Source organism: Anas platyrhynchos, chromosome 1, assembly GCF_047663525.1.
Source record: "Anas platyrhynchos isolate ZD024472 breed Pekin duck chromosome 1, IASCAAS_PekinDuck_T2T, whole genome shotgun sequence".
Classification (NCBI taxonomy): Eukaryota; Metazoa; Chordata; class Aves; order Anseriformes; family Anatidae; genus Anas; species Anas platyrhynchos.
Window position 1 is genome coordinate 76240755 of NC_092587.1, and position 288358 is coordinate 76529112.

Here is a 288358-nt window from a genome sequence, read left to right on the forward strand (position 1 = left end):
TTAGATGTTCAGATATCTAGAATCGCCATTTGCTTTTTGAAATGTAGTAAAAATATCTTATGCAAGTATTAGACTGAGTACGGGGACATCCAGTCTAAGCAAGTGCAGTTCAGTTACACTGATTTGAGTGTAGAATGGGAACCTCTTTGACAAAATGGCTGTAATCTACTTGGGATTTCGATGTGAACCCAAAGTTGTTTCTGGGGGTTGTTCTGAGAAAGTAAAAAGTTTAGCCCCAGGTTAATCCTCAGACATACTACAAATAAAGTTGTCTTTCACTAACTAAGCTAAAAAGAGAAGGAACTGAGTAAACAGAATGACCAACATGACAGAAATATCAGATGAGGACAAGGAATGTAAATCTTGATGTGACAATAGACTATACAGGACAAAATAAAGAGGAGGAGGAAATGACCTTCATTGTTTAGAAATATTGAATTAGAGAATGTGAAAAAGAATAAAAAGAAGTCCCACGAGTGATATTTTAATTTCTTAAAATGGAGATATTTATTTGTTAAGTAAGTCCAAATTATAAATAGCATAACATTTACCTTTGAAAAGTTCCATCAAAATTAAACAAAACAATGAGCTTGTCCCTTCTGATCATGCTCATTAAGACTCTTCAGCTATGAAAAAAGGCATGAACTACTATAAAACTGCGATTTGTTTCGGTCCACTAGCATGAATATTATAAATAAGATTTCCTTATAAAAATCACATGAGATGCTTGTGGTATATTTTGTAAAATGTGACTAGAAAAAGACAACAAGGTACTGTTAATAAATAATACATTCAATAACAAAGCAATCTTTGCTATTGAGAGACATCTACACATATCGGGGTACACTCACTATGAAACCACCTGAAAAAAGAGACATTCTTCAAAGGAGCACTGCACACTACTTGAAAATGAACATATTCTATTGACATAATAGAAAATACATTATTGCCAGGCAAAGAAATTCAACCCCTTAGTCCTTGTAACAGTGTTAGCCATCAGCAAACATTTGCTACATTGGAGAGAATTAGATTGAAAACCTAATCACAAGACTCTAAACAGCAACACACTTTGTGATGTTTAAAACACTCAACACAAGTACCTTTGCCCCGAGTGTGCCAAAATGATGGTGATTCAAAGAGATGTTTACCCAAGTGCTCGCATCATTTTGACACACCACTCAGCCTGTAAAGCTTACATACATATTAAATGATACAATAAATGTTACATGTCAGTCACTGGAGGTAAAACAAATCCATGGAAGTACACAGCCTCAGAGGCATAATGGTTTGCTTATCCACTTTAAAACCATCTCAAGACATTGAACTACCACATCACCATCACATTTTTCAATAAAGTGGGTAAGATAAGAAGGAATGCAAATCAAAATACTAGCATAACCCAAAGGCAAAAATCACCAGATAACACTGAAGTCCCACACCACATTGCTCCTTTAGAAGTGATGTCATCAATAGCTGATGCCAGTCTTGTGCGAGAGAACAAAATCTGCAGTTATGCCCAGTTCCTAAAAGACTGTAAACACCTTGTTTGTCCTCCCTGTGCTCCTGTACACCAGCATTACTGTAATTGCCACAGACTGATCCCAAGTCAACTTGTGCCAACCAAACACTGAGTTCCTGCCAAACATGTGTGTGTGGTGTTTCAAATTAAGCTCTATTTCACCACTGATTCAAGTGTCACATACTTGAGCAGTCCACCAGAAGGAAGGCTAGCCCTGGGCAAACAAGCCTCCCCTCATAACCAGCCTTGCAAGTAGGGTGTCCTGGTTTCAGTTAGCACAGAATTATAAGTAATTTATAGTAAATTTTATTTTACTATTTTATTAATAGTAATATATACTATTATTTCGTATTATTTGAGGGAGAAGGCAGAGTGATCCAGGAGGATACAGGGGTGGTGAAGGAGAAAGGGAGAGTAATCAAGTAAGAAAAATTATCTTCCCCTTTTCCCTCCACAGATTGACTCTCTAATGGAGAAAAACAATAGGTATAATTGCTAATAGTTCCCAAGATACTGTTTCCAAAGTACAGAGTCCACGATGTTACTGAGTATAAATACCAAGTTAGAGTCATGACCAGATATCTTATCGTCTCATAAGCCATTGCTATAATACTCAGTACCATAATGATCTGAAACCAGGGCCCAGAGAGGATAAACAACACTACAGAGAGAAAATATGGAAAATAATGTACTATAATACTCAATTTGGAAAACAGGCGCAGCAGAGTTGAGATTAAAGCAATCAGCATCATGACAAGTGACTATTAAGCAGGTCTAATCCTTACACCTATTTTAGTTTAACACACTCTGATCAGATCTGCCGTTATCTCAACCTTTCGGGCCCCACGTTGGGCGCCAAAAAGGCTGTCGTGGTTTAACCCGGCCGGCAGCTAAACACCACGCAGCCGTTCGCTCACCCTTCCCCCTCCCTCTCTGGGACGGGGGAGAGAAATGGAGAGTGAAGCCCGTGAGTTGAGATAAAGACAGTTTAATAAGACAGGAAAATAATAATAACAAAAATAATAATAACAATAATAATAATAATGATACAATGGTGATAATACGAAAGTAATAGTATGTACAAACAAGTGATGCACAATGCAATTGCTCACCACCCGCTGACCGATGCCCAGCCTAACCCCGAGCAGTCCGGCCCCCTCCCCCCAGCTAGCCACCCCTATATATTGTTTAGCATGACGTCAGATGGTATGGAATACCCCTTTGGCTAGTTTGGGTCACCTGTCCTGGGTCTGTCCCCTCCCAGCTCTTACTGCACCCCCAGCCTGCCCGTTGGCAGGACAGAGCAAAAGGCTGAGATGTCCTTGGCTTAGTATAAGCACTGCTCTGCAACAATTAATGCATCGGGGTGTTATCAGCACTCTTCTCATCCTAAGCCAAAACACAGCATTCCACCAGCTACTAGGAAGAAAATTAATTCTGTGCTAACTGAAACCAGGACATAGGGTCAGATATAAAGCGGGAGGTCTGAGATGCACGGATGGTGTAACAGAGAAAGTGAGAGCAGGGACCTTGCAGCTACATGGGGACGCAAGCAGAAGCCTGTCAAGCTATGCTTTCTCTGCTGCTCTTATTCAAACAACCTACTTTGTTCCCAAAGCAAAACACCAGAGGCTCCCTAGGCCCCAGAGGCTGCAGCAGGCACCCTAAGCCCCTGTGACCAGGCAAGTATTTCAGGACTGCAATAAACCACAGTCACGTACTTCTTGGTCTGGCAGTAGATGTTAGAACTCTGCAGGCAGGAGACGCGTGACATGGCATCGTTAGTGAGCCCCACTGATGTCCCAGCCAATGCATCCCTGCCAGCCCAAGCCTGAGAGGTGTGATCTGATGGAAGTGCAGATACTCCCTTACAATGCTAACAGGAAGCATATCTGACCTTAGGAAGAGAGATACTCCTCTTGTGAGTTTGCTTATTAACATTGTAATGGTAAAGCTTACATTACCAGAATCTGAGTCTGGTCATAAAAAAGGAGATAGAGTGAAGAGAATACAGTTGTCTATAAATTTCTAGAAATATCTTCTTTCCATTCACACATTTCTTTTCAGTGTTTTCACAACACAGAGCTCATACTAATAATCCACCTCATGGACACAACATTAAAAGAAAAACACATGCAGTCTTTTACATTCAGCATCCACGTGCTACATTTCACAGTTCATTATCAAAGTCAATGTACCACTCTAGAAAAAATCACAGCGAGGCACCTTTAATTTCCTTCATATCTTTGTTTGTTTGCTTTTCCCTTGAGCTTTCAGAAATAGCCAGATGGAACCAGCACTGGCACAGGTTAAAGCAAGGTGTGTTGTATAAATAGGAAACATAATATCTAATAAGTCCTGAAAGTTACACATGAAGGCAGATTTTCTGTGTCACCTTGAACTGCCAGAGCTGTAAATGACTCTACATTTCATTTGCTAACTTAGATACCCAAATTTGTCCTTGAATACATTTTATTAAAAATGTAGGTTTCTAAATGAGAAGACGTATCTACGCTATGCTTGAGTGCAAAATAAGAGCTCACAGCAAACGTTTGAAATTTGCACATTCAAACTTCTTGACCTCAACCTGTAAGGGGCTAAAGCATGGCATGTAAATGCTTTGCACCATCTTCCCTTCTACAACAAAGGAAGAAGGGTAGTAATTTGGTTACCACAGCAGTTGCACATGAAGTTTCTTCTGTTGTTAAAAGAAGCCCAGACACTTGCTGGCTTGTCCCTCAGCATGCTCAGGAGGCTGCAGCTCAGGTCCCAGGGCAGGATGAGGATTTGCTTGGCCAAGGGCTGGTCCCCAGCGCCTGGCACTGGAAATGAGCTGCTCATACCAGCCATCAGCCCCTAGCACTACCTCAATCTCTGCACAACACAAGGTGCAGCCCCAGCAGCAGTCCTGAGCTTTGCCCAAAGCCCCTAGAAGTTCACAAGCCAGGAGTCAGCCCCCCAGCACAGCTGTTGAAGTCAATCACTCAAGAAAAGTGCTAAACCCCCTTCATCTAAAATGCAGAGTACTAGTAGCTCTGGAGAGGAACAGAAATCTTACAAAGTGCAATTCCTGTACATTACACTTGGAAATAACTTACGTATTGGACACACAGAAAGCATAGGCTAATTCCCACGTGAAAAAAAATATGCAAGTGCTCTCTCAGATGATAGATGTGCATTCTTCTTATTTAGAGATAGGAAATTACATTGTATGTTTGATATACATTTCTCATGAGAATCTGCAAGACAGTCAGAGTTGAACAAACAAAAAACAAACAAGAATGTCAATGAATACATGTACCAAAAACACAAAGACAAGTAGACATGCTGATTTCAGTTGTTTACGTCCTTTTCTAATCTAGTAACTGTTGTGAGACATACAATGAAAATAAAAAACATTTTCACATCTCAGTAGTGACAGGCCAATATTATGAAGGTTTATTAAAGAATCCTTTTGTATTGAGGTTGAAATTTGGAAATGAGTTTGCATTTTACTGATGCCAGATTTGACTATGGGTGTACAAAGATTAATGCAAAAATTCAAGATCTGACTGCAGGCAATTTAAGCTGAAACCTGGACACTTACAGGCAGACTGAAATAAATAAATAAGAAAGACAATTTCTTCCCTGCAAAACTTATCAGAAAATAAAAACTGTATTGGAATAGCAGAAGGAAAAAGATCATATCATTGCATTATCAAAGTCTAAAAAAAATTATTTGACAATGAGTGGAAATACCAGTAGCCTTCAGATCCACCACAGACTAAATTACCAGAGGATATCTAATTCTCAGATACAGTTACTCAATGGTGAGGTTTCACACTGAAGCAAAACCCTTTTTTCATTTTCATCCAGCTCACACAATATACTTGGCAGACTGAGCAACACACGCATCACTTCTATGCAACTTACAGAAATGGTTTCTCATATAGGACATGACTAAGGTTATAATTTGATTTCAGACTGTGATACCTTAGTGCAGCAGATGTTTGAAATGCAGTAAGATATTTGCCTTACAACAACAACCAAGAATAGCAGAAAACACTCATGGTCTGCATTTGTAGGGGGGAGGAAAAAAAAGCAAAAAACAGTAGCTTACAGAATAGGTACCTTTAACTAAGCAGCATAACCTGGCACCACTTTAAAACAGCTTTATTTAAAATTTTTATAGGATTAATTCCCTCAGGTTTGAGAACAGACAGATGATTAAAATCTATGCAATTCTATTGATTTGATTGGAGTTGGAGTGGTAGAAGAGAGTGGAGAATTTGGCTTATAAATTAGGGTCTGGGCAGAGAGAAGAAAACCTGTTTTTCTCATTAAAATTCATGAGTTTTTCACTTTCTTACAAGCTATGCATTATCTGAAGGTAATGTCCTTCTTGCACCTACTAACCATGAGGGTGGATTTTAACCTGGAAGCATAAATTCAGTCAAAGAAAAATCGCTGTTTGCTTGCTTGTTTTAGCATTCAAAAAAGATAAATCTTAGTATTTTGTAAAATATATTTTTGGTGTTTTGTTTTGTGTTGTTTCACATTACTTTCAGAATGTAAGTTAACTAACTCTTAGAACATCTCTTAGTGAGCTAAATGTAATCCCCATTCACCTGAGAGAGCAACCACAGCAGGAAGAAAGATATCAAACACTCAGAGAAGTGCCACCAGAAATAAGAAAGACTCTGTTTTACTTTCTAGTTAATACAGTAATTAATACTAGAAAGACATGAAATGCTGCATACAAGCTTAGTCACACTCAACATTAATAAACCTAAAATGTTCTGTTTCTGTGTTGTGTTTTTAGATTTAGTGCCTAGAGGAAAGTTCACTGCAGTCAATAAACAGAGCAGAGGAAATTTGAAACAACTTGTGGACTTAGCAGGTTTCCTCCCCAGTACCACAAGAACTGAGAAAATGAAAAGTGAGAGAATAAAGTCATAATATCTATTAATAACTTTAAGTCTCAGTTCATCAAAGATATTGACATATAAGCTTGTATCTCCTCTTCACCACAGAGACTGCTTTCTTTCTTTTTTTATCTCGGTTTTGATCTTCATCTAGTTCTTTAGACACCACTACTAAATGGCAGTACATAAACAGACTTCAGAAGACCTGAACCACTCTCCTGAGTTGTTTTCTCTTTTTTTTTCTTGACTTGAGTAGCAAAGCTGGAAGTGCTGAATAGCTTGAAAACCACTTGGTCAGTTACTAATGTGTTATAGCAAAAAAAAAAAAAATTAAGGGCTGGGGGGGGGGGTAGTGGGGCTTTTTCATATACAAATGGGTGATTTTTTTTTCAATAAATTATTTAAAAGTAATTCTTAAATATACACAGCAGAGTTTGAGTTATAAACTGCAGTCTATTATCTGTTTTATATTTGTATAACTGTGTGCCTATATATTATTTGGATAGTTTACAAACACCTCTAAAAAGGATAAATAAGAGTTTTGATTGATGCTTCAGTCTGTTTTTAATGCAAGGTGAAGAGCATGAACAAAGCAAAAGTCTCCTATTTCTGCTTGCACAGGGTAGAATTTTTGAAAATGCTTATGGGTTAGTAATTTCAAGAGCACTGAATGCTGACCTAATTCAATATTGGCTCAATGGAGATTTCATTATTCATATAAATAAAAACAGTGTTTTTTGGAAGTCCTTGCCCTATGCATCATCAGATGTTCACCTTTCATTGTCCCCTTCACATATGTAAGTCTCATACTCAGATAAAGCGGCTTTAATACACTGATAGTGCAACAGTATGACCACAGAAGACTCATTTTAAGTCACTTCAATGTTCATTTCAGTTTCCAGCACATTCAAAGCCCAGTCCTTTAAAGCTGATCAACATGTGATCTTCAGGATTGAAGTCCATACTTGAGGAGCCCTCACATAACCAACAAAAGCCACTCAGGATAGAGGAGACGCTGAGCAGGCAGAGCTGCAACTAACATCTTTTCTTTCCTGCCAGTGCCATACACTCCATACCGCCTGCTGAAACTCTGCAACTCAAGAGGCAGCACTCAACATGCATGTTTGCAGGAGTCCTGCCAGACTACTCCAAAACAGCTTTCTCCTATAAAGTAGACATCTTCTGTCAGATTTGCTGAGCACACTAAATGCTATGAATATTTAAAAGGAAAACATGCACTCTTGAAAAAAAAAAAAAAAAAAAAAAAAAAAAAAGGAGCATTTATTTTCAATGTAGGGATAAATAGGAATAAGTAGGAATAAAGCATTCAAGCATTTTCTACAAATATATATATAAATATATACGTATGCAGAGAAGACAAAGAAGATGGGCTTATAGCACTCTTGCAGCATGGTGAGATCCTGGTCTTGAGATCTCCAAGACTCAAACCTGGGTCTCAGTCCTCCAGATGACGTTTTTACAATCAAAATGCCCATTCCTCTGTGCATCTGCTTTTAGTGAAAATGTTTCCTTTACTACATAGGTAATCAAACAAAAACAAAGCTTCTCATGGAATATGTAGATTTCCTAGCTTCTTGTTAAGAATTTAGTCTAAAACACATTATGCCTCCATAATTGCCCCTTCCAGAAAGCAGAAAATGAGGCAACTCATCTTTGCTATGGGCCCCATCTGACCAAAACAATTCATTGAATGTACAATTAGAAATCACCATGAACTATTCAAAAGGTACTTTCATGTTTTATTGAACAGAGGCTTATTCATAAACCCAGAGAACAATTATTTGTGGTGATGCTTTCTTAAGCTGCTTTGGATTCACTCACAATAGTTTTATCTAGTCTGAAAGAAACTTGAAAGGTGAAGACACCAAACAACACAGCAAATTCTAGGTGGTTTGTGTGCTACTGTTTAATTTTCCTTAGAGGAACCAAAATAGGATAAATATTCATCTCAACAAAATGCTGACCGACTCAACAGCAGCAGGGAGTACCTGGGGATTATGTTAAGGAACTTTTGAGACTTGCCATGGATCAAAAGTGTTCCAGGGTGAGAAGCAGGCTGGTTTCCAGATAGATCCTTTCCAGCAAGCCCAGCACTTCTGGCTGTGAAGAAGGAGAATGCTAACCTTGCAGTCCTCTAGGACCTGCTCTGCAATGGCACTTGCTGAATCGCACCCACAGCAGAACCAAATGGAGTCGCTCCAGTGACTGCCCAGCGCCAGCCGCAAGCAGCAGTCCATGCTGTCCTGACCATGCCTGCTGACACACAGGTGAGGACTACTTGCTGAACACTGCCAGTGCTGAACTCAACGCTCAGCTGAACTCCTCAGGCCAGGCTGGTCTCATCTATGCAGGCTGTGGGGAACGGGTCTCAGATGCCCAACAAAGCCACAGCAATATATGCTTATAAGCAAACTGTGTGGCACTGGCAAAAAAAAAAATAAAAAAAAATCCTTATGTCTTGCCTTTCACCACTTAGCCTTACAAACACAGCTGGGGCGTTTTCACAATCCTATGGAGACCTCAATAAATATAGCCCATGTTCAGGAAAAGCACGAATCACCACCTGGAGGTGCCCATCTCTCTCCTGACTGCAGAGAACCCACACAACCATTTTCAATTAATAACACTTTTTTTTTTTTTGAACCTCTTTTCACAGCTGAAAAGACAGAGCGAGATTCATTTTTAAGTCTATACATTAAGCTAAAGAGGCTGAATACACTAGGGCTCAACCTGCTGTAATAAAAAATGAAGGAAATGAATAATCAGGGAGGAATAAGTAACTGTTTAACTTCTCGTTGCTGCCAAGGAAATATCAGCTAGGAAGAATAGGTTATGCCTCCTATTGGGTATTTATATTTCCTTTAGAAAAATGAGTTTGCTGGTATTTAACAAACAGGCCACTAGGTCTAATTGTTCTGTTCAAAAACTACTAAACAGTCAAACATACAATAAATTCCAAATGACAAATTCTGGGAATTCAAGGAGCAGAAGTTATTCTACAATTGGTAAGAAAAACACAGCCTTCTTCAATCCTCTTTTCGTTCTCCAGTGATAGAATTATCATTACCTAGTAGAAGTCATATTTTCAACTTGCAGCTAACTCTTATTGGATATACCAATTGCTTTTGAAGAACACATGGTTCAAAATGATGAAGTATATTAGCTAACTTCATGGCTGATTTTTTTAATCACACTTCTAAGCCCAATGAGGATGGTCAGTAGAAAGGAGATGGCAAAGAGGTCCTTTAGGATGACCTGGGGCATAAATACAAGCCAAGATGATCCCAGATGGAGGTCTGAAGGGAACACATGATATTCGATGCAGATCCCATTACAGAGGTCACAGCACACCAGTGCAGCCACAGCCACCAGAACATCCCCTAAATAGCCACAGAGCAGGGGACCAGGCATTTCAGAACAAGGTTTGATGTTGTTTTTTTAGTAAGAAACATCATCTAACAGAAATCTCACCGTATCCTTTCAAGAAGGAAATGGTGACTCAGGATAATAGTCCATTATACTTTTGTTTCAAGGGAAATGGAAGGAGAGATGGATTCTTTGCCATCATACTTCCATTGTATTTCCTTTTCTGTTTAATAATTTTCCCTATCTCATAGCAATAGTTGCCATCGCATTTTGCTTTGCTGCCTTCCTGCAGAAAACCTTAGGTAGGTCATAGGCAGTCCATTTTTCAAAGTCATTAACAAAACAAAATGTTCTAAAGTTGCTTAGAACTGGGGATCTTTATCAAAAATTGCTACAGTCCAATTTGTTACACCAATGATGTGATCTTCATTTTTTCCATCCTCATCCAGCTCTTCAGGAACTGCTTATCCTTTGTATAACCTGGACTTGTTCCAATACTTACTAATCTATCAGGCTAAAGAAGAAAACCAAAGCAGGCAGCAGATGATGAGATAGCATTCACCTCCTTCACTGTCCTCTTTTCTAGATCAAAAGTTTCCTCATGCCTATTCTCATTGTTAATTAGGGGATAGAGTGAGCCAGATATTAAGCCAGTTCCATGAATATGTATGGAGGATTTTATGCAACTACCACAGTACAGAGATTCAGTTTAAAATAGCATATTCTTTGCTTAGCTTCAGTTTCCACAAAGATGCAAACTCAGCACTGAATATTACAACAGATGAGGGGAAATGGCCTCTAGTTGCACTAGGGGAGGTTTAGGTCAGATATTAAGATAAATTTCTTTTTCTCAAAGGGTTGTATGGCACTGCAACAGGCGGCCCAAGGAAGTGGTTGAGTTACCATCCCTGGAGGTCTTCAAGAAACGTGTAGATACAGAACTTAGTAGAGTGGTTTAGTGGTGGGCTTTAGTACTTGGTTAAAGGCTGGGCTAGGTATCTTAAGAGGTCTTTTCCAGCCTGAATGATTTTATGATTCTATGACACCACTCCGATGTCACAGGTGAAACAAATGGTGAAAGTGTTTGAGTCAAAAAAAAAAAAAAAAAAGCTATATTCTAGAGAAGTTAAGCTGTAACAAAGGCTTGGACCTTTGGCTTCTGTAGTTGTTTCACCCCAAACTTGATAATTTTCATATCAGCAAAAATACAGAAATACAGCATTCACAAAGAAGAGTTTTTTAAATTTTAGAAAGGTCTGTGTGAAATTTATAAAAAAATTTATTCTCATGAGCACATATAATCATTTTTTACGATTTTAGTCTGCTGGATTATCTGTTTTAGAGTGAGCTTCAAAATATTCATAATAAACAGAAAGGAGGAGTTTTGCATAGCTTTAGAACAAGTTTATACATTGGCCTTATTTTACTCAAAAACACACAAGTACCCAAAAAGATTGTGCCTAGAGTGATTTCAGTGCCAAATATCCCCCATGCACAGTTCTTGTAAAGGGTTTTAATTCACTCATCTTACAAATAATTGGCAGTACTTCCTATGCAGAGCAATGATTCCAATATTTCTGTATCTTGGCACCTCTATGATAAAATTAATAACTAAGAACCTTAGCAAATTGTTTGGCAAGCCCAAACTAGTTTTTATCGAAGATGAACTGCAGTAGCTTTTAACCTGGCACAGACTTGTGCAGCTCTAGCTGCACAAGTTTCCAGAGAAACTCAGCGGCTAGCAGTAGAAATAAAGGCGATAAAGCAGGGAATTTCACCAATAAAATCAAGATTTCAATTCACTTAAAGGAAAATTCACTTGAAGGCAAGGCTGGATGGGGCCTTGGCCAACCTGATCTAGTGGGTGGAATCCCTCCCTGTCTATGGCAGGGGCAATGGAGTTAGATGATCTTTAAGGTCCTTTCCTACCCAAGCCATTCTATGATTCTATGAAAATATAGCAACACAAGACTTAAGGGCACTATTATCAGTGGGATGAAATCAACCAATAGGAAAATTCCAGAATTATGTAATTACTCTGTCTAAAGTTTGCTATAATTGTGAGATGCTGATTTCTCTTGGTTAATGCCTATATTAGCCTCCTGGGTCTGACTGCACCTGTGCTTGAACAGCAGTCTTATTCTGTGGTGTAGCCTTCCTCCCAAAATGGGATACTTTTTCTATCCCTTACATGTAATTCTACATTTCATATCCTATACACGTGACCCACTTCCCCTAGACCTAAACCAGGTAAGTCTCACCCTAAGCAACAGACAGGGTGCACTGCATTAACTCCGAGATTTTTGTCAGGCAGCTGCCACTTTCACATTCCCAGATGCTTTTTCATTTTCTCTGTGACTGCTCTCGCCACAAAATACTTACAGTACCCTCCTGTATCCCATTTTTACTTGTAGGTTAAAAGTCTACTTGCTGGCCAGTGTCTGCATGGATTGACAAATCAACCAAGCTGGTATTTTTTGAGTTCACACTGTAGACTTGCTCTCAAAAGGGACATTTATTTTTGATTCTCTTCTTTCCTAAGTTGACAGTCTTCTGAAAGTTACAGAAAATTATTTATCCTTGAAGCCTTTACTTCCCTGATAAATAAGGTTGTCATCTGAAGATGCAGTTATATTCACTATAGTTAAATGCAAATACAGCTAGAATTATTGATTTCTTCAACACCAGCCACACTTACCACACATCGCTTGGGTCTCTTCTGTCCCCATGATTTTTTTAAACCTATCATCTTGCAAACCTCAGTATTGCAGACATCAAAAGAGACTCACAAAGACCACAGGCTACAGGTTCAGTCTGCTTCAGTCTTACAGAGACAGGGAATGAAACAGCCCCAGATACCCAAGGTACTGGTTGCACATAAACAAGACATGTTATGAAATACTGCACTGAGTATGAAGTCATTCCTGTGAAAACCCTCACTTTCTCTTCTTCTACTACTCAGATTATTTTCCCAGAAAAAGGGAAAAAAGATTTCCAAAGTGCTGGATAACCATCAGAGGGGTTCAAAACTGAATTCCCAAGCACTGGTACAAATGCCAAATGGTGACTGGCGGAGAGGCAGTTCTCACTACTTTCCTCATTCCCCTGCAAACCCAAGGAAACATTGCCATCCTTCTTAAGTGCCATCTTAAAACATGTTTTGACAGTTGTTTTCACAGATAACATCTTTAAAGCACCAGGAAGTGCAAAGCTTGATACATCTAATAAAAACCATATAGGCACCTGTTCTTCAAGAAAGGCAGCTCTGTAAAAATTTGCCAGTAAAGAAAATATTTTGCTTTCAAATCCTTCCTTGCTGAGTATCCACATTATAGACAAGACAAACATAACCCAAGTGAATGAATTATCAAGTGATGTGATATTGGTCTGTTAATTGTACTTTTAAAAAAGCATAAGCAAAAGTGGACTGTAATAAAATGGGTTATAGAAGCACATTCAGATTTTATCAGAACAATCTCTAAAGCAGCATTTAATCCAAATCTCCACTTCGCAGTTTAGAACTGCACTGTAATTCTGTGGAACAATGCCCACTTTATGCTTGGAATATTCACATTTAGAAAGATTTTATTCTGAAACACATTTAAAAAGCAAAATAGTAATTTTTTTGTTTGTTTCAGTGTCCTACATAAATAGTCAAATTATTCATATTTAAAGAAGAGCCAAGTTTTTTTTTTCTTTTTTTTTTTGTTTTGTTTTTTAATTATATCCATATAACTTGCAGCTGGTAGTCTACAAAGAGAGAGGTGTTAACACATGATAGGACACATCCCCCAGAACGCTAGCATTTTGGAGCTAAAACAGGTAGCAGAGGAAATTGTTGTGGAAACCTGATGACCGTTTTGTTGTTTCAACACTTTGACTAGAATTTCAGCTAGTAATGATAGAAGAAAGAGAACATTAGTTTGGATTTTAAAGTTAATGGTGATAACATCTTGCAGCTGAAATCGCACTGTGGACTGAGCTGGTTTTCTCTTCTTGTCCTACAGTGCTAAACCAAAGCAAACAAACCAAAAGATTTCTCATTTATATGGCAATAGGATCATCTGCTGTCCAAGTAATACCCAAAAATAAAACAGTCCTTTAGGCACTGTACTGACCGGAGCAGCCGGAGTGCAATGTGCACACTTATGTAACTTACTGATTGCAAGGAGAAAGGCAGCATTACGTAAGTGCCTGCCTTTTCCTTGCATATTTTTTTGTTTGTTTGTTTGTTTGTTTGTTTTTTCTTGCTGGCTATGTATTTTTTCAGTGCTCCCAAAAGATGTTTTATTTTTCAGACTCTCTTTAACAAGAGACAATCTTGCAAGAAAAGTACAAGTCTTTAAGGCTAATGTTACAATCCAAACAGAAGAGCTAGTTGCACAAAGAGAAAGGATTTTCAAAGTTTCAGCTCATTTTAAATGACACATTCATTTCTGCAGTTTTTCTGCTTCAAGCACATGGAGAACCTCATTCTGCATTCCACTAAAGACCTCAAATCCCCTTGATAGTCAGTGAACATCTGAAGTCCAAATGAACACAGAATTAATCACAAAGGCTGGACAGCAAAACAGGCCAGGAACAATCCCTGCTACAAAAGTCACTGTGGAAATCTTGCAGCAGGTCAACTGAAATCTTGTTGCACTTCACTTCTGCTTTTGTAACACAAGTTTTATTTTCAAACCAATTTCCCTTAGCCAGCTCTTGCCCATAGCATAGCATTAGCATAGTTATAAGTGCAATGACCTAAACTATCCTGATAAAGCCTACAACAGGGAGATACATCCATTCTCAGTAGCAGGGCATTCCCAGGACATTCTTCTACCAGATTCTTGACACCCTTCACTCTCCCAAGTTTTTGGAGCAGTTGATGGTACTCAGCTCCTCTGGCTTTCACACCTTTCCCCTTTCTTCCATTGGAAAACAGAAAAATGGAAAAAGAAAGAAACAAAGAATTTTGACAACACACACACTTTCCTCTATAGCCACCCCTGCCCCCCACCCCTCTCCACACACACAGAGGAAAATAAAGAGAAAAAAGGGAGGTTTTATGAGGAGCCAATCTGGAATGAAATGGATTTTTGTACAGACAGTCATATTTGGCACTGTCAGCAAAAGCTTGTGGGTGGCCCTGTTTCTCTCTGAGCCTTAATGCCCTTTTTGCACTGGTCATTTAAAAATATCACCCAGAAAGTTCAGCTGTGTCGCTTATGACATTATTTTCACAATACTGCTGAATGGACTTGATGGAGAGATTTGTTTCCCCCCACTCCAGTTCCATAAAACGCTATACATTAAGGACGTACTCCATTTGGCCTTCAAGTAGCATTTGTACGGTCCATGCAGATCCGTGATTACTTTCCCTTTAAAAAGAATCAACAGAAAAACAGAACTCTCCGTTGGAGAGCATGGAAATTAAAAACTATTTGATCTTCCAAACTGACTGCTACAATCCTTAGGCAGAAGACGTGACTAAAGGGTCCTCACATTGTTCTAGCTGCATTCTCAGTACACCACTTTTATGAAGGAACCAGAGCTGTAGAAATTCTTCCGGCATGGCATGAAATCCAGAATCAGGCAAGACATTGTCATAGTAATGATGGCTAATAAACTTCCCGTGCAGGTCCACTGAGAATGGCCAGAAGCCATAAATTGTTACTTCTTCACACAGACCAAGGGCAGCACTGACTAGGAAAAGTCCTGTGGAAAGACGTTTGGCATGGATACCTTTGCTCTTCCAGAACTTGCCAATGTCACGCAGGAAATTGGGGTTGGCAAAAAGCACTGCCTGCTTGGCACCGAAGTCCTCCAGGGTGTAGTAGACACGTAGGGAGGGTCCTGTCCCTGTCTTCATCGAGAAGGCTGGCATGTAGATGTAGCTGTGATTATACACCTTCACGCTGTCCACAAATGCTTTTCGAGACCAAAGCAGATTCTGGAACCTGTAAAACAAGAGAGAAAAGCATGTTGATAACACAAAACATTTTCTGCTTGTTTCAAAATCCAGCTATGAACTGCTCTTCATAAACAGATTTTTAGCTCATTGCACGTCTTTCCTGAACCCAGGGAAAGTCCTGACAAAATTCAATAATTTGTTTAGTCCAAAACCAGTATTTTATCAAGAATATAATCTTTCCTTGCCATATACTTCTGGACATGCCAAGATGCACAAGACATCTGGCAGGAAACTGTAGGCTGTACACACACACCAAGGCCTTCACTGATGTTTGACATTAAATAAACCACCTTCAGTAAATTATTAAAGTACCCTGAATAAGCACCACTGGAAGTAACTGACAGAATTGTCACCAGAGTGACAGGTAGAATCCAATACCTAAAGCACAAACTTGTTAAGTAATCAGAGCATTTGCTGTTCTGAGGTGTGGGCTACACTGGAGAATACCTCTGCATGAGAAATTCACTATGATTCACCCCTGATTACCTGTTTCCTCTCCAGAATCCACGTACTCTTCAAAGCACCAGTAGGTCATGATACACGAGCTTGAATAGGATGCCAGATGACCACAACAAGCACCAGATAAAATTACAGCTGAATGTAATTGCCAACTAAAAATACAGTTTCCACAGCATAGAAATGTCTCATGAACATGTCAAGTTCTTAGAAGTCTGCTCTGGCAGCAAACTCAAAATATTCATAGGAAGTGAAAAATTTTTTGTTGACATTTTCAAAGTGCAATATTTGGTCTCCGGATTTGCCCCAAGTTCCTTCAGATAGAATTAAAGTAGAGATGTTCTAAAGCAAACCCTCTGAGATCTGCATGGGTCTTCATTACTAAGTGTTCTTCTCTATAGACCAGCTCCTACTGCGCGGAGCAGATAACTTAACAAAACCCTTTCAAATAAATTGATTCAACCTGAACATACAAAGCAAATAATACTAATAAATTAAATAATAATAACAATAATAAAAATAATAATTTCATAACATTGAATTTGTCATTCTTTTCTGTAGAAAGAGATAAGATAAGTAGAAGGCCAGCCAAGACCAAAGTGCCCTAGCAAAAATTCATTGTCTGGCTCTGCCTTCTTGTATGGGCCCTCTCAGACCTTTAAGTAAGCATTACCCCAAACAGCTTTACCATTCTCTGTTCCCAGAACACCCTGTCAGATCATCAGGTCTAGGAGTTGGGCCAATCCTAGCAAAGCTGTTCCATTTTCATCAGGACACACAGTCACCGAAGGGGAAAATAATCTCTAGCTTAATATTTTCAATATTCACTTATACACTCAGACCCTGTCCTTATAACTCTCTAGTTGTTTATAAAAGGTAGAATAGGGTCTGTAGCAGGTTTTAGGAGTATCACTCTCCATGATGCAGGGAGCCCACTGGGTGGTGGGAGATGCAGGTTCAAACTTCCTTTCACAACACAGGGAACCTGAGCACACAACTCCCACTGTCTTGAAGCAATGGGGTCCTTTCTCCTTGGTGCAGGGGAAAAGAGACAGCCCCTCCGCCAGTCCTGGAAGTCGGGTTTAATCATGTCCTTTTCCACTTACAGCTGGTTAACAATTTTCACTTCAGATGGCAAATAGATATGGTTATTCTACAGCTGCATTATTCAGCAAATTTACTATTCACAGAAAAGCACTGTGCAGCTCTAAGATGAATACATTTAAAATGCTCAGATACAGTCATAGAAAGACAGGGCTGTCTCTGAATATTCATTTGCCATCATTGCCACAACACATTCACATTTATTCTACATGAATTTCCCAATATGCTTTAGAAGTAACAAGAAGTGAATGGCACTGCTATGATAATGGTGCACAGGGGGGGACTTCATGCAGGAGGGATGGCATTTGTCGCAAAATTGCAGGCCGTCCTTCAGGAACACCACTTCCTGGAAAACTGTGCCTTTTGCAAGTGATCTAGATTGCCAAGTTGCCAGGCGTCATGCCCAGTTCAACAGATGGACATTATACAGGTGGCCAGGAGCCCATGCAGAAGCATAAAACATGCTGATTATGGCTTGTCTGATAGCCTAAAACAGCCAAAAAGCTGCTGCCCATCTTGCACTCCTCATGAGGGGAGGTATCAGAAGCGAGTGAGATTTTCTGTTCCCTGTTTGTAAAAATAGGAGCTCTGTCCAGCTTTCTGACTTTTCACAGGCTGCTTAGAGACTGAGAAATCTAAGAACAAATGCTACACATTGAGAAGTTTTTAAGATACTGTACTTGAAGCTCAAGCATATTTTCCTTTAATAACCAATGCAGACAGGAAGTCCTGCAGGCAATCCCATTCCAGCAGTGGCTTTTGGGGCACAATACCACATCTTTCTCAGCAGACAGTGAGGACAGAGAGACCAGGAGGGCTTTTCCTCTGCATCTGATCAGCTCTGAGGCATATGCATGAATGTGACGATATGGTTTCTTCCTGCTTGACCTGGCATGAATGCTGCCATCCTGGTACAGTCCTCACATCCGGATGGGCACACAGACACCCTCCCTTGTGCCAATACTTTTGCCTGGCCTTCTTTGAGTAAGGAGCCACCCGTTCCTAGTTAAGTGTTTCATAGAATCACAGGTGGGTTGAGGTTGGAAAGGGCCTGTGGAGGCCATCTGGTCCAACCCCTGCTCAAGCTAGGCCACCCAAAGCAGGCTGCCCAGGACCACATCCAGGTGGCTTTTGAAGATCTCCAGGAAGGAAGGCTCCACAGCCTCTCTGGGCAGCCTGTGCCTGTGCTCCCTCACCTAGACAGCACAGAAGGGCTGCCTGGTGTTTAGGTGGAACCTCCTGTGTTCCAGTTTGTGCCCATTGCCTCTTGTCCTGGTGGTGGGCACCACTGAGAAAAGCTTGGTTCCATCTTCACTGCATCCTCCCTTCAGGTATTTACACACACTGATAAGAACCCTCTGAGCCTCCTCTTCTCCAGATTGAATAGTCCCAGCTCTCTCAGCCTCTTCTCATAGGAGAGGTCCTCCAGCCTCTTCATTACCTTGGTGCTTCTCTGTTCAACTTCCAGTCCATATCTGCTTGCCTCTATCTTACATGTTTTGAACATTCAGTATTCTCAGTGGCAGCTGTGCAGTTCCTCTGCATTCATGGGTCTTCAGAATAAACCTGTCAAATGATCCATCTCCTTGTGCAAGAGTGCATCTCAGACGACAACTTGGCTGTGAGCAAGAAGCAGTGAAACTGTTTTCAAAGTCATCCTCTGACCTTCTGCAGTCAAGCTCCTACAAACGCATGGCAGGTTGCCAGCATTTAGATAAAACTGGAGCTGGAATCTCCTGAGCCCTGAGCAGTACCTGAAGAAGACAAGAGCTGTTCGGAAATTTGCAGTAATGTGTCCCGGCAGCTTGACGGCAGCCCAGAGAGGCGACAATGACTGTGAACAGTGGTGAAAGCAGATCACAGCTTGCTCAGCCTGGGCGCTTCCCTTCCACTACACGCAGTAATGGCCAGCAAGCACATGAAAGCCTCAGCAACACATTTTCGTTGTCAGGTCCATATGACAGATCAACTTAAAAAGCACAACTTGCAACAGGCACATGTAGGCACAGCTGCATAGATATAAGAAAAACAAATTCCTTTATACGAGCTGTAAGGTTCCCTCAGATGTGGTTAGCTTTTTCAGAAAGAACAATGCATCCAAGAGAAAACTGCCAGAGACAGTGCATTGTTAAGACAATACAATCAAAGACTTAAGAGCATTAACTGTTTTGTTTTGTTTTGTTCTTAGTCTGTATTTAATGTTCTTATTGATGTCCTCTAGAAGATATTTGGGACATGGCTGCTCTCTGGTACTAAGACATGACTTCCATAACCGCAAAGAACTTGCTGCAGTGATATTGAGCTAACCTACTTGCAGCTAATAACGGCAGCATTTTCTCACATCTCAGTTTCTTTTTCATCTCCCATGAGAGCCGCTGTCTCATGCCTATGATGATATCTCAGTCACTTACTGTGTTGGCATCTGCAAAGTCACAAGTTCAGCATTCTGGATTAATTGCAAGTTGACTTACAAAAAAAAAAAAAAAAAGAGCTATGAAGGGAGCAGCAGCTCAAACACCAAAGAAATAGTGTATTATTTTAGAATTAAGATAAATAGAACTCAGGGGAATTGAGCATAAGGCCCATAAAGACTTGTGTATTTATCCCTATGTCAAGGGATAACCTTACAAATATTATTTAGATAATTTGATGTCAGCATTAGCCAGGAATGATTAAGCAATTTGCTGCAGCTGTTGGAATATGCTTACAGCTGGTGTCACGAGTCAGCTTGCAAGCACACACCTGAACCCATACTGCTGTGATACAAGAGTTTACTGCACTCAGTTCTGAGTGCTTTTGTGCTTTCAAATAGTGGTGCCCCTTTTAATGCCCTACACATTCATTCATATCATGCACTTCTTGATTATTCACCCCTTCAGGGCTCTTGTAGCCAATGTTACTGAACCATGGATTGTGCCTGAACTAACAGGACACTGGTTTCCACGCACCCATTCTCCGCATAGGCACTTTTGGCATGCATTACATGCAAGGTAGACTATTTTACTTGTCCACACGGGAAGACGGAAAAAAACACTTAAAGTACCATTAACTCACCCTATTTCTCATTTTATCCCAAATTCCCCAACTACACAAACCCTTGTTTACTTAGCCTAGGGAAAGCTACCTTACTTAAGATTCAGTATAATCCCATTAAGTCACTGGCAAAACCAGTGGTAGTATGCTCAGAGCTTCAAATAAAACAACAAAAAAATCAGGCATGCAATGCACTTGAGAGTGGTTAGGAATGGTATGAAGTAACAAGATCAATCATAAAGATTGATCATTAAATCAATAAAATCAGAGATGCCAAATATTCTTCATCAATACAGGAGCTTTTATTCTGGTGGTAGATCCCTATACGTTGCCTAATTTCATTTCAATTGCCTCTGCACAAGGAGCTCTCCCCTGTTCTCACTGTGGGTCCCTCCACAAGCAGCATGGTCACCCAGCTGAGAACTGACCACACTGGTGGGGTGATGCTATTCCCATCTTTTCCTTTCCCTTTGCTCTCCTCCCTCCCACACCTGATTGCCCTTTACAGACCCAAAGCCAGAAAATCTTCCACTCAGACTCTCAGTGAAGATGCTCCTTCCTCCCAGAACTCATGTTACTTCAGCCTTTATACACAGCTTGCCAAGACTCCATGCTGCCTCCTCTTTCATATGGACAGAGGCTTCCAACACTGACAAACCTGTGCTATGCTCTCATCTCCACTCCCAAAGATTAAAACAGATTAGCTTGATTTTCCTTCTGCACACCTTTTCAATGGCTTTTTTCCAGGTCGGGGATTACGTTCACTCCCACCATCAGCTCCAAAATCCCCAAAGCAAGGAGACACGCTCTTCCAACAGTGATTGCAGAATACATTTTTCTCAGACAGGCTGTTTTTTAACGACGTGCTGTCCTTACCAGATGACCTTCAGAATAATCTGATGCACACCAAGTCCAGTTAGACATTGCAGATATAGACTCTAATCCCTTTGAAGATGCAAGCTCATAGGACTGGATTCTGTATTAATTAAAGTTGTGGTATTTTTTTCCTAAACCTCCACCAATTACTGCTTTTACACAGTCATGCTGAGAATACTATATATATAGCCAAGGGAAAGCTGACTCTATTTTTCAATGAACATGGAGCTATCCTATACACCAAAGCAATGAAACATTAAAATCAGTGTTCACTGGTATTTTGGGACTGTGTGTGATCCTCATTCTGCCAACTCAAATTAGAATGTGCTTTTAATAGCTACTCTTTCCAAAACCAATAGAGCTAAACATCAATCCATTCTGTTGCCTGACAGTTTGAATCTTAGCTTTCAAAAGATGAGCTGTTCATCTTAGTTTGACTCTTTGAAGATTGTGGCTGCTATAATCACACAGAAGTGGAAGTAATATAAAAGGATAGGCAGAACAGCATGACTGTAAACTACTTGCATTGTAGAAATGAAATTGCTCCCTAGTATTTCTAAATCTTCTGAATATTTCACAGCACTTACAACTGAAATTCTGGAGAATGAGAAAACCAATGAAATGAGAACCAAAGAAATCAACCAGAAAAAAAGTTATAGAACTAAGCCTGATATTTTAGCATTCAGTTTTACTGGATTGCATGCCAGAGTGAGCCACTGAGAAGAAATGTAATCAGATCACACATTTTCTCAGGTTTTAAAGGAAAACAGAACTCTAACAGAACACGAATCTTATAGCAAAGCCGTTTCTGCTATCCTTCCCTTAAGTTCTAGAATAATAAATTTGGCCTGATCACTTTTGTTTCCTCTTTATACAGCTCCAGACATCTTAGGATTACCGCATAAAAATATTGAAAATACGGTCTTCAGAAAATTTACTCTTTATTAACATGCAGTCTCTCAAACAGTCCACTCTGTCTACGGACAGCAACCAAACAGGAAAAGAACAGTGCAGTATCCCCTGTACTTTTAGGTCTCTAACCCCAATGCTGTCCAGACTTGAGTCTCAAGAGATCACTGCCTGCTATAGCATTGCAGCAAAAACAAAGTTAGTAACATTAAGCTTTCCTGTCTGTTCATTCTGGCCTTAAATGCTTTATAACCCAAATATAAAACATATATTTTTACGTCTATGTTTACAGTGATGTAAGACTAATTCATAAGTGAGGACACTTTCTGGCAGGTATACTTGATTGTTTACTAAGCCTTCAACATCATGACCTCCTTAGCATATTAATAATTTTTGTATGTCAGTGAAGCTGACATTCAGCTATATCTTCTCTTCAACCCCTTATAGCTCTTTCCAAAGAAATTTGAATATAGAAAACCAACAATATTCGAATTAAAATGTTTCTTCTTAAAATGCCCTGTGCAACAAAAAGTGTAGATTGAAGAGAAATTATTTTAAGAAGTAAATGCTTTGATAGGCATTAGGACACAATTGTAGCTAGGATAGTTGGGGTTTTTGTTTGTTTGTGTGTGGGGTTTGTTTTGTTTTGTTTTTATGAATATGATCACCTAAGAAATGTTTTGTAAACTACAGTATATGGATCACTGGTGGTCCCTGAGGTCATATCACATTGCCTGCAGCTGGAGTGAAGATCTGTATTAAAGAATGTTGTCAACTAAAAGTCTGATAATTAGTTGTTCATAGGCCACAAGAATATGGGATGAATCTACAATATTTTAAACAGGGTAAAATAAATTTACAAAACTATAAAACCTGCAAAAATAGGTCCTTTACTAGCTGCTTCCCCTAAGCAACTTCACCTGTTCTGGCATCCCGGGGACAATAAGCATTGCTACTGAGCAGAGAACTAGCAGTCACCTGAATACAAGCAGAAGAGGTGAGAAATTGCTCTGGAGCAGTTAGGTTAGTGGAGGCCAGACACAAAGCAAAAAAGATGGAAAAAGAGTGAAACACACATTGACAATCCAATGGACAATAGATCTTGTCTTTGTCTTGTCTCTTGTCTGGACCCTTCCAGATCTTGGCACAAGAGTCCATGCCATCATTGAAACCTCTAGAAATGAGCCAGGAGTATTCAAGCCAGTCCAAGGACTGCAGGTGCCACTAGACTTTGAAGGCACCAGCTTCAGTGAGCTTTCAAAATGTCTCTTCTGAAAAAAAAAAAATTCTTCACTTTCATTTAATGTCAATTTACAGCAATATTTCTCCACAATTCCAGTGCTGTTCAATTCTGCCTAGAAACATTGGCAGATGTTTCTCAAGGCTTTCAACAGATGTTTGAGATGTGTTGATTTGCTGCACACTAGATCTTTGAAAGCGCCTACCACAGAATCACAGAATCACAGAATTTCTAGGTTGGAAGAGACCTCAAGATCATCGAGTCCAACCTCTAACCTAACACGAACAGTCCCCACTAAACCATATCCCTAAGCTCTACATCTAAACGTCTTTTGAAGACTTCCAGGGATGGTGACTCCACCACCTCCCTGGGCAGCCTGTTCCAATGCCTCACAACCCTTTCAGTAAAGAAGCTCTTCCTAACATCTAACCTAAAACTCCCCTGGCGCAACTTTAGCCCATTCCCCCTCGTCCTGTCACCAGGCACGTGGGAGAACAGGCCAACCCCCACCTCACTACAGCCTCCTTTAAGGTATCTGTAGAGAGCGATAAGGTCGCCCCTGAGCCTCCTCTTCTCCAGGCTGAACAAGCCCAGCTCCCTCAGCCGCTCCTCATAGGACTTGTTCTCCAGGCCCCTCACCAGCTTCGTCGCCCTTCTTTGGACCCGCTCAAACACCTCGATGTCCTTCTTGTAGCGAGGGGCCCAAAACTGAACACAGTACTCGAGGTGCGGCCTCACCAAAGCCGAGTACAGGGGGACGATCACCTCCCTAGCCCTGCAGGTCACGCTGTTTCTGATACAAGCCAGGATGCCGTTGGCCTTCTTGGCCACCTGAGCACACTGCTGGCTCATATTCAGCTGACTGTCCACCATCACTCCCAGGTCCTTCTCTGCCTGGCAGTTCTCCAACCATTCATCTCCCAGCCTGTAGTTCTGCTTGGGGTTATTGCGCCCCAGGTGCAGGACCCGGCACTTGGCCTTGTTAAACTTCATGCAGTTGACCTCAGCCCATCGGTGCAGCCTATCCAGATTCTCCTGCAGAGCCTTCCTACCCTCGAGCAGATCGACACACGCACCTAGCTTGGTGTCATCTGCAAACTTACTGAGGGTGCACTCAATGCCCTCGTCCAGATCATTGATGAAGATGTTGAAGAGGACCAGCCCCAGCACCGAGCCCTGGGGGACGCCACTAGTGACTGGCCTCCAACTGGACTTGACTCCATTCACCACGACTCTTTGGGCCCGGCTATCCAGCCAGTTTCTAACCCAAAGAAGCGTGCGCCAGTCCAAGCCAAGAGCAGCCAGTTTCTTGAGGAGAATGCTGTGGGAGACGGTGTCAAAAGCCTTGCTGAAGTCAAGGTAGACCACATCCACAGCCTTTCCCTCGTCCACCCAGCGCGTCACTTTGTCATAGAAGGAGATCAGGTTCGTCAAGCAGGATCTGCCTTCCATAAACCCATGCTGACTGGGCCTGATCGCCTGCTTGCCCTTCAAGTGCCGCATGATGACTCCCAAGAGGATCTGCTCCATGAGCTTCCCTGGTACTGAGGTCAAACTGACAGGCCTGTAGTTCCCCAGGTCAGCCCTCCGGCCCTTCTTGTAGATGGGCGTCACATTTGCTAGCCGCCAGTCAGCTGGGACCTCCCCCGATAGCCAGGACTGCTGATAAATGATGGATAGGGGCTTGGCCAGCACCTCTGCCAGTTCTCTCAGTACCCTTGGGTGGATCCCATCCGGCCCCATCGACTTGTGCACATCCAAGTGCCGTAGCAGGTCACCAACCAGTTCTTCGTGGATGGTGAGGGCCACGTCCTGCTCCCCATCCCCTTCCACCAGCTCAGGGTACTGGGTATCCAGAGAACAACCGGTATTGCTGCTAAAGACTGAGGCAAAGAAGGCATTGAGCACCTCCGCCTTTTCCTCATCTCTTGTAACTAAGTTTCCCCCCGCATCCAGTAAAGGATGGAGATTCTCCTTTGTCCTCCTTTTTGTGTTGATGTATTTACAAAAGCGTTTTTTGTTATCTTTAACGGCAGTAGCCAGATTGAGCTCCAGATGAGCTTTGGCCTTCCTAATTTTGTCCCTGCACAGCCTCGCTACATCCTTATAGTCCTCCCTCGTGGCCTGTCCACTTTTCCAAAGATTATAAACCCTCTTTTTTCTCCTAAGCTCAAGCCACAGTTCTCTGTTCAGCCAGGCTGGTCTTCTTCCCCGCTGGCTCATCTTTGGGCACATGGGAACAGACCACTCCTGCGCCATTAGGATTTGCCTCTTGAAGAGCGCCCAGCCTTCTTGGACCCCTCTGCCCTTCAGAACCGCCTCCCAAGGGATTCCACCAACTAGTGTCCTGAGCAGCCCAAAGTCAGCCCTCCGAAAGTCCAATACAGTGGTTTTACTGGTTCCCTTCCTGGCCTCGCCAAGAATAGAGAACTCCACCATTTCGTGGTCACTCTGCCCAAGACAGCTCCCGACAATCACACCCTCCACCAGTCCTTCTCTGTTTGTGAAGAGAAGGTCTAGCGGGGCACCACCCCTGGTAGGTTCACTAACCAGCTGCGTCAGGAAGCTATCTTCCACTTTCTCCAGAAACCTCCTAGACTGCTTTCTCTGGGCTGTGTTGTGCTTCCAGGATATGTCAGGGAAGTTGAAGTCCCCCACGAGTACAAGCGCTGAAGATTTCGCAACTTCTGTCAGCTGCCTGTAGAACTCCTCATCTGTCTCCTCATCCTGGTTCGGCGGTCTATAGCAGACCCCGACCAGGACACTAGCCTTGTTGTCCCTGCCGATCCTAACCCAAAGGGACTCAATCTTGTCATTCCTAGCCTCGAGTTCCACAACATCGAAAGACTCTCTAATATAGAGAGCCACACCGCCACCCCTTCTGTGCTGCCTGTCCCTTCTGAAGAGCCTATAGCCAGGCATAGCAGCACTCCAGTCATGAGACTGGTCCCACCACGTTTCCGTGATGGCAACCAAGTCGTAGCCTGCCCGCTGCACGATGGCTTCCAGCTCCTACCCTTTACTCTGCAACTCATACATGAACACCTGGGAAAGACTAAGAATATGACAAGTAAATTTGAACTCTGTCCACATCCAAGCATTTTTAGCTCCGAAGATTTTCTGATACAGGTGTAGTTTATCTGTGTAGTAAGCCCAGTGAATCTTACTTCCAAGTACTTGCCTAATATTTTCTTCTCTTCATCCTTGTAACCAATTATTTTACCAGTACATTCTTTCTTACAACATGATTGCCTTGATTCCTTTGTCAAAAGCCTTTTGAAAATCCAAATAGACTTCTACCGGCTATAGACAATCCTTATTCAAATACTTGGTGATCTATTCAAGAACTCTAAAAGTTTTACATGCTATAATTTCCCTTGGAGTCAACAGTGCTGACTCTCCACAAGAGCATGTATATTTATCCATATGTTCACTAATAATATCTTAAAATACAGTCTGTACTAATTGGGTTGGTACAAATATCAGGCTTACAGACCTATTTGAACTATTTTTAAACATCAGTGTTCCTTTGATACCTACTTATCTTCAAGTACCAAGGCAGTTTTAAGAGAGGAAACACACTACTGTTCCTTCAATACTCATGGGTGAGTCCAGTCCTGCTGTTTACTTTCATGTAATTAGAAGCATAGAAGCATTGAATCACAGAATTATTAAGGTTACAAAAGACTTCCAGGATCATCTGGTCCAACCATCCCCTCACCACCAATAGCACCCACTATACCATGTCCCTATGTGCCATGTCCAACCTTTCCTTGAATACCCCCAGGGACAGTGACTCCACCACCTCCCTGGCAACCTGTCCCAGTGCCTGACTGTTCTTTCTGAGAAGAAAAGTCTCCTACACCTCCCCTGGTACAACTTGAGGCCACTCCCTCTAGTCCTATCACTAATTACCTGTGAGAAGAGGCCGACCCCCAGCTCCCTTTCAGGTAGCTGTAGAGAGCAATAAGGTCTCCCCTGAGCCTCCTCTTCTCCAGACTAAACAACCCCAGTTCCCTCAGCCGGTCCTCATAGGACTTGTGCTCCAGGCCCTTCACCAGCTTTGTAGCCCTTCTCTGGACATGTTCAAGGGCCTCAATGTCCTTGTACTGAGGGGCCCAAAGCTGAACACACTACTCGAAATGCAGTCTCACCAAAGCAGAGCACAGCGGGACGATCACCTCCCTGGTTCTGCTTGCTACATTATTCCTGATACAAGCCAGGAAGCTGTTGGCCTTCTTGGCCACCTGGGCACAATGCAATGCAAACTGCCTTTCTGCAATGGATGTGTCTTCTCTAAGCAGTTCTTCTTTACCTGATCATCAATTGACCATACACATATTATGGCAGGTGGGGATGGGGTTGTTGGGTTTTGTAGTTTTTTTTTGCTTTTCTGGCTCATGCTGTTGCTGCAAGGAGGATTTTGCATTTTTTGCAACTCCTCTAGTCAGTTACTTTTGAAAAGTTGTTCTGCCTGCCACACACATACATATATGTATATTTAATATTTAATCAGCCATATTATAATAATTTCAATTTCCTTTGTTTGGAAACAACTTCAGCTTTTGGTAGGATGTTTCTGTGTTTCCAGTAATCTCCTTTTTTTTTTTTTTTTTCCCATTTAGTGATGTCAACTTTATTTTACCTTTTCTTAAGGCTTGACAGATCCTAGCACTGTCCTTCCAGTATGAGATATGTTAAAGAGTCCTCTATTTTGAGTAATCATCCAGATATATTTTCTAAGATGCATGGTGTTTAATGCCAAGAATGCTGCTTAAATTCCTTCTCAACATGATTAAACTGACAAGGTTTCTCCTTGTCTGGTAGTACAGCCTGTACTCAATTTAAATTGCAATAACTAGAACAGTCTCAAAAAGAAGCATAGTACACATAGCTGAAATATGCTAGAGCTTTTGCTAATCTCTTCAACTGTTCTGATATTTTTGAAAGTGCTAGAATTCCTTCATTTTCTTCTCCTCATTAACTTAATTCAAAGGATATACAGTGTAAAAGAAGTAAAAAATCAAATAATAAATTAAAAAATAAACTTTTTTTTTTCCTTTAAGGTAGCAGGAAATTAATTTCGTTTGCTAGCAGAAGAGTAATACTTTTGAAAGGCAGTTCTTGTCCTTGACTACTTTACAGCCCTCTCTGCATTTGTAGAGGAGAGTGTTTTGTTTTCAAATGTCAGAGAAGGATCAGTGGCATTCAGACTGCATTATATAGGAGCAGCTTTGTAAATGCAGTCCATGTTCTTCCTGTGTCACATATCTGTAAGTGTTACGTCTCTTATTTTTCATAATACACCAATACAGATATTGTCCTACCTTCTCATATTCTTAAATACCAGACAAGAAAACCTTGCATACCCTTTTCCTGATGGTTAGGACTACCTCCTACCAGATAAGAGACTGGAAAGGAAACCAAACTTGGACCTAACACAACTTCAGTGACTGGGGTGACTATTTTCCTCTCACTTAAAATATATCTGCCTTGGGCAGTTTTCTGAACCAAGCTCTATGTCATTCAGCTGAAACTGCTCAGCCTGATTTTGTAAATTGCTTGGGGACAACTTAAACTATACTATCGGGAAGTTTTGGTCAGTAAAAAATACATCCAGCTCTAGTTTCATTTCTTTGTTTGACTGAGGTCTTCGCACCAATTCCCTTCAAGGATGTATCAAAATATTACTACGACAGGAGCTAGATTGAAGTGACACCGTATGGGTTTTAGAGGAGATGGTAAGTACCTTCCCAACAAGTGCTGTATGTGAAACAAAAATCAAGCTGTAAACTCCTTTTTTTGTACTCCATCGAGCTTACCTGTCTTCCTGAAACCTAAAGAACATCAGCTGTTACAGGCGTTCACGTTCAAATGATTAAGGAAAACAAGTTCCGTCTTCTACAGAATTAAGGAGATTTCTTTCAGATTCAGGCAGCACAAAAAATAAGCTCCTTTTCTTTAATGCTCAGAGCAATTAATATTGAATTACAATAGAAATTCTATCCAAGGACTTCTAACAATCACATTAATACTAAATGACTTCCACATACTTTATGCGATTACAAAAAACACCAAAGATGTGAACATAGATTAAGCCATTATTTTAAATCATTAGTGAATAATCAAACAGGAACAAAAGCTATCCATTAGTGGTTTGTCTACCTGAAGCAGCAGTAACACATTACCTGAAAAACCTTTAGACTTGAACTGGGCAACCAGGCCAAAGGGTATATTGGAGTGAGGAGGAAGGAACCTAGGGATCCACAGCACAAAGCAGTGACATGGAAACAGGATGTCTTAAGGGCATCCATTTGATAAGGTCAAAGCACTTTTCAGATAAGGCCCTATTGTAGGTTTGAAGACAGTTGTAAATGTCAGATCTGCCAGTGGCTCTGAAGAACCTGAGCTTAGTCATGAATCACATGGGACAAAAGAAAGTCATGTCCATAAACCCTACCTTGAGGAATGGTGCAGAAATGGTTACATTCCCCAAAGGTTTTCATTTAGCCATCAGTTGCTCTGGCTGCTATACCTTCACATTCCTAGCAGCTCAGTAAGATATTCCTAAAGCAGCTAATCACACAGTAAAATTGATGGAATTTAGCCTTTTGTTTTACAGAAATATGCCAGAATACCTTGTATTGTGATGTGCAACACTTGGGAGCAACTGTTGAAGCTGTCTTTATCCAGATAATGATTTGAAGAACAAATATACTTTTCAACAAGCAACATATTTTTATCTGAATTTGCCTCAAGGCCAAATTTCCCTTCCCTGATTGCTGTTACTCTAATAAGCCACAGTGCACAGTGCTGTTTTGCCTTGCCAAACCAGAGTCAGGAAACTTACGTGCTCCAGCATTCTAGCACTTTGCTTCTAATACCAAGAAGTTCTTCTCAAACTGGTCCTGCTTGTTGGAAAAATCAGAACATTTCTTCCACCTCCCTCCAAACCTGCATTTCTTATTTTAAAAAGAACAACCTCAGGAATGTTACATTTTAAAATGTTTCTCTATTTTGAAATATATCTCAAAATTAAGTAGAAATATTAAGATGCTTTTTTGATGCTTGACACAACTCCATTGATATCCATGGATTTACACTACTTTTTTATCAAATGCTCACTTCATGATATCATACACCAGATATTTAAAATTTCAGAAACCACTAGTACACTGCAGTATTCAAGAAGCACACTGTGAACATACAACTAAAGACAATGACCTTACCTGGATGCACAAGAGTATAGAGACAACTCATTCAGCATAATCATTTGCATTCCCAAGCCATGCTTGTTTAATGTACCAGGAGAAAGGAGGGATGGCAGTAACAGTGCTGGAGTATACAGTGGCAAAAAATATGACAGCACACTGTATGAACACACAGGCTCTGACAGAAAAGTCTCACGTACTCTGTTTCAGCAGCCATACCCAGTTCCATTTTCTGCTCAATGTACCTAGGAGCATGGAATCAAAAGCATAAACAATTTGCATGAGGGCATACTAATTTGCCTAATGAATTTCTGTCCAGAAAACCAGTTGACAAAAATTGTTCACCCAATATATGCCAGCTATTTCTCCGATTTATTTTTCTCAGTACCATTCTCTGCAGCCTCAAGTGGTGAAGTACTGCTAGAGGTATATGCAGGGCAGATGTCTGACCTAGTTCAGTATACCAACCACCAAGGTCTCTGGGGACAGCCCAGCAGAAGTACCTGTTTCAGCAAAATCTAGCTGCAATTGTTCGTGTACGACTTCGTTGGATGTAGCAACTTGTACAAATTTCCCCAACAGAGGTGGAACAAAGGCAGGGGAACAAAGGAGTGGAGGGATCGCCTGGGTTTACAGTTTCTGCTGTGGCTGGGACACAGGTAAACTGTAGACATTTTGCAGAGCTGAGATGCCAGTGGGAAATAGCAAGAGGAACAGAGAAGTTGCAGAGCAAAATTTGTTGGAAATCCTGCAGTGGATCCTTCACTGTAAGAAATGACAACTTCAGAAGGCTCTATAGGAGCTTCCAGCAGCCCTGAAATGTTTTCTGATATTCTGTAACCACCATAATACCTGTAATAAAGAATCAAATGCTACAACTGTCAGATGCTGCTAAAAAAGCAGAAGAAATCAGGGCTATCACCAATGTCCTCATGCCTCTAAACTAAGATGATGCTTGCCATTAAAAAAAAAAAAAAAAAAAACAGGTAATCTTAAGAAGGCATCTGTAGCTTGCAATTCAAAAGCTATGAGCAAACTCACTGTTCACACTTGCTCAGCACAGATGCAGAGATCAGTTTTCTTCCAACACTTTTGTTAGATTTTTCTCCTTTACAGTCCAGGACACTCAAACTCCAGTTCTCAGACCCCAGACAAAATGGCTTCAAATTCAGTGGTCTCAGTTTATAAGACCTGATGCATGCTTTTGGTTTGGTGTAGCTCTGTACCACTAAGTGCCCCTTTGGTTTAGACCTACACAGGCTGAGACACTGAAAGCCAAATGTAGATGAAACTGAGAGCAACACTACCACCTTAACCACCTAAGCCACCTTCTGAAAATTCATATACCCAAAAGAACACTGGCAACCTGTGCAAATATTATTTCAGGATGACAGTTTTGTATAGTCATACCTAATAACTGCTGGGGACATAGTGCCGTAATAGTACTGAGAGGTTAGTTGTCTCTGTTAAATTAAAAATGACCCCAAATCAAGTAAAAGTACTGGATTCCTGATTGCTCACATAGCATAATGCTGTTAGCTCACCCTTTAGCTCTGTTTCAAATGCTCCAGCTACTTCTCTCCAAGACAAATATGCTGCAGAGACTCAGTCAATGCCCTTGTAGGCCACTCTGTGCTCTCTGTGCTACTTGGCATTGGAGCCATGAATTGGTCCCTGTCCTCGTTTATTTACTGGTATAGCTATATCTCCAACGCACATCGGAGAAGAGAAGCACATTCATGTGGAGCAGCAGAAATGAGAAACAAGCCACAATTTGCCATTGTCACAGGCTAGCTCTCAGACTACAACTGGGAGTCTACCACAGCACAGGGAGGGAGCCAGAGGACCTGTCTTTAGTTGATGTAACTTCACTGGCCAGGAACAACTAATGTGGTTGCCTTAGTGATGCCTACAAAAGCCAGTCTTGGATCTTATGGGGGAATTAAAAGCAAAGCCCTGAACACCTTGCTACTGCAAGTTCCCAGACTGATAAAAGGTTTGTGATTATGCATGGGTACAGCACATATACAGATGTGCTGAGCTGAGCCAGCCAAGCCACTTGGCTTTCCTGCCAGATTCACATACAAAAATGGGAGTAAACTTTATGCTTCAGATACTGTCTGCAGGAAACAAACAGGAGAAGGCCACTAAATGCTGAGGAAGGGGAAGAGCACCAGTCTCACTCAGGCTGCCCCAGGCTGTTATCTCAGGGAGGAAGGACCCTAGGCAGGATAGAAAATGGGAGCCTTGCAACAATATTCCCCACTGTAGCAGAAGGGGACAGAGTATTGTCTAATATCCTTTACAGCACAATCTGTTCATTGTCAACAGCTTTTTATTTTTACATTTATTCTGAGCGTACTGCTATATGCATTCACGTGCTCACAACTTCCATATGCACAAAATCTCCCACCCAAAATATCCTGCCTGTCATCTTCCTGCATTTCATTTCCTTGGGGAGAATTCCTGCAAGATTCAAGTAGTCACTTCCAGATTTGATGCCCTGAATCATGAAAAAAAGCCCTAATTTTCTTCTACAACAACATTCTGAAATTTCACAACATGCTATATTTTATGACATATATGTGATAGACCAGCAGCCCCTACCTTCCACACAGAAAGCTCACTAAAAAAATCCTTTGTAGTGTTTGAAAACTAACGGTGGTAAACAACAAAATTCTAGGATCACAATACTTACTCACAAACTCACAAAAAAAAAAAAAAAAGAAGAGTGGTGACCAGTTATCCACTTCTCAATATACAGCAAGATTTTGTAAAGCTTCCAGCTAACTTAAAATCTTAATTTGTATTGAAAAGCTCCTTGTTTACATTCGTCTAACATCAGCCTTGAGAATTCATAGATAAGCCACAACTCACCAAGAAATCCAGTAGTTAATAGTAGGTTATTACATACAATGAAGGAACAAGTCACTCTCACATTTTCCTTCATATAAATCCTGATAGTTCAGTGGCATAAAAATATTAAGCATCTGCCTTGCTATTTACACATCTGATTAAAGATTATTGGCTGTTGTTAGTGAAGTATAAATTAGCTAAGAATCAATCGAGGCTTAAGAGATAATTTTGCTAAGTCTTCTTAGCTGGTACACTAGGAAATTTCTCTGTGTAATCCACATGCCAGGAATTGACTTCATTGATAAATAGAAGCGGTTTAATCCGTTTTTCCACCCAATTCTCCCTCTATTCTCAGAGTCACTTGAAATTGCTATTATTTTTTCATTGCTACTAAAATAAAATGTGTGGATTCAAATTCTACTCTTAATTTATTCTGGGGAAATTTGTCCTCCATGAGAACTACATTAATCTCTGCTCTGTTAAACCGCACTATACATACTGACAGCTTGATTTTCTTCATCCTGCTTTATCTTTCAGAAGTACCATTTGGTTCTGTCTCAACAGAATGAGCTTTTGGCAAGCTTCCGTTTCCTCTTCCAACAAACCAGCTATTGTGGAAAAAAGATGAAACCAAGACGAAAAAAAGCTGTAAATCGGCTTTAACCTACCACATATGTTGATATTCCACATATGTTGAATATCACTGTGCTTTCACTATTTACTCTTTCAAATCAGAAATTTAAAAAAGAATCACTGCTAGGAAAAAAGAAAAAAAAAGGAGACAGGAAGTAGAAAGCAAGCATTAGGGTGGCACAGCTCTCATTTAACTAATCCTGTAGAAGTTATGTTTGTAATACATTCCAGACCAGATGGTAGAAAACTGCCATGAAAAACTAATTAAAACAAACTTCCTTGGAAAGAGAGTAGCTGAACTTGGTACAAAAGCAGTCTGTGCCATTTGCTATGTAATCCAAATAAAACAGTCGGAACTAATTTCAATCATTCAGCTTTTCCCCAGAAGCTACATATGATATAGAAACTCAATCTTTAAATTCGAACTTGTCTAACTTAGCTGGGGAGATTCATGTGGGACGGAATACTATTTATTTACTTTTACAGATGAGTGCATTTGCTGATATAAAATGCAAAGACAAAATCAGATGTGTTTAGCTAACAAGAAATCCACAATTAGTCAATTGTCTTAAAAATAAAAGTTCTACCCAAAAAGCATGTACAGAAATCATAATTCCTTATTTCTGTAAGTATAGCTACTCTCTTTTTACTGTCTTTTCTTTATGTTAGGAAGATGGGGGGAAGCTGAGCTTTCTTATGTTTTGCACACCAGCAGTTCAGTTTCTTAGTAAGGATTTTCCTCACCTCCCATTTTGATGTTTCTAGGCAATGGATCAGAGCTCAGCTAAAATGTATTATGCTTCTTGCAGAGTACCAGAAGAGGATAAAAACAAGATTGCCAACATATTTAAATCACTCTCCATGAGCTGGAGATTGCATGATGCTTTCTTCAAAGGATTTTTCAATTTCCTACTGTGCTGAAGAACTGAAAGAAGCTAATGGGCTAAGATAGGATACATGATTTGAAAGACAGGATTAAGCCCATATGAATGCCATCCGCACTTGGTACTGAATCTGGATGGGTAATATCAAGGCAGAGCAAACTGAGGATCCTGAAGGCTAGCTTGAGACAAATGCAAAGTGAACAATTCATCATCAACTCTGAGTGCAGAGGTACAGGAAGGGACATTCATTTCTGGTAGAAAATACTTCTGGCATATACTTCCCGTAACATTCTTGACCCTCGTGTTAAGATATTTTTGTCTAGACTTTCAGTTATCTTAGTCTACACAAAATATTATTTCCTCTTTCTACTCCAATCTATTATTTTCAGCTGCTACTTTTTTTTTTCTCGTGTTGTTGGAACAATTGCACAAATCTGTGTACGCCGCCTGTGCTTCTCTATTCCTTAGTATACCATCCATATGGTTCTTACATATTAATTCAATAAATACTTTAGCAACCAGTTTTATAAAAGCTTTTTCTTCTTTAAAGATTATATTGAGAAAAGACACTACACAGTTTTATTTCATTTAAAAACTATTCTTTAGTTCCTGGACAAACAGGGCAAAATGTAGTAAATGTGGAGGGACAGTATTTGCACCTCTAAGGCTATCTGGTCAAGGACATTTTCAATGAAGGGAAAAATAATAATTAAAAAAAAAAAAAAAAAAAAAGATAAAGGGAAAGGAAAAAGACATAAACAAGAATAGGGAAGGAACCAGACTTGACCAACAAAGGTCACACTGACTGCTGAGGGTATTCCAGCAAGGTTTCCTGATGGAAGAAATCCTAAAGTGGAATGGTAAGAAAAGAGGAAGATAAAAAATCAAAACACATTAAGACACAGACCTGACAAAGTATCATGGAGACAAACTAAAAGAATAAAACTTCCCAAAATATTTTTAATTCAAGCCAACAGAAAACGCTCTGTTTGGATTTGTTACCCTGCATGTCATGTTTATCTATAGATGTGTCTTCAGTACATCCCGGAGAGGGATGCAATACAAAACATTTCCTGACTGCCTTCCTTTTCTGTGTTCATGCTTTGACTTTGTCTTTTTTATGCTTGTTTCTGGACTTTTGGTAATCTTTGTTGTAGACCATTTAGAAAACACTAAAATTAACCAATTTGTCTATTGGATAAACTACTACTGTCTTCATAAGAACTGTGAAATCAGCTTTGAAAGGAACCTTTCAAATGTAGTAAAATTGTAGTAAATGTAGTAAATTGTATTTTTCAGTGAATTAATTAATCTTCTGGAAAATGTACCACCAGGCTATCCATAAGTTGCAACCTCATCACCAAAGCCTAGGTCCTTTTCATAACAAAACAAAACAAAACAAAACAAAACAAAACAAAACAAAACAAAACAAAACAAAGGAGTTATGGATCCCAGTCCTACTTCCTGTAACAAGAAGAGCAATAATAATCCAGGTTCTGGAAATCCTTTTAAGAAGATACATTCAAAATCACACTTATTATATATTAATGCTTTATAATCACAGGCACAAGAAAGACATACATGTAGATTCCCTGGTGAATGATGAACACAGCTTCAGAGCTCTGATGAAAAAACAGACCCTTGTTTTCTGACCCACCCTCTCCAAATTACAAACACTGTATTGAAAAAGAACACACATACACACAAAAATTTAGTTTAAACTCCAAAGACACTGAACTAAGAGCACTAGACTAAGAAAATCAGAGTAAGAAGGAGGAAAGACTGGTCAGTGATGAGGACACAGCTGCCTTACTCCACGCACAGACACACCAGGAGGAAAGCATGCTCCAAAACAAAACACTGCTGCCCTAAACAACAGATGCTGTAACAGCCAGGGAGAAGCCTCACAACATGTGCATGGAAGCTGTTCATGAAGATAGTTAATGAGGAGGAAGGCCAGCAAAACATGCTGGGTACTTGAGGTAACAGGCTTCCCCCCATGCAATTCACCAGACGTGCCAACCAAAGGCAGAAACTGTGTGCAGATTTAAAACGCCTTTAAAAGTGGATGTGCTGCAATTGGAGGAAGCAAAAGGGAAGCATTTTAGATTAAGGCTGCCACTGATGCAAATCATGCACATCTGCGATGAAAAGGGTATGAACAGGGACTGTTAATGAGCAAGCAGTCCTCATAACCCTCAAACTGCTGACCCCAGATGCAGGCTCACCTATGTTGGCCATATGGCAGGGAGCAGATCTCCTAAGCAAGTTGCATCTTCAGAGTGACTGAGCAAAAAAGCACTGTATAAAAAACATGCCTCATCAGCTCAGAGAAAGACAGAGAAAGCTATAATGAGACCAAGAGAAAATGGCCAGAAGCGGGCATTAAAATGCATGTAGAATCCAACAGCTCAGAGACGTATGGAAAACACCCTGTCATGCTCTAAAAACAGGTGATATAGAAGAAAAGAGACAATAACGTTTTGCAAATTGAAGGGTCTGATTCCACTCCCAGAGATCCCAAAGAGAAATTCCTGTTGTCTACAGCAGTGCATAAATCAAATATGTGGTAACAATTCCCCGGAAAGTGAGGTTGTCATCACTTGATGTAAGTGGACTTACTATCCAGCTGCATCATTGTCACAACAAGAAATTCACTGGGATGAATTTATCTAAACCTAAAAAAGATTAATTCAATATTACCCTGATACATATTCCAGGTAAATGTACTTTTGAGAAGATCTATATCAGCTTAGATTGAGAAATGGCATTTATCCTCATAAATTTAAGAGATGATGGATAGGTATATTATGCAGCAACAGTGCAACCTGAGCTGCATTGTTATGACAATATTATGACAAGTAATCTGTTTGCCAGCAAAGAACTGCCTTATCTAGCGCCAGGATCTTACACCAAATGAGCTGGATAGACAACAGAACTATTGAAAAGGACAAAACATCTGCCAGTGCAAACACTGACCACATACAAATCCCTGTGCTGTGCCTAAATTGCCGAGTCTGCACCTAGTATTGAAACACATCACACATTTGACGTAGTTACCTTGTACTAATTTGGGACAAGGGAAGTGTGCTGTGTCAGAAGAACAATAGACCCAGCTTCCTCTGCCTGAATAATGCTGCTGATGTCATGTCTGACTTCAGTGGACACACTCCACAATTTTTCTCAATTATCGCACAATTAGTCCATCAGCAGCATTTTAAAACACGCATGGTTGTCAGGGGAAGGAGTAATGAAAGAGAAGAGGCGTCTCGGACCTTATCCAAACCCTTTGGAGTCAATGACAGTCTGTCAGACGTGCAAAGAATCAGCTGCTGCTCCTGAAGAATGGCCATTTAAAAATCTCCTTCACCTCTAACCACTTAGACACAGAAATTAATATTGAAAGAACATGTGTGGAGATGCCTATCATGCAGAAAGTGACAGGAATCACAAAAACAAACAATTCCACCATGAATGCAATGAAGACATCGCAGCTGCAATCATGAATAAAAATAAAGCCCCATCAGCACAGTCTGAAAGCCTGCTTGTACAGCACGAGCGCAGGTGGTCAAAGATCAGGTATAATAACGTCATACCATTTTTAACTCCCTAAGGCAAGGTCTTGCACAGCAGATGGCCCATCCTCTAGCTTTTTCATTGTTAATACATCACTTGATCTATTTAACACACTGTCCTAACTGTGGAAAGAAAAAAAGAAAAAAAAAAGTGCAAAATTATCTCTACCTTGGAGCGCTTTGAGCATGTTTTGAAATGAGGTAACTACACAGAATAAAATCAATTCACAGATGCAGGCCATTTAATATTGCTAATCTTGCCTTTGTTGCAAGGCTGGGGTTGTCATATAATGAAACAAGCAGAAGAGGAAAAAAAGATGCAAAGGTTATGTAGACCACTTAGGAACAGGCTGAGGTCAGAGCCAGAGAAAAGATGCTTTGAGAGATGCTATGTAAAAGCACAGTGAGCAAATTCCTAACAAAACATTAAAAAGAAATGATGTGGAAATCAGTTTATAAAACTAGTGATGTGCAAAGCAGAAGGGAGTCATAGGTTGAGTTTAGTTTGTGAGAGGGTGAGAAAGACAAAGGTGACCTAAAATGACATGGGTTTATATGCAAGTATGAATGCTTTTCAAAATCCCTCCACTGCCTTCTCTGGGCTATGGTTTGTCCCCAAAGGTTTCAGATGCTGCAGGGCTTCTCTGAACCTTTCCATGTTTTGCTAACCTCTGCTGAACAAAATCATTTTTCTCTTTCCTAGCACCAATGAACGTTAATCTAGACCCGGGATGCCACCGCTGTCTCTACAAGCTACATGTTGGCCCAATGCTGAACAGTTAGCTCCACTCATTCAGCCTCTGCCAAATTCAGTAAACAGAACCATAGGGCCAATCAGCTGACACTTTAATTAAGAACAGGACGACATGGTGCCTATAATTCTATAAACATCATTAATGATTAAGATATTTTTCATTTTTTTTTCTGGCTTTGTCACTATTATCACGCTTAAAAAGTTGTGTCTGAAATTGTTAATGTCCCCAACATAGCCTACACAATAAAAATTTTACAGTTGAAGAAGTTAAACAAAGCACGCTTATAGACCACAGAGTGGTTGAGGTTGGAAGGGACCTCTGGAGATCATCTACTTCAACCGCCCTGTTCAAGCAGGGTCACCTAGAATACGTTGCACAGGATCACATCCAGGTGAGTTTTGACCATCTCCAGAGAAGGCGACTCCACAGCCTTTCTGGGCAAGACATTCTAGCACTCTGTCACTCTCGCAGTAAATAAGTTTTTACTCACATTCAGGTGGAACATCCTGTATTTCAGTTTGTGCCTGTCGTCTCTTATCCCATTGCTGGGTACCTCTGAAAAGAATCTGGCCTCATCTCGACAGCTTCCCTTAAGATATTTGTATGCATCAGTAAGAACCCCTCTCAGTCTTTTCTTCTCCAGGCTAAATTGGTCCATCTCTCTTGGTCTTTCCTCACAACACAGATGCTCCAGTCCCCTAAACCAACTTTGAAGTCCTCCACCAGACTGTGCAGAAGCTCCACGTCTCCCTTGTAGTGGAGAGCCCAGAACCAGATACTCCAAATGTGGCTTTACCAGGGTTGAGTAGAGGTGGGGGATAATCTCTCTTGACCTGCTGGCAACACTCTTCCTAATGCACCCCAGGATACCATTGGGCTTCTAGGCCAAAAGTGTCGGGCCAACCCTGTTGACTCATGGTTGCTCATTGTCCAACACAACTCCCAGCTCCTTTTCCACAGAGCTGCTTTCCAGCAGGTCAGCTCCCAACCAGTACTGGCACATGGGGTTATTCCTCCCTAGGTTCAGGACCCTGCATTTCCCTTTATTGAACTTCCCAAGGTTCCTCATCGTCCGACTCTCCAGCCAGTCCAGTTCTCTCTGAACAGCAGCACAGACTTCTGGTGTATCAGCCACTACTCCCAGTTTTGTGTCATAAGCAATCTTGCTGAGTGTGCACTCAGACCCTTCATCCAGGTTGATGTATAAGTTGAATGAGACTGGACCTGGTACTAACCCCCTGGGGACACTGCTAGCTACAGGCCTCCAACTGGGATGTATCACTGACCAAAGCCCTCCAAGCTCTGCTATGCAGGCTGTTCTCAATCCACCTCACTGTCCACTCATTTAACCCACACTTCCTGAGCTTAGCTATGAGGATGTTGCGGGAGACGGTGTCAAAAGCCTTGCCTAGCCCTTGCTAAAAGCCTTGACAAGCCCTACCTTGTCATGGTAGACAACATCCACTGCTCTCCCCTCATTTATCGAGATAGTCATTCCATCATAGAAGGCTATCAGATTGGTTAAGCATGACTTCACCTTGAGGAATCCAGGCTGACTACTCCTGATCATCTTCTTTCTCCACAAGCTTAGAGATGACAACCAGGGTGAGCTGTTCCATCACTTTTCCAGGGATAGAGGTGAGGCTAACTAGCCTGTAGTTGTCTGGGTCCTCTTTGTCCTTTTTGAAGACTGGAGTGACGTTGGCTTTCTTCCAGTCCTCAGGCACCTCTCCTGTTCTCCACAACCTTTGAAAAATGATGGAGAATGGCCTAGCAATAACATCCACCAGCTTGCTCAGCACTCGTGAGTGCATCCCCTCAGGGCCCATGGATTTGTGGGTCTCAAGTTCACCTAAATGATCTCTAACCTGACCCTCCTCAACCAAGGCAAAATAATCCTATCTCCAGACTTCCTCTCATCTCCAGGGTCTGGTACTCCTGAAGCAAAGAAGACATTTAGTAACTCTGCCTTCTCTAGCCTTCACCACAAGGACACCCACCCTGTTCAGCAGAGGGCCCACATTTTTACTTGTCTTTCTTTTGCTACTCAGGCATTTGAAGTCCTTCTTGTTGTCCTGTTGAGACACCAAACAGTAGAGAACAAACATAGCTCATGCAGCTATAACTAAAGTGCCACAGAATATGAGGAAGTTTAGTTGTTTTTATACAACAGCTGCTCCAGTTTACAGTTGTGACAATTTCACCCCAGCTGTAGATCTGCTGTTTTCACGTCTTTATTCACGTGTTTTGTGTACATGCCCATAATGCAGCTTACTGATTACAAATGGGGACCTGGGCCTGCTTGTATTGTTACACATCCTCTACTCCCATTACTCTCTTTGAGACTGTTGGGTGAAAGGAGGGGAAGAGAAGGAAGGAAATGCATGGCACATTGTAGGGCATGTTCAGTTCCTCAGAGGAAGGGCCCTTAAAGCCACAGGGGAGACAAACAAATTAAAATGCACACAGGCAACAAACAGCCTCAAGGAAGGGCAGTGTATTTTAAACACTGCACAATACGTGGAAAAGGAAAAGGATAACCAGCCAAGTTCCTCAGGAAACTATTTGAAAATGGATGGTCACCGGTGACTGGCAGGTTTAAAGGGCAGAAACAGGGAAGAAAAAAAATCAGACTGCATCCAACTGTTTCTGATGTGAAATGAATGGGATACATCTGCAATTATTGATTCATTATGTCACCCAAGGAGACCTGCTGTCCAGCGGAACCAAGTGGCTCCTGCAGAATTTAACAAGGAGTAACAATAGCCATCAGAGTTGCTCCCAAAGATTCTCAAAGTCCACTTGCTCCATCTATGCCAAAAGCCCCAGCAGCAAGTTTAGAAAGTTGTCTACCTAACCTGCCTCACTCATACTAAAAGAAAAACAAGCAAACCATAAAAATGAGAGAACCTGCCTCCTGGTCAGTACTGCAGAGCATTACCTGAGCAGGTTTGACTTCACAGTAAATATTGATCAGCCCTTTGATCTAGCCTTCATAATGGTTGACTGGGAGTGTTTTTCCTCATCGATAGCCAGATATGCCAAGGGTGTCCTCTGTTGTTATGTAGATGAGGAGAGGCCTTTACAAGTGATTTTGTAGCTAGGCCAATGTCAGACTGATTTTTTGGTGGTCTGTTAGAGATTTCAGGCTGCACGAATGACCAAATGTCAGTGAATTAAAAATTAAATAATGCAACACGCTCACAAAGATTTAAGATTCTGAAATAATGGCTTCCCCTCACAGCTCTGGGGAAGAAAACGTAGCCTAACCATTACTGCAAATGTCTAATTCTGCTGGACTTGGATTTATATCTAAGTAAATAAATCCCATTTTTATTTCTCACATTTCATTCAGTTGGAAATCAGAGTTGCAATCATGACAGCAAAACCATTTATTTTGCTTACGGGAACACCAGCAAAGTAACGATTAAACTCAGATAGTTCAGTAACATGCTCTCATCCAGAAAAACTCACACCTTTCTAGGGAACCCTTGGTAATTGACTTTTAGCACAAAGTGAAATTTCGTAACATTTTCTAATGAATTATTTTGGAGCTTATATCTACACCACACAGTATTTCACACAGCTTCCCTTTCTTTTCTCTCCTCTGTTTGCCTTTCCTCCTTGCCTTCCAAGAGCTTCTCATGAACTCCCAGAAGTTAACAAGACCTCATTTCCCAGTGCTTTCCTCTTCCTCTTCATATCCCCATTTTTCATTGATGATTTGACATCCTCCACAGTATGACAACACACAGGTGCCTCTTATAACAAAAATAATACACAGCAACACACACAGTATTTTCATGAACTGATTTTGTTGACTGCCTTGAAAACAGGCCTCCAAAACCAATAAGGAACTGCCTTATTAGCTGTGGACCCATGGGCATTTGCTTTTGCTTCCCAGGAAACACTGTCCAACAGGAAGCAAACGCTAATGTAATTGAGTCAAAGATCAGTTAGGAAATAAGCTTTAATCATCTTAGGGATTTCAAACAACACCTTTCACTCTCAAATCTCTTCAGCACACATTTATTGAACTTCTTTCATTTAATTTGTACTGAGGTAAAGGAAAAGTGAGTGCAGAACAAAATGTAAAGGCCAAGTATTTTTAACGGTTTCACCTTCATTGTTGAACTGTTGCTCAAAGTATCTCTTTCCTGGGGGGCAGATGTACTGCCAGAAGCAAGGTGGACACACAGTCCTTTCCTCTGTGACTCTGCTAAATAAGTCTGGACAGTCAGATCCCAGCATATTGCACTAGCCTAGGGCTGAAGAAAGCAAGGGCTTGGTGTAACAGAGAGGGAAACCACCTCTACTCCCCTTTCAGCCCTTAAGCACTCTGACTCATGTGTTTATGTAAGATCATCAGAATAACAAAAAGTGGTATTTTGATTTTTATGAAGGGTTATCTGGGGAGAAAATCACTGATGTTGAAAACAGCTGTTTCCTACCCATCCCTAGCTAGCATGGTTGTTGTGTAATTCAGGGATCAATTTCTCACTTCTGCTGATTTGAAAAAGCTTTACTGTAAGCTCTTCCCTCTCATTCTATACCAGGAACTCTCAGTAAGAGCATGTAAGCTTTTACAGTGCTGAAGCAAACAGACTGATGGCAGATACTGAAAAATAGTGAGGATCTCTGCAGAGTGCTCAAAATTGTGGACTACGTGTAAAATGTTGCCTCCAGATATCATCACAGCATGGCTTATTGCAACTGTCCTTCTATCATACACTGAACAACTATGAGTTCCCAGTACCTATTTCTTTTTTTTTTTTTTTCCTCCCCCTAAGCAATGTATACCCATCACAAATCACTTATGTCTCAGGGCTGATTTTTTTTTTTATGATGTTGATTAAGTTACAACAATAAGAGACTGATGCTGATAGAGGTAAATGACCACCAGCCACACAAGAGTAACACTTCTAGGTTGGATGCCCTATAGGAAGGACAAGAAAAAAGGATGATTATTTAAAAGGGGTTATATTACACAACGGAAAGCTAAACAGAAACAGTTGGATGGATTAGCAGAATTGCTGCAGGCTTTGACTTACATTCATTGTGGTGATTTAAAATATAATGACCTCTTCTCCAGTTTGTTCCTGCATCCTGCTAGGAGTTACTACCTCCAAGGAAAGTCAGTAACATGAAACTTCAGTGCAAAGCTCTGCCACTTTGCTAGCACTGCACTCAGAGAAGAATTAAGCAAAAGCCACAGAAAATGCACCAAATTCCACAAGTTTCGCCTTGCATCAGTAGCAAGAAGATAAGACAGGTAGCCCTTAAATCTACCTCAAGTGTTTTCTAATACATACCTAAGGCATAAGGTGTTTGTATCTGAATCTGTGAGTCTATGGAAAGGGGCCAGAAATGTAAAGTTTACCTGAAGAACAGAAGAACCTGAGGGATTTCACCAACTACTGTAAAGATGCTTTAACCTGAGTCAGTGATTCGAAACCTGTAAATAAGCTGATTATCTGTTAATTGGTTTGTTTGTTTATTTTTTTGAAACATCAAAAGTTTCAGAAGTATAAACTGATTTGGCTTATTTTTAACTCATTAGAACAGTAAGCAAACAAGGAAAAGCTGATTTTCTTGGTTCATAGCATAATTCAGTAACAAGCTGGTGGGGATTAGAACCTCATAATGCCCTGCCAAGAGGATATAGGTTCATATTTCAATTCTGCTACAACACAGTGAAGCAGTAGGCAGTGCTGCCACATGTAACCCATCCACCCAGCTCAGCCATATGGGCTTTTTCAGGCTGAGACTCTCTTTACTAGGTGTCACTTCCAGTGCTCAGCTAAAAGACTGAACCTTTTCTCTATAATCAGTTAACCTATTGTCTTCTCACTCCTAGTGTAGTTTTAAACTGCAGAGATTGCACCCACTCTGTCCCTTTAAATACAAAGCAGGGAAAGGAGCTTTTCCTCACACTCAAACTGACCAAAGCGTCCAGTCAAAAGCAAATCAATTAGCAGCATACCACAAATACACAGAAAACTTCATCATGGAGCTGAGCTGCAGTGAAGCTCAGAACAGATGGTGCCTGCATCTATACCTGAGACTGGCTTTGAAGGTGACCAATATATCAGTAATTACCTTCAGCTGCAGGAGAAAGTCATAAACCATAAAGGGCAACACCAATTATACTGTCACTATTGTGACAGGGCTACTTCTCAGTTTTATTGTTCAAATATTGGAACTGCTGTACGCACAACACTTAAAAATATTAGCGCAAAACAGGAAGCAGTGCTCGTTCTGTAAGGCTGAAAAGTTGTACCTAAGAGCAAAGGCTACTTTACTAGAGCACATCTCCTTAGTCATAGCATTAACCTTTTAGAAGAATGTGCACTATGGCTTAAAGCTTTTATGGAGTCTGTAAATGCACTGCAATGAATTAAAAATGGAATAGTATAGCCTCTTTTTTTTTTTTTTTTTTTTTAAATAAATACTATGCTACTGCTGTCGTGTGTATTATGGGCTGGCTGATTCCTAGAAAAATGAACGTTAGAATTCTGTTGGCCAGAAGCAGACTGCTGTTTTATGGGTAGTCATCAAAACGTCATCTTTGAAAATACTGGACAGCATTCCCTGCTATACACAATAAAAATGTCCGATTACACTTGCTAAAGAAATCACATGAATTTAAAGGTATAGACACCACAATATACACAGGAAACAACAGTGACAGCCTTTTGGAAACATTGGGATATTTACTAATATTAATCATGGCTAGAAGGGATCTCTTCATCACTGAATAAAAATAATGTGAAATTACAACTTCAACTGCTTCTTGAACAAAAGCTTCTTGTTCTTACTAGCTTTAGGTTTCCTATAAAACAGACCCGTATTCTACTCTTAATGACATATTTGCAAATGCAGAGTAAGATTTGGGGGATAAACTGCTACTGCGAGCACAAAAGGCTATTAAGAGTTTGAATCAGATTTTTGTTTTTTCTGTTTACTGACCTTAACTGATGGGAATTAGGCAACATTTTTGGTGGAACTTTCTACCCAAAATTATTAGATCCAAATCATCCCACAAATTCATGTAGATGTAAACAATATAACTCAGGAAAAGAAATTGAAATAAGAGCTGGAGGGGAAAAATAGCAAGCTGTTTCGATATATTCTAAACAAAATAGAGCCAAGGTTTCACTTTAAATTGTATTTTAGTTCTCATTTTTTCCTCAAATAGAAATACTTTTATTGCTTCAAAACAAAATGAAATTCTCTGGTCCGATCCCTGCAAAACATTTCTTGCAACTCAAAATAATTACTTTTATTTATTTATTTATTTATTGGACCTTCCAGGTAACAAAATAACCAGCTATTTGCACAGCAACAAGGCTAGTTTGTCAGAAGTAAACTCTGTCAGACATGCATATATACTCATATAACAGAAAGAGCTGGGTTTATTATACTCTTTCCTGGAATGGCATGTGCAGATTGATTGCTTTGGTCTCTTTGCAGTAACAATCATTAGCAAACAATTTTTTGTTTCCACAGTGCTAGCAAGCAGATAACAAGAGCCACATTAAGTTTATTGCACAACAGTAATAAATCAAAATTTGTGATATAGAACAGGATTTTTAAATTGAAAGCTGCTGGTAGTTATCAAACACACTAATTAAAATGTGACCCAGTAGCTGTAAACATTGTTCACGTGCAAGGCAGCTTCTCCTTTCTTTTATCAGTTTAAAGCCAACCTAAATCTCTGATAGCCAGAGATGATGGAGAGTGCCAGCAACCTGGGAGGAAACTACCTTTTGTTCTTTACTCACACATTGCCTAGCAGATTGCATCCTTGTCTCTTTAGATGTCACTGCAACGGAAAGAAGGATAATATGCAGCAGGGAGGCTGAGGAACTGTTCTAACATTTCAGTTCAAATTCATGTGGATCAGGCCTCAGGTCCCAGCCAGTATTTGGGACAGTGGAAATCTCCTATTCCCTCGTCTATAAATCGCTTTTCTTCTAGGCTGGATTAAGGACACTGCTTTTCAAACCAATTCCTTTTGGCACTTTCTCAGCCAAAACATACATGCTCTTGCCTATTCTCTTTAACACAAGAGAGAAGGGCTAATACCAATCTTAATCTAAACAGGTCATTTTAAGTACCCGTTGTCTGCTCAGAGCAATAAGCACCTTCAGAGAGCAGTTAATATCCACAGGGCGCTCTTCTCTCTTCCCATCAGCTGCAGAAGCCTCAAGGATACCCTGGGCTTTGTGATGCTCACAGTTAGGTGAGATGACTTGCAGTGCAGCTGGATCCAAAGCTCTACAGCTGTCCCAACTGAACAACTGCACTTACAATAGGAAATTGTCTATGTTATCACATGGAATGCAAGGCTATTAAATTACATTGGAACAAGTGCTTCATTTGTCCATATTACTTCAATCCTACTCTTTCTAATAGACACAGAAGTAATGCTGGAGTGTCGCTTTCTGCACTGAAAATTTTCCACCATTTGGAAATCATTCAGAAATTATTATCCTGTGTCTTTAAGAATGATAGGCTTGTATGTTACAGATTTCTGCAGTAATTTGTATTTGTTCATGTTTGATTGTAGACAGACATCTGGAGAGCAGATATGTAAGTGTAATTAACTAAAATGGTAAAGGAAGCAGGAAATGTCTGATTAATTAAGGGTTACAAGATGACACCGTTTCATGAATTACTAATTTAAATAGCAATCCTTAGTTTAATGCTACCTTCATTACAAAAGAAAACTCATAAAAATCACAAATACCTCACAAGTGACCTAGATCTGGTACTCCAGAAGTGCTGCATACACCTCGCTTTGAAGGAAAACCAAAAGTACCTCCTAGCATTAATATTCAATCATTTGCAAGAAAACCTATTGTTTATAGGGCACTCTGCCCTATTCAGGCACAAAGGATATCATTAAGTTCTGTTGGAGAGGCACAAAGGCCCAAACATAAGCTTTGGCAGCTGAGAGAAAGAGAGCAATTGCAAAAAAGTATAGCTGTTCAGATGGTAGGAATTAGTATAGCTCTGTTGGTTTCACTGGAATTAGAGTGAATATAATACACCAACTGAGGATGTTATCCATTATCTGTAACTCCAGCTGTGCCTGCATTGCTAATCCAGCCAGATCTTTGAGTCAAGACTTACATGCCATGAAGCAGATTGCTTTATATGATTTAAATACAAAGAAGATGTGTGTAGATAATTTCTGCCTGAACTCACAATGACTCAGAGCTAAGTGAATATGGCACAGCAAGTAAACCAACAGCATAGTTTTTGATAGGACTGCTAAACAAGCCAATAGCAGTCCACACACACACAGAAGTGTGATCAAAATGTATTTTTGTTCAAATTACTTGTGTAGTGCGTTTTGTGAGTGCTGTGTTATGAGCACTCAATCCTCCACGTTCAAGTTGTTCTCAGTGAGAATGACGTCCGAAGCTGCTGCAAGATTGGAGATAGCCTAAGTATTGCTGCCCTATAAACAGCTTTATCTTAAAATTCTTTATTTAACAACTTTTTTTTTTTCCCAACCCCACTGAATTCAGGGCAGACTTACAGATTTGGCAAACGTTTTAAGAAGAACTGTGCATATACATTATAAGTTAACGTAATGAGGGAAGAAAAATCTAGGTCTGAACAATTTTGCTTGGCAAGTTAAAGGATATGCACAGAAAAAATGGTGACAACATATGCCTGGCTCTATTAGTGTGCCACCATCCTGAAAGCAGTCAGTTCATCATGTACTACGATGTCCTCTTTCTTCAGGCTGCTGCTGTCAGAGCTGCCTGAACAGCTTGCACTTCACGATTACAGTCTATGCATGCAGCCACTCAGTCACTTTGCACGACTCAAACTTCTGGCAAATGGCATGAAAGGAAGTTGCAAAGTACCTTTTGAGAAATTTGCGGTGAGTCCTTTTCAGGCAGCTGCCACAGGATATTCATGACTTGTCGGCATGCAATACAGAGAAACAGAGGAAATACATGCCTCACCAGGGACACACGTTGCCCCTCATCAGTCACACGCATTATAGTTGCAAACTCTTCTATGGTATCTACATAGTTTTGCTTCCAACTGCAGAGAGGTGGTATTATCTGTTGAGTATGTTAAATGGTTTGTGAGGAAAGGGGGGAAAATAGAGCACGAAAGATAAGAAGTGGACCTAGGGTTTAGATCTCTGCATCTCTCAACCACTCTCATGCCACCTTCTCTTCCAGCTCCCCTCCCTGTACCATACAGCAGCTGCTGGTCCTCCCATACTTCCCTGGTTTCAGCACCAACAGCCACTGCTGACAAATCTCTTTGTCAGGCTGTAAGGATGCTCTGAATGAGCCATTTGGCTAGCCAGACTGTGCTTGCTGCTTGACCAGCTATTCGCTATCTCATCCACAGAGAAGGGAGATGGACAGAAACTTTCTAAAGGTTAGATTCAACCCTCATACGCCCTTCCAGTTGCATAATACTACTTCACATATAAAACCAGATTGAAAAGTAGAATAAAGCATAAAATAGAAAATTGGCATGAGATTATTTAATATCCCTGCCCTGGATGCTAAGAACAACATCCTACTGCAACAGCAAAAGTAGTATCGCTTCAGCTTTAGCCAAAGGATGTCACTTGCAGACTAACTGAGGTCACCAGAACTCTGTACACATTTATTCTAAAATCAACTCCTACTATGACAACTTTTTTGGCCTTGCAGACAACTTTTCAAACAAGTGATCTGAAGCAAAACAACCTTTTCTGACATCAGAAAGTTAGCACGTAACAGAAATCTCACTTTCTAGTTCCTGCCCTAGCCACTGCAATGATCCTTTCACACTCAACAGTAACTGTCCTTCAGGGAATTAAAAGTCTTTCTGAGTAGTGCAAAATTCAAACTGAAAACTGTGGGTCAGGGCCTAAGCTGCCCTGCCTCCATTATCTTAACAGAGCCAGCAGAACCTTATGAGAGCCACCTGAAGACAATGAAACATAATTTGAAGGATATTATGGGTGCAGGCCTTGTTCCATTTGGAGGTAGAATTAGACCCTTGCAAAACAGTTTATTGTATAGGAGAGAATTATTTGCAACTAGTAAGCACACATGGGGGAAAATTAAATATATATATATATGTCTTTTAATATCTTACACCTACTTTACTTCAAGTAAGTAAATAATATTCACTACCACTGATGAATTTATATTTTTTTTTACATGGGTGTCCAGGACTGTTGCTAATGGTGGTTATTTAAGGCTTCATTTCACAGAGATGCATTTAAAAGCAAGGCTGCAAAGAGCAAAATGAGAGGAAGAGAAAACATTACTCCAGAACTGAGCTGACCTAGCAACATTCAGGAACAGGAACACTAACAAAAATAAAAGGAGGATGGTGAAGGTCTCTCTGCGCTGTGGCTGTTGTCCTTGAACAACTAACTGATGGATACTATCCAGTCTGTGGGAAAGTGGGATGCTCAGGGTCCTGCCAGTCCACGTGAGATGAAAATTGCATGGACAGTAAGTTTGCCAATTGGTGGGTGCCTCTTTATATCAGGAATAAGCACCACAGATGAGAAACACACCCTACAATATTGTGACAATGTGTGAACAGCAATTAGCAACTCCGTAGACAGAGGCAGGTTCTCTGGCAGGTCCCATTAATCTTTTTATGCAGATTTAATACTCATAAAAGAGATCACATGAGTAGCCAGGAATATAAGCCTGCTTAGCATGCCAGATATTACAACAAGCAACTATGATTGAACATTTGGCAAAGAGCCAGGAAAATGCTGCTCGGGACTTTTACTCTGGCTGTGATTGCTTCCTCACGCTCCTGTTACCTTAGGTGAAAATAAAGGGCAATGATATTTCATCTGCCTTGCTAACTGCTCCACAGCAGCTTGACTTAAACTTATTTCAGTTACAAATAAACACCTTCTGAAGTGATGCCAGAGATGAAAACTTTTATATCATGCCCCACAAACAAGCCTATTAGTTCCTGCTCTCCACCACAGTTCATGTTCAACAGTCAGAAACCCTTCCTGAAGGCCATCTCTAAACCTTGCAGCTGGCTGTCAAACAGGCCTTAGTACCACCCTCACACTTTGCAGCTTTTCCAAAGGCTCCTTCCTGCCTGACACAGAGGATGAGAACAGCCTACATCGTGAGTCACTGCAAGGCTGTTTGGGACAAGGCATGAAGGGACTCGAGCCAGAAGACAACCAGTGAAGAAACTACATTTCTGAATTGCCTCACATTTCACTTGTTAGCACTATCCAGACACCTTCACGCCAATCCAAAGGCTTGTTTTTTATTTCTGTTCTACCTCAAAGCAGTTTGCCGTCAGTGATCTAAGTCTGTTCTGCATTTACATTAACTTTTACTGGCCTAGACCACAGCATAATGAAAATCAGCATGACCAGGAGACATACAGCTGGACAGAGTGTGGGGCATGACCTGAGGACAGAGTGTGAGTAAGAGTCCTGGGATATGCATCCATTTAGCATGTCCCTGCAAAAGCCTCAGCTAGGTCAGCTGATGGGAAGATCATGTGCAGATGATGAGCTGCCCTTCTCCTGTAATGAATCATTTAAAGAGCAGTGAGCTCTACTGGTTCACACAGCTGTACTTTGCATCCAGGAAAAGGGCTGTATGTGTACGATGATAATTTTCTTATCAATAATCTAGCTCAGTATTACACCTTAGCTCCAGTCTGATTCAGATTTACAAGGCTACCCTCCTGACTATTCATCCTTTGTATCTTTTACAAATAATGGGAGCCTAAGAAGAAACTTGCTACTGATCCTGAGTCTGGCCTGTTTTTTAGTTGGCAAATAGATATATAACTGACTAAATTTCTAAGTCCCAGGTCTCACAGAATTGAATAATACCATTCTGGTAACAAAGTCATCTGTCTTTTTATCTGTGCCATCTTACTTTGAAATGCTGGCTTCCACAAATACTCTACCAATTTCACATATACATGTACACTTAATTGTTCACTCTGTCAGCCTGCATACAAATTGTGGTGTTTTAACTTGGGTGGCCAAGCTCCACCACAATCACTCTCTCACTCCTCCTCCTCAAAGAGGAATGGGGAGAAAATATGATGAAAAGGGCTCAAGGGTTGAAATAAGGACGAGGAGATCACACAGTAATTATCATGACGGGCAAAACAGACTCAGCACAGGGTGACAGTAAGATTTATTATCAATTGCTAACAAGCTAGAGAAGTGAGAAACACATGAAAGAATCCAAAAGCACCTCCTCCCCATCCTCCCTGTTCCACCTCCTCCCCCGAGAGGCACAGGGGAACGGGGGAATGGGGGTTATGGTCAGTCTATAGTGCTTCTTCTCTGCCGCTCCTTCTTGGTCACTCTCATCCCCTGTGCTGTGGGGTCCCTCCCATGGGATGCAGTCCTTGCTGAACTGATCCAGCATGGGCTGCCCACAGGCAGCAGCTCTTCAACAATTGCTCCAGATATGGGTCCGTACCACGGGGTCCATCCCTCAGGAGCAAACTGCTCCAACCTGGCTCCCCCACGAGCAGCTGCTCCTGCCAGACTCCCTGCTCCTTCATGGGCTCCTCTCCATGGGCTACAGCTCAAGCCCAGAATCTGTTCCATCAGGGGTCCTCCACAGGCGGCAACCTCCATCAGTGCAGGTCCACCTGCTCCACCATGGCCTCCTCCATGGCCTGCAGCGTGGAACCCTGCTCCACCGTGGTACTCCATGGGCTGCAGGGGGACATCCTGCTTCACCATGGTCCTCACCACACGCTGCAGGGGACTTCTGCTCCGGCGCCTGGAGCACCTCTCCCCCTCCTTCTTCACTGACCTTGGTGCCTGCAAGACTGTTCCTCACTCCTCTCACTCTCACAGCTGCTGTGTATCACAACATTTGTTTCCCTGTCTAAAATATTCTCACAAAGGTGCAAACAACATCACTTATTGGCTCGGCTCTGGTCAGCAGTGGGGCCCTTACCAACCATGGGGCAGATTCTAGATCCTTCTCACAGAAGCTACCCATATGGCCTGCTGCTACCAAAACCTTGCCACGTAAACCCACTACATCTCTACAAAAAAAGTCAGAATGTTTCTTTTGACGACCTTTTAATGTACAGTAATGAGTCTCAGTAAAGCTGTTTGATGCTTTTTCCCCACCAGAGTTTAGATTCACTTTTTAGAGTTCTCAGCAATAAGCTATTTACAGTTTTAAAGACTTCTTCTCATGAAACATAAATTATTGACACCAACTGGAAAATTTGATTTTCATACCTTACATACCGTGGCTTTGGAAACAGGTTTTAATCCTTCATTATACTTTTTTCTCAGTTTTGATGTCATTTAACTTTTTCTTGCTTTCTGTGGAAGGCCTTCTGAACATCTAGATACTTCCTTCGATGTTTAATCACTTCCACTATTTTCCATGTAGTACACTAACCAACTAAGTCAGAGTAACTAATTCCTTCTGACCTTCATTCTTCTTCACTCTCTTAATACAGGTAATATTTTTTTTTTCCCTATTTTCTGGGGACATGTGGAAAAACAGTACCAAAGATCTTTCCTTAGTGGTTCTGATAATGCTCTGGCTACTTACTTAGAAACTCCAGAAAGGATCTCACAATCCCTTTAATTTCTGATTTACCTAGGGATCCCTTAACCTTTTGTTCTCCATTCTCACTTTCATTCTAAACCCTTTGTCAGGACTAAACGTTCATCTTTTCTGCATTAACTCCTTCACTATTGGGCACTAGACCTGCTGTAGCTTACCTCTTCCTCGTTCTTTCACTGTATTTACAGTCAAATTCTAGTTTCATCAATGATGTCACAGTATTGTCTTGCAGGTATTGCATTACTCCCCTTTTAATAAATTTCTACCAAATTCTCAGAATTCTGCTGCTAAATTATCATTTGGAATTTTATAAATGACATTTTGAACCTTTTAATGCAATTGCTAGATTCGGTGCCCTTCAGTCCTTACACAGAGAAACTGATGGAAACAGAAAACTATAAAAGATAAAAGATTCAATGTAGCATGTAGGTGTTTTTAGAATATTGTTTCTTCCCCTCTGCTGTTAGTGCTCTGTTTCCCCTACCTCTCCAATTATTTTTAAACATTTCAAGTACATTTCCTCTAAAACAGTTTGCTTCTTGTACTTAGAGTAGCAAATCCAAGGAACAGAAATGGTAAACAATAAGCAAGTAAAATATAGTTGGTCAACATCCAGCTTTTAATATGGAGCATTAAGAAAGGGGATGAGGCTGTTTTAAGTAGCATCAACCTTCCTGGGGAAAAAAAAAAAAAATCTAACAGCTGTAGCTCACAGGAAACTACAGAGATAAAACAAGACAAGTGTCCAAGTCAGTAAGATAAAGCGTACAGCTTTTTACTACTACATTACATGCAAGAAAGGGAAGTAACTCCCTCTTCCTTTGTCCCTTAGAACCCATAATAAATTTCATGATTTTAGAGATAGGGTAGAAGTGCTCAGCCTCCTTTTTCTAATCCTCTCTTCATCCCTTTAGATTCAACTTCTTACAGCAGTTCCTCTCCAAAGGACTGTTTGTTTATTTTTCTGGAAAGTTTTCTGATTATGCTTTCCTTTCCCTTACAACCAATAATGAATTTCTTCATGATTTAAGAGAGAGGGTTGAAGTGCTCAGAATCAAATCTTCATAAATTCTCAGAGATGGGACAAACTGTTAAGTATTCACCTGACCCAAAATGACAACAAAAATGTGTCATGCATAAAGCAACAGGCATCCTTTTACAATTGACTTCAAATTTCTGACAACAGACCTTTCTCTGATGAGAAACCATGAAATGATGAGAAACCATGATGAGAAACCATGAGAAACTCATGATTCAGAGCCAGCACCGGGAAGAGGCCCTGAGGGCCAAACAGATTGTGACCCCCATGTCTGCCCATCTAACCAGAGCAGCTGACCCTCACTGAAAGCCCTATGCCATATTAACCAACCTTCCTGTGTACAAAGTGATCTGGTATTCAGTCACATCTGAAGAAAATATATCGCTTACCTTCCAAGGATCTTCATAGCTAAACATTTATCTAAACAAATAAAAGAAAAATACTAATCTGACAGCTGTCAACTTCCCAAAATTTATACGGAAGTAAACCAAAAGCAATAAAATGCAAATACCAATTTTTACAACTGTTCTGTTCAGAAAACTAGCAGTTTCACTATAAAATAAAATAAACCCAACTCTACTTGGAGGTGTATTTTCACTAAAAATTATTCTGTTTCTAGATCATACATAAAAGGCTGCTGATGAAAAATGTTCTCTGATGCTTACAATGATTCATTTCTAGCAATTCAACAACATCTTCTTGTAAGAAATACAGAGAAGTTTTTTAACATTCTGACTCAAGTGAATTGTCCTTTTAATCAGCTCAATTTTTGCTTATAAAAACTATTTAATGAATCACAATCTCACACTCCTAGATTTTTTAACTGCACATTCATCATAGGGCAAGCATTATAGTATAAAAAACAACAGATATATTGATGTTTTCCAATAAATCAACTTGCTTACATTTCTTCCTTAAAGGACAGGCTATACTTCCAGGACTAAGGGTGGGCAGAAAAGGCTACCTAGACCCCAGAGCAGACAGGGAAGAAGAGAGTGCCTCATCCACAACCCCTCCGAATTTTCACCTTGGAGAGCAAGTCCAGCCAACGGATCCATGAACAAAATAACAAACCTTCCCTGACAAGGAAAAAACTGTGTCAAGTTTTTGGTTGGTGTAAAGCACTGCAGTGGGAGCTACAATCATTTATACCTCTAAAAGACTCCATATAGGATTTTCTCTCTCCTTTCACCCTTTCCTGTAGCATTTATTCTAAGTTATACTGATTTAGGTTTTCCATGCAAATTCATGTTTATTGAGAAAAAAAAAATGATTTTGGTAATAGAAAACTAAATCTTTCCAGAGTTTACAGAAAGGGAAATATTGACTATGAAAACAACATCAAAATGTCAGGAAAAAAAAAATCAAATACTTTCATATTCATTATAGCAAATTCTGACTGAAAATGATTGGTTGGATCTTGTCCTCCCCAGCTGAGAGTGCCAAAATAAAATCTAGGAGGAGGCTTCTATGGTACAAGCTCTTGTTGACCAACCGAGCAACTCGTTTCCCTACTGCCCATCAGCCTCTGCTGGAGGCCAGCAGTGCTGGAATCTCACAAATCAGCTGAGATTTACATAAGTAAAACCCACCAGCCTCATCAGTTAGATTATCTCGTTCCCAGCAATCCCCTCCACTGTTTAATGAGAAAACAGATAATTAACCCCTCTCCCTGCCTCTTTGATGCCTATACATAACCTAAAGCTTTTGGCTTGTGGCTCAGCACATTAGGATAATTCGTGCACTCCTGTGACAGTCTCTTGAATAATATATATATATAATATATATATATAGTCTTTCTCTGAAGTATATGGTATCACACTGCAGCAGATACTATTAAAAGTGGAAGTTTTTTTTTTTTTGTTTTTTGTTTTTTTTCCAGGGGGGTGGTAAGGAGGAGAGGAAGTCAACCTGAAAAGTGGTTTTCTGTGTTCTCGTTATTTTTCTCTTCTAGATTACAGGAAGTCATGTATCTTCACTTAAAAAGATACGCTTGCTTTTTTTTTTTTTTTTCCCAATCAATATCTGAAAAAATACAAGAGTAGCAGTAGAAAAATCTGGGTTAAACTCACAGGCTGCAAAGAAAGGTTAGTTACTTAAACAGGGATTATTTTCTTTAAAACTTTTGAGATGCAACCTTGAATAAACTTGGGTTGCTCATACATGACATTAAATTGCTTGATACAGAAAAACATTACAAATACAAGTTATTTCACTTTCTTTGAAATATTACTTGCATACTTAAATATGATAGCAGTACTTGGGTACACTATTCCACATACAGGTGATAGGTTTAGCAGCTCTCATATCAAGTTCTTCCACAGGAGTACAAGGATGAAGAAAATCACCCTAATTAAAAGCATTTCTTGCTCAAGGACATACATTACCTCTCGCATTTCACAAACCTAATAATGGAAAATCAGACAGCTGGTTGTCTTTCTGTTTGGTACTGCTGGTAGACTTTTCATTCCAGTTATCTTAAGACAGCAGGAGGTAGGGAAAAAGAAAAAGCAAGTTCTCCTGCAATGGCTTGCCAAGAAAATGAAAATGTGTGAGACAATGTGTTAATGAATATCATCACATACTGGCAAGCACTGGTGATTTTGGTAAGACAAAGATTTGCAATTAAAATGCCATTTGCAACACTGATAACTATAATTATCACCAAAATCCCAGATTAAACTAGGAGATATACAAATACATATGTAAGATAGTGCTTTTCTACTTCTACAATAAATATGCATTAGCAACGAAATTTGAGGACTTTCCTATCAGAAATCCAAACGGATTATTTTAAACCTCGTGTTTTCTATTTTTGCTTTATGATAATCATTAATAAAACACTGATTTTTTTTTAAGAGAGAGCATCAAACTATGATTTCATGACATTTCACTTGTGTCTCATTCACCCCATTATCAATTAGTCCTTTCAATTATTTTAGCATGGAACCTTTTGAAGACTAACTAAATGGAGGGTCCCCCAGATACCATCTTGCCTGCCCTTACGTCTCAGGGGAAATTCTACTTGGTCAGCCAAACGTATCAGACCTGCATTTAAACACAAGCTAGATGGATTTCACAGCACGCTCTGTGATGTTCTTTCTAATGTCTAGTAATCATTTCACCTGATGAAGTATTGCCTCACCTCCAGTCACCTTAGCTAGCAGCACCCCAGGAAACTGTTATAGCTCTCCTCAGTCTTTCCTATTTTCCCCTTCTCCACAACCAGATTGTTGGTTAACTTTTCCTCTCATTTCTCATTTTCCTCAAAATTTCATCCCATTGTTTCTCATCTCATCACCAGCAATTGAAACTTTTCTTTGGAGCCACTGATGTGTTTTGAGATACCTCTAGATGTAGCAATCCTTTCCTTGGGGCTCAGGTTTCAGAGATCTTCTTGCTTCTGCTCTTCACTCCACTCTACAGTTGGCACTTGGTATTCGGGGTTTTATCAAACACAAAGTGCCAAATCTGAGCACAGTACGCTAGCCGAGACATGGCTGGGCTTACATGTACCTCTTCGTGTCTTACATTTTTTTTGATAACCCAACATAGCATTTGCTATCATCTAAATAGTAGGATATTGCTTATTCATACTCAGGCACTGACCAAAGATGACATGTTTCTTTTCTGCAGAAATGCCACCTAGCCAATAACTCACCCATTTTTTTGCTTTTTCCTTACTGAGTGGAGGCCTCTGCATTTGCTTCTTCTGGATAGCATTCTGTTTAGTTCAGAATGCTTCTCTAATTTTTCATCACAGCTTTGAATTTAAATTGCAATGCCAATTTACATGGCATGGCTGCGTATTTGTATTGAGAAAATAGATGCCTTTCAGTGTGACTCATCTACTGCTATGATTTCAAAAGCTGACTTCAAAACAGTAACTGTACGTATGGGGCTTAACTCAAATTAACCAAATTATTTAGGAATGTTTGATTACACTGTAAAAGACTGTTCCATCTATGTCTTCCTACATGGGTTTGGATTTGGTGATACCTAAAAAGTATAACTTTGCAGTCAGTCTCTGAAGCTTTTGAGAGGAAAAATCATCTAAAACTCATCTGCGAGAAGCAAAAGAAAATACACAATAAATTACTGTTTTTTAAATGTGTTTTATATCTCTTTCTTACTTTAAAATAGATTATAATCCTGTTCACACTGGCAATCAAGGAGAGAGGGGGCAGAAAATAGAGCAAAAGCCATTGATTTAAATGGGGCATCTCAGAAAGTGAGAACAAACTGAGTTTTGCTCAAGGCATGGCTATAATAACATGGAATCATCCTCGTCGCAGCATGAATTGTTGTTGCAAGTCCACATTTTTCTATGCACCAGCTAATAAACCACAAAAGCCAATCAGAAATTCTGGATTTTTTTCCTGGTTCTGCCTTTGGCCTGATGGCAACATTGGCAAGTCCTTTTCATCACCTCACTCAGGCTTTCTTTTCTGCTCAGCTGAGGACAAAAATAGGTGTTCCTCAGAGACAGAAACTACAGCTTCAGTTGCTAACAAATTTGAAGCTTTCAGGTGAATTTCATATTATAGAAAAGACTGATTAAAAGCCAATGAGGCTCCAAGCACCCACTGTATACAGAAATGTTTGTTGTACTTTGTAGCTTGCCCATAAGAACTGTTTCCCAGAAATATTACCCCCTTGCTGTTGGCAGAGACATTCTCAGACTCTTGTAGAACATAAAAGGGCAGTTTTGTGATGTGAATGAAAACAATGATCATTAACACTTTGGAGTGCTTCTCAGTGGAATAACCTGAGCTATACTCAACAGTGGGTACCAGGAATGAAGGAAGAACCACTATGTGAATTATTTAAAATCCAGTGGTTAAATGAGTTCACAGGGAAAGATCCTCTCATCCCCTTGATTGCTAAAGAAAGAACAAGAGATGAGCAAGATGGATATCCCTTCAATAACTTTTCTTTCTTTCTTTCTTTCTTTCTTTCTTTCTTTCTTTCTTTCTTTTCCCTTCTTTCTTTCTTTCTTTCTTTCTTTCTTTCTTTCTTTCTTTCTTTCTTTCTTTCTTTCTTTCTTTCTTTCTTTCTTTCTTTCTTTCTTTCTTTCTTTCTTCTCCTCCCTCCCTCCCATCCTTCCTTCCTTCCTTCCTTCCTATCCTTTCTTTTTCTTATTTTTTTCCTGCTCTCTTTCAATTACCAACTTAAAATATAACTACCTAGAATATATTGTTTTTACATGGAGACATACTCGAAAAATTCTGATGCATCGTTTTTATGAATGTGAGCAACAGGGCCATGAACAACAGGGCTTAAACTGTACATCTGTTTAATCAAAGATGAAGGAAGCTTTTATCAAATTAAATAATTGTCTCAGTTCAGTCTTTTTATTCCTAATGGCTTAAGTCAATTGGACTCAAAGCTGTCTTCAGGACTGAATCCAGGAAAGATTATTAGCTGGCTCTTAGATGCAGGGAGAACTGGAAAGCAATTTAATCCCACTCAAATTTTGTGGGAACCTAATAAACAACTGCGATATTTAACTGACATTTCAAAGCTTCAAGGCAGAATCATTGCATTTGTTAGCCATTAGTCTCATTCCTTCATCTTGCTTCAGTGCAGGAAATGGAGGCAGAAAAAAATTGTCAAATATCAGAGATGAAAAAAGTGATTTAATTTACTGAAAAAAAAAAATATTCACACCCAGTGAATAGAAGTTCATACCAAGCTGCCAAGAGTGATGGGTGACCGTAAAGCTAGTTCTTAAAGTTTCAGTCAGACTATTTCCATTAGCAATGTTATACAACTATTGAGAGACTCCACTATAAAGACTTAAATAAAAACATCCACATTTCAAACAGTGAAGGTCAATACCACCTCAGCTAATTCTTCAGTGTGTTCTGTATTCAAAGCAACAAGACACGCTGCAGTAGTAGACATATGGATCGCCTACACCCCCTCTCTGACAGCAGACAGTGCAGGTATTTCACAGAAATGTTCATAACAAATCTAATTATGGTGACTCCAAAGCCCTGAACACATACAGATATTACCCAGTCCTCATCCAAGTGACTATTCTCAATGAAGTGAGAGGTTATCAAACAGGGACAGCACAGTGCTGCCTCAGAGCCCAGCCCTGCAGCCTCTGCACGCACCAAGCTCCCACACCTGGGACCACAGCACTGAGCCAGCCACAGAGAAGCTGGAGGTACGGAAGGGCACCTTGTCTCTTCCTTTCAACAGAAGGGCTGTCTTCTCTTACAAGACCAGCAGCATTAATCCCCACTATTCTCCTACCACATACCGCTATCCATCATGGTGGGCTGAGGCCGGCAGGAGGTAGGGAGGGTCTTCTCCAGGAAAAGGAGCAGATCTAATCACTCGTCATGCAGAGGGGGTTACAAGGGCAATGACTCCAAGTCCCCTTTCACAATCTGCTGCTCAAGCTGACAACAGCATCAGCCCACAGAGCAGCTGCATGGCTGTCTGTGCTCTCATGAGTGCAAAGTGTGCTCCTTCAAGCACCGTCGATGCTTATAAAACACAAAACCTTGAAAGGACAAGGGAGAAAAGCCTCACACAATCCAATTGGTTTTTGTATTATGTCCCAAAGACAGTGTCAGTAAGTGTGTTACGTAACTCAGGGACTTCTGTTAGTTATAACAATGCTGAATTATCGTAAATCATGTTACTATGTTAATTTGCCATTTGCTAATAAGATTATTACTACACAGGTCAGGAACACACACAGCTTGTGGATAAAATACTCACCAACAGACATCAGTAGATCTGAAACTCAGTGAATGCTGGGAAAACATCTATTTAGACAGCTATATCCACATTAATGATGATATATGTCTGCATAGGTTAGACAGAGTAGGAAGGCTAGCAACTAGAAACTAGGAAGACTGCTGCAAACAGCATTTGTTTGCAGATTTAATTGAAACGTTAGACAAAATGTAAGGGTATTTTTAGAGGACATTTGCCAAAGATGTTGAATATGATAAGAAAGCTAGAATTTGCTTCTCCTAAATAGCCCTAAAACAGTGACTTCAGAAACATGTAATATCTACATCCTTAACAGTAACCCTTTGTATCACTTAGTCAAAATCTTCTACCACTGATCAAAAATCGCCACTATCTACATAAGCATTTTTATGTTCACATGTGATCTTCTAACTAGTCCCACTCCACACTTGTAGGCAAGTTTTCAGAATACATAAAACCATCACTGTAAATACCGTTACTTTGTTCATTTTTTCATGCAGCCTAAAAACAGCCACATGCACATCACAGGTCTCACTACTGCACTGCCTTCTTCCTAGCAGTGATATGCAGCCACTACTCATAGCTGACTAGGGAGGTAGGGGAATGAACTGGAAATATCAAGGAAAATCGGAAACATCAACCCCTTTACAGTCCTGTATTTGATTAAGGTATGGGCAGGGGGAGAGAAGGAGAGATTGAGGGGAGAACGTTGTGGTGATCCCAGAAGTAGCTTTTCACAACATTTCAGTCCCAATTACAACCTCAATCCAGGCTTTGACAGGGAAGTAAATTTTGACTGTAAAGTGAAAACAGAAGCTTTACACAAGCTCAAAGCACTAACTGAAGGGAGATGCCTGTGACACATTTTAGATAAAAAAAGAAATTAGGGCAGTCATCATGAGTCCTTTAGTCAGCTAAGGAAATTTCTATGATAATTCTATTGTCAGTGCTCACGTATAATATGAAGCAAAGTTAGGGTAGGAAATTCCTCAGAGTTTTTAAAATCCAAGTTAGAACTGAGCACCATATTTTACACGTAAAACTGTACTACTTGCACAGTTATATTTCCTGCTTAAAACCAAGTAGGAACTCGATCTCTATGTCTGTTATTATTATTTGCCAACTTCAAGTTTTGCAAAAGGCAGCATTTAGAAAGTATAACTAAAGTCGATGTACTCCCAGACTAAAGTTTTTACTGTCCCATCCTATGGCTCTAAGCTGGAGGGAACAGTGGTAGCTCAGATATCACTGAGCAATAATTACTGGCAACAATTTAGTTTCCTATAGGTAATCCTTTTGATTTTAAAACAACAGAGAAAACTGCCTCCACATCCCTGGTATGAAAAATTTGCCCTATCCAACATGCCTAATCATAAATTATCTAGCAATGTTAAATCTTTTAGAAGCAACGAATGGTGTTGCAGGACCAATTCACTAAATCTGCCATAACACACTTGAGAGATAATTGAGATGTCAAGCCTCATCAATATCAACCTACTCAAAGTAAGGACAAGAGGACAGTGGAAGAATGATAATGAATAATACCATTATGTGAAGCTAGTTAACTTACAGCTTAGAAACAGATACATATCAGTCACCAGTCTGAAAGTCCTTGAATATCATGAAAGTCTGGACTTACAAGCAGTCTTAGTTCCTTAAAAAGCTTCTTTCCATAGAAATTGATTATTTTTTGAGCATAGTAGTCTTTCTTGTGTTTTAACTTCCAAGCTTGCACCATTTATCAAATTCTAACTTAAGATGCAGAAGGCAAAATAATAAGTTTACAAGAAAGATTAGTCAAATATAATTTAAAAAGAAAAAAAAAAAGAAAAAAAAAAAAAACTCTTTCTGAACAGGCAGAGGAAGTGTCAGATCTCTCAAGAGCTTCAAGCCTGAGGAGGTTTCTGCCAATTTTCAGCACTGTGGGTTTGTTCTTTATCTCATTCTCAGTAGTTGTCTATACATCTTCTTATCTAATCAATACACACACATATACATCCCAGATTACTTTCTGTACTTTTTACAAGGCTTCGAAGGCCTTGCATCACTGTTATCATCCATTTTGAAAACTGACATTGGAAACAATCCCATTTTCTGATCTCTTTTTCTTTCCTCACTTTCACTTTCTCCATTTTCCTTCCCCATCCACTCCCCCTTTGATATCCCTCTCTCACAGAGTATTGTTTCACGTCTACTCATTCCTTCCTTTCCTCCTTGCTGGTTAACTCCACAGTCTCTCTAGTGTAGTTCCATATTTTTCCTCTAACATCAATAAAAATATTTTTCCTTTTCATTTTCTGTTCAAAAATATTAAGTATGGTATGCTTTCCACTTTAAGCCTTGGTGAGGTGTGTGAGGGACAGAAAATGTCCATGAGTTTAATAATCCCCTGCATTGGCAACTGTAAAATCCTTTGCAAGCTCTGTACTTCCCACTGCTCTTCTTCATTTTACCCATGATGCTATTGCAAAGATAATCTTCTTTCTTCCATTTGATGCTCTGTCCGTTTCAACCCACTTTTTAAATCAACATCATTAGCTGTGTACTTTCCATAGGATTTTCAGAATCCCCACCCTCAGGCCCCGCTGCCCTGAGCAGCTCCCTCTTCCTGCCTGGCACGTGGTGCCATTCTCTGCCAATTCTGCTTGTTTTGCTTTCTTCTTATCCCAACAGCCTTTCTGTGCCTTCCCCTGCTCAGACACTCTCTGCTTGGAATCAGCTCTTGAAGTTGATAACTTCTCTATTTCCCTCTTGCTCACCCTGCCTTTTCCATTCCAAGAAAAGGCATATGTCCAAGACTGGCATACAACCCATCTTTTCCACACACAAAAGTAAACAACACTTCAGTTCCTGACAGAGGAAGAATACTACATTTAGATACCAACAAAAATCAAATTCCAGGTCTGTTGTGTGCCTTTCTTTCTCAAACACCTGGCTTTCTAGTATTTGTTTTATTCCACTACTTTGCTTCCTTTCACAATCTCTCACCTCCCAGCACCTCCATTATACAGTTCTCTTATGCCTAATCATTTCCTGCTCACTCTCGGTTTATGCCTTTTCTCTGTGTTTTTCAGGGAGCATGGCAGGCTACTACCAGATCTCATTACAGGTGATAAAACAAGTAACATAGCAATTAAAATTCAGCAAGGCAAAATCAGAGAGATGGCACCGACTTTTTTTTTTCCCTTGTCTCTTCCCCTCTCTCATCAGCTACCGACATTTGGAAAATTTCAACCAACTCAAATAATCAACAAAATTTTATCCCAGTCTCCTAAGAAGCACAGCTTGTATGATCACAACCTGCTGATCAGTTCTATTCTAATATTTTTTGTACCCATAATTCAATATCAAATAGCAGAGAGTAAGGACACAGAAGTAATCAGTGGCTCCTTCATTAGCCTCTTCATTAACCATGGGATGCAGCAGCCAGCTGACCCCACCAGCATACTAGTTTGGACCACTCATTAATATGTGCCTGGACTATGAGTAGCCAAAGCTCCTCTGGCATGTAGCCAGCCATGCAGTTAAAAGTAGGGAGCTGCAAGCACTGAGGGGAGTATGGTAGGAGAAATAACTCTGCAGGAAGCCATTCTCCCTTAGTTTCCATGCTTACAGTGAAAAGATCTTGTTATATTTCACCTAACAACAACCCAATGTGCATTTCATCTTTTCCAGAACCTTTTCCATGAGAAGAATGCAACTCTGGCACACTAATATCTATAACACAGAAGAAGCATTTTTCTTTTTGATTTCTCCAGTCCAGAGAAAGAATAATATGCTCCCTACCTTTTCTGAATTATACTGGGATTTGCAGTCACCAGCTGGGTTTTTGTTCCAACATCCTTGCTGTATTCACTGGATAGTGGAGGAAGGTTGCACCTGTGCACAGAAAAACATTCAAGATTTTAACTGGCATTCAGGATTGACAGGCTTCCACTTCAGTCTATATAAGTCTGCAAATTTGCAGTACTCAAAAACAAAAACTGCAAGCTGACAGAAAATGTGAAAGTGCTGTACAGATACTAGACCAAGCTACCAATGTTCCCTACTATACCACATCTATAAGCACAATAGGACATTTTTGTACCAGATTGTGGGGAAATGTAGAAACAAAACCTTTTGCAGAGATGATCCTATCCTATGTAACTATTAAGCAAAAACAAAGACAGTGATTTGGCATTTCTGACAGGTTGAAATTTGGTGAAGGAGGCTGTTATTATCTATAGCAAAAACATTTTTGACCTCTTCTCAAGTTCTGAAAAGTTTTTACTTATTTTGTTTTGTTTTCCAGTATCACACTCATGACTGTTATCACTCTCTAGCAGCACAAGCATTACATATGTCTTACAAGCATTACATATGTCTTGCAAGCAATGGGCAACTGGAATTTTTTAACTTTGTGGGGTAGTCTTCAGCATACTAGAATTTACAAAGAAAACAGAAAAAATGTAAGTGGCTATCTAATATGCGCATATCAGTCCTCTCACAGCCTTGTTCTGGTGGGAAAGGTGATAACGTAAAACCATTAAGTGACTAAGCAGATCTACTATGGCAAGCAGAAAGACAAGACTCTGAAAAACAGAAGTGGAGAGAAGTTTCCAAACAATGCACAGTCCTAAATGTTTCTGACTAAAGATCTGGGAGAAGAAGGAAGGAGCGGTAGATAAAGGTGAAAATACATTCAAGCAGTATCCAAGCCTGTGCACTGCTGTAGAAATAACAGTTAGGAGAAACATACTCAACAAATTGCAACTAAAATGATCACTAAATTGACACCAAAAATGGATGTCAAAACAGTATTTTCCATTTCAAAGTTGTCTAACTTTTTAAAATCAAGGATACAGATAATAGTTTTAATGCAAAAAGGGCAAAAAGGAAACACAGATTCTCAGAGAAAAGTAGAATTTGGATTTTTTCTGTAACAAGTCTTTTATGTTTTAGTGCTGCTGGGTTGTTTTTGAGGTGTTTCCTCCCCCTCCCCCCCCCCCCCCCCCAAAAAAAAAAATACTGTTTTGGCCTGTATTATAACCAAATTTGCCCTCGATTTTTTAAACTCAGCCACAGAATCAAGAGATCACCATGCACTTGTGCTGGTTTCCCTGCCTTAACGTGGCACAGTCCAGAGGAGCAGAGCTCAAGGCAAGGAAGGAAGCCAGCACCTGGCTGCTGCCATGCTGGGCAGGAGCTGCCCTAGGCCTAGGGTCAGGCCACCCAGGACTCGGTTGGGCCTGCAGCCTTGCAGGGAGCCCTTATTTCAAATTTACCATGTCTCTTCCCATTGCTACGGAGACGTGGGTTTCTTTGCTGCAGGTCATACTCCTGTGAAAGTCAACCTCATTTCTCACCATGTAAACCATTATACTTTCTCTGGCACTCTTCTTCTCCAGCAATATCTCTGTGTTCATCTTTCAGGCAGACCGGTTTGGTCACCCTCGAGTCCAGCAACAACCAGTTGCTTATTCCATTTAGTTTTTAATCTTACTAAATCAAAGGCCCGTTTCCTAAGCTAGTGAGAAGCAGGACCTGTGGAGCCATGGTTCAGTTTTTAGGGCTGTTTCCGGGTGCTACTCCAGGAACTCTGGGACAACATGTTTTATGACAAGGCAAGCCCTTGCTCCCTTAGCGGTTGCTGCCCTGTGAATATTTTCACTGGCCTCCGCAGGAGCGGCAGAATGGTTCCACACAAGTGTTGTGGCAGGAAGCAGCAAAGGAGCTACTCAGGCTGCAGGCTGTACCTCCACGTGCTGTTGTTTGTGTGGTATTGGTGCCCAGTGAGGGTGCTAGTGTGTGCACACAGTATGCTTCATACAGTTTTCTTAATGCCAAACATCCCACATTCCTTAAAAACACCAGAACAGTGCATTGCATGTGTTAGAATACAGTCAAATACCAGCCATCAAAACCATATTCTTAAATTCACTTTATCAGAAAATGCCATGAAGGACAGCAAAGTCAAATGTATGTCCTCTTGCACCTAGGCCAGGGCAATCCTAAGCACAAATACAGGCTGGGAAAAGAACGGACTGAGAGCAGCCCTGAGGAAAAGGACCTGGGGGTGCTGGTTGACGAGAAGCTCAACATGATCCATCAATGTGCACTTGCAGCTCAGAAAGCCAACCATGTCCTGGACTGCATCAAAGGCAGCACAGCCAGCAGGGCAAGGGAGGTGAGTCTCCCACTCTGCTCTGCTCTTGTGATACCCTATTGGGAGCACTGAGTTCAGCTCTGGGGCTCTCAATATAAAAAGGATACAGACCCGTTTTCTGAGTGAGTCCAGAAGAGGGCCACAAATTTGATCAAAGGGATGGAGTACCTCTCCTGTGACGACAGACTGATGGAGTTGGGGTTGTTCAGCCTGGAGAAGAGAAGGCTCCATGGAGACTTTAAGGAAGCCTTGCGGTACCTAAAGGGGGCCTACAGGAAAGCTGGGGAGAGACTTAACAAACGAGTATAGTGATAGGACAAGAAGTACTGGCTTCAAACTAAATGACAGTAGGTTTAGATTAGATATAATGTAGAAGTTCTTTACTCAGAGAGTGATGAGGCACTGGAACGGATTGCCCAGAGAAGCTGTGGATGCTCCATCCGTGGAGGTGTTCAAGGCCAGGTTGGATGGGGCTTTGAGTAACCTGGTCTAGTGGGAGGTGTACCTGCCCAAGGCAGGGGATTGGAACTGGATGATGTTTAAGGTCTCTTCCAACCCAAAACATTCTATGATTCTGTGTATATGTAACAGACTAATTCAACCATGTTCATCATGAAAAATAAAATTTCCAGGAAAGCTTTGCTCCTTTTCATGACCATATTTGTTAAGATGTGCATGAGGCATCACAATCACAAAGCTGGGGAACAGCTTCTCATTTGATCTACCACAATTTAAGAGAAGCTAGAAAACTTAAAATGAAGCCAGAAAAAAGAGTGATAAAACTTCAGAAATTGAGAAAGGTTTACATAATAATAATAAATAATAATAATTTAAAAAAAAAAAAAAAGATAGCAATTTGTTGTTTTCTATACCTGCACTGAGTAGGATACAAATTAATCAGCATAATACTATCTGCAGAGGTTGTGTGTAGGAACCCTCTCAGTAGCAGTTTTCAATGGCAGGTCAAACAAACATTTGTGAAGCAAGATCTTGCCTCAGAGCAAAGGGATGGAATAAATGACCTCTGTCAGGCTACAATTTAATGGTCTCTGATTCGAATAAACACAAACTTTTAGGGCAAGCTTTAAAGAAGCTTTTGATTTTTGATTGAAGTTTATTTAAAAGCACTGTAAAAGACTGAGATCTGCCTCTAGTTTTATCATCTTCACATATGAATAAAGAAATTTATTTCACAAACCAATCCCAGATGCATTACTTAAACACATCTAACTCCTTTTAGCAGTAAATCTTATTCCCAGCTTATTCTGCATGAAATAATAAGAAGTCCAAGTATCTAGCAGAAAACTCAACACAAATTCAGTTGATCAACAGAAACTTCTTGGCCTTTTCTTTAACACATCAGCAGCATGCTGAGCCCTGCGCAGTTGAGGAATGCATCAAGTAGAAGATTCATCCTAAGAAACATACCTTTTTAATTATCTTACTCTTACTCCTGGTACTAAGGAGTAAGTACATGAGTGTGCATGTACATGTACATGAAAGAAGGAAGTACCAGGACAGTGTCTGAGGCCAGCATTTTTGACATGAGCATAAATGAAAGAGGAGAACATACTGGTCTTTTGTATCTCCTTGCTTAGACACAGATTTTTTGGGGGGTAAAAATATATCAACAAGCACAGCTGTCCATGTGTGCCTTTTTGACATCTAAGAACTTCCAGCTCACTAGGTAGCAACACCTTCAGGAGTGAAATGAGAGGGATCCTTCAACCTTCACAGGGCAGAAATGCCTCTTCTGGGTTTGGCCCAGAGAAAAGTCCATCTCCTGCAGGTGCAGAGAATCCAGGCAGCCTAGCAGGGAAACGCCATGTGCATTTGTTAGATGCTATGTGGTTATCTATATCTTTGTATATTGTGTATTCGCATATTACTAAACACTAGGGACTAATATGAATTTAATACATGATTTCAAATATTCATTTTTATTTTTTTGTGGCACCTTGGCCATTATCAAGACAATAAATACCTACAGCAACTGAACACAATGTTTCTCTGGACTTGTCTACAAACCCCAAAAGTTGTACCATATTTAATATCCCCAGTTCCACCAGGGCTGGTATGGCTAGATGAATGAAAATTCATCTTTGTAATTCATCATCGTTGTAATGAAAAGATAACAGTTTGGCCTCCCCAAACCATGATAGCCATTAGTCAGTGGCTTCTAGTTTTGGAACAAATTCACCAACAACAGCTTGGAGAACTCCCCCCAAGTTCCCTGGAAAGAAACCCTCTTTCTGGTAGATGTACAAACCACAGCAGAGACAAAAGACAGCTGAGGGACAGGAAGAATCATTAGACACATAAATATTTCTTCACGATCTAATGCCAAGAAAACATGTCTCTTCTGTCAAAATAGAGACAAAAACATTGTTTATAGTTCAGTACCCAACACTTCTCTTAAAATACAGGCTGGCATGAAGAGAGAGGGCAAATCAAAAAAACCTTCCTGAAAATAAGGATTACAAACTTGAAAAACAGCCAGGTATCTCAAGAAAAGCCTATGATAACCACACTAACTAAACATGTAGACCATATGTCATGTACCTTTTTTATTGCAGATGCAGTGTGCTGTGCCTTAGGGGCTGAAAACTGCTGCTTTTTTAGTCTCTATGTCGGCACAACTGTGCTTGTAGAAGATGCTCAGCAACGAGATGCAGTTTAAACTCATTAATTAGCCCTAGTGATTACAATTTATGAAAGAAGATGGCTGCAATTGTATTTCCATAAGCTCTGTCATAAGTGAAATCAAAAACAATATGAATAGAAGAACAATGGCAAAACCTAGCATAATTATTTCACACTGCAGAAATACTTAAAAGACATCACACAAATTTCTTATGAAAAAACGTAAGACATTACACAAGTTGTCATGTTCTTTCTCTCTCAGCTCTCAGATTATAGAAATCAGATATAGAAAAGATCTGCTAAATCCTATCTTCCACATGCTACAAAAATACTTTTTCCCAGTGGTATATTAGCTTCTACCCAAAAGAACTGAAACATTTTCCATAAACATGATTGCGTATCACTAATATAAAACAGCCTGCCAGCAGTTAGTGGAATTTTTGCAGGATTTTCCCTACCACTTCTTTACAATTCAAAATAAGTTTGGTACAGATAATGGCTAGTCTACCCTCCCTGGAGAGAAAAAAAAAAATAAAAATCATTTTTCTGATCAAGTGATAAGAGCTGTTTAAAAAAAAAAAGTTTCTGTTGTCCTTGTAACTGATTCCTCCTATGGTATTTCAACTTCCCATTGCATCTACATAAAATTACCATGGCATACCCAACAGTTTCTTGTATTTAGTCTCTGGAACACCCAAGGTATTTTGCAGTAACAGCAATCAGCACAGAGTCTTTCCCCCTGTGCCTTACATATTCTCTTCTGTGAAGGTTCTAAATATACATTTTCTTTGTCTTTAGCTTGTTGTATTTCTTTGTTTAACATTGAAAGCATTTTTGTTCCTTGAGATCCAAACCAGAAATTACATTAGTACTGTTTGGTTTACAGCAAATTTGTGTGAGTTTGTAGTAAGCTATCAGGATTTAACAAGGAGACTTGCTAAAGTGGGAGGTCATTATGTATATACCTCAAAACCCAAAGAAACTACATCTCTCATCTCTTTGGAAGCAGTCCTCCAGTTTCTCCCTCACAATATTTTTCTTGTTCACGTTTAACAAAGAGAAGCTAATTTCTGTCTTTCTTCCTTAGAGAATGCAGATCTAGAAAGTGCCAAATTCAGTCAAGAAGGTTGTAGCTGATTCAGCATTCCTTCTGCCAGATTCTAATAACTTCACAAAGTCCAGAGTGAAAGGATATGTGGAGAACTTAAAAACAAAATGGCATCAAGGAAAAGAGGTTTGGTCTTTTGTCAGCCAGTCAGCCAGAAATTAATCTGGAGGGAGGAAAAACATGGAAACATTTTAGCTTTTTCTATCTTTTTTCTTCAGCCTTGCCCTATGAATCAGTATCTACTCATCATTAATTCAGTGGGTTTCATATGATGGCATTTAGAGTTGTGGAGGATGAAGCACAGTACAGGATGAGACCCTGTCTAATATGGCATAATTAAAAAGAAAAGCAGCTCTTAAGTCCCTGTCTATGACATTGTAGAGGCCGTCACAACCTCAATGCATCCATCTGCACACTACCCCCACAGTACACATGTATCTGCAGAAGCCAGCCAAAACTCTCTATTGCCTCTCCTCACTCCCCAATCACTTGTGTAAAGCATCCTGCAAAGGGAAGAAAGAAAGTACCCAAGGCAAATTATAACTGATTAATCACAACTGAATAGCTTTGAAAAGTCAGAGATTGAGCGGGGGGAAGGGGAGACAATTTGTCATTGAGGTTTCTGTCTTACCGCATGACAAAATCTGCTTGATCTATTTGTTTGCCGCAGCCGCTCTTTTTGAGAATCCCACCGTTTCCCACCACAGAGCATTTCTTCAGTGGCAGCTGGAAGGGTGTAGCCTAGCAACACAAAACAAGGACCAGTTTTACTGAGGAGAATACATACGTCTTTGTAGCAGCCACTCCTGGAGAACCCAGGGAGCTGGCAGGGCTCAAAATGAAGAAAGAAAAGGCAGAATTAGGAGCTAGGAAAAAAGTCCTAAAATTAGGTGGTAAATAGACACAGGACAGTTCTTATCCCCACTCCCCAAACCAGAATGCAACAAACATGACACAAAGGATTGTAACATTTCTGCATAAGCAAAACTGCATAGTTATAAAGTCATGATGCACATAATGACGACGGCAGTCCAACTATGTCTTCTAGCCTTGCTGCAAAGACACACGGGGAAAAATATTACCAGGGAAAAAACAACATGAAAGTGACATTCCGGAGCTCATACACAAAAGACAGCTCTGGAGAATAAAGGAAGGAAGGAGGAACAACATTACAGGATTACAGGATTACAGGAGGGCACTGGGCCTCAGGAGTCGCCTGGTATCCCTCCATCATTCTGTCACTGGGACTGGTCACTCTGAAGCGTTAGGCAAAGATATTTAGAGCTTTGACAGCAGCTTCTTAAACAAAGCATAAATTAAAATTAGAAAGGAATCATTTTAACTAAGGAGCTCTTGTAGCAGGTTAGACGGGCATTAAATTGCAAGGTCAAGTTGTTGTGCTATCTTATGTATCAAATACAGTGGTAAATGAGATTTGTATATCCTTCATTTCAGAGGATCTTAACTATACGTCAGCTTCAAGTCATTCACCTTTAGTGGGGTTGGGATAGTCATTTAAACAGCACACAGTACATCAGTGCAGCCCAGTAAATACATCACAGTGCAACCCAGCAAATACTTTTTTTTTTTTTAAAGGTGGGGGGGAACAGTGTGGGAATTTAAAGTAGCATGATATAGTTATAAGAATGGGATTTGTCCACAATACAACAGTTAATATTCTCCTCATGCAAAATATTGTGCAGGGATTTTTTATTTATCAAACCTGTCAAAACCTGACTTTGCAGCACAGACAGAAGTTACTGCCTGGGTCTCTGAGAATGCAAATGCGACAGTGACAGGATGCAGCACGGCAAAACAATTATTCTGTCCTGGAGGACAAGCTGGAACGGTAGCAGTACTTATTGTCACTTAAATGTACAGAGCAATATCTAACACTGCATAATGTATTCACCAGGCATTATAACAGTGTACATGGTCTAGAAAACAGACCCAGCATTATAGCACAGACTGTATTTGTTAGGACTTTTTCTACTGTCATTTATTTTCTTTCTTAGATGTATTTGTTTCATCAACTTTTCTCAGCAAATCAGATTCCTTTCAGCTAGTATGAAGCTACAACCTGCTTTCTAACAAAATAAATCTAAGCGTTCTGCATATCCTAACTCTGGTTTAACATATGCTACAACAGAAAAATCAATTGTAGTTTCCTGAGGCCCAGCCACTGTTGAGAACCCAGGGATAGCACAGCAGAGCAATACTCAGTATGCAGCTGCATTCTGACCCCACATCTGTCTTACCAAGAACATTTTTGAATTTACCCAGTAAGCGAACAAGGAGTGTATGCTGAAATTCAAAGGACTTCTCATTGCTGGGGTGACCCTGACCAAATGAGTGCTCATATGCTGTGTTGGGGGTTAAGTTTTTATACATAACAGTACCTTTCTTATTCAAGGTATGTCAGAGCTCTTTCCAAGACAGCTAACTATGCAAAGGCAAGGCTATGACAAATCACAGACAAAGGCAGAAGCCATTAACTTAAGAGCTGTGAACACTCTTGTCACATAACTTCTGTGGCTTCAGTAAATGTTGAATGTCTTTATATCCCCAAAATAAACATTTAGGAATTACTAAATGCTTCAGAATCCTGAGTTGCAAACAGCCTTTGATATTGCTTGAGATGAATTGCTGTCCTTCAAGGGATGCTTATATCCTGTTACGCTTAGAGATGATAATGCTAGCTGTCATTTGCATATATATTTTCATTTTCATATATACTTTCATTTCCAAAAGCACATGAAGCTTTGAAACTCTTGCCCTTAGGAGAGCCCAACAGAAAAAAGCAAAATCAGGCCTGCCAGGATGACTTGAGGGAGCTAAAGGAAAGCAGAAGGGGCAGAAAAACACACAAACAAACAAAAATCACCTGTGGCCTAACCTGGCATAAAATTGTGTCCCCGCTGCTTGGAGGCAATTGAACTGCTTTTACCCTAATGAAGAACAATTGCTTAGCATGCTCTGGAAGAAACTTGTATTTTTTTATTTTGCACATTGAATGTTCTTCAGGCATTCAAATTACAAACTGTATTATTGCTCAGACTGCAGACTCAGGATCTCTGTTCTGAGCCCATTTATAGAAACAAACTGTCTGGTCATACACAAATCATACAAGACTTAAGTGTTGCCTATACGCAAGTGCAAAACATATGGCTTTGTTGTCTATCTGCAAAAGGCAAATAAGAAGAAACCAACTCCTGGGTTGGAAACTGTTAGGAATCACCATTTTTTAATCCAGTTAGAAGCAGCATGCTCAAAGCACTGCAGGATGGTAGTGCAGATGGCACACTCCCCTCTGTATCACAGAATCATTAAGGTTCAAAAGAATTTCAAAATCACCTGGTTCAACCATCACCCTACTACTAGTGTTAAACATTGGTTTGAAAAATATTGAAGAACAGTCATGTGCAAAATAAAAAATATGAATTTCTCCCAGATCATGCTAAGCAATTGTTCTTCATTAGGGTAAAAGCAGCTGAAATGCCTCCAAGCAGCAGGAACGCTTAATATTTAAAAGGATGCTCATAGGGCAGACAGCACAGATAAAGACATTTATAGACTCTTCAAAGCCAAAGTGCTGTGGGCTTCCTCTGTGACTTCCCATGAGCATCCAGCTCACTCCTTCCTTGAGGCTGACCAAAATATGAGGAGGAGACAGCTTACACAAAATTGCAATGCAATTAACCATAAGGAAGCTCCAGCCCTAACGTGGTCAAATTACTAGCCTTGTTAAAATCTTTCCACCCCACTACTGGGCATTTGAGATTTTTCCATGCATCCACTTGTTGTTCCTACCACTGGTTTATCAGGGTACAGACTGTGGATTTAAGGTTGAAATCAAACATTTTATTATCAAAACCTGGAGTGTTTTTGTTTAGCTTTGTTTTCATTTATAAGTGAAAAATACTGAAGATGGACTCCAATAATGATTTGTTTTTTGTTGAGGGATTTTTTGAAACAGCAAAAATCCCATGGCTTGCTGTAGCTGAGCAAACCAAGCTACCAGGGCAACTATGAGAAGTTCCCATGACAGTGTTCCCGCATCGCCCAATTGAGGAATTCAGAAAAATATTGTTACCAGTAGCTGGCTTCAAGGACAAGGTCTACGTGACTGCTAATCACAAGGGGTTGTTTTCTTGCAGGTGGGGTTGTTTTCTTGTAGTTGTTTGTCTGAGTGCTTTTGAACAATAATCTTGTGTGAAACACTGTCCGCCCCTGCTAAGTTCACTATAAAAGTTATGCTATTCGGGCAATAAAATGAAGCTTGCTGATCACTCATATTGAGTGTCCCTGTCTTCCTTCCATCGACAACAGTTTTTTTCCCCATGCCAAATAATCTTATGCCATCTTCACAGTGTGGGCAATCCATCTTCATTTTTTTGCATGCTGTTTTAGGATTGAAGAGGTAGAACAATGCTACAACTGGCTCAAGAATTAAACCATTTTTACTTTTTTTGTAAAATATTCTAGGGAGATACTTGAATTTCAGTAGCAGGCAATTTTTAATGTTACATTTTTAAGGTGATGGTGCTATTTGGAGAGAATTCCATATAGTAAAACCAAAATTGCTTCTAGGTTTCTATTACTGGCAAAACATGTTTCACAGGAGTTAGAAAAACCTTCTAATGCTTTTCCTCTTCACCTCCCACAGTGGAACTCTTTCCTAGGCAAATTGTCAGTTCTTAATTTAACAGCAATAGAAGTTCTCACATATTGGGGACCCAGCTGTCATTTATGCTAAATACTCACAAAAAGCTCAGTTGCTTTTCTCGTTTGAATTGTAACTGGCCTGACAAATTCTTGCTTTGGATTGCAAAGTTGCAACAAAAACATTTCCATTAATATTAGCTTCCTGAAACTGTGTTATTTTGATTGTCAACACATTTGTTATTTTTCTTCATTAATAATATTTTAATGATCAGCCTGATTCTCGTGGGTGGACAAGAAAAAGTAGTGCAGCATCCGTTTCTTTGGTGTAACAGAGAAAATGTAAAAATAAGCCATCAGCCCACCCCCACTTTTAAGCAATCATTACAACATAATTTGCAAATACCCTTAACTAAAATTAGAAAGAAAAAAAAAAGGGGGGGGGAGGGAAAGGTTCATGAGCTGATTTTTAGATCGAAGGTATCTCTTGAAAGAAAACTAAAGATAGGGTCTGTTGTTTCATTTTCCCTGGTTCAAAACAATGAAACTCTACTGATAACCAATGAAGATGTTCTAGTTCCTATTTATGTAAATGAAAGAAGAACCTGCGCATCCCCCTACAAATTCAATGACAAATAAGCACACAGAGCAACAGATTAAAGACTCCCAGTTGAATATAGGAGTAATTTAACGGAGCATCTATCCAGCAATTCCCTGATTAGTTTCATCAAAGTAGAAATTAATCATCTAAGTAGAAATTAATCATTATCATCAGTTAAAAGAACATTACATAGTACTAACAAAATAAAATTTATTTTAGATAATGCTATTCTAATTCAGTTTGATTTCATTGTTAGGTTGTTAATGCATTAATTTTTGCCCACTCACTGCCAAAGACATTAATCAGCAACTGAGTCCTCACTGGGAAAACAGGAAAAATTACAATGTTCAGCCTCTGATTTAATGCTGAAGATGTCAAAAATGTTGAAAACACTGGGAGCATAAATTAAAATCAAATGGGTTTTAAATAAGCATTTCTGAATTTGCAAAAAGGTGCTCAGTTTTTACTGTCCGTTTTCAAAATACAGCACCTTGAGGAAAATGGCCTGGTTCTACCAAATGCTGAGTGCCACCACCAAATCAACCATCATCCTATCACCACAAAACTATCATGTTTATACAATTTATCACAGAATCACAGAATAATCTAGGTTGGAAAAGACCTCCAAGATCACCTTGTTCAACCTCTGACCTAACACTGAGCAGTCCTCCACTAAACCATATCACTAAGCTCTACATCTAAACCTCTTTTAAAGACCTCCAGGGATGGTGACTCAACCACTTCCCCGGGCAGCCCATTCCAATGCCTAACAACCCTTTCCATAAATAAGTTCTTCCTAACATCCAACCTAAACCTCCCCTGGCGCAACTTTAGCCCATTCCCCCTCGTACCGTCACCAGGCACGTGGGAGAATAGACCAACCCCCACCTCGCTACAGCCTCCTTTAAGGTACCTGTAGAGTGGTACCTTAATAAATAAATCCAATAAATAAATAAATAAATAAATAAATAAATAAATAAATAAATAAAGAAAGAAAGAGTATTCCACAGAGTTTCAGTCTCACTCAAAACAGAGCTGGTGCTGCCATGAGTATGGTGCTGCTCTCTCCCGCTTTCCCAGCTGGGCCTCCGCCACGCCTACACTGCCAAGGGGCAGGAGGACAGACACACAACCACCCCCGGCACTGCCACCTCCTCACGGGTGACTCTGACTCTCAACTCCAGCCCGGGACCCTCCTACTACACTATAGGTCCCAGCACAGAGGAGCTCCCCAGCACATCACGAGCCATCCTTCGTGGGGGCACAGCCAGCCCCTCGCTGCACCCATCCTGAGGGGCCAAGAGGAGACCCGTGAGGAGCCAGGACAGGCAGCGGCAGTGGAGGCAGCAGGACCCTCTGCCAGGACACGAGGGGGCGAGAGGAGACGCTGGAGGAGACAGAGCAGGCGGTGGCAGCAGGACCCTCACTGGGGCAGGGACCACTCGCACAGCAGGCCCCAGCCCAAGAGTCTCCAGCCTCCCACACACCCTGCAAGAGGCCGCCACCTCAGCAGAACTTGCAGGGCATACATTTCTCTTCAATTAAAAGATAGATAGATAGATAGATAGATAGATAGATAGATAGGTAAATAAATAAATAAAGATTATTCCACAAAGTCTCGGTCTCACTCGGAGCTGGCACTGCCATGAGCGTGGTGCTGCTCTCTCCCCTTTTCCCTGCTGCCTTTCCCCCTGCCCTGCTGGGCTCCAATGCTGGTGGCACTGCCCTGCCGTGGAGTGCCACAACCAAACCTATCACCAACCTATCACCACCAAACTATCGTGTTTGTACAATGTATTTCATTCTTAAGGATCTCAGAGTGCTTGAGTAGTATGAGTTTCAGGAGAAGCGCTGAATACCTTCATGATTAACGCTCTACAAGAAGAAGGAAAAGAAGCAGATTTTAGAAGCACTCCCAGATATGCCCATTCTAGGGACCAGTGTCATGATGGTTTTAAATGGGTAGCAGAACAAAAGAGACATTGGCTTTTAAGACTCCTGAGAGCCTCGAGACATGTAATGTGACAGCTTTAAATCAACAACAATGAACCTCCAAACAATAATAAATGAAAAAAAGACATGGAATGGCCCTCAAAGTAGACTTCAGTTGTGGAATTGAGCCTGCTAAACAATCATACCCTGACATAAACAGACAAGAAAAGTGATTCCAAAAAAGGTCCAGAGTGATGCTTGCTTCCAGAGAGGAATTAGGGAAGGACTGACTAAGCGTTCCTGAAGGAAGGTGATGAAAACTCGGATAGTGCTGAACACCATTTCCACATAACACATTAGTGTAAAATTTACAGTTTGCTGATACAGAATCAGAGGACACGTAAGCTCAAGACCAGATCAAGTTAATTTAATCAGGGAAAAAGACAGACCTATGTGTTAGTGTTAAATGAATAGTATAACAGGAGGACAGAAAGAAAAGGAAAAGGTGCAGCATATTAAAGATCTGTGGATCTTGAAGGCATGATTAAAATGAAAAAAAATGGGCAAGTGTTTTGGTTTAACCCAGCCAGCAGCTAAGCACCACACAGCCTGTTGTGGTGCTTAGAACAGCACCTGCTGTTCTTTGACTCTCAGCAACCCCACAACAGAAGGTTCCTCCGAAAGACCAGGCAAGGTAGACAACTGTTTAATGCCTTCTGTCTCTAAGACAGCTATGCCAAAAGCCCACCGGAACCCCTTTGGGTCCTTGAAATATCCTCTTCTGAGATAGTCCATGCCAAGGACGCACAGAGCATCCAGGCCAGTCACAATACAGTGCTTTTGCCACTCATTCCCGGTTAGACTCACTTCAGCCTCCAATACAGTTAACTGCTGGGATCCCCCCGTCACTCCGAAAATGCAGATGGGTTCTGGCCCTTTATAGCTTGATGGCATCACAGTACACTGTGCACTGGTGTCTACTAAAGCCTTATACTTCCGTGCGTCTGACGTGCCAGGCCATCGAATCCACACAGTCCAATGAACTTGATTGTCCCTCTCCTACCCCTGGCTGGAGAGAGGGCCCCTCTAATCCTGGTCAGAATCTTCATTTCTGTGTCTGAAGGACTGCCTGCTGGAAGCTGGAGCGGCAAGCTTCTCAGAGTACCCCTTTTTCCCGACTGTTTTTCTTTGCAACTCACATACCCATGCCTCTAGGGTCGAGGTAGATTTTCCGTCCCATTTTCTCATGTCCTCTCCATGGTCATGTAGATAAAACCAGAGGGTGGCATGGGGTGTGTACCCATTATATCATCTTTCTTGCACAGAAGTATGCTTACCTCTGATAGCTGAGACAGCAGTTTGTACAGGTGGGTAGGAAAAGAAACTCTTTAAGTTGGTGGACCTCTTCAGAAAGTTTCTCCCAATTATTCTCTTTCAGTTGATGGCCACTGATCTGTACAGGTGAGAAGGAAAATAAATTGTCTTTAAGTTGGTGGAAGTCTTCAGAAAGTTTCTCCACAGCTGAGACACAAGCCTGTAGGGAAGAAGAGAGACTTTCTCCATACTACCGGAGTTGTTTAGCCAATTTGTCCACTGTGGGTTCCTAATCTTCTTTCCAGGTCATTACTGTCAATGAGCTGGCATATGATGATGGTGCAAACTCCCGCCACATGGGTCGTGTACACTTGACTTCATCTGGATCCGTGGATATTTGTTCGTTGTCTAGCTCCCTATAAATCACCTCCCGTAGGGCTAATTCCCTCAGGTACTGGATTCCCTTCTCCACAGTGGTCCACTTGCCTGGTAGACATACAAGTTCTTCCTTGAAGGGATACCTTTCCTTCACAGCTCACAGGAGACGCCTCCAGAGGCTGTAACCTGGTGCTCCATCTCCAATTGCTTTGTCGATGCCTGCATCTCTAGCAAGGGGTCCCAGCTGCCTGGCTTCCCTGCCTTCTAATTCCAGGCAATTGGCTCCAGTGTCCCAGCACCGAAGCAGCAAGGTGACAAGCTGCTCACCTATACATTGACCAAAATCTTTTTGCACCTCTCGTAGCTCATGCTGGTATACGGTTTGGGTAGTTACTGTTGTTTTTGCGACATCATCTTCATCCTGTTCCTCTGATTGCCCGGTCTTGTCTTCTCCATACTTAGTCTTAGCAGGAGTTTCTCTGCATTCTAAACGATCTGACTCTCTAAACTATTTTTTCACCTTGGCTACAGGGGCAACTTGCACTGCTACAGTTCATTTCTCTGACCCAGCCACAGGGCCCGCCACAGGGGTTGGATTAAATGCAGGGCCTGCCACAGGGGTTGGAACAACCGCTGGGCCCATCACAGGAGCTGGGATGACTGCTGGGCCCATCACAGGGGTTGGAGTGGCCACAGGGGCTGGAGTGGCCGCAGGAGCCAGAGCCGCAGTGGCCACAGGGGGTGAAGTGGCCACAGAGGCTGGAGCGGCTGCAGGGGCTGAACTGGCTGCAGAGATTGGAGTGGCTCCAGGGGCTGCAGTGGCCACAGGGGCTGTACTGGTCGCAGAGTCCATCATAGGGGCTGGAGTGGCTGCAGGGGTTGGAGTGGCCGTTGGGCCTGTCACAAGACTTGGAGTGGCCGCAGGGTCTGTCACTAGGTTTATAGTGGCATTGATCGCAGCTCGATAGGCATAGGCCAGACCCCAGCACGTTGCAGTGATCTGTGTCTCTTTGCCAGAGTGATGACACCTCTTTTTCAAGCATTCTACCAGTTTTTTTAGGATTTTGCAGTTGTTCAGGGGTGAATTTCCAAAGCACTGGAGGTGCCCACTGCTCTAGCTACCTGCCCATATCCTCCCATGCTCCCTGCTGCTCATCTGCCTCAGGGCAGATCCCTGGATAGCATTCCTAAGTAGTTTTTTAACCTTAAACAAAATCTAAAGCACATTCAGGAGACGTAACAATAACAACATGCTGGTCTGAACATCCCAAGGATATTCAAAATCTTGAAGAACTATCATAACTACCCCAGAGGATAAGAGGGGGGTGAAGGAGAAAGGGAAAGTGAAAAAGCAAGAAAAAATATCTCCCCTTGTTCCCTCCATAGATTGGCTCCCTGAAAAAAAAAAAAAAAAAAAAAAAAAAAAAAAAAGGTAATACATGTAATTCTTGATAGTTTCTGAGTTATGGTTTCCAAAGTACAGAGTCGATGACATTGCTGAGTACTAATACTAGGTTAGTCTCATGACCAGCAATTTTATCATATCATAAGCCAATGTAACACAGTACAGTAAAACAATGATCCTAAACCAGCCCCCAAAAGGATAAACAGCACAACATGGAACATATACAGTAAGTAATATGCCAAATAACTCAATTTGGAAAACAGGCACAGCAGCCCTAAGATCAAAGCAATCAACATTGTGACTAGCAACTATTAAGCAGGTCTAATACTTATATCAATTCATGTTTAACACACTCTGGTCAGATCTGTCATAATCTTAACCCTTCGAGCCCGACGTTGGGCACCAGGACTGTTGTGGTTTAACCCAGATGGCAGCTAAGTACCACACAGCCGTTCGCTCACCCTCCCCCCTCCATCTCTGGGATGGGGGAGAGAAACAGGAAAATGAAGCCTGTGGGTTGAGACAGAGAATCTTTATTAAGACAGAAATAACAAATAAATTATTTGTTTATTAATATTATTATTAATAATAATAATAATAATAATAATAATAATAATAATAATAATAATAATAATAATGTGTACAAAACAAGTGATGCACAATGCAATTGCTCACCATCTGCTGACCGATACCCAGCCTATCCCTGAGCAGCCGGCACCCCCACTCCTGTTAGGCTACCCCTATATATTGCTCAGCATGACGTCAGATGGTATGGAACACCCCTTTGGCCAGTTTGGGTCAGCTGTCCTGGGTCTATCCCCTCCCAACTCCTGCTACAAGCCCAGCCTGCCCGCTGGCCGGACAGAGTGAGAAGCTGAGAAGTCCTTGGCTTAGCGTAAGCACTGCTCTGCAACAATTCAAATATCAGTGTGTTATCAACATTATTCTCATCCTAATCCAAAACAAAGCACCCTTCCAGCTACTAGGAGGAAAACTAATTCTATTCTAGCTGAAACCAGGACAGCAAGAAATGTCTGGAGTTCTTGAAACTTTGGAAACTGCTTTCAAAGAAGTTCTCCTGGTATTTTGGACAGGACAAGGGGAGATACAAGGGCACCCGACAGGGCTCTGGGTAGACATGGCCCAGGCCTCGTGGCCTTCCAGGAAATGCCGGTACCCAGCAGAAGACAAAAGGAGAGGGTGGAAGTAGCATTGCGGTAGCCCCAGGTGCACAGGAGGACACCTTCAGACGTGTAATGTGACAGCTTTAAATCAACAATGAACATCCAAACAATAATAAATAAAAAAAAGCATGCAGATTTAACACACGGAATGGCCCTCAAAGTAGACTTCAGTTGGGGAATTGAGTCTGCTAAACAATCATACCGTGACATAAACAGACAAGAGAAGTGTCATCACAGTGACACCACTGAGCAACAGGCTGTGACGTGACCGAGCGACGGACTGTGTTGACTTATATCTGGGTGCCTGACCTAGCCCAGCCTGTCATGTGCCTAGACTCCCACTGCGTGGGTGCGCAAGGCTTTGAGGTCAAGCGACCAGTTGGTTTGGGTGCTGGCTTGTGCTTTTGGGACTGCTGCGAGCGTCTCTCAGGGCCCATCCCCGCAGCCACCACCCAGTGTTTCCCCAGCCCTGCCCACGTCAGGCAGTTGGGGCCCCACGAGGTGTGCTCGCTGCAGCAGAGGTGAGGTATGCCCCAGGGACATGTGCCCCGGGGGGTGGCTGTGGTGGGTTTTGGGGGCTCGGGGAGCTGTGCATGTGGGGAGCATGAGATGGCCCAGGCGTGGTGCTGGGAGGCTTTTCTGCTGAGAGATTTGGACATTTCTTCACCACTGCAGTACTGGTGATCAAGGGGTGCAACTCATCACGCTTGGCTCTTCCCAGCCACGCTGCCATGAGCATGGGGCTGCTCTCTGTCCCTTTTGAGAATAAAGCACCTTGAGGAAAATTGCCTGGTTCTACCAATGTTCCTAAGGAGCCAACATAATACCGAAAATTAACAAGAAGCCAAATTTAGCCCTTAATGTTGCTTTCTTGCACTTTTGCATAAGGAAGAGTATGACAGTTGAAAAGACAGCTCTCTTTGTGTCAGCTACAGGTAATGTGGCATTGGTTTTTACACTGTAAGACATGGTAGGGTGCCAAATGCTCCTTCTTCCTTTCTTTATTGCTTACAAATCATTCCCAGTCCGATAGGCCTTTTCTTCCTCCAGTGGAGCTGTCAAGTAGGAAGACACGACAGCTTGACAGCAACTCTCCAAAAAACATCAGCATCATGCAGGGATAGTGTGTCTTCTGTAAGGGAATGGGGACAGTGGCTATGTTCCCCAGCATTTCATTCGTCCCTTTCAGCTGACCTACCACAGTCCTGTGACGATAGAATCACAGAATGGTTTGGATTGGAAAGGACCTTAAACACCATCTAATCATTTTTGAAAAATAAAAGATGAACTTTTTTCCGGGAAGATTTTCTTTAAAATTGGTTGTGCTGTTACATAAGAAGTCTCACGCGTGGTACTAATTCATAACTTCAGACATTTTCTATCATACCCCTATTTTCCACCTGGCCTTTCTGTTTATAGTTACTGATTGAAATAACTGCACAAAGTTGGAAAGACATCTAATATTTTAATAGTAATTTAGAAGTCTTTTTTACATGGAGTAGCAGAAGAAAAATGGGTTAGAATGAAAGCATCTGTGTATGAGTGCCATAAGGGCAGAAAATCTTTATCATAAATCTTGACTGAATGTTGGGGGCTGGAAGATGCATGCATTTTAAGAAACCACAGTGACTGGTAGGAATTATAAAGCATTCAGGAAATCTAAATTGTTTTGTGTTCATGCAAAGTTCTACTGCAGAAGCACATTAGTGAAACTGCTGAAACCTATATTTTGCATGCAAAGAATCTGTCAGAATCATGATGTATGCTCCACTGAGAATTACTAAACTCATATAAAGCTCTCTGTGCTCCACTAATATGTGAAATGTTAAGCAAGAAGCAAACCAAAAGCCTTTTCCATAAGGTAATACTGTCACAAAATAGAGGGATAGGTATAAGCATACTTATTCTGTGCAACTGATCAGAATGAAACTCCTGCCAGACTGACGCAGGTATGTAACACACTGACCTTTTGTGTGCATGCTAATTATTAGAAAATAAGCTGAGCTTGGTTTTCCAAATCCTGGACTCAGGTACTACCAAACCCCAATATTTGATTACAAAGAAATTACTGCAAGAAACTGTTACAGTGGCTATGAAATCCCCTTAGGAGATGGGAAAGAGACCCTAAAATGAACCTCCAGCTACTGCTTTTTTTTTTCTTTTTTCTTTTTAATAGCTTCATTGCTCCACAGAGGCACTGCCAATTGACACATTATGAAACTTGAAACTCACTGCTCATGCAAAAGAGAAAGGGTCCAGGTGGAACAAGATTCTCTGTAATGTCATGCAAGCATGTCTCAGCCATGACAGCAGAGTCTTTATCAAGGATCCAAGTGGAATTTAACATTAGATTTCACGTAAACTTTGTGCTGTCTGCAAATACCTACTTCAGACAGTATGTTTTTTTTCAGGAGATTAGTATTCCACTTTGTATTTACAGGAGTGCATGGGACTGCAAAAGACCAATTAGGAGACTGAACACAGTGCTCTGCCGCAGCAGGGAAACCTCTTATATCCAAAAGGATACATGGAATATTAACTGTAGAGCAGTCACATACAAAAGAACACTCTGCAACTTACCTACATATTCACACAAAAAAATATGTACTGCCAGTAACTAGCTGGCAGTTACTTTTAGTCCAAGCTGTACTTAGCAGGAACTTCAAAATGGTCTGCTCTCTAATAGCTTTCCACCCAGCATGAAGTCACTGCAAGTACTCACTTGCAGTGGATTAAAAGAACATTTCAAATTGCTACCATGGCATTTAATTCAATTGAATAAGCCTTCATGCAGTCAGGATAGCACAATGCAGAGTTATGAAAAATTTCATATTTGGAAATTGTAATGGTTTATTTTAGAAAACAGACTACCAAGGGTATATCATAAACAGTATTTTAAACAGTGAATGCTCCAGGAATGGGAAGGGAGTGCTTCTATTTTGTGTGAATTGTATGACTAGGTAATATTAATGGTTGAAAAATTCCAAAGTTCTGTAAGATTTTTGGATCCAAACTTTACGACCTGCAATGCACTAGGACCCCCAAAATTTGAATAAAAATAAGAAAATATGATTAATTACAAAAAGGAACTCAACCTACTGGGTGTGGGGAGGGTTTCTCTTACTCTGAAAGATGTTATAGCTTCCAACATTATGGCATGGAGCTGCAACAGGGGAGGGTCAGGCTGGGTGTTAGGGAAAGGTTCTGCACCCAGAGGGTGGTCAGGCACTGGGACAGGCTCCCCAGGGCACCTAGGGCAATGGTCATGGCACCAAGCCTGCTGGAGTCCAAGAAGTGTTTGGACAATGCTCTCAGACATAGGGGCTGGCTTGTGGGTGGTGGTGTGTGGAGTCAGGAGTCGGACTCAATGATCCTTGTAAGTTCCTCCGAACTCAGGATATTCTATAATTCTATGATTTCCATAACAGGGAGAACTTAGGCTTCGTTCTACATAGCTGTGTTTAGATTTTCTATGGAGAAACACAGTTCCATGTAAACTGTACAAAATGGAAGAATAATGTACAACTTTCTTTAAAAGCATCTTGACCAGAATTTATAAATTGCCTATGTTGCCTTCCCTAAACACCTTTGCACACACTTGAATAACTCTGTTTTTATCCTGTGTGACAATAAGGATAAAATTCTATTTGTAGGATGAATCAATAAACTCTGCCTGCAGCCACAGAAACACTCAACAATTCCTTTCTTTCACTTGACCACCTGACAACATCAGATGCCATGCTGAGCTTAGAGGAAAACACCATCCATTGTGGGGGATTCTCAAGCCTGCTCTGTTTTGCCAGCACCTTAAAAGCTACACAGCCAACACCTTTTCGCTTAGAATTCATCTGACTCAGACTTACAAGCTCACACTTTACAGCACATACACGTGGGACAGCAATTCATCTTCTGGTTCACTGGCACTATACAGCAGAAAGACGCTTAAACATAACAGGTATTCCAGTGGTTATTTAATATTGCAGAACACTGTTTGGCAGCAACCATTTATCTTTTGAATTTGAAGACTTTACTTTCAGATGCTGCTTTTTAAGGGTTTGCTGGTCCTCCACTTTTCCCATTCCTTTTTTAATCTACTCCAAGTCTGAGCAGACAAGAAAAAGTCAAGTATATCAAATGCTGTATGCCATGGTTACATTGATACAATGCCTCTAGGCTCAAGTATTAAAAAAAAAAAAAAAAAAGAATTTAAAAATTTTTGGAGTTTTGACTAGATATTCCACGAAAACAAGCACACATCATCACTTCAGGGGAAAAAACTATTTTTTTAATATTATGTACATCTATTAAACTACAAGAGTAGTTATTATATGATTTTAATGAGCTCTTCTGCAAGCCTGAAAAAAAAATGCAGTAGAAAAATTTTAAATTAATCTCCTGCTTTGCAGTATACCATTTCCTAGCCAAGGAAGTTATTGTATGTAGGCATTCATTTTCACTTTCAGGCATGAAATTTTTAGTAAAGTGATTAACTATAATACTCTAGTTAGAGAAATGCATACATAATGCAAATAATATGATTGCCCAGTGACAATGTCCTCCAATTCTATCTGCTCCCTTAAACCTGTTGTACAAAAAAGTAGAAAATGTACTCACATGTTGAATTATTCTCTTTTGAGAGGGTGGAACGATGCACAGTTAAAGATTGCAAAATATTCAGGAATTTTGCAAGACCAACTGATCAATTAGTAAGAGGTACTACCCACTTATTTTCCATGAGTAGCAAAGGATCTCACAACACTGTTTCATACTTATGTAAGGTCATTGCAAAGACTAATCCAGAATCAAACGCACAGTTCCTAAGTATTTTGAGATCATTCCTAACCCTGTAGAACTGATAGAGGATGAATGTGGCTGCAATAGCACGAGCAGAATACAAACAATTGTGAAATGCAATAATAGCTTGCATTGAACGTGGATGGAGGTAGGAAAGACAGCAAGCAGGAGAACTCTGAAGAAGGTGCCAGGAAGCCCATCTGCATATATGTGGCTGATTTACCAAACGCCCATCCCACTACAGGAAAAAAAAAAAAAAAAAAAAAAAAAAGTTCTTTAAATCTCTTTAAGTCCTATTAGTAGCACACAGTATATGTAATAAATAAGGTCAGTTTCAGCCCATAAAAAATATAAAAGGCTTCCAATACTACTTCTTTGTATAAAAGACAATAACAGTTAAAGGCATGGCTCTCTGCATTCCTGAGGGCCCTCTGATCCCATTAATATGAATAAAGAGCTGCAGCATAGGAAATCAGTTCAACTTCTGCTGGCACCAAAAGATGGATTCAGTTATCATGCAATAGGTACAAAAGTTCAAATATTTTTGCTTTTATTTTTTAAGGTGTCTTAAAAACAATACACTTCCTTTTAGCTGCCATATTAAACAATGTGCTTCTGAAAAGATCCACTAATCAAAAAATTATTCTTGCCTTTGCTTTACCTCTAAATAGTTCTGATAAATCAATGACATCTATCGAGAATCACTAGTTAAAAAGACATCAAAGACAACCAGCAAGGATTGATCTCTCTACGAAATTTGCAATTATATGAGTGGAATTTAAACACTGAGCTTGGTTTCTGGCAGCATGGAAGCACTGTTGACTTCCTTTAATAATTCTACCAGATGTTTTTCTTCTCCTCCATTAATGAAAAAAATTTAAGCCTCTTAAGAACGTTTCATTTATCTTACATGTAAGAAGGAACTATCTAAGTATTCTAAACCAAATTTTAAACTCCAAAAATTCCAAGTTTTACAAAACATATGCAGATATTTTTACTGTTATTTCTTTCAGTAAAACAAAACACAATTACCCCCTAGTTCCAGCTTGGTAATTTGAGATAAACAGCAAAGTAAACCACAACAGAGAAAGGTTAGCTAGGAGCCATTTCAGGAGCTCTATTGTTTCAAAGTGTTCAAAGAGTATGCTGTAGGTAATGATCAGAAGAAAAATCTTGATGATATTGGGCTGCCTGGAAACATTAAAAAAAAAAATCCAACGTAATATAATCTTTGCAGAAATTGTGGGTTCATTTAAATGCACTACTGAATTGGACAAAAGTATAGCATGGATCCAGAGGCATGGGAGGAGTTCATGAACTTGTCTGAATAACATTTTTCTACACCAGCAGTAAAATACCTAGTAATATAAGATTAAAATGGGGAAAGTATCATTTCATTATATGTGGGTATAGGTTCCTCAAACAAACAGAATAGGACATCTGTTGCAAACCAACAGAAAAGAGCATTTGGGGCTAGCTCCTCCACACAAATATAGACCTCAGGGGTTAAACCCAACCTATGACTGAAGTCTCAGTAATGCAGTATATATATATCAGAATCTGAACATTAGAAGTCCATTAAATTATACACACTGGTGAAATGGTATGCCTATTGAATGGCACTACAGAACAAAGGAAATTTCACCTAAAGGGATACCTTTTTTCATCCAGTTGATGCTTCCGTTGGTTTCAGCATCACACTGTAATTCAGGCTGGGAGGGATGTCAGGATACCTAGTCCAATTTCCTGTTCCAGGCAGGCTCACCCACAACAGCACAATATATATTGTTCTTCACATGCTTATGCTAGTTCGGAGCTGCTCTTGCAGTGGGACATCCTGGGGCAGGTAGGCAGGGGCTGGCCCAAGTCTCCACCCACCGGGTCAGGACACTGCCAGCTCCAGGGCGCTCCAAAACCATCAGAGCTCACCCCAAGGAGCTGCTGGCATGATGATGGCGCTAGGTCTGGTTTTCACTTGAAGACTTAGAGTGGTACAGGACTGTGTGTCTCTGCACAGCAGCACTTAATAATTCTGCATACTTTGATTATCACATTGTTCTGAGCAAGTACTACACCTATATTCTTGATGGTCCATTTTATAGCACATCTTGTTCGCGTTGTTCATGTCTTACTCTCTGTTACGTTTGGTCAGTAGAAATGTCTTACAGGTATACAGACACACTGAGGGAGGAGGCTCAGAAAATGACGTGCTGTTCTCTGTCAGAGGTTGCAGTTTGGACAGGACAATGTCAGAAGTTTTAATAAGCTGCAAATCTCTTCTGGCAACTAAGTAAAACACCGTGAAAATCAGAGTGTTGTGGTTTAACCCAGCCGGCAGCTAAACACCACACAGCTGTTCGCTCACCCTCCCCCGTCCCTCTCTGGGACGGGGGAGAGAAATGGAAAGTGAAGCCCGTGAGTTGAGATAAAGACAGTTTAATAAGACAGGAAAATAATAATAACAATAATAATAATAGCAATAATAATAATAACAATGATGATAATAGTACTAATAATAATAATGTGTACAAACAAGCGATGCACAATGCAATTGCTCACCACCCGCTGACCGATGCCCAGCCTAACCCCGAGTAGTCCAGCCCCCCTTCCCCGGCTAGCCACCATTATATATTGTTTAGCATGATGTCAGATGGTATGGAATACCCCTTTGGCTAGTTTGGGTCACCTGTCCTGGGTCTGTCCCCTCCCAGCTCTTGCTGCACCCCCAGCCTGCCCGTTGGCAGGACAGAGCAAGAAGCTGAGACGTCCTTGGCTTGGTGTAAGCACTGTTCTGCAACAATTAAAACATCAGAGTGTTATCAGCACTCTTCTCATCCTAAGCGAAAACATAGCACCCTACCAGCTACTAGGAAGAAAATTAACTCTGTTCTAACTGAAACCAGGACACAGAGTAGCTAGTAAAACATCATATTCCTTTTCTAGTTGCTTTTTTTCTTTTTCTTTTTTTCTTTTTTGAAGATACTGTCAAACCCTCCAATATTTTTTCAACTACTAGACTAAAAATAACTTTATTTTTCATTAAAATCTATTCTCAAACCAAAAGCAATTCAAAGGTAATCTAGTGATCATCAACATGACTCACTCCACAGGAAGCTATTAACATCACAAGAATGCACTGGATTGATTACTCCCCTGTGCTAAGCACCACAGACCAGCAAACTTCTCAAGGTCTGGAGGGCTTTCCTTCTCACTTTACCCCTGCCTGGGGCCTGCTATCTGGCAAAAGTAACTCAGAAGAGGACAGCAGTGAGAAAGTGCAGGATGTGGAGTTTATCAGTTGAGAACATTTGGGTCCCCAGCAGGGATAAGAGGTCATTAACTAGCCTTCATGCTGCACCCAGTCTCATATGTGCTAGCATAGGACAAGAACATTTGAACATGGCAGATGACTGTAGCTGCCACACAGCATTTTTAAACACACATCCCTGCCAGGCTTGTTACTCTGGATAAGAAAACCATTCCACTCTGCCTGTTATGCTCATTGTACTGCTTCAGATGTAATCCTTTCACAAAGACAGAAGTCATGCAAGTACTGCTGTGGTCTTCCATCCTTTAAAAATATGTTTGATTTTGGCACTTCCAAAACATAATCTTTTAACTTCTCCTTTAGGTTTCTTTATTTCACATAGGAAGTCTCATGGCAAGAGACAGGACAGCCTGGTTGTTGGCATTTGATAAGACATGTACCTGTGTCCTCTAGTTTCATCTCCCCACAATATCTGTAAGTTTATTTTTAGAGCTCTCACAGACAGTCAATTAAAGAGAGATAGTCAAGTGATGTTGCTCTCCACTCATGTCTGGATAACCTCTAAAGGGCAGACTTAGGGAAAAAAAAAAAAGAAAAAAAAAGATTGTAAAATGACATTGTGAATGTTGTACATTATATAATCATTTTTTGTTAGTTTGTTTTTTCCCAGCTAAAAAATGTCACACTTGAAATACAAAAAGATGCTTTTTCTCCTAGTGATATAACCTCTGAAAATTTGACCTGCGATTATCAAATCAGATCAGGTTTGTTTGTGTTTTTCTTTTTTTTTTTTTCCTCTTTTTGTATTTTCATTATTACTAAGATCCCGTGCAAAGTAAGAACAGAAGTGGACCATTTAGATCTTTCATTTCTGTGCTGGTCTCCTGACAGTGCCATTCCTGATATTTGGAAACGATAGGCTATGAGACTATTCCATTGTAACAACCAAGTTAACAACAACAATATGTTTTTCTCCCTTTATTTTTTTCCCTGCTACATAAGGATGTGATGATTTCAGAATACATGGATATCAAGTAGTTGAAATACATTGTTTTTATAGCATCCCTTTTCTACTCCTAATTACGTTTTCATGTCCCTCAACAAGTATCTGTATTATTTTTACCAGAAATAAATGGGACTGTTGTTGTCTTGAATGGCTGTAGCCCACATTTTTTCATTGCTTTTTATTCAGAGTCTACTGTGTCTTTGTGATGCATGGCACTTTTTGGGTATTTACCTTCATTGTTTCTAACACCAATCTAGACAAGCTGGTCTAGCGTATGTAGAACACCCAAATAAAACTTATCCCCCTCGTACATCTCCCAGGGACACAGTCAAAAGACATGGTTGATCTAACTGTACCAGGAGTTCTTTGCATACCCACCTGCAGAAGGATGCTGTCTGCCAAAACATCCAGGCCAGCAAAGAAGAGCACCTGGGTATATAAGCCAAGGTACAAACATCCTATGGCCGCGTATGGAATGATAGTAGCAATGGTCGTAATCCAGCCTATGAGCTGATGATGAAGACCATGTTTCTGACCTGCCTCATGCTATCACACTGAGAAGAGGAAAGATAATGTCCCTTCTTGAGCTGCAGTGAAAGACCTGCCAGCTTTGATGACAGAAAAGACAACCTGAAAATACAGATACTGGTTCAGCACAAGACAAACTCCCTTACACCCTTGGACATCCAGCAGAGTAAAAGCACTACAGAAAATTGCCCAGAGAGTCTGATAACAGAGATCAGTTTTAATATATAGAAGTTCAGACATGTAATATTTTCATTCCTTTCAAAAGCAATTTCCTTTCAGAATTAAATCCCAAAGGAAAAATTTACCAGAACTACTGATTTTCATTTATTTTTTGCATGAAAATCTTCCAAGCCCATGAAATTCCTAATGTTTCATAATCAGGATTCAGTTGAAGAATATGGATATTAATGAATTAACAGCCTGTAGTTTTGTTCATAACGAAGTCTAGTTGCACAGCTTTCATTTCAGCAGCAAAAAAATTCACATTTCATTAAGCCTGAAGAAGATACCTGTAGACAGGACTAACAGATACTGCACTCCAAGTATTGCAGTAAAACAAGGAGAAGGTTGCTTTAAAACACTATGCTAAAGATAAATTAGCAATGGTTCCACATTAGGATTCAAAATGGTTAAGTCTTTCACATCTAGTTCAGCAAAGCTGTGGGTCACAGGCTACAATATTTTGTTTAAATAATTTCTATTCCTGCTTACAATTCAGACATTTAAACTCCATACCTCAAATAAATGCTACAGCTCCATTTGAACTCGCAGTAATTGATACAGAACAGGAGCTAAGCTACATGGAGCTAAGAACTCACTGCACACCCAGAGATTTCATCCCACAACAGAACAAGAACAAAATCCACGTGTCTTAGGGCAGGAGCCATATCCTTTCATGTCATCTAGGGTTGAGATGAAACATTTCCTCAGGCTTCTCAAGCCTCAGATATTACAAATGTGACTCACGTATGTGTCCCCTCCTACATGACATTTCCCCACTATGGGACCATCAATATACAAGCTGGCCATCCTCCTGCATTAGGAATTTTCATCCTTAGTGAGCTTGCCTGACAAGCACAGGGGGTGTTAAAGAGAAAGAGAAGCTGCCACGTGACTGTGTGTCACGATTGTGTGTCATGTTCTCTTGTGCTCAGAGAAACCCAGTGAAACACCACTCCACCAGGAGTTGCAGCCTCACCTCCCAGAAACCTCTCACTAATACCACATGTAGTCACATACGCTTCTGTTGTACAGTTAACTTCCCCACAAGCTCCCCCTTGCCTCTTCACACTGATTAACGCAGGGAAGAGTTGCACATGGTTTCATACATTGAGTCAGTAAATGGTGAAAAGACAAGCTTTCAAAGAGCATCGCAGAGCAGGAAGCATGATCTCAGGCAGCTGGCATTGGGCATTTTTCCCTTCCTTCCTGCTTGCAACATACAAAAATGTATTCCAAGATGAAGAAAAAGAGAAAGTTAAAAATAAAGCAAGAAAAAACAAAGAAAATAGGTTTAGATTTTGACTGAGGCCTGTAGGTCTGGTCAATATGAAGGAAACTTCTAATGTAAAGCTCACACCTATAAAAAAATAAAATAAAAATCTGTAATTCCTAAACAGATGCATGTGTACATAAGGAAAAAATATCAAGCCATAACATGGAGAGCTTTTAATACAAATTTCTTTGCTAGATACAATATTGTCAATTACTTCCAAAGTATTGAATGATGTAATTTTATATATATATATAATATTTATACCTAGAGAGAGAGTGTGTAATGATAAGAGACTATTATTACTATTATGGCTAGAGATAAGCAGTAAATAGTTGAAATTACAATGAATCAAGTTGAGACAACAAGCATAAATGAAGGAACAAATATTGCAATGATCTTGCAATAAACATAATAGAAAAGCAAGTTTTCTTTATTGACCCAGCAGATGAGGTAATATGCTACCCACAGCTGATAGTACACCCAATAGATCCTGATTTTCATTGTCTCTAAACAGTGATGTAATTCCTACCCATTTGCACAGCCAGAGTAACGCTCTAAAGAACCTAAAGCACAAAAGGAAAGAAAATCAATCTTTCAATAAACAGCTCAGGCAGCCTGTGGGTAGAAATATAAATGTAAATGTATTCTCTATAAAAACTATATTTTTCTACAGTGAACTTTACATTTAGGATCATGGCTCATGTTCTCAGTATTCTGATTGCAATCTGGATGTGTGTTTTATTTCATTTATATTTTGATTGTTCATGCATTTGAGTGATCTGGTGAAGTAATATATTTCATGTGTCTCATTGCATGGTAGACCCTGATAGCAAACTTTCTAAAAATCTATGTTTTAATCTATAGTGATGTATTTTGTTATTGCGAGTCTGGCAGGCAAAGCCAGTAGTTCTGTTCCCACATTTCTATTCCCAAGGATGGTGGAAATAAGATACAGACTTTTGAACGCAGCAGTTATTTACTGGAACATACTGCTAAGGGTATGGTAAACATAAAGAGACTTTTGTATCCAGAAGCAGCGCCTGTGCTGCAGCACAGCAACTGCAGCCTCAACACTGCAATTGAAGCATCACCCCTGTACTGAAGAATCACTCAATGCAACCCTACAGCTGGAGTTACTCAGGAGGTCAGGTTGGGTTAAAGGGTTCCTGCTGCCTTTAAAAGTCTCCTGCACTCGAAATGATGACACAGAGCACTTTGCACCTGTAGGTGTCAAAAATATCTGAAGAAAGATGTTAAGTAAGTGTGGCTGATAGAATAATAATCATCACATCTCAGCTTAGGATCTGCAAGCAGCCTTTTCATGGTGCTCCAAGCACAGGCAATAGGAATTTGACATCACAGGGAACCTACAAGCTGCAATACAGACTCTATTGGAACTGATTTATTTTCTGTTCCTTTCCTCAAATTAAAGTTCCTATTCCTCATTCAAATGAAACTATCACAGATGATTCCCTAGAAGTCCCAAACATGTGGGAAGAATATCAATGCACAGTGTAAATTGCTCTTAACACTCAGTCAAAGTTTAAAAAAAAAAAATAATTTTTACTCAGCTCATCTTTTTTGCAGAGACAGCTTTTTTCTCCCTTGACTAAGTAGCTAGACATCTGTTGAAGGAAAAACATACAGATATGGCAATCAAAAGACAAATTTAAAAGTACAAAACCGTGTTTTTTAAATTGACTCCTTCTGACAGGAATTTGGAGAACCGTGCCAGTAAATGGTACTTAGGCATATGTTAGTGAAATGAAAAAGGCCCTAAAAGTGTAATTTCAGAGAAAATGCTTCTTGAAAGAGAACTTTCATGAATTCTGGTGAAAAGGCTACTCATTAAAGCCACACACATACTTGTCAAATTTTTGCAAGTTATAATGCATTTAGCTTCCTTGGAAGTACAACAATAAATGATGGGATGTTGACCCATTTGCCAGAACGTTGAAGAAACTTCTTAAATTGACAGGTAAAAGGGCTGTTACAGTGACTGATTTGGATTACTGTCAAACTGTGAGTGCTACACATCTTAGGTTTTCTGTATTTACTCAAGCTTAAAGGAGATTTCAACATGAGCCATAAGTGGCCTGCCAATGAGATGTTTAACAAAATAATTTCATACGGTTTCCAAAAATTTTATCTGCAGAATATTTAAATAATATCAAAATTTCTTCAAAGTTCCACAGACAAATATCATAATACATTAACTGAAAGGACTCAGAATTGCGCATGGTAGTTTCGTGATCTAAAAAAAGATCAAAAATATTTAAAAAAAAAAGAGAGAAAATTAGAGAAAGAAATTGTAATGTACCTATAATCTTAAAAGTTATGGGAGAAGGATGACAAGAGGGGATATTGCACATTCAGGCAGGCAAGAAGAAACAATGACTAAAATAGGGCAACGCCATAACAGAGAACGCCTCACTGAAGGCAAAAAAAAAAAAAAAAATCACAAAATATGTATGAGCAACAAGATTCTAATTATGGAGCAATAAACAAAAGAAACACGTAATTCAGCTGAAGCTAGGTAAATGCCAACTAATCAAAAGCCCTGACTGAATGTGTAGTCATTCTGCAGAATCCTCATTTCACCTTTTATTGTCTGTGATAAGTAAATACTCTGCCTGTTTTGACTTTACATTGCTTGATGAAATTTAGAAACTAGCCAGTTAAATTTCAGAAGTTAGTGCATCCAGCACAGAAGAGGAGTTTAAATTCCACTAATCTGAAAGGGAAAAGAGTCCCTCTTTAATTGCTGAGTTATACCAGGAAAGACTGTAAACTCTGTGGCTTAGATTATGTAAATGAAGAATGTACCAATATTTAAAAAGCATTAAAAATATGTGAATTAACCTGTAGCTCTGTTCTAAATTTTACTAATCATCTTAGAAAATTGTTTCCCCATCCAAAAATTAAAACAGAGGACAACAGTAAAGTCTGTATTGTGGCCTCTGCAGAGAAAGTGTGCACTACAATAGCTACACTTACCTTGCTTTAGTAAAAATACATCTATGTATATCTATGTATATATATATTACCTCCCTTTACAAAGTTTATTTTATCTGTGGTTTTATACCTTCAAATCCACAATAAAGCTATCAAAATAACAGGAGAACATTATTACACATTATTACCTTGAGAAAATTAAAAAAAAAAAAAAACCACACAATAAAGGAATAGGCAATAGGAAAACAACTGCAAACCCTATCTGACACCAATCACGAGTACATCACTCTATAGTTGAAAAATTGACAACGAAAAGCTGTAATTCATTTCTAGAATGAATACACACTTTGAATTTCACACCAGGTATACAAATTACACTAGTACTTAAACAGAAGGAGGTTGTCTCATTTTTATACAGGATCCAAACTCCTGCAGCAGTAAGAAGAGATGTAACCCCACAGTCGCCAGAGAAGTTACACTGCTGTAAAATAAGCAGGAAAGAAGACTGAAGTCTTACACAGAAAAGGGGACACTGGTCCAAGGGCACACTCTAGACGGCAATTCTCTTTGAGCTAACACAAGAGTACACTGGAACACATAGGGTTTTTAAAATACAGATTTGGTCTCACTCTCTTACCTGTAATAGGATTAAGCACAGATATGTCTACAGTGGTTTTACATTTTTCCCCTTCAGTCAGACACCAGGCACAGAAGGATCCTGTTTCAACAGGCAAGGCAGAGTTTTGCTCTTACAGGCTTAAAGACAAAGTGAATTATTATTAGAACACATAATTTTTGAAATCAAGACCTGCGTTAGATGACTTTGTAAATCAGGTTTGATTTTGATCTGCTTTGTGCAATTGTCAGCTCTATGGAGAAGAGTACAGAGATTCTCTCTATGGAGTAGATAACAGAGTCATGTAAAATCTTAGCACCCAACAAATGTATGATGAAAAGAAAACCATCAAGCTGGCAGCACTAGTTAGGAGCATGGCAAAATACACAATTTAACTTGCTTTTCTGTAGATGTACATGTATGTGCTCTGAAGGAATGACAGGAACAAAAACTCACTTTTCTCAGTGAAAAGACCAATCTTGGGGAAATGAGAGAAGTCCTCAATTTCTGTTGAGTAAGAAGGTGCCATTTTTACAAGTTAACTTTTTTTGTAAATATACGCTCACAGAGAGCATGTTACAATAAATCTTCATTCCCAGTCCAATCAGCATTTTGCTAGAATCCTCAAAAGTGAGTTAGTAATGTCATTACTGCCTCTGTCAGGTCAAGTCGGCCTTTCAGTTTACCTTATCCTACACAAATGTAACCCTCAACTAAGGCTGGCAAAGAGAATAAAGTGCAAAGCTACACAAAGTGCAGACCCAGAAGTACTCACAAGTAGGAGAAGAAAAAAAAAATGTAGGCAAAAAGTAGAATAACGGATGTAGTTATTAACATGCATTGTATAAACCAAATCAGTATGAAATTCAAGTGTACATGGTTAATAAGAGTAATATTGGATATGCTTGGATATTTAGAGTGCTTGTAAAATGGAAAGAAGGGCTGAAAGCTTACATTTAAAAGAATAAAAACAGGGATAATCTCTTGCATGCCTAATTACTGTGAATCAGGAGTTTGATAGCTATGCTCCTTGAAGGATCAAAACGCTAGCAATAAAGGCATCAGGAAGACTCTCATTTACATTGGAGTAGAACCGCCCCAAACACTTTCTGACTTTGCCTCCAGATTTTTCATCTCTGATGAAAGAAGCACCTTTGAAATTACAAAAAAAAAAAAAAAAAAGTTTCTGAGCTTCACTGAAGAAGCTTTTTATTTTGTAGGCTTCACACAACAGCAGGTTTCAGAATAGTATTCAGCCTTACAAGTGTCCAGTGGGAGCAGATATCAAACTTTAAAGAAAAGCAACCATTGCTAATTATCACTACATAGTTTTCCTCTGCATCTTTTTCACTCTCAGATGGTCTGTTCCAGAGCAATCAGATATTCAGTTTGAAAACAAAAAAAAACACACGGCAATCTGAGCTTCCTCATGAAAATTCAGGATAAATTCACACCCGAGAAGGATAGTATCTGAGCCACTTTGAAGAAAAAGCTTTTGAAAAATAACATTTCCACTACTGCCTCAGGAAACCAGGGCCCTAGATGTGATTTCTCTTCTCTCACTGGGTCACATGCCAAGGATCTCTGTACCTCTTAAAACCAAAATGAAAAACAGAAGTCAAAAAAATTATGGGCGACCCCACTTTAATATGGTAATGTTGATCATTACATGCACTGTCTGTGTGCACAGACTGGGACTCCATGGTTCCAGCCAGCGTATAGACATACAAAAAATATTGCCTTTGCCCTACAAAACTAACAGCTTTAGAGTAAGAACAGCTCACTGAGAGAGACAGACAACTAGAAAAGCATGTAAAGATTCTGCAAGACTTGCACGTAGACTGTTTGCCAGGAATCTCTACAACTACCTGAAAGGAAAGTGTGGGGAGCTGGGGGTCGGCCTCTTCTCACAGGTAACTAGTCACAGAACTAGAGGGAATGGCCTCAAGTTGCGCCAGGGGAGGTTTAGGTTGGAAATTAGGAGACGTTTCTTCTCAGAAAGCACAGTCAGGCATTGGAACAGGTTGCCCAGGGAAGTGGTAGAGTCACCGTCCCTGGGGGTGTTCAAGTAAAGGTTGGATCCGGTGCTTAGGGACATGGTTTAGTGGGTGACAGTAGTAGTAGCAGTAGGGTGATGGTTGGACCAGATGATCTTTTCCAACCTTAATGATTCTGTGACTCACTGAGTCAACGATAATACCCTGCTTATTGGCATGGGTAACATAAAGGATGTTGTCTGTTGGGATGGACACAAAGACGAATAATGTCAAAAGGCTCCGTTTTACCTCATCTGAAGAGCTGATTCTAATTTGCCTTGCACTTTCACTCAAGGTCAGTGAAAAAACAATATTTTTCAGTTGGACTAGATGAACAAGATAAATCATTCAGTAAAGGGAAAAGCTAGTAAAAGCCAAGAACTGGAGGAAGAAAAAAAAAAGTATTTTTTTTATGTCACCCAGAAAGAAGCCACAAAACCAAACCTACATGTCCCTAGATGAACTGTATTCAGTAAGTGGATACTGTTGACTAAATCCTGGCCGTGCTGAAGTCAACTGGAGTTCTGCTATTGACTTTGACACAACCATGTTTCACTTCAGCAACACTCTGTGTTGCGAAATAGGTAGTTTCCCCACCATGCTTCTTTGGGTGCATAACAAGCCAGCACCCACACTTCTCACTGAGGGACTGCCTTGAAAAGATGAGTACAACTGCTGTGCCAATCACAGTCACAGCTGCCATGCTAGGATGAGGACGTGCCAGCCCTGGATAACACTTGAAGAACAGGCCCTAAACTGAGCAACTGAAAATACAGAAATTCTGTCAAGACTAGAGCTAGGAAAGCACTGCTGAAGATCTTAAACTGATGTGGTCCCACTTTCCAAAGGCCTTGCTTAATGACATGGAGCAGAGAAGAGCTCCTATCTGCTATATTCACATATGGTCCAGAATATCACAAGGGTCCCCAAGGCCTCTTCCTTTATTTTTTTTCTTCTTTTCTTTGCATGTGTAAAGCAAAAGGGATAGTGGATCATCATGTATATCTGTTTATTGCACAGGAAGAATGAGTTTTGCAGTATTTCTTCTCCACATATTCCCTATGCAAAACTGATCATTTTAATTGTCTGCAGAGGTTTCTAGGAATAGATTTTACTGTGCAACAACACCATACATTGAATTGGAATGACTGTGAAGTGCTTGAGGGAATTGCTATAAAGAGCATCATAGTCATACCAAAGATTATTTATCTCTGGCTTTCTCATTTCTCCTTCTGGCATAGTATTGGATCACAGAATAGATCTGTGTAGCCTTTGCATTTATTGTCTCCTTTCACCTAAACTGTCTGCTATTAAGCCTAATCCCATCACTTAAATTCGCAGCATTGCTTCTGAACAACAAGCTACACTGTGCATATGCCAAGTCTTGCAGCAAGGGAAAGGATGCGAGACAAGCCAGTGGATTTTAGATTAAGGAAAAGGCTGGAGATGTCTGAATGGATGAATAACTATAAAATGGTCTGCCTACAAAAAGACTAGCCTACCTAAAATATAGAACACACTCTGCATACCCATTCTACATTCTTGTCACAGTCACAACCTAATTAAAAACTATTAACAAAGTATTGCTTATTATTGTTTCATGCCCTGCTGGCAGGTCTAACTCAGTCTGACTCTATAAACTGAGAAATAGAGGTACAATAGCAGCTCCATGCAATCTTCACTGTGTCCCCTGGGTAGAGCGCTGACCATTAACAATTGTCTGTCTCCAGCAGCATAACATTTACTGAGGTGGATTGATGGACAAGATCAGCTGAAACAGACCGTCAGAGCTGTGATTGCAGAGATCTTACCCTGGAAAGATGATGACACCTCAGTTATTGAGTTATCTTTGTTATCAGGGAGAAAGCTGTGCGTGTCTGTCAGGTCACTAGGTTTTCCTCATTAGTAGCAACACCCAGTGATCTTTGGCTACAGGAATAAACAGCAACACTAAACACAAGCCTGTTATAGCAAAAAGGTGCCAGTAAGTTCTGCCCTTCAGAGTATAAAGTGCTTTTCCCTTGATATTTTTTTTTAACATCACCACACAGTTGTCACACATCTTCCTTACAAACAATCAGAAAACCAAAAATGTTCAGTGCGTTAGAATAAATGGTCTGATTGAAAAGTTTAGCCTAGAGAAAAAGACTGTTGGGAGTCTTGTTAGCAGTCATATGGGGAAAAGATAAGAAAAAAAAAATCTTATGTTATGGGGTAACCCTAAGTTAGACATCAGGAAATGCATCCCACATGTTAGGATGGAGAAGTAGTGGAATGGACTGTCTGTGAAATTCCCATTAGTGGAAGCTGTAATCATTTATTAGACAATATCTTTCAGGTACAGCCCAGGTAGAGCTGTCTGCCATGGGGCAGAGGCAAGAGGGCTGTGACCTCTGAATACTCCTCCTTCCCCCCCGCAACAGACAACTGTTCTGTGCAGGTTTCAACATGATACCATCAGAACGCGACATCAGTACCTCTGTATTTTGGTGTAGCACTGCCTAGTGAATCCCTATGTGAAGATGCAAGGCTTTTTCCCCTAAAAACCTAGCTTTGTAAAAGTAAAATTATAAAGGGTGCTTTATGTCTGGATTACGTGCTGTGACTGAATGCACTTCTTTGTGGGGTCTTCTGAGTGCAAAAGGAACTGTATGAAAACAGGCTTGCTCGTGTTGATTTCTGTTTGGTGTCTCCCAGTTGAGGGGATACATCTGGAGCACTTGTTCTTTTATAACTGGTGCTGTTTGTCCTAGTACAGCAGGTACAGGATGGAGCTAACAAGCATATTCCCAGTCAACATGTGTGGTTGCCAGGCATTCCCCAGCATAAGTTTGCAGCCAACTATGTACTTAACTAGATACAACAAAATCAGTGAGGTGTTACAAAAAAGGTGAGCAAGGAGGGATGTTTGAGAGCACTGCCCTGCCTATGTATACCACAGATGGTTGCAGGAATGTTAGTGTCGCTGCTATCACCTTCACCACACTGACTTTTCTCCTTTGGTCTCTGTAGGAAAGCCTCATTACCATAGGACTTAATAGGTTGCAGACACTTTGGTTACACCCCATAAAACCGTAAGTAAGAAGATGTTATACACATCAGAAATTGTTCTATCAGCATTACGTAGTACATTAATCCCTATCTGACTGAATGGCTGACTAGATAGCCCCATCAACATGAGACGGCAACACATTTGCTTCTCAGTATAATACACTTTTGCGTAAATTGTTCCATGAATCTAGATGTTGTCTTAAAACAAAAGCCTGATAAAATAAAGCTTGATAAAACACTTATCAAGCACAGGATGCAAGGAATTATGGACTTCATCTGCTTACCCTTAGCTATACAACTCCTGTGCTAGGCAGACTAGCTGGGTCAGCAGTAGGTAGACAGAGGCAGTAGGCTCTTGCTAAGACAATTGACCTCCAAGAGCTGTTTTACATCAGGCTTTCCATCCACAGGTACTACTCCTTCACACCAAAACAGGTAGTGTATTCATGAAGAAAACCTCTCTACCTTTTCTCACATAGGCATGTTTTCTTAAAAAAGGGAAAAGCCAGGCCCCTCAACATGTGTATGTTTTGCTCTTTCTGTAGTGGGCAATTCCCACACCAGAGTACAAAGATACCTAAGTCCATCTGTGTGACTCGGAGTTCTTAGAAAACATTACTGCTTTCACAGAGCAGTATTTGGGATATAATTCAGGGAATTCCCAGCTGATCAAATGACCATCTGGAATCCAGTGCCTTCCATCTGAGTTTTCTGTAATTGGAGATGATTAAGCCAGTAATTTTACACAGAGAAACATACAGGCATTGGAAACATAGTCTATATGAGGCAATATTCAGGTAGCTGTGCTGCAGCCAGTCTGCTGACATCCACGAACCTTGAACCTCCAGTCTAACCCTGACCCTGAGATTTTGTGACTGACTTTCAGCTTATAGATCAATGGCTCACTTAGAAATGTGCATATGTTGCTGGCAAAGATGCAAGCAACAATAAGAAAACATTTTTTTATAAGAAAACATCCTGTGAACACCTGCAGCAGCCTTCCTGGGACTGATGGACTGCACTAAAGCCAGTGAGCCTCAACCATAGTCTTGGTATTCTTAAGTATTCTTCCTTGAAAACACCTGCAAAGCCAGACAGAATATATGTAAGCTGCCCTTGCACATAGCATACCTGAACTAGCACTGCTAAATGTCACCAGCCCCAAAGGCCCACTGTTTATGGAAGTGTCTAAGATAGTCTTTTAAAAAAAAAAAAAGATACCATTTTTGTGCTGGAAAGAACTATTTGTCACAGCATTCTACATTGGGACTCATTTATATTACTGAAGTCCAGATTCACAAGGCTGTTAAACATTGTAATAGGACTCATTTCAACTGGAATGACACCAGTGCTTTCAGTTATCTTGCCACTACAATCCATCCCTTTAGCCAGCACACACAAAATTATCACCTCATATGGGTAGTTTTTGGCCATTAGACAATCTGCAGCACCAATTTCATTGTCAAAAACATCTCCCCTAGCAACTCTGAAAAAGACTCTGTTGATCAAGAAAAAGGAAGCAGCCTGAATTCTTCACATGAGCAACAGTAAGCTAAATGTTACTTCACATGCATGTCCAGCATCACAGGATTTTTCTGGTGCATCCTGATGTACAAAAGTACTACTGTGTTGTTTTTCCAGTGCCTGAAATGCCATTTGGAAGCCAATGCTTGCCTGCCAGGAGCCATTTACGTGATAACATTTATTCTGAAAGAGAACCACAGTCCTTCTCCTCCATACTATAACAGGTAATAAGGACTTTAAATCTACCATGCCCAGCGACATAAGTCAACTCCTCAACTGCATTGCAGCAGATTTCTCATTAAATGGAAAGCTGGGCTTACACTCCCCCCTAAGCAAGAAGGCACAAAGGTTCTTTTGAAAGTCACTACATAATCCTCCTACAAGATTTGTAACCATGCTACCCCTTTTTAATAGGTTCTGTAGTAGTGTAGCCTTCCCTGATTTTCTTCAAGCCTTCAGACTCTGCTAAGCTGCTCTTCCACCCATAATTAGGAACACTTGGAAGAACAAGGGTACTACATCTTTGTTGCAGGTGAAATGCTTTCTGAACATCATTTGATATACTGCTACACTCCGGTACAATTTACATGAGTCACATTAAGAAACCAGGCTACTATATGAAAAATGCAATTACGTAGTGTTTTCATCAATCCCTACTCAGGCTTCTGCCAAGTGGTAAGTGTCATCCATGAAATGGAGTCAAACCTTAGTCTCAAACAAACCAGTATTGATTTTACACCTATTTTAGAAGTATTTCACCAAAAAAATCTAACTACCAAATACAGCAAATTAATATAATCCAATATAATCACTGAATAATCAAAATATATAGTCACATTTATGTTAAGAAGTCTAGAGACTGAACAAGGTGACTCTTTATACTAAAATTTGTTGTTATTAAGTATTGATAATAAGTATATATAATAAGTGGCCAGAATATAAAGGATAAATTTTACCCAAGGTTTAGACACCTACTTCCAAAGAAGCAAAGCTTTCATTGCCCTGTGGGTGGAAGTCTTAGTATACTAAAAAGATCACTGTCAGAAGAAAAAAAAAAAAAAGAAAGAAAAGGAAAAAAGAAATGCATTGAGAAAAACTTCCTTTTAGCTTCTCATCCATTATATAAAGCTACCATAAACCAAACAAACCAAATCTAACTGCTGTGCCTTTGGGCAGGTTAGGACTAACTCTTACTTGTATTTTTATCCCTCAGCACAGCAGATCATATGCCCTGTAATTACTTGTAGCCATGAGAAGCTCACTGCTCCTATAGCTTCTCATCTGTAACCACTTCCTTTAATTGTTCTTCTGCTTATGACATTTTTAGCTTATGAAGCAGAAAAGTTATGTTCCTGTGAAACAGCTGAAGACTGACCAAAAGTCCATAAAATCCCCATGGTATAGTACAGCCTCTCCAGTTGTCCTAGCCCACACTGCCCTCTTCCTCTTTGGGTTCAGGAGAGTCTTTTTGCTCTGAGCTTTGCAGTCCCACAACATAACATGGCTTTATTCATAACAGTGTCTTCCAGATGTTAAAAACATCTCCTGAAGTAGAAAAGTTCAGTTGCGCAGCAAACGAGAAGAAACGTGTGCAAGTACACTCTGCTGTGCATCCTCGCTGCCTGACAGGGGATGCACTTCCATGGGCCCCCTCTCTGGGGACAGCACAGCCCCACATCACCCAGCCTTGCCCACGTTCCCAGCCCTGTCACGGCCTCTTCACACTCAGTAGGCCTGTATTGACAACTCAGTAACCATACAGCCTGGGGTGCTAATAGAAATGAATAAATCAGCTGTGCTATTTCAAGTGTTTTCCAATATTCAAAAATCACTCAAAGCTAAAACACTCTCATGGCTGAACTACCCTGTTGAAAATACCTCATATCCCTTCAGTCTTAAGTGGGCTCCATGACAATCCCACTGGTTTTAATGCTATTTTAAGCGCTGCTCAATATCAATGCAGAAGATGAACTACATTTGCTCTTCCATACCCTCACATCCCCCTAATCCCAAATGGCAGTGGATTGATCTGTGTTTTTTTGAACACCCAAGGGCCTGTCTGTAAAAGGCACTGGGGTGTGCTTGGATCGGCTCCTCTGTTACCTAGGACAGAAAGTGATTGATGCCCTGTCACTTCAGGCTGGAAACAGATGTTGAGCTAAGGTGGCTGGACCCTTTGCTTTTGCCTTTGGGCCAAACTAACACTTTGCAACCAAACCCCATCCTTCCCTTCCCTTCCATTTGCTACATTTGGAAAGGTCAGCGTCTATTTATGTACTTACGTTAACTGAGATAAAGCCAGTTTGGCATGTGCAGATAAACTCCACTGCAAACAAACTCGAGGCAGATAAATCACACTCACCAAATGCAGTCTGGCTGAGTGGCTGGCTGAACACATTTTGGCAAGCCGAGAGAGACCAAAGCACACATGTGTTGATCAACGGGGCCAAAAAGCCACTCATTGGTCTGCTGTAACTTGCTTCAACAAGAGCACATTGCCCAGCCTCTCATAATTACTTAAAATTATGTATGTTGCATCTTACAGTCTTTTTAGCATAACTTTAATTTTCACCGGTAGGCATGTTCGCATCTCGTCTATATGGAGTAGTTTCAGATGGACCATGGCTTTTGCTTAACTGACCGGATATAACAGATGCTGCCCTATTCCTGGTTTGCCAACAGGCTACACAAAATGGTCCACTTACACAGTTCTTAATTAGTCAGTAATCAAAGTGAGGGTAGGGGTTTCACTTAACTAAATACTAATCGAGATTTTTGATCTCAATTACCCTGATGCTACTGAGATTACCCAGCACTGAAGCGAAGACTCATGCTCTAAAAGGCCAAAATTTGTCAGGTCTCTATATTTAGCATTTCATTTCCCAGTTTATGACAGGCACTATCTGACACAATTGCTTAGGCTATTCAGAAGCCAACAATTCAGATCTCTTTTTTTAATTGCATTCGTAATGTGGGCATGTTTCTTCACAAGATATAACTACCCTTACTCATTTTCATGTTTTCCATATATTGCAAGAATATGTTTATTATATTTTTGTTTTGATTAAATGAATGTAAGACCCAAGCAAGACAGACAATTTATATTACAGTATAGTTGATGAAGAAAAAAAAAAGAGAAAAAGAGGAGGAAAATAAAAGGGACACTAGCAAGAAACTCATCCAAATACTAATTAAAGGCAGCACAAAAGAAGTCAGGGAAGTACCACTTAGATAGTAGAATTAACGGAAGAAAATATAAGAGTGGCTCAATAAATGTTAGGTCTGCGGGCATTTCATTTCCCTACCCAGGACATCAAGGAAAAAAAAATCAGGACACATATGACATTCAATATATCAATCTATTTCTCCAAGCAGCAATTAATTACAGAGCTTACTAAGAACAGCGTACTTTAATAAGTTGGATTGTTGGTGAAAATTTACAGAACACTTAACGGAAGAACAGAGCATTTCCAAAGTCAACACCAAAGTTAGTCATTTCATATGTTCTGGCAGCAGTGCAGTCCATCAATTTCTAAACCTTTTCCTTTGAGTGGCTTGCCATTTTAGACACAATTTTCGGATCAAGTCTACCTTCTGGTGCAAAAACCAGTCAAAACAACTCACAGACCCTAATCATTAAGCTGTTACAGAATACGACGTGCACCCTGATAACCTAGAAAGTGCCAGAGAATGTCTCCATGCCACTTTTACAAGTAAAGCAATAACATTTTACCTGCCTTTATACTGTGGACTAGAATTTCAACATTAAACTCCTATTAATAATTTGAAAGACCTTGTGATCAGGAGAAAAGCAATATATCTGGAAACAGCTGCCAGCTTTCCTAAATTTATTTGTGGTTTGAAGCTACTTCCTTTGGATTTCTCATAAGCCATTTGTGATGATTATTCATGAGACACTCATTGCAAGCAGCCATTCTTTCGTCTGACAATATTTTGCAGATGAAACTTAGAAATGATGTAGAACAGGTGGGGAATCATTTTTATAGTAATTTGAAATAATTTACTGGTACTAAGTATATCTAATTGCTTCAGGTGGAATACAATAAAATAAGAAAAAAATCAATGAGCTATTTTTTTCAAATTAAAAAGTTGAAGTTTAAGATTTGAAACTTCTTTTGAAATCTGTTCTCTTCTCTCCCCTCCAAATTAATTCCTTACATAGCAGAGCTAAAAGTCCCATTTGATTTAAATACTTTTTTTTTTTTTCTGGGAAAGGGGAGAGGAGACCTCAGAAATTCATCTCAGTTCTACTCAAAATCTTAATATAAGCTTTTGACATCAAGCAAAAAAGTATATGATTTGCACAGACAGATAAATACTAGGGTGAGGTTTTTTTCCCTAATAGTAAAGATGGTCTGAAATTCAGTTCTGAAACTCTGAGGAAGAAAAAGACCTCAAGGAGTACAAAATTCTTTCAGAAAATATTTGAAAAGGGCTTGCTTTCTTCTTAAAAGCAGGTGACTCTTGGTTTACTTTCCTCTCACATGGCTTAGAGTTACAGCCAAGCTGCTCCTGTGGTTATGGTCACATTTACTCACAGCTACTAAAAGTTACTGGGTAGAATATATGGAAGGCTGGTTTCTTCCATTTTAGTCAGATGATAAAGGGTGGAAAATGCTGGTTATAACTTCTGTCATGCCTTGGTACAATGCAACAGGAGTTACATGATGGAACCTCCAGGCTGAAGATCCAGAAGTGTGCATGTTTCTGTCCTTCCAGGGACAGAACTCCTGAGCACTTAACAACACGCAGTTCCATTTTCTGTATAATATTTGAACCACAATGGGGAGGAACACATTTACAAGTCACCCATGGCCTTTAGTGGCCAACCTGAGACACCACAGCCTGGCTATTCAGAAGTTTACCCAACCACGATGCCTGTAGTAGAACCATCTGCATCTCTGTCTCCTCAGTGCCCCCAGCTAGGTATTGAAAGTTACAGCTAATGCTGAAACTTTACACCCATGTGAAATGCTTTAGAAAACTGGTAGGTACACATTAAGAATAACGTTCTTTTGTTAATATTAAGCCTATAGCAATGGTCACATGCAGACTTCATGTTTTTTGTCTCTTAAGATTGGGAAATAATGTTGTAGATCACACCAAGCAATATGATAAAGCTGCTGTCAAGAAATGTCAGCATTCAATTTATTCAGTTTAATTGAATGCATACTGCATTACCCAAAAGCTCCAGACAGTGCCACTGTAAAATGTTTTGGGAGATTCAATGCGGGTGAGGTCTCCACCCTCACCGTACCTAAGGTCATGCTCTGTGACAAGATACATCTTACTACCCTTTGCCTTCTCCTGTTGGGTATCAATAATGTACCATTAGCCTTTTCTCTCCAGCATGGGAAAGATATTACAGCCTGTGTAACATTTTTGTTTCAAAAACAAACAAACAAGCAAATACAAAAACTTTTATTCTAGAAATCAGAGGAAAATGGCACAGAGAGAGAAGGGAGGAGGCACTACTGGCAACGAGTATTGTTGGTTCATGCAAAACACTGCAACATCAAGTTTCGTTCTCATAAATTGAAAGGAAACTCTGAATCTTTCAATTTCCACTTTTTTTTTTTTTAATTTCCTCTTTCATATTTCCCCTTCGGTCATTCAAAAGCTAGATTGAAAAAAAAAAAAAAAAAAGCTAGCAACAGAGTTGATAAAAATATCAGCTGAAATATTACATTCCAAAAATGGTAAAATCAAATACCATAACACTACCAAAACCTTTCAACCTTTTCACTTCAGAGAAAATTTGGAAAAAAAAAAAAAACATTGAACTGATATTTATATTTTGATAAAATAGCATTTTTCCAATGGAAAAGCAATCTACCAAAAAATGTTGAACCAGCTATAAAAACTTTATCTTATCTACTGAGGAATTACAGATTCCTCAGAAGAAAAATATTATTTTTTGAATTGCTCACATTCAAAAATAACTGACATTTTGTATGTTAAGTTCTGTGATATTTAGTGCTGTATAATTCTGTATTGATGCATGGCCAGCTTATCCCATTCCATCAAATAGAGCAAGTTTCTTATTTACTTTTGAGTTACTTTATCCTTAAGTTAATAACCAGTTAAGGTTTTGAGAAGTCTTCTGCAAGCACAAAACGCTTAAGCCCAGCAGAATGATGTGGATGGAGCCTTTATTATTATTATTTATTCTGGAGGAAATATTTTTTCAATTACATCAACATAGCTGCAGTCCTTTACATTCCTGTTGCGTCCCCTGAGTGTTTTAGAATATTATCCATATTTTGTAAGTGGTTTTAAGCTTCTGAGTACTTTTGAAAGGAATATTCATCTACACAAAAATTGCTTGCCTGTTGCTACTAAGCTAATAGACACCATTCTTCAAAGCAGAGGCCTGAAAAATATAGTCTGGTGTTTTTCTTTAAACAAAGAAAGAGGTAGAAAAATACTTAATTTAAGAATTTACTGCAAATAAATCTTCCAAAGCTTTTGAGGTTGGCCAGATTTCATCTGATAAAGGTTTACAAAATTCCTCCAGGCAAAATACATAGGAATAATATATTACGTTATGGGAAGCAGCACTTACAAGAAAAGAGGAAGTAGCAGGGAGTAGCACATGTCAGAAATGAATTTCCTGCCAATTCATTTGAATAACGTTTTCAGAACCTGTCCTTAGCATTGTTCTGGAGTTGGAACATCTTAACTATTCAGCTTTCTCACCACCACCCCAGCAGCACCTCACCATCCTCTTTGCAGCCTGCTTGTCAAGCCAAAGGGACCTAGGGACACTGAAGTCCTTAGTTCATGCTGTCCCCCTGTATGTCTCTCCAGGGCTTCCCAGACTCTTGCTCTCAATTGGCCAACTGATAATCTTTGTGGAAAAGGCTTGGGAGGTGGGGAACCACTAGACTTCCTGAGGTCATGACTCCTCTTTAACCAGCATTTACCTCTCCAAAGGAGCCCATCCAGTACTCTGCAGTTTTCCATGACAGTATGTAGGATACCACTGCGACTGGGCAGAGTGCTAGATTTTAATCCTGACAAAACCAAATATGAAATTTCAAATCCATCACAAAATATAATGACTTCTCTATACTAGCCCAGGTAAGGGTTTTCAAAACTGTTGAAAGGGATATTTGGAGTGGTTGCTGTCAACAGCTGTGTGGCACAGAGCTTACAGCTCTACCAAGGAGTTTCGTTTTCTCCAATCAACAGTGCAACACTGTAGAACAGTCATTAATAGTTATCATTAAAAAGATTTACAGCTGCTACACTGGGACACACTATAAGCTTTCTACAAGTCTCAAAGGCAGGAAGAAAAGCCCATTCCAGCAGGGCTGCCTCTTCCCAGCTATACCACAGCAAAAACACTCTGCACATTTGTCAGACATTTACTTGTTTATTCAGCTTACAGGGACCTGCAGCAGTGGAACGGTCTTGAGGAATGCTTAGTGCAAGAGAAGCAGAGGTCCATTACCTGGTTCATTGCAACAGGCACAACAAAACGACACAAGAGCAGATTAGTAGCCTGAAGAGGATGCAGCTTCACGCTGCTTCACCACATTAACACAGGAAATGGCCCTTCTGGTCTCTTTTCCCTATATCTTAGATCTCTGTCACTCTTTATCCACCAAAAGAAACTAATTCAAAGTCATAACCCTTTTGTTGAGATCTGGAAACCCCTGTAGAAGTAGGTATATATATGTAACAACCTCTTTGATATTTATTCACACCATGAGTTTAACAAACAAGAACTCTGCTACACATGTAACTGAAACAGCAATAAACGAAAAGTCTGGTGTGAATGACTCAACATTGACTGTGAGGCTTAAAAAATACCTATACCTTTAATCTAAGAAATTGAAGTAACATGTAAATCAATGAACATGTCCAGATGGTTGGCTTTCTTTAAACCTATAGCAACATAAAACTTCTCTCCTTCCATATTCAAAAGTCACTCATAAACTCATAAACTCATTTAACATCAGTTCATATATTAAAAATACAAGCAGCTTAGATCAATATTACAAATTCTCAGCACTCAATAAGAATGCACCTAACTCAAAACAGTTTTGCTGAAAAACAACAAACCATTTCTAGTATTCATAACGCTACAAGAATCAACTAAATAATGTTGTCTGCTTCTGTTACTGTGCTTACATTGCTTGCCATCAACAAAATTCATTTATTTGGAGTTAACTCAGACAACTTCACACAAACTACCTTCACACCCTATCAGGCTGATCAAAAAGGGAAGCAATCCTACATAAGAATTGGAAAGGTAGAAGGAATTATTCCAGATAATCAGCATTACGGCAATCAAGATGAAAATCTAGTTCTCTACAAATCTTTTCCTTTTGGAGACTCCTTTTAGGAGCTGGACTTGATGATCCTTGTGGGTCCCTTCCAACTCAGGATATCCTATGATTCTGTGATTCTAATTTAAGCCAGGCAAATTCAGCCATACTATGTGGCAGCAAATCCACTAACATAAATGAAACTGATCCAGTTTGAACTTGGATCCAAACACAGGCCAGACGCTGCCCTTTAAAATGGTTTAAAAAACAAACAAACAAACAAACAAACAAACAAACAAACAAAAAGACTTATGCCAATGACACTAGCAGATATTTAAGTATTATGGTAGGAAATTTTCCTCAGGATGCACCTCCATGAACCTCACAGCCCTGTCTCACACAGCACACACACAGCTCACACAGCATCAGAGTCAATCTTGCCAGATTTGATGTTGTATTTGCAGTGACAGCTTCTTGGGACACGTGGTTATGCAAGACCTGCAGTCCTTGTTGAACTGAAGCAAGTTTCTGGCTCTCGTTTTTTGAAACCACAGTCCATGAGCATGATCAGTGCCAGAAAACCAGAAATCACACTCTAAAAATAGCCAGAACTTATAATTTTGAATATCAAGACTGGTGGGCCTATTTCATCACTCATATATATATTTATACATCTGGAAAGTGGACAGGGAAATATTGCAGCTATTTTGCAATTTTCAGAGCACAGAAGTAAAAAATCTGTTTTGAATTGTCAAATGAAGATACTGCCTATTTCTTGATGAATATTTAGGTAACTTATTTGTACCACGTTACCATTTAGTATATTAATACTTAAAGTGAGAAGAAAAGAAAACTACCAACCTGTGGGAAGAGAGAGTAAGTTGTATTGTCAATGGTGAAAGAATACAAAAATTCCCCATCAAACCAGAGGTTCTTTCCCATGGGGGAGTTCAGCTTTGTCATCACAAACAGCTGCCCAGGGTCACAGCAGTCTTCCAGCAATTTCCTAGAAACATAAAAATTAAAAAAAAAAAGAGAGAGAAAGAAATGAGTTAGAGCTCTAGCAGATCCATATCTAAAGCCCATATTTATGTGATGACTCAGGCATCTAAGAGCCTGCAGTTCCTGGGTGCTACAGAGCAAACCTTTCATTTTCACAGCAATGTGATGTGCCATGGGTGACATTGCACATCAGTTAACGGATGCTAACAGAGAATTCAGAAAGCAGAATCTAGAATTTAGCAACTTCCTCATTTTTTAATTTTTACTTAAAGAAGGGCCGCCAATCCTTATTTTTTTCTAGAAAATCTTAAAAGTATCCAGTTAAAAACTAAACCCTCCATTCACTTTTGAGTGTCACAGAAATAAAAACAAGATTTAGCAAAACAAAGTCCATCCTTTTCAGTCAATTCAAGTTAATAAACAACTAGGTTCTCCAACACACACACAAATCAGAGAAGCACCTTTCAAAGTTAAATCTGAGTTATATGAAAATTCAGAACACAGCCTTACTAATGAACGGTAGGCCTTATATAAAACCCTGCAGTTACATAAACTTGAGGATGGAAAAATTTGGCATCTCTTTCCTGTTATTAAATATCCTTGTGCAACTTTCACAGCAGTATTAGAGTCTGCCTGGAGTGCCTGACTCAAGTCCAACTTGAGTCATCTCAGTTTGATACATATATATATATATATACTCAGACACACACACATATATATACACACTTCTCCTTTTCTCATCCTCTTACACTTACACTTCCCTGAATAGCTATTACTGAGCTTGAGTAGCAATTTAAGAGCTGATGAGGTTGTATTTAGCAAAAATTCTGTAAAAATTGCTGCAAGCTCAGCAATTATTATCCTGAAATACAGAATGGTGAAAAACTCCAGACATTTGCACAGCAAGAATATCCCAAAGCCAGCATGTGGGTAGCTCTTTAAAGGAAGGATGAAGCTCATATTAGTTTTTATATATAATAGATACAATGTGAAACCATACATTGCACAATTATGTCAATAGAGTATTGTATTAATAAGATATATTAATTTACTGTTTATTTTAAAGTGAATCCTAACAAGACTGAAGCCATTTCTAGTGGCTGTATAAGAGCTGCAAATGGTAGGCAGAAGAAAAATATCTGTTATTAGTGACTACTTAAATGTTTTGTATAACTTTCCTCCTTTGCAAAAGAGGAGATTTTACTCAAAATGAAAAAGTCATTCACACAAATATGTGTTTTTTTCCAGCTTTTTCTCAAAGTCTTACTGTTACTATTTTTTTTCCTCTATAAAGTGATACGGAAATGATTGGTATTTTTCCTGTCAAAAACAGATTTTGCCATAAATTAATACTTTTCTGCAACTATGTGAATACTATTTTACATACATATTTCAACTGAAAATGTGGTGAAAGCCATAGAGCGTACTCATCCTGATATTTGCAGGACAGGAAACAGCTTGAAAATGTTGCATTAGAAGCAGCAATCTATAGGATTTAGTACCGCTCATTAGCTTTTCCTCTTGTGAAGTTTAGTGATTTGTTTTGGTTATCTTCCACAGCAGCTCTATCCCCGCCATCACCAAAGGGCCACATTCTGCTGTAAATCAGCAGCCAGTTTCTAGGAAGAGCTGCAAGGAAGCTCTTACCCTTTAACAGCCCAATCAGCCCCTGCATCCCCACAATTAGCCAAAGAATCAAAAGCTTTTTACAAAGACTCAATCAGAACCTTATGCCACGGTGCTTTGTGGCTCAAAATTTCAATATATTGTCCCTTTGAGGGCAACACACTGTCACATACCCACACCTTATCTAGCAAGGGTACGAGGCACATGCCTGCAGAGCGTCCAACTGCTCACAGGGCTATGAGCAGACTCATTACCATGTGTTTGCTCTATATTTGCACCTGAATTCCTCCATCTATGTAAATCAATAGTGGGCAAGTCAACTTTAAATGATGACCTTAAGTTACTGATAGACTACACAGTTTCTGGAGCTGTTTACCCTGAGACCACCCTTTGAAGAGCTGTCTTGTTTCCCTCTGAGCAGAGCAGAGCTTTAGCCAGAATGGCAATCGCAATTCCCAGAAAAAACACCAGGACAACCTACAACCAGAGAGGCTTCCCATCATCCTCCTGCATTACCGAAACACAACAATCAAACTGAAGGCAATTTCAAATCACTTGCCATATAATCTTTGCAAAGCAGCTTAAATCAGGCATGGAGTATTTTTTCAAATAAATTTGAGCACAGAGATTTGTATGGCTTTCAACAAACTCTAGTTTGAAGCTTTAGGAAAGAAAATAACTTTTGCTTCTCTTCCCTTCACCCCCTTTTTTTGTTTTTGTTTGTTTGTTTCTATTACTACTGCAGCTTTTCAAGAAAGTATACAGTAATCAAAGATCAGCTGGAACCTCCAAGTACAACTGCATAGCAAAATTAAAATTTCCAACTGAAATCCTGCAACTCATATCTTCATTGAAAATCCGATCTAAACAAGAAACAAAAATAATCGATAACCCAGTAGAAAAGTAACTAGGGAATGTTCTATATTAATGGATATTAATGGATCTTTCCTTAACCAGGGTAAATGGATAAGCTAAGGAACAGCTCTCTGTATGTGTTTGTTTTTTTTTCCCTAATCATCTGACTAGAGATATATACCTACTCTTCCCTCTCCCTAAAAATGCATTCTTCCAGTTCATTCTTCATTAATAAATCTATTATGAAAAAGCAGTAGGTGTCTCCCCAAAGGCCAGAGATAGGCAGGTCACTAGTTCAAGTATTATGCACCTGCATGTATTAGCACAAAAAATCTTGTGAACACATATGCTTTCTATCACAAAAGAATGATTATAACTGTCTCACATTATTCAGTCTCTCTTTCTGATCCAAATCCAAAAATTATAAAGTGAGAGATGTTCCACAAAAATACACATTAAGAAGGAAAAAGGTATTCAAAGGGGAACTGAAGTGGGGCAATTTCAGGTTGAAGGAGTCTGGACTGATTTGATGAACTTGATTCAGCTAAAGTGTTACAGTAGAATTTGCAACATTGTAGCAGATTTTAGTCAAGGATTTCAATTCACTGCCAGCACTGATTCATTAGCAGGACATAAATTGTGTACTTTGACTCAGAGTTATCTCCAGTTCAGAGGAGGCCTGCATATGAGAGGAATTAAATGACCTGAATACTGGTATTTAAAAGGTACTTTGCACACTCAGACCTGAGAGCACTTAGGGACAAATCCCACTTGTGAGAGAAGCAGGATAAAAGTTACTATGTGAATCTCACTTCAGGCATCCAAGACATCAGGCTGAATTGTGCACCAAGCAGGTCATTAACTGCAAGGCACTATTAGCACTTAAGTGACTGCAGATCAACTCAAGCAGCAACCTCTGCTCAAGGTGGGAACTGAACAGCACTTCTGAGATGTTAGCCACATCCCCGCGGTACACTTTGCTGAGGTTAAATCAGCAGACATTGCACATTGAAAGAAGCAGAGTGAAATAGTTGGTGCCAAGGATCCTACACCCACATTATATGATTTTCATGGGATTTGCTGCAGACCCGTTCTGGTCTGCTTCCACAAAGAGCCTGTAAGGGGTTGTGGCACAATGTGCCTAACCAAAGCGTGGTAAACAGAGACAATCAGGAAACGTGCCTGAAAAGCCTACTTCTCACCAAAGGGCTAATATAGATGCACCCTTTTCCACCTAAAAGCAGAGAGGAAGCCAGACAACCTTGGAAAACCTAAACCAAAATTAAAATGCACCGTCAGTGAAAGATCTTAGGTAAAAATACTAGACTATTAATTCTTGAACTTAAGCTAACAAACTTCTCATTTTGGTTTCAGTTTGCAGCCACTTAACACTAAATCTTACCCTGATTTCACAATGGTCTCTGTAAAAAATGACTGAGTGGCTACATCAAGCATACCAAACATCTTCAGACTGATAAAGATAGTATCTAATAGTGGAAATGTGCAATTCTAAAGCAGAGGCTGTAAAACAGGAAGTAACCTTTTACTATCGCAACTTCTTCAAAAAGTGTTGTAGTCAATGGCTGAATGTCCAGGTGGAGATCAGTAACAAGTGTTGTTCCTCCGGAGTCAGTACTGGGACTGGCACTGTTTAACATCTTTGTCAGTGATGTGGACCCTGGGATTGAGCACACCCTCAGCCAGTCTGCTGCTAACACCAAGCTGCGTGGTGTGGTTGACAGGCTGGAGGGAAGGAATGCTATCCAGAGGGACCTGGGCAGGCCTGAGAGATGGGCCTGTGTGAACTTCATGAAGTTCAACATGGACAAGTGTAAGGTCCTATATCTGGGCCAGGGCAATCCTAAGCACAAATATAGGCTGGGAAAAGAATGGACTGAGAGCAGCCCTGAGGAGAAGGACCTGGAGGTGCTGGTTGATGAGAAGCTCAGCATGATCCATCAATGTGCGCTTGCAGCTCAGAAAGCCAACCATGTCCTGGACTGCAAAGGCAGCACAGCCAGAAGGGCAAGGGAGGTGATTCTCCCCCTCTGCTCTGCTCTCATGAGACCCCACCTGGGGCACTGTGTTCAGCTCTGGGGCTCCAGCACGAGAAGGACATGGAAGTACTATTACAAGTCCAGAGGAGGGCCACAAAGATGATTAAGGGGCTGAAGCATCTCTCCTGTGAGGATAGTCTGAGGGAGCTGGGGTTGTTCAACCTGGAGAAGAGAAGGCTTCAGGGAGACCTTATTGAGGCCTTCCACAGGAAAGCTGGAGAGGGACTCTTCATCAGGAAGTATAGGGATAAGACAAAGGGGAATGGCTTTAAACTAAAAGAAGGTAGATTTAGATTAGATATAAAGAAGAAATTCTTCACTCGGAGGGTGGCGATGCCCTGGAACAGGTTGCCTAGAGAAGCTGTGGATGTCCCCTCCCAGGAAGTGTTTAAGGCCAGGTAAGATGGGGCTTTGGGCAACCTGGTCTGGTTGGAGGTGCCCTTGCCCATGATGAAGGGGGGAGGAGGGGTGGAATCAGATGACTTTTTAGGTCCCTTCCAAACCCAAACCATTCTGTGATTCTCCACATGTGGAGCAGCTCCTGCACACCCACTATAACCTCTCCAGCTCTTTGACAGGCCTAAAGTTAGGCTTAGGCCTGATCTTAAATAGAGCAATGGGCAAAGGTGACACAGCACAGCATGGCAAACAGGGGAAAGAGGAAGGGACAAAGATTATTACGGCCTAGAGGTGCCCTGATTGTTGACACTACCAACACCCCTTTTTCTGCCCCAAGGTGACAGCACTTTTACAGCAAATCCTCCGCACACACTTGCTGAACCACACACAGATCCCCAGCCAGGTGTGCAGAGCAGTGCACCAGTGCAAAGGCAAGAATTAATGACCGAGGTTCAGGTTCTGTTTTGAGATACAAATAACAGGTCAAACCAACAGCTTTAGTCAGATTTTGCTCAGCTGCTGGGATTTAACTGATATAGTACAAGTCTACATCTGGTGACTGGAAAACAGAGCCATGAGATGACAGCACAGGACTGCAGCATTTGGTCTGACAAAACATCCTTTTGTTCACATTTCAGTTCACATTTGCCTCAACTTCCCATGTTTTGCTTTGGGAGTACATGAATCTGTACACCCAGGGGAAAAAAAAAAAAATCTGCCCTTGGAGTTTCAGCTGCTATTTACTCAAAACATGGCCTTCACACACAGCCAAGGACTGGCAGCCCTGCTGACATCCAACATGCAGGTGGTCATTTGGGTTCTGTAGCAAAGGTTTGCACAACCCCTTTTCAGTGTAGTTGTTTAATTGCTTCCATCGACACATCCCACAGCAGAGGCAGGAGGACACCTCTCTCGATAGCATCTCAGACTCCTGAACTGAATCCGCACCTACTTGCCAGCACAGGCATGCTGAAGGAACCCGGCACTAATGCCCCATCAGAAATCCCATAGGGATTAGCATCATTGTCAGCTCTTAAACTGAGCTGGTCTCACCAACACTGTGAGGCTCAAAATCTAATCCTGATATTCTCTAAACCAGGAATTCTTCAAAGTAATGTTTCTATGAGAATAATATTTGCACGCATTTTTCCAAGTTTTGGTGGCAGAGGAGAGACCACAAATAGTGAAACTGTTGCTAAATAGTGAAAATCTTGCTTTTTACAATTTTATACCCAGCTCAGAGCTTGAATTTTTGTCACTTCAGTTTTGTTTCTTTTCTTTTTTTTTTTTTTTTTTTTTTTTAATAAAAAATCCCTCCACTTCTAGGATTTCACCCTCCCCTGTGATGAGTGGAAAAGCTATAATTTCCTGAATTTCTCAACTTTGAACAAAGCTTTTCACTCCTTCCATCATTCTCGTGGCTACTCTCTGTTTTTCAAAATCTACCTCTAAATATATGAAGCCTTGTAAATAATATTTTTAGGGTAGTCAACCCCTGACAACTACAGGGACAAAATTACTTCCCTGCTATTGCCCACGCATCCCATATCTGAGGTCCAAGCACATTTATCCGATGAACTATTCAGTGCTCCTTGTCACTGCCAATGATTCCCAGGATGAGGGCATCCATCTGTAACTGCAACCTGCACCCTGATTTGTTAAAAATGAGATTTCACATTTGACATTAGGAAGCTTAGGAGGTCACTCAGACTGGTCTATCTCTGGGCCTGCCTCCTGGATCAGCTACTGCCCTGCTCCTTTTCTCATGTGGAAATTTTAACATTCACTTGAAGATCACTGATTAAAAGAAATGTGGAGGGTCAAGCATCTATCTGTGCAAGTTAACAGCTGGACACATACTGAATTCATTCATTCCAGGACCATTGCCATCCAAGAACATAAAAAAATCTAGCCCCACATCCCATCTCCAACAGCAGGCAGTGGCTAATGCTTACAGACATAAAAGAGTCCTCTCATATAGTCACATAAAGGCTACAGTTTTGGCCATTTTTTGCTCTGAGCTGGCAGCCTGAGAATTTTATGACTCTACAGAAGGCTACATAAGCCATTCAATAACAGTAAAATCATGGATTTGTTTGCAGTCAGTGTGGCTGCATGATCTCATGGATGCATTTTGCATTCAGCTTCTAAATATTCTGTAAAAACATCATTAGTTGGGTTTGGTCACATACTGTATTTTTATTTCCAAACAAGGTCAACCTAACACTTATAACAAGGGGTTAGCTTGAAGAAATCACTGAAGCTTCAAAGCTTAAATGGGGTTTACAATATTGTTGTGTTCAAAACATGCTAGCTTGCACCTTAGGAAGGATAGAAGACAGCAGGTATGAAGAATCTTCGAGTGGAATGTAACAGTCTTGTCTTATCAGGGTAGATATCCCACACAAGAAGCTCTTGTTTCATATATCTAACTGCCTCTGTATGAAAGCTGTGGTAAGAACATGAGTAAGAGCCATGAATTTATTAGGAAGATGGAAGGAAGAAGCTGTCGCCTTTCTGTTATCACCAGATGCTAACGGGTGCACTTAACGCATCAAGTTACACAACACAGAGCCACATGGTCTTTCTCCTTCACATCAGAAACAAAATTGGCTCTTGCCATTAGAGAGACTGCCACTGCTCTCTGTAGTAGAGTTTATCCCACCTGAGATAAAATTTAAAAATAAATTCAAGAATATGATCTTAAAATCACTTTTCAAAGAACATCACGGATAAGAGTCCAAAATAAACAAGAGAGCAGCCAAAGCAAATGCTCTGTATATTCATAAAAACACAACAAATTATTACTATTTTGGGGGTGGGGAAGCAACACTAGTTTAAGTTGTAACTAAAATCAAGACATTTCCCAAAAACATTTGAAGGCACAGGACATCTAAATCAAGAGAGCATCACTTTGTAGAGTTTCATTTCTGAAAAGTCCCCAGTTACCTAAGCCTGAAGAATAGGTCAACATGCAATGAAAAAGAAATATGAAAAGGAGTGGACACCACAGAGCAGGACATAGAGATAATCTGTTCTACTTCCCAAACAAGATTTCTACAATATAAAATTTTTATGAAGACTGAAATCACAGCAGTTTTTGTCCTCATATTTATGGATATATTTTTCCTTGTTATGAAACTTTCAGGCTATTTCAATGCCCCCCACATCAATTCCTGTTCTCTGGACTTTACAATGGTCATGTAACATTTTCCCTGTACTCCTCAAGAGAGGAAAGAGATTAAGACCATAAGATCACAGGCAGAAGCAAACCAGGTACTAAACTGCATAGACCTGCAACCTGCATGAAAAGAAAAAGGTTGCAGAAACCATGGGTGCTTCTTAGAAAAAAGTACAGTTCGTGGGAACTACATCCATTAGTTTAGTAGTAGAGTTGTGACTTGTTAAAGTGAGAAATTTAATAACAAAAGATTTGAATAATTTGCAACAAACAGACAAATTAATAGGGACGGGGAATGGGGGAATTATGAAATTAAACACTTCCATCTTTTCTGCATCATCAGTATCTTTTCCTTTAGAACTTTCTTCCAAGTCTTTTTGAGGTGCCCAAAAGGGAAACAAAGTATTTTATGTAACGTTAGAGTATTGTATTTTGGGGTTTTCACTGTTTTAAAGTCACTAAAGAAAACATCTGGTGCCACCTGCACAGTACAGTTAGCAGTTCTGCTTTCCAGATTGAAAAAGAAAAGTAAAACTGACTTTTAATGTTGAGTATTGGGCTACCCTGTATCCTTACAAGGCTGACACAGTGCAAACCATCTTGCACAAGGCAAAATCTGAGCTGTCACCTAGCATCATACCACCCTAATCTGTTACTGGTTTTGCCCATTATTTTTTTTTTTAATGTAACTTAGAACAAATGATCTCTTTTTTCAAGAAATGTACAGAGTATCAAGGAAAACATTTTTCCTCTGCGCTCCAAAACAAACAAAGCAAAGAAAGATAGTGTTTAAAACATCAAAGATCTGAAGTCTTTTATTCTTTTTCTCAAACTTGCCTATATTCTCAAACTTGCCTATACTCTGCTCTATCCAAATTGAACTGTGGCTCAGCTGTGAAGGCAGTCACTTTAGTTGATTATGCATTCTCTCTTTGATCAAAATCCTACATTTTAAGAAGAGTAATTGAAAGGATATATTTTTCTACCACTGTAAACAGACTTGATTCTTTTAATAGCATCCAGTCAATGTATTCCATATCTTCATTAGTATTTCAAGTGAAGAAGAGGACTGAACTGCACAATACTTAGATAAAGCCAAATTTGCCATGGACTACCTTGGTTATTGAATGATGTTCACAAACTAGAAGTAGTCAGGATATTTCCCAGAGAATAGAGGTCTACCTAAACATCTAACAAGATTTAAGTTTACCTTTCCTCCTGTCAATTCTTTTACTTACAAACTGATTTGATCTGGAAAGCTATTGAAACAGAACTTTTAGTTTCTTTTCCCCAAAATATTGTACAGAATTACATTTTGATTCATGTAAACTGGCTTCAAACTGCCGTGCACAAAGCACTACCTATGAGCTTGGAAACACAAATCATACCGTATGAAATATAATGTATGAATTCTGGTATTCATTCAGATAAAGTTTTTCTAAGACTTTTATACCAGATGTATAAAGAGCTATATAAAAGGAAACCATCACAATATTACAAGTTCTGACTTGCAATTAGCAAAAGCAGTACTGTAGCACAGCTTTATTACTTATGCAGCTACATCTACTGGAACGCAGGCTGCCTCCAAGTTGCATGTGTTCTTCCCAAAGAAATCTCAACCACATCCAGGAGAGACAGCAGCAGTGACTTGTCTTCTCGCCTAGGCACTGTGACTAACAGCCACGTTTCCTTGAGAAATGATGAATTTGCTCATGTGCTGACTGTTTCTGGGCAGTGGCCAGAAGCATGGGTTGCTCAAGAGAAATGACCTCACATGACAGTGGTATTCACGGGCCTTGCACCAGACCACAATGCTAATACCACCATCAGCAGCCCCTAAACACGACAGCTGCATTTGAGTGCCCATCCCAGGAAAACACAGGATTCATCTCACTTCTTTTATAGTATTTGAAATGTAAACGCTTCTATGCAAGTCACTCTAGGGCTTCATGTTCAGCAGAGATAGTTCCTTTCAAGATGTGATTCATTTCAAGCTAAACACACTGATTTCCGCTCCAATGACCATAAAGAGACGGACTACCTTGGACGGAGACATCTACATTTGGTAGATGAATTCAAGCCAGGAAGCCAGAACTACTGCTCCAGGCCCTAGGAATTTTAACAAGGCTTCTGCAGTCATCACAAGCCACAAGGGAGGGACTGGAGGTCTTTCTCCCATCTGCAGCACCTCACACAAGAAAGCTATCTGGCAGCAGCGTCATGTGATGGTCGTCCATCTCTGTTCATACAGCCCTCTCAGCAGACTGCCAGAAAGATGATATGGTATTAGTGCATGAACTGGCACTTTTGTCAGAGAGGGTTCAGAGGCAAATTGAACTGCAGAAGGGGGAATGGATTAACTGCTTTATATGCTTTTTTTTCCTCACATCTTATAAACTTGTCGTAAGAAGAGCCACTTTGAGAGAGATGAGGTGAAATGAATGAATTGCTGTCTTGCAGTTGTCAGAAATTCTGAGTGAGCAAGTTAGAATACATGACTGTGCTGCTACAGGGGGTAAAAGCACATTGGCCTTACCACTTTCTAGGTTTCTTTCAGCAAAATTGCTGCTTGCTCTGCCCAGCTACAAGCACAAAGTAGTACTCAGCTCCAGCAAGGATGCAAGGCAACTGTATTCTTCCAGGAGGAGGAGATTCACTAAAAATAAATTGAGCCACTCTAATCTTACATTTGAGCTTGCAGTATCTAGAACAATGATACACACCACCGAGATCAATTATCACGCTACAGTCACTTCTCCACCTGCTTCTGCAACCCAGATAAAAGCCTGGTAAGTATTACATAATGCTGCTCACAGAAGCATCTCTGTGCTTTAATCCAAGAAAGTCCATAGGGAGCATTTCACTAATTTGATCAGTTAAAGTCATGACCTTCAAAGGAGAACCAGGGAAACCTATTTTAACTGCATGAAACAGACTTAAAATCCTTGAAATGTCCAAAACCAAGATCATACATATAAAGGGGAATGAAAAAATTCATCGCTGGTCAGTCAGATTGCTCTTTGATGCAAAAACTGCAGGTAACCAGACAGCCATTGCCTATGCGTGTGATAGAGAAGAAAATGTAGAAGTATCACATGAACCGACATGTAAGAGCAATATGTATCTTCAAAGGCAAAAAGAAGTTGCATGCTTGGGGGGAAGCTTTAACCTGTCAAAGATGTGAATAGACAGCTGAATGAAGTCCAGTTTTGAAGAGAAACTTGTTCCACTCACGTTTCAGAAACTGCTTCCCACATCTTGTAACTCTCAAGTTGTTTAGGAAACAAAGCAAGATTCGCCCAGTTGGGAAGAACACTCTTGATGCCCTGCCACCTATCAGTCCAAGCTGATCAGCCAAACAAATAGAAAATGTTGATTTTGATTTCCCTCTTCTACCTGGCTTCTATTTTTCATGAAAGCTGTAGGAACTATCTACTATCAAAATTTGGATAAAATTGAACAATGAGACATTTCAGACAGGGGGTGGAGTATGACTGAGATTTCAATCACATAAGTCACATTTCCTACTGGATGAAAATAAATAAATAAATTCCAAATAATACCTTGTTTTAGGTATCTTGAAAAGGACAACATTGACAAAACTGTGTTCTTTGTTGCCCCTGTATACCCAGAATTATACACCAGTTAAGCTGTAATTGTCCAATTCTGGATCAAGGCCAAGACTTAATGCACTAGGAAGCGTTGACACTGGACTTCACTTACAGCCTGAGCTGCTGCAGCCATCAACACCACTTCTGAAAACAGCTGATGATCAGTTTTGCTAATTTGTTTTAAATCTTGCCTGACCACTAGGTGTTATTAAATCAGTTTTCATAGATGCAAATCCTTTGCTAAATGTAGAAAACTGGTTCAAATAAAGGAAAGGCACATTCAGTTTAGAACTTTTTTTCATTAGAAGCTCCAGTTCCAGTACTTTCTATCTTTGCCACTTTTTTTCTGACTTCACCAGAGGAAATCTTACACTCATCTAATTCCATCATATTTAAATTCAAGCTATTCCCTATTTCATAGGCTTACTAAAATGAGAAAGGATCTTATCAACTCTGACTTGGAATGAGATTCTCAGTCTGGTCTTATAGGGAAGGTCAGCTGAGATGCCTTTACTCATCATCTACAAACAGGTACCTAAAGCCAAAGAGAGCTATCCATGTTTGCAAGTGCCTCTATTATAGTAGGAGGTAGCTATTGTAGGAGTATTAACAGAGAAATTTATCTTTTAGATGGTTAAAGTAAGTGTGATGAATCTCAATTTGCCATATATAAAGGTAACTATGCATCATTATTAATATAGAGCACAGTCACAGGAAAGTGGGTTTTTTTGAACATATCTCAGGAACTAAAATTGCCATCATACCTAACTCCCTTCAGCACTTTACTAGAAAGGATTATATACAAATGCAGAAGTAAAATTCTGCCATTTCCCCACAACATCTTACTGAAAACTACCTAAAACATCTCCTGTGATCACTTAACTCATGCTCAGACCTCCATTCTCATCAGTGCTCACTACTGCAAAATAGCCTAGACTATACCAGGAGAGATGGAAGAGTCCAGCAGAAGTTTTCCCAGTTCCCATCCACAACACCTCATTTCTGAGTCATGCTACTCTTTCACTAGCAACCTATCCTGAGCCAGTTCCCTTTGGTTGGAATCACAGCACCAGTTCCCTGTTTGTCACTGCAGCTGTATGTTTGGATTCCACAGTAAATAAAATGTCAAGAATTTCCCAGGTCACACTTGCTAGCTAGGACCTAAGCATTCTGCATGTCCTCTAAACACATATTCTGCATTTGTTAGTGAAGTGGTACTTTCAAAGGACATGCAGAGGCTTATCACCTGAGATACTCCAGACTTTAAGAGGAGCTGGCAGGGCTCCCCTGAACACTTCCCCAAACCAGCTATAAAGAATTTGCCAGTGTAATCAGACAACATAAATCTGGCCTTTCAGGACAAAAATTCAAATAGCACTGAAAGCACAGTTTCCAAAAGTCCCATCTCCAAAGCACGCAGAATTTCCCAAGCATATCACTACATCTTGTCAGGGCTCTGAAACAGTCTGGGGCAAAATTCAAATAGTTTCAGCCACCAAGGTCATCCACATTTACAACTCCAGCTTCCAACTTATTGCACCTTATTTTGCCATTACCATTAAACAACTCATATTTGGCAGCGTTCACTGCAAACACGGTTGCACAACAGGCCACAATACTCAGTGTTTTGGGGGACACAACTGGTTAAACATAGAAGAAGCAGTAGCAGTAGAAACCAGGAAGTTGCTTGGCAGTGAAAAAGAACAGGTGAAGAGGGGACAAGAACTTTGTCCCTGTCTATCCTAATCTAAACAGTTTGCTGCAGTATGGTCCTTGCTGCTGGGAAGAAGTCAGGAACACACAGACTCCATTACCTGGAGCAATCAAACAGCTTCCCTGGGGATAAACATGATCTGTGTACTGAGTTCTTTAAGGCCTGAAGTCCTGGCAATATAAATAAATAAATAAAATAAAAGCAATGTTAGCAATGTATCCAACTTCACCCCTTTAATCTGGTGGCCTTCAGCAAGTTTGTTAAACACTACATGCAAGAAAAGAATTCCTAGAAGCCTGTCAAACACAAAATCATGGCGATTACTACATGCTCTGACTCCTGCCTTATTTTGCCAAGATATTTGTTTTCCATCTACCTCTCCTGCCTCTGCTGTCTGCTGGACCTGCCCCCAGCTATAGAACCCCTTCTCCTCTGCTCAAGCACTCCCAGTGAGGCAACAATTTTGAGACACGTCAGGATCCCAGGGCTATGAAACAGCTTCCTACAGCTATTGGAAATGTTCCTGTCAGAGAATTTAAGTTTGGGGTTTCACTTTCCCTCCTCTTTCTGCTCCAATGGTCAAGAATTTTCTGTTTTTCTTAGATTTCCAAACACCTGGTAACAGGATGCATTAGAGTTCAAGCAGTAAACAGGTGAACTGTTGCTGCTTAGATAGCTGCCTGGCACAATACAGTGCTGCAAAACATGCTACCTTATGATGCCTCCAAGAATTATATATAGTGCAACATCATGAAGCTCTAAATAAAAGCAAAACCTGAAGTGTTTGACATATACAGCCACACATATCACAGGAAACTATTTTTGCTTGAAGGACTGTTGAAATCCTACATTTAATTAGCCTCACTGGCTTCCACAGAGTATCCATAATCCAAAGACAATTAAAAAAAAAAAAAAAATGCTTGGAACTAAGTACTGACAAGAACTAAAAGGGAGATTCATAAACCCACAGTTACAAACTAGACATGAATCCCTGACAGCCACGCTGTCTCTCAGGCTAGTCATCCCACTGACCTGCAAAGGGGAAGAGGAGCTGCGCTGCTCGGGAAGAACTGTGTGGTATCTGCACAACTCCAAGAAACAGTGCCCCACTCAACAGCAATTCGGGGGCAAGCTGAGGTCCAGTGTATCTACGCCAACTTGCTACCTTCATCAGGGAATCACCTAATCACCCTACCTTCACTAGGTAATCACCATGAGGAACAATCCTGCCCCTGCTTGGAGCAGGAGGTTGGGCTACTGACCTCCAGAAGCCCCTAAACACCCAAATCATCCTGTGACTATAATGTACTGATTGGTCTGGACCTCATCAGTTTGGACTGGACATAGCTCCATCATTTATTGCTATTGTGGCGACTACATGTCAAGAATGAGGGTCTCTCAGCAGAGATGGAGCCCAAAGATGCTGTAGCCCTTCTTGGGGGTGCTTTCTCTTTCTGTAGCCCTTCCTGACCTCTTTGCTGGGACAGCAGTGGACTGATTTCACAAGGAAGTGACAACAGACTCCAGCACGGTTGCTGGCTTTGTGGTTTTTCTTCCTGCCACCAAGTAAACATGAGAAACGTGTCCTGTCACACAGCTAAATGTTAGTCTCCGTGACTGCTGTAAGAAAACTTTGGCAATCACACCCACACGATGTGTACTGCACAAAAGGTGAAGTAACGTTTGCTTTCTGGGAACGCATTTGACTGAACTTGTCATTACATTCAGAGCTCCCAGCCCTGAAACTATCTGGTGAAAATTCACCAAGTGCTTGAGAGCATCCAGCAATGGGGCAGTCCAGTTCCCTCCTTTTCAAGTCTAGAAGACAGGACAGAGAGTAATATTTAACCATGGGAATGTCTTTTAGTTGGTCCATGCTACTCATATCAAGAAATTCAAGCAGTTATTTAGAAAGGAGAATCATATTTCAGAAGTAATAATTAAAAAAATTTAAAGAGCAGTAATTCAATTTCCACAGTGATTAAACTGTTTACTGCCAGGCTGAAGATGGGCTATTTCATTTTCAACAGTATGTTGACATTTTGTTTAATGGTGCAATGTAACAATTTAAAAATAAACCAAAGAAATAAACAAATTAGTACAAAAGTGTATACCAATAGAAGAGGAAATGCATTTTTAAAGCAATTAAATGCCAGTCTAAGAACGAAGCATATATTGAAGGATGAGAGAACACTGAGCATTCTGAGAACACCTGAATTTTCAAAGCATAATCACGTTTCAAAAGGGACTGGCTGTTTATGCAGGCACCAAGAATGTTACCATTGACAAGAGTAACTCTGAACAAGGTATTAAACTATGTTACTCATAGCCTCAGTTCTCTAAGAACGTGGGATATTATTTTGGGGAGAGATTTTACTTCATACCCCTATCTGTTGCATCACTTTCTCCGCAACATTTGGTGCAAGCCCTTGACAGAGACAGGAACCTCAATGGACCCGATCTACTAGTCCTACTAGAGACCTTTCTGTGCTCCTACACGCTGTAATCAAAGCTATAGACCGATTTATGCTGCAAGCTTCTCACAAGTTTGCCTTGCAGTTAGGGTGTCTTTTCACAGCCACGGGAAAGCTGCTGTATTTGTGGCAGAAGCTAGATGAAGTAAACATTTCAGAACAAAAATCACAGGCATACAAGACTTGAGACACAGAATTTCATTGCTTTCCACTCTGCCTCCTGCCCAGCAAGTTCAGCATGGAGAATATGCTGGGTCTTGATGACCAGAAGCATAGAAGCTCCATGTCTGCTCCAAAACACTCTGCTTCCCAGAGCTGTCCCACAGTTTGGAGCCAAAACTATCCAAATGCAGGTGTTGTAGAAATTCTAGAAAAGCTGGATCTGCTCAGCACAGTGCTGAATACACACTATCTGGGCGTCAATTTAATGTCAACCACGTGCTTGACTCTACTAGAGCACCAAGTAGGAAGTCAGCTCAGCAGAAATGCTAAGGGTAACATCCAAAGAGAATAAAAAGAGTGCCTCTGTTGTAAAGTCTCACCCTCAAGCTGTAGTAACAATCCCCAGTTTTTGACACATGAAGCAAAGAATTGTCCATCAATTCATCATCCCCAAGCATGAGCTGCTGGTGTTCCAGCAGGTAGTCTAAAGCCCAACATACATACAGTTCACTAGATGCCAAGTTTGTGGATTGTCTGCTTGGCAACAGGCAACATGCAAACACAGAATGGAGGAGGAAAAAAATAAAGAAAAAAAAAAAATAGAGCAACAAATGTTGTTTTGCTGCCTTATTGCTAACCATATGGACATTTTCCCTACCAAGGCTCTGAAGTAGGACAGGTACCAGAGATAGCTGCAGTGAGTGGGCTGTATTCCACATATTTCATCACTCCACTTCCAAATCTCATTGCTTTAACAGCCATCTCTAGAGCAAAATGATTCCCATATGTCCTATCTTGTGGCATGAAAATGCCCTCTCCTATTCCAGTTTCATATCCTCTTATACTGCAGATAGTCCATTCAAACTGGATCCACAATTTACCTAAGTGACCTGCTTCCATCTGACACTTGATCTTCTCAACTGAGATTATAGCAATTTAATCCATGTTGATTTAATTGGTACTCCCTGGGTTGTCTTGCCCAATTGAGCTGTTCTTAAATTGCCCGCTTCATTGAATGTTTTGTTCTTAATTGATTGTCTTTCTGATTTATCCACATATTTGCTCTCAAATTTCCTAACCACAGTCTTTCTTTCTTTGATATATTGCTTCACCTAAGTGTTTCTTTACTTTATTCTCTGTTTTTACGGTTTCTTCTTCTTCAGTGCCCCTGCTGCTAAAATCTACTTGCCTCTGTTGTGTTGAAACCTACCAGCCTTCCTTCTCCCCTCCAGTTTCCTAGGACCCTTCCGTCTCAACACCTCACCATCACCCTCTCCCACCCTACCCTCCAAGCAGATATATTTTCTTTCCTGGTGGAGTACCCCATTCCACAATCCCTTCTTTTCACGTGGCAAAAGGGTTCTGACATGCTTCCTAATAGAAAAATAGCTGACCCAGGCATACGCTCCCCACAGCGGCCGAGCCCCCATGTTGCACACCCTGCCTGCGAGCAGCGGCTGCTCGGCCAGCACCCACTGCCCCTGCGTGATGGACATGACAGGGGGGGAAAAGGAGTGGAGGGAACTGGGACACAGACTGAGCCTAATTAGCACTGCTGTTTATAGAACAACTTGCTCTTTAAAATGGGAAGAGATTATGGTATCTACCGGGGTCATTTTGGAGTTGGTCCAAAGAATTCAGTTATGCTTGAGGCAGAAGCTCCTGAACTGCCGCCTCCAAGTAAGCTCACAAGGGACAACATCACAGCAGCCTGGGGGACCTGAGGGCACGGGGAGAGAAAGGAAGCAAGAAACCCTGAAGGAAGCTCCACACCTGCAGACGTGTAACATTTCTTTTCCTTTCTGAGACCAGGAGGGTCCAGATATTATGGCAAGACATTACTGCTATCAAGGCACACTACAACATACAGGCTTGGATAAATGATGAACATTAGCTAGTACTCTTCTGAGAAGAAGGGTTTACCAGCTTCCTCAGGGAAAGTACCCAAAATATTTTTCATAGTGAATAAACTTGTAAGTTTTTTCAAGCAGAATGCCCAAGTCACTGACAACGTTTATACTACATTACAAAATGTGTATATATAAAACATATAAAGCAATTTGCTTTTGTGTTTCTCAAATAACATTCTGTTTATCGATTTTTAGTATCAATATTTAAAATACACTGCTAGACAAAGCAAGCAACAATCCTAAACCCTTTGAGCAATTAATGCAAGAAAAGTCTTCTAACTCTGAGTAAAAAGGTAAAAATTCATTAAATAAACCACTCAGAATCACTGAATCATGTAGGTTGGAAGAGACCTCCAAGATCACCTAGGCCAACCTCTGACCGAATACTAACAAGTTCTCCCCTGTACCGCATCACTAAGCTCTATATCTAAATGTCTTTTAAAGACGTTTCAGTGATGGCAACCAAGTCGTAGCCTGCCTGCCACACGATGGCTTCCAGCTCCTCCTGTTTGTTGCCCACGCTGTGTGCATTAGTGTATATGCACTTCAGCTGGACCACTGCCTTCTCCCCTGGCCCTGACACTGTTGCCCCGGTACACCTCTAATGAGCCTTATTTCATCCCTGTCCCCCCCTTCTTACCTAGTTTAAAGCCCTCTCAATGAGCCCTGCCAATTCCTGGGCTAGGATCTGTTTTCCTCTTAGAAATAGGTGGGACCCATCTGCAGCCATCAGGCCAGGTGCCAAGTAAAGTGCCCCATGGTCAAAAAAAAATATTTCTGTGTTGGCACCGACCTCTGAACCACACTCAACCTACTCAGTCTTCAACTAGTCATCTTAAGATAGCAATACTGCTTGAAAGTTGGTTCTAAAATACTTTTAAATCAAGTTTATGTGCTTGGTGCCTATTCCAGAGCCAGCCGGGGAAAATCCAGGAGATTTTCCTTCCTCATACATTCAACCCACTTGCTTTAGAACGAAAAAAAGGTGAAAATGAAATAACAAAGCCTAGCTATATATTCATCAGATTTGTTGAAAGCTAATCTGTTCTTAGCAGTTATCATACTGCTTAAGAAATATCTGTAGACTGAGGTGCATTTCATAAGAGGAAACAGCTTACTTTTCAGGCTTTTTAGGATTTCTTTTAAACTCATCTAAGGCAAACTAAGTTATTGATCTTAAATGAAAAGGAGGAAGAGTCTCAAAGGACACACTGCAGAGAAACACAAGACAACACCTGAAACCAAATGATCAAGTCAAATTCAGGAAAGAATTTAAGATTTGTAGTCCTGAGCACACCCCTATTCCTCTAGGCTGGCCCCTGATTTCAAGTGAAGGCTCACTGCACACACACATTGTGCATCATTGTGGCTATGTGACAGAGAAAAGAGCCTTCACCCCACTGAACCCTCTCCCGCAACCACTCACCCCAGAGACTGTAGAGGCAACTTTGCCTTTCTCCGTGATGTAGATATTTAGTTCCACAGCAGAAGAGAAAGCAGAATTTGTACTAAACTTAATCATCTGTGTTATGAGTGCTCAGGGAAGCCAATACATTCCTCCACAGGTGAGGTGGGGGAAGAAGAGATTCAAGCCTCTTAGTAGAAGACTCTTACCAGCAATGGTCTGTTTGACAAGGGAGGCATAAAACAGGATTTTTAAACAAAATGAGAGAAAGCACTATGTTCACTCAGCAAACACCCAAGGCAAAAATAAACATGTCACAAGCTGGACCCATTAGCATTTACTGAACCACACTACATAAGTATTTTCACTTGTTCTGTTTTCTAAACAGAACTATTGAAACACATGATTTCTCTAATGATAGGTTTACTTCTTTGTTGTTGTTACCATTTTTGGATCCACAACTCAAGTGCTACACTCTGCCATTCCCTTCTGGACATGCTTAAGCATTTAAAGCCAATGACTGGAGTAGGATAGAAAGAATAAATATCTCGTGCATTTTTACTGCTTCATCCAGCTGGGCATACTAAACCCCTGAGATGCTCAGCATTTGTCCATAAGGCTCAGCAAGTGTGTTTGTGTTAGATGTTTACTGGGTGCCAAGACAAAATGTTCAATTAATAGCATGCCCTATAAAGGAATGCCCAGATTTTTTTCCTCCTTTTCGTTTCACTGTTGCAGCTTTTTCTGTTAAAAAAAGTGCATCTAATTATAGGTTAATATATAATTCTCACTATAGAAACCCCTACAATTAAGAAGCCATGAGTCAGGACCCCAGAATTATGATTAAGGCACAGAGATTAGGCATTTGGAAAACAACAACCCACAATGGATTTCTATTTACCTTTTGGCATATAAACCCCCATTCATGCTTTCAAGCCCCTCACTGTAGCTGAGGCATAAAAAGCTCCTTCTTTGTTTTCATTACATGAAATCCAGACCATCATAGTTTCACTTGATTGCAGGAGCTAGCATAACTGTTAAAAGGGTGGGCAACAGCAGTTTCTGCAGTATTCCCAACGTTATATCAACTGCAAGCATATGTGGCTCAGGATCTGTTCCTCTGTTGCTCTAGGTGGGTGAAGCCATCACCAAGTCAGGTGAAATTCTGCATGTGGGCATCTCCTCACCGCTGAGTCCTGGAGACTGGAGACAGAAAAAAAGTCGAAGCCCTGGCCCTTGGCAAAAGGTTTCTTAGTACTCTTGGTTGAAGACCTTCAGAGTAAGAATTTTAAACTCCTTTCTGCTTAAACAAGGAATGGCTATGGCTAAAGTATAAACTTTCTCAGAACTTACAGATGAGCTATCTGGTTTACAGATAATTCTTCCGAAGTGCTGGAAATGCATATGCAAGCAGACATAAGTAGACACTGTGTGCAAAGTTTCTCATCACATCAGTATTTCTTAATTAACGTGATAAAAATCACGAAGGTCCAATAAAAAGCAAGTAAAAAAATAAACCCAGTGTGCATTTTTTTCAAACATATTCTTTGCTCTTCCTTGTATTATCTGGGTTGCAATCAATTCCACTAACACAAATCGGTATTTTCGGCCCCTGTGCAGAGTCCTTTTTCCCCTCCCTAGCAGAACAGCATTTCTTCCCTCTTGCCAGCTCAAGACACAGCTGCAATTTCATTGAAGATTCCCCATCTGTTTCCCTCCCTTTTAAAGCTTTGTTTCTTTGTAATGACCTTTCCAGAAATCTTGTTGCTCCGCAGAAATATTTGGATCAAGCAGAAACATACAACTTTCTGCTTATGCAATCTCTTTAGCATTTTATTTGCCCACACGGTCTTATTGAAGTGTTAGAGGAACTCCCTGCACCTTGATTCACTCACACACCACAGAACTGCCTATCCTCAGCATAGCCAAACACTCACATGCACTACTTCCCACTTGCAGCAAACATTTGCAGAAACTTTGGAAAGACTTAAGTCAGGCGGTAGTATACATCTCAAAGAATCCTATGTGATATAATGCAAAAGCATCCTCCATGCTTCAGAACCATACTAACACTGCTTTCTAACATTGCAACTTGTTAGGGAAAACAAATTTAAACTGTAAGTTACTACCTGAGAACAAATACTCATTTCTCAAGTCAATACTGTATGTTGAATAAAGACCTATTCTATTCCCTTTAAATAAATTAATGCTTCAGTAGAAGCCCTAGAGAGATGACAAAGGATTACAGAAAAGAGTTAAGCATTTTCCCAGTAGTAAGCTGGTACCTCTAGATGATGCCATGAGTGGCAAGAAGGAACACTACTCACCAAATCCCCAGCACAAGTACTTGGATCTTTCTTCCAGAGAGCAGTTGGATGGCATGTCACTAGCAAACAGCCCAGGTATTTCTTTGCAGGAAGAACTGTAGTAACATGCAGGAAATCTACTCCATTAATCAAAACTCCTCATCTGCATAACTGGGATAAATCTCACTATATGTGTTCTCAGACTGAAAATCCTTCAGAGCATGGAACGTCCCTCTGCAAGCTTGTGGCACAGTATAAACAACCTCAGTAGAGAACGGCAATTACTCCTGAAACTCCCCCACTGATTTTAGCTGTGACCTGGACAGGAAGTTCGGTTAGAGAGATAGCCTTGTAACAGAGACTTTTCCTTAACTTCCATTATAACTCTATTTCCTTACCTGTATAAAAGTACATGGGGAAACAGAATTAAGTCTCCTGGCAATCAACAGTAAAGATTTAAACACAGCTGAGTAACTTGAGAGTCTTCATCCCATTAAACCTAGTCTTACTGACTTTCACTGAGAGAGGCAGGCATTGGTGAGCCCTGGATTCAGAATCACCCTTTAAGTGCATACTTGAGTGCTTTGAGGACTGGTTCTCAAACCCCGTGGCACTCCTGAGCATTACTTATAGTGGTAGATACCTCCTTGCCCTGCACTGGGACATGCTATAAAGCATCACTGATGGAGCAAGTAGAACATCGTATATGATGGAAACTCCAGATATTGCAGCAGATGAAACAGCATTACAAGAGCTGAAATTCGGCCAAGGCAAAGCACATAGAACAACATTAAAACCTCTTCACTGGAAGGAAAAAAAAAAAAGTTTTGTATATCTTTCATCTTCGACAGGAAATACAAAGCAGTTACTCCTCAATTACAAGGTTGGCCACTCCACACATTTCAAAAATAGACAGAGGAAGTTTTCCCACAAGAAAGCAAGCAAAATAGCAGATCTGTTTTCTCAGCACTCTTTAAAATACAGGCAAGTTACATAGCAGCTTTTAAATGCACCCTCAGAGCAGAGGAAACCTGGTAAGTAGATCTCTTATATTGCTACTACATTAACACAAAGTCCATAGTTTATCTTGAAAGTGTGATAGGCAACAATAGGGTACATAAAAAATGGAGAATGACTCATGCCATGAGCATCAACATGACATTAAGGAGTCTAAAGGTGACTGGAAACTCAGTAGGAGACAGAGATAAAGGAGCAAATAATTTCATACATGTTCTTTATATCCAATTAGCATTCAAAGCAGTGATGTTTTTAACAGGAGCCACACAAGGAGTCTGGGGGTCCCTTGAAAGCTGAAAAGGACTTCAAGCAGCATAAGTCTGGGAAGATACTTAAGAGGCGAAAAGAAACAAACAAAATGGTCACTCAGGAGATGAAACTATGCTCAGAGCAAACATGGAAGACAAAAAGGTGGTAACCATTCCTGTTCAGCCATTCCAACCAGGTTTTAAAAACCTCACTGTAGTCACAATGATCGTGAGGTCTCTTCCAACCTAGAAATTCTGTGATTCTGTGATTCTGTGATTTCTACTTGAAGAAAAAAAAATAATTGCTAACTGAAGAAATTCAAGAGGGCTTTTCAAGAGGCTGATGGAATAGAAGGAGAAGTAAAAACAATTCAATCTGTTGATTTAAAAACAACTGCCAGAGCAACAGGTATAGCTTCTTTTTGAAGCTCAGACCTTCTGTAATAATTACTCTTTTGGAAGAAGTCTTCGCTAGGGTTAAGTGACTTACCAATGCCATCACCCACTCCACCCTTTATCTATTCAGTTTAGATTGTAAGGCCCAATAAAAGAATTGTCCCTGGCTTTCTATGCATAAAAATTGTGACATAGTGAAACCTGAATCTCTGCAGAGGTTTGCAAATACTACATAACACAGATAACGTGCTTCAGCATGAATTTAACTGCACATAGCTAAGTTAAAATGATTTGACATTAGTGTGTAACTTTAAGAGCAATTTTCTTGTATTTTCAAAGCCATGCATAGCATACAGAAAAATGATGAAAATATATACAAAGATTTTAAATTAAACATTTTTAAGATATTTAGAAACTGGAAAAACAGAAGATTGCAGTCCAAACAGCCTCATCAATTCAGTGAGGTTCATCCTCACCGTGGGAAGATAAATTCTAAAGGGGGACAGACAATTCATTTCCCATGCATTTACCTAGTAGGAGCTAGTCTCAAAAATAAGTCTTTTTATATGTCATTGAACATATATCAAATATGCTGTTTGCTTCACTGCTGTGAAGACGAAAATTACAAGCACAGCTATAAATCACAAGATATATATTGGGTTGATATTCAGTGACCATTACATTCACTACAAGGTAGGAAAAGGGAAAACACAGATGTGAAACTATGTACATCCAGCAGTATCTGTATACGCACATACCAGACATTCAGGGCCCTGGTCTGGTAACCAAAATTCCACTGAAGTCTCTGTTCCTCCAGTTCCAAGGTGCCTGGCACTGGGCCTTTGGATGCTCCCAGCTAACAGCAAAAGTCTTAGTTGGTTACACCCTCCCAGAAATGCTGGCAGCATTACAGTCTTTACAAATTCAAACAAGCAAAAATCTCTGCAAGACCAGATACTAGTAACAGGGAACTCAACTGTATGTTTCTTGTGGAAGACAGATTCAAAGTCTGTAAGAAAAAACTATTTATGGGCAAGGAAGGATACCATGAGCAAGAACTCAGGAATCCTGAATTTAATTCAATCTTGCCACCATAGCCCTAAACCGCAAAGACACTTTGAACTAACTCAGACAACTAATCCTTACTGTTTTGAAGTAATTTAGGTATCTGAAGACTTGTAAAGACCTTGAGGGTATGGTCCTAGACCTCTCTGCAACTTGCTTTCTTCACCACAGCCTCCAAACAATAGTATGGGGCAAGAACACTTCTTTCCTCTCACCTTTAACATGCTTTTCAAACTGGTACCTCCTTGCCAGAACAACTTCCCTGCTCAGATGGAGATGCTAAGAAACTACAAATTGCAAATACACAATTGCCACGAAATGCAACAAACATAATGGGGAAAAAAAAAAAAAAAGTCATTCAAAATGTTAGTAAGTTAAAAATATAGACATGCAGTAGCAACACCTAGTCAGGAGAGAAAACCAAGCTGGATTTGGCAACTGCTGAAGCACATTTGAACCTACGGTTCAAACCCGATGGTTTTAGGATAGAGCTCCACAAGCCACAGAAGTAGAAGTAATCTAACCCAGCCTTTCCAAGCTCCAATCTGAAATTCGTTTTTCACATCTCAGTGAAACAAGCAGCATTAATTTAGAATCCTATAAAGCTGCTTAAGCAGGGCAAAACTCTTATGTAGTCAACTTGAGCAATATGAAGGTTTATCTCAGATTTGCCTTGAATTATCCCAGTAAGGATCACACCTCTTATGTAACTTCCAGTGCCTGCATCAAAAGAAAAGGAAAAGTCAGCTGAACTGAAGGAACTCCTGCTGACTTGGCAATAGCATTCATGTTACCCAGACTGGGAGGTGACCTGGAATACCAGCTCTGCATTAACACGACCTAAAAATGAAAAATGATTTGTGGGAGAGGATGTTCTTTGGTGTTTGCTGTGATTGTATGTGAGGTACAGCTATTAACAGCTGGCAGAGAGCAGCTGACAGATCACAGTAGGAAGACCCACCTGGCACCACACATGACGGTGACAGAGCATTATTTTTGGATGGCACTTGAAGCTAACCATAGGAGAACCTTCACGCACTCTGTTCACACCTACACAGCGTTAAGAGCAGAGACCAAAAGCACCACAGTCCATCAAGCCTGGATATTCTGCCTGGATATTCAGCCACTTCTGTGTGATTTCAAGCTAGTAGCTTCACCTCTCTGTCCCTGGAAAATGGGCAACAGGCCAAACCTGAGGAAAATGGAGCAGAGAAGCCACCTGCAAAGATAAGCAGAGCCAGTGTGGATCTAGGGACAGGGGGGACAGCACTGGGGAGCAGAGCCGAGTTGTAGCAGATGCATTGGACTGGAGGCAGGTCACTAATGGTGAGTTCACAGGAGATGTCTGCCACCAGCTCAGCCAAGCCACCCCCAGAATAAACCCTGGAGAACCTTTTGGCACCACACAAAGCTGCTGCAGCAGAAGTAACAACACAATAAGAATCTCGAGGGTAGCATTTTCATTGTCCTCATCTCACAATTGTCTCATCTCTTCCTGAGGAGTCTAACCTCTAACTCAGTCACTAAGCACCGTTGAACCATGTGCAGTGGGAGCTCTGACAGTCAAAAGCCCGTTCACTGTCACAGAACAGTTTGGGCTGGAAGGGACCTTAAAGCCCACCTGGTTCCACCCCCCTGCCATGGGCATGGACACCTCCCACCAGACCAGGTTGCCCAGAGCCCCATCCAGCCTGGCCTTGAACACCCCCATGGATGGGGCATCCACAGCTTCTCTGGGCAGCCTGCTCCAGTGCTTCACCACCCTCTGAGTGAAAAATTTCCTCCAAATGTCTAATTTAAATCTCCCCTCTTTTAATTTAAAGCCCTTCCCCCTTGTCCTATCACTGCACTCCCTTGGTGAAGAGTCTCCTTCCTGCAGGCCCCCTTTAGGCACTGAAAGGCTACAATAAGGTCTCCCCAAATCCTTCTCTTCTCCAGGCTGAGTAACCCCAGCTCCCTCATCTGTCCTCATAGGAGGACAGAAGTTTTTCCATACAAGGTTTCTGACTGCTCAGAGGAGTCCGCCCTAGCTGACAAATGAAGAAGTGCCAGATACACACACAGCACTTGGGATGTGTGGTTGTATGGAGCTCATAAAGCAGATGGGAAGATTCAGCTCTGCCTTTCATCAACTGCAATAATTTTAAATAAAATGATCCTAAAGGTATTCTTGAATGTAATTTGTTTCACTAATAACAAACAGCAATTAACAAAATTCTTGCCTAAATAATTTAAGCAGCACTAAGACCTTAAAAAAGCTAAGCAATCTGTAAAAACAATTAGTGCGCAATAACATTAAACACCTCAGAGGATGACAAGCCATTATACTGTAGGTAAATTAGACACGTTAGCCGGTAGTGACTCTAATGACAGTCTCATTCCTATTCTGACCGCTTTGTAGTGCGGGCAGCCCAGGATCAAGCAGTTTGCCGTCTGACTGACAGACTGTTATTCAGCATTCGTCAGAGACAAGGTATTTCCACAGCAGAGTTTGACTGCCCTCAGCCAGTACTGACTTGAAATTTAAAGGATGCTAATAGCAATAATTTGCTGTCAGGCTGTGCTTACCCCAGAACGCCCAGAACCTGAAGGCTTTACAGGAAGCTATTGTCAACTGCGGAAAGGATTTGGACCAAGAGCTCTTAATAACCTCAACTCTATCTTCAGGCTTTTCAGGATTTGTTCCTTCATCTAAGAACCTAGGCAACTGCTATGCAGACACCCACCGCACCGATGCCAGCAGGACCCAGCACACAAACATCATGCGAGGATTACTCACAGAAGTCGTGTACTCAGAGTCAAGGCTGAAAGCATGCATTAAACACAGATTCACTCTGAAGCCAAAGGCTTAATCCTGCTCATTTTGTAACTCTCACAACCTGTCCTTATTCACAGATGCAGAAGGCAACACATACTGCAAGTGAAGGACACAGCCTCAGAAACACATGGCTATTTACACAGGTGTTTAGATTTGGAAAACAACTCAGTGAGTCCATATTCAAACACAAAACCCTCATGTAAATCATCCCACAAGCACCTAGACAGTGCACATACCTGCATAAACAAGAACATACATCGGCCAGACCTTTTTATAGGGTTTCTGAAGGAAGAAGGAGCCTCTGTGGAGATTAAGTAGTTGCTGGCACTCATCTGCCAGGGTTCAGCCCACATTAGCAGAGGTGCTTTCTCTGACCTTGCTAAGCTACACACTGAAGAGCTCTTTGAATCAGGAACAGAATGCAAAGGGAACAGCACTCCCTAGTTTTGAAAAATACATTTTGATAAAGTTAACTATGTGGGGACAATCATCTACTTCAACAATAGGAGCCAAGTGAGTTTATAGGAAGAGAGATGCAGAGGTGTCAGATGTTTTCACTACGTAGCAAGAACCTGGCTATTTGAACACCTATCCAGTACCATGTTATAGAATATACTATTATACAAAGAAATACATGCAAGCGTTGTATAATACAAATCAGTAATGGGAAATCTTCTACTTCCTCATACGGATTTTTAGCAGAAGTACAGATTTGTTCTTCAGAACTGTGCACAGCCAAAATTGTTTCACAACCTCCTGCGTGCAGGAGTGGTAGGGAGAATAGTAATCCATGTCCTTCTTAAATAAGGATACTACCTTGTGAAAACCCACCCAATATTAGGCTACTATGGAAGGCAGTATTACTTCAAAGCCCACACACAGGTTGTCTACAAAGCTCTATACCTGCTGACTAGTTAAAACAGAGACCTGCATTCATAGAGGTTCCAGTACAAACTGAAACCTGGAGCTTTTACAATGCTCTTCCATAAAAAGAAAAGAATGATAGCAAAGAATGTCATTGTTTCTGTTAATTGTATTACAATATAGAGAAGTTTACCTGATGAGGGCTTCAATTTCCTAGCTTTCTACCCATGTTAAGAGCAGCAAATCTATGCAGCAAGAATACAGAGTTCTACATCACTATTGTTTGACTATTTTGGTATATTCACTACATATCTCCAGTGAAAATTTCACTTAAAAAAGTGTTAATTCCTAAAGCAGATTGATTTAAAGTTCATTGTATTTAGCACTGTGCCAACTGAGCAAGACACAGATGAGAAACCACAGCTCACTTTATTGAAAGATATTCTCTTCCATAAGCATCCTTGAGATAACCACTATACCTAGACAGTGGAAAAAACATCTGGGCAGGTGGAATAGTTGAGAAGCCACACAGTTTTTGTTTGTAAACCATGTGGCTGAAATAGACTAAAAAATATTTTTTAAACTGAAGTTGCAGCAGCTTTGTCAACCTTCAAAGCAACATTTGGCTTACAAACATGAAAAACAATGCATCGAGCTCTCCCTTGTATCACCTATCAGAGTAATTTTTTTTTTAAATGATTAATCTACCTAAAAATGTAAATCTGCGGCACAAAAGAATTAAGATAAATTAATAACTGAGACCAACCCAGTGTCTTCCAGTTTTCTACCCTGTGCTCTAGAACAAGGATTCTACATCAGAACCTTTTTGCTAGCTCTGTATCTAAGGGAGGACTTCTTTCAGGCCTAGCTTCTATTAACACAAACCAATTTAACATCTCTCATTGCTTTTATTTTCTGCAAGCTCCAGGTGCTGAAGGGTGTGCTTTTGAAGAGCTGCAAAGTTTCTGCTATCCCAGCGGACAAGATACTAAGCAATCACACGCCGGCTCCAGTTCACAGCAAACAAGTTGAGCTGCATTCGCAAAACAACGAAGAACACCAAGTAGCGCCGTGCACCAGAACAGAAGCCCCTAGGAACTGGGATCTGATTCACTCCGGCATTTACAAAAGCAAGGGAGCCTTTTTGCAGGTAGTCTGGCTACCACTAACCCCGACCTTTCGCCTGCAGCTCAAAGGACAGGGAGAAAACCCAGCTTCCCACCTGGCGGGGAGGGGAAGGGAAACCCCCGGGCTGTCTGCATTTCACCCAGCCGCTCGAGCGGGTTTTGGGGGAAGGCAAATCTCCTCCGCGCCCCCTTTCAGGCCGGGGGCGCCCGGGAAGCCCTCCCTGCCGCAGGGGCACCCGGCTGCAGCCCGGCCCTTCGGCCGCTCGGCCCGGGGCGAGCCCCCCACGAAAGTTTGGCGGGGCAGGAGGGGTCGGGGCCGGGCAGGGGGCGGCAGGAGCGGAGGGACGGCGCCAAGTTTGGGGCGGCGAGGGGCTGCCCGTCCCCGGCCGCCCTTGAGCCGGCGGTACCTGAAGCCGGCGACTGCAGTGTGGTTCCTCCTCCACGCCTTGCCCTGCTGCAGCAGCACCCCCTGCACGATCTCCTTCTCGTCGGGCAGCCGGTAGACGGGGAAGACGTAGAGCCAGCAGAGGACGAAGACGCCCAGGGCGCTGGCCCCCACGGGCAGGCGGGTGCGCGGCCACTTCCACGCCAGCCCCGCCATCCTCCTCCTCCTCCTCCCGCAGCGCCGCCGCGGCGCCGGGCTGCGCTCCTGCATCAGGCCCTCGCCGTGCGGGGGCCGCCCAGCCCCGCCGCCCTACGCCCGGCGGGCCGGCCGGCGCCCGCTGCCCGCGGCCATGGCATCCCGGCCGGGCTCCTCCCGGGGGCTGCGCCGCGGCTGCCTCCTCTCCCGGCGGTGGCTGCTGCCGCCCCTCCTCACGGGCATTTGGTCCCCCGCTCTGCCCGCCAGGCGAGGCGAGGCGAGGCGATGCTCCCCTCCCTCCGCCTCCCGCCCGCTCTCTTTACCGCGGGCCGCCCCGGTAAATTTCCACCCCGGACCCTTCCCTCGCTCGGCCCCGCGCCGGGGCTTCCTTCCGCTCGCACCGGGGCCGAGGCAGCTCCCGGCCCCTGCGCGGGGCTGAGGAGCCGCCGCCGAGCCCCCCGCAGCCCGGCCTCCTCCCCCGGGAGCCGCCGCACCGCCCGGCAGCCGCGCTCCGCCGGGGGCCGGCCCCGCAGCGCGCCCTGGCGGCCATCTGCTGCCCGCGGGGCCTGCCCGCCACACGGCCGGGAGCCGGCTGCCGCGGAGCAGCCCCCGGCTCGGGGCGGCGGCTGGGAGGGAAGAGGTGGCCCCCGAGGCTGAGCCGGCGGTGCTGGGGGCGCTGGGTGACAGAGCCCGCCGGGAGCGGCCCGTGTGAGAGGGGAGCGGGCGCCGGCTGGCAGCGCCGTCATGTCCGCGTGTAGCCACGGCGCTGTAACTCGGGAGATGCAGGGATGCGGGGGGACATTCACAGCCTCTCTTGTCCGAGACCTGTCACTGCGGTATAGATGTTGTTTGCACTAACGCCTTACACAGCACAGCTGTCTAGAGCAAGTGGGAAAAGAAATAGAGCACTGTGTCCCTGGCCAACACCTGGCAAATCCCTTCCGAGCAGGACAGGTGTTTGCATCCTCCCTAAGTAAACTTGCTTTTTTGGTGAGGAAGCTCTTTGTCGACGGTAGCATAAAACTGTCCGATCAACTCTACTAAAACCAAACAGAACTAATCGATCCATCCCTGGGGATGTTCAAGGAAAGGTTGGACCTGGCACCTGGCGCTTAGGGGTTTAGTGGTTGATATTGGTAGTGGATATTGGTTGGACTGGGTGATCTTGGAGTCTTCTCCAACCTTTATGATTCTGTGATCTTTAGGGAGACTTATTCAAAATGTAGTTAGCTAGACTTATCAAAAGTAAAAATTATTAAAAACATGCAAAACTGTGTGCATTTTTGTGTAAATGTGCAAAACCATGCACTCCGGATTAAATTCTGCCTCATTGCTCACCTTTAGTCAAAAAGAGGGACAAGCCTGAGTCTTGATGTCACTTAGGAAACCAAAAGTGGAAAAAGGAACAAAGAGAAAGTAGAAATGGCTTATTATTTCACTGTCCAAACTGGATGCAATGAAGTAAGTAGAAATTAAATAGATGCAGTTATTTGCTAATTTCTTCGTTAACGCAGTCCCTCCTTAAGTAGAGTAGGGAGGGATCATTTCCTTAATAAAGGATTATTACTTACACAATTATCACTTACACAATTAGATGCAGGATTGGGGGATATTTTTTATGTGTGAACCTATAAGGTATTCCTAAGCCTTTCGCCTTATTTTTCCTTTCTTTTTTTTTTTTTTTTTTTCTTTTTCCTTATTATCTTTCAGCCTCAAGCCCCCAGGCTGTTCACTGAATTTATAACAGTCCACAGTCTGTCTAGTGCAATGGCTGTTAACTCCTTCATCGTTTCCTGCCTACAGCACACAAGGAGCCAGATGTACCAAGACAGAGATGAGGCAGAGCCTGTTATGTTGTTGCTGACATGGCACAAAGAACTGAAAATGTCTGGCCTCATTCTGTTATTATACAGGTAGAAATTTCTTCTTTCCTTACCTTCTTTCAGTAAGCCCTGAAGAGAAGTGTACTGATGCTTTACATTGTGGGTAATGATTTCAGGTGGAGAATAAACTGCTAAACATTAATCTTGCTTTCAAGCAAACAGTCTTAACCACCTCAATGGCAGTTTGCAATCATTGTGAAGATGTAGTAATTGACAATCCATGCCTTTAAATCAAAGCCAAAAGATGGAACTATCCTCTCTGCTGTACTCCACATTAGTGAGAATTTCAATAGTGAGATTTGTTCTCATCTTCATTCTTTGGGTCCCAGGTAAGATCTACAAGCACAAAGGCTAATTATTCTGGATGAAGTTCATAAGCGGGCCTAATACAGGAAAAGACAAATATATAGCGAGAGAGATAGATGCCTTCAGAAAGAAACATAGAGAAAAAGCAATGGGTGAGACCAGTGAATAACGAGCATTTTGAACATTAAGAAGAAATAGTGTTACTATCCACAGATCAGAAGGAAAACAGTGTTATGATTTTCCTGGGTTCACTGTAAAATCCATCAGCAGACCTCTCTTCTAGTTTTCTATTGCCTGTTTATTTGCCACAACAATGCAAACCGTACAGCCATGCAGACTCATTCACAACATCCCTAAGCTAGCTGTACTCATCTGATGGCTTTGCATTTTCTTTTCTGCCCCTGCGGGTGGAGCTGAAACTCTGCTGTTACTTAATGCTGCTGCTGTATCTGAGAAAGCCGTGCTCAAGAGAGCAGGGTAAAGACCTTTTCTGAGCAGCTCCTTTTTCCCTTACCCCCAACCCAAAGCACATATCAAGAATAGAGCTGCCTCTGTTCAAAAATCCAGTTTTTAAGTGCTTTCATTTAGAAATTCCTACACATATCCTTTGGTGCCTTTTCTTTGCTCCCTTTGAAGCCCTCTCATTTCCAAAATGACAGGGCTTTACCCCTCCACTTCAACACTCCACTCATTTTCTGCTCTGCAGATTTTAGCAGAGCAGTTGCATTGGAATCAGCCTTTAGGCTATACCACCCTTTCTATGAAAATGCTATCGTGTCATATACCTACAAGATAAATCTGTTATCTTCCAAATGCACTCAGTTACCACCTGACTGAAATACCTCACTCTATGCACTGCTGTCAGTTCTGCAAGTATTTCATGCTCCATTAGTAGAGTCTATGTGAAGAATGGATTTATTTTTTTTCCTAAGGAAGAAGGGAGCTGAAAAAAACATTGGTATTTAGTGTATAATGGCAGCCCTTATTCCCCACTACTATAAATGTTCTTTGCTCATTTTATATGTGTTTTGGCCAAATGTTCAACAGCAAAATGTTCCGAAATCATCATCTGTTCTACATGTTATTTTAGGTCAGCTTTTGTATGATGTCACCTTTGAACATTCTGATTTCTTTGCATTCCTTTAACTGATATATTTTGAAAAACTAACATCTACATCTTCTTTTATAAGAATAACACAAACAATGAGAATGCATTTATGAATGGACAAAGAGTTGTCCATACAAAGACCAGTTGGTAAATTCCCATAATACTTCTTTCTATCAGGATTTACTTTGCAGCTTTGCTAAAACCCCTAACAAATGTGTATTCTCACTGATAAAACATTTTAAGCCCTACTATGACAGACAGTTTTCTATAATCCTATTAGAGGGGGAGAATTTTAACTACAGCCAAGAACAATATCAAATTAATATTCCTGGAAAAGTCTGGTGTCTAAATCTAATCTGCTTTTTACCTGGCTGTATCAGTTGGCCTAGGAAAAAACGAATGTCACTTCTCCTTAGAAGTTTTGCTATATCTTTGCTCCTCAGCTACCATGTTGTAATAATATTATTACTGTGACAACATGTACAATGATCTTTTCAGCTGCAGAGAGAAATCAGAATGCACAGGGAAGAAACATCAAATGGGGAAAAGGATCTTACTGATCAAAGACGGAGTTTGTTTCCTAAACAGAGAATGTCTATTATGAGCAGTGTTGAAAGGACTTTCAAAACATCCTTGTATGTGGCCAGTAATGTTACCTAGTACCAAGGTGGAAAAAGGAGTAAAAACCTACAGGCTTCAGTAACAAGGACTGTATCAAGCCATTAACCACAGGAATTTTGCTTTTGGGTTTTGCAGGGAAATTGGAGAGGAGGAGGGGACGTATTTAAAACAGATGAGTACAGCCTTTTTTTTTTTTCTCCACTACTTTGCCATTACTGCTGTACATCACTAAGGTATCTCTAGGAAAGTCATAAAGACCAGACTTGTATTGTACAGCACTGGCTTTAGGACACCTCTTTAGTACATTTTAAAACATGTGAAAGTGTCTACGAAAGACATAGGTGGTCAGGAGCTCCACTGCTTTTACAATATGGGAGTACGGTGAATTTCACAGTACATATCCAAATCTTCCTCCCTCACCCATAAGACTAATGCTCACACAATTAGTATAATTTTATCCAATTGAAGTAGATGCATCTATAAGCACAATAAGCGTATTATAATCTTTAAAGGGTTTGACCTTATGCACAATTGGATCCAGTTGTTCTGGCCTACAGTAACAAAGGGAAAGAAATCTGTTTCCAGACCAGACCACTGCAATATTTATTACTTAAATAGAAGAAGCTATTCTTCCAGAAGAAGCTATTCTTCTAGAATTCCTAGAAGAAGCTCTCTTTATAAAGCACACTGCCTCCATTCTGAGAGATCAGTTACAAAGAATAGTGTAAAGTTGCAGAGAAAAAAATTATGGTGCACACATAAGCATACATTACTGGAGACAGGTTTGTTCAGCAGCCTCTCTGAAATCTTCCATAGGGAAAATTAATCATGAGCATGCTGTAGTGAATGTGAACCCCCATGTGGCTGTATGCATTGTCCTTATTAGTGAAAGCAATTTCTACTGCAGTTAGGGGGGTTACTCACAAGGAGAAGGGCTACTCAGAAGAGTCAGGGACTTGCTGGAGTGGTATCAATTATGTGTTAGTTCTGTCACACCAAAAGCATTATGGCTGGAGTGATCTTTTTATGATACACCACTTAAAATGGAAAGAAAATGTTTGTAGAAGTAGCATTGGAACATGCACATGTACATGCATACAGACTTCAAACAAATTGCTTAAGTGAGTAGGCACTTACCCTGTTTAGTAGAGTTCCTTTTCCTTGGGGACTCAGATAGATTCTGACCTCATGTCTGACATTTGCTGAAATTTCGATCTGAGCTGTTGCTGTCAGGAAGCCATCATTCATAATTCAGCATTGTTTAAGAATGCCTGTTCATGAGAAGGTCATGTCTGATATACAGAGGGACATAATAAATTTGGTCTGCAAGAAGTAATCACTCTAAATAAATAAAATAAATAAAATAAAAACAAAGGAGAGGAAGGAGCTTGTTGATATCGCTGCCTCTTCTTCCTGTAACAAATACTTCTTAGCTATCATTAAGGAAAAGCATGATTTTGTGTGAGGCATAAGAAGTTCCTCTCTGCTTCTGGGACCAGCTGAGAATTAGCAGTGGGCCTAGGTTATGAGATTTGTTCAGTTGTCCACCTCTAAGGTGAACAAGGGCGATAGAGAAATGTCTTTGAAGAGAAGTTTCAGCAAGGATGGTTGCAACCCTCAAAGCCTAAACCATCTAAGAGGAAGCCTCACAAACGCTCACCGCTTGAAGCCTCCTCAGGCAAGTGTGTGGACCCTGAGCAGAAGCTGTTGTGCAGGATGGTGAGTAAAACCAGCTCCAGCATACACAGCATCAATGGAAACCTGATTTAAAATGGAGAAAAAGCAATGCTTCAGGGACAGAAAATTGAACAGCCTGGCTAGATGAGATTACAGGTGCAGAAACCGTGCAAAAACTGCTGACTTCCGCACTGAGCTAGGGTTATCTGTAAGATTTACATTAGCCACATCTTCCATTAGCCCATTTATTTAAAGCAAAATTCACATGCTGACCTCCAGAGAGCTTTTCCAAATACATTAATTGAAACATACTTGTGAATAGCAAAAATATGCATACAACAATATTTATATACAGGAACCAGAATCACTCTGGCATTTTTAAGTAGGTCTCAGAAGTTTTTGTTTGTTGTTGTTTTGTTTTGTTTTGTTTTCCAAAGGAAAGTTATTGTTACCATTATTACCCAGGGGAAACAGAGACAGCTGAAAAGGCTTGACTGATGACGGTGGTAGATTTGGGTAGATTTGTAACTGAGAATTCTTCAAGCCTAGTGTAGTACTGTAGGACACACACTGCAAAGACAACTTCAATTGTAATTCAAACTCTTGGATGCACCAACATAAAATATCAGACAAAGACAAGTGTTTCAAAACTATTATGGAATTTTATAAGGCCTCTAAAGTTATGCAGCAGCATTTCAACTAGGCCCAGGCAAAAATTTAAAGTTTCATTAATGAGCAAACAATAATTAAAGTTCATTTTATTTCTTCACAAATATAATGAAGATGAGAGCAAGAGATTTTCTACCAAAGGACAGAGGTGAAGCTAGAAAAAAAAAATGTTCTCTGTGCTGAGTGAAAGCACAAAGTACTAGCAAAGGAAGACAGAAGCACTGTATGACTCAACAAGGTTTCTGAGGAAAAGCAACCTCATATAGAGGTCTGTAGTATTGCCCAAATTATCAATACCATCACTAAAATCTCTAGTGATCAAGAAGCTGGGAAACATCACAAGCGCAACTTGCATGTTCCTTTGCTGAACTTCAGGGGCACTTTGCAGTCTTGGGTCACAGCAATTCTTTCACACTTGCCACTTATTAATGTGATCTCTCCCATGCTATCCAGGTTGCATAGACCCTGGACACACTGTCACCATTAATTCTGGAACTTCCCCATGTTTTTTTTTTTTTTTTTTTCCTGAAGTTACTTATGCAAATAAGTTTTAAACCATTTTAAGGACCACACATTCGCTCCATTTCAAGGCAAGTTCTGCAAAAGAGTTGGAAAGAAAGAACAGTTTTCTCTTGAGAAGGAACACAGGAGATGGATTACTTTGCCTTACAAAATGTCACATTGTGATGTCTGTCATCTAGAAGGCGAGTTTCACAAGTCATTAATTCAACCAGATGGTGGTGCAGTCTAATAGATAACATAAGCTGGATGGGAACATAAATATCAACAAAGGCTCTTTTGCAGACACAACATAGTTTCCAACCTACACATTTGCTTGTGGGAGATGTGACATCAAACAGTTTTAACTTACATTTTAATATTGCTGCACAAAGAATTGTTTGGGCTCAGAGAAGATAACAGTTGCCTGTATACCAGAATTTAAGAACAAAATCTTTGACCTGCTATTAAACAGGCATCTGTTCATGTGTCCCCTTACAGCAAGATTAAAGTGCAGTTGTATCACCATGAAAAAGATCTCTGCTGAGTTGAAAGGCCCAAAATATAGGTAGGAGTGTAAAAAATGGTCGTGAAAGCCATTCAGGTAACATATTATTGAGTGACATTTTTAAAAATATATAAATAAAGTCCTTGCTTTAGTTTTTTGTTTGTTTTGTTTGTTTTGTTTTGTGTGTTTTTTTTTGTTTGTTTGTTTTCTTCAAACTCGAGGATTGAAGCTGACCTGATATTCCTGAAAAGTGTTTGCAAAAAGTGCATTGTGAAGTTGCACATGATCTCACCTAAAATCTCTTCTACAAAGCCATACAGAGTGGTCCTTTCCCCTAACAATTATGGTCATTCTAAAGTACAAAAAGTTACTACTCAAAAAGTCTGTATATTAATACCTATCATAAGTAGCTTAGAAAAATACACCAGAAATATAAACTTGACTGACAAGGTGAGGTAAATGAACTTTCGATTTTCCTCTACATGTTCCTCCATTGCAGCAGGACAAGCACAATTGCTCAGCCACTACAGGGAAGTCTGTGCTCATGAGCTTCCCAACCTAACAGGGCTTGGAAAAGCTTTGAAATGTAGACCACTTAACCAAGCTGCATGAAACCATCAAGCTTTTTAATGTCAGGACACCAGTAAGCTCTGAATTGCAGTGAAAGCTGTTACTTACAATTGTCTTACCACAAACTGGAAAAATAAAATCAAATAAAAAAGATCTAAACATCTCCCTTTTAGAATTGTTCCTTTTCAGAGACAGAAAACTTTATGTATGAATCCTTCCTTATACAGTAGCTACCTATCCTCTGAAGAGTATAAAAGTGAAAAAGCCTGTGATCGCAAGTAAGCAGTCAAAGGAAAGAAATTTCCACAGTGGATATCTTGAAGCTGATACTGAATTCTCCAGATACTTGCCTTCAACTTCTGGGCTTGAACTGGTTTGAGATGTGACTTCTCTTTCTAAGTCACAGCTATAATGTAATCAGGAGTTCCCACAATTCTCATATTGGCTATCTGGTGGTGATTTTGGTAGCAGCTCCCCTGGATGGCAGAAGAGATCATCGCATACTTTCTATTCCCAAACAAACAAACAAACAAAAAGATCCAAGAGGCTTTGTTACAACCTTATCAGTTGCTGGGGTGATCTCCTTCTTCTAGTGGTCATAATTTATAACAGCAAACACCAGAACCAGGGGAAACCTGCCCTCAGAATGGCCCAAGACAAGCTCAGTGCCTAGCTGATAGCCTCCAAAAGGACATTAGTGATCAAAGTGGTGTCAGGCTGTGTGCTAGCTCAAGCTTAGAGGAGAGTTCTGTCTTGCAGACCCAGCTGTCATAGTTTTGTTACAGCAAGTAGTGTTTGACATTGTGGTACTCCTCTAATAGTAGTGGAACCATTTCCAGAGGGTGGGTGAAATTGGTAAATACAAATCAGGATAGCAACCCTCTCCTTCCATGTGAAGAAAATGAGAGCATAAGAAAGGATTTTTAGTAGGAAAATCTGCTCATACTGATGGGGTTTGTAGCAAACTTAAAAGCCTCGCTTCGGCAGCAAAAGAAAAACAACTCTGCCCACATGTAGAGGCGTACCATGGATCCAACTGTCAAAATACTTCCCAGAGCTGAAACCTAGAGGAAACAGACATACTTTATTGCTGCTTAGACTTATTATTCGTACAAATAATGTTTTGGAGTTACAATAATTATAAAGTGTCAAACATCTTGCAAAGTCTGCATTTTTTCTCCTGCAGACTTTCAGAATCCATAAATGCCGAATAAGCAGATAATTCTTCAGATGCAGGAAGTGTTTTCTTTATGTGTTTGTAGTTTTAGAAAGATAAGTTAGTTCTTGGGAGCTGAAAAGGGAATGAATGCATAAAAACAGTTAAGTGGATCTTCAAATAGCATTTTATATCAGTACAGAAATTATTTAATAAAGGATGTTCTATTCATTGCAGTTGATTGCTTTACGATTACTAGGTTTGGCTACTGTTTGGCAAAATTTCAGTCCTAGAATTTAACTGCAGTCCTCAGTCTTCTGTCTTGGATACAATACTAATTTAGATTCATTCAGATATTTTTTATTTTCCTGCATGACACATACCATAGAAGCACATACACTTATGTTTTGGGTCATTATCTGCTCGAACAGTGACTCCAAATTTTTGGATGAATAACTCAAAATATTCCCAATGTGTCCAATTTCAATGACTCATTTTATGATTATTCAACCTGAGACATCCTTAAGAGACACATTTCCAGAGGGGTTAATTACTCACAAACTCAAATGATTCACAGTAGCTCTAAAATATTATAAAACTATAGAAAGAGTACATTAAACCCAGAAAAACTCAGCAAGATGTTTCTGAACTGACTACCCATCAACTCCTTTAATGAAACAAGCATCTTGTAAACCAAATTCTAGCAAGCATATTATCTAATTTCATAAGGAAAAAAACATATCTTACAGTGTGGGGTAAAAAAAATAATTGAGGAGATCTAAAGTTTACATTGATTTTCTAAGTGTGCCCCTAACATTCTATGAAATTCTTTTTACTGACTGCTGACTTCAAAGAATGCAGTGAGAAATTCAGCTTTTTGTATATTTACAGCCTGTCCACTAACAACATTCACCTGGTTCTATCCATTAACCTAGGAATATTCCTCCTGGGACCAAACTGTCCTCAGATAATTCTCAGGAGCACTCAGGCACTGTAAAATGGTATACTAATTTCTTCATTTATCTCAGTTTTCTAATACGATAGGAATTAGCTCAAGCATAAACTTAAGCATTTCAGAAATAAAGTGACTACCATGACATCCATGACTCACTATTTTGTTGGCTTCTGTGTTATCTCTGTAGCAGACCCATATTCAATTTTCAATGTCTTCTTTAAATTTCATAACCTCTTTTTCATGGGCAGTGTGTTTTGTCTGTCTGTAAGCTATCCAGCTGTGCCTCTCAACATGCTTACCGGGTAATCTTCAAATGTTAGCTAGATTATTTATCAGTTAAAAAAAAAAAAATGAGGTCAGACTGATGTATTTGCACATCCTTAAGTAAAAATTCCCACAGCAACAATATGTATGCACATACTAGAGTATGCTTGTACATGTTACAATTATTTGACTCCAGAAGTACCACAGATAGACATGATACCCATTGATAAAACAGAAAAGCTGAGGAAGAAAGTAGATTTTGAGAATCTTTTCAGTCCCTCATACACTAAGACTAAGAGCTAAGACTAAGCATGAAATCTTTAAAAGTTTCGTACATCCTACAAATGATGAATTTCCATTCTTTTTACGTTGTTCAATATTTTTGAAAATTTACAGCTAAGATCCCAGTACTCTTAGAAGCTATACCGGCGCTTGGATATATAGCCTCATTTTTAATAGCCATGCACACTTTTATCCATCCTTGGTGTGGCTCTACATTCTCTTCACTAATTAATCAGCCTTAAGACTATTCTGAGCCTTTAGGAGTCTTCAGTCCCCACTTATCTACAACAGCAGGATTTCTTCAGCAACTAAAGACTTTTTTTTTAGACATTATGCCAGAGAATGATCAGAAATATTTGAATTCCCTGACATTAAGAAATTTAGGGCTAATATGTTTTGAGATTTTCTTGGGAGAAAAAGTAAGCGTAGCCGGTAAAATGCAACGAAGGTGAGATCTGTATTTAATTTTATTTCCTCTCCTTGCCGTAGATTATATTTTTCTTTTATCTTGATGCTTCACTCCCACCCACTCACTCTTAATCTGTAGATTGCTTTAGTCTGAGACATTTCCTGTGGGTTCACTGTATTTCAGTGGCTGCCAATTCAGTCTTCTGTTTCTGGCACTTGTATTTAGGCAACATTATGAAAATTAATATCATAATTATACCATTCAAGCAAATCATATGAATTAAATCTGTCTAGCCAACCAAAAATATCTTTGGTTGTCATTGGAGTGTACATTTTTTCCTCCCAAAGTAGAATCACAAGACAGTAGAAAAATTGCTTCCATGTGATTATGTTCCACAAACAATTACTTTACATTCAGACTGTTCTCCATTTTAACTACCACCTTCTAATATCCCTGCTACATTATTTCTGGTGAAATATTTACTCTGATTTCCTTGAAGCTCCTACATGACAGTTCATTCTGAACAAACTTCTAAACAAAATAAACCATCAAAGCCAAGCAGCCCACTCTTAATAACAGATGAGCCATGTTATCTAGCTCAAAGCTAAGGAAACGTCACAGTGAAATGAGCAGGAAACAAGAAAAGTAGGAACCTGGTGCTTACTTGTTCATCGTTAAGCTAGAAATAGTACTACAGCTGTGATATCCATTTTGCCCAAGCTGCAATGGTCTCGCATTCCATCCCTGTGTGACTGTCTTACAAGTTTCTTTAAATCCCCTGCACTGTACTATAGCTTTTATAATGATGTTTCAATGACTGGGCTTGAATTTGCTGTTGAATGCTGTCAAAAAGAACCCACCTGAAGGTTTCAAAAGAAGCAAACTGACCAGAATAGCCACTGAGTTTTATCACTGTCAGAGCCCAATGCTCTCTGACCAGATTATTTTATATGTACCACAGGCAGAGGGCAAAATGTTTAATATCAGATTTACTTATTTGAAGATATTTGATGTTACAAGAGATTTCTGACTTAACAGAGTGATACAAAACATACTGAAAACACAATACACATATAAGTTGCACTTAGCAAAATACAGCAGTTGCAGTACAAAGGTCAGTTACAATACCAACATGATTCACATTACTGGTCTCTATAATGTGCTCTCCTTCATGACACTGGGCATCACCAGTCACAGGGAAGGAATATGTGGGTTAGAGCCAAATCAGACCATATTGCTTTTTTCAAAATCCTTTTGTTAATTGTTGTTGTTGTTGTTGTTTTAAGGTTCTACATTGGGCTGAGCCATGTATTTGCTCTCTCTTGTAATAGTCGTGCTAACTCAGGGAGAAACAGATCCCCAATTGATCCACTCGACTGATGGTGGCTGTTTATGTAAAACAAAGACCATCCTCTCCCCCTTTGTGCTGAGATAAAGGCAGCTTGCTTTGTAACAGCCACGGTCAGTCACACCTTGCATTATTCCCTGAACTTCATGTGCACAGCGCCCTCGCCCATCTCTCCTCAGCCTTCTTCCATCGTGGGGGTTTACTGCACAGCCACAATTACTTGAAAAGAAACACACGTTTGGCATTATATTCATTTTATAGCAGCCCAAAATGTCTCGTAGCAGGTATTTGAGAACCATTAGCCATGCAATTTTTTAATAGAATGAACTGTGGAGAAATTAATGATGCTCTGTTAGTATTTTTCACAGAGTGGCTGTTTGGTATCAAATAAATCTATGGTGGAACCACTGAAGTCATTAATCACTTGAAACCTCTGATGTCAGACTGCCTAATGGCTCAAGCAATTTCTTTGAAAAGTCTCCAATCATTTCCTGTCAAAGAAATTTCTCCCTTAAGTACAGCCAGGGTGCTTGAGAGATCAGCTGCTTGTCTCATATACCTTTTTAATTGCAAGAAATAATGACTTTGTGGTTCATTAAATTAAATGAGACAATGTAGTTGTTTTATTGCAGAATAGATCGTATTTATGTACGTGTGTTTGAAATGACATCACCAGGATCCATCCAAGCTTCCATCTAGGCTATTTCCCCATTCCCATTTAACATAAATGATTTGGACACAGGTTTAACTGTTGTAGTACAAAACCTTTTAATTTCAGAGGGTTTTTGTTTGTTTGTGCCTTTTTTTAAAGGATAAATTCAATAATGAGCTCAGCCAAATCATGATAAACCTTTCTTCCTAGGAAAGGAACATTAATGACATGGTGTCTCACACCAGTCTGATCACATTATTAAAACAATGTCATTTTATTTGCAGGCAAGGCCACGGTGAGAAGCAATGTCTATTTCTAGCCATGCCCCTTCACCTTAAGGCCCAACATCGGTCTAAGTCTTTGCAGTGTTTCAAGGCCTACTGATGAAATGCTTTGCGAGAGTGAGACATTACCGCATTGATTGCTGAAACAACATATTATCATTACATTATTTTCAGCATTTCTCATTTATTTTGGTTGGGGAATCATTATTTATCTGTCTCTTCAACCAATTATTTTCCTTCCCATCATTTTTGCTCAGTAGATACTCAACTTGATTGTGTTCTTCCCTTGTTTCTTCTGTCTACATTAAGCTTTTTATCTAACACATCTCTTGCCTTCCCCTTCATCTCAGCCCTTCTTCTGCAATAGCAATAGAGAAATGAAAACCCTAACCCTGCCTGGGCATTAGCTGGCCTGCAGATGTGCTCTGCTGCTCTTTGTGGAGACTATCAACAGCAATAACTGCATTAGAAGTAAAAGCCACCTTCAACAAATGGTGCTCTGGCGCTGTCAACAGAAACAACATTGTGAAAGCATTATTGCCAAGTTTCACTCCCTTCACATGGCCTCTGGGTAGGTTTAGCAGTTGATAGATGTAAAATTAAAAGTGACAATTTAAAAGCTCATTTGCAGATTCCTGGCATAAACAAGAGATCTCTCCAGACCAGAGTACTGTCATTGTGCTGCACATCCAACTTCAACTGACAGTGCAAATGGGTAACTAAGTGCAGGGTGGACAGCATGAGGGCAGGAGCTGAGCACTAGGGAAGAGAGAGGCAGGGGATTATGACAATTTAATAATAAGCATATCTTTCTTTTCACCTTCTCTAAGCCATTTTCACCCATGCAAACAGCACCAACCCTTGGACTGGAGCCAAAATATAAATAAAATCAGAAATTTCAGTAAAAGCTTGAAAATTCAGTTACAGTTGTGCAACTCTGACAGCTCTGCCATCATCTGAGAAGTGTGAAAAGGATTTAGCATTTCCAAATCCAAACACAGCGGCCCTGTGGCACGGCAGCAAAAGCGAAGAGCAGCTGCATATGCGCTGTGACAAACCAAGTCCATCACAGACAGAGGGACAGATGGGGCAAGTGCTGCCCCAGGTGGGACCCCGGGAAGGGAAGGTGCAGGGGAGGGACAGGGCACAGGGCAGCCTGGGCAGAGGAGGGAAGTGCATGTGCTTTTACTCATTCTGGATTTTTGTGCGCATGCCAGGAGGGAATGGCATCTCTTTAAAGCCTCCTGGGCTCAGAAGCCCTCCTACAAAACTTAAGAGCTCTTTGGGGTGTGTGTGTGTGTGAGAATATTCCATGTGCGAGGTTGTAATTAGCGTGATGTTTCCAAGTCTCACAAGGTTTCTAGGCAGAGATTCTCCTTGGCTGAAGCATTAAGAGCATTTCATTTTAAGAAAATAAAACCTAAATTGCAGTAACTGAACACCCTAGCTCCTCCCCGCCCTACAATTTAAGGGCATATTTCTATATGCACTAATGAAATGCTTTTGCAACAAAAGTAAATGTCAGCCATTTAATGTGAATGTGCATTTTCATGCTAAACGCCTGCAGGTCAACTGAAACAAAGCCCACTTCCAAAGTGAAATCAACAATTTAAAGCTCCAGCTTCCATTGAGCAATTTGCCCAGGGACTGATAAACACATGAAGTTTGTGTCTGTAGTCATCACCAGTGGCTGCATTTGTGAAGACCCAGGTCCATTTTCCAGGTGTTTATTGTGTAGCTACAATGCCAACAGACCCAGCACCACAGAAATCCATCTTTGGCCAGTTCTCATTTTTAGCACCCTATTCACAAGCACAGCGTTTTGACGTCTGTAGTGGGACCTGCTTCTCCCACCAGCTCCCAGCATGACCTTACCACATTGCTTCACACCTCTGCTCCTACAGCTGTTAAAATGTGAGATACCAGCCAGTTCTGTGAAACGCTTAAGGTCTACCAGTGGAAAGTGTTAGCCGATGGGGTCATTGGTAACGATGAGGACTAGCAGCCCGGCTTTCTCTCACACCAGGCACAATTTACACAGCTGAAAAGGAGTAAGGAGTCCCTGAAAGGCAGCATCCCTTCCTGCCACCTGAGACCTTGCACACGCACTCCAGCCTCCCCACAATAAACACAGGCAAGCTCTGAACACCTCAGGTTTTGCATTTGAAATACTGTCTCAGCCTGCACCTCAAAACCCAGCTCTCACCCGTGTGGTGCAGGCCCCCAGGGGCAGCAGGACAGGGCCTGGGCAGCCAGGAGTAGGGTGGTCAGGCAGGGCCATGGGGAGCTGGATCCAGCCCTGCTGTGGCATTGCCAGGGCTGGGGCTGATGTGGGGTGCTGGGGGGAGGCCAGACAGGGACTGTAAGAGCTGCTGGTGTCCCCAGAGCCTGACACTCATCTACAGACAAGGCACGCCACTTACTCTTAATTTGCCTCACTGCTGTTTTGCAGAGGAGATGAAACTCCTACCTCCCAAACCCACAAATTCTGTGAGGCAAGAAGTTTTCTTGCCCATGCAACCTAAAGCTCAACAGATTTGCAGATGCTGCATTTAGCCTAGATATTCGTAACATGCTTGTCAAGAAAGCTCTGTTATTCCCTTAGATCAATCATCCAAGCTTCCATCTACCCATATGAACAACAAAAAGGAACCAAATGCTCTCCACAAGCTTCCAAGTCACCATGAAGGTGGCACTTCAACCACTGCAGAAAGAAGGGCTGCTTTCACTCTACCCTCTGTCAACTTGGATTTCTCAAAAGAAGAGAAAGCAGCAAGTTGCATTTAGCTCCTATCCCCAAACAGCTGTTTTCAAAAACTCCTGACAAAGCAGCAATGCTTCAGCCATAAATATCTCAATACTGTTTTTCACCTTGCATCTGGAAGTCCCACTTGAGTAGTAAACAGGATTATCTTCCATGAACAGCTCCTGTTTTAGCAGGAACTTCAATGATTCTCTCACAATCAAAATTTTGGTCATTTTATCATCACTAAAGGAGTAAAAACAAAGTTCATGATTTTCAGCCATTGTGAACTAGCTAAGGAAAAGAAGTTGCAGGCACTTAGCTCCTCAAAGGTGTTTTGCACACAGATCACTTACGTATTTACCCTGTGTTTTAAGTTTTCCTTTCCTAATATCCTCTAATAATTGCCTGAATTTCGCAAGATCTTTTTTAAGTATGAGAAATATATTAGATATAATGCCCTACGTATTTCAATGTATTAGTTGTGTGCTGTTTTTTAAAGAAGAAACTGCATAGAGCAAATTAAGTGTATAACTTCCTACAGATTAAGTTAATCCAGTTGAACTAATGAGGAAAGCTGGATATCAATTAGTAACAGTTATATATATATTTGTCACTTCAGGAATAACAATTAAAGAATTACAGTTTCTAGATGAGAAAGCGTTTACTCTAGCTCTAATGAAACACAGTAGATGAAAAATGTAAACTTTCTTTAAATAGCTACGAAATGAAAAAGATGGCATTGATACTCCCGTAGAAGCTACCAAATCCCTCCCCTCTATCAAAAAAGCTACTCTGTTATTTCAGTCAGTATTGCAATGCTGACTATTTATACTGAAAACAACTTGTTGTGCCAGATCAGAGCTTCACAAATTATTCTGCCACCAGCTTCAAAGGGAACAAGATTTCCCTTGCAAAATAATCAAGAGAGCTGCAACTACTCACTGATGATATAACTTATGGTAGTTTTGGCTGTAACAGCTACAAAACTCAGAAAAACAATTAGCTGTATGAGAGAAGTGTTCTGGTAAGCACCAAACTCAAACACTTTAAATATAATTACTCAACAAAATTGAAATAAGCAGGTTGTAATGCTACTTAAAAATATATGTTTCCCTGAGGAGAAAGGGGACGTGACATTTTTAGTACATATCCAGTGTAAACATAGCTATTATACATATAAAAAGGCAAGATATTTTTTACACAAATTTATTGAGCAAAGAATGATTTCCATGCTCATTTACAATGAAATATTTTAACAAATAACCATGCCATTGCTTAATTTCAACACTAAGCAGAATATTTACATTCAAGTTTACATGTTTGTTCAAGTTCCATGTATGACAGTCAGATTTAAGTAAGAATGCATCTTCAGATCAAAGATTTGCATCTTTTATACTAAAATATCACTGCCTTTCAGACATTTACCAGAAATGACAAATTTCCTTTTTTTGCAGTACCCTCATTTCCCAATTACTGTACTGGAAGACAAGAACTAGCAGAAATTAGCATCGCAACCATATGTCTGTCTCTAATTAGCCAAGCATTTCCCATCTCCAATGGAAAGGAGGCCAGACTATACCTCTGCATACTTTCAGAGAACTGCTAATGTCATCCTTGCAAGAAATCATTCCTTAAGGTAATCAGCCTCATGACAATTCTTTCATAGAACCTCATATATAAAAAGATTTTTTTTTGTCAACATTGAAGTGAAATCTTGTAACAGCACCTAACCCATTATTTATTTATTTATTTAAGTCATAGGGATCATCAGAAGAGCATTATGGTCTGATAGCTTTTCAAAAAAAAAAAAAAAAAAAAAAAAAGACACCCAAAACATATTTCATATGCTACCAATTTAAAAACAAAACAAAACATAGCAGTTCTCAAACAGTTGAAAAATATTTTTAGTGTGCAGAAATTCAAATTGTAAATTTTAGGTGCTGCTTCTTTCTCTCCTCACTGTACGATCTAAAATAAGTTCAGGCTTCACATTTTATTATCCTGTATCTCTGGGTTCTCCAGCAAAGGTTGCTAATTCAGGACTCTCAGTTACCTCCCATCTGCTCCCCACCCCCTTTTTTCTTTAAACTGAGCTGAGAATCAGATAATACAATAAGCAAACTCAGAGATGGGTCTGAATTTTAACTTATCATGGTCCTGCTGAACAGCTGAAAAATACAACGGAATTTTTGTTTACTTTCATGTGATGCCTACTATTTCAATGCATAGTTTTCTATGGGTGCTTCTCTTTCCATATAGGTTTGAAAGGTCCTGTAATTTTAACAATAAAATCAGAGCATACCTGCCAGTATGCTGTCCTGACTACTGCATAAACCTGAAGGACAAAATATAGTGATTGTCTTAGATTTTGGCTGATGATGTTGATGGGAGATACTGATTCTGAAGATGCAAACCTAACATTCCCATATTTTAAACAATCTATTTGACAGAGACCATTTCAGTTTTTCTGTCTTCACGTTGTAACATCTCCTCCAGTACTTGCAGGTTGAGAAACAACTGTAGAAGGTTGCACCGGTAGTATTTCTAACTCAGATTCACGTACAAAGACAACTGCATCTCCACTTACATTTATTAAACACTGGGCCTAGAAAGAAAAAAAAAAGACAACATACAATTACCAAACATAAAATAAATAATTACTTAATCTGCACCATATAACTAAACAGATGATACAAGTTGCCAGAGATCACAGAAGGACAAATTATTAGAAAGACAAATTATTATAAGTATGGCAATCTCTGCCATATCCCTTTTATATCCTCTCATGCTATTGAACATGCAGATAGATTCTCCTAAGACCAACAAAAATGGAATACCTGGGTGGTTGTTCATTTCACTACTGTTTTGAATTTATTTCACACACCAAGACAACCAAATTCAGTGGTTTTCTCTTCTAATAAAGCTTCATCCCTTTGTGTTCAAAATGGACTAATTCCATGTGAAAATAATGTAAATACTAACACTGCAGCATCAGAAAAGCTAAGCACTACTGTGCTCTATGTGAGCACTACTGTGTTCTATGGTTCCTACCATTTACTTCATCCTAGCAAATCTAGTATTTTATGTATTTAACATCAATACCATTTGAGTATTTATGAAGCATATCTGCAGTTTCATGTTAATGTGGGTGTTCAGAATGTTGTCGGTGTCTTTAAAGAAACATTATGAGAGATCCCGAAGTGCTATGCAGACATGGCTGTACAGGGATCTCTATTTTTTTAAAATATTTCTGTCATACTAATACGAGCACTGTAGTTTCATTTAATAATTCACCTGATTTTTGTTTGGATTCTCCATGAAAACACACTGCTTCATTATGTATGAGACAACTGCATTGCCCCCTAAAGCTGCAACGTGTGCTCTCACCATCGCAAACACTTCAGCGATAAAAGCATGGAGAAAGCCACTGACACCACCCTCCTATAATGGGGAAAAGGAAAAAGAAAAAGTATTTTATGTCAGGTATTGCAACAAGATGTTGAATACTCTCCTTACGTTTTTATCCACTCAATATTTCAGTAAATCTGAAATTGCATCTTGTACAGAATGTGAAACCCATTCACTGTTTAATCTATCACAGATAAAACACAGACTAATTGAACTTACTGCTTGACTAAAAGAATCACAACTAGGTTATCCATTTGTGATTGATATTCTTTGTAGTAAGTGTAGTACATACACCCTATTCTTTTCAGATATTCCTACACCTTTGCAGGAGCATGCAATATTCAATTGACATTTGAGTAATGAGCTCTTCTTTCATCAGACAGAGTACTGCCATTTTTTATTTTTTTTGTGTAGCAGACACAGAATAATTTACACCGAGGACTAAGAATCATTTACACTTCCAGGAAATGAATAGTAAGGAATGGCCACTACCTTTTGTCACCAACTACCATAACCAAAGTATAAAGCAATACAAACACAAATGTAGCTAATTATGCTTCTGTAGAATCTGAGACGATACTACTTAAGTTGGATATAATGACCATTCTTTTGAAACTGTCACAACCTTGGGGCAATGCAATACAACTTGTAGGAGTCCCACTGCCAGTCAGATCCCAACTCCCAGCTGTCCCAACTCCCACTGCCAGTCAGATCCATTTTTTCACATAGTTCTGTTTAAGAACTTATTGGTTTAATATTATACCCAAAACAGCCATCAACAATGGCCCTAGGGTAAGCAGCCCTTTCTTAACAATGCCGAACACAGAAACGCTCTATTATGACAAAAGCAACACGATACAACTCAATCCCCATTCAGCACCTAGCCTCAAGTGACAAAAAAAAACTCAATTCTCTATGCCACACCTCAACTCAAACGTCTGCAGACATTATATGCTTAGCCTTGATTATTATAATAAACAAAGTGCAAATCCCTGATACACAGCTCACCTCACGTAAAGAAGTAGTTTCTCGTATAAAAAACATGTTGATTATCCCAAGATATTTGGTTATTTTTGCTCCAGGTATAAAAGAAAGAGGTGTCATCTTAACAACTGAGACAGTAGAATTAGCACATGATGGAAAAGAACGATGCCGTAAGTATCCCTCAGCCAATGGACTTGCTTTATCAAGTGAAGCAGCTAAAAAGATGAAAAAGAAAGAAGAGAAAGTAACTACAAAGAAAGATCAATCACTGTTTCTTAACACACAACAACTCTTCTTTATGGTTTCCAAATAGCTTGGTGACAACATTCAGCTGCCTGTGATGCTCAGCCATATCATGTGAGAAAGGAAATTATCATGCAATGCATGCAAAAGGAGACAAAAAGCTGAAATGGAATTTATTTGGAAGAGTGGCATTCCTGCAAAAGAAAACATTGAGGCGAGTAGCTGCACATACAACAATCAGTTATAAAGTGAAGGTAAAGAAAAAAGTGCCAACATTTTGAAACACATATTCTGCTGGAGGAACAAATTATTATAGGAAGTGTGAAAGTTGTTGTGTTTCCCCAGTGCAGCATTTTCCATTAAAACAAATATTAATCTCTACTAATTTAAGCAAGATAGTCAGACCTGTGGCCAAAGAACTGCTGAAAAATAACTCACCACTTGCTAATTTAGTGACCATTGCCTTGACTGTCACCTTGGTGATTGCTTCCTGTTTCTCACCAAAAATTTTCCAAGATCATACATACACCTACATCCATGCAGTGTATGTTATATAATTAGTAGGCGTACACATTTATTGATAACTAATTTTTACTAAGTGAACAGAAATACTGTATTTTGCTCTTTATGATACTGGTTCATAAACCCTGTATTAGCTTACACAGACATTAACAATGTCGGCAGTTTTCACACTCAGGTATTCATTCTATATGTGGTCTGAAATACTACTGCTGGGCAAGAAACTCCACTATTCACCACTGGGAAATCAGAGATATGTCTCAGATTATCATAACGTGGTAGAAACAGCCGCCTACTTGTCTTAATTGATCCGCGCCTTATGGTCTGAGCTTTCAGTTTAATGAGCTCTATCCAGCTGTTGCATCTGTCTGCAAAGGAACTGTAATCAATTGACGTTGCTGAAAACACAGACAGAAAAACAAAAGAAAAAAACAAAGAAAAAAATATGGATGATGTCTCTTGCTCATCTCAATGCTCCTTCTGAGGAAGCAATTATCTGTCTGAGAGAGAATGAACATCCCTTTCCAGGTCTGTTTAAAGGAAAAGTTACAGTATAGGTCTGGAATTGTCCAAACCAGTGTACCGATTTCTGGTGAGGTCACAGTTGTGAACCAAATGCCTGACTGGGACTTCATCACTGAAAAAACATGCAAATACAGTCATTAATGCCTTATGCTAGATTTTATTTTATTTTTAAATCCCATGTTAGGTATTAAGCTCTCATTTCTTTAAGCTTATCTAAGTCTTGTTTAATTTTCATTGCTATTCTTTTCCTCCTGAAGAGCTGCAGATAGTGATTTAAAATTCCTAACTACCACTAACTAACCCAGAGACTGAAAAAAACATTGGTGATGATAATAAGAGTCACAAGCTGAAACAGCACCTCAATTTTAAACACAAATGAATTTTCCTTAACAAAAATTCTATCCTTCTTCCCCACCCAACATTATCATTACAACAAGGACTAGAGTTGTTTCTGTTATGACTTTTTGGTATTAGTTGCAGTGGTGTTTGCACTTCTTTAAAAACAAAAGCTTTGCAAACACCATTTCTTCATTATCCTGAAGAAATGGAAGGAACACATGCTAACTTTAAATTAAGACAGCATTAAAAGCAAAAAAGCTCTCTCTCGGGAAACTAATTTTCTGGCAGATAAAGTGATCTCAATATATTTGGCAGAGACACATCTATTATTAAGAAATCTGACTTCTGTAATTATAAAACATCAAAATATTATGATATTATTAAGCCACACCAGAGCATGCATTCTCAGTTAACTAGTAAACACTTCCTGGATTAAGATCCATCCAAAAAGAGTATACCAATGTCCTAAGAATGCTTATTCTGTTCTGGCATATGGCTAAATTAAGTAAACTCACCTCTCTGAGCAGCAGGAATACCTGTGTGGGAACTTGCACCCTCCAGGACCTCTATTAAAATAAAATGAATTTCACTCAGATAATATATGAGCACTGATAACTGAGAGTCATGTAGGATGTGACTAACAGCCTTCTTTTTACAAAAAAGTTTTAGAGTAAAGTATCAGAAAAACCTTCTATATATACTGTGCTATGTAATGTACCTTGATAACACAAATTAATTATAAATTAGTATAGCTTACTAAATCTGTCTTGCAAAAAGCTTATTTGTTAAACAGTTCTGACAGCAAATATGCTACATACAGACATTTAATGTTTAGCTTAACGTAATCAAGCAAGAGTTTATGTTAGAGTTTGTTACAGAAGTCAAACTTCAAAGTTTATTCGAAATAAAGGAATCCCCAACTTTTTTCCCCTGCCATCCCTTAGCAACAACAAAGATTTTCAGTTAAAAAAGGAAAAACTGAGATCAATTATGATTTTTCTTTGAACACAAGGCAATAAATAAGCTCAACAAGTAACAGCAAGAAACAGCAAGCTTAAAGTCAGTGATCAGAATTGCCATCTATATTTCTTCCTGTAAGAAGTGCCTTTCATCCCGTTTACACTTTTCTTGGCACACTTACCAGTTCTTTAATCAATAACAGAGAAACAAGTAAATATACCCATCACTTCCAGCACATTTACTCTCATCACCCCTTGCAGCACAGGAATAAAGTTCTTAGAAATAATGGTCCAATGAAGACTGTGATTCTCATTCTTCTGGTAGATGAATTTATGGTCTATTGCTACAGTCTGCCACTACAGAAACTGGGTGTCAGTCTAACTTTTAACTGGCATTTCAACTTCCAGTAACTCTTAAAATACGGTCTGAATGCAAAAATAAATTTAGTCTATATTATGCCAGGAGCTGCTATTTAACCTCACAGTTACTACTTTTGCATCTTTTATCACAATAACAGATTAGACTTTCAAAACGGTCATAACTTAGGCAATCTACCATAGCTACATCTCTGATAAGCAGTGAGCAGAAAAGGTCCTACTTACAGTCATGTGTCATAACACAAGAACTGGTGAGTGGCACACAACTTTTCCTGCTTGTGTGTTGAAGAGATGGCAAGCACGCTGAGTCTCTATGAAAGGGATGATGGATTCTTCCTTCCATCTTAAGATACCTAATCATTCTTGCTCCCTTTATAAGAAGGGGCAGACATTTTTAGGGCACGATGCATCTGATCCTAAAATTAACCTTTATTTTAGGATAAGCTATTCTGTGTTCCAGTAGTGTCTATTTATCTCTATCAACTGTAATAGTCATCTAGGTGAGATCAGAAGTAAATATAAGCACTTTTGTTCACATGAATCCCATTCATAGTGAAATATTAAATCTTTAAGTCCTCGGGAGAATTAGGAAAGCCTGGCTTTAATACCAATTGCAATTAAACCACTGGCAACATTTATGCACTGTTGCTGGTAAGTTTAAGAACAATATAACAACAGCTAAGATCTTTCCCTATGACTTATACTGAAGAATAAACAACACAGGAATGAGGATACTGCAAATGTTACTCTAAAAGAAACCATTCACTGTGAAGACCAGATGTCAGCCAGGGTAGCAATGTCTTACAGTGAATGTGTTAGAAGAATAATGTATACTCAGGCCTCAACCTTTGACATTGGGACTGTCAGAACTTTAACAGAAAGCTATTTTATTATACTTGTCTCTAGTCTCACACATTTTCTGATCAATCCAAGCACAGCAAAAGCCATTTAACACCATTCTAACCCTACCTCACATCAATTAAGAACATCTAACAGGATATTGGCAGACATCCAATGCTTTTCAAAACTTACGTTTCTTCTCCTATGTTCACTTGCACACACACACAGCTCTCCAATTACAGATGATTTTATGAACATCTTTGAAGAAAGTAAAACCTCACAGATATGGACTAAACTACAAACAGTCCATCTTAATAGACCCTAGTTTGCCTCTTTACTTTCTGGTAATTTTACAGTCATATAAGGAACTGAAATACAAAGTACAGGTTAGAATTTCTCCCCCCCTTCCTATATATATCTATATAGCTAGATTAGATGCATCTGGAACATTCTACTGTTGAGTACCGTCAAACTCTGTATGTTCAAAGATCATATTACTTAAACAGTACATGAGATTTGGCACTAGAAAAACAATCATACACAATGGCTTAATCTCTGTTCCAAGGCTATAACATACACCTCATTCAATCTCAAAACTTTTATGAAAATTGTTAAAAATTGGAGAACTTAACTCCACATTTGCAGTTTGCGTCTAAAATATTATTCAGCTGCATTATCTTCATACTTGTTATTGACAAGTAACAATTTTCATGGTAATAAGGAGTGAAAGCAGTCCAGTGAAAGCATCACTCTTAACTCCACTGCAAACAACACAACCTCTGTAATTACTATACTGTATGCTAGATACTACAGTGCACGGTAACATCTTTTTAACAAACTATGTCACAGTAGAAGTATTTAGTTACATATAACTTGGTACAATATTTAAGTCTTGTTTGAGTATTACAGTGTACATATGTAACCTATTTTTATGTTTTCTGCTCCTTGGCATGTTTTTTGAAAAGCCCTTTTGCATCACAGAATAATGCCTGGAACCAGAAAATAAAGCAAAATTTCTCATCACTCTTTTTATGTGCCTGCCTGTTGGCCAGGGATTCGACACCTGTATGTAAAATAGCATTTTGTTAATTCTAACAGATTACATTAGTGTCCTAGTAAGTGTTAAACTCCTTTAAACTTTACAGTCATCCTCAGGGCCCTGACAATACACAGGCATGTGAGAACAGAAAAGTAGATTCCTCAAGTCCTTCGTCAGACTCCTACCCTATCACCCCTCAAAAATCCCCACATTCCACTGCTGGGGGTGGGAAAAGAAGGACCACACAACTCCTAACACCACTAGATGTTAGCAAGACTTCCCAAGAAAAGGCTCCTAGCTCACTTTCAGCTCAGCTCATGTAATAACATGTAGTATCTAAAGAGTACTTGAGTTTCTCCACACTGCACACCAGCAGCATAGAACAAGATAAGCAACTGACTAATATGGAAATCAGGCCAAATGCAAAAACAGAAGTGGAAAAACCAAAGAACTCAAAACAAACAATCCTCTTGTAAGCTATCAGTTTTGAGAATCTTATGTTTTGAGAATAGAAGAAAAATTCAGATGAAACCATGACTTTCCCCTTCCCGTTTTTTCTTTAATCTCTCCCTAATGAATTATTTTAAGCTGGATTAATGCAAAAATTAAAAGCTGCTAAGTGAAAAACAACCTATCAAATTTTGTTTATTTCAAGGGAAGTAACTTTTTATATACTAACGGTCATTATATAATAAGGTTGTATAAAAATACTTGAAAAAATAACAATCTTACAGAAAAATAAGAAAAAAAGGTCATCAGTATATTAAACAAACTGCTAAGTAAGTATAACTACTGGGAAGCCTCAATGCCTACTTGTGAAGAAATGACAGATTAAATAATTATCTAGTTGAAAGCCTCTGATGTGAACTTCAGTACAGCATCGATTGTGAAGACTACCCAGAAGAGTTATACACATGAGCAGGCTACCCTCTACTGGTCAGTGCCTATTTTACAACTAGCACAGTCTAGGGACAATGAATAGACATTACTGCTCAGTTATATCGTACAGGCAAGAATGACATTTTAAATCAAAATGCTAATAAGATAACTGATGCCTATAAAGAACATCTTGCTTTCAAGAACTTAAAGAAATGCACTGATTGTTTTAAACAAAACTAAAAGCAAGCTAAATGACAAAATTGCATCACCTTCAAGCAATAACTTCTGCTGCTACATAAGTGATATAAATGCTACATTATTTTCCTCAACCATAACCAGTAGACTTGGAGAAAAAAAAAAAACAAAAAACAGAGACTGTTACACATGGGACTAATCGATAGAATTTGCCATAGTATTTAACACACGTTCCCTTTTTGTGTATTAAATGCTGAATCTCAAAATCATGACACAATCATAGAGCAATGAACACTAAGCTCCAGTACTTAAAAACCAAGTATTCAGTGCCTCAGTGAAAGAGAGTGTAAGTTTTGAAGCGTCTCTACTACAGAAACATTCTGGTACTCTAAAGTTTATCCTGGTCAGTAATTTCTGGGTAGCTCCTCTTTTTGAGGATGAAAGGTTGGTATTATCATAGCACTAACAATTAGAAGTTAAGCAAAGAAAAATGTATTATAATAAAAAAATACAACACAATGAGAATATCATTGCTGAAATTAAACTGACCTCTGAAAATACAAACAAACATGGTAGACATCCTCCTTTACAGAACTGGTATAACAGAAAAAGAGGAGCTGTAACATTTTAGCAAAAATATTTACAAAATTCACACATACTAAACTTCCTATGCCTAGCAGGATGGTGGGCAGATTATCCTCCAACAGCATGCAAGAAAGAAAATACAGCTGATTTCAATGAAGGCTGCTTAACAGCTAATAGAAGTACTGCATGGTACAAGTTGTTTATTATACAAGTTTAAGCCACTTCACCTCAAAAAAACTGCATGCAATTTTGCTCAGCCAAAACACCAACATTTGCTAGATAAAGTATTTCCCACCACGAAAAATATGACATAAGTTATTTGAAGCTGACAATAAATTCATGGAGTTGATCTGTATGGGCCATCCCTAGAAGCAAAGCAGTGTGAGGCAAGCCCAATTATAAAGTAATTTATAATTCTTTAAGTGAAACGACACCAAACATTCAGTAGTTTTACATTTCCTATACACTGAATACAACAAAAGAAGAACTAGAGGAAACCCACAAAGGAACGTAAATAGAAAAATTAGCCAACTTATCAGACTCTCAAAAAACCTGGCTTTAGGAGTGAGCATATCCATTATGCTTATGTAGTATAAAATATTAAAAGCATGTGAAAATACAGATTTAAGGCTACTGCAACAGTGGGAGAGTAGTAGTCAAAATCAGTAAAAAGCAAAGAGTTCACTGTTCTTCCATTTAACCAACCTTTAGCTGGTGAGAATGGTTGAGAAGCAAGGGGATCAGAGCTAAGTTCCAATGGAAATTGTAGCTGTTCTTCATTGTCTGTTGATGCTTCAAAGAAAACATACAAAGTTGATAATTTTTCCAAAATGTTTTGCCAGTAATAATAAGCACTACAGATTCAGTTTAGTCCGGTCTGACCAGAACACATTTTTTCATCACATGAACACTGTTCTGTTGCTGTTCTGTATGAACAGTTAGATGCTTGACAGGAAAGCCAGATGCAAAATTGAACAGAACCTGTGTTCTATTTATTAGGATTCAGTATTTTCAGGGGGAAAAAAAAAAGAATATTAAGTCAATTCATGTATCTTACACTTGATTCTGCTATATGTTACAGTAAAAAGCACATATTTAGCTATATGTTACAGTAAAAAGCATAATTTCATGTAAGAGGAAAACAATTTACTGTTCCTATTGAAGAAGGTAATGTATAACTCATATTTTAAAAACATAGGGCTCTGTGTTCTACTGCTAAGTTTCATTCTACAGAATGGAGTATCTTCAAAGCCTGTCTAAATTCCTATGTCCAGACTGCATACATACATTTCTAGCATATGATGGTGCTTTGTTATGAGAAAGACAAAGGCAGATTGCAGTAGACTTCTCCCTCAACAATGCTACATGCTTTCACTGATCTCAAACAATATCACTGAACTACTTAAGGTTTTTGTTTGTTTTTGTTGTTTTGTTTTGGGTGTTTGTTTTGTTTTGTTGTGTTTTTTTTTTTTAAGTATTATGAGTAACTTATTTTATGTCTTCCTGAAGTAAGGACAGGATTTGTTAGTTTTAAGCACAAATATTCTCTAATGACTTACATCACGTACTTCAGAACACAATGAAAACATTGTCATCTGTTACGTGAATATTTTTGTCTAATGAATTCAAAGACAGTACACAGAATAAGGAAATACCAAACATTTCTTTCATATGACTATAAGTTTGTTGATTAGGTGCAAACAAATACCTACTACCTGATAACTAAGTCACCGTGCTGGAGGTCACATACCTGAACTCTAAAAACCCATGTTACGATTTTATAGAACTACCCTGTAAAAACTGTGTATGTGTAATTGCAATTAAAATGTAGATTAATTAGGTATCAGGATAAATAAAATTTTTTAAAGTGAGAAAAAAAGATTCTCTCTCATGTTTATGTGCGTCGCAAAATTTACCTCTTTGCTGTGATTTTTCTATAGGGGGTTTACTAGCTTGTAACGCTTGGTTTTTGTCAAATGTAATTGCAACAGCTGTGACTGCAATCTGCAAATCAGAAATATATATTAGTAACTTAATCTCTCATGCAAATTCCAAAAAGATTTTTGGGAAGAAAAAAAAAAAAAAAAACAGGAAAAATCAACACAACAATAAAACACAACCACTGATTTTGCCAGAGGAAAACAGCGAAGGGGAAAAAAAAAACTAAGTAGATACAATAAAAACCTTCACAGGTTTATAATCATTTTATAAACATTTATAAATCACTTTTGAATGATAATTCTAAGGTCTGTTAGCACATACATCTGACAGGATATAATTTTTTTCATGTTTGTTAATTCATTTCTAGTGAAGTGACAAAAAGAATCAAACTCATTACTATTTTTGCAAGAGAAAAAGATGCTTAATTACCACAAGAATTATGCTATACTTAAAATCATTTCGTTTTAAAAATATTAAAGTATATTGCATCATCTTGACACTGAAAAAAAATACTTAGAAACTAGTATACCATATTCTTACAGAGTACGTGATGAAATCTTTCAATGGGTATCTGATCAGGGCTTTTTGTTTCCTATCTAGCTAAAGAGATGTCATTAGACACACCATGATCAGGAAACACCATGCAATCCCATGGTGACTCGATAGGTCACCCCTTTTTCTTCACAGAACATTACAGCCTTAAGTTTTACTTCAGAATTCCCCAGACACACTAGTAATCCAGTTCTAGCCCAGTTTACTCTTAGCAGCACATGTTAATTGAAGGCCAAAACTGACATGCCTATATGCTGAAAACCAAAAGAAGCAGTTTACTTACTTGAACTATTTCATCCTCTGGTAGAGCAACTGTGAAATTTACATGACAAAGGCAGCAAGGAACCATAGATCGCAGTTTAAAATACAAGCTCTGCCAAAGACAAAACATCATTTGTGTTAGGTTAAAAAAAAAAAGTATGGTATACTTCAGAAAAATTAAACATCGAAATTCATAGCAGAAATCATCTAATCATGTTAATTTTTCTTGAAGAATTAGAAGTCTGAAGTCAGGATAGAATAGTTGTCTTTATATCAGTTTCCAAAATACACTACCAATCAAAGGAGTCATTCTGATTGAAAAAGCTTCAGAAATCCTTGATATATTAAGGCTGAATCTATCTTTAGAGTAGCTTGCCAGGCCTCGTGTAGCCTAAATGTGCAAAGCAATTATGAAGAAAATGTTATTTTCAATATAGCCTCACTTCGCTTCCACATGAACAACTCAAAATATGTTTGAAATCAGTTATTCTTACCTTCAGCAGATTCTCACAGAGATCATTGAAGTTCTTATTAAGTGTTTGATTTGTTAGATTAATGTTGCTTAATCTGGATACTCTTACTGCTGTGAACATCTGAATTAGAAACAAACACACTTTTTAAAACACAGGTCTATCATATTAAAAACATAAATTCATAAAGAATATAAATAACTCATAACACAGTTAAGAAAAAAAGAGAGAGAGAAATACGAAGAAAAGGGAAAAAGCTGTAGCCAGTCAAGTAAAACACTTGTTGCTCAAAATTTTCAGGCAAAATTTCTACAAACCATTGCTTATGAATATATGAAAAAAGTGATTAAGCAAGATATGAAATACTGTATGTCATTTTCACTTGCTTCATAAAGCAGTCATGCTACCACCTACATGATTTTCAACAGCAGAAATAAAATTTATGTAAATCACATACAATAATGGACTGTCATAACAGATACACTGGCAATCCCATCAACCTGAAAGCATGTTGCTAACACAGCCATAGTTTTCAGATTCGACCTGTACTTCTGCAAAGCAGTCTTACACTGTACCAATTTACATCTGTTTTACATGGGACTGAACTGTATCGTACAACACTCATTAAAGTGTTTAAACTTCATTATTAACAGAATTTTCTCCTACCTCCAGATTTGGTTTACAAATTCTTACTCATCTTAACCTATTGATGTTATCATATTCAGAATCTCACATAACACCTTCAACACCTGTTTAAGAGTCTGTAAAACCTAAAAAATTATTAAGAATGCCCGAAAACTTACAATTCCGTATTTTACTGCAGATACTTTCTAACACTCACGTTATTTTAATAAATTGTTAGATAACAGCATTTTAAAAAGCACAACAATACATACTCCTATACCCTACTTTTCTGACCCAAATATCACTTGTATTTCTAACACAAGAGTATCCTTTAAATTTATCTTTCAAAATCAGTGTATTTCAGAGATCGCTGAAATTACTACTTCATATTTCAACCCAATTTGGAAAAAAGCTCTTTCTTTTTTTTCTTTCTTCCAAATAACCTTACTTGAATTTCTGGTGTCCAGTTATTTATACCAGGCATAATTTCTGTGTTGCAACTGTAAAAACCTGTAAATAAAATATTTGGGAAAATTATGTTGCACATTGAAATATCAAAATACTTTTAAAGAAACATATACAACATCATTTGAAATTTTCCAAGTAATTCCCCTCAAGCGTTCCTGAATACTGGATAATAACATAAATGTAAGAACACGTAGCTTCTGTTATTTATACTGAAGTGAAAAACTCATAATAGAGATGGAACTCACCATTTCTAAAACAAATACTCTGACTACAGAATTCTTATTCTGAATACATCTTGAAATACCCAAAAGCAAGACCAGAGGCGTCATCATGTTGAGACTAAATAGTATGAAATGCAACACTGAGTTACTCCCCATGGGGACTAGGTAGCTCATGTCCCATGATGCTAAGACGACGTGGTGAGACATGCTCCCTGACTGCTTCACATAGCCACTTCTCCCAGACCCTGTGAAACAAGAAACTCCCTGCTAGCTGGTCCTGAGGAAGAAGCAGCATACAAAGTGTATTCTTCATCATTTGCTCTGATGAAGAATACACTTCAGCATTCTCAACACCAAAATCCACTATTTAGTTTGAATAAACTAAGTACAAATGAGGAAGCTTACTAAAAAGGTGCTTGTTGGAGAAGCTAAAAGCTAACCCTTGACAGACAGCATAGAGATTCTTTGAAGACAGCATAGAGATTCTTTGAAGATACTGCCTAAAGACTGGAGTACAAACTCCTAGCACTTACTAACAGAGACTTGAAAAGTCTGAAAAAAAGGATAATGACTGAACAGCACAGTAAGAGAAGTTATCCAAAGCAAATAAGCAACCTTGAAAATCTGAATATACACCTAATGTGTTCAAAAGAGAAAAATCTGGTGGGCTCTGTATCAATGCACGAAATTAGCTAGAAAAGAAATTGTGAATCAGCTTGCAAAGGGTGTAAATATGAGTAAGTTTTCTTTCAGAATATCAAAAGCAGAAATCTTGTTGAAAAATCAAGTTAAGACAGAAAGAATATTCAGATAAGTTAATGATAGCAGAAAAATATGCATTTTTTGTATCAATGTTCACCATGACAGTGAAGGTTTCCATAATGGTAGAAAACCCTTGTTTAGTGTTCATCTGAGAACTTGTCTTATATTAAAGTTTCTGAAGAATTTATTGGACAAATGGGCAAAATAACAAGTAAGGAATCATATAAACAACTGGAAAGGGAAAAGATGAAATAGCTGACTAACTGCAATTAAACTCTCACTTAAAATTACCTCACTACCAGAGGAAAGGATCCTTTCATCTTCTGGTAGTGAGATGCCTTGAAGTAACTGGGAGCTACTAATTTGCTTAGTACAGATATTGATATTACTGGTCTGTCAAAGGTACTCTAGAAAATGAAGTTCATGGGCACGTAGAAAAGCAGAACACTGAAGAGAAGCCAATATTACTTTTGCAAATAAACTGACGTCTTACACGTCCAACAGAGTTCTCTGAAGGAATCAACTAACATATAAACGAAAGGCTGACACAATCTATTTTAGACATCAAAAGACATCTCCTAAGATCCTTCACCAAGGAATCTTCAATAAAACAATATGGGCAAGGGTAGAATAGAATACCATGAAGAAAATATAATTGATTAAAAGACTAAACACAGTGTCAGAAGAAATGGCCAATTTTCACAGTGAAGACATTTTTAACTCAGGGTTGTACGCTCTCAATATAACTTATCTACAAAAGAGGAAAAAATGAGGCAACTGCTGACAGCCTTATTTAGGGTAGTAAAATCAACTGCAGTGGGACCTACAATAGATAATAAGTTGATAATAGATGAAAATCAATATAAAAAAAACAATTGATGCACGCAGAAAATTTTAACATCATATATACAATGACAGATTGTGTATAGAGAGTATGAGGAATAAAAAAATTGGTTCTAATAATAGATAACTATGGTAAAGATAGTTCTGGACTCAACAGAACTTAAAAGGTAAATACTAATAGCAGTTATAAGGAATGGAACATTTATATTCTCAGATGCATGGTAAGCTCAAAAAGAAAAAGAGGGATGACAAGTATGACCAAACATACCATGCAACTTCTGTATAATCAACAGCTACGTTAGCCTCTTATCCAGATCAAAGAGTTCCACTGAGGGGCATATGAGAGATGTCTGTAAAGCCATAGATGGCACAAAGGAGACTGAGAAAGCAATGATTCATATTTTCCCCGATACAGTAAGGAAGAAAAGCAAACGAAGTAAGATGGTCGCGGATTCAAAACAAACGTAAGGAAATGGGTATAAGGGTGCATGTTCTGATGCAAAATTCTACAAACACTGAAAGCACGTGAATTTAAAACGCAAACACCCAAATGCACAGAAGAGTTTGACAAAAAGCTATGAATTACACATAAAATATACTTCTCTTGGGATGCTGCTGAACTATGAACTCCTAGCAGACTGGTTTTTGTTTGTTTGTTTTACTTGCTCTTATTTTAATGCAACACACGTTCTTGACTAATCGCTGTCAGCAAGCTGACACTGGGTGATAAAGTACACCTCTTCCAGTGTTGGATTCTTAAATAACTCCTAAAGAAATACATCTATAAGCACATTTAAGTTAAAAACTACTGTTGTTCCTATTGTGTGACCTCATTGCTTTCTATAGAAAATCACTAACATTTGAGTTGACAGTATAGCACAATCATAAAGTAAGGAAAATACATATGTACCAGATAAACAAGACTGCTATAGAAGGGTAAATTGCTCACCTCAAATTAAAACGTTCCTGGAATACAAAACCACTATGTCACATTATACGCCTAAAAATACTTGAACAACATACAGTGCTCCATATGCCTATATCAATTAACTACAAATTTACAGCAACAGTACAAATCAGTGACATACAACATGCCACACAAATACTGTGTTTACCTGTTTTCAGTCCAGATCAATCCCCATAGAAGTCTTAGGGACTTGTTCTTCCTAGGTATGTCAGACAAACTGAGCGCTTCAAGACAATTTTCACTTTAACTTAGAATGTTCTATTTTGCCCAGTATGTCATAAAAATGAAGTTATACAGGCTACAGTATAAATTAGAAAAATATGTTTGTAACTATACCAGAAGGTGGTGGAGCATCTGTCAGTAAAGAATGTACATCTTCCATTGCATCTGTATCATCAATCTGGAAAAAAAAGTAGTAATAGATAAAAATCATGTTGCTCTTCCAGCCATAAGTCTCAGAAAGATGTAAAAACAACAAATCATGTAAAGAGATCAGATGTAAAAATCAAGAGATCTGCATCCGACAGTTAAGGAGAGATTTTCAAAAAGGATTCCATCAACCAGACTTCTTAATCTAATCCAGCAGTCTATGGCGTGCTTAACACTTGGAAAGCAGTTACCTTAATTAAATGGTATTAAAATAACACACCCAGAACACACAGGAACTGCACTAGATAATAACAAAAAGATAATTTCTAAAACAATTTAAAATACTGAACAAGGTTTTACACAACTTAGAACTAGAGCCTTGACTATGAAAGCTCTCATGAAGTCTATAATTATACTGATGTGATCATTCCCTGCCTCTTCCGGTGCCAGATAAAAACCTTTCCAAGACTTTAAAAAGCCTTGTTCAGTATAAGCAATGGAAAATCAAATAGGAAAAAGGCACATTCGGGGGTTATTATTTTTCCTGTTGAAATAAACTCTGACACATTCAGTTTGTAAAGACTTTTCTTATTTTAGGTTAGACTGAAAACACATCTACCCTGGCATTCTGTAAATATTTTTGTGCACTTTTTACGTAGATTCATTGTCTTACTGATCTGCAAGAGATCCAAGTTTACTTTTAAGCTTTTGACATTTTTTTACCATGTTTTTTGGAAATTGCTTTTATCTTAATTCCAGTATTAAGTGGTTTTCTGTCATGTACTGCTTCTCCTTGACACACACAGCTTTCTCATTTTAAAAAAGCAAAAGGAGAGTACTTTGATGTTGTTAAATACAGACAATCTTAGCACTCATAATTGCCTTCCCACCATCTCACAGCATTTCCTCATCACATGACTTTTTTTTTAACCACTCTTTCTTATATATTTCCAGTGACCAATGATTTTACCTGAGGTCAGAGTAGGCAGCCTCATTACAGCCCTCGAATACTGTGTCTAATACTCAATTTCTTAACAAAGGATACAGTAGTAAGTGGTTGCACACATGACAAGTTTTTTTTCCTATAAATAAAAATTGTGCTAACAAAACATAGGGGCGCATATTCTAGGACCAACACATTGACATAATGTAAGGCACTAAACATAGTCCTTAAATTCATGCTTCATTCTCCAAGCATCCGTTTTTTCCCTACTCTGAGCAGCATTTATAACATACTCTCCTATGCACTTAGGATTTTCCATTCCACATAGAAAACTCCTCTTATCCTTCCAACCACATGTACCATGGTCTATATATAAGGTGGAGGGAAGAATTCCCTGAAACAGTAAAAAAAATGAGCTGAACTCTGCTTGGACCATATAATGCAGTCCTTAACTAGCTGATCTTTGCTTGTAATGTATGTCAGTTTGACCTCAGTACCAGGGAAGCTCATGGAGCAGATCCTCTTGGGAGTCATCATGCAGCACTTGAAGGGCAAGCAGGCGATCAGGCCCAGTCAGCATGGGTTTATGGAAGGCAGATCCTGCTTGACGAACCTGATCTCCTTCTATGACAAAGTGACACGCTGGGTGGATGAGGGAAAGGCTGTGGATGTGGTCTACCTTGACTTCAGCAAGGCTTTTGACACCGTCTCCCACAGCATTCTCCTCAAGAAACTGGCTGCTCTTAGCTTGGACTGGCGCACGCTTCGTTGGGTTAGAAACTGGCTGAATAGCCGGGCCCAAAGAGTCGTGGTAAATGGAGCCAAGTCCAGTTGGAGGCCAGTCACTAGTGGCGTCCCCCAGGGCTCGGTGCTGGGGCCGGTCCTCTTTAATATCTTCATCAATGATCTGGACGAGGGCATTGAGTGCACCCTCAGTAAGTTTGCAGATGACACCAAGTTAGGTGCGTGTGTCGATCTGCTCAAGGGTAGGAAGGCTCTGCAGGAGGATCTGGATAGGCTGCACTGATGGGCTGAGGTCAACTGCATGAAGTTCAACAAGGCCAAGTGCCGGGTCCTGCACCTGGGGCGCAATAACCCCAAGCAGAGCTACAGGCTGGGAGATGAGTGGTTGGAGAGCTGCCCGGCAGAGAAGGACCTGGGAGTGATGGTGGATAGTCAGCTGAATATGAGCCAGCAGTGTGCTCAGGTGGCCAAGAAGGCCAACGGCATCCTGGCTTGTATCAGAAACAGTGTGACCAGCAGGGCTAGGGAGGTGATCGTCCCCCTGTACTCGGCTCTGGTGAGGCCGCACCTCGAGTACTGTGTTCAGTTTTGGGCCCCTCGCTACAAGAAGGACATCGAGGTGCTTGAGCGGGTCCAAAGAAGGGCGACGAAGCTGGTGAGGGGCCTGGAGAACAAGTCCTACGAGGAGTGGCTGAGGGAGCTGGGCTTGTTCAGCCTGGAGAAGAGGAGGCTCAGGGGCGACCTTATCGCTCTCTACAGATACCTTAAAGGAGGCTGTAGTGAGGTGGGGGTTGGCCTGTTCTCCCACGTGCCTGGTGACAGGACGAGGGGGAATGGGCTAAAGTTGCGCCAGGGGAGTTTTAGGTTAAATGTTAGGAAGAACTTCTTTACTGAAAGGGTTGTGAGGCACTGGAACAGGCTGCCCACGGAGGTGGTGGGAGTCACCATCCCTGGAAGTCTTTAAAAGACGTTTAGATGTAGAGCTTAGGGATATGGTTTAGTGGGGACTGTTAGTGTTAGGTTAGAGGTTGGACTCGATGATCTTGAGGTCTCTTCCAACCTAGAAATTCTGTGATTCTGTGATTCTGCGACCTTCTCAACGAGGCCACCCAACAGAAATACACCTCGCTTTCCTTACTGCTATCCCTCTACCATTTGAGAAATGTGGAAGTAAAATGGAGGCTGGGCATATGTTTTTTCAGATATTTTTTGTAACTTCTCCAAAGGGTCTCTTGCAGCAAAAAGGTCTCTGGGGGCTTTTATGCCTTAACATAATCCTGTTTTTGAGAGAGGCATTCAATCGTTTTGTATTTTATCAAATATCTTCTGATCATCAATTTCAATGCAGTACCTCAAAGAGCACCTCTCACCATTTTTGTTTTGAGGATATAATTCCATTCCCATTGGTGCACACAGAGGACGATAACTGCAAAAGTGCCTAATGAAAATGGTCGAACAAATGGAAGAACAATTCTTACCAGCTTAGTTATAATTCTATACCCTGTGACATGCTCATGAAATCTTTTTTCAGATATTGTCAATAGAGGTACACAGTAACTATGCTTTAAACAACTTTAAGAAGAGAAAATGTTAAAATTTTGATTTTTCTTTCTACTGATACTAAATAGAAAAAATTGTATACAATTTAAAAATTGTCTTTGGGAATGAGTTACAGTTTTTTTCCACCTTTTTTCATGTGTATTTCAGGAAAATAAAAATATGAAAGTACTGAAAACATTTATCACCTCCAAGACAAAAGCATCCTTCTTCCCATGTGAAAGATCTAGCTCTGTAACTTCATCAGAGCTTTCTGACTGAGATCTTAACAATCTGGAACGTTGTCTTGGTTCTGGAATGGGAGACCCAATGATTTCTTCAGGTAGCTCCTAAAAAGGGTATCAAATTAACAATTGCTCTACATAGCTTCAAAGTAATTCCAATCCTAAGCAATTTATTTACAGTTCTAAGAATCAGAACATTCTGAAAATAACTGAGAAATAAATCTGAACAAGATCAAACTGATTTGATTACGTAGATTATGAAACCTGAAAGCTGCAGTATGTTCACAAAAAATAGTGAAAATAATACATTAAAAAAACAATTTACATTCAAAGTGATTCAATCTAAGAATTCAAGGATATACGTATCATGTGTGTGTTTGATTCTGAATGCTTGTTTTTTAAGAACACAAAAGTTTTACTTACTGGAGGGTTAATCTCATAAAGCTCCTTGTTTTTTGCTATCGTGTCATTTATTTTCTTTTGCATGTGAGATATATGCTGCTCATAGTTGCCATCATTTGGAGTCTTCCCGGCGATCTGAATACCACCAGGTGTTGGCAAAGCTGCTAGATACACACCTGTTGCAGACTTTTTAAGAAGTCATTAAGAAAAATGATACTCTTCAGCATCTTCAAATCTCTTAAACAAGCGCATGCTTTTAATATTTCCACAGAAATAGTTTTCAATAAATAATGCTTATGCTACAATGCAGTATGATGTGTACATTGCAGCACGATCGCTCTCTACAAGTTTACTTATGCAGAACAATTATTTTATGAACTCCCTCTTTCTCACAGATGGATGATGCATGACAGAGCTCATAACTTACCTAAAAGTTCCAAACAAAATACGAAATAAAACCTCTTTGTTCTTCTAAACTGTTGTGAATTTGTATCTACAAAATGAATTATGTTGATATAGGCCTTGGCATTAGTATATCTTGCATAGGCAAGTGATGGTTTCCCAGTTTCAAGGATTTAAAACCTGTCTAAACCATTTACAGTATTATTGAAGTTGTGACCGTTCCATTTTGTATTCACAGGAAACAGATCACCAGTTCAGACAAAAGAAAATGCAAACCAGTCAATATTACCCAAGCATCCTCTTACACTGATGCAGGAAGAAGCATAATTCACTGTTCTAACCCCACATGACAGAACAAGGTTAGAAAATATTGTGATTTAACATTTCCTCACTAACTTTAGGACACTTTCAATCTATCATTTATTTCTTCAGTGCCATTAAAGAAGAGGAAACAGATCTTTCTCTTGTTGGCAACTAACCAAAGCATGTATTTGAGAGACTTAATTGACCTTCTTTGTCATGGAACGGTAATGCAACTTGAGGAACAGGGATCTCTGACAGGACCTTTAAAGAACACGATAGTTTTTTCTGTAATTTATGCCATTAAACTATTTAAAGCTTCTTTTCCTCTCATCTCGTTTCTAGTAATCTTCTCCTCTAGCAGAGAATCAAGACGTTCCAATCTTCTTTTCTGACACTGAAAGACAGTCTGTCCCCATTTGTCAACATTTAGGCATCTTACTGCTTTCCATCACTTCAATTTTTTCTTAAAATAACATTTTAATATCTCTAGTTACCCTGAATTCCACAACACTTATATGTCTCCAAAATACTGTAAGAAAGCAAAAGAATTCCAAGATTAAAACTGTACTTACTGCCAACCCCATTAGCATGTTTTCACCCACACTGATTTGAATTCTTAGCCCAAACAGAGCATTCATTCCTCTCAGCTTAAGTTTATTCATCAGTTGAGTGTGCACTTCATATTCCATAAATGGCAAGAGATTACTGATAGATGTTGCATTTGCTTCTGCTTGAGCTTTCTTCTTTAGACGGCATAACCTGACAAGATGAAGTGGTGTATGGCATCAGCAGAGAAACAGTTTCAATGGACTACTGAAAACCAAAAGGGATAACAGTATATTTTGATCTTCCCCCCTTAACGTATAACTTAATACAAATAGTTTCTTTATAATATATTTTAAAATCATGTAAAAAAATTAAAGTAAACCTTGTCATTAAGATCAAGGCAGACTAATGCACTGAGCCTCGATAACTAAGATTTGATCTTCATTTTTAATAATAACTGTTTTAATTATCAGTAAAAACATGCAACAAAAAAGGAAATAAAGTAGAACAATATGTAACCTTCAGCAATATTTAAAGAATATTCTCTATCAAGGCAGTATACAAAAATTAGAAATACTGCATTTTTCTAGACTACTGAACAAAGTCACGTCTCCTTCCTTAAAATATGCTTAAGGGTTGCTATCAAATAGAAACACACAGGTCATTTTTCACAATAGTCTGACAGCACTGAATAACTAACAAACATCTATTTCATATTTCTGTTGCTGCAAATCTCTTAAGCGCGCCATGTACAAGTATGGGAAATTACATCTACTGGTAGAACTTTAAAAATTCATATTAATACAGTTATTCAAGGCACATTTGGGAATAAAGGAAAATAAGCAGAAGAAAAATCAAATGCTCTCACAATTCAAGCACTAACAAGATTAAAAATACTTGTATTTCCATGGGGAAAAAAAAGAGACTACAAATACCATCTCTGACTACACTGATAGTCATAGTCCATCCACTCTTCGAGTTTATAGTCCCACAAGCTGAAATTCAAACACCACACCTGTGTAATGATTACCTACTTTCAGTGGCAAACTGTCATTCAAAAAACAAACAACAGCTTTTAATTTAATGATACAGTCACACACTTTCTTCTAAGGACCACCATTACTGCTTGACTATGCAAAATGTGATAATTCACCCAACCCTATCAAGTTGTGAAGTTTACCTCAAAAATCTTTGTCACTGTAGCTCCAGGCTTTTGTTTTGTTTTGGTTTTGTTTTTCAGGGGGAGGGTTGATCAGAGGTTGGGAATGTTTTTGAGAAACTATTCTAAAGAAAATGGGACATCTGCAAGCGCTCCAGAGACATAGCAGGCACAACACCGTGACACAAAGTTGATTTCCAAACTGGTCCTGAACACACGGTTTAGTAATATGGAAAATACCAAAGGAGAACTGCATAATACACCTCTACAGTAGCTCCAATAATTCTTCTCTAACACAACTCAGAGAATGGTAACTGTAGGGTGATTAAAAAAATCTCACATGAGAAGTACAACCTCCTTCACAAAGCAGGGTCAGCTTGGTCTTGAAAACTCCCAAAGGATGGAGAGTGCACAGCCTCTCTAGGCAATCTGCTCCACTGCCTGACTGTCCTCACGGGGCTGAAGCTTTTCATTATATCCAGTATGAATCTCTATTATTTCAGTTTATGCCTCTTGCCCTTCCACTGCACACAATCCTTTTTCCATCTTCTCCATTACCTCCCCATAGGTCTGGACAGGATACTGTTAGATCCCCCTGTATCCTTCAAGTCCAGCACATGTGCTCCTTACTCTTTTGTTGGCCCTCCACTGAACTCACTCTAGTTTACTGATGTGTTTCTTCGTCTCAGAGAAGAAAAAAAAACTCAAAGGGTATTGTATTGACTGGTCTCCCTCAGTGTGGTATCACTAGCAAACATGAACAGAGTGGAGACCATCACCCCCACCACATGTTCAACAAGACAGGTCCCACTGCAGACCTTATTACACTTGTTATAGTCATCCAGATAGGTTACAAACGACAATCCTCTCAGCCCAGGGTAGTAGTTACCTACTCGTGTAGCTGGCCACCCCATACAGACTGTACACAGCTAACCCTTCCTTCTTCACCGTAAATCTTTTTATTCTCTTTTCAAAATTCAAAGACTACAGTATAAGCTGGATATAGCTGACAATTCTACAGAGATAAAGTTCAGTTATGGATGCAAGCACAGAATTAATACAATTGACTTTAACAGTTGAGTTTCCAAGGGAATAGCTGTAAATGTTCACGTTAGCAGTGGCAAACAGCAAATTAAAGCATGAAAACTCTAATCCAGGCAGACAAAACACAACAGTGCCCACATAAAAGTTACCAAGGGTTCCATCAGCAAACATGACACACAATACAATGGGAGAAGGCTCTCCTTCTCCTCCCATACCCTAGTACACTGTCATTAATGCCTAGCAATTCAGCGTCAAAATTTCAGATTTGATAACATACTGGATTTTAGCAACAGGAATTCTTTCGAAGATCTCTAAAACTTTACCAGGAGAAAATTTTGATCAATACCTGGCTTGAATAAGACATCCCTTCCCAATAACTGCTGCCTCTACAGGAAGATCAATTGTGGTGAAAAGGACATCAGGAACTTTTTGCTTCCTGCAGTTGTAACAATAAGTGAGGTGAGCAGGGAACGGCATGTTCAATTCATCATATGGAATATGGCAAAATCCACAACCTGGTGGTGAAGCTTCTTCAATCCTAAAAATACATTATGGAGAACATACTTAAAACATCTGCATCTTACATGTTGACAAGCATCAACATGTGCACATGTGTATAAACACCTACAGCAATACCTACTTAAATCATACACTGCAGCTATACTCTGTTCTACCAACATGACAAATATTACACCTCATCAATTAAAAGGATAACATTAGGCTGCACACTACTAGATAAAACAATGTAATAAAATTTGTGTTCAAACTTATTATAGAAAGATCAGATACATACAGTGGCCAAATGACTTATAAAAATCTGAAATGTTACTGAGCTGGATTTAGGCTCTATGACCTTCAACATGTAGTCCATGGTATAACCACTTTACAAAGAATTTGCTGTACCAAGTACGACAAAAAGCCTTGTTTACCTGGATTGTATCCACAAACCTAATGAGCAGAACATGAACAACACAACAACCATCCTACTGAGAAGCAGCACAATGTGCATTAACATTGTGAGAGTAGCAAATTTATTTCCTAAGATAAGGTGTTAGGTAAAACTTGTTATTCACTAAGAACAGTCAGTCCCCCCTTACCAAAAGGAAATATCTAGAAACAACCACTATAAAAATACAAACAAGGAAGGCATAGGCTAACTGCATCCCATCAAATTTATTTTGTTTCACAGTGATTTTTGAGGAGATGCTTAAACAAATCCAAGAGACTAGGTGCCGCTTTGTCAAGTGTACTTTGTCTCAAACATAGGCTTTGTCTGCCTGGTTGTTTTTACCTTCCTTTGGCATTTGTTATCCTTGCCAAGATTCTTAGTAGTAGTGAAATACATATTAAGATTAAAATGTAATTTCCTTCACAATATAAACACAACTTTTCCTTCTCTTCATCTCTTACTTTCCTGACAGAATGTGGAATGATATACTGAATACAAAAAAGTATTTTTGTTCTGGCTACAGTTTTCAAGAGTTTATCTACACAATAACAGCCTCCTGCTAACAAAGTAAAAAAGTAATACACAGTACAGCATTAGCAGGCTTGTATGGAAAAAGCGTTCAAGTATAATAAATAGCCTTACTTACAACTACAGCAATCCCTTGAAATATATGATGACTATGATGACTTTTCTGACAAACAATAAATTACCAATATATATTAATCTAATTGTTTTTTTCCTGAAAGCGTTTATCAATCATCACTCTTCACATTTTATTTGCAAAGGCAGAAACAAAGGGATATAGCAGAAAACTACATGTTTTTCCTTCAGTTTAATGATTTTCTTCAAACTTCAACTAAAACATACATGCTTTCCAAGTCTGTGATCACCTTTGTTTTACAACTGTGCTACTTTATTTCCTATAAAGCTCTTAAATAACACAGAGCATATATACAGATGTTATAGCCACAGCAGCATTTGGCTTATGTACTTTATCATACATATGTCTTTTTTCTTTTTTTAGTGAGATATAAAGTTGAGAAAGATACCTGAGGAGTGCCAAAGAAAAACATTGAGTTATCTGTGGTTAGTATCAAATGTGTTACCTCATTCAGACTGTTAGAAATAAAAACAGAATATATAATTTGCTGCAGAGTTCCATTACTTCTGTTGTTGTTGTTGTTAGTGAAAAGCAGTAAAGTGGTTGGTCCCGCATCCTGCACTGTAACACTGTAACCTACCCTAATAGAGAAGAACTATCTTGGCTCTGAGGAAAAAAATCAACCTCTCCCTTCTCTGACCCTATGGAAAAGAAGCCAGGCTGCCATGACAACCTTTGTTCCAAACAGCCTTCCATGGTGCCATCCTGAAGAAACCTAGGGTTCAGTACAGCTGCTGTGCCAGACGCGGACAAAATACAGACCTCTTCACTATAAGAGAAAAGAATTACAACAAAGTGAATTCCTACTAGTTAGTGCCACTTTAAAATAAAACTATTAGGTTAAAAGGCTTGTACTTAAGTCTCAGTGAATTAAATATGGCTATTAATTTTATGCATTTGTGCAATTTTATCCATTAAACCTTACACACAATCCTCTTGTGTTATTTAAACCATTGTATCAGTAAGACGCAGAAGGACTTAACAAAGACTAAGGAGGTTTGCACGAGATTATAAAGAATATGCTATAGCATCACAAATGTTAACCAGCTATAATAATGGTTTTCAATACTACAGTTAATAAAGCATAGAAATCCAGTCAACCAACCAAAGTAAAGCAACATCCGTTAAAAAAAAGGCTTTAAAGAATTAAGTAAGCTGGAAGTTGAGAGCCTCATCATCTTACAGAGATTCACTCTCAAAATGCAGCTACCATACAACACTGACAAGGATGCTTCTTGGAGTATAAAAAGTAGCAGAACAGTAAAATTTAACTACAAACTATAGTAATGGTACATGTAGCGTGTAATGTAACTGACCATATTCCTGATTTAGCAGAGTTAAAGCTTGCAGAAGTGCAAAGCATGATCACAAAGCTTTTAGTATTTTTGAAATTGTTGAAAAGAAACAAATTGATTAAGTACATAAAATACTATGTTGGAAAAATATGGAGAAAAGCTTTCCCGCATTTTCTCACATGATGTATTTTCCTTCTTAGTTGTCATTTATTTTCAGAATAATTTTTCTTATACAATATCTAGCAGATCAGTACTTACAGAAAAGACCTTTGCTCTTTAAGCATGGAATTAAAGTGAATTGACAAGTAAGCACAGAAACTCTAATTTTAAGTTTTATGCTTACAGCATTTTTAAGTTTTAACTACATTAAATTTCTAAAGAAAAGGAAAGCATGGAATAAGCAGTCAGTTATTAGGTTACCTCTGTACACTGTTTCCCCATAGTTAAAAAATCCCCCAAATATTCATGCTTTTCTATAGGGAGACTAATGACCAAAGGCATGTTTTTTTCTATTTTTAGAGTAAATCCATCCACAAGGGATAAAACTTTAAAACTACATATATGAGGTAAATAGTCTTTAATATGCCAAAAAAAGACAACCAGATAAAACAACGCAAGCAAAAGAAACCCGGCCTTGTCTGTATACTTAAGTGCTAGTGGAGTAGTTACACAGGAGAGCAAGTACTTAACTTCCAAAAACTGTTCTCAAGTTTTGTTAAATACTTTTTTTTTTTTTTTTTTTTTACTGTAGTGAAGCAATAAACGTGAAGGAGCAACAAATGAAGCAATCCATGTCATGGCTTTCAGACTAATCAGTTCTGATTATCTTAGATAGACTCATGAAAGTACTGTGTAACTCTTACTTTCTTCAACTTACCAGTTGCAAAATAAAGCAAAACTTTTTCCTCCTTATCTCTTTAAAATGCAAATTACTATTACTTTTTCTTTGTAGTATTTAGGCATAATGAACTAGACAGAAAATAAATTTAGTAATCCAAGTCTGCTTCAGTCACATTCCTAGAGCAACTCAAACAACTAGTGAACTAAAGCATTTTTCAGATTCACTCAGCCCCAAGAGGAATTCTTCACAGATTACTTTCCCAAGGTATAACTAGACAAAAAATGTTCTTAGGCCAGAGAGAAAGAGGAGTAATTAAATAAATCCCCAGTTATTACTCCTCATCTCCAAGCTTCTCACATTTTGTTATTAAGCCACAAAACACCCGAGATTTGGAATGGTCTTTGCCAAGGGGAATACAGCAAGACACTGGAATTTTGCCTTGAGTTGGATGCAGGTCTGGGGAACTTAATCGCTTCCTAACCCTGTGCTTCAGAATGACTACTGCAGAGCTGCAGCTTAACATGTTGAACAGTACTGTAGCATTGTGAGAAAAGTAATGACATGCATTTTCTAGAAAGACCAACATTGACACCTGAAGTACCAATCTATCTTGATCTATCAGGCAGCACATTTGCATTTAATGTACAATTAATACATTCTTAGTCAAGAGCTTGTGTCTTAAGTTTGAAGTTAACCATTTAAGTACCAGTCTGCCAGTTTTAATCCAATACTGAAACTGCAATACATATACTTCTAGGAACAGTCTTAAGTGTTTACGTAGATTAAATTTAGAAAATTTCATAGATAAATTGTTACTACAAAAACAAACATGCAGGTTTCAAAATAAAAAAAAAGAAATAAGAACAATAAAATGCTTATTAGAGCACAAATGAAAAGCCAGTAAAAAAAAAAACAAAAAACACCTCTTAACAAAAAGAAAATCTGACAACTTGTTTAGCTTTTTAAGCACAATACCAATATCTACGTTAATTCAACAAACTCTTCAAAGTCTGCATGCTAGACAGTTACAACAACTGTGTTGAAATAGCTTATCATTTGTAATCCACTGCAGAAGAAACAAATTTTCTGTGGCATTTTGAAAATCAAATCATCATCATGATTTACCAAATGCTAGTTGATTCACTGTAGCCCACTACAGCATGACAACCCAATGCCTTGGCATGGGATTTTATTTCTTGTCTGATTTCTGCCCACCATGCATCTCGTGTCTCTGGTTCATCTGAAAGACAAAGCATAAATCAGTTCACTATTCTGCACTCTGTCAACATAAAGTTTCATGCAATTAATCTGTAAGTTTTAATTTTTTATATTCAAGCATTTTATCTGACAACTTTCTTTTTCCTAGCTGTCACACTTCAAGTATTGAGCAAACACCAACAGGACAGTTTCATTAATTTTTTTCTTTTTTTTTTTTTTTTTAAATCATCCATGGAACTGGTTCTGAAAAGTTACTGTGTTCTTGTTGTCCATATGACAACCGACATCGAAGTATTGTAGACATTGTTCCAATCTTTACTTACTCTAAGATCAGACTGTCAGTTTCCAACAACGTATGAGGAGAATGTTATTTGCATCACAGACCTTCTGTAATATGGAAAAACTACTAGCAGCAGTAATGAAACGGTATTTATAGTAATAATATTTTACATAAGTGTACATCTGACATCTTTAAAATAACCTGAGCAGTTTTTGCTACTGCAATCTGAAGTCCTGATCATCAGATTTTTAAAATATTTGTTCAAGATTATATCGCTAGTCAAACACACAGTGTTCTGTGGCTCATTTCAGTACTTCTAACTTATAGAAACCATACGTATTTGCAACTACTTCTAAATTAACAACATTTCTAAATTAACAACATTAAGAAGTCCAAGATGTATGCTGACAATCACCAATTTATTCATTTTTTGCTTCAGTATCCTGGTGATTATACTTTTTTTTTTTTTTTTCCAAAATGGAGTCTTTACGTAATTACCTTATTGTCTTTGACGCATATCTTAAAATACATCCTAGCTCCTTTTCCTGAAAACTGTATTAAAAACGCAAAGAAAAGCGCTACTAGAGTAAGTCATTCAGCAGTAAGTTTCCGAGAACTAAAGCTCTCCTCCTGTGAATTTTTACACATAAGTAAACAGGTACAATAGCTTAAAACTGGAGTTTGTGAAGTGTTTCTTCATTCAAAATGGCTTGTGTGTACGAATAATTATTCATACATAAGAGGAAAAACAGTAATAAACAGTAGGCACTCAGATGCTGCAAAGGGATCTGAACAAATGGATTCATGTACATTTTCTCTGAAATCAACTCAATTTTGCATGGATACATCCAGCCCTTGAGATCTCCTTGCTAAATCATTATTTAAAATATCAATGCCAAAGTCTGAGATTCATTGGGAACCACTTTTGCACTTTGTTACTATTAGGAATGTTTCTAAGTATAGTGTATGATAATAACACATCATACACTAAGTTCTCTGACAACATGCAAACAAAAATGGAAGATGTAGATATACAGATATTTTGAAATTTACGGAAGTATTGTACAGCAATACGTATTCATCCATGAATTTACCTCAGCTTTTGATATGGAACTGGATTTTCAGCTTCTAAAATAAACTAGTGAACATTTTCTAATAATTAAAAAAGCAGAGAGGTTTGTATATTCAACCATATGTAACTTTACATGTTAATACATGCCTACTCATAGCATTGTACTAAGAGCAAACTTCAGTGTACGGAATCAGGTTTATCCAAACTTGGCTTTAAGAACAAAAAAATGCATTGATGATTGTGGAAAACCCTCCTAAGAGCTGAGACAGAAACATACACACAACACAAAACAGACTAAGGATTTTCATGAACTGTATCATGTTCCATTATAGGTGAGTTCACCTTCACCAGGTTTCAATATATTCCTAGCAGAATCTCTAGGCACTATACTTTGCTGTTCCTCAAAGCAAAACCACTGCTGAAAGGACTTTTGCCAACTGGGAAAAATCAAATGCTCAAGGTTATATATACAGTAATCCTGACTCAGATGGTTGGGGTACTTGCTATCGAGGTCTCAAACTTTTCAGCTTTTAAGAGCTGAGAATCATACGGAAGTAACCCATCACATCACAGCGTTTGAGTTCCCAAGCTCAGCTAGGTGAACAATTTGTGGTACACAAAGGAAAGCAGGAGACAAAAATGTTGTCTTTTGCATGTGCATCTCTGAGTCGGAACAGAGACTGCCCTTGCTGCCACCAGCTGATGGTACTAGTGCTAGTGCACAGAGGAACTTTGGAAACCCATTTTAAGGCAAAACCTACAAGGTCTGATAAAACAGGGAGCTGCATGGAAGATGTGAGACCACAAGCAGATTCTGTAAATGTTGTCACTAACTCTTCATGGTGGAAGACACATGGATCTCAGGAGAAAATTTTCCTTCCCCATCCAGTCACAGACAAGAAGTTTGTTTATTAATGTGTGTTTCTGTCTATAAGAGAAAGGTGTAAGTAGTAGGAAAAGAAGTATACTGACTATACAAAACAATTCTTGCTCAGTTAGACTTGACCACAGGCTGGTGGCTACAATCATGGATGGAACAGCCACACAAATATTTGCACTTCACAGAAAAACCTAAAATGGAGATGTAACAGGAGTCTTGCAATCTTTTTCCAGACATAAATAGAGACTTAAGCAAAGGAAAACTGTTTTTTATGATATCATCTGTTTTCTCTTCACACCATTAGGTATCATTTGGCAAATACTGCTAATGACCTTCCTATGACAAAAAGTGCAAAGGAAATGATGTTATGACAAAGGAGTTGAAAGTGAGCAACAGGTGAAGCAACTGGGGATGAACAGGGAAAGTGCTGTGGAATAAAGAATAAGATTACAAGCCAGAAGATGACACCAAAAAAGAACGTGGTCTGACAGGAAAAACTGAAAGAGAATGAAGTGTTGAAATGGAACGATATGCTTAATGGGATCAGAAATGGCAGAGATAGAAGTGACGGGTCCCAAATTCTATTGAAAACATGTAAACTTTCCTCCACAAGAAATTTATCATTTAAATCAAAGTTTAGGAACAAGTTCCTAAGAGTTAACGCAATTTTCTCACCTAGCCTATCTACGAGAATGACTTATAATGGAATCATATCATATTGTTGTGAGGTTGCTCAACACTATGCCTTGCTCAGGTAACATTTAACCCTTTACTGGAAATATGTTCGACATCAGAAGTAACAAAATTATTGAACTACAGTAATATAATCGATCATTTTCATTATTATTAAAGATAACATTTTTCCAGCCATTGTCTTCAAATGTTCACAAGATCACGCCCAATATCTTTCAAAAAAATCCAACAGATTCTCATTGTGCAAGTTCAAAATTTATATTGTAGTCATGCATAAATGCTTGTAAGCAGAGGACCCAGTCTCCTTTAAGACATTTAACTGAGTCACTATTTTTTCACTTCCAGAGGCCAAATGTGAATCAGTATGTTTATATATTAATACTGTACATTCACACACAGTTTACATGAACTTACCTTTGAATATTAAAATACAAAATGATTGTCTACAATTAAGATCAAACACCATGACATTGCAGTAATAAATTGATACAAAACACTGAATGCAGTGCAATGTGTAGCATTCATATTCTTCTGACAAATATTTTACAAGCAGCCTTTTTTTGACACGAGCCACACAATTTCACATGGGGATGCCACTGTAGCATTTACAAGTTTAGTAAAGCTAAGGATTTACATAAACAATTAGAGGAGTTAGGGAAGCAGGATGGCATGTGTCCAGTACACTCCGTAAGAGTGTCTGTTGCTGGTTTTTGCTATGGCAAAAGCTTAAGAACTAAGGGTTTGCAAAGCAGATTCAGCAGACAGTAGCCAGAAACGGTGGGTATTTTGGCGCATGCTTGGATCAGGTGACAGTACAGACTGAAAACTATGGCAGCTCACTGAAATGGTTACAGAAAGTAATGGCCCTGGATTCTAGGTGGAAGCAAAAAGGCAAGCATACATAGCACTCAATCACAAGCTTTTCTAGCAAATCTATCAAGAAGTTTATAGCAAGGTTTATCTAACCTCCAAGCAAAAGAGTCTGCAAAAATTACACTGCTAATATACGCCTTTTATTGGAAACTAAAGACTGAATATTAAACCTACTTTCATTAACGTTTAAAAATTGGCGTATTTATAACAAAGTGGAAGCAAACTCTACTGTTTCTGGAGTTGAAGACTTGAGAAACAATGCTGTGAACAGTACAGTACTCTATAAAAATTGTGCCAACTCCAACCTCCTTCAGCTGAAACCTTCCAAACTTACGTTCCAAACAACTCCAGTAGTTACAAACATTGCATTTATTTGGTGCCCCAGGTGTTTCTTTTGGTCAGTTCCCTAAGCCACCTATTTCTTGCCATCAAAATATAAGGTTGACTTCTATTAGACAGCATGTTGTCCTGTTAACAATACAGCCAACATCTTTCACCTGGCATACTTGCTTCCTCCAAATCAGAAAACACCTGCATCTTTCCAAAGTTATTTCCTAGAGGTCCTCTTAAAGGCCTTTCAAGATTTAGCCATAATCTGCACTAGGCAAGGTGCCTACATATTTTTTAAAACTTGAAGAAAAACTAAGAAGAATGATTTCTGAATTACACAGATTGTACTCAAGAGTTACTGTTATAAAGCTGAATCCCTAGACATCCTGGGCCTCATTCTTAACATCCTCAAAGTTGCAGGAATGGGCATAGTTACCATGCTTTTATACTGCAAACTGAGCTTCCTTATTCCTTCATTCTAAATCCGTTTCTATTAAAACCTATTAGTCTGCTTATACAGGAGGGAATGGGTTTTTTGTTTGCTTGTTTTGTTTTCTGGGTGTGGGTTGGTTTTGTTGTGGGAAGAGAGGTGTTTGTTTATTTTTATTTTATGTTATTTATTTATTATTTAAGAGACTCCTTTGTGTAGAAGCTCCCTGACCTACAAGTCTAATTTGAACCTCTCTGGTCATCCCATAGATAACAGTATTTATCACCTCTTTAAAATATTTAACAGTAAGTGTACAAAAGCCTCTTGTCAGTAAACTTTAAACATACAACCTGGGTAGCAAATAAGTAATCCTACAACACACCAAGACTAATCTACAACTTAAAAAAGATTCTCGATGGCACTCCAATACCTTTTTTCCCCTCTTTAAATTGCTCCTTATGTTTAAGACCAAAAGATGTGAAAATGAAGAACTTTTATTATGATATAGAAACTGCAGGAAATCGATTACTGTGATGTATCAAATAGAAACTAAAATAGACCAGAAAAGCAAAAATCAGTGCATAAATGCCAAAGAGAAACGGTACACTTACTCCTACAGACAAAACATCCAGGCTAGAGAATAGTACTGTGAGTGCTTTCCTGCCAACCTATGAAATGAGGTCAGAAAGCACCTCTCTCATTTCTCAAGCCCAACCTGCTGAATGAGAAGAAAAGCAGGTATAAACGTTGATGTTGAGGAAGTTCTTCAATTATTGAAGATGCAGCATTAAGAAGATCAAGAATTAGAATCACATCCAGCCTTCATGCATTTACAGGATGCATTTACAGCCAGTATTTCAGCTGGCTGATCGAACACAACCATTCATTTGCATGGCTTGTCTTCTATCAGGTTAGTCAGGCAAAGTGACTCACTCCGCAAGCACATGATCACCAGAAGACTGCAGGACCACATGGCAGAAATTGTGCAGAAAAGTAGGATCACTGCTTTTAGTGACAACTCACTGTTGGAGTGTTTAATACCAAGATACACCTCTAGATGAGGAAAAAACAGCATTTCACTTTCTTACATTCCCACAACTCCTGAATTTTCTTATACTCCAAATTCCATTAAAACCCCCTACATCATTGCTAGAAGACTGGAGAACACTTTTTTTTCTTTTGTAAGAAAAAAAAAAAAAAGTTGCTTTAACTAGAAAACAGAAATAAGTGTCTCTGTAATTCCTGTTTCTCTGATAAGGGTGAATGTATTTGTAATTCAGAAAGGAATGTATAGAATTACGCTTCCATCCAGGAATTCTAAAATGAATCAAGATGTTTTAATTGTCATACCCCTAAAAAACAATGATACAAATCATACTTCAGAAGTTTGGCACTTGGAATCCTGCCTTAACTTCCAAAGAGCTAACTCTCTCAGCCTTATGATCATAAGCAACCTCACATTCCTGACATCCCCAACACCAAGCCTTGAGACATTCTTAACACGTTCCTAATCTCAAACAAACAATCCTAAATGGGTTAAGCACTCAGATACCTGAAGGTTAGCATCTTCTAAATCTCACAAATGACATCACAAAATACAAATATTTTATATGAACCAGTGTGTAACCTACACTAATTCAACCTTGTAAATCTAAACAATGTCCCACATGAGAAAAAAGTAAGTACTTGGATTTTCACAATGACAAATGCCAAGCCCCCATTGTTCTACACTTTGTCTATCAGTCATGCACTGCAAAGTATCTACGATTGGTATAAGGAATAAGCAATCAAGAACCACTTGGACAGATCACAGCACAATTTAAACTTTTCTAGACATTGCACATAGTCTTTAAGGAAACAGTTTTCTATAAACTGGTTCAACCAAATCTGCTGAAAAATACTACCAGCATCCATGATGATAACACAGCCTTTTAACTCCTCCATTAAATTGCAGGTAGAGGTTTGATAGCAGTAACACAAGCTACAAAATCGCATCATTTAAAAAAAAAAATCTGTAATACCACCAACATGGCAGTAATAATTTGGTTTACAGTGAAAGAAAATCATCATGTAACAACTAAAATGAACTGACAAAATATGCTGCATTTGAAGATTTAAAAAATGTTGTTATATATACATATTAAAAATTAAACCTAAAATTAAACTATTTAGAAAAAAAAATCATCCTCACCATATTTCCTTAGCACTATAGTATACTTCCTTAGTTGCCCAGACATAATAAAATGTTAATACCAGAATTATTTTGTCTCTGGAAAATTAGTGTGCCAGGCTTCCATCTGTCACTCTAGTTTTTAGTTATTATCTCAATCAGTCATTCTTCCTATAATGGAGAAGTCCTTATAACTGTGCATAAAAGGTTCTTCTGATAACAAAATGAATGGGACATTAAGTATGATATAGGAATGTTTTAATTGTTCCTATTATATTAACAATTGCAAAGTCTGCCATTTTGACAAGCTGATAGGTAATAAAGAAACTACTACCCAAAGCTGGAGATTACCTGAGCTCGTTACTCAGCTGTAACAAGTCAAGATTTTTTAAAACAAGGGTGCCTATTTTACAATTAGTATCACAAACTGACCTACAGGTATGTTCTAAAGTTTTAAACAAGCCTAACTATTTGGAACCTTAAATTAATTAAGAATATTACTGTATCTAACAATCATTGGAAGAAAAATACAGAGTTTCAAACAAAAATATTAATCTCTCAACAAACACAGCTGTTCACACACAGGATTGCCGCTTTCTTGCTGACTGCCATGCAGACAATCTACCTCACTGTACAATTGCAGAAACAAGATTACATTATTTGCAGGAATACTGTCTCTGCATTTCCCATTCCTTGTTTACATTCTTCATGCTTTTATGCATTACTTACACAGAACCTCTGCATAGATCATTTCTATACACTCACAACCATTTTTTTGTTTGATTTTAAAGACAAGCTCACAGAAGAACCATCTCTGAATTTCTACATCCAACGAGTCTTTCCTACAGTTACTTTTGGAGCAAGTTCAGGACCTCGAGACCACACTAATAGAGGCAAAATCTCAGAACTTACAAAAACCACTAAAAATATTTCTGCAAATAAAAATCAGTAAAATGGCTTGGGTTGGAAGGGACCTTAAAGACCATCTTGTTACAACCCCACCACCATGGGTAAGGAGGCCTCCCACTTGATAAGGCTGTCCAAAGCCCCATCTAATTTGGCCTTGAATATCTCTAGGGACACGGCATACAAAGCTTCTTGGGGCAACCTGTTTCCAGTGGCTCACTACCCTCTGAGTGGAACATTTCCTCCTACCATCTACTCTAAATCTCCTCTCCTTTAGTTTAAAACCATTCCTCCTTGTCCTATAACACTATCTGCCTGTGTAAAAACTTACACGTGTAAATCCTCTGAAAGTACTGGAAGGCTGCAATGAGGTCTCCCCACAGCCTTCTCTTTCCCAGGCTGAACATCCCCAGCCCTCTCAGGCTTTTTTCATAGGAGAGGTGCTTCAGCCCCCCGATATCTTCACAGCCCTCCTGTGGACCCACTCTAACATGACCACATCTTTGTGGTGCTGAGGGCCCCAGACCTGGATGCAGCACTCCAAGTGGGGCCTCACAAGGACAGAGTAGAGGGGACCTAGAGGGGACCCACTCCCTCGCCTGCAAGCAAACCTCTGTTGATGCAGCCCAGGATACAGTTGGCCTTCTGGGCTGCAAGTGCACACTAAAAGCTCCAAGACAAATTCTACACTGACAATGATCAGCCTTTGTTCAGTTATGTTGAATCTACTCAAAACTCTCTAAATGAAAAATAACACACAATCCCCCCCAAAATTATTTCATTAATTTAAGGGTAAGTTAAGGGTATATCTACTTCAAAAGAGCATTCAAAAACCATTCACATTAACTATAAAAATATTTGGAATTACTCACTCCTCTGAAATGCTTGCAAAAAAGTAGAGGAAAGTAGTACTGAAAAACATCGTATACTAATAGACATACTAATAAACTGTGAAAAGCTAAAGATCCATTCAGGTACCATGTAGCTTTTACTACTCCTTCTCCTGTTCAGAAAACCTTCTGACATCCGCCTTATCCATTATCATATCACGATGTGTAAGTCAATCTGGAGATTCTTCTGGAAACAGCTAGAGGTCAAGCTGAACATTCTGTCTTGCCTGCTTGTTCTAACAGCAGCCGTATTACACACTAACAGAAACATTCTGACATTTTCTACTGCATTCTTTCAAGTATGCCACATTTACGTCCCAGAAAGCAGCAGTATGAAATGTAATTTGCACATTCACCATATGTTTGTCTTTCTGTAAAGAAAAGCATTCAGTTTCGGAACAAAAATGTTTTCAGGCTTTCCTCTTACATTTCCCCACACACAAAACTATCATTCTGGAGAATTTCACACTCCAACAGCAAGTCTGGAATAACACACAAACCACTCAGGAGATCCTTGGGAATTTTATTAAACATCTTTCCTCCTTCCATGTTTCTGACTACTGGAGCCAAAGAAGCACTGTTAGAGCAGCTCCCTGAATGAGGAGGTTAAAAACGGATTTAAGCACACTGAGTATGTTAGTCTATGAAACAGTTGTATGCAAAAAGGGTCTCTATTCAATGAGTTCCTCTTACTTGCGAAGAAGCCTTCCTTCTTTACATTTAACTTTGATGAGAAAGTAACAAAGTCTTGTGGACCCAGGTTTACTACCACATTTTTATATTTACAGTGTATCTTCAGCACCCTGTTCCAGTGACAGCACCACAGGATTTCTTCCATTGTATTACGTGCCCTCTTTTCTAAGAATTTGTGCCCTTACCTCTCTACTTTTACTTTGCAGGTTCATCTTGATCATCATCTTTTGAAATCTTTACAAACATTTAAACAATTATGTCACTGTACTATATACAATTCCCAGATGTTTAGGTAGGTTTTTTTTCCCTTCATCCAACATTCAGCCTGTACTTCCACATTTGATTTTAATGCATTCTCAAATCTCCACAACTTTTCACCATCAGATACTGTTGTTGTATCTTAAACAAAAAAGCCTCATCTAAAAAATAAAAAGAATAAAAAGAAAAAAGGAGTATCCTTCCATATTCTTCAGTGTCTGTACACAAGTTACCTGACAAGCTTAAATGAAGTCTGAACACTTAGAAAAAGGAAAGTAATATACACTTTCAAAAAGGAAAGTAATTTTAGCCTACTTGTGGTTGTTGGTTGCATTCTTGCTGAAAGGAACGCAATGTAAACACGTAGTAATGTTTTTCTTAATCTGTTTTTTTTTTTAAAAAAAAAAAAAAAAAAAAAACTCTCTGCTCTCCTTCAGGCCAAGCATTAGCAAGCAACAACAGAGCGAGTAAGCAAGCTCTAGAAGGGGGGAGATGAACAGAAATCTCCTGCAGTGGTTTCTCAGTAGTAGCAGATTTACATAGCACATTCTTTATTTCAATCTAAGATGGGACTGATGCATGTAACCTAAGCTCTAGTACAAAACTCACTATCCATTGCACACATGGATTTGTAACAGTTGGAAAAGACCTCCAACCGTTCTCCTACCACCAATATCACCCACTAAACCATGTCCCTAAGCACCACATCCAACCTTGATATACAACACCTGATCTATTGCCTTTTTCCTCCCTTCTTGTTCAGCAACACACCAATGAATGAAAAGAAAACATACTTCCAGGAATATGAGGCATAACCTGCTCAGTCCCTGACCAGTACGATAAATCAAGACTGCCAGCAGAGCACTGCTGACCCATGTTCAAGGCAACAGAAATGCTGACAGTTCTTAAGAGAGGTATGAACTCTAAAATTAGACTTTGATTTAGGCCTCTCTAATCCAAAATTCTTGTATAATCACCACTTCAAGGTATAAAATGCATGTAACAGACATAAGCCTTCTCTTTCCTGTTATATCTAAACAATTTAGACTGCTGTTTTGGATAATTCATCAAGAAATGAATTCAAGACTAGCTTTCCCTTAGCTTCAAAGGCTTACATTTCTGGATCACTTTCTAGCCTAGCTTAATGTAGGCTAGAAAGTGTCTGTACACAACTCAGTTACTCCATTATTCTCGTAAGTTCTTCCATCGTAACATCCCCCTAGACACTATATCAAAGAAGCAACAACTAATTCAAACTTTTCAAGGTAGCATAAAAGATGTGAAATTTCTACAACTTTAAACACTTTAGATACACCAATAATAAATCTGGAAATTCCATAACGTTATTTGCATATGGAAATTAAAATTCAGTTCAAAAGACTGTTTGAGAACAGACAAATTTAAAAAATGAACTCTCAGTTCTAATCTTCCAGAACATGTAATGTGGCAAGGAACAAGGACACAAAAATAAGCTGTTTCACATACTAACTGTAATTGAACTGTTTGTAAGATGAAAAACATATTCAGATAGTTTAAACCAAAATTTAAAGTACGACTGTAGATAATTTCCAAAAGCATGTGATATACATACTGCAACAGTGCAGTAACAGCAAGGCAAGTTTGATTCTGAGATTAAAAAAAAAAAAACAGAGGTCAGCTTTCTACCTTTTTACTGTGTCAGCTTTAAAAACTTTACTATTTGGCAAGCTCTGCTGACTTTGACACTACATAGAGAGAAGTTATGCCTCTGCTTCTTCCAAAGTATTTTGTTTCCAGAGAAAAAAAGTGGGGAGAATGATCCTCATTTCTTGCCAGAAGAGACCAGTATTATATAGAAATACAGCTTTTATGCAAACTGTACCATCAGCTCTTCCATTTTCTCTGCAGCTGTACACATTTTGATTCCTAAAACTGCACATAAAAAAAATAGAACAGTGGGGCTTTTTTGACATTAAGTTTTGAAGTGATTTTAGAAATTCCAATAATCATGTTGTAAGGCCTGCAAGCTAAATGCATTTTACAATACAGGAATTATGAACCAACAAATTCTGGACTATATACCATCCTCTTTAAGCAGCTTGTCCTCTTAGTAAATTTTGTCTATTTTTCATTCACTCCGTCTATTTATCTCTAAAATTTACAATAAACATATTCATTGATTTCCTGAAACAGACAGAAGTACAGCCATTGTTGAAGAAATTTCAAGCTCATGCAAAAAAAAAAAAAAAAATCACACCTGACATGATTCCAACTATATAAATCAGAACCCAAACCCGTTCTCTTTCTCTAACTTACTTGTTTTCCAAACACTTGGCTGAAAGCTAAGAACATGAGTATTCAGCTTTTCAGATATTATTATAATCTTAGTAATGCTATTTTATTCTAAAACGATGCTTTGCAATTTTAAAAAAAGCCTTTAACAACATTAAAAAGTAATACATTGCGGAATTTGATGCTTAAACAGATTTAAATTTGAAGCATTAACCTAATGAATATCCTAGAGCATTTCTAAGAACTTCACTGAGCTGCCATAATTTCTGTCAGCATATGTAGTACCAAATGACTAGTAAAATACCTGAATTGAAACTATTCCAGTCTAGCAGTTTGTATGATCTTGTGTTACCCATAATTCCGACAAAGGCTGAGTTCAAAACAGCAAATTAGTAGATCAGTTATAGGAGCAGAATAGTGAAAAAAAACTACCAACAAGAACACAATTGACAACACCACTCCACAGGAACTGGAAAGACACAGACAGCAGAGTTAATAAGAGGCTGAAATAGAAAGGGAAAAAAGGAGCATGCTATAGCAATCTAGCACTAGGCGTGATCAAAGTGTACAGCATACAGCAATTATTGTGTAATCACTATGTTCTCAAACAACCTCTTTTATTGTTCTTTCCTCTTCTATATTTTCCTGCATATTCACTTGCCAGCTTATACGACTCCTTTAATACTTTATAAACTTGATTCAAATGCTTAGTATGACCATCACTGCATAAGATTTTTTTCTTACTACTTCACCTTCCCCTCCATCGCCATGTCCCTTTATTCTCCTTTTTTAGTTTTCATTGTTTTGAAATACAATGAGTTAGAAGTATCATGCACCTTACATTCACTTGTCAGGAGCAATCTATAAATCCCACAAAAAAAATGCAAAATGTCACTTAATTGTGCAAATATGCATCTCTACTTCTATTATTTCTCATCCTGCTTTCACTCAGTAGGTAAAAAATAAGAGTACATAATGGAAGATATCATTTTGGAAAACTCCTGAGCATAAACATTTTTTTTTTCCATTTTGTCTTAAATTTATCACATAGCAAATTTCATGTAAGTGATCTGTATCACGTGTCAAAAATACAGAAGTCTATGACAACTTTGTGGCAAAAAAGGACACCTAAATTATATGTTGACATTTATCTTAATTTTCTCTACATTTTTATAAATAACATCTTAAAAACAGGAAAAAAAGAACAGTGGTATGTACTCAGATGCTTTAAAAAAAAAACCGTGACGTAGTTTTCTTGAATACAAATTAAGTCCGTGATTTTACTTTATATTGTCAGTTTACTGCAGTAACAATCTACCTGCTTCAAGAATTCTTGACTTAGAGCAATAAAGTGAAAATAGGAAATAAAAATAAAAGATTTTTTTTTTTTTAAGATGCATTTGCACGAATTTTGTTTTATTACTCCTGGCCAGTGCATGCAAAACCACTATAGGTGCTATTTTTGTCTCTCATCTGTCTGCATTTTAAACGCACTTGTTAACTCCAGCTTTTTAAATAGCATCTCTGCTTGTTTCAGTGAATATAACAGAGTCAGCAGCCACTTAATTCTGATTTCAGAACTAGGACATGCAAAATACACTTTCTATTATTGGAGTTCCCTTGTAAATAATAAATTAAAATATTAAAGGACTGTTATGTATATGTTTTTAAGTAAGAAGAGAAACAACACTGTAAAGGTGTTATCACCTGAGGTTAAAAAAAAAACACATATTGAGCTAAACTGTTGCAATTAGTCCTTAAGATTTGCAAGGAGCTGAAAGTTAGAAAACATTTCAAGCATTTGATTTGATTTTCATTTGAATGGACAACTGTTTAAATATTTGGAAGTAGACAAAAATTAATTAAACCCTCAACAATTCAGAGACAATTCTTGGTAAAGTTACTGGATTCAAAGTACTTTATAATTTCATTAACTTGCTGAGAGATTTCTCACTGAAGACATACCCTCTGAATGACTATAATTGTTCATGCTTAAATTATTGCTTTTAATATACACTGTTAGAAGAGATCTGCATCTATAATAATACTGGTATTCTATAGAGTTTCAAATATTATAAGTATTGCAATTGGACTTGGGCAAGATTTGTGTCAACATACCAGGATTGTGAATGCGATCCAAGAGCTTCACAGAACGTGCACTGACAACACCACCAACATGGACAAGGAAGCCTGGTGGAAAGGCCGTCAAGGTAAAAAATGGAAATTCCTGTTGTGAGTAAAAAAAATAAAACAAAACATATCAAATGACTGCTTATCAACCACTGCTGGATGCCAATAAACATGCAGTGAACTGGTAATTCCCCTGGAATACAAGCAAAGCAGTTACATTGGGCCAAACATACCTTCAGGCTTACTAAGCACTGTGTTACCATTCATCTTCTTATACCAATAGTATAGTAAAAGTCGAGATTCTAAAAATGTAAAAATACTTTTCCCCCATAGATCTGCATCCCAAAATAGTATTAATTAATGATCAAAACTTTATGTATTTGTGTTATTGGTCAACTTTTGGGAGGCAGCAGAGCACCGTAATTTTACTCTTATTAGCTAATAAAAAATAAAGGAATATTTTCCTCCAAATTCTAGGGTTTATTTTTACATCTGAATGCAGTTTGATCCTGAAGCACAGTGTAAAGCTAATTGTACTTTTGCAAGAATGATGAATGTCTCATAAATATAGCATAGAATAAAGCGTAAGTCTTTGAAGTACAACTAGGTTCTTAAAAAAAAAAATCAATTCCACTTTCATTTACATAGATTGGTTTTACCAATTCATAAATAAAATGAAGAATTAAGTTTTGGCAATTGTTTGAGAACATTTATACAAGAGGCCAGGTAAGAAGTAACAGTTTTTCATGACATACATGACAGAAAATAAATCTTTCATACTCAGGGGAGATGAATCCCCAAATTGGAATATTTTCTAAAGAGATACTCTAAGGAATATGTATTATACATATTATAGCATATGTATGGGGGAAAGGCGACAGATTAATATTCAGCAATTCTAAGCGCAGAGGCAAAAAAAAGTAAAAGAAAAATCGTGCAATCATGGTTTGTGTAATCATGATGAATGGTTAAATGGTAAAAATAAACAGTGCCACTGTATATGAGAAAAAGTACAGGATAGATTCCCTTCTCACATACTTGAAGCACTTGCAACAGTATAGTGCAACTGAGCTGCTACCTAAATAGTGTACATGCTGCAGATTAAATGATCACGGTTCTTCCAGCAATACATGGCATGAAAAATCCTCTTAAGCTAAAGCCCAATGTTGATTTGAAAATGAAAACTTCAGGATTATTACTACCCATACAAAGGTTATTTAAACTCTTACAATTCTTAAAAGATCCTACAAACTCCTATTTCTCTGGATTTTCAATTATTTTACAGAGTTTCAAAACTGAGGCAAACTTTGTAAACAGTAGTAACAGTAGTGTCAACAATCATAAGCAAATAAAAAAATACTGCATGCGCATTTTATGAAGCAATTAAAAAGTCGGAATATTTCACCACAGGACTCTGCAAAGCTGCTTGGGTAATTTGTCTTCAGGAGCATCAATGGATCTCTAAAGAGGGCTAGAGAAAAGATTCCACCAGATGGTTGCACCAAAGCACAAAGCGCTGTGAAGGTCACGAGAGTAGCCAGAAAACCCTGACTACAACATAATCTATACTCCTTTTCTGTACTGTTTTCATGCCAATAAGAGGAAAAATTCCAGTACAGCAACACTTTGTCAGAACTGTTTCATTTTTGCTTGCTACATCAACTGTTCAGCGATTCACAAGTACAGCAATATTTTTTTTGTTTAATTCTATGGCACCTATTCTGCATAATTTAAATATATTGTAGATTTGTTTTGTCCCATGAATATAGTTATCCTGCATTTGTAACATTAAGAATTACCAGCTAGCTTTCCCGGAACTACAGAAATCATTTTTAAAATTTTAATGCGTGCCATTTATATGAAGTTCCATTCTATACTACATTTATGTTTTATACATACATATATTGATACTTACATCACACTTAAAGTGAACGTTTTTACTTCACACTCTAAAATACAAACCATTGCTTTTATAGAGATTCAGAAGCTACTTTAAATTTGTGATTTAGTTTCATAAGGCTTTATACTGCAAGTATTTTTAACGCATTGAGAGTTCCAGTTTGCCTGATTTTTGACTTTACAAACTAGGAATTTAAAATAATAACATGGCTTTGTCTCAATCAATACAGTCAGGTATATCAATAACAGGAAGTCTATGTTATGATATATGTTAAAATTAGAACTGTATCTGATCAGTTAATTTCAGCCACAAACAGATCTACATAACCGAATCATGACCAATTCCAACATACATGTATTCTTACTCCATTAATGTGTCTCAATCCTTCTGACACAGAATGCTGTCACTTAGTATGACAGCCCTTTTTTTTCTCCCCCAAGCTTAAGGGTTTTGGTTTTATCATCATCAGGTATTACTCAAATACAAGATTCAGCCTCAACTACATGTGTTACTCTGTAATACTTCAACATTTTAAAGCTATACTCATTGCATGGAAAACAGACTCCCTAAGAAACAGTTGCAGTACTTGCATATTACAAATTTCCTCTATTCCTACCCTTTGCAAGGGACTACCTTTAAAACATGGTGGCACAAACACAGCATCTTCCTGTGTGTGAGAAGGCAACCTGACTTTGATTTTCCAATCTACAACTGAAGACAGTCAATCATGTTATCAATACTAATTGGTAAATTAGAAGTTGGACGCAATGATCCTTGTAGGTCTGTTCCAGCTCAGGACATGATTCTAATTTGCTGTGTCACTTCAGTTACTGACTGCAAAGACTCTGAAAGATGTCACTGATTTCATCCTTGCTACTACACAGAGATCTTATAGCCTGATAAAGTTTGGAGAAAGTTTGTTAAGGCTACAATAAAGTTAATGCAATGTTTAATACAGTGTTTTAAAATGCTTGTGTGTATGCATACATGTATTGCTAGTATTCTAGCTGCATTTTACATACATTACACGCAAAATAATGAAAAAGCACATGGAACAAGGCTACACAGACACATCTTTTGGTGTTAGTGCCACAGAAGCAGATAGCAGATTTCCTTCCAGCCATTCACTCATTCCCAACACTGTACCACTCCCTCAGATAGTGCTAGTAATGCTGATATTTTCATAGAGCTTTTGCAGCTGAGCCACAGTATATGGATCTGATCCATATTCAAATACTGTTAATTTCCTGCTTTAATTATTCTTATTCTATGTAAATAAATGTGCCTGCTCATGAAGTCCCCAAATGATCTTATACTTTGTATTTCAACTGAACTGAGGGGATGGCCTAGATAGTAGTAACAAGCTGCTGGAAAGAAAAGTTGCTCAAGTCAGCATTGCAGCCAGCAGAATGACACAGAGAACTGCATTCTAGCAACAGTTATCTAGCAGTGCTCTTGACAAATGAAGATCAGTGGATCTCCATTTTGTAAAGGTAGCAGTAAAGATCTCTCAAGCACTTGCAGAATGCAAATATGGAGGAGTAACAGCATTTGTCCAAGTTGAAGTCAACCGAGATACAAATGACAATCAAGAGCAGCACTTGATCGTTTCCATGAAAACATAGGTAAATTTTTGCCTGCTGACAGAGATACAGCATATATGTTTCCAGATAAAAGTACACATATAAAAGTACACAGATAACTGTGCTATATTTACACCTGCTATCAAAAGGCATCCTGTGAATTGTTAAAAATACATTATTATAAAATATAACATGTATATGAGTTTTCCATGGCTGATGGATTTTCCCAGAAGAAACAATAACAATAAGATTACTCTTCTAGCAAAATCTGTTCTGGTTTGCAGGTAGGATTATTTAAGTGACAGACTAAAAACACATTGATTAAAAAAACTGAGAAGATATCCAGTTAAATGAATTGTTTCTAATGGTTAGCATTGCCATATACCCAAATAATTATAACTAAGATTCAAAAGAATTTAACTATATATCTAATACATGTGTAAAGATAACACACACATCGATGTTAGACTTCATCTTACATGCTACCTTAACTAATCCAGACAGGTAACTAGAATGAAATCTATTTGTAATAATGAAACAGACAAAAAAAACCTCTTATGAATGCCAAAGACATGGAGCTAAATGTCTCTCTCCATCATTGTTATTAATTCTAGTTGAATATCCGAAAGAGTTAACTGTAGCAAAACCAATTTCAACCCGAAATTTTCAGAAAGACAACAGGAACACATTTTTTTATATCAATTAAGAGTCTGCATGCTTTGCTACATCATGATTATCTTATCATTAAGAAAAAATTCAACATATTTCGATTCAAATTTACAGTATTTTTTCCACTAGTTAATGTATAGGTCACAAAATTCACAAATCATTCAAATTCTAAAGACATGTTATCTGTCTTTATTTTATGTTATTAATTACTTTTAGAAAGTCTTCTAAAGAAATAACAGATAAGCCATGAAATATCTATAATGCTAGCTGAAAAAGGTAAAGTAAAAAGGTCTTATTAAAGCTTTTTTTTTTTTCTTTAAAACATTAAAAGCAGAGCCATGGATTCGTATTTAAGGAGAAATTATAACTGAAGCGTATCAGCATGCAAAATATAAAATTAAACCGAAAAATACCAATTTGATAAATGCTTAAAACAAAAAAAAAAAAGAAAAAAATCCCGCATAAACAAAATTCCAAAGAAATCTGCAGAAATGTCACAAAGAAGAAAATCAAAAGATTCCAAGTTATTATTCAGAGATCTTCAATACAAAAAAAAAAAAAAAAAGGAAAAAGCCTACAGTAAGAGTCACACAATGTTTTGGAACATACCCGCCTTCTACAGAACCTATGAGGCGATCCTCCCTTAGCAATGGACAACACAAAAAATGAGAAGAAAATCATCCTCTTAACTCAAAATAATAACTATTCACTTCTGCTTTACAGATGTAGCTGATATTGTTTTCAACAAAGGTACAGAAGTTTTACATAAGTAGCTCAGATAATTAAAAAAGTTAAAACAGATTTTTTCTCCTTGGACAGAAGATTCGCATTTATTCCTCCAAGATACCTCACTAATAACACAACAGTTTGATAAGAGCAGTATAAAAATAGAAGTATCAATGACTTTTTTTAAATTAAAAAAATTAAAACCACACTTTTTATACTGCTGTGTATTCAATAATACACTGACAGCATAGTAACACATGGCATTTTTAGCCCTACAGAAGTTCTTCCAAAGCCTGTAAACATACAAAGACCTTTTATTGTTTGGGAAATGAATTTAGGTTAACATCTTATAAAGGCTACATGCATACCATTTCATGCAGCAGAAACAATGCTAGACTATGCACCAACTTTCTTTTTTCCCCAAACCAAAGAAGTGTTCTTAGTTATAAATGTTGTTCACCTTGTTTAAAACTATTTCAATGTTTGAGTTTGGCTTCTATAAAAATTTAACTAAATACATGACAATAAAGTATTTAACTGACCCATGCATCAGTGATTTACTAAATATTAGTAACATTTGCTGTAAGTTTCTTGTAATACCAACAATAATTGTGTAATTACTGTTGTAATTGTATAATTGCTAATATACACAAATTATGTTTATTAGCCCCACTCTTAATGTTTCAGTAATATATTAGAATTCAGGTGTTTTGTTTGGATTAAAAAGGCTATTAAACATTCAACATCTACACTAAGTTTTCAGACATAAAAAGTATGCATATTTTTTAAACAGAAAGAGGAAACATGTAACTGCAAGCTAAATTTTCAGGTTAATAGATTAGAAATTTAAGTATAAAATGCCTTACCCTTTGTTCCAGAGCTGACTGAGTCTGCTGTCTTAAAAGAGTTTTAAATGGCCCCCCTTCTTTTCCAGCACTCCCACTGCCCATTCCTGAAGAGTACCAGTACAAATGACATTCAAAAGAAACATTCAAGAAAACATATATTATCATTTGTAATGAAACTTTGATTTAAAATTATATAAAAGTCATTAAAACAGACAAATTATCCCCTTAAATTTTCAGGGGAAAAAAAACACTGAGTATCACAGTTAAAGTGTTTGGGTGAAAGTGGTAGGGTGAGGGGGTGGTTGGGAATTTCCTTTGTTTGGTTGTTTTTAAGTGACTAGCAGCATCTTTAAGCATTACAGATTTGGATAATAAACATCCTGATATAAGACCTTTTCCTCACGTCCTGAATTTAAAAGGCTTTTAAATAGGAAGTAGATCTTAGAAGACCTGGGCTTTGAAAAAGCTTTTTTTTTTTTTTTCCCCTTCCCTCAACTGTCACTACTGACAGTTGTAGTGGTAATTTTAATAAATATCTACCCACCTTCTGTGCTTTTCACAGGAAGCTTCCACATAATCAGAGTTTCAATCTTTATATAAAAGGGTTGCACTCACCACAAATTCCACACTGTCAAACAATTCCTCTCTGCTAGATTTCTATATAGTAAGGCACGTGTATTTTCATCATCAGTTTAAAAAAAAATCTGCCTTTCCAATAGCTTCAGAAAAACTAAATCACCTTTCCTAACCACTGGGAGGAGACGCTACACAGTATTAGCAGTAGCTATATATTGCATGAGTGGGACTTAAAAGAAAATTGCAAAGGCAATGCAAATCCTTTGAACTGAAATATAAACTCTGAAAAACACAGTAACTGTTTTAACAGTTATACAATGGAATATTCACTCATCTGATTTACTCAGACAGCTAAGGAATAATGCTTACCACTTAAAACTGCCACATTTATTTGATTACTACGCTTTCACACACATAACCTGCAGATTATTTGTAAATGAAAACAAGTAAATTCTAGTTTTGCATAAAAGGATAATACTCTATTTCTTTTCTTTTTTTTTTTTTTTTTCATATATTTCACTCCAGGAGTTTGTCTGAAGAGCTGTGAAATTTATCAGATATGCAAACATCTTTGCTACCAAAGGATGTGTAATCAAGGAACTGTACTCTTAATTGAGCATGGCAAGATGCAGGTTATATGTATGACTGTGTTATTTGCTCTACAAAGCAACCACAGAAGTAAAAATTAAGCACCTACCAAGATTGTGTTTTTCCTAAATTAAACACAATATTGGTGAATCAGATTTTCTTGGTAATACTTCACGCCTAAAAATATGTTATTGTTGGTATTTACTGCCTCTAAAACTATCAGAGCTAACTGGAGCCAATAAAAATAAGCACCTAACTTTTGGAAATCACTAAGGATAAAGAAAAAAAAAAGTTTCAGGAGCAAGATGAAATAAAAACACACTACAGTGCAAACAGTTAAGTGATTTTATGTTACAATAATTCTAACTAATTAAACACAATTCCTTGCTAGTTTCCTTTTTCTTCTCATTAAGGAACTAATAAACATGAATGAGATTGTACAAATACACCGAAGTGTAGTCACTTGTTTTAATCAAACACAGGAAGATCTGGAAATAATATTGAACTTCATATATGTTAACTTTATTCCTAACATTTTCAAAAATGACTAGACTATCATTGCCATGTAATTGTGTGTGTATATACACACCCACACACACTTACACACACCATAATTTCCGAAGAATAAATATTTTTAGCTGTTCTTGGATAAGGAAACAAAAAGGATTAGTATCTGTATAGTCCCATTAAACAAGATTTTTATTGTTGTTGTTTTTTGTCCTTTTTTTTTTTTTTTTTAATTATTTGCCATTGATTTTAAGTGTCATTGTCAGGGACTATACAATATTAAATACAGACAAACAGTACAAATACTGGACATGAAAAACAAAAATACAAACTAATCAAAATAGCTTCTACAGAAAGAAAAGGCAATAATATCAACTATTTAATTTAAATCTATGAAAATAATACATGCCAGTGGAATGGAAAAAAGGGCAGTGCAAATAAAAAAATCTGTACGGACTTTGCTTAAAACGCATTAAAATAGCAGAGTTGCCAGCCAGATAGCCAGACTTCAAAAAAATATATGAATGAATTAATGAGCATGTGCGTGTGCCATGCAAAATAGAGGAACAACAAACTGAAGGGAACGGGAGGGGGGTGGGGGGAGAAATTATTTTAGTTCAATTACCAAAGGAAATTGAGAGGGGAGATGAGAAAGTTCTTCAGCATGAACTATGTGTGTTTCAATTCCTGTAATATAAGGACTTCTGAAGCTGTTGCAAGCTTCTAAAGCGGAGGTGAGAGATGGTATGAATAGTCATGTAGCCAGCAGTTTTCAGAGGCTAACAAAAACATAGGGTTATAGAATGCTGTGTGTTAAGTGTCCCTACGTCAAATAGCAACAACAAATTCTTAAAAGTTTGTTTAAAAGGCCATAATAGATTGATCCTACCAGAAGCAGCCAGAAGCAGCTCTTCAGTGAAAGAAACACTTTTCCTCAGAACAACTGGGCTGACATGGCTAGAGTGTAGAGGGTTAAGGCTAGACCCCGAGAGGAGGAGACAGGACTTTTTAAGATGTGGGGAATCACATGAGAGTGTAGGGGAGCTGGGAAACAGGAAAATCCTAGGTCCCTGTGGGGAAGGTGCTGTGGAGGAAAGTAATAGAGACAAAAAGATGTAGATTCAGAAGATGACTAAAGAAACAGAAAAAATCAAAATGAAGCAATTTTTTTGTTCTCCAAATGAACCCACACTAAATTATTTCTCAACATACATAGAAATGGAATGACAGTACAGCTACACAATGTGAATGAGAAGCATGTTATCAAAAATCATGAATCAATTAATTTCACTTTGAAATTATTTAGTTTTATTAAAAAGCCATGATAATCTAAAATTTGTTTTAGATTTTATACAGAATTTAAGTAGTATGGAATTAAGGCTAAATAACAGTCTTCTCACACAATCTGATTACTTCCGTTATTTTGGTGTAAAAAGTTCTTGGGAGTCTTAAATCTCATAGAATAGTACAGTCTCACAAAGAAAAGGAGTTCCTACCTTCTTGATTTCCTCCTAACATATACTACATCAAAATGTATTACCTTACTGAAATACGCAATGTTGTTTGTCTGCCTGATATTTCTGTTAGCTTGTAGCGGCATAAAATAGGCCACTACTCACTGAGGAAATCAAGCTTCACACCAAAACAAGCCTTCTCAGAACAGAAAAAGTTCCCCTTGTATTTAGAGCAAACACAGGCCAGAATGGATAATGCAATGTTTTCCAGAAGACATTAGGGTAATATTCTCCTGACTTGGAGCTAACGAAAACTAGATGCTTACGCATATCCAAGTTTTGATCTCTTCCATTTAGTTATTCATATTGTGAAATTGTGGTATCCGCACTCTTTTTCGAGATTAGTCTCCATCTGAAGCATGTGAACGTATGAGCTACCTGACTGAGTAATAAAGAGACTGTAGCATACTGCAGAAAAAAATAATCAGGAAGTACTTCATTTTTCATATCAGCCAATCTCAGTAACTGCTGTCTCAAATTTGATGTTTTACGTGTCACGTTAATAAAAATGGCTATTTTAATACTAATATTACTAACTTTCACACTGAAAAGCACTTACAGCCTTTAGAAATGACAATGGATGCTGAAACACACACTGAATTGTTAAAAGCATCATACTGAATTTAGTATGTTATGGAAACATCTTTCGCACATCATATTTTAGGTAAAACAAGTTACAAAAAATATTGTTCTTTCAAGCTAATAAGATTCAAAATTTAGTACATAGATAGATTATTTTTAAATGTAATGAGCAAATCCTCTTAAGACAAGTTTCAGCAGCAGAATTAAAAGCTGCTAAAAAAAACAGTGCTAGCAAGCAAAAGTACACCTACTGTTAGCTTTAATACTACAAGGATTGGTAGAAAATAAGTCTGCCTTTTCTACATACTTCAAAATCCCTACAAATAAGAGGTATCAATTACACAATCTGTTTTAGTTCTGAATGAACTGACTGAAGGTAAGACTATCCACTCACATAACATTACCAGTAATGATGTAATGTTGCAGCTTCAAAAATTTGACAAATTCACACGCAGTAAATTGCTGCCTTAATAAATTCAGAATGGTTACAACTGCAGAGATGAGTATTGACACTGTATTTAAATCCTTTATATGACACAGTCCTTACCGTGAAAATCTGTTCAAAAAACATACTTTCAAATACTCCATAAAACAAACATGAATTTGTAGTTCTCCTAGATAAATATCCTTTATACAAGTGACCATCATAGGTTTTCCACAAAAGTTATTTACACAAAAGGACCAAAAAAGAAAGTGCTGGTGGTGTGGGGCTGTTTTTCTGTTTGTTTAGTTTGTTCCGTTTTGTTGTGGTTTTTTTTGTTTGTTTTTTTTTCCTTTTTGTTGTTCTTATTTCTTATTTGGTTTCAGGTTTTGTTTTATTTTAAACAGAACAGAGGTAATAGAACAAGGAAAGACAGCTTTCCAACAGGGAACATTTTTCAACAGAAATCTGGAGAATAAACTAGGTAAAATATTTAATATAAATGCTACATTCAAATGCCGTTAATTTATCTGCTTGGAAAAACTCTCACAAGGTGCTTGGAAGGAGTGCTATGAAGTAAGCTGAACCAACTATTTTAATATGCTTAAAAGCTGTCATGATTAGATGGAGACAAGAATGCTTTGAGCTTCAAATACCACAATTTAAAACACTACTTCAAAGACAACCAAACTTTTATAAAGAAATCTAGAAACTATTTAGCCCTACAGTGGCAAAAACTCAAGTCACGTAACAGAGAACAAGCAGAATGCAATTCTTTGAGCTATGCTGACATTATTACTGACACGACTCTAACCACAGACTAAAAAAATTAAGAAGGGAAGAAGGAAATATTGAAGAAATTTTGTTAGACCAATGGAGAAAGAAAAATGCTTTTAGAAGATGGGTAGAGTATAATTTAGGTTACTTTCAAAAATTATACTGTGTATGTAAAGCCGTTTCCGTATACCAGAGAGATTAAACAGGCAGTAGCTGCACAATTTCTATTATGGCATTTGCAAGGAGTAAAAAGTCAGAGATAAGCATACAACAATACACTTAAAGTACAATACATTGTGCTTGAAAATTAAACAGTTTTAGTAAGAACAGTCTGCCTCTTACTGTATTACGGTGAGAAATGTACTCCCATGATCTGATATGAAATGGAGGAAATCAGAAAAAGGCAGTTGCTTAGGACTCCCTTAATGCTCTGTGGTATTTTATTTTGGCTTGAATACAGTTGTGCTAGAAGCGTCACTTTAATGACATTTTAATGACATTTCCATATTAGTGGAAACCTAATGTGGGATTTAAATTCTCACCCTACAGAAACTCTTTTCAAGCATGAGATGCGCTATCTGAAGTTTTCAATTTCTACATCATTTTGATAGATAACTTAAATGCCAAAAAGCAAAAAGGGGTTGAATGAAAATATAAAAAGAGAAACACAAATTAAAAGTGGGTGGAAGCGCCTTACCAGTTTTGGGTGTCAAACTCAAATCTGTGTCAGAAGAAGAGGACTGTCGACTGTAGGACTTGGAAGGTGAAAAGGAATAGGTTTGGTTTTTCAGAGGGGTGGAGGGTCCTGATGAATGAGTATTGGGATTGGGATCTTCATTGAAGGGAATCCTGCCAGAAGAAGGTGGAAACACATTCAGTAATCCTGTGCCAAAGGACCTGGCTGACAGCAGCATGATCCAAACACCAGGATAGGGTTGGGGCAGGGCCAGCAGCTATTCCTTAGGTGCGAGACTGGGGATGAGGCCAAAGGCAAACGCTGTTTACCCATTCAGCATTCTACAGATAGATGCTGATACTCTACAATGAAACAATTAAGCCGAATGAAAGGCATGAGATGGGACTAAAGAAAAAAAGATTATATATACGCAAAAGAAAAAATTGAAAACAGTTTGTGGCTTAAAAATCTGGTCAAATGCACAATGCTTTGAGTTAGTTTAATAAAGAAAAAGTGATTTCAAATTATATTTGTGTTTATACATAGTCATACATTTATGTATATACACACATATGCTTTTTAAGAAAAAAAATAAAATGTTTCCTTATCCTATAGCATCATCAACATGCCACAGCTAAAAACAGAGCAAAGAGGAGAATCTTTATGGGAACAGCTATATTAACAGTTCACTTACGTACAGATTGACTTACCTGCTCTCCAAAACTGTGTCTTCCACAAATGGCACATACCCTTCTTATAACCATTTTAAAACCCACATACTGTATGTGAATTATGCTTGAAAGCAATTATTAACTTCAATTGAAATATATTTCCCCCAACAACTGTAACACAGCAAATGTTACTCAGATGCATCAAATTAGTTTTACTTAATTTCTTATGAAGTAAACCCATTAAAGAGAAATGAAGAGTGTGGCTTTGTGGAAGAGACTGATGCACTTTCAAGAAACTACTTCCTTTGTTTCAGCAGCTGCACAGAATAGATCTTCACTGACAACAGTAGGCGTCTCCATGAGAAAATGAGGGAGAAAAGATGGGTGGTACCTGCCTACACTGCCTGCCTGCCTGCACTTTGCGACCACTGTGCCTGTGGCCTGTCTCTCCCCAGCTCTTGAGTCTGAGCAGTCTCGTACCAGTGTAGATGAGAGTGGGAACAGACACAGAGAAGTTCTGAGTAAGTCGTGAGCCAGTAGCAGTGTGAATTGGACTGTTGTGAGTCGAGCGGCATCCATGGCTTGGCGGATGAACCAGCGGAGACCTGAGAGAATTTGCAGCCAGGGTGGAAGAAAAGAAAACAATACATACAAACAGGTTGCAAAGTTATGTTATAAATGATTTAAAGGGAGGTTTAGCTAGAGGAGATCTTTTACTTTAAGCAGACTAAGAATTTTAATTCCTAGCATGCAAGAGTCCAGATGAAATAGAGAGAAAGGAATAGCTTAAGCACTAGCTTGTGAATGTAAAAAGATTCTTTGGCAACAGTGCATCAAGTTAGTAAAGCCAATATTAAGAAGTATTAGTCGACTTTGCTGCCTTTGAGAAGCATTATCGCTTTTTGGACTGAGGGACAATCATTCTGTCTACATCCACTACCAAGCTGCTAAACATAGATTATTTGGGGGATGAAATTTTCACATTTCACTTCAGAGTGACTTATGAATGCCTTTTAAGTTGGTGGTTACCAGGTCCAGTTTGTTGGTTTTTTTTTCCGTTTGTTTGTTTTTAATCACTACTGTTATTTTATGTTCCATCATATCCAGAAGCCTTTTCGATAGCAAAGTTTTAAAATTAAGACAAGTTAAACAAGCTACAATTTGAAATAGAAAACCATAATTTTGAGAAGTCAGAGCACACTGCTGCCTACACTACAAAAATGCCTGATTACTATTGTAACAACACAACAGCAAGTTAATGAAGATGGTGGGGAATATTACAGAAATAATATGCTTTTGATGCTCATTTTTCCTTCCAGAAATTGGATGGCTCTATCAAATAGAAAATAGGTAATTTATCCAAACAGCAATTTAGAGACTGCAAGTATTTATCTATTAATTTCTGTGCACATTGAAAATCTGCACGCAACCTGTGTTTGGTGCTGCAGTAGGTAAAAGAGATCAAGAAACACTATTTCTCATCATAAACAGCATTCTCTGCAACTACACTTTAGCCCTGCTTGTAACAAGCCAAACATCAACAGTAGGAAGCAAAGCACACAAAAAAAAGATGACACTGTTTCAGGGTCACTTTCTAAATCATTTACTGAACTGTATGAACTCAAAGCTAAATTTATCTTTTCTTATATACTCAGCACAGCCACTCAAACCTGACTGTACTCGTATCAGAGTATCTTATATCAGAGTATCTTATGCATACCATAAGAAGCCCTCACATTTGTTGTACAAACACAGTCAATGCAGAATTACTTGTTAGGAAATTGGTGGATCCCAGCCCAAGGATATGAAATACTTTTGCTAGCAACAGAAATACAAAAGAGTCATTAAGGTTTGCCACTCCAGCTTCTAAAGAAATAATGCAAGTAATCCAACGTAAAACATTTTGAAATTGTGGAATACAAACTGAGTTACAGACAAAAAAGGACAAAAGAAACAAATTCCTTGGAAAAAGGGGGGGGGGAGGGAGACAGGTGGAAATCACACTGGTTATATAAAACTGAGTGAGTATGAAAAGAGAGATGAAACTTGTTCCCCTAAGAACTATTAATTCATACTTACTCCTTCATTTCTTTGGATGGGGAGTTACATGCAGGTAAAAATGCTGATGTGTTACTTAATTTATCCAACGTGCAGGCTGTTCCTATGGCTCGTACTACCAGTCCAGATTCCCCCTCCAAATCAAAACATTGTAAATAACCAACAACAGCATTTCCTCTCATTTCAAGCACTTTCAAGCCAATCTTCCTTTGCAGTTCACCTACAAAACAGAAGGTAAAGAGCTGATCACAGTGACCTTTTCCTATTAGGTTAGGTTAGTTAGGTCCTGCCTAACTAACCTGATTTCCTTTTATGATAAGATCACCCATATGGTGGACCAAGGGAAACCAGCTGATATGATTTTTTTGGACTTCAGCAAGGCTTTTGACACGGTTTCCCATAGGATCCTACTGGACAAAATGTCCACCATACAGCTAAATAAAAACATCATACGATGGGTGAGCAATTGGCTAACGGGCAGGGCCCAAAGGGTTATGGTAAATGGGGCTGCGTCAGGCTGGCGGGCGGTCACCAGTGGGGTCCCTCAAGGCTCCATTTTAGGGCCGGTACTTTTCAATATTTTTATAAACGATCTGGATGTAGGAATAGAAGGTATTTTGAGCAAGTTTGCTGATGACACCAAACTTGGAGGAGTTGTGTACTCGGATGAGGGTGGAAAGGCCTTGCAGAGGGATCTGGATAGGTTGGAGAGCTGGGCGATCGCCAACCGCATGAAGTTCAATAAGAGCAAGTGCCGGGTCCTGCACCTGGGACGGGGAAACCCTGGCTGCACGTACAGACTGGGCGATGAGACGCTGGAGAGCAGCCTAGAAGAGAGGGATCTGGGGGTCGTGGTAGACAGCAAGTTGAATATGAGCCAGCAGTGTGCCCTGGCAGCCAGGAGGGCCAACCGTGTCCTGGGGTGCATCAAGCACGGCATCGCTAGTAGGTCGAGGGAGGTGATTGTCCCGCTCTACTCTGCGCTGGTGAGGCCTCACCTCGAGTACTGTGTGCAGTTCTGGGCACCACAGTATAAAAAGGACATGAAACTGTTGGAGAGTGTCCAGAGGAGGGCTACAAAGATGGTGAAAGGCCTGGAGGGGAAGACGTACGAGGAACGGTTGAGGGCACTGGGCCTGTTCAGCCTGGAGAAGAGAGGGCACTGGGCCTGTTCAGCCTGGAGAAGAGGAGGCTGAGGGGAGACCTCATCGCAGTCTACAACTTCCTCGTAAGGGGGTGTCGAGAGGCAGGAGACCTTTTCTCCATTAACACCAGTGACAGGACCCGCGGGAACGGGGTTAAGCTGAGGCAGGGGAAATTTAAGGCTTGACATCAGGAGGGGGTTCTTCACAGAGAGGGTGGTTGCACGCTGGAACAGGCTCCCCAGGGAAGTGGTCACTGCACCGAGCCTGTCTGAATTTAAGAAGAGATTGGACTGTGCACTTAGTCACATGGTCTGAACTTTTGGGTAGACCTGTGCGGTGTCAAGAGTTGGACTTGATGATCCTTAAGGGTCCCTTCCAACTCAGGATATTCTATGATTCTATTCTCTTTTGTGGGCATTGTCCTCATCTGCAATTCCAAAAGCAGAGAACAAAACAGGCAATAGATTCAAATTTATTTATGCCAAGTAGCTGGTGACAGCCTCCGCTTCCTGGCCTGGAACATAGCATGAAGTTTCATTAGTTATATAGCTTTCTCTGTCCCCCAAATCTATGACAACTTTAACCATAGCATATTATTTCATAGATGTTTCTATTTTTATTTATTTTCAAATTTTCTTTAGCTATTTCCTTTTATACTTATTTAGGGAGATAAAAAGATGGTCAAGACGTGTGCTTGAACACAAAAGTTTCTAAATACTCCTTCATACAGTTCAGACCAAAGCAACATTTTTGAAATCCATGAGAAAAGGCTTTTTTTTTTTTTAATAAGTCTCCAAATTCTTAAGCAACAAAAAGCAATAAAATCGGAGACATTGATCCACTTAGCATTATCAACGCTATCTAGCTAAGTGCAAAATATCATGTCTTTTAATGAAGGATTGACAAAAATCTTTCAACAAACTGAAAATGCTTCATCGCCACAGAATATGACATTCTTGACATTAGGAATTTTCACTTAAGAAACCAAAGGGAACAGAATGATCACTTCTGCCTTCTATAAGTTTTTCACCTATATTGGAACAAGTTCCTATTGCAAACTACTTAGCTGCAGACTGAAATTATGAATGCACTGGTCTTGAAAAACACCTCTAAGAGCGGTAGTAGAATATGAAAGTTTCTAGCCAAGTGAAAGGAACTGAAATTGCTATGGACTCCATTCAACCCAAGGTTGTAACAGTATTCAACACATAGTATGACAGAGACCTATGAAACAACCTGGGAACATGTTCTAAATCAATCCTGTAACTCATCACAAATCATGGAATGATGATGCTTCTCAGACTTCACAGCAATGGAAGACTGACTGCAAAAGTAAAACAAGCCATTCTCAGAAGAGTTAAGAGCATTCTTCAGGATTCTTCAAATGGCCACCTGCAGTATTAAGCACTGTATTACATGACATGAAGCAGTATTACTATGAGGTCTTCTATGTTTTTTCCTCTTAATCACTGCCACGAATACTAATAAAACATAGCAGATTACTTCCACTTGCACTTTTATCCACTTCTTCCATTTATGCAAACAAGGAACATGCAAATGTTAATCCTGTGAAGTGGAATAGCAGAGAAACTGTATTTAAAACCTCACAAAGTTGAGAAGAGGAAGTCTGTCATACTTGCCCTCAGTTAGGAAAACGGAATCTTCAGAAATACAAGATAGAGTGAATTGAAAAAATGAACATAGTTAATACCAAAAATCATACACAACATTGTCTCAAAAGTAAGTCACTTCTTTAAATGGTGATCTTTTTTAAAAAGCAGCAATAATTATTACAGTGTATGTATTAATACCTGACATTAGTGAAATGAGTCTTTGTCTAGCCTCATTTGATGCCCTTGGTGTGCGAATTCGGTCTATCCACTGGTATTCTGGGTCTTCATTAACTACAAGTTCTTCCACAAACCCATGAATTATTACTGCTCTGTAACACTTCGGAATAGATGTGGCTGTTAAAAAGAAATATAAAAAGACATAAGGCATGAATCTAAGAACAGAAATTCAAAGAAAAAAATAAAAATTTGATTTTCTACATCAGACAGCTTCAGCTGTTAAAATGCAGACATACCCAAGCAATTTTTTTTTTTCTGGGAGATGCTGGAACATGTACCACAGCGAAAGCTTTTCACTTTGTACCTTTTTAACAGAATCTGCACCCAAAGTAACATAACGTTCACATGCACCAGCAAGATCAGGAAAAAAAAAAAGTTATCTTCATTGACTTGAAATAAAAAAAATTAAAGAAGAGAAACAAACTAAATAAATTCATTTATTTGCTACTGGTGTCAACGTGCATTGGGCTTATAGAATGAGCTGGTTGACTGGAAGGACAGAATTGGCAAAGAGAAAAGGGAAAGGAAGGAAAAAAAAAAAAAGCTTTGGTTTTCCTTGTTTTCATCCCTCTACTTACTGCAAAAAAACTTGACTCCACACGATGACTGCCTAAATCTGTTTAAATCATTGAAGAGATCTACTTTCACCACCACATTGATCTCCCCACGTATGCCTATCAACAACAAAAAGAAAAAAAGAAAAATGTGAAACTGTATCAAAAAGCAATACAAACTAGCCCTATTAATTAATCCTTATTGTTAGTATTTTAAGTAGCTTTTATGAGTTAGCTTTTCCACAAAGAACGTAATATAACTATGCTAAAAGGCTTGCTTAAACTGACAGCTAATGTGTCAATTCTAACCAGGGCCAGAGGGGCAGGAAGACACTTCCTTGCCTCTCAGGCATGCTGCAGAGACACCCTCACAGGGGAAGCTTTAGTTCTGTCCAGCCTTTGAGGCTGAAGCCATGCATGGAACAGCCCTCAAATACCTGCTGCAGCAAGCAGGATTTTATAAAAGGATGTGACTGGGAAAAGAGAAGCCATCAGCCTCCTGCTGTTGCAGTGGTTCCAGCTGCAGCAAGCGCTTTCTCTGCTCTTGTGCCCTATATCATCAGGGCAGGGAATGAAATCAAGAGCCAAGTACTGTAACGCTGTCCCAAGACATCCTCAGCACAAAAGGGTGGAAGCTTTACCTTGGATGCCTTGAAACTACTAGAGTCTTGGCCACGTAAAAAGCTTTATGGTGTTGTTCAGAGCATTTTAAATTTTCTCCCTCACATAATTTCAAGATCACAGTAAAGCTACTCACTGAAGTTCAATCCAATAATAAAAGTGATGGTTCTTCCAAGAACCAGAAAGCAGGCAGTGTAAAATATGTTGAGAAGAAACACTTTAAATAAGGTATTACAAACTTTTTTAGATAAAGCTTAATATTTTGGCTACATTTACGTCTTACTAATATCAGAGCATTTATTCAAAACACAGCCATCCCTTTCTGATTTTTCTATTTTCAGCTTACCCCCCCCAATAAAATCCTTTCAGATCATTATAGATTCTGACATATTGAGGACTGAACTACTTGATGAGTCTCATCTCTTGTGATTTTATCACAGAAATATCTGACACTTAAATGCATTAGATTCACAGACTGACTCTGACATTATTGCAATAGTCACCTAGAACTATCTTCCAAAATATCAGAAAAAAAAGCCTCCATTTACTTTAACAGGAAGTGCATCAGACTCGTATTTTCCACAAATAATGACGTTAGGGTGAAAAACAATATAAAAAATATTTATAAATATTATGTCAACATTTTTAAGGAAGCATTAATTGCTGTTTGCCAAGCATCAAGATAATTAGAATCTACTGCCACAATCATGAAAAAATAAGAATTCTTATTTAAATAGAAAAAAGCTGTGAAATACCAACAGATCTAGAAAATAGAGCAATCTAATTCTCTCTGACAAACAAGTTGTACACATTCTGAGACAAGTGCTCACCTAAATTAACTTCAAAAGAAAGAATACAATATGATAGAATAGACTAGAAGCAGAAGAAAATGCATGCGATATTTCTTAAGAACCTTCTTCAATGTAACTGTTACAAATAAAAACATAAAAATTATCATCAGCAATGACAATAAACACAACTAATGCTTCCCCACCTATGCCTTATAATCAGCTTTTAAAATAGCTAAGTCACTTAACTCCCACTGGATAATAAACTAGAGCAGCAATAATAACCACAGAGATAAAAGCTAACTAGCTATGAACTGACCTTAACTTACTGGGATGAGAGCTCTGCTTCCTTAAAATCAAAAGCATCATTAACTTCATTTTCTCATACCTTCAAAATATTCTGAAGAATGATACCTAGGACTGAGAGTACTTTCTGCAAGAAAAAGGAGTTTCACCCTGCGTTTTGTGTTTGCCACATTCTGTTCCTCCATCTCAAACGAAGTTTATGCAACATCCCAGGAAGGCATACCTCAAGTGACTTCAGCAAGAGTACATTCTTTTAGTAAACATATAGTGATTGAGTAAGCATGTTTCAGTTTTTTGTTTGTTTTGTTTATATCTGAATTTTTCAGTTACTATTTTAAATACTATGTGAAGATGTTTTCCACTTGTTGCAAATTCTATGAAAGGTGTTCTGCCAAACACTAGGCAACTATGCCAGAAATTCTCATTCCAGAGGTTTTAGAAATCTTTCATATACAATCATTAGTATTATCAAAAGAGAAGAGTATCGTAGAAGTACTTTGTCAATGATTTTAGATGGCACTCTCAACTTTCTGAAGACCTAATAAAAAGAGTACCAAACCATAGCTTTCCAGCTCCCAAGGCTAAAGCTATTACACATTTCCAAAGCCAGCTTACAGCAATGAATATTGCAAGAAGCAGGTTACATCTCAAACAACATTGTTGTACTTTTAACTTAGCAAATCTTACCATGGATGGTATCATAAATTGGAAACCATCCTGAAATAACTGTAGCTGCTTCACTGTACAGCAAAGGATCAATGTCTATGTACACTTTGCCAATGGCATCATTAGCACTGTAGGTATCATGATCAAGAACTGTGATCTGGAGAGGCTCGTCTTGCAGCTCTTCATCATCTACCTAGAAACAAATATTGACATGGAATTTGAATATTAAAAAAAAAAAAAAAAAAGCACAAGAAAACACTCCTGGAAAAACAAATGCAGTAAGAGGCAAATTAGTCATGTACAGTGACGTTACTCACAGAAATCCGATTTCTATTTCCTGGATCTAAACAGTGTTATTTTGATATTACCCTTCACAAAATGCTAAAATCCTGCAATTAGATTTATCACTTGGAGAATTACAGAAAAAGATTATGGTGACTACATTATTTTAAAATCCCACTTTTTTTTAAGTCACATTCTCTAGTTTGTTTACCAATCCCCACAATCCATACTCTTCAGGGAAGAAGAAAAAAAAAAAAGAAAATTTAAGACAAAGCATCTCACTCTGAAGTCTTACACTATTAAGTTTTGCTCTCACACTTCCAAACTGGCTGGTGGCTTAAAAAAGGCAATACATTTTATGTAACCCACTGCAAAAATTCAGTAATTTCAGACATGTACTTCTCTAAATAGATGCAATAATCCATCTTCAGATACCTCAGCTATTTTTTTTTAGGAAATAAAAGACAAGCATTCTAAAACTTTGTTCTAAACATCACAAACCAAAATAAGTTTTGCTAAATATAATGTGAGGACTCATGCAAGCTTTTTTTAGAATTATAACACAGTGTTGCATAAAGATCAAACTACACACAAATGTACACGCTTAAGATGTCTTAAGCAGTTAGTGCTATTCCACTCTTTGAAATGTGGAATTCTGATGTGTTTTTTTTAGTGTTATTGTTTGGCTCTTTTTGCATGGAAAAATGGATTTGGGAAAGAAAAGATACAAGTCTAAGACTTCTGTTATTGACATAGTTAACTCTCTGTACTAAGAGAGTTAATCCTCCACATCATTCAGCTCTTTCCACTCCACAAAAAAGATCCAAAGAATTGAAATAAAAAAGAAAAAAAAAGAACAGTGAACCTCACTATGCTAGTACTACTTTCTTAATCAACATGGATTACTGATTAAGAGATGCTCTTAATCAAGCACTCCATGTTGATTAATAAAGTTGCTAAACTTACCTTTTTTTATATTTGCTGTATTTCTAACATTATATGCACATGTAGTGACATAGTAGCTAGTATTTACAAACATGACTGTATTATGATACTATATTTGAACACTATAAACAAATCAGTACTATACATTCAAACTAATTTGTTCTAAATACCACTACACAATTATTATTTTTAATGCAACAAAAATGCAGTAACAAATAACAACTATGCAAACAGTTGTTCACAGTAGAATGTCAAAGGACACCTATGATACTACTGTACTCAGTTCGTTAAGGTGAACTGATCAGATCCTAAAAACAAACGAGCAGTTATGGGAAAATGCTGACTGCCCTCATTATTACATAAGGAAATGAGAAAAAAGTGTCTGATAGTTGTTGTCCAAGCTCTTTATTTTATAATTTTCTTGTAAAAATTCTCCATTTTTTTCTTCAAGTACATTATTTGCAAGCCAAAGTAACATTCCAAATACCAATTAACTTTCCTTCCTCAAAACTACCCCTTTAGAAAGAAAAAAAAGGCAGGCATACCCACACTGGTATCCAAAAGCTTAACGGAAAATGCTTTCCCGCCCCTCCCTCCCTTGTACATCCCCCAGAACATTTGTGTCAGATCCATTCTGTCATGTTTGCCTCTTTTTTAAAACATTTGTAAAGATAAAATAACGCACTTTTGGCAAAGAACGTCTACACATAGATAGATTTGCTGAAAGATTTCATTTGTATTTAAACAGGAATACCTTCACTCCTCAAAACCCATTTTCTGCCTGAAATGAAAATACTTCAAGGGCATCTAAAACAGAACGTTCATGTAGATAAATATCGGCAAGCTCTTAAAAAAAAAAAATTAAAAAAAGTACTTACTTCAAATTTAAACCATTCAGAATTCCACTGAGGATTAAGTGATTTTGGATACACATCGGTCTTAAATGTTGTATTTCCAAATTTTACCTAGAAATATAAGCAATTATTAAAAAAAAAGCATTAATTAGTAGATTTAGAAACTGAGTTACTCATTAAATCTACACATGCAAATAATTTCAAATACATGTTTTAATAACATCAACAAGTTCTTTTCAGTGAGTTTCTTTTTGAATCTATGTTACATGTTTAAGCAACTTTCCATGTATCACCAATACTCCCAACAAACCTCTTTCCCCCTCTCATTTCAAAATTACTTCTTTTCCTCCTCAATCACTTTAGTTAAAAATAGCAGTTACGTTGGCTATTCAAAGTCACTTGGTACATCACCTTAGCAGTTGCTTGTCATTTGTTTAGAAATATTTTGAGCAAAAGCATTCTATATAAATGCTGATAGTTTATGTGCCATTACTCTTCTCTCTAGGGTTTCTACATCAGATTTATTGTCAAGTTATAAAAGAAACACAGAACCAAAATTATATCATTAGTCAACTTCTTTCTTAAAACATGTTGTCTTGATAGATCCGCACCAGAAAATACCTGAAACCATTTCCATGAACTGCAGTCGTGACATGCTAGACACGTATCAGTAAATTCACAGCAGCAAGGGGAAGAACCTTAACAGGCTCTAGTCCTCCCTTCTTATAGAAAATTCCAGAAAGCATAACAGCAAAAAGGACAGAGGAACTATGTATCTATATATATCCCTCTAATCTTCAATTAACACAGATTAAATATTCTACATACTTCTCTTGATTAAGGCTATTAAGCATTTATAGGTATGTATTGTAGGAATCTCCATTTGGTCTTCACAGCAGTCTATTTAAGGACCACCCCATTTGCTTGAAAAAGCATCTAACAGAATTTCTGTGACAATCCATACACCAAGAAACCATGCTACATAACCTAAGAGGTTTTATCTCATTGCACCTTTCATTCCAAGCCATTATGCATGCTTGTAATTCTGTGAATGGTACCTCTCAAAAGAATTAGTACTTCAACTTATAACAAGTACCTGATGTTACTGACAAATATGCAAAGTTTTTGAACGTATTCGAGATTCTTAAGAAAATAACGTGTGCTGATTTAAAAGACACGCTACAGTCAAAGACTGCTATGCATTCTGAATACAATTATCTTTAAAAGCACAAATAGATCTTGGAAATTAAATTCAGTCCTAGATTTGCAACACTACATAGCATTTTTTTTAAACACTAATTAAGGAAGTATTGATACTTAGATGTTTCAGCATGAAACATCAGTATGAGCATATGTCATTACATACATACATATATGTCAGTGTATGGTTGTTATTTTACATACGTGCGTAGCCCAACTCTAATGAGATTCTGTACTTACATACATACAGCTAGTTAGCTGAGCGCTGCAAAATTGGACTACAAGTTCCCATTAAACTCTGTATATTACCACACCTCGATCAACAGAACCCTACAGAACTCTATAGAGGCCCCCCACTTGATTCAATAAACAGTGGTGATTTTGGAAAAGATACTATTTTCAAAGTAAGCTTTCAAATTAAAAGTAAGAAGGGGTGTGAAGAACCAGAAGGGGGTTGGTCTGTTTTCCCACGTGCCTGATGACAAGATAAGGGGGAATGGGCTTAAGTTGCACCAGGAGAGTTTTAGGTTGGATGTTAGGAAGAACTTCTTTACTGAAAGGGTTGTGAGGCATTGGAACAGGCTGCCCAGGGAAGTGGTGGAATCACCATCCCTGGAGGTCTTTAGAAGACATTTAGATGTAGAGCTTAGCGATATGGTTTAGTGGAGGACTGTTAGTGTTAGGTCAGAGGTTGGACGCGATGATCTTTAGGTCTCTTCCAACCTAGAAATTCTGTGAATCTGTGATGAAAACACAGATCTAGCTACGTAAATGTAGATTCTGCTTAGGAGCATAGAAAACCTAGCAGCGTAACTACTCAGAATGTGTATTCATTGCACAAAGCTGTATAATAAAGCAATAATGATGCTAGTTTTAACAGAGCTGCTTTACACACAAGCTGCCAACATGCAATAGCCCAGAGCTCCACCCAGTCTAATTTTACATGTTATCTAGGGAGTAAATTAGCTCCCTCAGAGCCTCGGGCAGCTATAACTAAACTTTGCCAGTAGTCAAGTTAGTTCATTAAAGCTAGCAGAGGTAATCAAGCACTGCAGTGCTGTCCACTGTACAAATTTAGAAGCACAGATGCAGAATTGTGTTAATTTGCTCCAGACCACACATGCTGGCAAGTTATGCATAACCTCAAGTAACAGCTCTAAAGTCTTTCATTTCTTTTCTAATTCTAGATTTATGTTAGAATCTTTAAGAGGGAATTTTAAAGGCTAGTAGTCAACTAGTACTTTAATATTACTTCCACTTGTCATTTTAGGTTAAAAAGTTTTGTAAAGGCTTTCAGCAACCTCACATAAAAACAAAATGAGTTTTAGGCTCAATTTATTTTGACACGCTTCACCTGCAGCCATACTCACTCCACATGGCAAGGGTATGTCCCATATGTACCTGCAAGGTTAATTCCTGCCTTGATTTCTTCTTCCTAAACAGTGGTCCTAAAAGCAAGGCCCCATCTATGAATTTCTTCAGCCTTATTTGTGTCAAGACATTCATGAAGTTGCATGTTAATCTAGCTAAGCAAATTGATCTTGCTGAGTATATTGCCCTCTTCTTGTTGTTAAATTAGTGTTTAACCAGATTAATTTCTATAGCTACGCTGCCACGCAGCTACTCATGCTCTAGGGTTGGCGCAGAAGGTGCAGGTTTGGGAACCAGTGACTGAAGGGAAAGGTGAGCTGTCTCTCAAGGCAGCTCAAAAACAGGCTATGTGAAACAGAGCCACGCTTCCTACTGCTGTTTTCCCTGTCTCCTACTAATACACATCGGAGATGTTACCTCTTAATCATATTTAAATCGCATGATGATTTATTAGTAAGTTTAATTTAATGATGCAATTTCTGAAAGCAAACACTGAAGCATCACGTTTTCCTGTATTTAAGGCAGCAGAGCTGTGTAGCATTTCAGCTCCATTGAACAGCACGTCAGAAACACATTTTCACTTTATTTTCAATGAACTGTCTCATTAAGCAAACGCAGTGACAGTCAAATCTATGCGCACCAAATCAGATCTATTTTGAGATTAATACACGCAGGTTTTTTTCTATTTACAGAGTTCTGGAAGGACATTTTCTTTCACTTACACAGTTTAGAAGGACGCTGCCTCCCTGCCTCAGGGCAGCGCAGTGCCAGCCCCAGTTACTATCTATAGCACCCGCACGCGTTTATGCGGCACCCGTTCCCTTTCCACACGCATTCCCCCTCAGGCGCGGTTTCTGGGCGCTGGCAATGCCGCCGGCACGGCTCGGGGCCACGCAGGGCGCGCTGGCAGCACCGCGCCGCAGCCCCGCACCACGGGACGGGGCCGCCTCCGCTTCCCCCCCCCCACCCCCCCGGCGGGCCTGTGGCGGCGGGGCCCGGCAGGTGCCTGAGCGGCGGCGCTCCCCGCCCTCGATCCCCCCCCACCTCCACGAAGGCGTCAGTGAGGTCGCTGGCGCGGTCCATCACCGGCAAGTGGCGCCCGGCCACGATCTTGACCTTCAGCTTGCCCGGCATCTTCCTCCTCCTCCTCAGCCACCACCGCCGCCTCCCGCCACCGCCCGCAGGCACGCCGCGGCCCGCCGGGAGGGGGGGGCGAGGGGCCGGGCGCGCATGCGCCGCACCGCCCAACGTCCCGCAGCCGCCGCCGCCGCCGCCCGCCCATGCCCGGCGCGGCCGCTCAGCACCCGCCGCCGCCGCCGCCGCGGGGCGCGCCCTGACGCAAGCCGCCGGGCGCATGCGCTACGCGGCGGAGGAGCGCGGCGACTGGGGAGGGGGGGCGCTAGGACCCCGCGGCGCCCGCCCCTTGGTTGGGACACGCCCCCCAGCCAGGCCACGCCCCCGCGTGGCAACGCCCCGCCCGCAGCCGGGATGGCGGCCGGGGGCGCCGCAGCTCCCCTGCGCGGAGCCCTGCGGGCGGTACCTGGCGCTACAGCTCGGCTGCGGGCGGGCAGAGCGAGGCGGTGCGTGGGGGCCCTCGGGAGTGAAGGTGGCGCCTCCCCTCGGTCGTGCGTGCTCTGAAAGCAGCTCTTCGGAAACATCCGTGGTTCTCCCTTTATATCCCGTGTTTGAGCAGAGTGCTGGAGCTGTCATCCCAAGGCAGTATAGGAAAGAGCAAAGAGCCAGGGCGGGAATCAAAAGCAGAGGACTTGTTGCTAATGTTACAGCTTTAGGCCGGAAACTGGCAATTTTTAATAAAATACCTAGATCTCGCCTGCTTAAATGTTCTGGCTTGCAAATTGGAGCAGGTGCAGAACGCAGGCGCTGGAGATCTCATCCCGATTAGGCCAAACCAGAAAGCATACACGAGCAGCTCACCAAAGGTACTCCGGTTGTTTAAGGCCATGCAGGTCATGGCAGCAAATTAAAAATAATATGAAATTAAATCCCCTGAATTGCACGTGGTGTGGATGTTGGATCCTCAGCATTGTTTAGCCCTAAATACAGGCCATTAATCTGCTATGTTACTTGTAAACAGCCATTTCTGTAATGTAACTTCCCTATTAGGGTAGAAAATTACCAGCAGAGGGTGTGATGACAAGAAAAAAAGGAAAAAAAAAAAAAAAAAAACGACATTCTCTTGTGTGTTACATGTGTTAGATATGACGTTGTTTGGCCTTCATTAATTTTTGGGCTCTGTAGCCCAAGATTCAGAGCATAAACTAAGTTCCTGACTGTACATAAGTAGGAACGAAGTAAAGACAAACTTTATCATATATGATTTTATTTTTTTTCTGACGACACCCACTTGTTTGCTTCCTTTGCCAGATAAATTATCATGCAACGATTTTTAGGAAACTTTATGCAGTTACTGTGACTTTACTACACCTTGCGTTATGTAGAGTGGGTTTTTTCAGCTTTTGAAGATGTGAATACTTGAAACTTTTTGCTTTAATTTGGAAGAAGAAATTCCTAACCCATAAAGATTGAAACTGTCTTGTACGTTAGAAGGTAAAGAACACAAATTTAGTTTAGTTTTATCCCTTTAGAGATTGGTATGTGGCTCTGTGAAATTTGTTGGTGAAGTCAGGGTCTTCCTAAACCTGTCTTTCTACACTGAACACCAAACAAAAAAAACTCTGGAATTCTTTAGGGCTCACCAGAGGTTGGACAGTTTGACAGACTAATGGCCAGTTAATACAGTGAGTACCTGGCTAAATATACTGCCTTGTTAAATAAAATAGCTAAAGTTTGGGACAATCCTCAGACAATTCAACCTTTATTGTGCCCATTGCATGCTGTAAGGGAAGCATTCAAGAGAACTCTTAAGGCAATAAACTCTTCCAGACAGGTTCTGGTTAAGTTGCAGCATTCCTGATTCAAAGACCTCTCATATCTTCCCAGAAAATTCACTTCATTGCTTCTTATTACCCAGCTTAAAAAAAAAAAAATACATAAAAATGTTTCTAATTTTCAAACTGAATGCTGGAAGATGAAATACAAATCTGTTCTTGTTTTACCCACTGAACCTAGAGAACAGATTATCCCTTTAGAAACATTAGAAGACCCTTACTAGATTAAACTGCTAGCAACTGGTGCATATGCTTTTAGGTAACCTTTAGGTTTAACTTACAGCTTTTGGGGCCAGTAGGATCCACAGGTTAACTACTTGTATTGGGAAAATCTGTCTCCTTATTTTGATCTTGCAAACTGATTTAATTTGTGGATTCCTCTCTCTTATATTATGAAAGAATAATTTTTCCCTTTACTCATGCAACATTTTAAAGTTTTTTTTTTTTTTTAATGGATTTACCGTCTCTTTTTTTTTAATTATTATTTTTTAAAATAACTAATTCTTCCTTCTTTTTTTTTTTTTTTCCCCCATAGGGCTTTCTTCATGTGTCTGAACATTCTTAATTTCATCTGAAGACCCTCTGAACAGGCCATGTTTTTTCTGGAACTGTAGTATTTCAGATGAAAAAACATGTTCCAGGACCAGTGTTTCCTAGTGACCATGCTTCTCCCTGTCTGTGGAATAATGAAATACAGAGATTGATGTGTACATACTTCTATCTCTATCTTTTTCCTGAGGATCCAGCTTTATAAATGAAAACCTTAGTAGACTAAAATAAAATAAAATAAAATAAAATAAAATAAAATAGAAGAAACAAGTTCAAAATCTGTTTCTTACATAGTTGAAAGGATCAATAAAGATATGATTTAATGTTTTAAGAAACTTGCTTGGTGTGTTATATTCATCTTAGGGCTGAGGACTTTCCATACTGGCAGAATGAGACCTGTCTTCCCATCAATTAGCATGTCCTCTAACACATCTCATGTCAACAGCATTCCAGTTCCTCAGGGCCAGCAGGAATTTACAGAACGAGTAAGGTAGAAAGGACTCAGGCAAAAGTTCAGCCAAAGCCCTAGAACAGATAAACTATTTGAAGCATCTGAAAAAGCATTACGTTTCCTGCTGTTCAGGCAAATGTTCAATGTAATTAATATACTTTATAATATGTACTTTCTTGGTAATATGCATGTTCGAAGTCCATAGAAAATATCAAGAGATGTATTTTCATCATAAGAGCAGTAAAGATGTGAGGAACTGACTGCACTTTAGCATTCATTTTGTCTTCTGCCAATTTTTTTTCCTTTCTGCTTAAAAGTGGTGTTTTAGCAGGTTGTGACAAGTCCTGCTTCAGCTAGATAACAAGCCTGATAAACTTGCAGAACAGTATTTGAGCAGGTATTGTCATGTATTCAATGGCATTGTAAGCCAACATCTACAAACCAAGAACATTGCTAATTATAATTTTAAAGACATCTTGTGTGGAACAATGTGTGCCATAAAAATAAGATTTTTGTGTAGGGAAGCTGAGAGATTTTACCATCTAATTGTAAAGATTCATGCATCCTTGTTTTCTCCTTTCTCCCAGGTGTTTGAAATATGATAGGGTTTTTTTCTGCTTAAACTAGTATCTCATTACATGCTTTGATTTCCAACAAAGAGATTTCCCTTAGTTTAACCCTTAGTTTAGAAACTAATACTCCAAATAAAAGTTTTCCCCATAACTTTAGTCTGCTGACTAAACCTATCCCTTTAGGGTAGGTTTCAATGATACCGGCTTACTGACCTTCTTTAAGATACTGATTAGAAGGTGTTATGCTAAGCTTCCCCCAGGTTACAGTGTGACCTGAAGTGGGATGGGTTGTGTCTTAAACATTGAAAAGATCACTTTTTGATTATCCTGCATTAAGCTGATTTGAAGAAAACTGAATGAAGAAGTTTTGTTTGTTTGCTTTTACCTTGATGAAACACACCAACGAGACTTCATCAGAAGTCTAAAAATACTTTGAGGTATGTCTGCTTTTGCATAGGAGCATTCACAGAAGGTACTGGCTCTTTCTACTACTGTTACTGTGCCAATCAGTGTCTAGAACAGGACACTACTGTAATAGTTGTCAACTATTATTAACAAAGAAAATTTTGCAATACCAGTTTTAGGTTACTGGAAGAATGCCAGCGTTTCTCTGTAAAACTGCGCATTTCGAAGCTATCTGGCTGAAATCTAAAAGAGAACAATCCAAAAATATTTTTAATAATGCCATGAGGGTCTTGAATTCAGAGTTACATATATTTACATATACATATGTATTTTTAGATGTGTGTATGTATAATATCACTTAGTAATGAACCTCTGCTATCCCAGACAAAAAAACTCATATACACTCTGAGTACAAGTGTTAGGCTGTGCCCGCTATAAGGTTCTAGAAAAGGCAAAATCTGATCACTGCTACCTAATACTGCCTGTATGTATTTGCTGTAGCATTGGAACCCCTTCTGTCAACAAAAGATAGGGCATGACATCCTGTCTCAGTCAAATCAGTAAGGTGAAACTCTACCTCACTGAAATGAATAGGTGGATTTTATTATGATCTGTGGAGGGACCAAGACTTCATTGCTGAGGTTTCTAATTTTACCCTGGAGGTGTTGACTGCAGTTAACCTGTTTAAACAGAAGATTAAGAGCAGTCTTAATGTCTATCACTATCTACGTGGACAAATTGCTGATACCACGATGGTCTTTAATATAACAAGCAATGATTAGGAAAGAATGGAAGTCTGGAAAGAGTGGGACAAATTAAAACAGAAAATATGTGGACATGACTAATGGAAATGCAGGTTATCATTGAGTAAGTCATTGAAGTTACTTTTTTTTTCTTTTTATTGCTCATTGTCATAAATCATTTAAGTCATTGCGACTGCTTAGAGTCTGTAGTTTATTACTAAGGCTGCGTTTTATGCTGACGTATTTGTAAGAGAAATTTGTAAGAAAAGGCCGTTGGCCTTGTTAAGATAAGCAAGGATGTGACTGTACACAGCCTCCAGTCCTCCCTTATTGTCATCTCACTGCTAGGACAACTCCCTCCTGCCGGATCATTCACACAATATGGGTGAAAAACAAGCCTGAAGACAGCTCCAGCAGGAGGTTGTGAAAGCAAGCAATGAACAGTTTCCATCTAGTACTTGAGCCAAGAGGTTCATCTTGACCCTCAGTTACTTGGGGAGAATGTCATGGGCTCAGTTTTGCTGACTTCATCCTGCTTTGCGTAAAGCTATCTCTGCCAGTAATGTTTTCTAATCTTGATGCTGTAACTAGTAGGTAAAAATTGGATGGTCAGAATGAGGGACTTCCCTGATGGAATTAAACTGCCAGTGTATGCCATTACTTGTATCACATACTTCACTTTTTACTTCACTTTTTCCTGAATCTGTTCGAAGTAGTTCTGAGGCTAAGGGGATTAATTTGAGCTGACATTAGTGATATATGATAATATAGTCTATTGCTTTGTATTATGCAGAAACTGAAAGCAAAACTTATTTGGACTTTAAAAGAAGACAATATGTTGAAATTAATTTTTTGAAGTTAAAGATTGTCAAGAATTTTAAACGCTGTACTACTGATAGAACAGATAGTAAGATCCAGATAAATGTGCTAAAAATATGTATGAAAAAAGCCTACCTACCCAACAAAAACTTTTCTCCAATTCCAGTGACATTCTAAAATATTGTTCTTATACTGAGGTAGTGAATTGAGTAAAACCTGAGAGTCCTTTGAGGGAAAAACAGAAGCCTAGAGTTATTCTCAAGGCTTACATTTAGGGGATAAAAATAAGTACAATTATGTCTCAGACCTAAAACTGTATTTCTGAGTTAATTTATGTACACCTGTTTCCTGGATATCAAATTAAAGTATTTCTTTTGGAAGAAAGATCTCAACATTTTATTCTTTTGAATACGACATATTTCCAACAGTCCACTTTAGTCAATAACAATCTTCTGTTGAATTTAGCAGTTTGGGATTTGGTCCATATCAAGCAGTTTGTAAGAACAGAGACCCATTAAAATATTCCATTTCATGCTATTATTGCTGCAAGAAGGTCTCAATTTCCATATAGACTTGAAATAAATTGGATAAGATAAATAGCCACTAACACAGGAATGTACGCTATTACCTACTGGGGGAATCAAACAACTGGATCTGATGTCATGTTCTCAGCTAGTAATTGGATATCATTTATCTTTCTTACAGTTCTCTAAGAGAAGTAACATTGCATACAGCTTTGTGCATTTTACGAGCAATGAGTGGCAATGGCGTAATTGGGATATCAGTTCACAGAGATTGCAGCAGAATCCTGTGTACACAATGCTCTAAGAAAGATATTTAGTTACAAGCAGTACAATAATAACAGCTATTCAGAGTGCTTCAAACTTACAAAGCCTTAGTTAATTAGTCAACACCTAGTTAATAATTTAATTAAATGTAATTGTTAGCAGGAGTATTTATATCATTAGAAGATGATTAGTCCTTCAGTGACTTCCTCCTTCTAAGGGTTGAGTCAAACGAAACATTTAACTTTTGCACGATGTATTAGATTTGCACAGTTATTAAAATGGCTATATTTGCTGGGTTTTCTTCTTCTGCATGACATTGTTGGTATTTTGTCTTCCCTTTTCCTGTACAAATATAATAAATAGATCATTTATTCAAGTCCCACCCCAAAATATAGCAATATTAATGAACATGCATATTCATACATTCAAACTGCTGTCAGGATCAAAGATGACGGTCCTGAATTTCAAGGTAAGTTAATACTTATCAAAGCTATGATCCTTGCAGTTTGTCTTGTCAACAGCTAGGCAGCAAGAGTACATATATCCCGTGCAAATCAGTTTGTCTTAGAGGAGGCTGTTTTAGGGAGAGTAAGTCTGCATAAACTATCTATGGAGTAGTCTTCAAGATCCTTCACAAGATATGCATGCTATTTCCTGGTGCATTAAAGAGATTAAAATGGATTACAAGCAAAACAATAAATCTTTGTATTCTAAAACTTGGAGTGTGTGCAGTTCTTAAAAAACATGTGATGCTTTTGCTTCTGGTGTTTCACTTGGAATAGACATAATGTTGTGAGCTATTAAATGTTCAAAGTTTTTAATGCATAAACAAAAAAAATCATGAAGCAAACTCATTGAATTTTTGTTTTCAGCAGTATGTAATATTCAGCTTCTTGCAGAAGTGGAACACTGCCTTGTGTCTACACCGTGATGATACTCATTCGCTGTGAAAACATCTGACAGGCATTCACCTTGTTTATTTTAAGAATTTAAATTTCATGCCAAGCCAGAGGAGACAGGGAGGATACTGATTTGAGCTCTCTCTCCCCCATTAGTACAAAAGCATAAAAGCTAGGTTCCCAATTCAGGCTGGTAAAGTCATAAACTGTAAGCCTAAAGTAATCATAGAATATCCCAAGTTGAAAGGGACTCATCCTAATAATTCACTTTCTATGACTATCTAGTTTGTTGTGAAAAATATGTTCTACTGCTGCAGAAATTGTCATTCAAGCTCAGTTTAACAAAGTGGTCATGACACATCATGTAAACGAAGAAGTAACTGTGACTGCAAAGAGATGAAGCACTTCACAAGACAGAAGACCTCTCACTTCAGGTTCACAGTGGCAGGCGAGAAGGATGAACAAAGAGAAGAAGCTGTCTCTTTTTTATTCAGAGCTCTCAGGGAGTGGGGGTGGGCAGAAAGCCCCAACTAGAAGTTCCAAGTTCATTTTGTATTTTCTGCTGAGCATATGCATTGTGTCTTGTGGTGTGGCAAGAGAACCATGCTGCTGGTTCAGGGAGCAGAGCTAGGTGGGTTTAATGGCAAAATGTTATGCTGTATGTTATGTTACACAGAAGTCCAAACCAGAAGGGATTGTTATCCATAGTTGATGGCTTTCTGGAGTGATCAAAAGGACTACTTCTATAAAAGCAATATTCTGATTTATGAGAGCCTTGTCATGACTCCTATATACGTTCCTGCGTGCCCTGGGGTGAGAAGGAAATCTCCCTTCACAGAGAAAGCATAGAAGTTCAAGACTTGCAGGATGATTGAGGCACCACCTTTCTCCAAAAAAAAAAATCTGGCATGTATATCCTTGCTGCTTGTACCTGTGTTATATAGTTTGGAAAGGAGAGCAGATGGATGGTCTCAGTACTGGCTCTTTCTGTATAACTGTGAATTAATCCAGTTCATTCTTGTGATTACTAGCCATTAAAGCAAACTCTTTATATTTGCTACTTACCACCTAACTTCTTAAGTAAAAATCTCTTGTAGAGTAAAATGTGGCTAACTGATGCTCTCTGACATCTGTACTTGTTCTGAGTACTACCTTAATTCATTCCTGACAGAGTTGTGCTCAATGCTGCATTTGACCCTGTTAGCAGCAATTTATGGAGCTTTTGAACTATGAGGGCAGTATCTTGAAACTGCTTTCAAAGTACGCAAATTCACATTTATCAGGCTTGGTCTGCGCTTTTTCTACTTTTATGTATGGAAGAATTATGATCATCACCTTGAACTGTGTTGATAGCAGCTGGGGGGGTACTGCTTTGATTTTATTAACAAAGATGATTATGAACAGCAGAAGTTAAGAAACATAAATACATAGTTATATATAATGATTTTGTAAAGCAACCAAGCATCTTCTGATACAAGCATGTTAAACACAGACCCTACTTAGGCAAGCCAGGAATTACCATCTGGTGATGGTAACAGAGTTCAGTCTATGGCCCAATAATTAGCAGTCAAACCTCCAGTAACTCAGCAGGTCAAAAGTCAAGAAAAGCCAGCTGAGCAAGGTCATGATCTGTGTATTGCAAGCTTGGATGCAACCAACCTTCCACAGCTCAGAAGAAAGGTCTAAGGGCAGGGGCCAAAGCCTAATCCCAGCTTCTAGCCCATGGGCAGAAGCTGTGGAGACACGCGCACTCACGCGTGCACACACCCCCCCCCCCTCCGGTTACAAATTTTCACAGCTCTTTCTCCCCCAAACTGTTTTCAAAGAAGCCCCATCCAAGGTTACACAGCTGTGTTATATTAGTGTTCATCTTGAGGATAGGCAGCTAAAGCCTGGAGAAGATGGGAAGTAACTACTCTGTTGGAGGGAGTCTTCATAATCACCTTAGGGAGGGAGGTGGTTGCAGGATGGTGGGGGCAGCTTGGTTTGTTTTAACTGTATTAATGCATTCAGTGCTCCAGCAAGACTGTGCTACTGAAGTTGGAAAGTAAGGCAAGTAGACTTAGGTAGAACTAAGATGTTTAGCAGCTGAAGGAGCTCTGCTGAAATTAAAAGTAAGCTTGTATTTCCCATAAAATAATAAGACAGTAATATATTTCTAAAAAGTAACAAAAATTATTTTCCACATTTGCCTGGAAGGCTTTTCATGTATGCAAGTATGTCCTTATCATCCTATAAGAACTGCATCCTACAGTTAAGGCTCTTGGAGTAAGAAAGATCTCTACTGTCTTGCCACTTCTGAATTTAAAGACTACAAAAAAAAAAACCAAACCTTCCTTGGTTAATCTTTTCCCTCTGAAAGAGGCAAGGAGAAATAAGAATACTTTAGTATGCCCATCTGCAATTTTAGAAATGTTCACTAATTTTGTCTTAATCTTATATTGACAGTGCTGAGATGTCCCATAAATGACTTGTGATAGCATGAAAATCTACTGGTTTTCCTGATGTTATTATTGTGAATCTTGAATACTATATATATATATATATATATATATATATAAAAGCCATAAGATTAATATAATAAGTTTTCAAAGACAAGCATCCTCATAACTTTTGCAAAGATCAAAGAATTCAAGAGTCTGTGCCAAGTATAGCTGTGATTTGTGTGAAGGTGAGGCCTTGAGTTGTTGAAGTCCTAGTTCTAGCACAGCTTCTGAAGGCAAAGAGTTAACTGCTATCACCTTTGTATCATGTTTTATCTGTGGCCTTCCCTTCCAGTGATTTTCCACTTTTTTTCTGAGATTATCTCAATACACTATGTTTAAAGTTTCAGTGCTTTAAGTCAACAAATTAATCATTGCAGCCTTCTTCATTTTGGAGGATTGTTTTGAAATTAAGAGCTAATGTTATTTTAACCTTGTTATTGTTTGGATGTGTGGGGAAAGAGCATAATAGCATTGATCTTTCAAGTTTTAAAAAGTGCAAACTGTCTCAGATAACATTTGAAACATTTTTCTTAGGATATCTGCCCTCAAAGATCTTATGTTATAAAAATGTGTGGGTAGAGCCTTTTTTTGTTTGTTCTTTCTTTCTTTTTTTTAGGTGTCATTGAAACAAGGCAACACACAAACTATTGCAGTAGATTAGTTACGCCACGGATCATTTATTACAGCCCTGATATGGTGTTAGAAGTTGGTGTGGGTAGACTACTTGTAGTCCAAAAGCACAGTCAGCGGCCTGGGGTGAAACTGTTAAAAGTATGCTGTTTAATCTCTGCAGGCAGCAATTCTGATGCATGCATCATTGTTTGAGAAGCACACGTGCTGTTTGATGTGCTCTGATACTCACCCGAGCAATACAGTGCTCTCGAGTTCTTAGCTTGGGGTCTTGGTCTTGCATGTGGGTGAGAACTAAAAGGCTGAGACAAAAAATTGAGTGAAGAGTGATGCTACTAAGCTAGGGGAACTAATAAAACATTGTGGGAAGGATGATGACTCCACCTGTGATTTTAGATAATTGCCAATCCTTTGTAATTCACTTCATACAAGGCTTTTGAATCATTGGTGATTCAAAAAGCATACAAAGCTTTTTATAAGCATTCAAAATTGTGCTTATTGACATCTTTTGTCATCTGCATGCAGCAAAGAAATACCAGCTGTCTTTCAGGTGCACCCTTTATAGCTATGAGCTTTTCCAACCTCAAAATGAGGCTTTGTTGTCACAGCCTGCTGTTACAGAAGTTTTATTTCAAATCTATCTGCCATATTGAATAGCTTCCAGAGGAGAGGGAGCCTTCAGCTTATAAACAAGATATGCCTCAGTTTCACTTTCTATTCTTGGTGGCAATATGCATTTTTTCCACAAGAGTCATAGAAGAGAACTTTGACTGGTAACATGCAGTCCTCGCTCACAGCTTTGTTAACTGCTGAAACCTACGTTGTGATGAATGAAATCAGATGGTTGAAGTTGGTGCAGCTGAGAAGTAAGCTGGAAAAAGAATAACTTTGTTTTAGCCACCTCAGATGATGGCATGCCCCCACTTCTGCTCAGATGTGCAGAAGTGACAAAATGCATAACTAGAAGCGGGCTGGATCTAGAGTGGTTTATGCTTCTGCACATCTTTTCTCACTCCAAACTGCCACGACTGCAAACATTAGGTCATTGAATTCAAAGTACAGCTAACTAGCTGTTGTTCTCCACTTCCCTATCCGATCAGAATAAATAAGTAGGGAAGTGTCTGGTATTTCTTAGAGATAATATGCTAACCTATATTAAAAAAAAAATAACTTTGATTCAGTGTTTGAGACAATAGAGGCATCAAGGTTCTTGTGATTTAACTGTGCCTATTTTTTGGGGTAGTTTTCAGAAGATGATATGTAACTAGTTAACTTGTAGATTAAATACTTTTTTTTTTCTTTCCTTCTGGGTAAGGAAGTTACACTTAGTTGTATGTATAAAATGTACTAAAGCTTCAGAAAGCTACTGCTATGAAATATCCCTCTTACTTAGATTCAGGGAGAAAAAACAAACAAACAAACAAAAAAAAAAACATACTTTGTCTTAAGACTAAGCCTGACTTTGTTATTAACTTCAAGACATTTCTTGTCCCCATTACTCATATTTGAAGGGTGTTTCAGAGCATCAATGCATGATTAGAAATTTCTAGTTAGAATCCCAGTGGCAGTTTATGGCCATTTTGTGCACACCAATATTGTCTTCTAGCCTAAACAGAAAAGACTTCTGCCCAAAAACTTTTCTAGAGGATGATTCTATCCACACAGTTTTTCCTGTGCTAGACAGAACTAGCAAAGCTCTAGACTCCTTGTACAAGAGAGTGAGGGTCTCTATTTACTTAGTTGTGTTGTTATTTCTTATCCATACCTGTTTCATTTTTTAACATGTGAGACTATACATGGTACTTCAGATGAAGTCTGAACAGCACTTTGTACCACAATCCCTCTGATTCTGTATCCCACGCACCTCTGTATTTGTAAGCAGTCCCTGCTGGAACTGTTTTGCCTGATACACCGTAGGATTTCTTTCACCTTTTTGACAACCTTATTGTATCTGTACAACAACCATGGTTACAGAAATAAAATAATGCTCTCTTAGGGTGCAATTATAAAAATAGATGTATAGGAATTCAAAGTTGGCTTTTAGTTTCTGTGTTTCACATGCTAATATGTGTTCTACACATGCAGCACTAGTTGATACACTGCTGGGCTTGTCTATGGAAAAAAAAAAAAAAAAACTGGGAATTATGCAGAACCCTCTAAGGACCTGGATTTTCTCAGCAGTCTGTGAACGGCTGGAAGGCTCATTAGGGGAGAAAAAAAGTGGGAGTTCTGCCACCGAGTCTTTCTCCCAGATCTCCGTGCTGACATGCAAAAGCATGTGGCCTGAATACTCAATGTAGAAATAGTGTCTAATTCTTGCAATGAAACAGGCTAAGAAATTCAAAACTTACTAAAGCACTTATACAAGACTATGGGTGCTTTAATACATTTGGTATATATTTCTATGTACTTTTGAAAATAAACATAATTCATTGCTCTCAGTATCAATGTTAGCTTGTGTGTTTGCAGGCCCTGTGGGTTTCCACCAAGGACACAAAAAAATAATCTGATGCCAGATGATATCAGTAATCCACTCCCCTATAATCAGTGGTATTCAAGCAGCAGAGGCTTCCAAAAAAAAGGTAAATGTATTTCTAATATTCCATTAAAAATGCACAGTGTTGTACATAATAAGATTTGTAAGAAAAAAAAAACACCCTCCTGACAATTTAGTTTATCCCCTACAAGAGTAAGATTTAATTACTCTTATCTTTAGTATCATAATTTGCAATGTGCAGTAACTGCAGATATTATTATCAGCCATAAAATTATTCAGCCAAAAAACTTAGGTGAGGTGCCTAAAGTGCTGTTTTCCATATGTCTGTGGCAGTTAAAAATGCTTTGCTTTTAGTCTAAATTCACTGGACATAAGTTTTATGGGAGTGAATTTGATGTTTTCCTGATAAGGGACATAAAGGTTACAATTAGTTTTTCAGAAAGGCTTACATAGTCTATGTCTTACATAGTCTATGTCAATGGAAACCTTTTATCGTATTTTTGAAAAGTTTGTACTGCTTTTACTCACCTTGTGTCCAGATGGAAACATCTTTTGCTCACATAAAACTGTAATTGACTTCAGAGTTTCATAAAACAGGGTCAAAGATATAATCTCTCTCCACAGGTACTTCTGTGGCTGTTTCAGCTGGTTCTTGAACTTTGAGCTTAAGCTTCTCTATCGTGCAGCTTTTCTATTATTATTATTTTTTAATTTTAAGATTATTTCTTGATACAGTATTAAAAAAAGAAAAGAAAAAAATATTAGTTTTCTAACATTTCTGCGACTTTCAGTAACTGCACCAAAAATGTACTTTGTTTTTGTTTTGCTCTGTGATCCTGCCCTTATTAATTTCAGACTTTGCCAGACACTTTTGCCAGATACAACCTCCTATTTGTGAGCTTTTCTTTGCAAAAGAAACCTTCCTATTCTTATGAAAACGTCTAGTGAATTCTTATGATCAGATTTGGACAGCTAGCTGAGGAAAGAATGCTGAGAAACACCACAGATGTTCTTTTCTGGGAGAAAAGTAAAGTTAAAATACATCTAGTGAATAGAAACACAGTATTTCTGGAAACAATTAGATTTTGCTTTATAAAAAAGTAAGCAAAGGAGATATTACTGTAGGAAAAACTATTCTGCCAGAAGTTTGGTTTCTGGCAGAAACTTTCATGTACACATGATTCAGAAGAACTTTTCCTTAAATACTATAAAAGGTATGGTGGATGAAAAGTAAATCTCTGACTTTCAGAAAGTGCACTAAAATAAGTTGTGACCTCAGACCTCAAATTCATCAGTGTTTTAAAGGTGATTGTTTTTAATGGTTCTGAAGGTTCAGATGCCTGGGTTTATTCTACTTCTCTCATCACGGGTCCATATGTGGTACAGGCTTTAAGGTAGGAGCTGGCTGGGGCAGAGCTGTTCTAGAGACACTTAAGGATTGCACAGAAATTGACCTTGAGTCAATGACTACGTAACTAAACTGAGCAAAGCAAGACAATCATTTACTGAACTAGAACTGACCGTCACAGAACAGCTGTCTCATAAGTTCCGCTTGTCCACTGCTAAGGATCAATAAAATAACATTGCAGGTGTTCTGATATATAATTCTGGGCTATTAATCCATGCAATTGTAGGACTGATCAACCTACCTTTCAAACATTCCTTCAGTATTTCTGCTTGTGTATACTTGTGTTTTTCTTTAGACTGAAGCTTTCTGTTCCCACAGATAGGAGGGAAACAAATGCTTATAACCAGGGACTTCAGTATTCATGGTAGAATAATATTTTAGAAATGTTTTTGTAATTTACTTATTGTTAAAATAACTCAAAGTATTATGTTTGATTAAATGATCTATAATGACATAGTAACAGCTTTGCACTGTTTCCTTTCCAATGCAGGTAGTTCATGTTGTTGCCAGAAAGATTATTTCTCATAAAATATAGGCAGGATGATACTTAGCAGGAAAATTTTTTAGAATGCAAACTACTTCAAGAGAAACTCCCCAAATCTCTCATGTTTCCTACTTTTTTTTTTTTTTTTTTTCCGTTATCATTTACTTGTAAAAGATGTCTTAAAAAGCTTCTGAATGGCTGCTTTTTTTACTGCAAGCATATTTATAATTCTGTAGACTAAATAAATACATAGTTAAAAAACATAAGACAGTGATTTATTATTATTATTATTTTATTACAGATGAGTGAAGTTGAATCAGAAACAATCATTTCCTTGAGAGGTACATCCTCCAAAATAATCTCACAATGCAAGGGGAGGGGGGGGGGGGAGCGGGGAGAGGACAAAATGAGTGATAATTAACAGAGCTTGCTGACATGCTGTTCTTTAAAACTTAAAGATGTGCATCAGTTGGAGACAGGATATCGAATATCAGTAGGCAAAGCAGCAGGAAACTTTTTCCACTGGATGAAAGGGATAAAAAGAAGAAAAACAAGTCTTGGCCTCTCATTGCACCAGCAGCTGACTAAGCTCCCGACATGCTCAAACCACAGCCAATTGTAATGAATACCAGGGAAAACAGTATCTTCTAAACAAAAATCGTTACAAACTTAGAAACTTTAAGTCGAGATAAAAAACGTAAGTCTCAGAATAACATCACAGCAGAAGATAGGTAGATCACAGAAATGAAACAGAATGTTGCAGCTGCAACCTGCTTGCACAAGATGCTCTGTGTTCTGGGTGAACTGAGGCCTGTACAGACAGGGGCTGGGGGGCCCGGTTGAGATAGAAATGCAAAATCCTGGCATGTGAAGGGAAACCAGAGGCACTGCTCCTCTCCAACAGTGCTTTGAAGAGAGGGGGGTGAAGCTGGAATGAATGCTCCTTCTTTTTCACATGTTAAAAGTTCTGTGGATTCAAACAGATCAGGAAAGTTGTTGCATCCCGAAGCATAAAGACTGCTGAGTTGAATTGGCTGTACAAGCCAAAATATTTTAAGGGGCAAGATGATGGGGGAAACAGGGAATTTAGGAAAGCTGATGATAATTAGGGATGTGTTTGTTTACCATGCAGTGAAGCTTCCGGCTCTCTTTCAAGGCAATTTGATAAAACTCATAATGCCACTTGAGCTGTGAGCTCCCAGTGGTATGGAATGTTCCTGTATGGCAACTTCTGTTCCTTCCTGATTTCCTCCCGCTTGCAGTCCGAGCTGGCAGCAGCCAGGCAAGCCATCCTCCTCCTCTGTTGGTGTGCTTGGGCTCCACAGCCTTACGGAGGGGTACACAGACCTTGGTAAAACTTGGCCCTGTGTGTTTTATTGTTTTTTACTTTTCCGATGTGAATATGTAGCTTTATTGTCCCTAAACATAAAACTTAATGTTCCAAGCTCTCCCTTAACAAAGGCGTAAAAGAAGCTGGCTAATTCAGTGATTTGCCATGCATAGCATCAGATGCAGATAGGAAATCTGTAAAAGATATTTACAAGCCAATGACTAAATACCAGGCTGTTCTGCGGTGCTCTTCTCTTATGCCTGTGGTACTTCTTTGGCAAGCCCTCTAAGAGGGTCTGTAGGAAAGTAGTCAAAGCACAGTCTGTAGGAAAAATAATGTAACAGATAATACAAAAATAAAATAAAATCTGCAGGACTTTCTAGTGAAAACAACAACCTACAAGTTGTAGGCTTCGGATGGAAATTGGAGTGCCCTTGTGAAAGTCAGATTTGCTTTCCCAGGGGCACGAATGGCCCTTACTGGTCCCCTCTCCTAGACACCATCCCCATTAGCCTCTGCCAACTTCTGGCTGGAGGTGATGGGATAGGCCCTGGGGGCCAGGCCCCACATTGCCCCCTGCCTCGTGGCCCCAGGCAGCCCTTGCTGCCGCCCCCCCCCCCCCCGGGTGGAATTTGCACCCTCACTGGTGGTGGGCTGAGAGCAGTGAGAGAGCAGAGCCTGGCTGCGAACTTTAATCCAAGCACATGTGACTGTACAGATGTAACCTGTTCCACTTCATTTGGCTCCCGGTGAGGTAAATGGTAGTTTTCCTGGTGGATGGGCACTGAAACAGGCTGTGCAAAGTTCTGTTCCTCCAGTGTAACTGATTTTAACCAGACTGTGCTAGTTAGCAATGCGCTGGCATGCAACAAAAGAAAAACACTACCAAAGAGGAGGCCAAAAGGAGACAAGAATCTAGGAAAAAACTGAGACAGTGGGGGAAAAACAAAACAAACAAAAAGAAGCATATAGATTATAGAACAAAAAGAAAAAGGAAAATGACTGTAGCACCCCAGATTGATTTGAGGTGGTTGTTTCTTGGATACAGGACTTCCAAGTCCATTAAGGATCTAGTCAAATATATACGACATACTTCTAGTCTACCAGAGTAAACTTGTAAGGGCAAAAGATCAAAATAAAGACAAAAGAGGCAAAGTTTGAGCAGGGGATACTAGATTATGCTACCTGATGTTAATCCAGATAAAGTGGAATTATGCACCTTTCAAAAGTGAAGGGACCTCTCCCTTCAACCCATTTGAAAAGTGGCAAAAAAAGACAATAAAAAAAAAAAGTTAAAAGTTCATAGGCAGCAAGAGAACAGATAAAAGCTTACTTCTCCTCTCCTTTCTTTCAGTGAAAAACAAATGATTACTTTTTATTAATCCGTTCAAGAATTTCCAGAATGATATGATGCAAAACTATCTTTGGGATTTAAAGTTCCAGTGAAATTCTGAAGCCTTTCCTCCTAAAGTCATTAAGAGAGGATAGACAAAGTCTGGTCACCTTAACCTTAATCCTGTAGGAAATACCCTATAAACCAGGTTGGAAGCGGGGCTTAGAGAAATTATACAAAGAGGGACACACAAACAAACAAACAACAGGATTGAGTCTGGTAGACAGATGCCTGGATGTGCAGGCTGCTGGAAATCTTAAAGAAAGGATGTGATCTTGTTGCCCCCAAGTCTTTCTAATTATTGTCCAACTTGATGCAAAGGGATTAGATACAATTGAGAAAGCAGCACTATTTCTGCATAACTTCTATGATTCTTCAGTCTTTGATTTCTTGAAACTACCAACAAGATCACTTAGAATAACATTTTTTGTGAGGAAAACACCTATGCCAGTTTAGTAATTTCTCCTCATTGATGTGGAATCGCAAAAACTGCCTATTATTTGCTTTCCCTTCTTTTCTACCTTTTTTTTTCCTTTCCTTCTTTATTCAAATTACATGTGAACTGGCAGTAATTTATATGTGATAACCATATTCTTGGTCTCTCAAGACTATTCTGTATGTATCTTTTAAATTTGTTTTAATTTAGTTCAGCTTACTCCTCCCCCCCTTTTTATACTATATAAATGATTAAAGATTTCACTAGAAAAAACAGAATAGCATTCTGATAATGCCTTAAAAATAAGAAAACAAGGTATTCTAGGCTTCTTTTACAAGCTAACATAATATTTAAATGTACGTTTGACACTGTCTTTGTTCACAGGGTTTCAAATTACTGAGGTTTATAACTTTTTCCTCTAGGAGGATGTTTTATTAGTCAATAATATGTTACAAAGATATTTCTAGAAGATATAAAAGCTGTTCAAATTCTCCTTTTACATTGCTGTGTGTGAATTTATTCTTGCATGTGAGGCATACTAAATTTACCCCACTAGACTCAATCTGGGTACTTACACAGTATGTATACTTGTTGCCCTTGAGAAAAACCTCAGGATATGGCAAACTATTGTATGCGTATACAGTTCAGATTTAGATCAATCAACTTGGAATTACTCTTTTTTTTTTTTTCCTATTAAAATAAATGCAGACAGTGGCCTTTTTGTGGTATTTTATTTTGTGCTGCTTTATTTAATCTATATTTTTGAGTAGCATAATTAGTATGAAGATTTTCTTTTCTTTCTTTATATGCAAGGGCTATACAAAGAGCCTTGCCTAGTTTTATAAATAGCCATTTGTACAACAAATGTACATTTTAGCCCCTCCAGCATGGAGAAATAATGGAATTTCTTGCTGAGCTGCTCGTTGTGATTTAGCACCTGCTTAAGAATGTATTTGGCCCTACTGACTTAAGCAGGCTTTGTCTCTTCATTGAACTAATTTAAATGCATTTAAGTGTTTTGTTTAGTTGAGGCCGTTTCCTGCAGTGTGTGTGACTGGGTAACTATCCACGGCAGTTCAACCTGTGGTTCCCAGACTTTGAGACAGGGACAGATTAGAGGGAAGACATCTGTGCATTTACCTGAAGCAGCCTTGGAGGTAAGCAAGCCTATTGCCACAATTGTCCAGACTTCCAGTAGGAGAACTGCCAAGGTTTCCAGGTGAAACCCTGAAAAACTGAAAGATGGAAACCGCTAAGCTATTTCACATGTAATCACACTTGTTATAAAGACTACATTATGCACAGCACCACTCCCATACTGGAAAAATACAGGGGTAAGATAGCTAGCAACTAGGTTATCATATGGAATGTGTCGCATGCATGTCACTAACTAGGCTACTAGAAAATGAAGTCATAAAACTGCAACGAGCATTGAAGCTTTTACTCTGTCATATGTGGCTTTCAAAATACACTTGAAAAAGCTATAATCCATTATTCTGTCAAGCAACTTGCACAAGAGTTTTTACCATATAAACAACATGCCAAGCAGTATCCATCTTAGAGAAATTTATAAATTGCCAAGATTTTTAAAAAATACATTTCAAGCTAGTCTTCACCAACATTAAAATGAAATCTGTTTATAGAGTACAATAAACATATGACAGAACTATCAGCTTTGTGTGTTGAGAGTTGTTGCTGGTAAATCAATATGGATGCTAGGGCACCAGGCACTTTAAAAATCAATATAATAAATAAATATAAGAGTTGAATTACAGTTTAACACTGTGTGTACAGAGATGTGATTCATCTTGACACAAATAATACATGTTGGATAATCAACAGAGATGACATTCTTTAAAGCCCTGAAGAAATGCTGTGATCAAAGGACTGGACTGAAACTTGAAAATTATTTCCAGGCCCACTGACTGACTGGTTTAATGGCAGGTTTAACCTTATGACTCAATTTTTCTATCTGTAAGATTAGGACAATATAAGAACAGTATTTTGAGACTCTCAAGTATGCAAACTATTATTAAAGTTAATTATGGCTAGAAGGGGTACATTTTCGACTCACAGTCACATTTATGTACTGAGTTCTTCTGAAGCAATTACTGAATTACTGGGTTTGGCAAGCAGCCAGGAGAACTGCATCTGGGAAGTTACAACTGGTTCTAAGCCTGATGTTTCTTCCTTTTTTTTTTTTTTTTTTAAAGAGCTAATAAGGCATTCAGCACTGACCTAAAAGCAAGATAAAAAATGTAGAAATAAATGAAATGGCAAAACCTGGTTTCTGATTAGCAGAAGATAGAAAAGAGAATGGCAGAATTGTGAGGATAAGCAGTTCAAACAGGCTGTAGGTAGTTGATACCCAGACTGGCTGGTAGAGCGCAGCCTGGGAGAGAACTAAAGCATCCGGGTTTTTCCAGTTCCACATTGTGTATGTCTATAAGGTCAGCCTTAGGATGACTTTAATTTAGTATGGTGTGTCTAAAAAAGATGCACGTTGTGTTCCCAAGCCTTTATTTCATGAAACATCAGGCCTTTTTAAGAACAAGTCTGTAGCCGACCTGAATGCTTTGTAGCCTGTGAAGATTGCACTGGAGTTCCTATTAATGAATTTCACAGTTTGTAGGGTACAGGTTTCAGGAGGATTAAAAAGAGTAAAAATATTTTTTCTAAAAGGAAAAAAAATACTGTTCCTGGGAGCTTTGAGTAACAGTCCCTGTCCTCAGAACATGTTTTCTGGGGTTTGATTCAAACACAGCAAGTATTTGCAGGAAACATAAGGTAAAGAGGGAACAGAACTAGTTGCTAGCTCTAACTTTTCTTCAACCATTGTAAAACAGGAATGAAGGAATGAAGAAACCCATGCACTTTGAGGACAAGCAAAAAGGATGTGCCTTTATACCATGACCTGAATAGATGAAGGTGCTGCTGCCTACACATCCCTAGTTCTTTTATCTATTTATATATTTATAAAAATATATCTATATTTAGTAGTTTAAAAGCCTAACTGATCTTTAAGTTCAGTTTCCTTAATTCCCAAACAATCTAAACACCATGATGGCTCCAACTTCCCCCCTTATGTTTAAAATAAATTCACAGCCAACTTCTGGAGATTTAGTCAGACTTTGGCAAATTAGCAAGGCTTCTCAGAGCAAACAACTGAAAGTAATATGGCTTCTGGCAGGAATAAGTATTTTCTTCTGTATTAGCATGACTGAATCTCTGTTTAGACCAGGTCATGCGGAAGATGGAGCATTCAACTTCTGACATTTTATTTTAACAAAAATGTCACTTTGCCCTTAATCTGCAAATAAGTCTTAGCTTATCATCTACCAAACTGCCCGAGTAGAAGCAGAGGGCATTGTATCACCTGACGAGATAGGGTGCTATCATGCTATGCTACTACCATGCTATTAGCTACTATGCTAATACTAACTTAAAAGACTGAATAATGTATAAATGATGAGATCTCTGAAGAAGTATTTTTTTAAATAATAATAATAATAAAAAAAAAAGGAAGATCACAGAATGCGATGGGAGGCATGTACTTATGGGAGTATTATGGGTGATATAAACATGTCCAAAAATTAGTATCAGTTCCTTTTAAAAAAATAAAAATAAAAATAACGTGCTTTATTTTGGTATACTCTGGGCTTTTGTTTTGGCTGAAAAAAAACGATCTCAAACCGCCCCATCAACGCTTGCAGGCAGCACGGTTTTCAAGATTAATTTTATTCCGCATTGCATATGGGCTGCCTGCTCTTCACGGAGATACTGAACACGGGGCAGGCGCACAGCACGGTGCGTCCTCAGCGCCCGGAGGGAATACCGATGGCACCGGCTGCAACCGCACCAAGTGGAGCAAGGCAAGTATACACCCCGCAGGAAGGAAGAATGATGATTAAGAAATTAATTAAAAAAAAAAAAATAAAGGCGTTACTGAGGCAGGTACCGAAAAGAAAGGCAACGCGCTGACGGCGGCAGCCGGGCCGTGCCCGCCGGTGCCGTGACGGGGCCGGGTGGGCGGGGGGGGGGGGGGGCGCCGCGGCGGGCAGGTGAGGGGCCGGGCGGCGGCAGGCTCCGCCCGCTGTCCCAGGCTGCTCCGCGCCGCAGCCGGGGGAGGTGGAGCCGCTTTATCGAGAGCCCCAGTGGAAATTTCCCCCCTCAGTTGCCGGCTCCAGCGCGGAGGAGACGCCAGCGAGAGCCGCCCGCCCGTGTCGCGCCCGCCGCCCCTTCGTCCCTGCCCGCCGCCATGTCCAACTACATCCACGTCCCGCCCGGCTCCCCCGAGGTGCCCAAGCTGGACATCACCGTCAGCGAGCGGGAGGGGCCCGGCTGCCGCCAGGGCGCCCTGCAGCTCCTGCGCCGCCTGCGGCCCCACTGGAGACCCGAGGAGGTGACGCTGCAGGTACGGGGGGCGCCGCGGGGCCTGCGGGCGGGATGCGGCGGGGAGGGGAAGGGATGAGGAGGGAAGGGCAGGGCGGGCGGGCGGCCATTGTGCGGGGGAGCCGCCGCCGCGCTTCCTTCCCCTCCCCCCCGCCTCCTCCCAGCGCAGCCCCCTGCGCCGAGCCCCATTTGCTCGGCAGGCTGCTGGCGGGGCGGGGCGGCGTGGCCGGGCAGCATCCCCTGCCCCCTGCCGGCCCCAGCGCTCCCTTTCCTCTTCCTCCTTCCGCGCCCTCCCCCCTGAAGCCCGGCTCCGGGCAGGGCAGGGGCGAGGAGGGGCTGTGCCGCCCCGGCGGCGAGAGGCCGAGGAGAAGGGCCCTCCCCCGTCACCCTGCTGGGCAGGGGCTCTCGCAAAGCCGGGGGACCCCCCCCCCCTTCCCCGGGGGGCGGCGGGGAAGGAAGCCGGGGGAGGGAGGGGGCGGCCGCTGAGGTAACGGCCGCCGAGGTAACGGGAGGTGCCGCGGTGAGGTAACGGCTGCCGCCGCCCGGGGCGGGCCCGCCGCGCCTTCCCCGGCGGTTGGCGGGGTGAAGGAGCCCTCGGCGCCGTGCGGATCCGCTGTGCGGGACCGGGCGCCGTGGCGCTTCTAGAACATACCGCACCGAGCCCCGCGCCGGGCGGGAGCTGCCGCTGGCAGAGCGGCGCATCGCGTGCAGCCTGCCTTCCTCTGGGCGGTTCCTGCCGTCCTCTTAACCTGTTTCTTTTCTTTTTTTTTTTTTTTTTTTTTTCCAGCAGTTAACAATGTGCGGAGGTGTATCGTTTTCGTAAAGCTTTTTTTTTTTTTTCTTTTCTCCTGAGGTGAACTAGCAGTTGGAAATAATTCCTGTAGAAAAACTGAGATCGTTGTGGTAATAACGCGTAAATGGGCTTCGATTTTATGAAGTTTTTGGATAATAGAAATTTGACTTGCACAACTCAGTTAGCATGAAAACAAAGCTAATGCTTTTTTTTTTTCCTGAAATCATTTCTTTGAGGACCGCAGTTGTAAGTGAGGCACAGTCCCAGTGTAGGTAGGATATTTTTCCTCGAGTATTAAACAGGGTTCCTGTTTGTGGGTTTGTTTTAGTTTGATGATAGGTTACTTCTCAACATCACTTTTTATTCATGCAGGCATTCTAATAAACTGAAATATTTTCATTTTAAAGTGGGATGTTCCTGACCTTTTGGGAAAGTTCTAGCATGTTTAAAATGAAACGCCACAAGAACACACAAAAAAAACAAACCCACTTCCTTCCTTCACCACTCAGTTTGGAAGAAAAAGCAATTAGAATAAAAAGCACCACTGCCATTGGTGTGGAACTGGGACTTATTTGACTAGCCATGCAATATGAAGGTAATAGGCTACTGTCTGGTTAGGTGCTTGTGTATAAAAAACTGTCTCAATCTTGTTTGAACCAAATTACTTTAAAATCAAACAATTTTCTACTCTTTTTTTTATATTTTCTTTGTTTGCAACAGCAAAAAATCCTATTTGTGAAGCTCTTTAGGAGCCCTTTATTTTTACTCTTTAATCTGTTTTTAAATGTTATGTCTATACATAACAACAAAGAATTCATGTGGTTACACATGCATCGCATACGGTAGGATGCTGAAATTGATGATGACTGCTTTTGTTCAGAGGATGGAGCAAACAAGGTCTGCCCTGGATTCTTCTCATTGGATAGGCATACATGTATATTTAGGAGGGAGGAAAAAATGAGAATCATGTATCACGTGGAAAATATGCTTGTCTAATGTGAAACAGCAGCATGATAGCAAAGTAGACAAAGAACATTGGTAGGTGGAAGGAACTGCTTCCTCTGTTGAACTCTGCTGCTATCTGCCTTTGCTCGCAAGTAATTCTTGGCTCAAAACAATGAGTAAGAAGTTGGAAGAGTCCAGGGCTTGACTTATAAAAGTTAATCAACTTCTCTTGCAAAAAAATGTTCTGTGTGCCAAACTGATTAGTCAATGAAACAGTTCTGGAGTGTATTTAGAACATCTTAATATTTAATCCTTACTTCTTGTAAGATCTGTAAGTTTAAGGTATACTCATGACTTTTGGTTTTTTTTTTTTTGTATCAGTATAGGAAACAAATGTAGGACAGGATGAAAATAATTAGTCATTGTTTAAAGTATCCTTTTAATGCAGAATTTGTAGAAATTCTAGAATCTGTAAGCATTGCCAACCATTTGCTGAATCACAGGCAGTTCATTTTAATGCATCTCCTGTCTCCAGTTATATGTGAATGTTACCAGTGTACAAGAACATAAATATGTTGTTTTGTAGTGATAAGGAGAAGCAAAATTTTCCTGTCTAAATATGAACTTCACATACTTCAGTTGTGCAGTTGTCATCTAAGGATGCACTGGAAGCTGTGTAGAACTGGGTATTGTATTTTCTAAATCTTAAATTCTCGAGGTTTGCGTTCTCTGCTTTACGCTTTCAGAAAGCTATGTCATTATCACAAAAAGCACGTATTTGTTTTAGTAGCTTCTGATTCTGTAACATGATCAAAGTAATAAAATAGAGTAGTTCAGGTTGGACAGAATCTCTATGGAGGCTTCAACCTCCTGGTGAAAGCTTACAGCTTTCTTAATCCAGAAGTTTGTTGAAGCGAATATAGGGAACAGTGCCTGAGGATTTCATGAGGTAAAATGCCCTTCAAAATTCAAACCCTGTTTTGGATTAGTGAACAGCTTAAATTGTGACAGTGGACATTACTAATGAGTTGGCCTGAATATAAAAATTGTAATGAAAAAGAAAACTTTATCTATATTTAACTCTTTCATGCCATAAAAAGGTTTTATCACCTTCCTAATGTAAAAATATCTTAAGTTTTCTCATCTTAATTTTTTTCCCTTCTTTTATGGGGTGAAACTTTGTTTTTGAAGGAGGATCAGTGTTTGGTTATGGTACAGGAAGGCCAGTGACCACTCCAAGTGTAGACTTGGGATTCTTTCATTCCATGACCTACTGAACATCTATAGGTCTGTTCCTAACAAAGGATTCAGTAGGTTAATATATAATCGCCTCTCTACAGCATAATGTTAAGCAGCAGGGAATACAATCTGTATTTGTTTTCATTCTGAAGTGTTCTTTAATGTTAAAAATAAAGGTTGCTTGCTCTTACTGGTGAAGAGACTTAATGAGTGTTAATTTACACATTTATTATTTGCATAGTGTGATATGTATCCAAAAGTCAGCTGCAGGATCACTTGGGAATCTGGGATAAAATTGCATGCTACCACTGTTCTTGTCCTTGCACAAACCTAAAGGGGAAGAAAAGAATTTTTTTTTAAGGAGATTCAATTATTGAATGAAATTTACTTTTTTAGAATCTGCAAGCTTCTCTGTAGAACTTTGTTCCATATCATTTCCAAAAAGGTTTCACAAATGTTTCTTGTTCACACTCACATTATGGAATATTGTGGTATAGTGCTGTCTTTGTTCAGGATGTACACGTCTTAGCGTTTATCAGTGCTTTGCATGACTTTACTACTGTGGCTTACTATTCTTTGTAAGGACTTAGTTGTGCTTAGAAAGACTTGTACTTCAGCCAACAAAATACTTAACTTAAACCTTACTTCCTTATATATCCGGTTAGCTTTTTCTCTCTCCCTTCCCCCCATCTATCTGCTTTTTTTCCTTCCTGACTTGCGCTCAATAGCTTTTCTTTAATTAATATTTTCTGGCTTCTGCTCAGAGTTCTGTTCTTGTCTGCATGTTTGTATTTATTACAAAAAGCCTGGCTTCAGGTTTCTGAACTACTTAAGATACTCTGTTTATTTAAACAGAGACTGTATATGGAATTTAAAGCAATGAGATAATTGAATGGGAACAAAACATAAATCTCATGGGGAACAAATCAAACTAATATTTTCTGAATCTGAATGCTATTACATTTTTTTTCAAGAGTGGTATTTTTTAACACCTAGCTGTTCTAGGATATGATCTTCAACAGTTGTGGAAGTAGTTACTTAGAGGAAGATTGAGTGAAGGAAAATAATATGAAATTGTTTCAGAATGGGCTACACTGATGGTGGTGTATTGTGGAAAAACTGTAATTTGAGGTGTACCTTGAACACAGTGTTGCAGCAATTGAGAACTTTAGGTAGTAGATGTCACTTGATGCTGATTGATTTCTCTGTTCTCATGTGTTTGATGCTAGATAATCTCTTGTTGTAAAGGAATTTTTATGGTATCAGTGGGTGGAGCAGCAATCATGTTCACGGGGTGAATTGATGTGCCACATCACAGTATGATGTAATCCAGCTGTGCATGGTATAGGTGTGTTTGTACTGATGAGTCTCATTCTAGGTAATTAAATAAAATAAAATAAAAGTCAATTTTTGCTAAGACACAGCCTGTTAGTTACCTGGCTATGTATGGACATAAGTTCCAGGAAAGGCTTGTGATGTCAGAAAAGACAGCTTCCTAAAGATGTTCCTCTTTAGTCTGTGGCTTTTTCACTTTTAGATGCTGATTCATGTCAGAAGTCTCCAGAGTAGGAACAGCAAATCCATTGTTGGAATTAAAATCTTGACTCCTTTTATACATTACATTAGTCTATTTTTACATGTATGTCTGTAACTTTTAATCAGTATTGTGTAGTCTGTAGAAGGTTCTAAAACAATTCGCGGCTACACAAGTCTCTCAACTGGTTATCAGATGTTGACTGTCTCCTTGGGTAGGAGAATAGTCTTCAGAAAGAAGACGAAATATTTTTATTTATGCTAGAATAAGTCTCCAAAGAAAAATTAACTCATCGTAACACATTTAGATCAGAACTGGTCCTTGCAAACAGTGATGTATCTGTAGTATTTTAGATTTCTGCATGTAATTTTAAATGGTCTTCATATTGAGGATATGCAAGACATGGAATTTCACATCTTAAAAAAAAAAAAAGTGTTCTTTGAAGCTGCAGGCTTGATTGGTAGCCAAAAAGTGTTTGTTTCCCATGCCATATAGTAATAACAGTAGTAGTAGTATTGGTTTTTCTCCATGCTGCTGTCATGGCTGGGTGCCCCAAGTGTTCGCTGGAGAACTGGTAGTTCAGCCTCTGGCCAAACTTAGCATAGAATGGCACCATTTATTTACTGGCTTCCTGCTAGCTCCTGCTTCTCACAACAAATGGTGCTTGTTTGTGGCCAGCTCATAGCTCAAATCATGTAGGCACTGGCTTCCAACTGCAAAGTGTGGTGGCCTGGCGGTGTTGTGGCTCCAGAGCCTGGGGACCTTTGGATGATGTTTCTCTGACATATGAGACCTGCATTTTCCAGTAACCAACCAGTACTTTGTCTTCTTTTATGAGTAGCTGAAAAAAAGAAAAAAGATGGAGAAATGATGAACCTCTTTTCGAGGTATGGAATTCTTGGCAGAGGTATGCTTGTGGATGTGCTTGCATAGACTGTATTCTCCCAGAAAAAAAAATAAGTTGCATCTTACAATAGAAACTTCAATGCTGAGAAGATTTCAAGAAGCATATATTACAAATTATGCCTTTCTGGAGATCTTCCCTGTCATTTTCGGGTTCAGAAGCAGAACCAGGGAGAGCCCTCCTTATCAATGCAGAAACATCACATTCCTGTTTGTTTCTGCAGCAGTACAGTACTACTACTACTACTGTTTCTCCTTCAGTGGATGTAAGGACAAAAAATTGGAAAAAAATTGTGGAAAATTTGCTGGGTAAGTGCTTTCTACTTTTCCCCCTGTGACACTTAATTTCTGCCTTTTCGTGCATGTTCCATGTGATCAGAACTTGGTTCTCATTCTTTTGAGCACCTGGAACAATAGGATCATATACAAGCTTTTTTGAAGCACTTATTATGAGATAGGAATATATCCAGCGCATGCCTTTATCAGAAATCTAATAACCTGATCATTATGAGATTTTTAAAGTATAATTGCTTTTAAAGTAAGCTGTCTCAAAAAAGACATGTTTCTGCTCTTCCTGGACCTACTTGACCTGTCCTATTTCTATCTACTGCTTTCTGTGACTGCACTTGAATAACTCATTTGTAGATTTCTAACCTTCACTTTGTATTTCAGTAAACAATTTGTTTGTTCCCAAGAGCTGGAGAGCCTTGACAGTCTGGACTTCCAGCTAAATCTCCTCCTGTATTTCTTGCCTAGATCATGGGCCAGTATAAATATCATTTCCAGGAATGTTGTCAGAATTCAGCTGTAGCTTAGCATTGTATCACCTGAAAGTAGGTACCACAAGGTGATAAGTACATATCACAATATTTAATTTTTTCAGACTACTAGAGTACCAGAGTTGTGCTTCTTTTTGTTTTGTTTTACTCACTCAGTTGTGTTTTTTGCTTCCATTTGCTCTCTGTATGTCTAGATATATTTCAAGAATTTCCTACCTGGTATATGTAACACTGTAGATTTTTCCATCTTCTACGTGACCTTGAGAGCTTACTGAATTTTTTTTTTTCTTGCCTCCATAATAGGGGTCTGTTCTGATCATGCTTTTGTTACAGAACTGATATTTTGCTCTGCTGCATCTCAGTTTGTTTCAGGGAAGACCTTCCAAGCAGATTGTTTAAATCTTGCATTAATTGTGTACTGAATAAAGTATTAAATTCTTTTATTGGTAGACAACATTAAGTGTTTTTCCTGTCGGAGTATGGAAATTATCTGCTATGTTATTAGAAAAGTAAGCAAACTCTTCTGCCTTCTTATTTATTTATTAATCAATAAATAAAATGCTCCTGGGTGTAAATAATTACCTATAGCAGCATGTTACAAATAGATGCTAATAAGAACTAGAGTTCCTAAATTATAAGTCAAGGGAGTCCAATTTCCTTGCTGTGGAGTTGTTTTTTATTAATGCTAATGAGGCTTATTCTGAGGGATAATAGACCTATGCAGTGTGACAAAAGCTGTGAGGTGGCCAGAAGTTTCTGTTTGACCATCAGAAGCAAATCTCAAGTTCTTACTGTTCCTTGCATCAGTACTACTTAGGTCTCTGTTATTTGTGCTGTTGCCGTTTCTTGGGACCTTCGAACCTGCTCTTCTTGTCCATAGTACCATCCTGCACAGAGAGAAGGGCAAGCTAGATTAGAGTTATTTTTATAGACATAGGAAAGGGTAGCAGAAGTTCCAGTGACTTGAAGCTGACTTGATTTTGTAGGAACTTTCAGCCAGCATATGGTTGTGAAGAGATTGCGTTTCGAGGTACATAATGGAACAGATCAGGAGCTACCTGTGTGCCGGGTGCTCATATCTTGAAAACATCAGTGCTTTTAGACTAAAGGTTTTCACCCTAAACCTTAATGTAGCACAACTGTTGTATATGTGGATGTCATTAAGCAAGTTAGTTCTTTCTAAGAACTGCTAAGAACATAAAAGCATATCCTTCCGACATGTTTCAGGAGCAGATAACTCTGGTGGTGAATTCCTTGAACTTTTTTGAGTTTATTCTATTTGTATACTGAGAAGTATGAGAATCAGTGATCACAGGGGAGGTCCCTTCTGTGACTATACACTTACTGGGGTGGGGGGCAGATGATGACCTTACAGAGGTGTCACTTATGATTTACAAGCCACACTTGAAATGAAGAAATGCTCTGCTTGGTCAAATTAGATAACATTGCTCCATTGCTCAGGCATGTGATCCTTATCTTAGAGAGAACTTGTAATATCCATGTGAGTGTCAAACAAAAATATAGTAGTGTTAAGAGTATAAATGTATCTTACTGTGGAAACCAGTAGGTATGCTAAACTGTACAGTTTTTAAGTTGTACTAACAGTGTAACATTATTTTAGTGCTTTGAGGACTGTTTAAGGCAAAGACTTCATTATTTGTCTCCTATTTTGGATTATTAATAGCTAGTAATAAGTGTCTGTAAAGCCCTAATTCTGGGTGAATCATGTAATAGGATAATTCGGCTTTATGGCATGACTTGCTGAACCTATTTGCACGAGACTGACTGTCCATAACTTTTATGCAGAGTACTTTCTGTATTCTCTGCCACTTTTTTCTGCTTTTTTTGCGTTTGTTGGCTAAATCACATAAGAAATCTGAGCAGAGCAAGATGCGATAGTTAAAACACATTTTTGTGAATTCTTCCCTTTCTAAAACAGGGAGACTCAATTTTGGGGCTGGGAGTGGGGGGGCCTTTAGGGTTTAAAAAGCTCCTGGTGATGCTTGATTTCTCCATATCCATGAGACTTGAAAAATAAACTAACTTGTGTTTGAATGGTACTACTTAGCGTTTCAAAATTAGACCCACTTAACCTTAGAGGGGGGGGGGGGAAAGTTTGCGACTTTTTTTGCTTTCAAAAAAAAAAAAACCAACACCTCCAAGGCTTTCAGGGACAGTGATGCAAGTAGAGAAGTTGCCTGTTGTTGACGTGTAATTTAAAAGGGGGGAAATTTTTTTTTTAAATGTTAAGCTTTCCTATAAGGTCTGAAATGCAGCAGGACTGTTCCTTGGTCAGTAGTTTTGTTCTGAGTCTGACTTACGTCAGTTGTGAAAGAAAATTTCCCCAGTGTTTGTAGGTTGCCTTAGGCAAAAGTGCTCGCAGCTTCCAGTACCTGCATAGTTGGAAAATGTTCAAATGCAGGTGTTCAGGCCGTCTCCACCTGCCTCGTGTCATGTGCCAGAAGTTTACTAAATGAGAATTGATGATAAATGTGCCTCGTATAGAAAGGTGGTGAGTTAATTAAAAGATGCCCACCAAACGGAAAACTGTGCATATCTAAATGCATATGTGAACCAACTTGCAGTTGCCTTCTGTTGGTTGCTTATTTTAGTGGAAGGTCCTGAAAGGATGCTTTGTGTAATGTTTGATTCTTTTATAAGCTAATCAGGGCTTGGGTGTGCAACAGTGTGAGAAAGGGCATAAATTTAAACAAATAAATACACATGAATGCAATTTATGGTTGTAAGTATTGTACCTGTAATTTGTTTACTTGCGTTTAGAACAGCAGGAGCCTGTTAAGTGCTCAGAAAAATGTTGGTGTTCTTGCATGTGATGTTGGCTGTCTGAAAGTGTGCTTGTCACCTGAAAATATTCATCTATTGCCCTTGAGACACTTAGTAGGAGCTGGAGTTAGGATGGGTAAGTCTCTTCTGGCAAGTTTGTAAGTGTTCACTCTGGATTGACTGGGCACAAAGTTCTACAGCACTGAGCTGTAAAACTGTCACAGATTGTAGAAGATAGAGAACTGCTGTATTATTCTTGATTTGCTTTCAAATGCTTGACTGCCTGCAATTATGTATACATGGCCTAGTAACTCTGGATTTAGCCTGCTGATCTGGTAGCATCTACAAGACCTTTTAATCACTAGTTTAGTCCCATGAAAGGAGAAGCAACAGTTGTTGGTGGTATTTGTTTCTCCCCCCATAGCTAAGAACTTCTAGCAATCATACCCCCACTGTTGTCTGAAAGGCAATGATTAAGTTGCCATTAGATGTAAGTAAAAAGATGATGAATGCTCTTCTTTTTGTGGAAAATTACTTGTTTCACGTTCTGTACTTTCAGGCATTGGTGACTACACTGGTCACTGAAGCAAAAGTAAATTGCAGGGCTTTAAAACTGCTTTTGTATAGCTCCTAAGTCTTAAAATGCTTGTTTGTCTTTTGAGTGGCGTGTACTAGTTATGAAGTAGAATGATGGAAGAGTGAGTCTTGTCAGAAGTTCTCTAAATTTGGAGTGGTACCTGACGCTGAAGACTGGGGTCTTGAATTTGAAGTACTCCATCAAATTTGTACAGTAGCCAAAGTGACTTTGCAAATTGTTCTCAAGCAGCAATACCCCAAGACTAGTGGGAAGGTAAGACTCAGGTCAGAAGGTAAAACTCAGGTCAGAAGCAGTTCACCATTACTTTCTTTTTAAAGGAGTAGCTTAGGACTCCAAGAATATCTTTGTAGTGTTTGTGCGCTGTTCAGCAAATAATGAAATTCTGAAGTGCGTCAGAATGGTTTCTGTGCTGCCCTGTGTTTATGATCACTTTCATTGCAGTTTTAGGATGGCCACCTTGTTTGGGCTTTGATTTCAGCCATCAGTTTTCAGCATGGTTATGTGAGAATTTGTTTCATAATATTGAGCTTTCAGTTACTGCCTTTTACATGTAGTGTTTCGGTAGTTCACTGTGGCATGTTTTCATGGTTTTCTCTTGATGTGTTAAATGAAAAACCTCTGTAGATCTTTTTTTAATGTTTAGTCTAGTGAAGATTGTCTTCTGAGCCAAGGAATGACCCTGTATTCTCTTCTTGCACTTTAGAAATACAGATCTAAGTCACTTACAGTTTGTTTTTACTTTTCAGCTGTTCACTGATGGAATCACCAATAAACTAATTGGCTGCTACGTGGGTGACACAACAGATGATGTGGTTCTAGTTAGAATCTATGGAAATAAGACTGAGCTCTTAGTTGATCGAGATGAGGAAGTGAAGAGTTTCCGTGTGTTGCAGGCCCATGGCTGTGCACCTCAACTATACTGTACTTTCAATAATGGCCTGTGCTATGAGTTCATGCAGGGAGAAGCACTGGATCCAGAGCATGTGTGCAATCCTGATATTTTCAGGTAAACTTTTAAATTTCTCTAAATTCTGTGATACATATATGATGTTCTGTCAGGCCCAAAGGATCTCAGGCTTAGTTTATGAGTAGACAAAAAATAAATATTTTTATAAACCTGCACAAAACTGATGGTCACAGTTGTGACTGCTTGCTTTCCTATGTCTTAGTTAATCATATTTCAGTTTTGAGCAAGTGACCCTTGTTGCTCCCATGGAGGACTGGATATACTTGTTAAGAGTTCTGCTTACTGTGAGTGTTTAATACTTCAATGCTACTGCTAGTCAAGTTTTTTGATGTGGTGTAGCTCTACAAGGCTGGACTTCATTAAATCAAGTCGTCCTAGCCCAGTTTCTGGTCTTCTTCATTTGTGAATAGGCTCAATATCTTTATCTGAGACATAACTTTCATACTTTTAGCAGAGAAAAGAAGATGCTGATGTTTTTAAGATTGTAGACTTTCATGTGTTTGCTGAAATGTATCTGTTGCCTAAAAACTGTAGCTAATTTAAGTCAACTCTTCTAAAGATAAGCAAGTTGAAGACTGAAAATAGAGGTCCATAATGCATGTTATAGCTGAACTCTGATTCCTCTCCCCACTAGTGTTCCCCCCTACCCTTAGTGCTGTTGAAGGCCTTTTGGCTCTTGAAAGATGCTACCTTGTAGCTGTGCTGCTCTTTTTTATGCTCTTTTGATATTTTTGCTGGATGTCCTATGATGTTTCTGTGAAATCTATTTTTGCTAGGAAAGGTAGGATAAAGGCTGTCTAATTTATTGCAAATATAACATTACATATTTTTCTTTTAAGACTCATTGCCAAACAGCTTGCTAAAATCCATACTATCCATGCGCACAACGGTTGGATCCCTAAATCAAACCTCTGGTTGAAGATGGGAAAATACTTCTCTCTTATACCCACAGAATTTGCGGATGAAGAAGTAAATAAAAGGTAGTTATTTAATTATGTGTTTTCCTGACTTCCCATTCTTTCAGAATGATGGTTGGAAGAATATTAAAAAAAAAAGTTTGGGTTGCCATCCAATCTAGGAAGTATAGAAGATCTTACGTTTTGTCATACTCTTGCATACCAGTGTAGCTATATATAAACTATCAGGATAGTTTTCTAATTTGTTTAGTATATTCTATGTATTCATATATTTCTTGTTATGATTGAACACTACATCACAGAATCATCTAGGTTGGAAGAGACCTCCAAGGTCACCTACTCCACCCTCTGACCTAACGCTAACCAGTCCTCCACTAAACCATATCACTAAGCTCTACATCTAAACATCTTCTGAAGACCTCCAGGGATGGGTGACTCAACCACTTCCCTGGGCAGCCCATTCCAGTGCCTAACAACCCTTTTGGTAAAGAAGTTCTTCCTAACATCCAACCTAAACCTCCCCTCATGCAACTTGAGCCCATTCCCCCTGGTCCTGTCACCAGGCACATGGGAGAGTAGACCAACCCCCACCTCGCTACAGCCTCCTTTAAGGTACCTGTAGAGAGCGATGAGGTCACCCCTGAGCCTCCTCTTCTCCAGGCTGAACAAGCCCAGCTCCCTCAGCCGCTCCTCGTAAGACTTGTTCTCCAGACCCTCACCAGCTTCATCATCCTTCTCTGGACTCTCTTGAGCACCTCCATGTCTTTCTTGTAGCGAGGGGCCCAAAACTGAACACAGTACTCGAGGTGCAGCCTCACCAGAGCCAAGTACAGGGGGACAATCACTTCCCTAGACCTGCTGGCCACACTGCTTCTTATACAAGCCAGGATGCTGTTGGCCTTCTTGGCCACCTGAGCACACTGCTGGCTCATGTTCAGCTAACTATCAACCAATACTCCCAGGTCCTTCTTTGCCAGGCAGCTTTCCAACCACTCATCTCCCAGCCTGTAGTGCTGCTTGGGGTTGTTGTGCCTCAGGTGCAGGACCCGGCACTTGGCCTTGTTGAACTTCATACAGTTGACCTCAGCCTATCCAGATCCTCCTGCAGAGCCTTCCTACCCTTGAGCAGATCGACACATGCACCTAACTTGGTGTTGTCTGCAAACTTACTGAGGGTGCACTCTATCCCCTCATCCAGATCATCGATAAATATATTAAAGAGGACTGGCCCCAGTACTGAGCCCTGGGGGATGCCACTAGTGACCGGCCTCCAGCTGGATTTGACTCCATGCACCATGACTCTATGGGCCTGGCTACCCAGCCAGGTTTTAACCTAATGAAGCGTACTCCAGTCCAAGCCTCGAGCAGACAGTTTCCTGAGGAGAATGTTGTGGGAGTTTCCTGAGGAGAATGTTGTGGGAAATGGTGTTAAAAGCCTTTAGGTCAAGGTAGACCACATCCATCGATGCATCGAGCATGTTATTTTGTCACAGAAGGAGATCAGGTTCATCAAGCAGGACCTGCCTTTCATAAACCCATGCTGACTGGGCCTGATCACCTGGTTGCCCTGCAAGTACCATGTGATGACAGTCAAGATAATCTGCTCCATGAGCTTCCCTGTCACTGAGGTCAAACTGACAGGCCTATAGTTCTCTAGGTCTGCCCTCCAGCCTGTCTTGTAGATAGGCGTCATGTTTGCTAGCTGCCAGTTGGTTGGGACCTCCCCTCATAGCCAGGACTGACCATAAATGATGGAAAGCGGCTTGGCCAGCTCCTCTGCCAGTTCTCTCAGTACCCTTGGGTGGATCCCATCCGGCCCAATTGACTTGCATACGTCCAAGTGCTGTAGCAGATTGCCAGCCATTTCCTGGTGGATAATGAGGGCCACATTCTGTTCCACATCCCCTTCTACCAGCTCAGGGTACTGGATACCAGAGAACAACTGGTTTTGCTGCTGAAGACTGAAGCAAAGAAGGCATTAAGCACTTCCGCCTTTTCCTCATCTTTTGTGACTAAGTTTCCCCCTTCATCCAGTAAAGGATGGAGATTCTCCTTAGTCCTCCTTTTTGTGTTGATGTATTTATAAAAACATTCTTTGTTATCTTTAACAGTAGTAGCCAGTTTGAGTTCCAGATGAGCTTTGGCCTTTCTAATTTTGTCCCTGTACTGTCTCACAACATCCTTATAATCCTCTTGAGTGGCCCACCCTCTTTTCCAAAGGTTATAAACCCTCTTTTTTCTCTTAAGCTCAAGCCACTACTCTCTGTTCAGCCAGGCCGGTCTTCTTCCACACCAGCTTGTCTTTGGGCACGTGGGGACAGACCGTTCCTGCGCCATTAAGATTTCCTTCTTGAAGAGCGCCCAGCCTTCCTGGGCTCCTCTGCCCTTCAGAACCGCCTCCCAAGGGACTCTACCAACCAGTGTCCTGAGCAGCTCAAAGTCAGCCCTCCGAAAGTCCAATACAGCGGTTTTACTGGTCTCCTTCCTGGCTTCTCCAAGAATGGAGAACTCTACCATTTCATGGTCACTGTGCCCATGAGAGCTTCCAATCACCGCTTCTCCCACCAGTCCTTCTCTGTTTGTGAAGAGAAGATCTAGCGAGGCACCTCCCCTGGTAGGCTCACTAACCAGCTGTGTCAGGAAGCTACCTTCCACGCTCTCCAGAAACCTCCTAGACTGCTTTGGGCTGTGTTGTGTTCCCAGGATATGTCTGGGAAGTTGAAGTCCTCCACAAGAACAAGTGCTGATGATTTCACAACTTCTGCCAGCTGCCTGTAGAACTCCTCATCTGTCTCCTCATCCTGGTTCGGCAGTCTATAACAGACCCTGTACTGGGTCTGGCTGGAATGTTAACTTTCCTGGCAGCAGCCCATACAGTGCCGTACTCCACCAGGATGCTAGCCTTGTTGTCCTCCCCGCCGATCCTAACCCACAGGTACTCAACCTTATTCCCAGCCTCAAGTTCCATCACATCAAAACACTCTCTGATACAGAGAGCCACACCACCACACCTTCTGTGCTGCCTGTCCCTTCTGAAGAGCTTATAGCCAGACACTGCAGCACTCCAGTCATGAGAGTGGTCCCACCACGTCTCCATGATGGCAACCAAGTCGTAGCCTGCCTGCTGCACGATGGCTTCCAGCTCCTCGTGTTTGTTACCCATGCTGCGTGCATTAGTGTAGATGCACTTCAGTTGGGCCATTGCCTTCTTCCCTGGCCTTGCCGTTGTTCCCCCTGGCACACCTCCAACAAGCCTTATTTCAGCCCTGTCCCCCTTCTTACCTAGTTTAAAGCCCTCTCAATGAGCCCTGCCAGCTCCTGGCCCAGGATCTGTTTTCCCCTTAGAGATAGGTGGGACCCGTCTGCGGCCGCAACATTATTGTCAATATTATGCATATTAACAGTAGTTGTATACCTTATTTAAAGAATGAAGATTAAGTATTGAATCAAGGTTAAATAAAGTATTTCTTCAGGTAGTTGGATCTCAACAGCTTTAAAAGATAGCCATCAGTCTCACAGAGGCACGTGTTCTGGAGTGAATGCAGAAAGCATGGTGTTTCTTTCCTGGGGTTATAGGAGTACTGTTCTTGCTCATTCTAACCTGCCAATCTTAGCTATTTCCTACATTTGTTCGGTTTAAGGACTTGTCTAAAACTGAGTGTCATAAAAGTAAAGCTAACAAAAGGCTGTTTTAGATGATGGGATAAGTTGAAAAAGGGTTTCTAGAGAAGTAAAAAGAAAAAGGCATCTGCTGCACAGTCATTCTAGACTTGAGTTGTCATGGAGTATGAACAGCAGTTTCTCCTGTTTTTTTTTTTTTTTTTTAAAGTATTCCCAATTAGAACTCTAGACTTGGAAATCAGGCTGTTTTTCCTAGGAGCTTAACAAAATAAGAATCCAGAAGATTCTAGTCAGTCACTGAAAAATTGGGAAGAAAGTAACAAAAACTGGTAGAAAAGCTAGCCTAAATAAAATTAGTGCTGTAATTTAAAGCAGGAATTGAAGGCCGTGTTTCTCAGGGAAGGGAGATCAACCTTCAAAACCATAATTTGGAGGCGTTTGTACTATATCAAACTTCCTATTAACTTGGTTAAAAGATTCCAGCTTAAACATTCTTTATAGAATTTCTTTGAAATCACTGATGTCAGCTGCTTCTCTTGTTGTGTTGTAATTAAAGAATACTCTAGCAAAGTTTTTTCCTACAACATAAAATTATAAAGAGAACTGGAAAAAGAGTAATTGAGAATCTAAAAGATAAAATGACTACCTCAAAGTATTTTTACTATGTCTAAAGGAATAAAAGATGAATCTATACTTACTGCATATTGTACTTGAAGGAAGTAATGTAATGTGAGCAACAAGTGAATGAAATTCATGCTATAAATCTTTTAATCTATACTCCTATAGAAATGTTCAGGACTGTGTTCAAGTTCTGTACCTAACTGCTGGTCTGCCACTATGTTTACCACACAAATAACCTTTATAGAGTTGCTTTTGGGGAGGACTGAGCAGAGTAACTGTCATAATTTGACTGCAGTGGTGCCAGGGGAAATAGTACCCTAATTTTGAGAGAACATCTGTTGAATTATTTGAAATTAGAATGTAGAGGAAAATAATTAAGTTGTTTCATTACAGATGCTTGGTATGGAACACACTACTAAAAATTAACTCTCAAACTTCTTACACCTGAAAAGGTTTTTAAGTGAAATTCCAAGTCCTCAAGTTCTTCAGGAAGAGATGGCCTGGATGAAGGAAAGACTGTCAAATTTAGGATCACCAGTGGTACTCTGTCACAATGACCTGTTGTGTAAGAATATTATTTACAACAAGAAACGAGGTAGGTATTGAACTAAGCAGTAAGTAGTGGCTTAGTTTGTTTATTCTGTAGCTGTATTTCCTACATCAGTGGTGTCCTTTTAGTGATGGTAACAACTGAACTCAGCTTGAGCTTTTAGCAGTCAAGGTAATGGCAGTGATATCTGTGTAACTACTACGTTGTTTAATTAGCTGATTCTCATTTAAATGTTACTGTACAGAGGACAATGTTGTTCCTTGCTTTTCTTTAACTAATTTTGTTAATCCACAGCCTGCCTGTATGACTAGGTTTCAAAGTATGGAATTGTTTATGGTAATTCTGTTTGAATCACATAAAGCTTTGTTTTGGGGGCAGAGGAGGGGGGGATCATACAAGCATAGAAAATAACCGAAAGACATCTCCTGTAATTTGTGTGTTGTTCTGATTTGTGATTGTGTTGCTGCAAGGGAAGACAGCTTTGTGATTATGTATTTTAGTGATACTTAGCACCACATTCAGTTGCTCAATTTGTTTTATGTGAAGTACATAGGCATCTTAAAGATTTCTTTCTCTAATTACATACTTTATTTAAGCAGCTGTAGGCAATACACATCTTGGTGAAGATGAATTGCTTTTGTTTTTATTATAAAATAACTCTAAATAATTTTATTAAAGAATGCCTCAACTAGAATCTGTAAGACTTTTATATAAACCCACACTTTCTTTTATTACTTGATTTTCAGTGGTTTGAGGTTCGGTTACTAAATGAATCAATTAAACAAGATATTAAGATGCTAAAATGAAGAAAACGGAAACTTAAGATGTTAAAATGGCCGTAGTGCAGTAAAAATGTTTACCTTTGCACAACTTGCCTTACTTTTCAAATATCTGAGCTCAGCTAAGTGCAACAAATTCATCAGGTTAGATATTTAAGACTCTTTTGTAATGAGGATGACCTCTTCCTTTCAGTAGCTTCGTATCTTTACTACAGTTCGGTGGTAAATCGTTGGTATTTCAGCCAAAAGTGTGTGAAATAAGTAAATAGGAATAAAAAATTGGCTTGTGGTCTCACACACATTGGAGCTGTGGTATTACAGTACCAAAAATAAATCTGTTGTTATTGTGTGGGTATTTTCAATGCTGAAACTACCTTGAGTTTTAGTATTCCTCAATTACCTATTAATGTAAAAAGTAACTTTTAGTCACTTTTTATAGTAGAACCATGATTCAATGTAAAATAAAACAGAGGAATTCCTTTAAAAGGCTCATTGTCACGGTCAATAGGCGTGAAGTTCCTACTTTTAAAACAAATGCTATATGCTTTTCTTTTTGTAAACAGAATGGAGGAAAAAACAATGCCAGCAGTGCATCACTTATGAGCAATCCTACAATAACCAGTGTGTGAGTGTTTAGTGTTTGGGGAGAGGGTGGGAAGGAGGGGGGAGTATGTAAAGCACTTTGGCTTCAAGCTACCTATAAACAACTTGGGGGGAAAGAAAGACTTGAAGTACAAAATAGGTAGGTTGATTGTTCAACTTGTTTGAATGTTGCACATATACTGTGTTATAAGACTTTCGTAATCTGGATACAAATGGTACTATTTTATAGTAATCAAACCTCAATGCAAGCTGTAGAATATTTGTACCTCTCTTCTGAAAGATTTTTTCTAATTGTGTACTTTTTACAGAGCAAAAACTGTCTAATCTGTCTATTAGAAAAATCTAAAAATTAGGAATATGATTTTAGAAGTTGAATTGCAACATTAACTCCATGTGTATTGCTGGAATTCTGTTCAGTACAGCAAAAGCTTGTATAGATTGATACACAGATTACTTTGTAAGAGCACAAAATAGACTCATTAGGAATGATGAAGCTACTGTATGAAGGTAGCTAACAAATACTGATCATGCTGAGACTTTTTATGAAATTTACTCAGTTATCTAGAAAAGCTCTTGTGTATCAAAAAGATGTTGGCTGATCCTAAACTGGAACTGAGGGGAGAGAATCATTCATCTAGATGAACTACTTACCTTTTTTTTTCCTCCCCATTAAAGATTGATCGGAGCTGGTAATGTTGATCTAGCTTTTCAGAAGCTGGCACAAAACAATTTAGTTATGGATTTTAATGATACTGTATCATTCATGTTTGTAAAACTGTATTCACATGTTTGTGAATGCTTAAGATGCATCTACTCAGCACATTTTTGTTTAAGCTACAAGCTATCAGCAGATACTAAGACTTTTGTCCAATGCAGGTAGAACAATTGCAGCTTATCTCAATACTTTGCTTTAGACTTCTCCTCTGGATTAAATTAATGTTAAATTTTCAGACTTGAAAGAAAAATCATAGCTGTCATATACAGCTTTTAAGAAGAATCGGTCTCATGTCCTCACACTTTATTTATGAGACTGGAATAGCATGTTGAGTGCTAGCTTCCTGTAATGAAGTGTCAGTCATCTGATATGAATTTGTTCATGCTGTGGCTGAGAGAACTTGGCCTCTTGCTGCTTTGCTAATGTCCGTTTTTAGTCACTCAGGATATGAAAATTAACAAGTGTCATTTTACATAACATATAATTATTATCAGTGTGAACTCTTCTTTGAAGGATGTAACTCAGAGCTTCATGTTGCTCTTAATTACAATTTGGACAGCAAGATAGCACCAAGCATATTTTGGCTTGGTACTGCTTATTTATAGACCTGTTCTTATCCTGTTCAAGTTTTCTTTTTTAACATGAGTTGGGAATTTCCAAAATACATGATCTTTTAAGAGTACTCAAATACTTGCTGTTTAAGAAGATCAAGTATCAATATTCTTTTGTCTATATCTGTGTTTTTTTTTTTTTTGAATGTATTAAATTCATCTGCCAGGAAGTTAAGTGTGTAGGTAGATGGCTGGTTTTGTTCTGTTTATTCCCTCTGCCTACCCAATGTTTTCTATGATCTTTGGTAGGAGTCTGTGGGTGCTCAGTGCTTCTGAAGACTGAGGTATGTTTAAGGCTTCTGGTTTTGCTCTAAAAACCTGTTTTAATTTTGCAAAGGTATTTTGGGAACGTATAGCTAAAATTGGTGGGTGTAGATAATGTCTTTACTGAAGCTGTCTTGTGGGGCCTCTGTGGCTCACCTGATGAGCAGGATAGGATACATCATTTTGCTGTGGTAACTACAGCTAGGGCTTGCTTGTTGAGTGTTTACCTTACCAAACCACTGAAAGTGAAGGGCAGCTATAGAGCGATATCATCACCCCTTCCACCTTTCTGTTCCCTGAGGAGATCTAACAGATGCCCTCTTGACTACTTCTTGATCTATTTAAAAGGAATCTATTTCTGATGTATACAACACAATTTCCATTTTGGAATTTTATGTGGTGTTCATAGATTAGATTGTTGCCTATAGTACTAGCTCCCTTGATGAAAGGAATGTCTTAATTTGAAATGCAAATTTCTTGACATCTTTATTCCTGTTGATAACAGTAGCTGCTCCAGAAAGATGATAGAGCTTACTTTTAAATAATGGCTCACTTCAATAAAATCCAAGTGCACTTAGACCATCCTGTTTTTGGTCTCCCTGCTCCCAGTAGTAACAGTGGAATGTAAAAATACTGTGTTTATTTAAAACCTCAGAACAAAAGCTAACTGATCAACTGCTTGTGTAACCCACGTCTTTCTAGCAGTGCCTTTGTGGTATGAGCTGCAGTAAATCTTAAAAGTAGCTTCTGATGCTGTGGATATTTAAACAGTAAATGTAAAGGTTCTTCTGCTTCTTCTAAATGAAGGTAGCTGAGATGTGTCACTTCATAAATGCATAATGCATATGAACATTAAGCTTTTGCTTTCTTTATAGAAGAAAGTTGCGCCCTTGAGTATTTTATGCCAAAATCAAATTTAAGGTGAGTTCCTCAGTAGCATGAGTCAGAAAGAGACATTTTCACTTTGAAGTTTCATCTTACCAAATATGGGCGTGCCAAGTTTTCTTCGTCTGCTTCAGTTTACATATGCCGTTGTTGCTGCCTTGAGGTGGTATTGTCTGTGCTACTTAAATGCACTGACCAAAGGCTTCACATCACTTGTTCACATGCACTTCCCCATGGGAGAGTGCCTGGTAACAGCGTCATCCGTATCCAGTTAGATTCAATTTCTGACTTTGTAATACTGTTATTTATAACTGGAAGTAAAATTTAAATGTTAGCTGAATTAAAAAACCATAGTGGCACATACAGGTATGTTCAAGATGAAATTTGTACATTAAAGAAATTTAAAGTATATTCCTTTGATATTCTGCAAGCAGACTTTTACGTACCATGTTTGTATCATCTATGGGGGGGAGGGAAACTCAGAATACAATCAACATTTAATAACGGAAGGGTGGGGGGTGTCAAGAGGTCAGTTGTGTAGCAGAATATTAACCAGGGTTGGGCTGTGCATTTTGACTGGCTTGTAACTTACAGGTGTTTGTTTTAAAAGAAGTACTAAAGAACCAATGAGAAGCACAAGTGTATGAGTCTGCCAGTCAAGCAGTGGCAGAAGTTGATCTGTGACAGTATCATAAGATCTTGGCTGCAGCTGCTGTAAAACTTCTTGTCCCTTCAGACCCTTCAATTTTCCATTGCCAACAAGATTTTCCTGGGAGGAGCTTGCCACTTTGCATTCTCATGTTGGTTTGTCAGAGCCTAAAAGGTTTAACCTCATAACCTTGGTAAGCAATCCTCTTTTTCTGTGGAAGCAAGGGTAAACCTGACTTGGAGGATTGTGATTAAGTGATTTTGTTGGTGTTGTGGGGTTTAACTTCAATTATAAGTACTTAGATGGATGAATTTGGAAAATGTTGATGTGTTTCAAATGTGGTAATGATGAACTGCATAGATATAAGGAACACTTCTAACAGTTATTCTGTCTTATCTTGCTTGGGACATACATCTGGCAAAGCTATTGTATTTGATACGTGCAGTGTTCATAAATCCTAAGGAGGCAGTATATTAGCCACTTAAAGTCCTTAGCCTAGGAAATATATGAGTAGTATTCTTAATCTGCTTTTTTTTTTTTTTTTTTATATATATCTAGAGATCTGGTAGTTAGTATCTATAAGTGTATTCTAGGTCAGGCTAACAGGATTGTTCATTGTAATATTTTGTTGAGTAAATATGCAGCTAGTCTTTGAAAGAGTGGCCACAGAAAAGGAAAGAGTGCAACTGTGAAAGTTACCTATTTTGGCACAGTGGCTCATAACTTGTACATTTTAAGCTCTTGTGAACAGAAGTTAAGTTAACCCATCGCTTCTATTTCTGCTGTCTCTTCTGATTTCCCTTAAAATACAAGAGCTGTAGTTTTACCTAATTATTCCAGGTTATTGATACCTTGACTGCTTGCTGTCGTGTAAACATTCTTGAGCAGGTTCAGTGCTTTACCATCTTGAGTGAAGCACTTTTCCCAGCTTACCTATAGGTAAAAACACTGTGTAGTATAAAAGTTAGCAAGTAAGTTGGAAACAGTTGGGACTGTTGCCACCTTATCATCCCTTATCGTCAGTCCTTGTCTATATAACACTACATAGTCTCACTGTTTTGAAGAGTGGTCTCTCAGTGTCTTGAGACTAGTTTAAGCCAATTTAAAAAATGCAACAATTTGAGAATAGTCCTTTTTGTAAGTGAGGTTGGGCAAAGGGGAAATACTAATGTACAAAAAGAAAATACCAACACGTTGCAACCTGTTAATCTACCATGGTTGCACACTTTTCTGAGAGTAAATAGGGAAAAATTGGTCTGCAATTTCCTCATAAAGCTTAAACAAAGGATTTTCTGCCATATATTTTATTTGGAAGGTAATGGATGCCCTCGTGTGGTAGAAGTTAAAATTAAAATTCTGCTATTCAGAGTAAAAGTAGAGAGCTGTAAACTGTAGGTAATTATTGAAGAGCTTTCTTGAATCAATATTCAAAGAAGTCTTATACCACAAAAATCACAGCCTTACCCTGTGAAGTCTGAGTGCACACAACTGGGTACAAATAAGGTGGGTGTGTGAGGGTTTTTTTGTGGGTTTTTTTCCACTAAAACTTCAGAGGACACCAAAGGATTAGGGCCGTGAATTTGTTAAATGTGGATTCTGATGTTGCTGCTGTTGTCTCACATAGGTGATGTGCAGTTCATAGACTATGAGTACTCTGGATACAACTACCTGGCTTATGACATTGGCAATCACTTCAATGAATTTGCAGGTAAAAATTGGATTTTTGAGGTAAAGGTAAACTTGACTGAAAAAAACACTGATTTCTCATTCTTGTAGCATGTTCTGTTTTTCTCTTTTCTCCGTAGATATTTATATAGCTGTTAAGACAATGGTATCAAAACATGTGTACTGGTCTCTATTTGCAAGCCACAGTTATACCCTTCCTTTACAGCTCTGGTAGCCCAGAAATGGAACATAATGTCTTAAGTCTTTGCAGTTAACTGTCATTCTGTGAAATTGCCCAGCAGAGACTCAGCACGCCAGAATGAAATACTGCACATATATCTTCTACAGCATACATGTGTTTGCGTGTGTGTGTATGTATGTGTATGTGTGTATATATATTACCAAATGTAGAATATATTGTATGATTCCACAGTTCCAAATAGCAGACTTCTACGGTTTCTTGTTTATTTTGTGTGTTTGTTAAGTACTTGCCCTTGAGTCACGCTAAACTGGAGTGGTAAAGGCTTAAGATTATGTGATAGAATAAAAAGCCAGGTTTTAGCAGTAAGTGGCAGATAGATTCCTGCATTAAGTCGTTCAATTTCTTTCGGTGAATGCCTGTTCCCTTCACTCCGTAAGACAAATAGCCTTGAGCGTGTGCTGTGTTATTTCACAGTATGGGGCTATAGGCAAAACCTAGGTAATGTTTGGTATAGATGGAAAGTGCAGTATGGTGAAAATGGGAGCCTTAACTTACCTGTCATTGTTTCTCAAAATAAATCTTAAGTCCAGGTAACTTTTTAGATTTCAGAGTATATGCTTGATAATTTTAAGTATCTAGGAAATAAGTTCTTTACAAAATATATTTGAAAACTTTCAACTTATTTTGTCTGGGACCTCTGAGAGTCTGAGTACATCTTTGAAGAGCTAACTATGCTAAGAATACTCTACAAGCCTTTTTTTTGCCACTGAAGAAGAGTTGTTTCACCTTTCATATTCTCTATCCATCCAGTACAAATCTGAACTTTTTTTAAAGCTGTGTTTGAGTATATCTGACATGAGAAGGAGTTCTAAGTGCTAGGGGATTGCAGTGCCTGTAGGATTGCAGTGCTTGTAGAATAGAACTTAAGGTGACTTAGGTATGGAAATGTCATTGTAATGGCCACCAACAGCAGTAGCAGGTATGGCCATAACCATGTGACCATAAAGAATAACACTTATTTGTGGCATGCAATCTTCCAGTGAGGTTAAGCAACTTTCCCTGTGCAAGAGAGAGCTGCATACTTATGACCTCTTTACTGATACACCTGTACAGAAGATCTAATACTTCCGTAGTGCATTCTGCATGCTATCTCAAATTCAGTGCTTTCAGGATAGAGTGCTTCTATTGCATGTGCCTCATAATGGCATGTTTCGTGGCAAACATGCTTACTTTCTCAGGAGTATGTTTAGTATCTATTTTACTACATATACGTGCAACTTAATCCTGTGGAAAGTAATACAGAGAGGAAAGGAGACCAAGAAGGTGTCTCAAAGGAAGAAGAAGCATGGCTAAGAATGGCTCTTCAAACGCAATGTGTTTTTAATCCTGCTTTGTGGATAGAATATATTTCCATGTCCTATGGCAATCGATAGTCAGTAAGAGTCAACTGTGATCTGGGTCTCAGAACTCCTGGCAGACTCTGAATGTGGTTGAGCATCTCCAGTATAGGTAGATTTGGAGCCACATGCCATGAAGAAGAACAGGAAAAAAGAGCGGTTATGAAGATAAGATTCGTAATTCTACCAACTCCCTGTAGAAGGGGAGGGGTAGACTTCTAATGAAGTTTTAGCCTTAAAAGCTTTTTTGTCAGCTTTATTGCTGACAATGTGTATGTATCTGGATTCAGCTTTAGATAATGTTGCATATAAGACCCTGGTTGACATGCATGGGAGGGTTTTGCTTTGCAGTGCAAACTTTTTTCCCAGAGGCTTCTCTCAAAGCCAAACTTGTTGAATTTCAAAACACTTGTAGAGTATGTTTGTGGCTGAGAACAGAGCATAAAACTTTCTTCTACGCTGAATGCTTTGTAATTCTTATGTGACAAACTCTTGCTGACTTGTAACTGATAAAATCAGGCCAAAGCAAAAGTAATGATGTTTGTCCGCATCAGTCTGTGTTTGTGCTGGCAGGGGGAGAGGATCGAGGGTGAGGGATGAGTAGTCCAGTTAGGTGATTCTGATGTTCCTTTTTAGATGCCTTAAGATTCTAATACTCATTTTCTTTTTCTAGGAGTAAACGAAGTAGACTACAGCCTTTATCCCAACAGAGAATTACAGGAACAATGGCTGAGATCTTACCTTGAGGCCTACAAAGAATATAAAGGATTTGGCACAGAAGTTAGTGAAAAGGAAGTTGAAGTTCTATATGTTCAAGTCAATCAGTTTGCACTGGTAAATAACAGTCTTTGTGCTTGAATATATTCACTGCTGTAGAGAAGCTTACCTACTCTGTGGGAAATGTAATTGCTAATTTCTTAATGTGAGTGCTGTGGTATGTGCGTATACATACATATATACATACATATATACATATACATATACATACATACATACATATATATATATATATACACACACACACACACATATACATACACATATACATATATATATATATATGAACAGATTAAGGAAGGTGTTTATATTATAAATATATATAATATAAATATAAATATAAATATAAATATATAAATATAAATATATATATAAAAATATATAAATATATTTTAAATATATTTAAAATATAATATTTAAATATAAATATAAATATAAATATATAAATATATAAATATAAATATATATATAAAAATATATAAATATATTTTAAATATATTTATATTTATATATTTATATTTATATTTATATATATATTTATATATTTATATTATATATATTTATAATATAAACACCTTCCTTAATCTGTTCTATGGAAGTTTGAGGCAGTGAGTATTAGAAAAGGAGATGAGATTTTAAGCAAGGATTGCTCTTGGCTGTTAATTGAACTGAGTCCCTGAGTTGGCAAGAGATTCCAGGGGGTCTGAGGCGATCTTTTCTTTGTAGCAGTAAGATGACAAAAAAAAATCGTTAAGGGAACATATAAACTGAAATTGATAGTTGCTGGTGTAAAGCTCCAAACTGCTCACTATCAGACAAAGTTATCAAAACTTAGAGGTACAGGAAAGATCCACGCTTACCTATAATGATTGCTGTTTTAAGGTTTTTTCAGGCATGCATGCATCTTCTGTACTTATAGTAAAGTGTTATATGCAAGCTCTAGGAAGTGGTTTAGGTTATTATTGTAGACAGTTATTAACTGAACAGAATTCTGAAGCATATCGCTTGTAACCTGGGTGGTCCAAAAATGTCTTCTACAAGGAGATTATCAAGCTCATGTCTGCTACATATATTTCAGATGAACTGTAGAACAAATATTTTAGCAGTTATATCTATTACCTATCATTCATGTAATCCATACTTCCAATCAGAAATTGAGCATAGGTCTCCAAGACTATGCATCTGGAGTAGTAAAGGAAGTATGGTTGGAGCAGATGACAAATTTGTATAAATTCTGAGGAATTTAAGATCATGTCTTTGTCCAAGTTGGTATTGAAAGTGAGTTGTAGTTAAAATGGTTTAAGGGGGTAATCAGATTCAAAAGGAATTCTTTATATATGTTAGGTTGAGTAAATGTAGGATAGTAACTGCCGTAAGATGTTTAGTAAGCAACAAAAGAAGTAGTTCTCTTTCTGTTTTTTAACATGAGGTATACAATTGCACAACAGTTTACTTAATAGATGACCTGTTGACCTGTCTCACAAATGCAGCATTAATTTTCTTGGAAAAGAAACATGGAGGAGAGTTGGGAGGCCAATGGATTTCCCTTGCCATTAATTTTATAATACTTGTTTACCAGTCTCTTTGGTAATGAGAGATCAACTAAGTTAACAAAAAGATTGGGGTTTTTTTTGGAGTGTTCTTCTGTGGATAATTGTGTCTCAATGGGAGAATGTGCTTAAATACTTTTTATACTTTTTTATATAATAATAATCTTTACCTACTCTCTTTTCCTTTAGGCTTCCCACTTCTTTTGGGGATTGTGGGCTCTAATTCAAGCCAAGTATTCCACCATTGACTTTGATTTTTTAGGGTAAGTGTACTTGCTATATATATAATGGAATAAGTGGGATTGGAAGGGACTTGTGGGACCATCTAGTTCAGTATCCCAGCTATCAGAAACTGATGTGTGAGCAACAAAGCTGGTCTCTGTGATCATACTATCTCTTTTTAAAGAGAAAACAAGACAGTAAAAGCTGTTTGTCCTCCCCCCGCCTTCCCCCCCGTCTTGAACTTTTTACTTGTACCCCTCCAAGTTCTTGAACTTAATCATAGAATGGCTTAGTTGGAAGGGACCTCAAAGATCATCTAGTTCTAGGCAGGGGTGCCATCCACTAGACCAGGTTGTCAAAGGCCTCATCTAACCTGATCTTCAACACCTCCAGGGATGGGGCATCCACAACTTCTCTGGGCAACCTGTTTCAGTGTCTCACTGGCCTCATCTAATTTAAGTCTCCCTTCTTTTAGTTTAATACCATTCCCCCTCGTCCTGCCATTATCTGATTGAGCAAAAAATTCTCTGTATTTTTTATTATCCCCATTTAAGTATTGGCAATCTGTGATGAAGTCACCTCAGAGCTGTCTCTTAGGCTGAACATCCCCAGTTCTCTCAGCCTTTCTTCAGCCCTCTGATCAACGCACCTTTGGGCTAAAATACATAGTATAACAGAGCAAGGAACTTAATCGAGGAGTAAATGTTTTTAAGCATTAACAGTTTTTATTGACAAGAGAAAAGCACAGAAACAGAGTTGGTCAATGTGGTACACTGTCTGTCAGGAGACCTACATTTCTAACTGCAGAAAATGAGAAATGGGGCTCTTGTACAGGAGAGCTTTTTACCATATGAAGTATTGATCATAGAAATTCCAAATTTTTTGAAAGAATCTACATAATGTCAATGAATCTTAAGTTCCATCTACTGAGATACTGACTAATTGACTAATAGTTCTGTTTCAGGTAGATGTTGGCACTTTTTTTTAATGCTTACAGTGAGCAGAGGAATTTGAGTCTTTTGGAGACTCGGAGAAGTGATAAAGTTAATCACTTTGCTTGGCATGAGAGACTGCTTCGGTTTAGAATTTTTTTCTGTTAATGACTAAGACAGCTTACTATGCTTAGTTGTGCTATTGTAAATGATACAAATATGAATCTCTTCTGTGGCTTTGTGATTAGTTATTCCCAAGTAGAAGTACTTGTTAATAACCGCTAGATGGCACAAAAAATACAAGTAAAAAGCGCAGGTGATAGAACTCAAAAATGTTGCAGTTTTGAATAAAATGGCATTCTTGCAATGAACAAGATTAATCTTAGTATTGTAGCTGTCAATTGTTGGACAGTCTGTTAAGCATGAAAACACCACATCTGCAACCAAACCAACATCTGTTTTTCAAACTTCAGCAAGCTGGGAGGGGTGGTGATAGAAGTACCATAATAAGGGTGCTCTATTCTTAATTTCTTCCTTTGGCAGCGGCTATGGGTTAGCATTGGGAATGGGTCTGGAATAGGTACACTTCTGAGTAGCCCTAGCGTTCCTGTTTCTGTGTGAGAAATTGTCTGCTCTTAACTTCAGATCTTTCTCCATTTGAATAGGTATGCAATTGTTCGTTTTAACCAGTATTTCAAAATGAAGCTGGAAGTCACGGCATTAACTCTTCCTGAGTAAAGAGGAATAAAGTTACCAAGTGGATAGACAACCCCTGAATCTTTTCTGAGAATGGATACTGGAAAAAAAGCTAAACATTTGTTGAAGTTCTGTAATGCTCACTTGGTGGTTCTTGCTTTATAAATAATGCCTCTAAACAGTCCTTCAATGTTAAATTTAATATGAAGAACATACGTACTGCTGTTGATATAAAAATGGATTAGAAACTTGCTAAATCTATAAAAAGTTGTAGAAATGGCAATTTAATCCTTTTTCGTAATTTAACATGTTGTATGTGAATTATTTATTATAAGTTTAACATGATTCCATTGCTGCTTTCATCAGTTTTTGTAAAAGTTGGGTGCAGACAGTGAAGTTGTTCCAAAGGATTTGTTTAACAGCTTATTTTATTGAGTTGCATTAACTTATATTAGAGATCTGCACAGTCGGAGGATATTAACCTTTTAGATCTATACAGGCAAAATGTGACTGAGATACTGGTCCACTAGTATGTAGTAACTAGGGGAAAAGGTTAGGATGATCTTTTTTTTTTTTTTTTTTTTTTTTTTAAAAAAAAAAAAAAGTTAGCTTTCCATATTATGGTACTTATCTTTTGTATAAGAATCAACCTGGTTGCTGAAATGATAAAAAAAAAAAAAAAAAAAAAAATTTTTTTTGGCTTTCCTTTCTGTGTGTTAAGCTGTAGAAATGTGAAAGTTCTGTGGCCATCAGATTATCTGAGACTCTGTACCATCAGTGTTAGATGGGAATGCACCATCTCTAACTTCTGTAGGAAAGCTGCTTGTTAAGTGTATTTTTTAAACAAAAGACCACTATTCCAAAATCTGTATTCCTTTTTGAAACTTGATTCAAAATTTGAACACTATTCTGGTCTCTGATGTGCTTCAGCAGTGTCTAATGGAATGGACTATTGAACTGAAGATCAGTGAACAGAGATCCTGTTGCACTGGGGAGCAAGACACTTAGGTTTACAGTTTGTGTATTGTTGATGTCTTTTCCTTCTGCTCTGTCACCTTCTAACCTCGGATTCTAGTCTTAAATGCTTGGTCCTGTAGTTGAAAATTCTGTATGTCTGTTTTTCTTCTGTGGCAGCAAATTATTTTTCAAAGTCTCCAGTCTGAAGGATAACATGAAAAAGTATGACTTGAACAATGGGGCTTTGATCATCACACACATCTCCTTATAGCTATTATACCAAGAATGGTCTGGATCACAAAATGTGAATAGAAAAGAAAATGTTTACTGAAGAAAACCGTATGTAAGTTTGAGTGGAAAAGAGGCTTTAAATCTGAAGCGGGGGGGGGAAAAAGAAACCCACAACAAAAATAAAACCCAACAAGGCGGTTTGGAGTTGGGCAGGCATATACTCAACTCTGGAAAAACTTTGCACTTTGGTCGCTTAAGTGCCCACATGTACAAAGTCTGTGTGTGTACATATACACATGCAAACACAAACTTACCTGAAGAGTAAATATTATGGGGGGGTCTTTTGTAGAGACTCTGGCAAAGATATTTATTCAAAATTGCTTTATGACATACTGTTATGTGTGTGTGCATACACATTTAAATAACATATACATACACAGTGCTTTACAAAATTTTTGATTCAGGACAAAGTTAATGTGAATGAAAAATTTTCACCTTGAAAGACCATCTTGAATGGCATTCTGTTATTTTACAAAAGCAGTTTGTTTGTTTGTTTGTTTTCTCTTAACTTGTTTATATTCATCTCCAAATGTTTCCATTTTTTTATTTCCTTCAGTCAAAACCTTAAACTGTAGTACAAATGGGATAACTGGGATTTTTTTTGTAACTTGAAGTTGGGTAAACCTTTCTGTTAGCATTTTTTAGCTGAAGGCTACTATGCTGGACAAATTTTCTCAGTAGTGAAATAGAAGCATAGCTAAAATTAATGTATTTTCATTTATAGCAGATACTGAGGATGTTGCTAGAGCTCATAAAAGCTCACTGAAGACTCTCTTGTGTTCCATACTTTCTCCCTCTAGGCATGATTGAGATACTTCAAATAATACCCCGCTGTCTTGGTGTGTAGTCCCTTTAAGTTCAGCAAGATGTCTTTGGAAGTAAGGTTGATAAAAAAAATTTAGGACTTGATTACTATTCTTCAGATGCTGGCTTTGTTTCTGGCGATGTTGCTTTGTGTTTGTAAATTACGTGAAAGAGGCTGTGAAGTTCACTTGCTCTTGGGAAATCCACCACTTGACAGATCCTGTCTAACTTTCCCAACAGCTGGCAATCCACATTCCCTTTTCAAGTACCAGCTCTATTTAAGTTTGGAGTTAATGTATCTTTTTTTTTCAGTAGTATTTTGTTTATATAGCTCAAGTAGCAATAACTGTAGGAGTGGAAACTTGCTTCTGCAGAACCAAAGCTCTTCATGAGTGCAGCTCAATCTCATTATTGTGGAGCTGTCAAGTTCCACTGAATCCCATGAAAGCACTTTCAAGCAGATAGTAAATACTGCATGCTTTTTCTGAGCCACTTTGAAGAAGCACAAGGATTATCGCAGGTTAGTGGTCAACTTTGCAGTACTGATAGAGGCTTTCATTTTGCATGTTGAAGTTCATTTTATACACTTAAATACTGCTTTGCATCAGCTTTCTCTCAAGACAAGTACAGATTAAAACAATTCCTGGTAAAAGTTCTGAGAAAATACTGTAAACTATTTCTGAAAATGAAATGCCAGTTACCTTGATTCTTGTTCCACATCAAATTTAGCCAGTAGCACTCAGATATTCTCACTTGCAAAGGAATATTTACAGACTCATTAAATTTGAAGCAGTAGTTTGCAAAAGTATTGCAAATTATAAGGTAGCTTGAAACTGTGAATACAGGACATTCTGAATGTAAGTTAGGTACTAAAGCACCAAACTAGAGAACATGGACTTGTTTCAATTAGTTTTTCTAGTTTTTCTCAGTCTCTTAATAGCAATTTAAGATGTTTGAAGGAGGACAAAAAAAAAAAAAAAGAAAGATAAAAAGACTGAGCTCTAGAAACATCCTGTAAGTAGTTTTGACTGTGACTTGCCAAGAAGATATTCTGTTGCCTTTATGTTAAGCTAAGGGCATGAATGCCAACATCAATAATTCTTATTGTAGTTAGACCTACATTGTAAATATAAAGAGGATTATTAATAATGGCATTCTTGCATAAATAGCATCAAGTCAATAGACCATAGTGGCCTGGTTGCTTTTGTAAAGCAGAATAGTGTGAATTTTTTTCTTCTCATTTCTGCAGTCAGATCTGGCTAATCAGTGCTTAATTTCTTAGGTCATTAAAGATTTATGAATAACTAATCTGTTCTCTTATAATTTTAAATTCCTTCATTTACACTTGATTTGCATTTAAAAAGGAATTACCAAATTTGCATTAACCTGGTCTGACTGTATATGTATATACAACAGTGTAAATAACCATTTGTAAATTAGTGTGAATTGTACTGTACCTTGCTTTTATGGACTTGTGAATTGCATTGTATTCTCTCCTATTTTGTAGAAATTTTGATGTAAAGAAGAAATCTAACTGTGTGCTGACTTCTTTTGTTAAAATGACCTGTAACAGAGCATAATACTTTTTTGTTCGCGTATAGCCTTGGGCACCCAGTGTCTTTTGTTTTTCCCCTGTTGGCTTTTTAACATCTTGCTCTTGGGAACGATTCTGGGAATAAAGTAATTGATACTAAAATAAAAAGAAAGTCTAATAGCGCAAACAATATCAGAGGTACATGTAAGTACCTATGGTATACAGAAGGCTGTTCAAATGTTTACTTAAAATTCCAAAAATTTCTTATACATTCTTGAATGCTGGTGACTTCTAAACATAAGCATGTTGAATTGAAGTACTCCTAAGTGTGCGCTCCTGTGGTGACAGCGATTGAATTAGTTGTGATAGAAGTCTCCTAACTTAAATGTTTTTGGTGGATATAGACTTATAGGATTAGTTGCTAACTTGTAAATGCTTATAATAACCCTCCAGATCACTCAGATAGTTCTGCCAGTCATTTTTCTCCACGCTAGAACTATTGGTAGTCCCTTTAGACTATTTGAAACTTATCTGAGGAGGTATTCTTCCTGTGTGCACTGCGCTCCCTCCACAACCCCCAAACCGTAGTTTGTTGGGGGAAATGTGAATATAAAAGCTTCCTTTCCATACTTAATCATTAATACTTACTTTTTGACTACAATTGTTCTACTTTATTGGTATATGACTTCTCATCAGAATTATTTTGTGTAAAGTCCCTTGCTGAAGAGGCCTTTGATCTTGAAGTGAGGTATAGTCTAATTGTCCTCAAATACCCAATTGTATTTTGTTACTGTTGCCTTTCACTGTCAGTTTTGAACTACATAGTGTGCTTCAAGATGTTAGTCTGTTCTTGTCACTGTTGTATTTTAAAAATTCTGCTGGAAAACGCCAGTGTGCAAATCTCATTGTCCATCTGACAAATCGATTTTGATACGGTTTGTACATTGTCAGCTCTACCTGCACCAGATGTAAGGTACACATGCTTATCGGTGTTGACATTTACCATTACTGAGGTCCTTGGAACTGAGTTTGTCATAGAAGCGTTAGTTGAGAGGCAGGGTGGGCTCAGTAAGTACAAGTAAAAAGAAAGTTCACATGGGAATTAGAGCTTCAGCTTTTCATGTGGCAAAGTATTGAGTATGCTTATTGCATGGTTTAAGGACAAGAACAAACTGGGAAAGTTTGTTTCACAGTTCAGATTTTTTCTAAAATATTTGCTAGCTAGCAAAAGCTTACACTTTTTTTTTTTTAATTCCTGCCAAAAGGAGTCTTATAATAGGGTAATTGCTTTTCTAATTGAAGAAAACTTTTCTATAACCAATGAGAATATAATCTCTGGCTTGGGGTAGTCTTCCTGTAGTTTATAGAGGAGGCTGGCCACGTCCTATCTGTTTATTTTAGGTAGCTGTCTATTCTTGACATGTTTTAACGTTCTTGTTCTTAAATGCCTTTTGAGGTGTGCTTATATGATTACTCAACTACTGGAATTAGCTACTGGCTCTTATCTCTTCCACACCTGCCAGGTTGTAACTATTGTAGCAGAACCAGAAGGCTTTTGATCAAATCTACAGGTAATGTCAGGCTGGTGCTGAGCAGTGTTGTAGCTGACTCCCCCCTTTTTTATTACTGTAGGTTACATGCTGATTGTTTTCATTAGATATAAAAGATAAAAAGCCATGACCTTTGGTCTTGTGCAAGGCAGGTCTTTTGTTAGCCAGCCACATAAGTTAAAGGAACTCTTGGCAGTGAGAAACCATGCAAACCTAGATAGGCATGTCAGAATAAACCAACTTCTTTGTGGCCTTTAGATCCCTGGACTGGAAAGGAAAACATGCAAATTGTATGTGCCATTTGCATGGAGGTGCGTTAAGTGATGTGAAACATTGCAAAAAGCATTGCTTAATTTTTATAGTGACTTTTCCAAGCGATCTGTACAGTTTGTTGCCTTGACTAGAAACCAGTCAATTTAGGGGATGGAAAGGGAAGAGACATTGTAAAAGATAACCTCTATCTTAAGATCTGTGTGCAGCTCATTAATTTGCAACACTTCAAGTGTGTTTTGGGTTGGGCTTTTTCACTTATTTAACAGTGTATGTGGTTTTCTGTATGAGATTCTTTAATAATCAGTATCCTCCTTAAATAGATTATAAAAACTGACTGGAATAGGCCTGAAGTCTGACCTTAGAACACGTGGCCAGACTTTACCAGGTTAACAAATTTCTGATACAAGATTTTATACAAGTTGTTTCTGTAGCATCTGAAAAATTGTTGAACACCTGTCTCAGGTTCCCTATTGTGTGGAATTTTAATATGCGCAGCTCCCAAAAATGTTTGATTTTTATGCTCATGGACCTAGGGAAAATCTAGTGGGAATTAAAAGCTGTGCAAACGGTTAGAAAGCACATGTTACTGGAAATCTAATGAAGTTTAAAAATAAATGTTGAAATACATTCAGGTACTGCACTAGCCTATTGTTGTTGAATTAAAACAGCATTTTTCTGTTAAGTATTTTTTTCTATATAGCATAGATCTGTGCAAAACACAAGGTGAAAGACCATGGAAGAGAGACATTAAAGTGTAACATAAAATGCCATAAAATGCAGAGGAAATTGGTAAAAATATTTCTTAGCTTTTGGTGAAAGTAACTTTTAATTTATCAAGAAAAGGTAGGTATCAAGTGTGACAGACTTTTTTCCTTTTTTTTTTTTTTTTGGTACAAATGTTGTTCCTAACATGTTGTATCTCAAATACAATCTGCAGTAGTCAGTAACACTGCTTTGTACACAAGTGCTTTGAATAGTCTCAGCACCGAGAATGTATCCAATCTTTAATATGACTTAAAAGCTAGATTCATTGGTTCTGTCTCAAGCCTCTTAATCCAGCTATCTAAAACCCTTTAAATACTTGCAGAAACAGGGCCATAGCATATTAGGGATATATTCCTTTGTGTCTTTTTTCACTGCATATTTTCCAGTGTTCTTTTAAACATGAATCAATTTATGTGCTGTGAATAAAATAAGTTCAGTTTAAAAAGCAACCTTTGATCATCTTCCAGCACTGTCATCCTCCCTGTAAGCCCCCATGACCCTTCTTGTATGTTGTGGAGTTTAGATGCATCATTTATCCATTGGAGTGAACTGTATTTCTTTTGAACTAAATGTTACTGAAGCTATATTATAAGGCCTTCTACCACTGATTAAATGAAGTAATGTACCTTTCAAAGAGATTTATATTGTGTAAATAATTTCAAACTGCAACAATAAAGTTTGTTTCTAACTGCACTGTTAGCATATTCTGTGATGCTTTTGCTTTCCACAGATTTGAAAACACTTTCTTTGGAATACTTAAGAGTTCTTAAAGGCTTTTGACTTCTGTTAAGATGCATACTTCTTTCTAGGATTAACAATGAATCTGAAAGTGAAGTGCTTTGAGCAGCCAGTAGTTGGCTTGCATGGAGTTGACTCCTGACACTTTTGCATATTAAATAGTCATGGTCACTTACTAAGTTCGCATATCTGGAAGGCAGGAAGTAGATGGAACATGACTGTCAGTGGGGGTCACTACTGAGGAATTGGGAGAGGAGAAAAAAAAAAAGTTGGGGCTGCTACAGAGTTATATTTGTGCACAATAAGGGCTTTGTTCTCTACATGGAACCTGCCTTCTAAGCTCTGTGTCCAGTGCTAGGGGCACGATATTAGCTGCATGGGTGTTAACTAGAATGTAACAGGTATTAGTAAAACTCTGCTTCTTCCATCTTGTTTGTACAACTGAAGACAATGATTTCACCAAGATACTCATCTGACTTGGGCTTGAGTTACCTTGAGTGAGTTGATAGAGGATTCTTTGAGTCAGCCCTCCATGATGTTTCAGTCCTTATCACTGAAAACAGGTCTTTGCTGCATACACTACAAAATAGTGTGGTTTTTGTTCATCATGGGCACAACTTGAGTTACTGGAGCATATGTGTATATACTCTGTGTGTATCTGAAGGGATGAATGGAACAATCAAGTTTTGCTGATGTGAAAGTACATCAGTCTTCAGGCTTGAGGGAAAGCATTGACCCAGCATTTTATGAGACTCAAGCTCTATGCATTTTTCCTTTAAATAGGTGTTATATATAGTAATTCTTAATTTGCAAGGCCTCCACCTTCTAACTAACTGATTGTGACTATTTCAGCAACAGAAAACACAGTAATTGTCTGTATGCACAACCGCAGTCTGAGATTCTCATGTACTCTAACTGTTGCTGGCTATCACTGACCTAAACATGTGGTTTATTCACATTTGGCTTAATATGTGAAGTACTAATTATGCTACAGGATGGGTAAAACTGTGAATTGTTTTTCAGTTTAGAAGAAAATACGCATACAGTGACAGGAGATCTAGGGCTACTTGCTGCTTAGAATCAAGAGCCAATGTTTCTTTGGTGTCTCTGCCTTGTTTTTACAGAAAATGCAGAGCAAGCTCTTGCTGAGCTAGAAGTCGTTAGGAAGTAATAAAGAGTTTTTTGAAGGTCAGTCAAGAATATACAGTCTTGAGCAGGGCATTTTCCTCAAGATACAAGATCAAACTACAGATGTGTTAGGGAGAAAGCAATGGTGTATGTAGTGGACTTCAATACATTATGTATTGAAGTGTTATCTATATAAAATCTGCACCCATAGGAACAAAAATATTCCTTGAGTGAATTCAAAACAGCCCACTTACTATTAAATTTTAGGTTTATAATGGATTTATTAAATAGAAGCCCTTACTCCCATTAACACAGCAGAGTCAAGCTGCACAAGAGCTCACTGGAATCTTTTATGCATGTC

The 288358-nt window shown here is 39.0% G+C and overlaps 3 protein-coding genes and 1 long non-coding RNA gene across 32 annotated transcripts; 1 reads left to right on the forward strand and 3 right to left on the reverse strand.

Annotated features, from left to right (window-relative positions):
* Positions 1 to 4686: 4686 nt before the first annotated feature.
* On the reverse strand, positions 4687 to 143917 carry ST8SIA1 (ST8 alpha-N-acetyl-neuraminide alpha-2,8-sialyltransferase 1). Of its 5 annotated transcripts, none has more exons than XM_027449991.3 (5): positions 143247 to 143917; positions 113464 to 113608; positions 72188 to 72297; positions 65447 to 65539; positions 4687 to 15752 (listed from the first exon to the last, which is right to left on the reverse strand). In XM_027449991.3, the coding sequence occupies exons 1-5, from the start codon at positions 143492 to 143494 to the stop codon at positions 15266 to 15268; spliced, it is 1083 nt and encodes a 360-aa protein (XP_027305792.1). In that variant the 5' UTR covers positions 143495 to 143917; the 3' UTR covers positions 4687 to 15265. The 5 variants fall into 5 exon arrangements, with proteins under 5 accessions (XP_027305792.1, XP_005023071.1, XP_027305793.1 ...); XM_005023014.6 differs by lacking the exon at positions 143247 to 143917 and adding an exon at positions 113748 to 113953; XM_027449992.3 differs by lacking the exon at positions 72188 to 72297 and having other exon boundaries at positions 143247 to 143385.
* A 16628-nt stretch (positions 143918 to 160545) lies between these two features.
* Positions 160546 to 229848, reverse strand: C2CD5 (C2 calcium dependent domain containing 5). Of its 24 annotated transcripts, none has more exons than XM_038186031.2 (28): positions 229613 to 229848; positions 226022 to 226108; positions 223938 to 224109; positions 221560 to 221655; positions 220943 to 221098; positions 218008 to 218206; positions 215279 to 215430; positions 212177 to 212371; positions 209635 to 209720; positions 203879 to 203987; positions 202065 to 202130; positions 189922 to 190036; positions 187334 to 187429; positions 185397 to 185588; positions 182874 to 183060; positions 181618 to 181782; positions 181159 to 181299; positions 177694 to 177757; positions 174545 to 174606; positions 173497 to 173595; positions 173025 to 173114; positions 172165 to 172252; positions 170954 to 171040; positions 165889 to 165939; positions 164806 to 164907; positions 163772 to 163962; positions 162650 to 162796; positions 160546 to 161960 (listed from the first exon to the last, which is right to left on the reverse strand). In XM_038186031.2, exons 1-28 carry the CDS (start codon positions 229700 to 229702, stop codon positions 161829 to 161831), a joined length of 3417 nt encoding a protein of 1138 aa, XP_038041959.1. In that variant the 5' UTR covers positions 229703 to 229848; the 3' UTR covers positions 160546 to 161828. The 24 variants fall into 24 exon arrangements, with proteins under 24 accessions (XP_038041959.1, XP_038041877.1, XP_038041824.1 ...); XM_038185949.2 differs by having other exon boundaries at positions 187301 to 187429; XM_038185896.2 differs by having other exon boundaries at positions 164806 to 164877; positions 187241 to 187429.
* Positions 229849 to 244519: 14671 nt separating this feature from the next.
* Positions 244520 to 251451, reverse strand: LOC113842449 (uncharacterized). 2 transcript variants are annotated; one of them, XR_005260894.2, is made up of 3 exons: positions 251326 to 251451; positions 248508 to 248602; positions 244520 to 245859 (listed from the first exon to the last, which is right to left on the reverse strand). It is a non-coding gene; the product is annotated as an uncharacterized lncRNA (long non-coding RNA). The 2 variants fall into 2 exon arrangements; XR_011811295.1 differs by lacking the exon at positions 251326 to 251451 and adding an exon at positions 249442 to 251303.
* Positions 251452 to 251461: 10 nt separating this feature from the next.
* On the forward strand, positions 251462 to 286824 carry ETNK1 (ethanolamine kinase 1). The gene is made up of 8 exons (XM_027449994.3): positions 251462 to 251781; positions 262081 to 262340; positions 263141 to 263281; positions 267913 to 268055; positions 274141 to 274224; positions 276454 to 276614; positions 278297 to 278370; positions 279927 to 286824. Exons 1-8 carry the CDS (start codon positions 251626 to 251628, stop codon positions 279997 to 279999), a joined length of 1092 nt encoding a protein of 363 aa, XP_027305795.1. The 5' UTR covers positions 251462 to 251625; the 3' UTR covers positions 280000 to 286824.
* Positions 286825 to 288358: the final 1534 nt, after the last annotated feature.

Coding starts and splice junctions, on each gene's coding strand:
- C2CD5 (XM_027449971.3), bottom strand. CDS start 229,702: ATGCCGGGCAAGCTGAAGGTCAAGATCGTGGCCGGGCGCCACTTGCCG. Junction 190,037..202,064: donor CTGGAATAGTTTCAATTCAG/GTATTTTACTAG, acceptor TTTGTCTTTCAG/ATGAACCAGAGACACGAGAT. Junction 187,430..189,921: donor AGTGAATCAACTAGCATTTG/GTAAATCATGAT, acceptor TTTCTCTTATAG/TGAAGAGGTCTGTATTTTGT.
- ETNK1 (XM_027449994.3), top strand. CDS start 251,626: ATGTCCAACTACATCCACGTCCCGCCCGGCTCCCCCGAGGTGCCCAAG. Junction 268,056..274,140: donor TATTTACAACAAGAAACGAG/GTAGGTATTGAA, acceptor TGTCTCACATAG/GTGATGTGCAGTTCATAGAC. Junction 278,371..279,926: donor ATTGACTTTGATTTTTTAGG/GTAAGTGTACTT, acceptor CCATTTGAATAG/GTATGCAATTGTTCGTTTTA.
- ST8SIA1 (XM_027449991.3), bottom strand. CDS start 143,494: ATGCAGGAGCGCAGCCCGGCGCCGCGGCGGCGCTGCGGGAGGAGGAGG. Junction 72,298..113,463: donor CTTACTCTCTCTTCCCACAG/GTTGGTAGTTTT, acceptor TTGTGTTGCTAG/GCTACACCCTTCCAGCTGCC. Junction 65,540..72,187: donor CAAGCAGATTTTGTCATGCG/GTAAGACAGAAA, acceptor TTCTGTGCACAG/GTGCAACCTTCCTCCACTAT.